We start from the raw sequence: 249,890 nt of genomic DNA, 5'->3' as shown, positions 1-249,890 counted from the left end.
TGTATTTTTCATAAAAAGAGACCATACCCAAAATATTAACTCTAGAAACAAAAACAAAAACAAAAAAAACCCCAATCACAGGACATTTTGCACAGTTCAAACCTGCAGCTGCAGCGCAAACAACAACAAACACTGTTTGTAAACGTGTCCTGGAGTTTATGCAGGTGCAGACGTTGCTACTGCTGTAAGTCAACCTAACAGCTTCCAGACCATTTATTCTGGCAATATGGCAAGAAGGTGGGAGTGTCCCCCCCACCCCAAGAGGGACAAAGGGACCCCCTGATGATCCTCTAATCGCCTGAGCCAAGGTGTGAAACTGGGTGTGAACTCTGGCTGATTGGGAACCACACCCAGTTCAAAGCGTATAATATCTAAATTTGAATTATATTTTGGTTTTCATGACTAGGACTGGTGCTAATTTAAAAAATCAAGTCAATGAAAGTAGAAAAATGTTTTAATATATATGAATTTTATAGTATTTTGAAAACGTAAACATGGGTGGCCATTTTTGGCCACGAACAAAATGAGAGGGATTTTTTGTTTTTCTGTCACAGCACAAAAAACCAAAGATACATAAAACTCATTGATACTTTTAATTATTGCTATGCATCTAACCTCCATCATGGTTAGAAAATAAATCAGTTTGCATGTATTATTTAGGAAAAAAATGGGGATTTTATGCTTTTATCCCTTTATCCCTTTATCCCTTTGTAAATCATTAAAATTATGTAATTTCACTGGTATTTAAAGGGTTAAAAGTCTGGATTTGAATTAAATTTTGGTCTTGATGAACAGCACTGATACTAATCTAAAACATCAAGTCAATGAAAGTAGAAAAATGTTTTAATATATATGAATTTTATAGTATTTTGAAAACGTAAACATGGGTGGCCATTTTTGGCCACGAACAAAATGAGAGGTTTTTTTTTGTTTTTCTGTCACAGCACAAAAAACCAAAGATACATAAAACTCATTGATACTTTTAATTATTGCTATGCATCTAACCTCCATCATGGTTAGAAAATAAATCAGTTTGCATGTATTATTTAGGAAAAAAATGGGGATTTTATGCTTTTATCCCTTTATCCCTTTATCCCTTTGTAAATCATTAAAATTATGTAATTTAACTGGTATTTAAAGGGTTAAAAGTCTGGATTTGAATTAAATTTTGGTCTTGATGAACAGCACTGATACTAATCTAAAACATCAAGTCAATGAAAGTAGAAAAATGTTTTAATATATATGAATTTTATAGTATTTTGAAAACGTAAACATGGGTGGCCATTTTTGGCCACGAACAAAATTAGAGGGATTTTTTTTTTTTTTTTCTGTCACTGCACAAAAAACCAAAGATACATAAAACTCATTGATACTTTTAATTATTGCTATGCATCTAACCTCCATCATGGTTAGAAAATAAATCAGTTTGCATGTATTATTTAGGAAAAAAATGGGGATTTTATGCTTTTATCCCTTTGTAAATCATTAAAATTATGTAATTTAACTGTGATTTAAAGGGTTAAAAGTCAGGATTTGAATTAAATTTTGGTCTTGATGAACAGCGCTGATACTAATCTAAAAAAATCATGTCAAAAAAAGGGGAACTTTTTCTTAATATATATGAATTTTATAGCATTTTGTAAATGTAAACAGGGGGTGGCCATTTTTGGAAGTTTTTATGTTTTTCTGTCACTGCACAAAAAAACAAAGATGCATAAAACTCATTGATACTTTTAATTATTGTTATACATCTAACCTCCACCATGGTTAGAAAGTAAATCAGATGGCATGTTTTATTTGGAAAAAAATTGGGGTTTTGTGATTTTTTTCCATTTATGAGTTCCTAGGATTATTTGATTTAACTGGTATTTAAAGGGTTAAAATTATGAATTTGAATGAAATTTTGGTCTTGATGAACAGCACTGGTACTAATCTAAAAAATCATGTCAAAAAAAGTGGAAATTTTTCTTAATATATATGAATTTTATAGCATTTTGTAAATGTAAACAGGGGGTGGCCATTTTTGGCCACGAACAAGCTGAGAGGAAGTTTTTATGTTTTTCTGTCACTGCACAAAAAAACAAAGATGTATAAAAGTCATTGATACTGTTAATTATTGCTATGCATCTAACCTCCATCATGGTTAGAAAGTAAATCAGATGGCATGTTTTATTTGGAAAAAAATTGGGGTTTTGTGATTTTTTCCATTTATGAGTTCCTAGGATTATTTGATTTAACTGGTATTTAAAGGGTTAAAATTATGAATTTGAATGAAATTTTGGTCTTGATGAACAGCACTGGTACTAATCTAAAAAATCATGTCAAAAAAAGTGGAAATTTTTCTTAATATATATGAATTTTATAGCATTTTGTAAATGTAAACAGGGGGTGGCCATTTTTGGCCACGAACAAGCTGAGAGGAAGTTTTTATGTTTTTCTGTCACTGCACAAAAAAACAAAGATGTATAAAAGTCATTGATACTGTTAATTATTGCTATGCATCTAACCTCCATCATGGTTAGAAAGTAAATCAGATGGCATGTTTTATTTGGAAAAAAATTGGGGTTTTGTGATTTTTTCCATTTATGAGTTCCTAGGATTATGTGATCTAACTGGTATTTAAAGGGTTAAAATTATGAATTTGAATGAAATTTTGATTTTCATGAACAGCACTGGTACTAATCTAAAAAATCATGTCAAAAAAAGTGGGAATTTTTCTTAATATATATGAATTTTATAGCATTTTGTAAACGTAAACAAGGGGTGGCCATTTTTGGCCACGAACAAGCTGAGAGGAAGTTTTTATGTTTTTCTGTCACTGCACAAAAAAACAAAGATGTATAAAAGTCATTGATACTGTTAATTATTGCTATGCATCTAACCTCCATCATGGTTAGAAAGTAAATCAGATGGCATGTTTTATTTGGAAAAAAATTGGGGTTTTGTGATTTTTTCCATTTATGAGTTCCTAGGATTATGTGATCTAACTGGTATTTAAAGGGTTAAAATTATGAATTTGAATGAAATTTTGATTTTCATGAACAGCACTGGTACTAATCTAAAAAATCATGTCAAAAAAAGTGGGAATTTTTCTTAATATATATGAATTTTATAGCATTTTGTAAACGTAAACAAGGGGTGGCCATTTTTGGCCACGAACAAGCTGAAAGGGTAGTGATTTTTAACAAGGCCAGAGGGTTAAAAAGGCATTTTTTTTGTATCGAAAAAATATCGAACCTTGACACCAAAGTATCGAACCGAACCGAACCGTGAATTTTGTGTATCATTGCACCCCTAATATATATAATATACATATATACACAGTGTTGGGAAGGTTACTTTTAAATTGTATTCCATTACAGATTACAGAATACATGCCCCAAAATGTATTCTGTAACGTATTCCGTTACGTTACTCAATGAGAGTAACGTATTCTGAATACTTTGGATTACGTAATATATTATCATGCTGTTTACAACTACGTGAATGTACTATTGCTGTGATTTATTACTGTTACTGAAGGTCTGCGACTCCGTAGTAAAGGGACCTCTGGCTAATACGGTGGGTTCTAGGGGTGGGTTTTTATGATCGATTTATCGATTAAAATCGATTCTGGCTTGGATAACGTAAAATCGATTCATTAAAATCCTGAATCGATTTTTATATATATATATATATATATATATATATATATATATATAACGTATATATATAACGTATATATATATACTCTATATATCGCTATATGTGATGTTGAGATGAACTGCACTCCTGGAAGTGCTTACAAAATGGGTATTATTAAAACCTGATTCTTTGATCCCCATAATAGAACAGAGAAAACCCGACTCAGAGTGATCAAAACATTTTATATTTAATTCAATCATCTTCCGGAAGAGAGAGCCCTGCACAGCCCAACGCCAGTTGCAGGATCTCTAACATTAGAATCATAAAATGTGTCTCATATAGGTGTTATTTTGGTACTTTACACATCACACAGTTTCAACAGCTCCTAATATGGTACAAGTTCCTCTTTTCTTTCTGGCTTCCCGTATTTATTAATATGCTTGTATAGCTCTACACTAAATTCCTGTTTTTCAGTCTGGCTGAGCACCTAGTTTGTGAGTCAAAAGTGGCCTTGCTTTACAAACCTTCATTACTAAAGTACATAAAACAATATAATCAGAAAATAAGCACTAAGAATATATCAATTACATGACAATATCGAATCATATAACCCTTTTGAAAACTTTAGTAACCTCCAAATTACATTAATCCACTACAATTTTGAATGCATTAATACTGTGATTTGAAATGTTGTCCTAAATTCAAATAGAACATCCAAAATGTATCCACTGATTGTGCAAATTGTCTTTCTGAAGTTGTAACTTTTATTAAATTGTCCTTACAGCTTATAGTCTGTAAGGACAATCAGCATAGAGCATACAAAATGAACAGTCAAGTCTCCAGTTCATGCTAATAAATAAATAAATAAATAAATAAATAAATGGAAAACACCAGAGTGTGAGGTGACAGGTGACACTTTAGTGTACAGTGGTTCCTCGCTATAATGCGGTTCACCTTTCGCGGCCTCGCTGTTTTTTTAGGTGCAATTTTCCATGCTTTTTTTTTTTTTTTTTTTTTTTTTACAGTGCATTGTGGTCTGCGTCCTGATTGACAATGGTCTACAGCCAATCAATCTCGTGCCGTGTCTCCTGTACAGTACAGAATGCGTTCAGCTTGTCAAATTTACATAAATCTTTGTTCGCTAGCAGTGTGACTCTGAAGTGCTGTACTGTATGTTTGTAAGTTTTCTCCCCAACAAACACAACAATGTCGACAAAACGGTGTGTCAAAGGCACCTGCGGTAGCACCCAAAAGGCACAGGAAGATTTTTTTTTTCAAAACACTAGGGCAGTGTTTTTTTAAAGATGTATTCTAAGCTTGTCTTTTTGTTTATGTCTTCTGTGATCTTTGGGGCTTGTTCTGAATTCTCACAAGATGACAGTATTGGCCAGGTAAATGTAGGTAATAGGACCAGGACTAGCCAGGATGACTCAGCCAGGACTGGTGTCCTACACCACCACATGTGTGCTGCTTAGCTGTCCAATCCACTCAATACTGCTGGGGTATGAGGTATGTACTGTATGTGTGAACGAGAAGCTGTACGTTTTTTTAAATAACCATATGAATTATACTGGTGTTTCTGACTATCGTTCATTGTATTAGGGTCATTTAGAGAACTGTTTGCTCCCAGTGATCTTTCTTCCTCCAATTCATTTTCATGGTAATACGATAACATGACATTGAGACTAACTGACGACTGTTTCCTCTTTTGTTTACTTACAATTATTTTACATATGATTTGACAGTGCATGATTTGTCAACTTCTATATTCTTCCCTCTCTGATATGTTAAGTTTGTTATTTTAGCCTAATAATGTCCTCCCTCACTAACATCTCTTTGAGCCTGAAAAGCCTCTTCTTCTTCTTCTGGGTCATCTTTTGGCTGTTCCCTTTTGGCGTCACCACAGTGGAGCATCTCCCTCCATCTTATACTACCTGTGACACACCAACCCTCTTCGTATCTTTCTTTCCTGTAATATTCTCGATATTCACAAGCTATTGTGAAGAGCTATTTGTGTATATGAGCTATTTGTATATATTAGAGCTATTTCTTATATTTTGTAACTTTGGAATATATTGTATTATTTAATTTAATTCAGTTTGTTACTGTTCTTATTGTCTGGGAGCAACTGTAACCACATAATTTCCTGAGGCATTAATTCTGATTTCATGACAAGCCTCCTCTTTGGTCTTACTCTTTTCCTCCTGCCTGGCAGCTCAATAGCAGATCAACATTGGTCTTCTGCTTGACTATCTCCAGATCTGCATAGAAATTTCATTGTCCTATATTTGGATGATTGCTTTTGAAATGTTTAGATTGTTTTTTTGTATATTGAAAGCTATGTCAATGATTGAACATGAATATATAAATAATTATTTGTGTGATCTGTAATTTGGAACAGAAAATGCAAAACATGAAAAAAGTCTTAGTATTGGCTAGTTAAAAAAATTTTTTTTAATCAAGCAGTTTAATTGAGTCAGTGATACCAGGAACAATAGTAGTCCATGGTCACATTGAAGGATCCCTGAAACTGCTGGCTAAGAAAAAATGGGTCCCGACAAAACGGTGTTCCTGTCTTTGGGAATGCACAGCAGTGGCAGACATGGGCTGAGGCTCACCTGCGGCTTGGCAGTGTGCAGTGCGGTCCTGCACGCTGCCCTCCAGCGGACGCAAGGCAGGTCCCGCGGGTGCGCAGAACCCAAACTCTACTACAGCAGGTCCCTCCTGCGCTCTGGCCACCGCCGACCTCTGACTCCTGCTGCAAGGTACTCTCGCACATGCTGTCCGCTAGCTTAGGTCAAGCACCACAGTCCAGCACCTTGACCCCCGGGTCCGGCAGAGCAGGTCCCTCTGGTGCTCTATCCAATGGGTTGGGCTGAGCAGGTGGTGGAAACTGAGGTTGCTCGACTGCCCTCCTCTGTGGAACAGGAACAGGTGAAGGCACCTGCCGGTCACCAACCGCCTCCCATCCGTGGATGGGGGTGAGGTCAGCAGTCCGGAGCAGTCTGGACATCAGCCACTCCACTGCAGTCGAGGGACACCGGTGGTGTCGGCCAGGAGCAGACCTCAGCAGCCAGACTATATCACGTGTATCTGGCGCTCAGTCCGGTTCTCCAGTTCCTCCACCTCTCGGGGCAACACCGCTGCCTTCTCCCTCTGCGTGGCCACCAGCTCAGCCACCATTTCAGGATCCAGTTCAATCCTTTTATATGCAGGGGAGAAAGATGCAGCTCAGGTGTGTCCGCCTCCCCCGCAGCCTCACCACCGACCACGCCACAGAGACCTACCACAGGAGTAACACAGCATCACTGGTCAGTAAAGCCCAACAACAACTACTTCCTCTGCAAGCTGAGGAGAGCAAGAGCCTCAACACCCATTATGAGCACCTTCTACAGAGGCACTGTTGAGAGTTTTCTCACCAGCTGCATCACTGTGTGGTATGGCTCTTGCAAAAAGCTGCATCGAGTAGTGAGAACATCCGAAAGGATCGTGGGCGCTTCTTTTCTCTCCCTCCAGGATATCTATTGCACACACCTCACCTGAAAAGCCCTCTACATTACAGGTGACTCCAGTCATCTGTCCAACAGCTTCTTCAGTTTGCTGCCATAAGCAATGCACTTGATTTCTTCTTATAGTTGCCTTTGTCTTCACAGTTACCTTCATTTCCCACTTACTAACCTTCAGCACTTCCCGATTCACTAAATTACCTCCATCTGTGCTCTTCTCTCACTCATTTTCTTCATCAGCTGATAAAAGTACCCCTTACATCTTATCAATACACTTTTTCATCCCTTTACTAGTCAATTTCCCTACATTTTATGTCAGGTCTGTAGTAAGAAGCGGACCCAAACACAGTGGTGATTTCCCCAAATTCCACACAGTGCTTGTGTCCATGGCATGAATCATGAATCTTCAATTCTCTGTACAATGGCTCCACCCCCATGACAAACTCCATTCCCAAATCTTAGTGAGAAAAAAAAAACCCACATCAGTCTATCGGGCAAGCAGTGCGCACACAAAGTTTTCACTAGCAAACAGGGGCTTTAATGACGAGTAAACTCAACGATCTGGCGTCGACTGAAGCTCAGCCACACAGTTAAGTAGGGAGGCTGCTGACGATGACAATCAGCTGCAGCTGGTGAGGGCTGATGAGCAGCAGGTGTGGCCGACTTCAGCGTGCCAATACTTCTCGGTCAAATGACGCTTGAAACCAGACTTCCAGACACACACATCAAAACACAGAAACACACAAACAGGGTAGGGAACTGGGAGGTGAGCCGAGACAAAACAAATCACACGGACACAACGGGCAGGTCGACCAGCGAGGACATTTTAATTCACTTCCATGCCTTTCATTCTCTCTCACCGGTTCTGAACATGCATTCACCCGCTCCTCTAGTTCTGTCTTTAACCAACAATATCACAACCCAGGCCCTGACCGGTCGGGTATTGAAATGTTGATGATGTGCATGTTTGGTAAAGAATCAAACAGGGGCATATGGGCTTGTGGCTGGCATTAGGACTACACTGGCTTGTGGCCATCTTGACTTTTTGATTTAAAATCCACTGTGGGGTTGTGTGGAGGCAAAATTACAGTCTTTGTCCAGCAAATTTTGGACTTGACTCTATAGGCTCATCCGTACTGGCTTCACCTGGGATACATGAAAAACATTATGGATCTTGATGTTATGGGAAGATTCAAATGAACAGTTACAGGGTTGATGATAGACTGCATTTTAAAAGGACCACTCAGGGGTGCATACTTGTAAGAGAGCCAAACCTTCTGGCCAGCTTGGTAGGAGTGAGCTGGAATACAACGTTGATCAGCCAGATGTTGTTCTGTTCCACTGACCTGAGGAAAGCTGCCTGTGTGGTCCTCCATAAATGGTGGCAGCGGTGCGTGTGTTGCTGCATGGAGGGTACAGCCAGTTCTCCCTCTGTGATGGTCAGAACCTCTTCTGACTGTTTCAGGTTGGTATCCCAGGGACGCCTCAAAAAGGAAAAACTCCAGTGGCAGCTGACATCATGGAGTTGTGAGCATACTCCACCCAACTGAACACGTCATCTGGCTTGATTCGATGAGGCCACACAACGGAGAATGATTTCCAGCTCCTGATTGGCCCTCTCCACTTAGCTGTTGGTCTGAGGATGAAAACCAGAAGATTAACTGACTTGGGACTCCAGTTCCGTGCAGAACTCCTTCCACACCCGGGAAGCAAACTGGGACCCTGCGGGAAGAGTGTTTGGCACCTTATTTTGTGCACAAAAGGAACAGGCCCCCACTTATTCTTGTGCGTCTTTCCAAAGACAGCCACCAAAACAGATGATGGGAAAACTGAATCATGCGATTCTTACCCGGGTGGCAGGCGAATCTAGCCACGTGTTCCCAGTGGATGACCTTGTCTTGGACCGCAGTGGGGATGTACCAAGGGTGTAGATTTGGTTTTGGCATTGGTGGGGACGGATGATTCAACCATCGAACCCTGCCCCGTTTCTTATTTTTTCCTTTTTGTTTTTGCTTCTTGATAAATATACTTGCCTACATATGCTATTCTACCTGCTTTTAAACCGTTTAAAATTATAATTCATAGTTTTATATGTGAATTATATAATGTTAAATTACTATTAAACAAATGACTGACCAAGTATTTTAGGCTTTAGTTTATTTCAGCCATATTCCATATAAATCAGGTATCATACAAAAGTAAAAATAGCTTCAAATACAGTCATGACAATAAAAGAATATGACTTTAAGGACTTAACAACATTACTTCAGTTGTACTACACCAACATGTCTGATACATTAGCACTAAGGGAACACTGAATGACCTGGTGGGTTTTGTCCATAAAACTACTCATCTAAGATTACCACAAAGTAAAAGATCTCTTGTTATGGAACGGCTGTGTGCAGACAGGAATAGGACCCAAGGTGCAGACACTCGGAGGCAAAACTTGAACTCAAAACAGCTTTAATGTTAAACTCAAATATAACATAACTGGAAATATCAAAATAAACACCTTACACCGGAAGACTGACAGAACACACAGCTAGATAAACGGTAGATCGCGACACGGACACAGAGAAACACAGGGCTTAAATACACAGAGGGAGCAATCAGGGAATGGGTAACAGGAGGGAAACACAGCTGGGGCAAATCAGGCCTAACGAGACAAGGGGAAGCGAAACCAGATACATTAACATCAGACAAGGACCTTCAAAATAAAACAGGAAACATGACACAGACTGAACTAAAGACACAGACTAACACGCGCGCACTGCAACAGAGGGAACAGAGACGTGGGACCAGGGCAGACACAGACACTGACTGGACACGGGGATATAGCAGACAGGGGAGACAGCAACTAAGGATTACACAGAGACAAACCATAAGACATAACTCTAACGAAGAAACCAAAGAATAGAAAAGATAAATAATACAATAAACTCAAAACCCTGGGTCAACGACCCAGGCATCCTAACATCTCTCAGCAACATTATGCAACATTTTAGGCACTACTGCCCTCTATCAGATCAGTGAGCTGGGATGTTTTATTCTCAATATGAACTACTGTTACAGCAACAGACATGGACTACATGCCCCACACAACAAACACATGCCTGCTCCTCTCATTAGCTGAAATGAACTGCTGGCATATTGGTCTTACATCTATACTGTCCAGTCTCTCCTGGTGGACATGGCATCACATTATACATGGTTACATACAATTTTAGACTGATGTGGGCCAAGCCTAGCGCCTACTTGCCTTGCCTACTTGCTTGAGACCTCAGAATTAGGGAGATTTCAAGGGGGCTGGGGGGATATACATCTACATACATATACAAAAAACTTGAATCTTACAGTGTTTATTTATTGGATAAAATAAGTTAAATGTCACCGTTATTATTGTCCGAACTGAGACAGGCCGGGGGTGTCCAAATTCAGAGGCTGCGTCCACCTGAGGACCCGGCCTTTGTGGTCTAAGTGGGCCGGGTCCTCCGAAATCTGGGTAGACCGGAAATGAGAGACTGTGAAATTGGACGGTCTAGCCTTCAGAATTACGTCACCTGCTGTCTGCTCCTTGCTGTCTAAAATATAACCGGACGCTGGCGTAGATGGACGAATAAACTGCTGTTTTCACACCAGCTGTGTGAGAATCCTCCCGAGGGATTAATAAAGTTTTATTTAATCTAATTTAATCTAATAACTTTAATCTCAGCCAAAACGATTTACTCACCAACAAATAAAACACAACTAAAGCACTGAAAAAGGCCAAACAATAACATGTTTAAGTTATTTGACGTTTACACAGCTACATTCTCGCCTGAAAATGTGTTTAAAGTTTATTTTGCGACCCAGAAAGAGTAATAAGAGTAATATTAAAACTAAGTAGCTGCAGTAATAGTACCCATTGTTGGAAACTGGAATTGGCTGGGCCAGTCTGGGATATGGTTTTTCAGTTTGGTTGTCCGGGTGGAAAATCGGGAGAAATTGGGGAGAATGGTTGCCCCGGGAGATTTTCGGGAGGGGCACTGAAATTCAGGATTCCCCGGAAAAATCGGGAGTGTTGGCATGTATGGCCTAGCATGGCCTGTAACGTTATTGTGACGGACACATTATATGAGTGAACTTGACTTTAAGTGACTTACAGGTTTCTTTGAAAAACAATTTCTTATATCCAGGTTCTTCCTTTTTGCTGCCATCCTCCTCCTCGCAGCGCAGGTTTGCCGCTGCTGAAACTAAACAGAGCTCCCTGAAAGGCTCAGCCAATCACATTGGCCAAATTTGTCACATGAGGTAGGACTCCAGTAGAGAACTAATTTAACTCTTTCTGCACCGCTCGCTGAATGAGACGCTGACAGATCGTTTTTTTCTTACTATCGGGTTTGTTTTTCTTTACTTGAAGAGATCAAATTATTGGTGGGGACAATTCAATAATCGCTGGATATTGGTGGGGACACGTCCCCTCCGTCCATGCCAAATCTACGCCCTTGGGATGTACAATTGGCCCGTGAGTCCAGACCCCAGGTCAGGTTCATTCTGTTGAGCCTCCCACATCAGCTTCTCAATCTCCCAAGTGAGGGAGCACACTATTCATACGGAGAGTAGGATGGACTTCTCCTTTTCTAAGGCTTCCCGGTGCAGCGGAAACTGACACAACTTCTGGCTTCGTATTTCAAGATCTGGGCCTGTAGGTAATAGTGAGGTTAAATCTGGCAAAAAACAATGCCCACTTGGCTTGAAGGGCATTCAGGTGCTTGGCTGCCTGCAGGTACACTAGATTCTTGTGGTTCATCCAGATCAGTTTGTTGAGGTCCGCTTGACTCAAGATGGGAGCAGAGGAGAACAGCTGCTTGAGCTGGTTGAAAGCCTGCTAAGCAGAGGGAGACCACTGAAACAAGACTCTTCATGAGGTGAGTTGGGTGAGGGTTTGTTACCACTTTGCTGAACTCTCTGATAAACAGTCTTTAGAAGTTTGCAAATCCCAGGAATGTCTGTAGCTCCTTCTGATTCTTTGGCTTGGGCCATTCCACCACTAACCTGATCTTGGCTGGATCTGCCTGCAGCTGCCCCTGCTCCACAAAGAAACCCAGGAAGGAAAGACAAAATGGTTAATGGAGTCCTTCACCACATCATTCACCATAACCTAAAAAACACAGAAGGTACATTGGTTAGCCCAAAGAGTATGGCTAAATACTCAAAGTTGCCCAGGTGAGTATTAAGCATGGTCATCACACTTTTGGATTTGAACCAAGTGGTAGGCGGTTGAGTTTAGAAAAGATGGTGGCCTCCTTCAGTAACTCGAGAGCTGACAAAAGCAGAGGTAAGTGATATTTATTTTTAACAGTGATCTTGTTTAAGCCATGGAAGAAGTGCAGGGACAGAGAGTCTTGTCTTTCTTTTTGACGAAGAAAAACCCTGCCCTAGGATTGGACAGGCTGTACAGCCGGCTAATTGGCATATGGTTCGTGTATCAGGAGTGAAAGAGACAAATCTTTAATAAAAACTTTAGCCAGATCATGAGACACATCAAGAATGGTAGAGAGGTCCGGTTTAGTTAACTGCTCGGACAGTTCAGATACTGCGACGCAAGGAACAGCTGACCACAAACAGTTTTTGTGGCACCGAGTGCTCCACCCAGACACGCATCCTTGGCCCAGTCAATCTGTGGATTATGCTGGTGAAGCAAGGATAACCTAACACCAAAGAGGCACTTGGTGCTTGGAACAGAAAAAGGCTGACCTCCTCCACATGGTTGCCTGACTATGAGTTATGTCGGCTAATTGAGACCCAGTAAGGGCAGTCACCTTTTTCAGGCCCCTCTTCTGTGGAACCAGCTTCCCATTTGGATTCAGGAGACAGACACTATCTCTATTTTTAAGATTAGGCTTCAAACTTTCCTTTTTGCTAAACCATATAGTTAGGGCTGGACCAGGTGACCCTAAATCCTCCCTTAGTTATGCTGCAATAGACGTAGGCTGCCAGGGGATTCCCATGATGCATTGAGTTTTTCCTTTCCAGTCACCTTTCTCACTTACTATGTGTTAACCCTTTAAAACTGGTCGGAGTGGGCACGCTCCGTTTTGCGTAACTATTTTTAAATCCCTGTAGAACTGCAACCACATAAGCTAGCTCAATAATTTTTTTTGCATAAGAAACCAGAGGAGTTGTACTTACATCTTATGCCATCAGCTTGCCCTAGGTCACGGTTTCCTTCCACATATAGCTTTGCAAAAATTGCATAAAAAGCACTTGCAGCAACAAAAACATAATATTCCAGAAACACGCTTCGCCGATCCGATCAGCTGTTCATAACACTTCCTACGTTGGAATAGAGGTGTTAGGAGTTGGTGGGGTTTCTCTGGTGTGGTGTCACGGGGTCTGCTTCTGTTTTCAGCTCAGGTAGGCGGGGTGGTGTGTCATGGGATGCTGACACACCGGCGGTGCATCAGACGTCATTTGATGGAGCGTTACTTAGGAGCAGCGCGACTGACGTCTGGTGTCGGAGTATTGCCACCTCCTCGAGTGGTAACGTGTTTAATTCTTCGCGGTGTGCATTACGGCCAACCTATGTCTTGGATTTTGTTTGCTTACCTGTTGTCCTGTATCCTCAGCCGGAACATCACCCACTTACCTGTCAGCTGTTTGTGAAGCCGCATTTCCGGGATCACTACGGAGATCATTTACAGCGTTTCTCCCACATCCCGAGAATCCCCGCCCGAGCCCGTACAGCCAGTGTGACAAGTGAGCTCTCCAACTCTCCCCATGTTTATTGCTGTTTCTTACCGGTGGTTTGGCATCTCCCTCTAAAGTTTCGTTTTTCTTTTTCTTATAGATCCACCCTGCGTGCGCGGGTAACCCCTTTCCCTCTGAATACGTGTCAGCCTCCTCCCCTGGTTTCCCTCTGTTTGTCCCTCTGTATAATTTCATCCCGTGTAAATAACTTTGACACTACAAATAAAGAGCACTCCCTGCATTTTCTGCGCTTCTGTGTGTTCTGCCATAGAGTCCGTTCCCTCAGCATAACAAGAGGTCAGCGTGAGCTATCGCATGTCCGCCAGCTTAAAATGCTCCCAAAAATGGCACTACAGCATGTAAAAATATAAAGATAAGCTCTGGCAGACTTGGTTCTATGGTAGGTCTTAAAGGGTTAATAGACCTCTCTGCATTGAATCATACTTGTTATTAATCTCTGTCTCTCTTCCTTTATCCTGTCTTCCTTCTCTCACCCCAACCAGTCGCAGCAGATGGCCCCGCCCCTGCCTGAGCCTGGTTTTGCCGGAGGTTTCTTCCTGTTAAAACAGAGTTTTTCCTTCCCACTGTTGCCAAAGTGCTTGGTCATAGGGGGTCATATGATTGTTGGGTTTTTTTCTGTTGTATAATTGTACGATCTACAATTGAATTGAATTGAACCTGCAAGGGTTCAGAGAGGGGGATTAATGGAAGCCCCAACCTCTTGCCGAGGGTCTCATTGATAAAATGTTGTTCTGCCCTAGAGTCAACACATTTTCAGTCAGACCTGTCAGTATCCCCACAGCTACTGATGGGCAGCATCTTTTAGCTGCGAGGGGCAGGAATCTGCAAAATGCCCCTTCTTTTCACCTACAATCTATCTTATTCAGCAATCAGGGAAGGACAGCTTGGCATGGCCCAACTGCATTGGCTATTCCTACCAGTCCACCTGCTCGTGTTCCACCTAGCGCCGGTCTGCAGACAGAGACCCTTTCCAGGGGCTCGAGCTTCTACCAGCCTGCCGAGGTCCACCAGTCCATTTTCCATACTCATGCATATGATCATCCGCCCTGACACACATAGCAATGAAAGCATCCAAAGATTTGGGCATTTCTTTTGTAGCCAACTCACATTTAAACTCCTCATTTAGGCTGTTCAGGAATGCTCCAGGGAGCGCTTTCTCCTCCCAACCCGTCTCCTCAGCCAAAACCCAGAAGTCCACTGAGAAATCTGCCATGCTTTTCCTGCCCTGTTTGAGGGTGAATATCCAGTGTGCGGCCGTGTCTGAGCTGCAACCTTTATCAAAAACCTTCATCAGAATTTAGCCAAAAGGTCATTACATGAGATCTCTGGGTGAGTCCTTGGTACTGCTTGTGCTCATTTCAGCGCTCGCCCTGTCACCAGTTCCACCACAAATGAAACCTTGGCACAGGCAAGCATAGGATTGACTCTGCTGTCTGAAAAGCACATTGCATGAGAAAACCTGCACTTTTATCCAACTCTGTCAATTCCGGCACCAGTTGTGGATGCTCCCAAGGAAAGGGTGGAGGGGAGGTAGAGGACAGGCAGCAGGAAGGCAGAGAGGGTGGAACATTTTCTGCCATGGTGAGGTTGAAACATACATTTCAGTTTGGTAACAACCTGGAGGAGCACATTCTGTTCCTTTGAGATATGCTGCAGCATTTTCTTATGGCCATCCAAAAAATCTGCCTGAAGTGACAGTTCTCGCTGAACAGGGCTCGAGTCCGCTGGGTCCTTTGCTGGCTGGATCGTTCTGTCAGGTCTGTGGTAAGAAGCGAACCCAAACGCAGCACTCTTCCAACACAAAGTTTTCACTAGCGAACAGGGGATGTACTGACGAGTAAACTCAACGATCCAGTTTCGAATTAAGCTCTGTCACACAGTTAAGTAGGGAGGCTGCTGACGATGACAATCAGCTCCAGCTGGCGAGGGCTGATGAGCAGCAAGTGTGGCCGACTTCAGCCTGGGAATACTTCCCGGTCAAATGACGCTTGAAACTGGACTTCCGGAAACACACACATCAAAACACAGAAACACAGAAACAGGGAAATAGGGAACCGGGAAGGGAGCCGAGACAAAACAAAGCACATGGACACAACGGGCAGGTCGACCAGCGAGGACATTTTAATTCACTTCCATGCCTTTCATTCTCTCTCACCAGTTCTGAACATGCATTCACCCGCTCCTCTAGTTTTGTCTAGCCAACAATATCACAACCCAGGCCCTGACTGGTCGGGTACGGAAATGTTGATGATGTGCATGTTTGATTTGGCTAAAAACTCAAACAGGAGCATCTGGGCTTGTGGCTGGCATTAGGACTACACTGGCTTGTGGCCATCCCCCTACCTAGGTTCAATTACATCACATCTTGACTTTTTGATTTAAAATCCACTGTGGGGTTGTGTGGAGGCAAAATTACAGTCTTTCTCCAGCAAATTCTGGATATGACTCTAAGACATTGATTTTTAAAATAAAGGTACTGTTATGGCAATAGCTTAAGAAAATGCACTTGAAGACATTAAAAATCCTCTTTTTTAACATTATATAGAGGACATGGCAGTATAAAACATACAGTGGGGCAAAAAAGTATTTAGTCAGCCACCGATTGTGCAAGTTCCCCCACTTAAAATGATGACAGAGGTCAGTAATTTGCACCAGAGGTACACTTCAACTGTGAGAGACAGAATGTGAAAAAAAAATCCATGAATTCACATGGTAGGATTTGTAAAGAATTTATTCGTAAATCAGGGTGGAAAATAAGTATTTGGTCAATAACAAAAATACAACTCAATACTTTGTAACATAACCTTTGTTGGCAATAACTAGAGTTGGATGTCTCGAGACCGGTCTTGGTCTCGAGACCGGTCTCGAGACCACTTTTACGTGGTCTTGGTCTCGTCTTGGTCTCGACGGACTTTTGTCTTGGTCTCGGTCTTGGTCTCGACGGACTTTTGTCTTGGTCTCGGTCTTGGTCTCGACGGACTTTTGTCTTGGTCTCGGTCTTGGTCTCGCTGTCTCGGTCTTGCGCTCTCAAATCGACATAGTGTTCGGGAGATTTGGAGTCAACCATCAGCGGAGCGGGGGGTGTCTTACTGGGCTTAAGCCCGGGTCATTTTTTCTGAAGCATGGGGTTTTTTTGGAGTGTAATTTGTTTGTTAGATGCCTGACTGACAACTGTATAAAACAAAAACAACACACGAAGCACAGAGCGCACCGTCGTAAATTCCCCCTGATTTTGGTATGATCCGAGCTTTGGCACTAGGCGACTGAGCACAGCACCCATGTGAGCGAGGGGGGAGAAGCTGCTGCCTGCGAGTTTGCTGCAGAGGAGAGCTTAAGTTTGACCAGGTACCAACGGAAATCATTCGTACTGAACTAATAATGTAAATATGACGGTGTATCACAAAAGATTGATATCAAACTGATCACTTGGTTGCGTTACTTACTCTTCGAGTGAATCAACAAATGGATAAATAAAAAGCCGAACGACAATGCTGATTTTTTTTAGAGAGTCTTAGCTTACATCTCATATTTTCAGTTGTTACCCTCCACGGCTAAACAAACTCTCTAAATCGGTTTCAGTTGTGTACTGATGAACACAACAATGGACATAAGGAGCTTCTTTCAAAGAAAAAACTCAGGTAGATGTTATTTTATATATTATGCTTTGTATGTTGTTGTTGTATGTTCAGTATATCTATGCAAAACAAGAGGAATTTCAATACACAGCAGTATATTCACAGTTGAAACCAGATATTTACATACACTTTAGGGAGAAAACATAAAACCTTTTTTTTACTGTTAAACATCAATTTAGAGTAAACTTTTGTTTTAGATAAATGTTGTAATGTCTTTTGAATTAGTTAAATGTCAGAATAAAAAGAGGGAGCTGTCTATTTTAATCACTTTCATCAAATGTAGGAGTACATATACACTAAGTTTATTGTTAATTAAGATTAATTAAGAAAACTCCAGATGATTCCATTCTGAGCTTAAGAAGCTTCTGATTGGTTAGTAGAGTCCATGTGGGTAAATTGGTGGCACAGCTGTGGATGCATATAAGGCAAAACACAGAGCCTGTTTCTTTGCAATGGGAAAGTTTCTTTGAAAAATCAAGAGATGTCAACCAAAACACCTGGAAAAGAATTCTGGAAAAGAATTGTGGAGCTCCATAAGTGTGGCTCAATTTTGAATACAATTTGGTGCCATTTACAATTAAGAAATACAGACAGTTTCTCTCTTTACTCTTAAAGTTAACAAATATGTTTTTTATATTTATCAATCTAAAAAAATAAACATTTAGTCTGATTTGATGTTACAATTAAAAAGTGTTTGTGTTTTTATCTGAAGAGTATGTAAATATCTGGTTTCCACTGTATATTTGTGTTTGGCTTGATTGTCAGCACAAAGAGGGAGAGAGAGGAACAGAGAGGGAGAGAGACGACGAAAATGACGACAGAACAGAGATGGAACAAGAGCAGGTGAGACACACAAGTTAGTCAAATGGTTGTTTGCCAAAAACTCATCAGAACATGTATCTCGTACCTATTGTATCTTTTTAGATAGCGTTTGTTACTTTTAAAATTCTATATTTATTAAGTTATGCAGGCTTGTTTGCTCAACAAGGCTGAATAATTATATAAACTTTTCAGAATCTAAATAGTGTACTTTGGTAGAATTAAAAAATAAGTGTAGTGCAGGTCTAAGATGATTTTTAGTGCTGCTACCATCTAGTTCTGATTCTGGTTCTGTCTTGGTTATTGTTGTAGTCCTGTTTTAATTCTGGATCAGTTCTGGGTCTGGTTGAATTGGGGTTTAGTCCCTGTGTCTTGATACAGGCCCGACTTTGTTCTGCCTTGCTGCTTAATTAAAAAACTATATATATATATATATATATGAAGTCATTCTTTTTTGAACAAAGCTCAAAACAGAGCCTAATAATCTTTCAGTCATTTCTACCCCCACTTAATTTCCTTTGGCTGCTCAGCTCTCACACAGTGGCTCAGCTACGCTCCAATCCCTCCATATTGTGGCCAATCACATGCGAGGATATAGGATAATATCATTATGTGAAAAACAGAGAGGGTGAGAGACGCAACAGTCAAGTGGAGCATGCGTCAGTCCTTTCAGTGAGTGAGTGAGACAGTAGACAGCGGTGAGGAGGGCTGTGCGAAAGCAAAAACACATAAATATGCCCGAGACCCGTAAACGAAGCAGCATCTGGCTGCAGTTTAAAGACTTTTTTTGTCTCGGTCTTGGTCTTGGTCTTGGTCTCGTCTCGTCTCGGTCTTGGTCTTGTCTTGGTCTCGATACCCTCTGGTCTTGGTCTTGTCTTGGTCTCGATACCCTCTGGTCTTGGTCTTGTCTTGGTCTCGGATTAGGCGGTCTTGACTACAAGTCTAGCAATAACAGAGGTCAAACATTTACTATAGGTCTTTACCAGGTTTGCACACACAGTAGCTGGTATTTTGGCCCATTCCTCCATGCAGATCTTCTCAAGAGCAGTGATGTTTTGGGGCTGTCGCTGTCACGGCCAGGGGATCAGCAGGCCGCTGACTAGGAGCGCTCTCTCTCTCTCTCTCTCTCTCTCTCTCTCTCACCGGGGCGGAACTCATGGCGGGTTCACGCCTTCGGCCCACACCCCTCTGAAGAGGAAACACCTGGGCCTCATCAGCACAGCCAGCATTTAAGCCAGGGAGTGGCTTCTGCTCATCGCTGGATCGTTGTGTGTGACTCACATCCCCTGGACCCAACCCTGCATTCCCCGAGTGGATTCCGTTGTGTGAGTGTCTGGAGAGAGAAGAAGAAGAGCGAGCGTCCTTTCCCTCCCTGGATTACCCCGGAGCCTTTTCCCCTGTCACTACCTTGTATATAGCACTACCCCCTCTGCACTGTTTGTAAATACACCGGGTGGAATTGTAATAAATACTTTGCCTGAGTCCTGCGTGTGAGTCCTCCAGTGAACCCTGACAGTCGCCGAGCAACACGGACTTTCAACTCCCGCCACAGATTTTCTATGGGGTTGAGGTCTGGAGACTGGCTAGGCCACTCCAGGACTTTCAAATGCTTCTTACGGAGCCACTCCTTTGTTGCCCGGGCGGTGTGTTTTGGATCATTGTCATGTTGGAAGACCCAGCCTCGTTTCATCTTCAAAGTTCTCACTGATGGAAGGAGGTTTTGGCTCAAAATCTCACGATACTTGGCCCCATTCATTCTGTCCTTAACACGGATCAGTCGTCCTGTCCCCTTGGCAGAAAAACAGCCCCATAGCATGATGTTTCCACCCCCATGCTTCACAGTAGGTATGGTGTTCTTGGATGCAACTCAGTATTCTTCTTCCTCCAAACACGACGAGTTGAGTTTATACCAAAAAGTTCTACTTTGGTTTCATCTGACCACATGACATTCTCCCAATCCTCTGCTGTATCATCCATGTGCTCTCTGGCAAACTTCAGACGGGCCTGGACATGCACTGGCTTCAGCAGCGGAACACGTCTGGCACTGCGGGATTTGATTCCCTGCCGTTGTAGTGTGTTACTGATGGTGACCTTTGTTACTTTGGTCCCAGCTCTCTGCAGGTCATTCACCAGGTCCCCCCGTGTGGTTCTGGGATCTTTGCTCACCGTTCTCATGATCATTTTGACCCCACGGGATGAGATCTTGCGTGGAGCCCCAGATCGAGGGAGATTATCAGTGGTCTTGTATGTCTTCCATTTTCTGATGATTGCTCCCACAGTTGATTTTTTCACACCAAGCTGCTTGCCTATTGTAGATTCACTCTTCCCAGTCTGGTGCAGGTCTACAATTCTTTTCCTGGTGTCCTTCGAAAGCTCTTTGGTCTTGGCCATGGCGGAGTTTGGAGTCTGACTGGTTGAGGCTGTGGACAGGTGTCTTTTATACAGATGATGAGGTCAAACAGGTGCCATTCATACAGGTAACGAGTGGGGGACAGAAAAGCTTCTTACAGAAGACGTTACAGGTCTGTGAGAGCCAGGGATTTTCCTTGTTTGAGGTGACCAAATACTTATTTTCCACCCTGATTTACGAATAAATTCTTTACAAATCCTACCATGTGAATTCATGGATTTTTTTTTCCACATTCTGTCTCTCACAGTTGAAGTGTACCTCTGGTGCAAATTACTGACCTCTGTCATCATTTTAAGTGGGGGAACTTGCACAATCGGTGGCTGACTAAATACTTTTTTGCCCCACTGTATACAAAAGATCACACACCTACAGCCGGTTTAGAATCACCAATTATCATAACGACATACATGTCTTTTATAAGAGACAGATAAGAGGAAGCTGGAGTACCCAGAGAGAACCGCCAATCCCCACACAGAAAGGCCCAGGCTGCATTCAAACCCTGGAGCTTATAGTATGAGGCACCAGTGCCACCACACCACCATGCTACCTGAAAGCAAATGCCAAATGTCTAGCAAGTGATAGTTTAATCTTTGATGTTTTTTTTGTTTTTTTTAAAGGATCAGTGCATAGCATTTATAGGCATTTAGCCATAAGTTTACAAATTCAAACTCACTAAATATACCTTTCACTTTCCAAAACGCAAATGCCTAGGGGAGCCAGCATAACAGAAGAAGACCCATCCAGGTCATCGTACTCTAAGGAGCTTGGAAAGAAAAGCGTCTGGACTTCTTTAGGTTGCTTGAAGACGTTTCACCTCTCATCCGAGAAGCTTCTTCAGTTCTAGGGTCAAATGGTGGGGATTCCCAGATTTAAGCTCTGTGGGAGTGTCTCCTCAAGAGGGACAATGGATTCCCTATGATTCTCTACCTAATCATACGAGCCAAGGTGTGAAAACAGGTATGGGTCACAATCAGCCAAGGTTTCGGGTGAGCTCATTGTGAAACCCAGCCCCACCCTATCATGTGATTTCCTGAGGTCAGATGGCCCAGGGTGTGAGTGGGTGTTAAGGCGTCTGGGAAGGGATCTCAAAACTGGATTATAGATGGCAGACAGTTGGTGTCGTAAGCCACCGCCTCTGTTCAAAGATGGTCGCTCACAGAGGACATACTGTCAAATGGCTTCTTTCACTCCTCTTTCAAACCATCTGTCTTCTCTGTCCAACATGTGAACATTGGCATCCTCGAAAGAGTGACCTTTGACCTTTAGATGCAGATGGACCGCCAAGTCTTGTCCCGTGGAGGTGGCTCTTCTGTGTTGTGCCATGCGTTTTTGAAGTGGCTGTTTGGTCTCTCCAATGTAGAGGTCTGAGCATTCCTCGGTACACTGTACAGCATACACCACATTGTTAAGTTTGTGTTTAGGAGTTTTTCTTTTGGATGAACCAGTTTTTGTCTGAGTGTGTTGCTGGATCTGAAGTACACTGGGATGTTGTGCTTGGAGAAGACTCTCCTGTGTTTTTCCAATACACCGGCTACATAGAGGATGTCACTAAGGAAGGAGGGATTTGTACAAAATGCTCAGAGTAGAAATGCAACATATAAGACCCAGTCCATTCTTAGCTAACAAAAACAAGGCGGTTTGTAGGTGATTGTAAAGAAAAGATGAGATAATTATTTATACTACCCTTCAATTTTGGCACTGGGCCCCCCCTGTAGCCTAAACAATGGTCCTTTATATAGAAAGTCAGTAATAATATCTTGAAATATCAGAGTTACATTTTCAAGTACCTCTCACTTTGTCTTTTTCATATCTGACTTTTTGTCATCTGAGTACAATGTGTCAGCTTGCAGCTCAAAGTCTAGGATTTTTCCCATGGTTAGCCCACAAGCGGTATTACAGCTTATGTCCTATATCATAGAGGGCTTTATATATTATATTGGTATCTCTATCCTGTTCTCAGTTGGTAGTGTTCTCCGTTTTCATTTAGTTTGAAACAAATTAATAAGGGGTATAACATTTTCCTCCTAGAATACTCTAGAACTTGAAATTTGTTTAAAATTTACCCTATTAAGCCATATTCTGTAATCGCCCCACAGCCCTGTTCAGAGGGCTTTTTTGCTACAGCTGCTTCAAATCTCTTCAAAAAGCCAGATGCAATTTTCACTCATACGATATGTTTTATCTTCCAATGAATATGCAACAGGGCAATTATAGACAATTATGCTAACAATAGCAACAAAGGCAGCAAACACACACACACATTCATTGTGTGTGTGTGTGTTTGCAGATCTTCCAGAAGTAACCCCCTCGCAGCAACATCCCACAGCTCTCACAGCCGCACATGCTCTGGATTTGTTTGGTTAAATGATCAAAGCAAATGGCAATTGTATAAGTTAAAGGTTGTTGTCTTCCCTTTCTTTGCCAAAGTTGCAACTTGCTTTAAGGTTTTAGGTTTTTGCATCATCAGAGGAATAAAGGTTGAAATGAGCCCATACTGAAGGCTTTTTTTTTCATCAATCTTTGTAAACTAGTAAAAGATTACTCTTAGAGATATAAAATCTCTTTCCTCTCAAGAGGACTCTCCATTTATATGAACAAACTGGAGTCTATTAGATAGATATGATACAAACCACTGCAGCGCAGTACCTGTAATACCAACAGCGTGCTCTAATCGCTCTAATAGGATATTATGCTCAACAGTATCGAAGGCTGCTCTGAGGTCTAGCAGGACAAGCACAGAGATGAGTCCACTGTCAGAGGCCATAAGAAGATCATTTGTAAACTTCACTAAAGCTGTTTCTGTGCTGTGATGGGCTCTGAAACTCTTTAAGTAAACTATTTCTCTCCGTATGATCAGTCAGCTGTTTTAAAACCACGCTTTCAATAATTTTAATTTTTCTCTTTATCCCTGTATATTAATGTAGTTCAAATTTTAACATTTCTCTTCTAATTTAGATTTAGGGGTTTTCAGAATCAGATTCTTCTAATTATAAAGCTACTAAATATTCAGACACAAAGCCTACCTCATTTCTGCAGATTAATTTTCTTATTTTGTGTTTTTACTGTTGCACATTTCTAACTTTTCTTTTATTTCATTAGAAAATGTACAAATTAAAATGACACAAGATACAATGAAACCTGACTGCATAAACAGTTTCTAATGGAGAATTTATTTTGAAACTGTTCTGGTGTATAATTTGTTTCCAATGACAGGCAAGGAAGGCTGGTCCATTGGTCCAATCAGGTTTGAAGGGGGATTTAAACACCAGCAATCCTTCACTGTATAACCTGGTATAGTCATAGCTACCTCTTGCACCAACCTTTTCGTAGCTCTCAGCTTCAACATGTTTATGCTGGCGGAGCTGTTTGGCAACTGACTTTGGCAGCATTTGGTGAAGCAGATCTTCAGCCAGCTGCCTCTGGTGCTTAAGGTCTTGTGTTTTCTCCTTCAGACTGTGGGCATAGTTCTGTATCCACTCTGTCATCTGTTTGAAAGAGAACATCACCACAGGGTAGATAAGGCACGCCATGGCCAGCAGGCATATCCTCATACTGAGGCCTGAAGAGATGGATCGAGAGCCCACCCTGAGAGCCAACACTGCACGGTCAAATAAACACTGCTGAGTGTTTGTCAGAGCTTGAATTCCAGTGTGAGACCCAGACAGACGTTCCGTACTTGTGCCAGAGATCTGCCATTGACTTGTGTCAAAAATATAGGAATGCTGAACATCCAGCGTAGTGTTTATCTCATGGTCTATGTTTTCTAGCCAACAGTCATTCAGTTTCTCTGTCAAAACCCTGGCAAAGCTGAGGTAGCTCAGAATGTATGACCATCTAAACTGGAAGCCAGTAGGAGTTTGCATGTGGCCAAAGTCTCTCAACTGGTGGTTGAGCTCAATAAATGTGACCAACAGTCTTGCAGACAGTACATCTCTCCAATTAGAATTCTGTTTGGCCTTTACCAAAGTATCTTCTACTGTACACCAGATGTCAAGAAGTCTTTCAATAGCCAGTGAGAAAGCAAGAATTCCACTTTCACTGGTAATGTTTGTATCCTGTGAAGTATTTAAAAATCCTTGAATGCTCCTCACTAGCTCTTTGCAAAAGCTAGGAAACTCAGTACTGCAAGGAATCCCAATGTCATTACTTCGACCCACCAGTTCGTCACAGTGATTATCAAAGATGAGAAAAAGCATCTGAGGAAAACTTGCCTCAGCTGTCTCATTCCCTACTTTTTTGGAAAATAAATGTCTCGTCTTTTGAAGTTTACTGACAAGTTGCAGGAGAGTTAGAGTCTTGCATGAAGTCAGCTCGCTGTAAGCTGCTTCTGTAGTGTACAGCAAGTCAAAGTTAGAGTTGACGTCGATGAATACAGATCCGAGCAGGGCCATGAAAGAGAGGAGGCAGGCTGTCAGAATCCGACGAACAGTCTGGTTGCTGCCTGAATGGGAAAATATGGAACATCTGCAAAAGAAGAATATAGTTTGTTTAATGTGCTTCAGACTAACTACCCAATGCACTGTCTAAATGCTAATTACAGGCACTGTTTTTGTTCCTTTTAGACAAATACCGGTTTCTGGACTCTGTATTTTTAAGCTTTAATATTATTGCGCCCACTATGCTGGCACACATGCGAATTAGTGCTAAGTGACACATTAAAAAAACAAGAATTGAACCACACAGCTCATAGCAGGCCATGTTATTTGGCAGGTGAATATGCAAATGCATATTATTTGCATTACAAATATTCCAAAGGACATCACTACCAGACGTTTAACTGGGTTTTAGTCCTTTTTTAAAAAAAATGTATTTTGCTGGGACTGTTGCAACACATCATACAACCTGTTGTTGTTGGATTATTTTTAATATTAGTGGGAATTATCTCACTATATGTTATTCTACAGATACATTCTTTATTACTGTTATATTTAGTGGTAGAATTGTTACAAAACAATAGATCCTACTATGTGCTATTGTCAAATATTATTATTATTATTTCTCAAGGACTGATAAAGGGACACAATTCTTGCCCCAAATCATTTGACTCTGTGGTGAGATGGCTGCTTTTACTTCTGTCAGGTGTATGTCTTATGGATCTTGAATTATTTATAATGTTAAAACAAAGTCCTAAAAACACCTCCCTATTTACGTGAGGGAGGACCGGGAATAGATTAATTAACAGAATGTAGAATCTGAGAAATTAGAAAAATTCTAGTGAAAAGTGAAGATTTGTCTTCTTCCTTATGAGGTGTACTCTTTGGTCTGGACCCATTTGAGTGCCCAGTATAGTCCAGTATAGTCCAGCATAGTCCTATTATAACTTGATTGATTGAGAAAAGCAGGGGAATAATCTGAAAAGCTTGTGTTCAGGTCATTCCCCTGACCTGAACACAAGCCTGGAGACGAGCTACTTCAGTTTTTGTTTTTATTATTTTATCATGACAATATAACTTGTGGTTGTGGATTTATTAACTTTATCAAATGAATAGTGCTGAGTGGCATTTTGTAGATTTAATTAAGTGAAAGCCTCTTTATAAGGTACACCAGGCACCTCCCTTCAGCCTTTTTAGCCAACCTAAACTGCCAACTCGTTAGTAGGAAGCCTCAGACCAAATCCCTTCACAACTTCCACATTACGTTTCTTTTTGTTGTCACTTTTTTGATTTTCACCGAGTTTTTAATTACTTGGTGTGATGTCGCAGTTTCTCAGTGCAAAACAGTTATATGTTTTAGGACAAAACACATTAACCTTAACTTTAATGTTGTTGAGTGTAGAGGTCCACCAATATTTAGATGTACTGTGAATAAAGCTGATAATCTCTTCATATTCTTTGTTTAGTGCAAATAAACTAAGCAAACTCTTGTTTTCCGCTAAATAAGATGCAAACTTATCCGATTAGTCATTATTATGAAGACAACATAAACATGAACCCTAAGTGCAATCTGTCAAGTAATCAGTCAGCAGAATCTACAGCAAATGTGAAAAATGTATTTATTTATTCAATTTTAAAAGAACCATATATTCCAAATGTCTGCCTGTGTTTGGGGGGTTTTCTCGATGTGTCCTAACTTTCTGTCTCACCTGCACAGCTGACACTCGCTGCCCGCATCGTGTTGCCTCCCCGGAGCGACCCTGCTGTTCTTTATGAACCTTCTTTTGAGAGAAGCTGAGGACAGCGTCCCAGATGCAAAACACTGTTTTTTCATCAAGTCCAAGGACGTCATGAGACTTGTGCTGGAGCTGCTGTTATTTGATTCACCGCAGATGATAGAAGCTGATAGAAGTCAGCGCAAGTCAACAGTATTGTCCACTTAATTTGTGGCCTTAAAAAAATTAAAATACTGATAAAAAAATAAATAAATGTATTCATTCAGATAAAACGCATTTAATCCAAAACACACATTAGGTTAGCTTTACCATAAAAGCTGTTTCTGCCTTTCGTAGCTCTGTGATCGCCGGCATGTGCGGGATGTAGTACGCAGCGTCTCTCCCGAGCGGCGGGGCACGACTAAAGCTGCATGTCTCTTCGATGGCACAGGCTCCAGCGGTTTTATTATGAAAGTGATCTCGGTGGACAGGAAGTCGTGGTTTTCCTGCCAACTATTTGATGTTTTATTGGTGATAATTATTCAAATTTGATTTAATAACATGGCCATGGTTAACCTGGCACAAGTCTATCGATCTATTTCTAAAATATAATGTTTAGGATACAGAATCATATTTTCTATGAAACTGTAAATCTCTGCAGCAGCTCACAGTTATTCATATAGCGTAAATTTCCCTAATGTTAATCAGCCTGAAAATATCTGGCTGATTACAGCCAGATATTTTACTTCTGGAAGCTGAACTGAACCGTGTCCACAGGCTGATCTGCACGTCCCACTCTGCACGGTCTCGGATTAACTCTAATTAAATGCTATACTCATAATCCCGTTCACCTTTTTGTTCCTTTAGAATCGTATGCCATTCACTCTTGTTGTTGTTTGTCTTGTCTTTCAATTCCCCTCTTTTTCCTGTCTTTTCCTCAGCCAACCAGTGGGACAGATGGCTGTTGCTGTGGAGCGATATAAACAAAACGGACTAAACTGACTGAAACGTTTCATTGGTCCGATAAGTTCACTACCCAGACTTTTGTGTTTTGCAGTGGTTTCACTGCATTTTATACATTTTATATATATATATATATATATATATATATATATATATATATATATATATATATATATATATATATATATATATCATCTCACTCGAAAACATTTCTTTCGATTTGATGTAAAGAAAGAAGTTCATGTTTTCCGAAGAGATATCTGGAAATTTTGAGTTTAGATTCAGGAATCGAAGCGCACATATTTGCACAGCTCTTTTTCCTCTTGGTTGTGGCTTTTAATTTTGAAAGCGCTTGCCGGAAGTGCTTTATGTAACTTTATTTGGCTTGAGAAATGAACACACACGTCCAAGTGTATAGTATTGTGTGCAGAAAGAAGGAGAATGGTGAAACATAGTGCGGTTATGGTAGGGTCGCTAACTTTCCGCGTCCTCGTGTAACGCGGTGGGCCCGCTGCCCGGTAAAGATTCCCGGGTCGAACTCCTTGCCGTTTTCACGGAGCTAGTGTAATCAGTATATGAAAGCGTTGTTTGGAGCCGTTGAACAAAGAGCTTTTCTTTCCTCTACTATTGTTACGGACTGGGACGGCTGGTATCCCTCCGATCCAGAGGCGGTCTCGAACCGTAAAAGTAAGTGAACTCATCTTTAATGTCTTTTTTAAGGAGAAGAAAGGTGCGTTTGAATGCGCTAATTTTATCCATTACGCAACCAGCAGGTCCAAGTGTCCGCCTGGCTAAACTGATTTGATTCAAAGCTAGCTGTAAGTTTACGCAACACTGCATATATATGTGTGTGTGTGTGTATATAGGATATATATATATATATATATATATATATATATATATATACATATATACAGGGGCGATTCTAGGATCAGAGCTTTGGGGGTGCTGAGCACCCAGAGAGCTGCCCAGCCAGGCAAGATAAACCTGTCTCTGTCAGTCCCTGCATCCTTAAATGTTGTCCCGAGTTCTCTCTGACTGTCACTTTGGTGCATTTAAACCCCTGTTCCTCCCTGTCCTCATCGTCTGTTGTCTTCGTCTCAGTTATCAGTCATCATAATTTTACCATCTCTGTGCAAGTCTGCAAATTTCTTTATTAAATCATAAGATTCTTAAATTCATCAAGTCTCTCTGTGCCTGGGTCCTTGTCACAAAACATGACTTCACTGCTTTGTACATTTTAACACAATTTAATCCCCACATTTGTGAAAGAAAAGCAAAACACTTTTTTGAAAAGACCCGTGTGAACCATATATACCTGTAAATACTATTATATATATATACATATACATATACATACACACACACACACACACACACACACACACACACACACATATATATATATATATATATATATATATATATATATATATATATATATAATATATATATGTGTGTGTGTGTGTATGTATGTATATGTATATGTATGTATATATATATGTATATATATAATAGTATTTACAGGTATATATGGTTCACACGGGTCTTTCGCTTAAATGTAATGTGTGCGATTTAAATTTGAGCCAAACTCCTTGTTTTGTTTTCGTTAGCGAGTTTGGATTACTAACACTCTGCGCTCTTACTGTTCAAAGTCACACAGCCTATAGTGTTAACGTTAACCAGATCACATGCATATATATGGCAGCGTGATTCCACATTTTTTTCTCTCATTTTTTGGTGCTTATTAAATCGTGGGTTTCCACAGCAACCGCGCACGTACAACCCTACGTTAGCCTAACTGAGGTCCCCCTTTGTAAGAGTGGCTCACGCCATTCTTAAATCTGGAAATTCAGATTCAGTTAAGGCACATATATACGCTCAAATCGTACCGGGACACAGTGGATTCCGTCTTTATATCAGCATGAGTTAAAACTCAGATTAGTGCAAGAAGTTGGCAAAAGAACCAAAGTTTACATGACTGAAAAAATAGCTGCTGTAACAGATTCAGGATCCAAAAGTGTTGCTGAAAGATTAAAACTAACACTTTTCATAATCAGTGTTATATCAACGTGGTGAGCTTTGCCAGAGACACTGAGTAACATTTAATTGTCTCTTCCAAATAATGTGAGACTTCGTCCACATGGCGAGCACTTGTTGAGTTTGTCTTGTTGCTCCTGTTGACAGGTGAGGGGTGCCCTGTGCTCCAGTCATGACCTCTGGGAATGGGAACACTAACAGCACCCAAAACAATGGAGAGAGTAAACCTGCCCAGGCCATAGTCAAGTCTCACATCCTCACCCATCTCATAGAAGGCTTCGTTATCCAAGAGGGTGCAGAGCCTTTCCCTGTGAGTACCGGAGCTATGTATGTTTCTGTTAATGGAAATGTTTGTTGAGTGCATGAATACACAGCCTGAAAGTGACAACAGAAGATTAGATTTGATATATCTGACAGAATATAATGTTTTGTGTTGTGTTTGTCAGCTGTTCCTCTCAGACTTCAGGTTTCTAACAGTCTGAGTCCTAATCCTCAGAACCCTTTGCACAGTGTTTGGCTCTTTCTATCAAAAGACTTCTTATAGAAAAACAATATTGATTTTCTTTCATCCTCGTCTCTTTTCACCATTTTCAAAGAGAAACACTTGCGTGAAACTTCACCGTACGCTGAATTATTTTTTGTTTGCAGGCCTGAGTGCTCTCCTCATCCTCCCTCTTTGGGATTTTTGAGCCACTAATTGACATTTTCTTGGCAGAACTGGCTTCATGTTTCTATATAGATTATAGTGCCTTATGACATTATAATAATTGGCCTCACTTAGTAAATCTGTCCAATAATGTATAAAAAAATAAAAGCATCTTATTTTCTTATATTTACGTGCTGTGTACCTGCTCTACGCCTCACTGGTTAGGATTTCCATGACTGCAGTAAAATTCTTCATCCATCACTTATCCCAGCTGCCCTGAAGTAAAAATAAATCTATGATGATCCCAAAGACTGCAGTTACTAATGACCACTGATGACCTTAAACACATTTTTATAATTTAGCATAGTCCATAATCTTGAGCTTGTGTAGCGTTCTGCGTTCTTCATGCAGAAACAACTCAACAAGAAGTAGTTTATATTCCAAAGTTGTGGTGTTCACAGTTCAGCTGTGGTTGTGGTTAAAAACTGAAGAATGATCAGGAGGTTATGGCATCAAATACAAAACTACATGATCTGTTCCACTTTGTTTATTATGGCAGTTGTTTTCACGAATGGTCTGATAGTCTGTGGTCATGAATAGGGCTGCCACAAACGATTATTTTGATAGTCGACTAGTCACCGATTATTTTTGCGATTAGTCGACTAATCAGATCATCATCCATTGGACGTAAAACGTACAGCTTATTGCACCAGCAGCATCTGCTCTTATATAACTATCATAGCTTACAGCTTTAAGTGTTTAAGGTCTGGTGCTAACTAAAATAAAGACAAGCTGATAGTTTGTAAATTTTAATGAAATTTGTAGATTGTTTCGTGTGAAGTTTAATAAACTACTTGCTATCTAAATATAACGGGACCCGGAGTATATTCTTGAGCATCTCACACTTTGATAATCAGTTGTCTGCTTGACGTTTATTCAGCTGTGTAAAAATCTATAACTTTAATCTCAGCCAAACCGATTTACCAGGAACAAATAAAATACTAAAAAAAGCCAAACAATAACATTTTGAAGTTATCTAAGTGACTTATATATGTTTAACCTGAGTAGCGAAAGACGGCGGTGGGTTTGAAAATGATTTGCCGGGAGTCTGGTGTTCTCACAGGCTCTAGTGAGCCTTGCCCCCGGCTAGCTATCGAGCTGGTGGGTAACAGACATCTCCGAAAACGTCGGATTGCTTTTGAAAGTATGTGGTGTCTTGATAAACTTAGCAGATATTTGACGTTACACAGCTACACATTCTCGCCTAAAATATGTTAAACGTTTATTTTGTGACCCAGAAAGAATAATAAGACTAATATTAAAACTAAGTAGCTGCCGCCATTGTTGACAACTGAGCTGGGCTGCGCTATGAGCTACTTCTTCTTCTTCGGGGTTTAACGGCAGCTGGCATCCTTGTACATGCAGTGCTGCCATCTTTTGTTTCAGTCCGTTATTACACTCTTAAATCCTACTACGTATTCCTGCGTCTTTTGGGATCTTACAAAGCTTCAAACGAGGCGTCGACTATTAAATTAGTCGTCAACAATTTTAATAGTCGACGTAATCGTGACTAGTCGACTAATCGTGGCAGCCCTAGTCATGAATTATGGGATGGCGTCTCCCCCTATTTCATAAAGGATGGTCCAGTGACTGTCTTTTCACATAACGTGGCTACTCTGGTTCTGACGATCTGTGCTGATGGTTTACAAACTCACTGTAGAAAGCTGGAGCGTGTGGCTCCACGTCCTCCCATTGTGCAAATGTGAAACCAGACTTTCCCGTCTGTGGGAGCTGTTACGTTGCACTTTTGGAGCCAGTGTCTGCGCACTACTGACTTGAGGTGCAGTCACTGCGTCAAACTCCCACCCACACCGACTGGACGTGACCACGAACATGCCCCTCTGCTTTTTTAAGGTAGCCCAGCTGCTCCAGTTTGAGGGTATCTGCTGATGGGTTTACCATTACTGACAGCTTGTTAAATTAAGGTAAATACAATCACGTCACTATGATTCAAAAGACTCACATCTTAACGTCTTATAGTTGTACACAACACCTGACATCACTCTGTAGCTCCTGGTGGTGATTTGTTTGCTAGATTAGCTGTTAGCATATGCAGTGTGTTAAAGACTTGTTACTGGCTAGTTAGCAGTGCTACACACATTTTTGAAGGATTTATTACTCCTTAGTTTGTGTTGTCTTATTTTAAACAGAGGTGAAGTCAGCAGAGTTGCTTTTAGAATTAAAACATTAAAAGTCATTCTTTGAGATTTTAACATAAGACTGAGGATGATATAGAACTGCAGATTTAAACAGTCTTAGATCCACTCACAGAACACTCTGCTGACATGGAAACATTAAATAAAATGTTAGATCTAAAGATGCAGCACAAGGTTTGATAGAAGTTTAATTTGTCCTTTTCATGTAATAACAGAGTCCACATTATTATGAACAGATAGTGAGGGAGACCAAGCTGGGTGTCCAGAGGTTTTGAGAAGCTTTTTTCCTTTCAGTCACCACAGCTGTCCTGTGCCAGATGTTCTGTTGACTCACCGAGAGACATCATTTCAGAAACATCAGGAGGACTGAAGCTTATCGCAGGGATCAGCCTGCTAGAACAGCCTGTTTCAGTTTAAGCGTTGTTTTCAATAAATTTAGTGCTCAAAAAAGGTTTTGTGTTCCATGTTGAAGCTCGACTTGGAACCTTATTAAGATCCAACCATGCAAAATATGATTTTTGCCATTTTTCAAGTGGTCTTAAAGTTTTGGACTGTGTATTATCCTCTCTGGTTACTCTGGAATGAATGGCTTTGAATTACTTTATGGCAAACAAGACTCTATTAGCAAATCACAATGTGAAAGAATTCCTTATTAAAGTGAATAAGTGAAGACCTTTGACTTTCATCAGGTTTTATTTAATGCTGTCAAAGAAAATCTCATGTTCTCTTTATGCAGTTGAATATATTCAGTGTTTAAAGCAGAAACTGTGCAGGTCTGAGATCAGCAGCTTTCCTAAACACTGTTTATGCTCCTATGTAGTGACTCTAGTTACATGGATGTTTAATCTCTTTGACTTTTTGAAGTTTAGTCCAATGTGATGTGGGTAGTTACCATTAAGAGTGGACATATAAGAATATTTATCTCTTGTCACTGGGCAGGGTGAGGAATCCTAGGTCAGCATCTGTTACTGTATAGACAAAATAATCATCACAAACTGTCAAATGTGAAGTTTATCCCTAAAAGATGTGGAGACAGAAACATGCAGCTGTTTACAGATATTTATTTAACAGCTCTGCAGAGGAAAAGGAGAACAGTTCAGCCTGTAATGTAACAGTAATGTTGGTGACTGGGCAGCGCGATGACTTTTGGACCTTGGTGTAACAGCATCAAGTTAGAATCAAACTTATGGGAGAGGGTAGCCCTCAAACACGTAATGAGAACGACCAATAACAGCTGAAAGCGTCTTTGGGTAAAACTTATCTGAGAAAATGTGCTTTTGTTTAGTTTTACCACAGTCCCATCTGCTTTATGGCCTGTGCTGCAGCTAGACACCAGGGGCAGTAGAGATGGCTCCAGGTGTTTTCTACATTCATTGGTCTGAATGAGTAATGTCACATTAACAAGATGAGGATTGTGCACGCCCCTGCCCAGTGTCTTAAGTTTCTGCCTTATACGAAATTACTGTTTTGGAGAATGCCGTGTGTGTATGTGTGTGTGTGTGTGTGTGTGTGTGTGTGTGTGTGTGTGTGTGTGTGTGCACGTGCACACACTGTAATTTGATGCCTACATCACATCAAATTACAGTGAGGTAATTTAATGTGATGTAGGCACAGTAAAAATGCTAAAATTTATAAGCATTTCAAAAACCAAACATGAGCACACTGTGCATGTGTGTGCAAAAGTTCAAGGCCTTAACTTTATACAAAGACCTGTTGCTATAGTTTATTTACTGCATGTGCCGCCTTTCAGTTGTTGTTGTTTTTTTTGTTTTTTTGCTTGTTCAATAAATAAAGTCTGTTTGGGCTGAACAAGTGAAGTAAGGTTCAGTGACTGAGGGGAAAATGCTGAAATTTGTGCTCTTTGAGCACTTTGCCTGGGCTGAGCCACCTGACTGCTTAGTGGTAGCCTGTATCACCATGTTCAGTTTCATGCTCCTCCAAAAGTACAACAAACTGCATGTAAATCAGTGCCTTTGTTACAACATCAACAGCATGGTTCATTTTAAACACATATTTGCACAACGCCTCCTGGTGTATAACACATTGCAAAAATACCAGTTAAAATTCTGGGTTTGATTCAGTCACTTTAACTCCTCCTCAGAGGCTTGATATTTTTCCCAACCATAAAAAACTACTCAAAAAACACTAAAGATAAAAAGCCTGAAATTTTCATTGTTGTTTGTTTGGTTTCTTACTATCTAAATTGTTAATTAGTATAAGCAATGTGAGCGACACAGAGAAACCATGAAGGTCCTGGGTTCGAGTCAACTATCTGGGGCCTTTCTGTGGGGAGTTTGCATGTTCTCCACTTGTCTGCGTGGGGTTCCCTGCAGGTACTCTGGTACTCGTTCTTCCTCCCACAATCCAGAGACATGTAGTTGGTGGGATTAGGTTAAAGTGATGATTCTAAATTGCCCATAGGTATGAATGTAAGTGCAAACTAATGTCTGTCTCTCTGTGTTAACCTGCAACATGACCTGTGTAGGCGGTACCCTGTGTTTTGCCACATGGAAGCTGGGATAGGCTGAATGGGAGAAAAATATTTTTTTTTGTTTTATTTATTTTTTGCCAACACAAATAAAATCTTACTCTCACAGCAGCTTTAATAAGTGCTTTTATTTATTTAGATTACTTCCTTCTTCTGTTGCTCTGTCTAAGCAGATTTCTGTAATTCTATAATTCAAGCCAACGACATGTTTGATAAACTGTTTCCCAAAAAGACCGTTGGAAGAAGCCTCAGCATCAATATTAACTATGAGCTGTTTATCTTTATTAAAAGACTATGTATAACAGGCTTTTAAGTCATGTTTTTAACCACAGTCTTCTTAAAAAGCTTTTGTTTTTGCTAATTATAGACTGATTCCTAAATAGTTCTAGGATAACGTTACTTTTGCCTCCATAACCCACCAGCTGATCGCTGTAAGATTTAAGAGAGACACAAGGCCTTTTATTTCCCACTAGGACAAGAGTGATTATAGGTCATACTATTAAGAAAGTTTCATTCATGTACATGCTCATGAATGATTTCATCCAACAGTATTTAATAAGCATGAGTGCACTGATATGTTTTTGTGTCTGCAGGTGGAACGTCCATCTTTCTCAATAGAGAATCTAAGAAGATATACACCAGATTCAAAGATGGACAGCCTGTCAACAAAGGGTTTGTCAAATTTAAACATTTCTCTTTCTCAGAATATGGGCTTGGTTTGGGCACGCTTGTCCCTGTAAATCAGTCCAAAGCTGTACTGAGTGGTTGTCTTTATTCCTCAGATTCCTTGTAGACTTTCAAAATCAGTGCCCAGGACTATGAAGCTGTTTTTGTGGCTCTTGGTGGCCCGACACTTTACTAAGACAAGCTATAAAATTTAATTTTTAGAAATGCATTTTTCTGGATTTTTTTTTAGTTACTGTTCTGTCTCTCACTGTTCAAATCAACTGAAATTGTAGACTATAGAGGTAGATTTCTTTATTTAGTGGGCAAACTTACAAAATCAGCTGGTGTTCAAATAATTTTTTCCCTGACTGTAGATTGTACCAACATCAATTTGTGTCCCACTGTTTTCCAACTGTCAGTAGGGTTTTGGATGGCCCTTTGTAATAAATGTATAAATGAAAATCATTACTGTGCCTCAGCCTATTTGACCCGTCCAACACGCCCAACACCTCTTCACCAGCTGGGTTTGTGACAAAGATTTGATTGACTGCAGAGCTTCAGAATACACAGTAAGCTGTAGTCAGTACCGTCCACACCTTCATCCTTGCTCAGTTATATGCAAGATTGAGGAGATTTCCAGCATTTCTTTTCTGAGGGTGTATGTAGAGGTAGAAGGTGTAGGACAGCATCATGTTGAAGATGCTTAAAAGCATAAGAGCAAGCAGGGAGGCTTGTTTTGCATCACTTTTGAATGGGCTCTGAACAGGAACGTTTTACAGAACAATGCCATATGCATTTTCATGGAAGGACGGTATCATCAAAAGCTCCCTAAGATGGAACAGTTTGTTAATTTAATTTCATATCGTACAAGTGGTCTGTCACTACCACAGGGATTGGTCGAAGGGTTTTGAAAGTAGCAAAGTGACCTCAGCTGCACATATAAACGTGTTTTGGCTGCTCAGTGAGACTAAAAAAGTGCCATTAAATTTCATTCAGCATTTATTTTGTGTAAGAAAGCAGTCAGGAATACTGGGCATAAAGGGAGTTGTGTAGAACTCTAGAGTTGTGTTAGCCCCTTGTTTTGGTTAACAGCTTTGGTGTTGGTGCTGCTGGATGCAGTTCTTTTTACTGGATGTTCAACAGTTTCAGCGTGATGATCACAAAGATTGTGTTGACTGTTCCCTCAGAGGTAAAGGGCCAGCAGGAGCCCATGCTGACCTGTGAATTATGCGGCAGGGTAGATTTTGCCTACATCTTCAAAAGATCTAAGAGGTTCTGTTCTACGGTGTGCGCTAAACGGTAAGATCATTGTCTTCATTTTCACAGTTCACTGTGGTTCACTGCCTTAATATTGTCTCCGAGCTGATACATCATTAGTCAACATTTAGGAGAATATGACTGAGGAAGCTACTTGAGTGTTTGGTCCAGTCTTTGCCTGTGACCTCAGTGTCACATATTTCTCTCCCATGTGCAGTGACTTGCTGTGTGCTATAGTTTCAGCTATTTTAAAATATTTTAGGGTCTTTACCTTAGAATATAAAGCACCTTGAGGTGACTACTGTTGTGAACTGGCGCTATAGAAATAAAATGGAACTGAATACAAAGAACACTTCTACTGAGAATGACAAAGGAATAACTTAATTCACAACACACCAGACGTAAACATCTAGTTCAGACTTGTGAATGATGCACAGATTTTGAACTTGCCTTGTTTGCTATCCTTGTAGTTACAATGTGGGATGCACAAAGCGAATGGGTCTGTTCCCGAACCGCAAAACCACCCTGGAGAACATGAAGAAGCAAAAAGCTGTGAATGGAAACCACAAAAACACCATCATAGACTCTAAAAAGAAGGTGAGACAGTCAGGACTATTTCCCCTAATGAAGTGAAGGATAACTGAGAGTGGTTTGCAAAGATGGTGGTGGTTGGTGCTTTGAACCCCGGCTACTCCAGTCTGCATGTGGCTAACATTGTAACGTTAGTAAGATGCTGAACCCAAGTTACTCCCAGTGCATCCATCAGACTGTAAATGTTACATAGAAGTGCAGAGTGTGTGGGTTTGCTGTGTCTCTCAGTACAGTCTCAACAGCATAGAGGAGGTTTCAGTACTCTAGCGGAGCTGAACACGGCCATAGAAGCTCTTTAAGCTGTCAGCAGGACTGGTATCTGCTCCTTTGTGTAAGAAGGAACAGGATAAGCACTGCCCGAGCCAGAGAGTGGATATCTCTGACCAAACAATCAGAAACGAGCTTTATCAGGATGGCCTGAGTGCACGAGTCCTTCAGTGGCCTTGTGCTTCTTGCAGTTTCTGAAGGATGAAGAACTGAAATGTTTTAAGGTTGCCATGTTGCCGCCATCCTGGAGGTCCAGACTGGCTCTTAGTCCATATTCTTGTGCCTTCCCAGTGTCATCAGCATGGACCCTACCACTAACAAGGGTGATCAAAACACAAACAACCAAAATATAAATAAACATGAGGCTAAGAAGAATTCTGGATTCTGCTGGTAAAAAAAATGGGTACCAAACTTTTGAATATGGTATATGTATATAGTCATATATATATATATATATATGTGTGTCTTTTCTCTTCTTTTTTTTTTTTTTAAATCAGACTGATGTATTACACCTATAAATGAGAGAAAAACCTCAATATAGTCCCATTTTTCTCTCGGACTCCCTCAGACTGCTCCCTGTGTTCAGAAGCCTGCTGCTGCTCTGCCTACTGCTCACTCAGTCCACCCTGCACAGGAGGATTCAAATCAGTGTTCAGATTTGTCCCTCTACAAAAGACCCCCGTCCCCTGTGTCAGTTCCCCAGCGCCTGCCTGTGACACAAGGCTCTGAGCTGCCACTGCTGCACCATGGCTTCCTGCCCAGTGATCCAGGGCAGTGGAACATAGAGGATGTTTACGAGTTCATCTCGTCTCTGCCAGGTGGGTGCTCAATCTGGTAACGCCTGCGTTCATATCCAGCTGTGCATTTTTCTTTCTTTACAGTGCAGAAAGTGTGCACAACTCTACAGAGGCTCTTCTCATTTATTCATAATTTGTTTCTATGGAGACAGACAAACTTGTAATAACTTAAACTGAACATTAATCTACGAATCGTTAAAGGCACTTAACTCAATGACAACTAAAAATCTCAACCAGTCTAATTCTCAGTGACCTGAAGTTTTGTGAAAATCTTGTGAATGTTCTAACCCTGAGAGGAAGCCACCTAGGGGTTTCAAACTGATGCCATCGGTGTATCTACTATCTGCTCTTAGACAAGTTCCAGTGTCAGTCATCTTGGACTCAGCGTCAGTGTGTATCAGTGTATGTGTATGTGTGTGTGTCCAGAATTCAGCTGAGACAGTGTTCTTCGCCCTGCCAGGCTAAGTAAACAGTCTTCCAGCCAACCCAGGTGGCCTTGCATAGGGGAAGAACAGTCTAAGCACCGTCTGTTATCAGGGTGTTTTTGTTCAGCTCCAGCCTTGAGATCACAGCTGGCGCCGAAGTGGTAGCCGCATGAAGTGATGGTGGTTTTTACTTTAGTGTGAACAACTCATGTGAATTTCAAAGCTGTTCTAACAGTCCGACACTGGTCTCTCAATCTCTCGTTGGAGAGCCGTGAGCTTCTCCATGATGTTATCAAACTTATGCTCCGTGATGTTGTCATTCTTGTGCTCAAAGAGCCGATTCTGAGAACTCACGACCGCAGTGAGCTTCTCCAAGGTGTAATCAAATTTTCGCTCAGAGGTCTTATTCTGAGTGTTCACGGCAGCCGTAAGCTTCTCCAAGATATTATCTGTGCTGCGCTCAATGAGCCCATTTTGAGAACTCACCCGAGCCCAAACTTCTCGTTGAGAAAAGGGTGTCAATTGCATTCAGGGACCAGTTGATCAAATCCATAATTCCTCTTTAGGTTTTAGAGAACAGACTGTGAGAGAGTGTTCCAGGGAAAAGTAATACAAAAAAACACGAGACTAGACAAGGACACAAGAGGCTAAGCAGGGAAGATAAGGGAGGAGAGGAGAGGAGAAAAGTGCGACCACCTTCGCCAACTCAGACGCCACAGGTCATCTACTAACCTTCCAGTTAGTAGATGACCTGTTGTCCCACATCTACCACACTGGGCTGGCTGTCACTTCCAGCACAGGTCAACTTCTAATTGGAAGGTTGGTAGTTCGATCACCATCCTCTAACTGAAGCATCAGAGAGCAACTTGGAATTAGTATCTAACCTAATTAGGCAAGCTGAAGAGGGCAGTGATCGAACTACCAACCTTCCAGTTAGTAGATGACCTGTGCTACTAACCGGAAGTGACAGCCAGCCCAGTGTGGTAGAACAGTCCCCACCAACAATAACTGCTTCCTGAGAGTGGCTGTTTTCAGGTCATCAAGCCACTGATGTTGTTAAGAGATATATTCTAAAACACTTCTTCAGCAGAGAATCAGAGAGGAGAAACACACAGATTTTCTTGCTAGCAAGGGCAGCCTAGAGTGAGACTTAGAGACCCGCCCTGAGGACTTGCCTCAGGGCGGGTCAGGAAACAGATATAACTACGTTAATCCTACCGTAAAACAATAAAACAAGGTATGAACTTTCCCATGCTCCTAGGATGTGGGGGTGAAAGCCAGAACACCCTGGAATGTTACAGACTTCCTAGGATGAGACATCCTTTCAATAAACACAAATGGTTACATGTAGTATTCTACCATATACAAACTTATATCATTAAAAGATTATACTGACTACTAAGTACAATTTTCCATTGACAGATGTAATGACACTGAGTATTCAGGACCACCTGTGTGTCTGTGTGAAGGGGAGTGAAACAGCAATGATGGCTGAGAATATCCATGGAAGACGAAAGGCTGCATTTAACTGCAAAACACAAGTTTGGCTTTCCAAGTAACTTAAGGGTTAACCCAGGGTTTTCTGTACTACTAAGGTGGTTTAGTCCTTAACAGGGTAAGTCGTCATGGTAACTTGTGCTGTGAACCTATCTAGCTCTGAAGCAGGTTAAAATCCAGATCAACAATCAGTTCTCCAGAAAGTAGCATCACCTGTCCTGGAAAATCTGTCTGACCTCTGTACACACACAGTCGGAGGGTTTATTGTTTTTTAATGGAGGTGTTTTTGTTTCCCTAATGAACGTCTGTAATAAATAATGTCGATGTTTAGACACAACTTCATTCTGCGACACCACGCACGACATGTTGGCAGAACCTTCACTGTATATCAAAGTCAAACATACATTATGTTTGAATTCTACTTTTATATTTAATGTTTGCTCTCAAATCCAACACTGAGTGTGCAGCTGAGAGAATAAAAGCTGAAACCGTCAGAAGCAGGTTTCAGTTTAAAATCTTCTGGAAGTTCCACATTTACAGTTTGTTTTAAGCGTATTATAGAGTTACTGCTGGTTGAATGTGTTTTATATGTGCAGCTTGTTAAACTGTGCTTTGCTAAAAACACTGAATGAATCACAAACTGTCACATTGTCACGAGAACACAGGACGCATGTTACGATGACCTGTTCATTAAATGAAATGAACTTCACTGCAGTGATTTCCAGTAAGCTTTAAACTGGATCCATTTAAAGATTAAAGTTGCAGAGCTCTAACCATCAGCTTAGGAATCAGCAGTGAGAGTGCACTCAATGTTAAAATAATCAACTGGATTTAAAATGATACCATTCTGTGTGCTGAATCACGTTAACAATGAATGATTGTGTCTTTTTTTACAACAGTGTTTCATTTTATTGACATGTTTTCTATGTTTCTTATAGATTTTAACACATTTCTAGTAAAACTGTCACATGGACCATTTTCTGTGATCCATAAAGGCTGGTAATGTAAATGGGCATTTGAAGTGTTTTAAGTAGCAGATCATTTCAAATGCAACATTTCTGTCAGCTGAACAAACATCAGCAAACACACAAACTGTGTGTGTGTGCAGTCTGTGACAGTGTGTTGCTAACTAAAGGTCCAGCTGCTCGATTCCCAGGGAGATAAAAGAGTGTAACTTTAGTCAGAGATGGAGGAAGACAGATGAACAGGTTATAGTTAAAGGTAAGAGCTGCAGATTTAAAGGTTACATGTAATGTCCTAATTTTTATTCCCATATTGGGAAATATTGGAAAATTGTATATAATGTGTTTTGATAAGTTGTATATTTTCACATTGTGAAACTCCCTGCAAAACAAGCTAAGTATAGCAACTTTGTGTTATTCAAATGCTGATGTTGCATGGTAGTTTTGTGCAGGTTAAACAGGTTAGCTTGCTCACAGTCAGTGTTGGGTTACATTAAATGTAGCAAAGATTAATGTGGACTGGAGCTGCTGTCGCTTAGATTCATTCACTGAATTTCTACCAACTGCATAAAGAGAGTGTACTGTTAGAGTAGGATAAGTCAGCAAAGATGGCTCAGCAAACATCTGCCTACAGTTAGTTGAATTCAGTTGTGTAAATCCACAAAGAGCAGCAGGTCAGCTGACCTGTTCACTAATAATCACAACTGATGTAGAGTTACTGAATCCCACCTTAAACCCCGACTGTAAACGTTTTTCTGTTTAGATGCGGAGGCAAAGTCGCCCTCTACAATATAGGCAACAGAAAATAATGATGTTTGGAAACTGTCTTTCATTGCTTGTGTCCTGCATCACTCGTTTAAGCTTAGTGCATTCATTAGAATTAGAAAGTAGATTTGTATTCTCCCGTTCTAGTCTAATGTAAAACTAGGTTTAGTTACCTTTGGTAGAATTGTCCTTCATGGAGCTACTCTTTACTTCCTTACTTTGAGTACATTTCACTTGTTTACTTATGCTCAAAACTTTGCCAAAACAATGTCGGACTCTGTAGTTTTCTCTGGTCCCCTCCCCAATCAGACCAGGAGTGACATGTTTAGCCGCATGTTCTCCTTAAATTGCTGGCTGTCTGAGTGGTGTCCCAGAAACGATGTGGGCTTCATAGATAATTGGCAAACCTTCTGGAGGAAACCTGGTCTTGTTAGGAGAGATCCATCCACTTTGGATGGAGCAGCTCTCATTTCTAGAAATATCGACAAATTTATTAAACCCCCTCAAAATATGACTATCCAGAGTTGGGACCAGGAAGCAGAGTTGCAGTCTTACACGCCTCTCTGCAGCTTCTCTCCTCCTGCTACCCCCCCAAAAACCCATCTCCATAGAGACTGTGTCTGCTTCCAAAAAGACAAAAAACAAACTAAAAACCAGCAACAAACAACTTAAACATTTACAAAGAAAGAACAATACAGTATCCACATCTGAACCAAAGAGTAAAACAGTGAAATGTGGATTATTAAATATTAGGTCTCTCTCCTCCAAGTCTCTGTTAGTACATGACTTAATAATTGATCAACAAATTGATTTACTCTGCCTTACAGAAACCTGGTTGCAGCAGGATGATTATGTTAGTTTAAATGAATCAACACCCCCGAGTCATTCTAACTACCAGAAATCACGAAGCACAGGTCGAGGGGGCGGTGTGGCAGCAATTTTTCACACCAGTCTATTAATTAATGAAAGACCAAGACAGACTGTTAATTCATTTGAAAGCCTGATGCTTAACATTGTCCACCCCATCTGTGAAACTCAGAAACCAGTCTTACTTGTTATCATCTATCGTCCACCTGGGCCTTACACAGAGTTTCTGTCTGATTTCTCAGACTTTTTATCTAATTTAGTTCTGAGCTCAGATAAAATAATTATTGTGGGTGTGATAAGAGACAATATTTATCAAGTAATCAGGTATAATGAAATAACACTCAGACACTTGTAACAGTTCAACGTGCACGGGTGGGAGCTCAAGTGAGGCCCACACCCTGGAGCAATTCTCTGCCTTTATTTATACACAGCATGAAACATACAAGAAAGGAAGTAACATTCTCTAGCCAAACAGGCAGGTGTGAGATCTCGGAACTTATGTTCAAAAAAGGTTATGTTCTTACAAGGTCATTTCTTACTCTTTGGGTGGCGGTTTCCTGTGAGATAATGTGAGAGCAAAACAAGTCTTTTTAAGGCAAAGTGTAGACAGTTGTGCAGGTGGTTAAGTGAAAACAGAAATATGAACACTCTTAGCTTTAGTATATCAGCAATAATGATTAATAAAATGTCTCAATAATAAAAATCTTCTGACATCCCCTCCTGTTGTTCAAATTTCTGTAATAACAGCATTGCTATTGGTTCAATTCATAACCTCTTGCCTAAACATTTTCGGTCAGAACGTCATTGAGCAATCCTGGGTTCAATTAGACTTCAACATCATCACATGAATCCTTTTCCAAAACATCTTCCATTTGAGGCAGTGTTACATAAGCATTGATAGAGGTCATCACTATGTTTGATACCATTTTCTTCAGACAGGGTATTACACATGTTGTGAAAACACATAAAAGTAAAAGTAAAATTCCAACAAAAACAAGTCCTTTAATCAGTAGGGACTTCCAAGAACCACTTAGCAACCATGTGAGCCAATCTTCAGTGCTTGTGACATAGTCTTGTTGCTGAGCGTCCTTAATCTTTCTCAAAGCGTTCAGAGCGTCGGTCATGTTTTGTGAGTGCACATTGTCTGGGATGTATGTACAGCATGTGGTGTTAAACAATACACACAAACCTCCTTTTTCAGCTAAAATCATGTCCAGTGCGACTCTGTGTTGCATCACTACAATGCGTATTGCGTCGATTTCTTCATTTTGTGCCTTGTTGATCTTTACTGAGGCATTTAGGAACAATCCAAATCGGTAGTCAAGTGTCTCAATCCTGAGCATGTTTTTTCCAGTTCCCACCCAAGGGAACAGGGAGTGGAGAACTTTTTGACCGGTGGTCCATAACTTGAAGTTCTTAGGCACATCTGATCCGTAGACTGAGTCATGTGGCAACACTTCAGCGACTTCACGCTTTGCTCTTGATATGCGTGCGTGTGTCTCTGCTGTGATCTTGAAGGTGTGGTCTGAAATTAGCACTGGTGCACACAGACCGGTGGAGTTTGGTGGGAGCATGAAGTAGGTTTTAGGCCCGCAGGCCCAAGCGGCTCCCTGGACCCAGAAAGTTCCATTCTTGAAGGTGAATGTTCCTGTGGATTGGGTCATGTCAAAGGTTTGTGTGCAGTTAAGGTTCCGTCCGACCTTTCTGCTTCCGTCCGAGAAGGCAAAACATATTGGGTGCTGTATGTCAGGTGGCAGAACTATGGCGAATGATCTGCTTTTGGTGTTGTTGGCGTTGACGTTTACCCAATGTTCTTCGTCACAGGCGTAGTTCCAGTTTGTCAGATTGTAGGCACAATGGGTTGTCTGTTTGAATATGACCCTTTGCTGTGAGATTGGTTTCATGACACGTTTAACATCTGTGTCATTACACCATGGAATTTGGTCTTTCTTCTTTGTGCTTTGACCTTTTAGAGCCAGTCCTGTTGTCATCAAATCTCTGCGTGAGCAGTTGCCAGTTATCGCTTTGTTGAATATGCACATTGCTTCATCGAGTTGAGGTGCCATTCCATATATTGTTGCGTGTATGGCCGTTGTTGGCATGTGTGAACACACCTAGCACTCCGTGCTGTTGTCGGTGCGTGTTCTGTCGTACACATACTTATACCACGCGTTGTTCATCCATGGGTGGTTGTGGTCTTGGTTCAGGTCGCGCAGGTGCGAGTTGTCATGTGTCCATCTTTTTTTCAGATTTCTTTTGTAGCTGCCTTGCAGTGTGAATATTGCAAAGAGAGCCACCAGTGATAGGAGGATCGCTGATAGCAGGAACAGTGTCTTCATGGTGACCAAGCACACTAAAACCTCTGGTGCGTAGACTAGGGCGAGAAGATCAAGGGCGGGCTTTTTGCCCAATCAGCCCTCTCTCCACCACTAGAGCACCGGTGAGATTCTAGGGAGCTGGCGTCTTAGCCTGATGTGTCCTGTACCTTTTTACAGTGGCTTTGGTGGATCCACGAGGGTCTCTCTGCTATTTTGCAGGCGGTAGGTGTGGTAAGAAGGACTTGGTACGGGCCTTCCCACCTGGGAGAGCTCCAATTTTTCCTTTGGAGCACCTTGATCAGGATCCAATCACCTGATTTTAACCTGCAAGACACTGGAGATACATCACTTGGCAGTTGGCTATTCAACACAATCTCTTTGTTTACAAGCAGTTTAGTCATCCATTCAGCTAAGGTGGTTTCCCTTACTGATTTGTCTATTGGCTCGCTTGTGATTGGCAGTGGGAACGGTCTGCCATGAATAATTTCAAAAGGTGTGAGCTTCTGAGAACCTTGCGTCAGTCTCATCCACATTTTTACTAGGCCTACACACTCGGGCCATGGCCTTCCTGTTTCTTCCATGCATTTTCTTAATCTTTGTTTTATTGTACCGTTAGTTCTTTCCACTAGTCCGGCACTTTGTGGATGGTATGCACAGTGATGTTTGATGCTAAATCCTAAGGCTTCAGAGACCTTGCTAATTATGTCATTTACAAAATGTGTTCCATTGTCAGCACGTATCAGGCTAGGAATGCCATATGTGGGTATGAAATGATTGCATAAGCATTTTGCTACTGAAATTGCATCTGCTCTTTTTACTGGATAGATTTCTGGCCATTTTGAAAATACATCTATAATTACTAGAGCATATTTCGAATTTTGGCATTCATTCAATTCGATAAAATCCATGTGGATTGTATGGAATGGGTGAGGTGGTGTGGGAAAATGACCTCTTTTTGGTCTGAGATTTCCCTGTGCATTGTGTTTTTGGCAAATCATGCATGTTCTGATAAATTCTTTTGCTGAATTTTCGAAATTTTGAGTGTAGAAGTGTTTAGAGAGAATATCTATCATCCCTCCTGTTGATACATGCGTCGAGCCATGTGTCACTAATGCTGCTGTCTTGTGTAGAGATTTTGGCAATATTGGTTTGCCATTACAGGTCATTAAGTCATTTTTCAGTTGTGCGCCACATTTTAACCACTTCTTTTGTTCTGCAGTGGGTGCGGCTTTCTGTTCATCTTTCAGTACATCAAGTGGTATTAACTCTGTGGTTTCAGACATTAAGGTTTCTATTGGCTGATGTGCTGCCTTTTTTGCAGCTATGTCTGCAAAGTTGTTGCCTTTAGTAATTTCAGAGTCATCTTTTTGGTGTGCAGCACATTTGCATAATGCCAGCTTCTTTGGCAGAGTTATAACTTCTAGTAGTTGTTTTAAAAGATTTCCGTGTTGCACAGGGTTACCGGTAGAAGTAACCATACCTCTGTTTTGCCAGATTTTTGCAAAATGATGTACTGCTGCAAAAACATATTGGCTGTCTGTGTATATGTTTATCTTTTGTCCCTCATGTAGTTGACATGCTCTGATGACAGCCGTCAGTTCAGCTGTTTGAGCAGAGTGTGAGGAAGTTAGTGGTTTAGCTTCTAAAACCTTGTCAGCTGTGGTTACTGCATAGCCCACACAGTTTCTCCCCAAACTATTTTTGGATGCTGAGCCATCTACAAAAATGTTAGTGAAGGTCAGTTGCGGTGTGCTATGAATGTCAGCTCGTGGTTTCGTTTCCTCATCTAATTTTTGCATGCAACAGTGTTTTTCTCCGTCTGCTGAAGTGGGGAGAAGTGTGCTTGGGTTTAGTTGTCCACACTTCTCAATTGTAATGTGTGACTGTGATAGCAGAATGCCTACATATGAGAGCTGTCTTGCATGTGTAAGATAAGACAAGTTTGCTTGCAGTAAGATGGAGGTTACAGCATGGGGAACTTTGATAATTAATTTATGACCGAGAACAATGTCGGCAGACTTTTTTACTGCCTCTGCTGCGGCTGCACAAGACTGTATGCACGTAGGCAAGCCTGAAGCAACTGAGTCTAATTTACACGAGTAAAAGGCGAGTGGTCGTTGTTTTTCCCCAAATGCTTGTGTTAGAACGGCCTTCATATAGCCTGCACCTCCGTCTACATGCAAATAAAATAATTTGTCATAGTCTGGCAAGGCTAAGACTGTGCGTGTTTGTAGGGCAAGTTTCAAATCATTAAATGCTTTTTCTGCTTCTGGTGTCCATTCTATTTTATCTTTCAGTGCTAGATTTTTTCCATAAATTAAGTTTTGCAAAGGTTGAGCTAACAGAGCATATTCAGGTATCCAGCATCTGCAAAAGTTGCAGAGACCTAAATAACTCATCATCTGTTGTTTTGTGAGTGGTTTTGGAGCATTCTGTACTGCTAGTTTCCTGCTGTCTAACAGTGTTCTTCCCTCCCTTGTGAGCTTGTGGCCAAGGTATGTGACCTCTGAGCTCCACAGTTGTAATTTGTGCTGTGAGACTTTGTGGCCTTGTTCAGCTAAATGTTGTAATACTGTTATTGTGTTCGCTTTGCAGTCTGCCTGTGTGTTTCCCGTGATCAGTATGTCATCTACGTACAGGAGAAACTGTCCTGGGGCAGGGAGAGTGCAAAGCGACATAGATTTCCTTAAAGCTTCTGCATACAGGGTGGGGCTGTTCTGGAAACCCTGAGGTAACCTTGTATATGTATACTTCTGATTATCAAAGGTGAAACCGAACAGAGCCTGTGAGTCAGAATGTAGCGGTACAGAGAAGAATGCATTTGATAGGTCTATAACCGAAAACCATTGCTCTTTTGGTGTTACTTGATTTAGGATTGTGTGTGGATTTGCTACCACAGGTGGGATTTGTTCTGTTACGTCATTTATTGCTCTGAGGTCATGTACTAGGCGATACTTTCCTGTGTTTGCTTTTTTCACTGGAAAGATCGGAGTGTTACAGGTCACTTTGGTTGTTTTTACTAAAATGCCTGCTTTCTCCATATCTGCAATTACTGGCCTGATGCCTGCCTTTGCTTCTGCTGTTAAGGGATATTGTGGTTTGACTGGCCTGTAGGTTGTGGTGGTTTTTACTACAACGGGATCTGCTCCTTTAATTAATCCTACATCTGTAGGTCCTACGGACCACAGTGTTGTGGGCAGTTGTTGTAGTTCTGGGTGTAATTCTAATGAGAGTTCATGTCAGTTCTCACTATCTTCCTGCACGTATACATTAGTGCTGTCAATCATGTGGGTGGCTGGGTGGGTAGTGAGTACCCACCCTAATGTGTATCTCATGCATCCTGTTCTGCGACCTTGAAGCCATCCCTCATGTGTTTCTTCAGTTTTTTCATATCTGTCCCTTTCAACTTGAGCGAGAACGCGGCCTAAATCTTTCCACTCAGTGCTGTCATTGTGTGCTACTGATACATGTGGTTTAGGCATCCTGTTCACTCGTTGCACTATTTCTGGCTGAAGTACAGAGCAGACTGCATTACCACTTTGAGTGACATATAGGTGCTGCAATGTAAGCATTTGTGGGCCCAGTTTATGCACCTGTAAGTCATACATGGGGTCATGACCTGGGCTTTGTTTGAACCTCAGTGTGTTGTGATACTCTGTGTAGCTCTGCCGTGTTGAGTGGGTTCGCAGATATTGATTTGCTATGTGTTGCAAAGGTTCTAGTGAGGGCAGGTCTAATGTCCAGTAGTAGTGGGGCTCTCCCTGTCCTTCACACACATTAATCTGACAGTCAGTGAGGTTTTGCTCTTCATTCAACATTAGCTTAGCATACATGCCTTCTGGCCCTGGCAATACACCTATTTGCAGTTTTCCTAAGGAGTCTCTCCCTAGAAGGTTAACTGGGCAGGATGGGTCATATATACATTGATTTTTGCAGCTGCGTCCACTGTCTGTATGTACTAACAGTAGGCTCTCTGTTAAAGACTTAATGCTGGTGTGCCCTGATGCTGATTTTACTATCATGGTGTTACTGGAGTATTTCAGATTCGGTGGTTTTTGATTTAACACAGTTTTACATGCGCCTGTGTCACATAGCATAGTCATAGGTTCGTTGTTTACATGAATAATTACTGTGGGTTTATGTTCAGAGCCTAAAAGTAATTGTTGTATGTTATAGATTTCAGTTTCATCCTCAATGTTTTGTTCAGCTTCAGTATTTTGCTCTAGTCACATACTTTCTCTGTCACTATGATTCTCTTTTTTGTTTCTGCAGTCTCGTGCAAAATGTCCTTCTTTTCCACAATTATAACAACGGTTGTCTCTTTCATTTCTTTGCTTCCTGTTACCTTTGTAACCTCTGCTTTTCTGTCCCTTTCCTCTGTGTTGTCTTTGTCCCTGTCCTCTGTATTTACCAGAAAATGCTATGACACCTGTGTCGGGATCTACAGTGAAAACACCTCCTTTTTCCTTCTTTTTCAGCACTCTAGTTGCATGCTCTGCATATTGTAGGGCGTCTGCTAGATTTCCTGTGTTTATTGTCACCCAGTGCTTTTCGACATGGGCTCTGACTGCGGGACGGAGACCATTTAGAAATGCATTTTTTAGCTGCTGTTGGTAAGGTCTTTCAGGGCGGTCTTCATAATCTAGGCCTGAATGTTGTCGGAAAACCGGGCGTAGCCGATCGAGGAAGTCTGATGCTGTTTCGGCTTCCTTTTGTTTTACTTCTCCTATTTTGGAATAATCTGCTCTGGGGGCTAAACGAACCCTAATTCGGTCATATAAGTCTGTCAAGGTGTTCATTAAATCTAGGGAATCTGGGCCAAGAGGTCTTCCTTGGTCATCTGCACCTGTAAAACCGTCTTTCACTGTCCCCATTCTCAATCCTAACAGGTCTTGTACTACTTGAAGCATTTCATGACCGTTTAGGCCCCATTGAGTTCTAATTAGTTCCACTGCGTCTCTCCACTGTTGAAAGCCTTCATTTAAAGATGGAACATCTTTTTCGACATTTTGTCTGTCAGCTTGGGTCCATGGTCTAAAAGCATACACAAATGGGTTTATATCTCTTTCTGCGTTCTCACCACCTATCAACTGTCCATATCTGGGATTAGGTGCAGCTATCATTGGAAAAATTCCGGAGGGTCCTGGAGGATCTACAATACCTCCCATGTCCCTGCCTGACGGGTCTTTCCCTATGTCTTCCTGTGGGTTTGTTGTCATACAGTTTAATGCACTTCGGGCTTGGGCATAAGGATTAAGATTAGGTTGACTAATGAAGGGATTTTTTGATTGTGGCTCTGGTGCTGACGGTGCTGGTACATAAAGTGGCGGCTGTAGGCTTTGTAATGTTGTTTCCTTTTTCTTTTTTCTTTTTTCACTACGTCTGTCTTCCTCCTCTTTCCATGCTTTGAAATATTTTAACTCTTGAGTACGTTTTATTTTCTTTTTAGGACTTTTTTCATTGTTTAATTCTGCTTGGAGGGTCTCCTTTAAAGTTATCACTGCAGAGGGATTACATTTTCCCTCCCACGCAGGGCATTTAAACTTTTTTGGATTCCTCCATCTGTTTGCACTAATTTGTCCGGCGCCTGGACATTTTTTCTCTAACCACTGCTCGTCAGCAGTGAGTTTTGTTGATTTATTACCCATTTTCACTAATTTGTTTTAAATGTTTTATGTTTAGGTACCTTGAAAATTACAGCTTTTTAACTTTTACACACACAAACAGCCGTGGTGCTTTCTCTGGCACGAGGGATGAGAGAGGTTATTAACACAGCCTTCTACTTTCAAGCTACCCTTGAAAGCGGTGTTAATTTTATGTGATGAAGCACAACCTTTTTCTCGTCCCACCAGTACTTCAGCACCAGTCGGCAAACAATACGGTGGAATAGTTCAGCCTCCCTATTGTGCTGTAAAATATAACTTATTCCACCAACAAAACAATAAAACAGAAATATTTCGCGCGTTTAAAGGTTTTTATTATGACGCTTTTCCCTCTAAAATAGCTACCAACCCTCTTTCAGGCGAGCATTTACATTTAGAGTTTCCTATAATAGCTACCAGTCCTCTCTTAGAACGAGCATTTACATGTAGGAGCTTCCTATAATAGCTACCAGTCCTCTCTTAGAACGAGCGTTTACTTGTAGGAGCAGCGTCAATTCTTATTCGAATTTTTCGCAAGATGTGGGTGAGTGTTAAATATTCACCTGATTTATTTCGTGGTTGTTTAGGTCTGCTCCATCAACCCCCAACGTCGTGGACCACTTTATAAGAACGCTGGCCAGAACCCGAATTATAGCGTCTCTGGTCTTTATCCTCTGCCTGGAGAGGAGCTGTCGACAGACTTCAGCGCGGGCTTCTCACGACGTCAGGACTTGATGAAGGTTTCCTAGTGGAGCATGAAAAAGAAAATAATCAATGTCCACTCCGGCTCGGAGGACCATTAAAAATGATAAGAGACAATATTTATCAAGTAATCAGGTATAATGAAATAACACTCAGACACTTGTAACAGTTCAACGTGCACGGGTGGGAGCTCAAGTGAGGCCCACACCCTGGAGCAATTCTCTGCCTTTATTTATACACAGCATGAAACATACAAGAAAGGAAGTAACATTCTCTAGCCAAACAGGCAGGTGTGAGATCTCGGAACTTATGTTCAAAAAAGGTTATGTTCTTACAAGGTCATTTCTTACTCTTTGGGTGGCGGTTTCCTGTGAGATAATGTGAGAGCAAAACAAGTCTTTTTAAGGCAAAGTGTAGACAGTTGTGCAGGTGGTTAAGTGAAAACAGAAATATGAACACTCTTAGCTTTAGTATATCAGCAATAATGATTAATAAAATGTCTCAATAATAAAAATCTTCTGACAGGGTGATTTTAACATCCATGTTGATGCTAAAAATGACAGCCTCAACATGGCATTTAATCTGTTGTTAGACTCAATTGGTTTCTCTCAAATTGTAAAAGAACCCACCCACCACTTTAATCACACTCTAGATCTTGTTCTAACATATGGCATAGAAACTGAACATTTAACAGTGTTTCCTGAAAACCCTCTCCTGTCTGATCATTTCTTGATAACATTTACATTTACAATAATTGATTACGCAGCAGTGGAGAGTGGACTTTATCAAAGTAGATGTCTTTCTGAAAGCGCTGTAACTAAATTTAAGAATATAATCCAGCCACTGTTATCATCGTCAATGCCCTGTACCAACACAGAGCAGAGCAGCTATCTGAACGCTACCCCAACAGAGGTCGATTATCTTGTTAATAATTTCACCTCCTCACTACGTACGACTCTGGATACTGTAGCTCCAGTGAAAACTAAGGTCTCTAATCAGAAGTACCTGACCCCGTGGTATAATTCTCAAACACGTACCCTAAAGCAGATGACTCGTAATCTGGAGAAGAAATGGCGTGTCACAAATTTAGAGGATCATCATTTAGCCTGGAGAAATAGTTTGTTGCTTTATAAGAAAGCCCTCCGCAAAGCCAGAACAGCTTACTACTCATCACTGATTGAAGAAAATAAGAACAACCCCAGGTTTCTCTTCAGCACTGTAGCCAGGCTGACAAAAAGTCAGAGCTCTTTTGAGCCAACCATCCCTTTAACGTTAACTAGTGATGACTTCATGAACTTCTTCACAAATAAAATTTTTATCATTAGAGAAAAAATTACCAATAATCATCCCACAGATGTAATATTATCTACAGCTACTCTTAGTACCATTGATGTTAAGTTAGACTCTTTTTCTCCAATCGATCTTTCTGAGTTAACTTCAATAATTACTTCCTCCAAACCATCAACGTGTCTTTTAGACCCCATTCCTACAAAACTGCTCAAAGAAGTCCTGCCATTGATTAATTCTTCGATCTTATATATGATCAACCTATCTCTAATAATCGGCTATGTAACACAGGCCTTCAAGGTGGCTGTAGTTAAACCTTTACTCAAAAAGCCATCTCTAGACCCAGCAGTCTTAGCTAATTATAGGCCAATCTCCAACCTTCCTTTCATATCAAAAATCCTTGAAAGAGTAGTTGTCAAACAGCTAACAGATCATCTGCAGAGGAATGGTTTATTTGAAGAGTTTCAGTCAGGTTTCAGAGTACATCACAGCACAGAAACAGCTTTAGTGAAGGTTACAAATGATCTTCTTATGGCCTCTGACAGTAGACTCATCTCTGTGCTTGTCCTTCTTGACCTTAGTGCAGCGTTCGATACTGTTGACCATAATATCCTATTAGAGCGATTAGAACATGCTGTAGGTATTACAGGTATTGCACTGCAGTGGTTTGTATCATATCTATCTAATAGACTCCAATTTGTGCATGTAAATGGAGAGTCCTCTTCACACACTGAGGTTAATTATGGAGTTCCACAGGGTTCAGTGCTAGGACAAATTCTGTTTACATTATACATGCTTCCCCTAGGCAGCATCATTAGAAGACATAGCATACATTTTCACTGCTATGCAGATGACACCCAGCTCTATCTGTCCATGAAGCCAGATAACACACACCAATTAGTTAAACTGCAGGAATGTCTTAAAGACATAAAGACTTGGAGGGCCACTAACTTTCTGCTTCTTAACTCAGATAAAACTGAGGTCATTGTACTCGGCGCTGAAAAGCTTAGAAATATGGTATCTAAGCAGATTCTTACTCTGGATGGCATTACCTTGGCCTCCAGTAACACTGTGAGGAACCTTGGAGTCATTTTTGACCAGGATATGTCCTTCAACGCACATATTAAACAAATATGTAAGACTGCGTTCTTCCATTTGCGCAACATCTCTAAAATTAGAAATATCCTGTCTCAGAGTGACGCTGAAAAACTAGTTCATGCATTTATTACTTCCAGGCTGGACTACTGCAATTCATTATTATCAGGATGTCCAAAAAACTCACCGAAAAGCCTTCAGTTAATCCAAAATGCTGCAGCAAGAGTACTGACAGGGACTAGAAAGAGAGAGCATATTTCTCCTGTTTTGGCTTCCCTTCATTGGCTTCCTGTTAAATCCAGAATTGAATTCAAAATCCTGCTCCTCACATTCAAGGTCTTAAATAATCAGGCCCCATCTTATCTTAATGACCTTGTAGTACCATATTACCCTATTAGAGCACTTCGCTCCCGCTCTGCAGGCCTACTTGTTGTTCCTAGAGTATTTAAAAGTAGAATGGGAGGGAGAGCCTTCAGTTTTCAGGCCCCTCTTCTGTGGAACCAGCTTCCAGTTTGGATTCGGGAGACAGACACTATCTCTACTTTTAAGATTAGGCTTAAAACTTTCCTTTTTGCTAAAGCATATAGTTAGGGCTGGACCAGGTGACCCTGAATCCTCCCTTAGTTATGCTGCAATAGATGTAGGCTGCCGGGGGATTCCCATGATGCATTGAGTTTTTCCTTTCCAGTCACCTTTCTCACTCACTATGTGTTAATAGACCTCTCTGTATTGAATCGTATCTGTTATTAATCTCTGTCTCTCTTCCACAGCATGTCTTTATCCTGTCTTCCTTCTCTCACCCCAACCGGTCGCAGCAGATGGCCGCCCCTCCCTGAGCCTGGTTCTGCCGGAGGTTTCTTCCTGTTAAAAGGGAGTTTTTCCTTCCCACTGTCGCCAAAGTGCTTGCTCATAGGGGGTCATATGATTGTTGGGCTTTTCTCAGTATCTATGAAGCGCCTTGAGGCGACTTTTGTTGTGATTTGGCGCTATATAAATAAAATTGAATTGAATTGAATTGAATTGAATTATGCTCGAGTAAAATTGATTTAATACTTCAACTTTTACTGCAGTATTTTTTTTTAATTCAGGTATTTGCACTTTGGCCTATTTCAATAATGTCTGTACTTCTGACACTCTGTCAAAGCTTTGCTGTCTAATTTATGAAGGCACAATCTCTCTGAGATTGCAACCAATCAGTCCAAGTGAGGCTTTGACTATTTGCTGAAAGGTTACCTCCTGTCAGGGGATATTTGCTGTCTTTAAAAAATAATAATAAAATATCAATATTTGGGTTCCCCATATTAATACAATATGCCTGCGAAAAATTTGGTGATGCTATGCTGTATCAATTTTTTCCTCCACCCCCTTTGAGCTTAGTGATGCAAGGCTTGGATGCAGTTGCTCAGCTGTGGAAAACTGCTCCATGAGCCCCTCTCCACCCTTTTCTTAATCTAATCTGAAGACCACCTGAAGTTTGGAGCTGACTGTGATTTTATGTGGCCTACCACTCTATGGCTGGGTTGCTGTTATTCCCAAGTACCACTAACTAGATCATTGAAAAGATCATTGGAGCCTCTGTTCCCTCCATCACAGACACTTATCGCACCGACTGCATCTGCAACGCCACCAGCATCGTGGACGACCCCACACACCCCTCACACACACATCATCATCCTGCTGCCTTCTGGCAAGAGATACCGCAGCATTCGGCCCTCACTGCCAGACTGTCAAACAGTTTCTTCCCTCACACTCCAGATCACTCAGTGACTGGACCAACACGCTGACACACACCTTCTTGCACCAAGTGACTTTTTGCATAACACTCAGTCTTTTGTGCATTTCTATTGCACTGTTGTGTCTTTGTTGTAGACCATGTAGCACCATGGTCTTGGAGGAACGCTGTCTCATCTCACTGTGTACTGCACCACTACAAGTGGTTGGAATGACAATAAAGCCACTTGACTAGCAGCTGACTGCAGAACATTTAGTAGTCAGGATATATACTGATTTTTACTCGTGACCTCGAGGCTGGTCACGAACATGATCCTGACGGACATCAGAATGGTCGACCACACAACAAAGGCAGCAGTGAAATTGTAAGAAGTGAAGCTGAACACCAAACAGGTGTTAACAGCATGGAAATCCCAACCCTCTATGCAGATTAGGGTTGTCACTATCTGATTATTACACAACAACAGTCGATCATAGTAATTTCTTTGATGCCTGACTTCAGCAGTGTCCTGTTCTGATTCTTGCAAAGAGATTTCCGATAGATTGTTTTACTGTTCTCTGTAAGGACTGCAGATGAGTTATGTACTCACCGTTGTCGCTCTGTTGCTGCAGGCTGCCTGGAAATTGCAGAGGAGTTCCGCTCTCAGGAGATCGACGGGCAGGCCCTGCTGCTGCTGAAGGAGGACCACCTAATGGGAACCATGAACATCAAACTGGGGCCTGCACTCAAGATCTTTGCTCAGATCAGCATGCTCAAAGACTCATAGTTCATCTCATCCAATACATACACAGCTCTCAATGGCAGCTCAGCTATTACTGCACTAACAGGACGTGCTCAGGATTCCCCATGTTAAATAGTTCTCGGCTGAATTCAGGTCCCAAGACAATTTTCATTGATGGATATTTTGTCTTCTGACCAAATGGCCGTCAGCTCCAACGTTTACACTGAAAACTTCACTGTGCCCTGTGGTTGGGAGGGCTGCTGTGTTACCTAAGCAGTGTAGAAAAAAGTTTGATTACGAATACATTTAGTTTTTTATAGTGTTTATTGTACCATAAGTTTAGCATTTCATTTGTTCTGGAGGGTGACTGTGAAGATTTCAAACGTGTGCCTACTGTTTCAGTAAAATACACTTTATTCAAGCCTCTGCGTCCTGCATGGAGTCAGTTATTCCTGAATGCCTGTGATCCGGCTCTCATCAAACTCTGCATGGTTCTGTGTCTGGTTTGCACAGTATTTGAGCTATGGGAAAAATAAATAAAAAAAATCACAAGGAAGATAACTATTCATTTATCCAGCTTAAATACAGGGCTCTGATTAATTGTGTTAAAGTTAGACATTAGACAGTTAACAAAGTAACTAAGCTTTGTCCAGACTCTGCACTCTATGGAAGGTATGGTTTTGTTTGTTTAGTAATCTTTGACTGAAACGGAGGTAAAGATGCAGAACAGCCCAGCTTAGAGCCAAGATGCAGCTGGGAATGTGTAAGAGTATACTCTGTCAGAGCATGTCATTGCTTCATACACAATAACATTTAAAGGTTTTCAGAAAGGTGAACTATGAAGCAAGTTCAGGATAGCCAGGCGTTCTTATTTAGATGGCCCAAATATTCGAGCAGCTACCACAGCAGTGGCTTCACTCACTTAAAATGGGGCTATTTGCCTGAACATTTGTTAAACACAGACTGGTGCTTTCTGATGCTCTCCGAAATTCAAGGAGGCCTGGAAATTACCTGGAAGTGTGCAGAAACAACAACAATCCAATACACTTTCTGCAAAAAACAGAAATAAGAAATCCTCAAGAGGCTCTTCAGCGATGGTACTTAGACTTTTTTGTTGTGCTTTTATTGCACTGAAGCCGTCGTAATGTTTTCTTGGTATTGAAACACAGAACTACTACTAAAACTGGTCTGTGGAGGTTCATCTCCAGGACAAAACAGAAATTAAACAACATTGTGTATGCTGTGCAGAGCAGTGAGGAGTGCTCAGTCCGTTACATTGGAGAACCTAAACCATAAACACATGGCACAACATTAGAAGAGCCATATTGACAGCACACGACTCAGCCGCACATCTGCACCTAAAGGACAAAGGTCACTCTTCGAGGATGCCGATGTTCACATTCTGGACAGAGAAGACAGATGGTTTGATAGAGGAGTGAAAGAGGAGGCCAATTATGCATACTGTCATCTTTGAACATGAGCTTACAACTCATGGCTCAGAAAAGGTTGGGGACCACTGCCTTAGATGACTCTAGAATGTACTGCATACGTGTCAGCCTTTTAATTACTTAAAAGCTGCCTTATGAAAGTGACATGCTTCATTGCTATATGACAACATTCGTCTAAATCAGTTGGAAGACCAACACTTTTCCATGTTTATGGAATAGTGTTTGTCTGCTTCCACTCTGCCAGACTAAAGATTTCATTGGTGGTGGATGCACAGACAATATCAACTGGTCACAGGATGCCTTCATCAGATGAGCATCTTGTTTGTTTGTTGGATCAAAAACAGGAACAATAAGTTTGCAGAAAGATGATGATTACTTTTGCAAGAATCTGAATTCACAAACACACAGACTCAATCAACCTACTGTAGCAGACCTGCAATTTCCAGGTTGAGGCTGACAGCAGGAGCACCTGTAAAGTTGATGGTGTCCGTTGATTCAGTCACATTTCAGTTCACCACTTGCATTCATTGTTTCTTTACAATGTGCTTCTCGTGTCCTCTGTCCTCTGATCGTCTGCATGTGACCTCAAGCAAACCAAGGATGTGTCAAAAATTAAAATACAGCTGTGGTGGGCTACATCAAAACAATTCATGATTTAGTTATAAAATTATGTCATTAATATTGTTTATAAAGGTTTACGGTTATTACATTGGATTCAAGTTTCCGCCCTTCCTGGGCCACACAAGGACATTCAAAGAGTGGTCCTGATCCAGTCCCTTTCTGTGTCCTTACTGTCATTGTCCCGTTGGAAGATAAACCTTTGCACCAGTTGGAGGTCCAGATTGCTCTGGAGCAGGTGATTAACAAGCATGCACTGTACACATTCATCTTTCCTTTGACCATTACTAGTCTCTCAGTTTCCAGTCTCTCCCCAAAGCCATCCCCACAACATGATGCTGCCACCGCATCACTGTGGGGATGGTACTGACCAGGTGATGAGCCGTGCCTGGTTCATCCAGACATCATGATTGGCATTCAAGCCAAACAGGTAAACCTTTGTTTCATCAGACTAAAGAATTTTATTTCTCATGTCATGCATCATTTACTGAGGAGTGGCTTCGTCTGGCAGCTCTACCATACAGGGCTGATTGTTGCAGTGCTTCAGAAATGGATGTCTTGGAAGATGCTCCTCACTCCACAAAGCAGCACTGAAGCTCTGTTGAAGTGACCATCGGGTTCTTGGTCACCTCACTAACTACAGCCTCTCTACCCTGATTGCTCAGATTTGCCAGGCAGGAAGAGAACTGGAGGCCACTGTGCTCACTGGAACAGACAATTCCTTGTAACTGGACACAAAGGAATATATTCTAGCATCCACAGAACTTTCTTTTGTGGTCTTCCAGATCTTTTGGTGTTAGACCTGTTATGGGCTCCTGACCTGTCTCTTGCCCAGGGACAGTTGGAATAGGCTCCAGATTAAGTTTCACACTTTCTTTTTTTTCTCTCGATAAAACTTAGAGTTGGGGTTGGATCAGGTGACCCTGAAGCTGATATAGGCTGCTTGGAAACCAGCCAAACCAGTTTACTCCTAATGTTGGTAAAGTGTAAAACCTTTGCCAAATTAGACATGTAGATAATCCTGGGTTAACAACGCTGCCAAATCATTGTTCAGTAAATTATGTGCAGTTTGTTCACCTATTAGTTCTGTTTCATTCAGACGACACTGGGTCCGATGGGTCCCAGATGAAAGAAGAGAGAAAAATGAACACATTTCAATATTTTCTCACAATAATTTGTGATTTATTCTCCCCAGTGTAAGACAAAAAATCATTTGCTTTGAATTTACACGATCAGAAATCACCCTAGCTTCTTTCTTCATTATAAGGCACACACAGCAGAAACTAAAAGCTTCACATCCTCTCGGCTACAACGTGTTCATGAACGTACACTCACGTAAGAACCTCAGTTGAAAAATACAGAACATTTTTTGCAACTTGTAGTAAGTAGTAGAAATGTGTACACACATAAACTGAGTTTGCTTTGTTTTTAAAACCCTTTAGTTGATACAAGTATTTTTGCAAATTCTGAAATCAATTCTAACCTTCGATTTATTTATTTTATTAAAGTTGTTATAAATTGTCAGTTGCAAATTGTTTTTGACGTCCTTCAGTAAAGATAGAAAACAGCAGAGCTACAAGTTACTAATGATGTTGTCATGGCCTCTGACACTGAGCTCTGTGCAGACACTAGAATAAACTGTTGGCATTAAAATAGTTGTACTGGTCTAATCTCATCTGTCTGATACATCATTTATGTGAATGACGATTTTTCCTCATGGACGAGTTCTGCAGGATTGTGTGTTGGGACCAGCACTTTCCATGTTCTACATGCTTCCCTTAAAAATTTTTATAATGAAAGTGTTATTATTAAATTATTAGAAACACGTATATTGCACATGATACCTAACAGCTTTTCTGATGAATAAAATGTCTACCATCATCCCCATTTGAACTTAAAAATGTCTGTTTGACACCTTTTCAAAAGAATGTCTTCAGTCTCATTACTGACAAACAAAACCTAAAGTGCCAAAATTATTTGAAAAATGCAAGAATCATGTAAACTCAGGTAAAATTTGTTGTTCCTTTTCCCCTTTCCAAGCATGCAAACATTTCTTTTGCATGCTTTGCATTTCTGCATTTTATGTATGTATGTATGTATGTATATGTATATATATATATATGTGTATATATATATATACTTATACATATGTGTATATATATATACTTATACATATGTGTATATATACGTATATATATACACTTGTACATATATGTGTATATATACATATGTATATATATACATCGTCAGTGTTGGTTAAAGTGACTGTGACTAACAACAAGGAAACTCAAATGAAGAAATATATATATATACATATATATACATATACATATATATATGTATATATATATATGTATATATATATACACACGTATATATATACACACACATATATATACACACACATATATATATATATATATATACACACACATATATATATATATATATATATATATATATATATATATATTTCTTCATTTGAGTTTCCTTGTTGTTAGTCACAGTTACTTTAACCAACACTGACGATTAGTAGGAAACTTTCGCTTTCACTTAGCTTTTGGATCACTGGATCATGCTTTGGGTTTATGAGCTCTATTTTCTGGGTTACCTGGTTGAACAGTCCCGTTTCAAAAAAGAAACTGAATTCCATTTTAACCAGTTAGTTTTACAGGAGCGCTCTGCAGCAGATGACGGCTGCGACACGTCAGCACATCCATGTTAATACCCCCCCCCCAAAAGCTCAAGCTCAAGCAGAACCACATGTGTGTGCATCACACTGCTGCAGCATTCAATCAGTGTCCAAGGAGTCATGGCAGTTATCCTCATGTTTGCTGGTCACCTGGTGAAGTCAGAGGGAAAGGTTAAAACAGCTGAGGAAACTGGCTACCCCAACCCAACAACTCCACCCAGGAGAAAAACAGACATGCTGAGAGTGACAGGACCCCGACCAAAGCATAGGAACATCTCACAGAGCAGCAGGGAAAAAAAGAGTCAGAGACAAATCCACATATTTCTCATCATTTAATTAAGTGATTTGATATAAAACATCATTAAAACGCAGGGAAAAAGGAACAGCAGAAAGAGACCTGGCAAAGAAAGCACACGGTTCATGCTGATCAGAGAAACGTTTAACCTGCCTCTCTTGCAAATGTCCAAAAGTCCAAATGTTCAATTTTGGTATTTTATGCTTCCAAATTGATGTGTGTTTGTTTGTTGTGCTGAAAACGTGAAGAAACGAGGAAGAAAGAAATGAGCAGACACCATCAGACAGGAAAGAAAGCTCTCCTGAAATACAGATAACACCTGACTGCAGAGCTAACACGTTAGCCTTTCATTTGTCTCCACTTAGGTTTGTCTACAAACCAATAAATAACAGAGTAGATAAAATGAGAGAATCTACATATTCCAGATCGATATGATACCGATTTGCAGATTTCACAGTTTAACATAAATTTCCTTTCATTGTCGGAGCGGTGCTAACATTGGCTCGTGTTTTCTGTGACTGCCTGTTATTTGTTGTGTATTGTTAATGAACAGAGCATTTCTGGGCCGATGGTTTAGTCCAAAATGAACTGATGAACTTGTTTCAGTCAAACATTATACTGGGAGCATAAAACTGCTTTTCAAAATGAAAGCACTAACCTGTGGAGTACCTGTCACTGGTTTAAAAATCCTCAATGTTTGACACATATACCCTATAATTACTTTACATGAGCAATGCACTCTGGGTAAATGATGTAAACTGATGGCACTTCAGAGCAGTCTTTATCAACTGCCACTTAACAGGTTACACAAAGTATAAAACATGGCACAGTGTGCTACCTTTGGCTTTGATTTCAAGCTGAAAGGAATCAGGGGAAGTGACACTGGTCTCTTTCTTATTAGAAAGGATTGTGGAAGAAGACAATACCCACAACACTTACTGTCGTGTACTTGGTACTAATTACCTAAAAGAGCAGACAAATGGCAGAAAGAGTCCAAACACCCTTGAATAGTCTGAGAAACATGAAAAATAAGAAATGCTTTCCTGCTGGTTGGTAAACCAATCACAGCCGCAGTTCCTGTTCCTGAAAGCAAACTGGTACTCATCACAACCCTGATCACAGAGGCAGCAATAACTGGAGAGGTTTAGCCAAGTTCAATCAGCTGGTGTATAAAGTACAAGGCTTTAATGTCAGATATGTTTTCCAGCTCAGTTTGAACCATCTGTTCAATTACCCAGACTGCAATGCAACTTAAATAACAATGGCAGCTTGTTATTATTATATCAGGTCTTAATGTTAGTATAACAGGCTGTGCACACATTCAGTCAAGGTGCCTTTTAAATGTGAGTTCATGTGGGAGGCTGTTCGATTATTGCTGCTCCACATTTACAACACATGATGTCCTGTCTAATGGACAACTCTCCAAGAGGACTGTGTCATAGAACAATGAAACCATCATTTTTATTTCATTCAGAGATCATTCATCACTACAGGAATGTGGGTAAAAAACATGGCATGTTAAACCTATTTTAAAAGAAGGGATTATTTGGAAAAGGAGCTTCAAATTTTTGACGTTGAAAAGTTGAGAAAGAATTGAGAAAACTGAGATCACATGGTTTCAATTTCAAACATTAAACCAATTTTACTAAATCCAGGTTGGATCAGCAAAATCACAGCACAGATATCTGTTTGTACATTTATTAATTTTTCCTATTCTTTTTCATTTCCCGACTTTTTGTTACTGTTTAACCTGACAGCAACCATAAAACTCATTATTGTAGGCGATTGAGACACCAGCCTGGATTGATGGGTAAGCTAGCAGGAGAAAAATAATAAAACAGTAGCCCCTTGTGCTCAAAATTTCACCATTGTAATCAACAATGTTTTACATTCCACAACAAACATGAAGTGCAAACAGATGTGCTAAGAGGACTGCAGACTAAATGATTTACTGCAACTCTGTAAGGACGCTACTCTTTGTTGCTACTCTGCTTTTAACTGAGATCTGACTTTGCCTTCAGCCTCTTAGAGTAAACGTGTGCAGTGAAAATCTTTATCAAGTCATTCAACACGAAACAAAAACTGTAGAAAGAGCTGGAAAGGAGAGGTGTGTAATGTCATTATGCCAAAACGATCCATGTGAGTTTAGAAAACAGTTCATTGACAGAAAAGGTTAAAGTCAAAACTGAGAACCCATCCCACAGAGAGAGCACTGAGCCAGCGACACACACACACACACACTCGAGCAGAGAACATCAGGGTTCAGTTCTGCTTCATCTCTGCTGTTTATACCTTGCTCCTGAAGAGAGGCTTAGCTCCGGGCCCACAGTACTCATTGTATATGAGCTTGAACAGGAAAAGGTGGAAGAGAGTTATGAGCGAGGCCACGCTGAACCAGAAGAGGAAGGGCAGGCCTGGGTACCTGTTGGCCATGTGTTCCTCGTGAGCGAGGATGGCCTTGAGGTGCAGAGTGTGGCGGAGGTCCTGCAGATGGCGCAAGTCTGTGGAGATGTAGAGCAGCGGTGTGATGGGCTGCGTCACCATGACGGGGAAGGTGTGGCCTTTGATCTCTGAGGTTAACTCCACGGGCTCGTTGAGGCAGCCGGCCTCACAGGCATACAGCTTCACCGGCTTTTCCTGCTGCTTTACCGACACGTGGAGAAAAGGCTTTCCGTCCACATCCAACAGCACCGCCAAGTTGATGAGGTCCTGGTTGTAGTGAATGCCTCTCAACGCGTAGCTGTTGTGCAGCACGTCTGGGTCGGTCTGGAACTGAAGATGGTTCTCTGTGAACTGAAGGCCACCAAAGCTGAGCACCATGCCCTGCATGACTCCATGGGCTCCAGCAGCTACCAACACCTTGCAGCCTCTTTTGTGCAAAGTCAGAGTCCACAGCGTGACCAGCTGCAGGATCTGAGCAGTGCTGCTTACTCTCTCAGGCCACAGGTTTTCTGCATGCATGGTAGCGTGGCCGCTGAAGCAGTGGTCAGCGTAGTTGAGACTGGATTCGAGACTGGCGCGCTCCTCGCCATTTAGCCTTTGGTCCAGAAGCGGAGCCGCGGAGGAGGACAAGATGTAGTAGAGGGTGGTGTTCACAGTGCGGCTCGATGGCGTGTGGGAGTCGATGATCTTCCTCATTTCAATACCTAAATGGAAACAAAAAGCAGAGTTATAGTTTCACATGACTCCCTGGGCCCCTTCTGAATAAAACAGCAGGTGAAAGTAGCTATTGAAAAATACATTTAACTGTACACAGAGAGACACTATTGGCTGACAGGAAGCTTTAATAAATTAAAGACAGGGTCACTCACATCCTATTCCAGTGGTAGCTGCTGATTCAGTTCATTTGTTAGTCTTGCTACTTCTGTGTTATTTTTGGTATTTTTGTAGATTCGACTAAAGAAATGGGAACAAATGTTGTGTTTTTGTGACTGCTAATAAAAAACTACAGACACTAAACTGGGTCTTTGCCAAGTCTGTTATAGGCAGACACAATAGTTACTAACTTAAAAAAAAAAAAAAAAGCTTCACCTTTGGACAACTTGCAAATCACTGCACTGTTTTTATTTAGCTTTAAAGGAGGTTTGGTTACTGTCACGCTTGCATTATGGCTGTACAGTGACACCATCTGTGATCGTTTTTGGTGCAGCTAGCTACTGCTACTCCTCACCTGAAATGAAGAGCTCCCTCCAGGCTTCCTGGTGATGTTTGACCAGGTCATCCTCACTGGTCCTCAGCAACTCTTCCAGCTCCTTTTTGGCTCCGTCTTTGAGGGCGCTGAAGGTCTCCTCCAGCATTGAGGACTCGATGGACTCTGAGGTCCACACCACACTCACAATGTTGTCTACATGCTCTGACTTAGCCAAAACATGGATCCTGCTGCTTAGCTTTTTGGTGACCACCACGACCAGAACCATCCTATTTTTTTCCACCGGCACCCTGCCAGAGGAGAGGACCACCTCTCTGTCCTCCAGTTTCTCCACACTGGTGGAGAACTTGCTACCGAAAGAGGGATTTCCAGACGATAAGTCCAGGTTAAGCGCCCTATCGGAGGGATTGTTGATATGGATTCGCTGCAGAAATACGTTAGGTCTGCTTCTGTGAGCAATAAACTCCTCTCTAATAGTGACACAGTCTCGGGTTGACTGCAGGGTGGCTGGTGAGGCGCAGCGGACTGACAGGACCGATCCCTTCCGGAACCACAGCATGTTAGCCTCAGCCTCGGCCAGCGCCCCATCCAGGCTGACGGTGACTCTGGGAGAGTACTCAGTCTGGTGTACCGGAGCCGAGCCGGGCTGTGAGGATGAGGCTACCCAAAGTTTGTTAGACTCAATATCAATCAGAATATGGCCGTTTCCAGTTACAAAAGGCGTGTCTAGCCGTTCCTGAGGTGTGCTGTATATGCCTTCTCCTCGGTCTACCAGAGACCTCCACCTGTAGATCTCAGTCAAGAGACACTGGCCGGCCGCCCCTCCGGGCATGGCCGAGCCACCGAACAACCTCCATCTTCGCTCGGCTCCCAGGTACCAATAGAAAATGAGGAAGAGCAACAGTCCTATAAGGAGTCTTCTCGCCCAGCTGCTCGATAACAAGCCTGGTAGCCCCTTCAGTCGTTGCTGTAGCCACATTTTACGATCAAAACCCGGCTGTGAGTCTGCTAAGGACAGCACCCAGAGGACTCGGGGTGAACACGCGAGGATGTCTCACATGGAATTTCGCTCGTACTTTCTCCAGGAACGAAAGCTGACAAACAGGATTCAGGCTAAATGAGCTCGTTAGCTAGCACTGTGGACAAAAACTGCACAAAATGTGCGGACGCTTCTCGCATTGTATGCTTCTCTCGTATCCTCAGAAGTGAGACATCAAGATCTCCGTTTGACTTCAACTAGAAAAAAACGAATAAATAATTAAAACAATTCTCTCCAGAAACAACTTTGCCATAGGCTGACACTTCTGGTTTGTCAAAAATGTCGTAAAGCAAATCGGCAAAAAAAAAAAAAAAAACGATCGGCTAACATAACAACCGGAACTGTCGCAAAAACCAGTAACTTTACGACAAACAGCGCTGAACAGGAAAACCCTGCGGAACTGATCATTCAACATCTCCGGCCAGAGCAAAGTGGAGTTACTGGTGCTTTATGCTTGCTGCTGTTTGGGTACAACATGAGTAACGACAGCTGCAGTCAGAGGAGAGGAGATCAGCGTTTACTTTCCATAATAGCGACTGTCTGTCTGAACTGACAGAGAGAACATGTGAGGTGGTCTGCAGTAAACTCGACTAAGGAACATGAGAGTCTTCATTTTTATAAATATCATAAACTTATGATATTTCATACCTCAGCAATAATCATTTACCCAAAAAAATAAACTGAAAATAGGGGAGATGGACTAGGCTGATGAACAGTATGTTTGAGATAGAAATTAAACTGATGGAATAATTCATATTGGTCTGTTGTCATTTTTAGAACAAAAAAGTTGACTTTTTGGACAAAAATGTCGTGTGTGTGTGTGTGTGTGTGTGAGAGAGAGAGAGAGAGAGAGAGAAAATGTGTCGAACCATAAAAAGAAGGTTATTTTTGATTAAATCGGTGCTTTTGTAACAACAGAGGGCAGTGAGGATGGGGGGAGTTGGAGGCTGTGTGCTTCATTGGCTTTGATTCGTTTCATTTGTGTTTGTTTAATCCAAACAAAGAAAATCAAAGTCATAATTACACACACTCTACCTTAGCGTGAGACGGTCGTACCTGAGCAAGGATCCCCAAGTCACACAGCAGCCAGTGTGGGTAAAATGAGGATGTCTCTGACTCACGGTGCGACCCCAAAGCAATTTCAGAAAAGCAGGCTCTCACTTTGCTCTCCTCCAGAGAGTGGAGGAGGCCTGGGTTTAACCTGATCCATGTGAAACAGCTGTTTGTGGGGGGATATCCCACCCCTGCTCAACCCCAGCGACCCCGAGTGACTGGAAGTTATTGCTTGCCTAACTTTCACCAACTGGAAATATCCCCCCGACTGTAACCCCCGGCCACAACCTCGAACTCCTCCCAGACCGTCAATAAAGTCATTACAGTGAGGCCGGCTGTCGCTTCAGCCACTGAAACACCAGGGGATGGCTTTGATCTGACCAATGAGCCTAATTTACTGATGAGTGAAGCGCGCAGAGGTTTTGAAATCAACCAAGACAGCTTTGCAGACTCTCCAGAAATACACAAGTCCTTACTAGCTGCTCCATAACTCAGTATGGTTGGTCCCCTCACCACATTGAGCTGTTTTTCCACTTAAAACATCGCACTGTCAGATATTTTTTGATAAACTGCCATTTTTACCCCCCAGTACAGAAGACTGAGCCTTTAGATCTGATCCAGCACACCCGAGGAGAGCAGCGCACAAATGATTGCGAAGAAGTGAAGGACATTTGATGGCAGGTCTTAGCTAATCGTGAGTTATTGTGTCTGATGATGAAAAGCACAAAGGCACTGTGGAAAAAGTAAAGCTGTGTAAGTTCTCTAAAACTGTTTTGTGAACACTTTTCTAAGATTATTATGCTTTGAAAATGTGACACATCTAATGTGATCATCAAAGACTTTTTAATTAAAATTTTATTACTATGCTTTGAAACAATGTCAGATTTTCATACAACATTTATTTGTATGTTGTAATCTTTTTCTTACACCGTGTGTAATTTTTATAGATACCTTATTCATTGTATGAATGTGTAATCATGTATCTTTGAGAAATAAAATATTTCATCTTTTATTTGTTTACTTTGTGGTTATTAAATAAAGATTAGTCACATATCGCACTGATAAACACATATGGCAGATGGAAAAAGCAAACACAGTGTTGTGCTGCTAAACTTTGAGGTTCTAAGTCACCAACGTTCAAATAAGAAAAGATCAAGAGGAGACGAGCAGCCCTGAGTCTGCATGTAAAACATGATAACTCCAAAGCAGCCAACCCAGGTGGCCTTGCATGGAATGGGAAGGAACAGACTCAACACAGTCGTTATCAGGGAGTTTTTGTTCGGCTCCAGCCTTGAGCCCACAGCTGGCGCCAAAGGGGTAGCCAGATTATGATGGTAACATCTTAGATCTATTTCCAGGGGCGAGAATGTTGTATGTTAGATTTTGTTTTAAATCAGATGATTATGGGGTAAATTGCAGTACTGAAGGCAGAACATACATATAATGCTGAGTGCAGAAAGAGATGGTTTCACCTCACAGGTGTGCCTGTCAGGGTTCATTTGTTGCCTTCTTAATGGGGTTGGGACCATCAGTTGTGTTGTGCAGCAGTCAGGTTGGTACACAGCTGACAGCCCTATTTGACAACTGTTAGAATTCATATTATGGCAAGAACCAATCAGCTAAGTAAAGAGAAACAACAGTCCATCATTACTTTAAGAACTGAAGGTCAGTCAGTCTGGAAAACTTTGATTGTGTCCCAGAGTGCAGTCGCAAGAACCAAACGCTATGATGAAACTGTCTCACATGAGGACGCCCCAGGAAAGGAAGACCCAGAGTCACCTCTGCTGCTGAGGACACATTCATCCGAGTCACCAGCCTCAGAAATCACAAGTTAACGGCAGCTCAGATTAGAGCCCAGATACATGCCACACAGAGCTCCAGTAGCAGACACATCTCTACATGTTCAGAGGAGACTGTGTGAATCAGGCCTTTATGGTAAAATAGCTGCTAAGAAACCACGACTAAGGAAAAGCAACAAGCAGAAGAAATTTGTTTGGGCCAAGAAACACAAGGAATGGACATTAGAGCAGTGGGAATCTGTGCTTTGGTCTGATGGGTCCAAATCTGAGATGTTTGGTTCCACCCGTGACGCAGAAAAGATTAACTGATAGTGTCTACATGCATGGTTCCCACCGTGAAGCATGGAGGAGGAGGTGTGATGGTGTGAGGGTTGCTTTGCGGGGACACTGTTGGAGATTTATTCAAAATTGAAGCCACACTGAACCATCATGGCTGCCACAGCATCCTGCAGCAACATGCCATCCCATCATTGATTTTTCAACAGCACAATGACCCCAAACACACCTCCAGGCTGTGTCATGGCTGTTTGACCAACAAGGAGAGTGATGGAGTGCTGTTGGAAAACCATTTCAGGTGATGACCTCACGAAGCTCATCGAGAGAATGCCAAGAATGTGCAAAGCAGTAATTAAAACAAAGGGCAGCTATATCAAACCATCTGAGATATAAAACATGAAGGAAGGATTAATGAGGGATTAATCTCCATCTCATATGTTTCCTCCATCAGGTTAGGGATAGGAATTAATAAGGATTCAACATCACTTATCAATTCAATTTCCTGTTGATTATCTTAGCACTTCTCACTGGGTTCTCGTTGGCTGCACTTTGAGAGTGGCCACCATTGTTAAACAGCATACCAAAGACATGCAGATGAATTGCATGTTCTGGGTCAAATGTTTGTACATGTTGGAGGTTACTCAAAAACGTCATTAGTACCGTTTTTTCTACCTCTGATAACCTCTAGCTGGACTTTAATGAATGCAATAACACTTTTTAACGTCAATTAAATTAACCACTAACTAACAAAGAACTCGTATACCAGTATTCGCAAATATATCGGATGTCAATACCACATTAGAAATACCTCTGTCTAAACTCTTCATTTGGGTTCTAATGTTAGGTTTATGATTACTTTGGATAATGTGATTGGCACTGATGTTTAACATTTCCTTTCTTTCTTTTCATGGTCAAGTTATTGTGAGCGCTTTAATTTGACAAACTGAGTTTACCCATAGTCTTTGTAAGAAACTTATATACAACCACTGGTTCAGGCTACGTGCAGATACTCATGTCTGCGGAACAGCAGGATCCCCATGTGCACAGTTCTCTCCTGCCCACTGTGGAAGTAGGCGTTTGCTTGCGATTTTAACAAGTGGGCTACTATGTTATAAAAGAGCCCGGATGGCAAATCTTTACACAGATGCCAAACTGCTGTTTTACTACTGTTATTGTTCTACTGTAACTGCTGTATAGACAAATACACGGTTTGTGTGCACACACTGAGAAACTGCGAGGAGGAGAAAGAAAAGGCAAAGTAGGGAAAAACAAGAAGAGAAGGCTGAACTGGCAGATCCAACACAGCCGTAGTTGACGTTCGCTAACGGGACCAGTCCGGTTCAAAAACAGGGACGTTAACCTGGCAAAAATGAGACTTTCATCTTTGCTGTTATTTTCAGGTATCGTTGTCTGCGCGCTTTCCGTTCTGGTAAACTCCGAAGTAGAGGGAATTCCTGAAGGTAAGTCTGGAATGCTGGCAGAGATAACGCTGTGTCCGCACCCTACGGTGTTGGTGGTGCAGTTTGTAGCAAATGTGTAACGAGACGAGTTGGGCCAGTTAAGCTCGACACAGGGAGACTTAGTTCATTTGATAACTGGCTGAAAAAAGCTGTGCTGGAACCACGCGTGTCACAGAAATGTGTGAGAAAGAGTTGAAGCCGAACTACAGACAAAACAAGACGGTGGCGACAAATTATCTGACTGCATCTTTATGAAAAGCCCGGATCCTTGGATCAGTGTTAGTCTGTTAGAAAAACCGAGATTTCCCCACTTTGTCTCGTTGTGCTTGATGCATGTCGAAAAGTTGTTTTTCAGTTTTCCAAAATAAAAATCACTGTTAATAAAACACGAACGGAGTTTATTAACGTTTCGTCGGCGCTTTCCAATTCAAAGCAAACTGTAGTCGCTCCGGGCTGAGGAGGGCTGCCATGCCGCTGACGTGGACGATGCTCCTTTGAACTGCTGTAATCATTGCCTCTAACACATTCACGTTAGCCTGTGGGAAGCCTATATTATCAATAGTTGCAGGGGATGCGGACTTGATTCTGTGATACACCCACAAAAAATTAAAATATAAGTTTAGAGACTTTTTTTCAAGCTTAATTCATAGCGACATTAACCCTGAGCAGTTCACTGTTACATCGTAACCATAACCATCTTAAAGCCTTTATCACAGCCTGTGCAAGAAACGTATTTGCTTCTCTGTAGAAATGTAACTACATGTCGACATAATCGCACAAGTATAGCTCTGCATTAAAGCTCTGTGTTTAAGTGCAAATACGCGAGCATCAAAATGCCATCATAGTACTAATACAGCGCCTCTTCTTTCTGCTAGGTTATTGTACACTATAGTTTACAGTCATACATGCGTTACATAAATACTCTTTATGGTGGTACTGTAAAGTTTTGTCACGCTTAAGTCATTCTAAATTCCTCTGTCATGCTCTGGTTTCCAGACAAACTTCTAGTTGTGACTGTTGCGACCAAAGAGACTGATGGCTACAGGCGTTTCCTGAGGACAGCGAAACACTTTAACTATACTGTCAAGGTAAAAACTTCTGGGGCAAAGTTTTTGAAAAAGTTTATTTCATGCTCTGTAGACGTGAGGCCTCACAGTCTCTTTAAAATAAGTCCCTGCTGTGTGCTTTAAGGAGTTTTATCTAAACACAAAAAATGGTCCTTTTCAGTGGATTTCAGTCATACTAATATGTGTTGATAATATAAAGCAGAAAATAAGGAAAGACATAACCTTAATGGCTGTATTATTAAAGGATGATACATTAAAATCTTTAAACTAAAAGATGAGGTGTATGTTTTTAAGGTTCTGGGCCGAGATCAGAAATGGAAGGGAGGTGACTACATGTCAGCCCCAGGAGGAGGCCAGAAAGTACGACTTCTTAAAGAAGGTCTGAAGGAGATGAAGGATGATGACCAAATAATCCTTTTTATTGACAGGTAGAGTGTCTATCTGGATACCTATGCCACTATAATACTGTGTTAGTTATTCAGCCACTGGTTCAGTTTCATTTCATGTTACATGAATCTGCCTTGTTCTGCCTTTTGTCAGCACACGAAATATAGTAATGTGTAGTTTGTAATTTTACAGCTTGATGACAAATTAAGGAAGAACTGTATTAGTAGGTGAGAAACATACTCTGTTTGGAAGCTTTTCAGCACTGTGGTGCTCTGCAGGCTGCAGTTAACATCCAGTCATTCTGTGTGGCATTGTGTGTGTAAACTCTAAGCAGGTTGATTCTGATGTATCAAAACGATAAGAAGAAAAGAGCTCAGTGACTGTGACATGACGGTTCACTTTGTGTTTCAGTAGGAACAGTGACTAGAAACACATCTGCATTTAGACATATTGGAAGAACATCAGTCCACAAGCGCTTTGAGTGCTCAGAAGAGTAGAAAAGTGCTATATAAGAACCAGTCCATTTACCATTTACCATTTACATGGTTAGAGCAACAGCAAATATTTGATGAGCGTGATATTCAGCATTGATACGTAAGGAAAACATAGGAGCACTAAATATTAGTGCATGATGTAATCAGGCTGTAAGTATGAATAGTCAACAGTTAAAGTGATTGATATTGAACAGCTGCACTGCATTAAACTCTCTTTGTAAAGATGAATGCACATTTGTGACTTCATCATTTGAATAGTTGTGTACAACATGAGTATAGAAGTAAAATTAACAGTAACAGTATTTTGTCTAAGTCCGCCATTGTAGAAATCCATTTCACCGAAACAATAGCGTGGCGCACAGTGTGACGTCAAAAAAGGCGCACACCTTTGACGCTGCGTTTTCTCCGTTTTCCTCGTTCACACATAAACACAAAAATTTAGTTTTTGAAAATTTCCACCCTGGCAGTAGTTTTTAAAATCTCCGTTTTCAGTGATCGAAAACGCAGTTTACGTGTGGACGAAAGGTGCAAACGCATAGAAAAATCTGTGTTTTCAAAAATACCCGTGTACGTGTGGACATAGCCTCAGTGTAGGGAAGAAAAAAAATCACACTTGCAATTATTTCTATTGTGCGCTGCAGTAGATGTGTTTTAGCTGACCTGCAGCTCTTTGTGGTTTTACAGAACTGAATTCAGCCATATGTAAGCAGATGTTTCACGAGCTATCTTGGCTGATTGTCTCCCTCTACACTGACAGCACAATGTTTATGCTGGACAGTCTGAAGCTGCTGTGAAGGTGGACTTCAGTGAATGAATCTAAGCATCATCACATAAAGTTCATATTATGTAACCCAACACTGACCATGAACACCACAGCTGCTGTGCACCCGTCCAGTACAGTGCTTTACTTAGAATCCATTGTATGACTCTAAGCTAACCTGTTTATCCTGCACTAAAGAGCAGATTCAGTAGCACAAAGGTCAGAGGCTACACCTCAGGTTGTCTTGCAGGAAGCCTAAAAAATAAGAAAAAATCAAAAGGTCACATATACAAAAGCCAGTATCTGATGTAAAAATGAGGACTTACATGTAAACCTAAAATTTCCAGTATATGAAATACCACTGAGCAGAATTTAGCTTTTAATAGCCACTTATTTAAAATACATTAGCAGTTCTTAACTGTTTCTGCTGTTTCTCGAGTCTTTTAAGGTAGCGTGCTTTGAATTGAGTAACAAGCTCCACTTTTAGCAGTTTATTTGCCGCGTTACGATGTTATGAGTCAGTATACTAAATTCAGAAGATATTACTGTTTCAGTGTTTATGCATATTTAATTTAAATGACATGTTTTTGAAGCACATTTGATGCACTTTAGCTGTACATGGCAGCTAAAGGAAAAGTCCTGACATTTTGTAAAGTTGTAAAATTCTTTATGGTGAAGCATGTAATTATAGTGAAATCAAGAAAGTGTGTGTTGTTTTTGTTGCAGTTCCTTTTCTGGTAGTAAACATAGTCACAGGCAAATTAACTCTGGCTGGTATCATATAATAACAACGCCTTCATTTGTTTTAACTGTGTCACTGGCTTCACATAGGGCTGAGCTGCACTGTGTACTAACGTTTTCTGTTTTCACTCCCTTCATGACTTAGCTACGATGTGGTTTTCGCCTCGGGTCCAAAAGAGCTGCTCAAGAAGTTCCAGCAGGCCAAGCACAGGGTTGTGTTCTCCTCTGAGACCCTCATCTGGCCAGACAGACATCTGGAGGACAAATATCCCCACGTCAGGGAGGGCAACAGGTTCCTGGGCTCAGGGGGTATGTTTATCAGTCTTGTTGTTTCTTGTACTGCTGAGAAAAGTAATATTGCTGTGTAATTTCTGTCTGTTTGTTTTTACCTAACATGAAGTATTTATTCTGAGAAAAAACAATATTTTTATGTCATATTTTTTTATTAGAGACACCTGCGTCACAGTGTAGCCATGTGTGGAGGGTCACGTAATTTTAGGATGCAGGACACAGCACACAAAGGATTTTTCAAAAAGGGAGCTCTTTAATACACTGTTAAAAAAAAATCCTAAAACAACGGTAATATTCCGGCAGCTGGGGCGCCAAAATACGACCGTGAAATAACAGAAAATAACTCCCCATAAAAATACGGTTATTTCCAGTAATGAAAATACAATTAGTTGCGCTAATTTGACATGGGATCTCGCCTTTTTCAAGTGCCGCTAAACATTAAATTAGGAACATTTTAACGTGATCAAACAATGAAATTACCTATAAACAAGGTCAATGAATGTGGCAATATGAATCATAATACGTAAGTGTACAGAAATATACAGTTAACAGTTGGTTTAAATAATAATGGATTGTACGCCCTGGGACAGACTGACAGAGGCGAGGCTGCCATATCACACCATCGCTATCGCCAGTAGGCGGTAGGTGAAGTGTCTTCACCACGGACACAACGACGGAGAGTGTCCGAGCCAGGGCTCGAACCGGCAACCTTCTGATCACAAGGCAAACTGCCAACTCTTGAGCCACGATCGCCCTAACTAGCAATGATAACAATACTTATGTGAGGTAACACAAGCTTATAGGGATCATGTTATATGCTTTTCCATGGCATTACATTTGAATTCAACAGTTCGATCTTTCAAATAACGGACAGATATTTGTGAAATCATGATACATTTGTGAATGTATTTTAACAATCTAAATATGCATATGTACAGACAGATACATTTAATAATCATGAAAATTATGTTTCATTACATTACAGTGATTTAATGTTAATTTACATTTGAAATGTGAAGTCAAAGTCTATTTACGTAACTTTAATGATATTCTAGAAGAACAGAACATTACTGTAAAATGCAGTAAAATACCTTCATATTAGGATTTTTTCCTACGGTCGCAGCCATACCCGCGACCTGGTTGTTGTTAGTTCACATTCATTGGCCGATGCTTAGCGTCATGTTATTATGTGTCCCAACATCCAATGGCATGTCACATTGTTTTCATGGCCACACCCTCACCCCAGGTGCAGAGGCCTATTTCTGTTCTGAGATTTATATTAATTGCAATTATTAACTCTACATTTCTTGTTCAAAATTTATAATTAGCACAACGTGGCCATGCAATGTTTTACATTGTGGCATGCAAAGGAATCTTAACAAAGAAGCTCACGGAGAGAGATTGAGCTTGTCACCCAACCCCAAGCTGGAAGGGGGAGCTCTATAGTAAAACACTTGCTGGTGCTACAATGTGCCTCAAGGTTCAACAACAGCACAACAGAAGTCACTCATGGTACAGCACTCCCTCTACAAAACAACAACTGTCAGTGACTCTGCACCATGGCATAAACACAACATTCAAGATAACAGTTAAAAGTAATGTAACCATAAACAATAAAACAAGAACATCTAAGCAGCACATGTCCCAACGCATGATGGGAGAGAACTAGCTGTTCCCGCAACACGCCACAATATGCTTTTTTTAGTTTTTATGCCTATTAATTATATTTTCACTTGTTACCTCTTAATTATTGAATCAGACCTGGTTGACATGAAATTTTCAGCAAAATTATAATTCAAATACTCCTTTAATTATTGATTATTCTCATTAATTTTCGATCATTTTATATATTTTTCCATAGTATTACATTTGAATTTAACAGATCATTCTCTCACATAACAGACAAATATTTGTGAAATTATGATACATTTCTGGATGTATTTTTACAATCTAAATATGCATATGTACAAAAAAATATATTTCAAAAACAAGTAAATTGTGTTTTACTATATTTACAGTGATGTTACGTTATTTTACCTTTGACATGTAAGATCACAGTCTACTTATGTAAATTTAATGATATCCTAGAAAGACAGTACAAAACTGTAAAATATACAGTAAGATACTTTGACATTACTATTTTTTGGAACAGTGTAGCTAATCCAAAGTGAATCATTGTTCAAGGGAAAAATCCAAAACACAAGAAATTAGAAAACAACAAAACACAGAAAAGTTACAAAGAACAGTGCATACAATGCCAGAGTGGACAAAGCAACTACAGTTCATACTGTACAGTACTGCTGTATGTAGCCACACTGAGGGCTGGTGAAATACTGGAGGCCAGCTCGGCAATGAGATAAATCTAAACATAATAAACGCAGGTGAAAACAATCAGGGAAGTCACACAGCAGGGACAGGAGACATCACAGAACAGCCTTCACAGTAAAACAGGCACATTTATAACATCCTGAATACCAACTCCCACTACCTCTCACTACAGAACAAGGAAACACAAAAAGACCAACGCACAGACACAGAATGGAGACAGTTTCAACAGATTTTGTAATATGTGTTCATATGGGATGGAAATCTATTGGAATTTAGCAACTCCAATTCCATTGTTGATGTCACTTGTCCATTTAGTTCCTTACCAATTATCTTATTGATTCTCTACATAATAGCTCTCTAACCTCGAGTACTAGAAGGTAAACTCAGCAGAAAGCGTTTATTAATAAAAATCAACCCAGAGACTGAAGTAGCTCACTAACATACATTAACAGATCCAAATCCAAATGCAGTGCTGCACTGCACTTAATGTTGTTTTAGTACTTTATTAATCAGTACTTTCTTAACATTGTTTCAGCATTTGCATACTTAGTCAACTGGTGCCATGTAAGCAATTATAAAAATGTAAATTATAAAAAAGAAAACATTTTCAGATGGTATTAAATGTTAAGCTGCTGCTGTATCTCTCACATCCAGCAGGAAAACCTGGAAGGTAAATGAACTGGTTCCTATTTAGTGCTTTTCTACTCAACCTCAGCACTCAAAGCTCTTTATACAACATGCGTCATTCACCCAATCATAGAAACACTACTCCCCACTTGTGTAAATAAGCAGGTTAAAAGGGTCACTCACCTTCTGGGCTTAAGAAGTACCAGAAAAAAAATCCTTAAAATGTGAGGCTCACAGGTTGCTGATAGATGAGATAGGGCAGATGGTTTTATAGTAGGTTGTTAGTCAGCACTGCACTGGTGACATAAACCTGGTAGAGCTCATTAGACATGCTCCTCGAAACAGACACCTTCACTTTCCCTCACTGTGTCTACATGAAGGTCATGAACAAATGTATACTTCTAATATATGTGATCATTTCCTGTCTTATTTCTCTTGTCTCCTCACAGGTTTCATTGGCTATCTTCCCAACATCAAAGAGCTCGTTGCTAATTGGACAGGAGACGACGGTGACAGTGATCAGCTGTTTTTCACCAAGATTTACACTGATCAATCAAAAAGAGTAAGACTTGTTCCACTGCTGTAACTTTATGAAATTCCACTATTTTTTCATGAATTCCCCTACAGCACTGTAATTATATGAAGTGATGTTTATAACATCTCCTGCTAACTGAAATTCAGCACTTTCTGTCCACATGGTTCGAATTACAGGTCTTTTAGCTCATTGGACATTTTCCTGGTTCGTGTTAGGCTTTTAATTTGAAACATGTACCAGGGGCTTTTTGATGGTAATGATGAACAATACACAAAACAATAGTGCTGAAAATACATCGTTTTCATGTTGAATGCAGCATAATTCAGGGCAGTAGTATTCTGATGTTAGCTATCATGTGAAAGCAGGTAAATATACGCTGCTTGGTGTTAAATGTCAACACTTCACCGAGTTCTTTTGATTCCTCAGAGGCATCCGATGGAAGACAACACACTGCTCAGTAGACAATTTAGCACTTTATTTCTCTTTCACATTACTTCTAGAAGGGAGATGCGTCCTGCATGACACATTGCCGCGGATCTCCAAATGGTGGTGTGCCCCTAACAGTTTTATTACAGAAGCTCTCTCACTCTACTCTAAACAACAGTGTCTCACTAACTTTCCACTAGAGATGGTCCCCTCTTATCTACATTTTTCCAGGCAAGCGTGAGTGAGAGTCTGCAGCTTTCTACTCCCCAAGGACACATGGTCTCATGCCTTTATTTTCAGGGCTGTGTCCACTTAATACTACACTATATAACTTTATAACACTTATTAATAAAAAAGCATAGCATTATTGAGGCACTGAAAAATTATTTATTCCCAACATCGGCCTGAAGAAGCAGCCACAGTTTGTTTGTTCCTGTAGAAGTTTTCATCTTATTGGATACATGTAACATAATAGATCAAAAGAATATATTTCTATGTTTCAGAAATCTATAAATATCACCCTGGACAACAAATGCAGACTCTTTCAGAACCTTCATGGAGCACTTGGTGAGTGCACTGAATTTTGTTTTCTTTGACCAGCAGGCCAAGGTTGTTGATAACACATGTTACGCTGCCCAGCATCTTCTCCTGCTCTTGTTTACAATTCACATTATAACTAAAAATGATAAACAACAGACAATAAATCAGAAAAATCAGAAATCAGAGACACTTTACTTATCCCAAAGGGGCATTTAAGATACAACAGAGCACCATGACACTGAAGATAAGGACAGGGCATAAACAGGCAATAAGAATGAGAGCATTGGGTTCATGTCGAAGTGATGGAAACAAGTCTGAAAATCACAAAAATGAGGAAAAGGAAAAGAAAAGAAAATATACTGAGTAGATGGCGAAAAGAAACAACGAAAAGAGCATTGAAGTTAGAAAACAGTAACAGAGTAACAACTTTAACAACCTTTTCACGTTTGGCTTCATAACTCAAAAAGACCTTTTAAGGAACTTATTGAATTGTAGCATTTTCACTTTGACCTACGGATACATAGATGAGGTGATATTTTTGGATAATAACTTAGAAATTCATACACTGATGATGAAGTGGTAATTGTTTTAATACCCCAAAGGTGAAGGGTATCATTATGGTTTGCCAAAGTAATTTTTGTGGCATTATTTCCTTTGCTGAAATGAACAATCATTGGCTACCTTAGCAAGGTGCATAAAAAACAAAACGATGTCAGCAGATGTGGTATGGTGACCAAACTATACACTTCATTTAGATGTTACATTTATTTCCTCTGTTGACAGGTCTGTAGTCACATTGTAAAGTCTCAGGAGGAGTGCTCCATTTACTTTTAATGCATCACCAAAATGTACAAAGATCATTGTAAGAATGAGAGAGTTAAAGTGTCTTTACAGGAATAACAGTTATACTGTTTACAGAACAGTTGTCTAGTTGGTGGCAGGTAGTTTTTTGTGTGTAACTGAACAAGTCTAGTAGGGAACACATGTCACAAGGTTTGGCAGGCAAGGAAATATAAGGAAGTCCTTCTCTGGTATTGTGTGGGATCAATTCAAGTTTATTTATACAGCACCAAATAACAACAGTCGCTCTCAAGGCGCTTTACAGTGTAAGGTAGAGCCTACAATAATACATACAGAGAAAAAAACCCAATAACAATATGACCCCCTATGAGCAAGCACTGGTCCAGCCCTAACTATATGCTTTAGCAAAAAGGAAAGTTTGAAGCCTAATCTTAAAAGTAGAGATAGTGTCTGTCTCCTGAATCCAAACTGGAAGCTGGTTCCACAGAAGAGGGGCCTGAAAACTGAAGGCTCTGCCTCCCATTCTACTTTTAAATACTCTAGGAACAACAAGTAAGCCTGCAGTATGAGAGCGAAGTGCTCTAATAAGGTGATATGGTACTACAAGGTCATTAAGATAAGATGGGGATTATTTAAGACCTTGTATGTGAGGAGCAGGAGTTTGAATTCTGGATTTAACAGGAAGCCAGTGAAGGGAAGCCAATACAGGAGAAATCTGCTCTCTCTTTCTAGTCCCTGTCAGTACTCTTGCTGCAGCATTTTGGATTAACTGAAGGCTTTTCAGGGAGTTTTTAGGACTTCCTGATAATAATGAATTACAGTAGTCCAGCCTGGAAGTAATAAATGCATGAACTAGTTTTTCAGCGTCACTCTGAGACAGGATATTTCTAATTTTAGAGATGTTGCACAAATGGAAGAAAGCAGTCTTACATATTTGTTTAATATGTGCATTGAAGGACATATCCTGGTCAAAAATGACTCCAAGGTTCCTCACAATGTTACTGGAGGCCAGGGTAATGCCATCCAGAGTAAGAATCTGGTTAGATACCATATTTCTAAGATTTTCCCCAGAGATATAGTCGTTTTGGGGGGTTGGGCTATTATCGGCAACCATTTTTGCTAATAGCTAAGTGTTAAGGTATGGACTCGGTTTCTTTCACTGTTTGCAGAAAGCTCAGGTATATGATGTCTATGGCTGGATATCTACATTTTACTTGGTTCAAGCAGATTGTAATGTTGGTCTGGTGAGGAAGGAGCGTCTCGTAGGTCCCGCGAGCATTTGGCATGGAGGTTAGCCGGACAAGTCGGAGCCTAGGCAGGACCTTTATTTGGCATTAACAGATTAAGATCATACAAGCCAAGTCTCCACAGCTCTATGCTATCCGTACATACATGTGCCGGGGGTTAGATAGTCGCCTGCACCAGCCCATTACAATGGGAAGGTCTCTCTAAAACACATGAGTGGAGAGCAGCATGCTCGACTGTAATGGCTGCACTCACACTAGGAGACTCTCCAACTACTACAATAATGGGAAGACACCCCATAGCAGTGCTATGCCATAATAATGGTTGTTACAAGATGTAGGCCTTGAAAAGCTCTCACTGGAGCTCCAGTGGTTGCAATGCTCCTATATTGGTCCCCACGTCTACTTCTGTGACTCCAGTTCTTGTATATTTTCATTGTCGAGGAGTGGTTCTTATTGCTTTTTTGCTCAACTGTAGAGGACAATCGGCAGTACCTTCATCGTTTCTTTGTAGATGAGGGTGCATCCCACCATTCTAGGATAAGTATGGTGCCATGGTGAGGACACCTTCTGTTGGTCTTTTGAGGAGTTATCTTGATGACGTGTCACTATGAGAAGGCTACACAACCTTTATCCAGGTGTGGATAAGTTGCGTAGCACAGGTTAGAGCAGAACAAAAAATGTTATCCATGACACGCAGGTCATCTTTTCTGTATGAAGTATAAAATGACTTGGTTACATTGGTCTGACAGTAACAACGTGTGAGTGTGTTTTTGATAAAAGTTGACGTCACTGACATCAACATTGCAGTCCATTTTAGGGCTATTTCTGGGCAGTGTTTAGCCAGTTTTTATCCTAACTAGTTCTAGATTGCAGATGATATGGACAGTGGGGTTTCTGGCCAATTCAGTTTGGTCATTACCTGCCAGTGAAATTACTTCCTCTCTCTGGCATTTCACAGAGCATCAGAACTGATGCTCTGTGAAATGCCATCTCTGCTGCATCCTTCTGGAACAGAGATAAAGTCGACTTTTCTACAAGGCCACACTTCTGCTAGCTTGAGAAGATATCTACACATATGTGTCACACTTTGACATGTGAATGAATAGACCCCACAGTTACCAGCTGATATGGAGTGTGGATAAAAATGTTGCCAGTTGATTTGGTAGATTTTTACACCAGGTATCCTCCCTGACACAATCTTTTAGGGATTTATGTTTCCTCACGCACCCAAGTCAGGGATCTTTTGCTTGATACTCAAAGACCTTAATCACTACACTATGGAGCCACTTGCCCTGAAAGACAAAAATAGTCCACAGTAATCACATTTCCCTGTATGGCATTTGCTTATTATAAATAACATGGAATCCAGACAACAGGGGGTAAGTGTGGGTGAACTGTGGGGCAAACCCATACTTATCCCAGTCTTTTGGTTGCCCATAGCCAACTGTAATGGGGGCCCCGTGAAGTAAAACTACTCCTAAACTATTAAAGGGCAAAACTGCTATGGGCCCTTTTTCTTTGCCACACAGCCAGAGCTGCCCACTGTGGGCTCACCGGGCATGTTTGCTGGGATTATTTCTTGGTCTAGTCTAGATTTAAATTGAATTACTGATATAACACCTTTTCTATTTTCATGAGACATAGGATATTGAGGGATCATTGGAAAGTCTTTATTTTGCTTTAATAGTATCTGTACAGGCTCAGCAGATCTGATCTAACTAACATCACTAGACACAGAGCCGTACTGATGTAAGAAGCGTGGAAACTATCGTGTCATAAAGCTCCTCTGTGAACTGACTCTGATCTAACAGTGTGTTGTCCTGGCTGGTTTCAGTAAGTTTGCCGTTCAAAGTATATCATATAACAATGTCTCTGTCACCCTCAGAGGATGGTATGTGTGTGTTCCTCAAGCTAAGGTACTCTCAGGTACTGAGCAGTATCTTAGCTGTTCCTAAGACTGTGCTCTCCCATGGATAGAGACCTTGGATGTTGTAACTGGAATCTGCTGGAGCCACTCTTACAGTTTTGTGTTTAGAAGCTAAGGGGAGAATTCCAGTGTGGTACTGTGTGGATGAGTTCTTGAAAACACGTTCAAATCTTAAAGGTGTTTATATCATACCTAGAAAATTAAATATCTATGAGGCTTTTAATCATTTCCTCTCATTCATAATCAGCTGTACCATAAATGCTGTCTCTGTATATATTCTCCACCAAATATTATAAATTCTTATTTATACTGATGAGCCAAAGAGAGGTTTAGAGTAAGTGGGGTTGGTTTACACCCAACTAATATATAGGACAATATATAGATCTCTCCAAAACTAAGATTTTACAAATTTGTTATAAAAATGCTATTAATATTATATTTGTCAAAGGATACTGATATGAACTCAAAGCGTTTGCAGCTTTAAAGTTGATTGATTAATTCCATGCTGCTGTAACTTCAGCTCTGAAGACAAACAGCAGACGACCTGATAGGAATGAAAGAAAACACACAGACTAAATGCACACAGGAGGCGATCAGGGGAAGTGGAAACACCCGGGGAAACAGCTGACTAGAATGAACATAATGACGCCACGGAGGAAGTGAAACTAAACACAATGAACATGGTAAATGGCCTGTATTTGTATAGCACTTTGCTAGTCCCTAAGGACCCCAAAGCACTTTACATATCCAGTCATCCACACACACATTCACACACTGGTGATGGCAAGCTACATTGTAGCCACAGCCACCCTGGGGCGCACTGACAGAGGCGAGGCTGCCGGACACTGGTGCCAACGGGGCCTCTGACCACTACCAGTAGGCAATGGGTGAAGTGTCTTGCCCAAGGACACAACGACCAAGACTGTCCAAGCCGGGACTCGAACCGGCAACTTTCCGATTACAAGGCGAACTCCCAACTCTTGAGCCACGATCGCTCATGGGACACCAGACCTCTTCAAAATAAAACAGGAAGCATAATGAGACGCAGACATGACACAAGCTTGACAACATAGGACACGCAGACATGAAAGACATGACAGACTAAGACGCGGATTTACCATGGTGGACTGACGAGGGACGCAAACACCATAAAAACTTACAGAGGATGAAAAAGGGACTGGAGATGAGACATGGACATAACTAAACACGATGACCGGGGGAAAGCACACGTGACAGAAGGAATGGGTCACAGGGGGAAAAACACGTAAACAAGAAGAGGAAACTGGAGACAAAGATATTACTGAAACACATGAAGGGCGAGGGAGACAGGGGGTGAGGACACACCTGATAAACAAAGAACTAACATGGCGACCTCGGCAAAATAGAAGGATCTTTAGATAACTAAATGAGACTAAAACATAAACAATGAATATCAACATACAAGAAAACACAAAACACTGGGTCACATGACCTAGGACCATGACATACTGTCAGCAGTAACAGTATTGTGTATGTTTTGTGGTAGCTAGGTCTTACAGTAGTTAACTTGTTCTTCTGTTCTTCTCTGTCTATCTGATCTATTTATCTTCAGTGTTCTCTTGAAACATTTAAAATGTAAATGTGTAGTTTTGATATTTCAAATCTTAAAAACAAGTCTGATAGTTGTTTTACATCTGTTTATGTTTCCAGATGATGTGGTGCTGAAGTTTGAAGATAGTCAAGTACGAGTCAGAAATGTGTTGTATGATACTCTGCCTGTCATCGTCCACGGGAACGGACCAACAAAGGTACCGACTTATCTGTTCCATGTTATTAAGCTGTAGTCACATCGCACAGTTTTTAATGGAAACAATAAAACCTGCTCGAAAGGTTTGAGTTTGTATTCTCTCAGCAGTTTTCTCAGCTGAAAACTGAAGGCTCTGCCTCCCATTCTACTTTTAAATACTCTAGGAACAACTAGTAAGCCTGCAGTGTGAGAGCGAAGTGCTCTAATAGGGTGATATAGCAACAAACTATTTCTCCAGGCTAAATGATGATCTTCTAAATTTGTGACACGCCATTTCCTCTCCAGCTTACGAGTCATCTGCTTTAGGGTACGTGTTTGAGAATTATACCACGGAGTCAGGTACTTCTGATTTGAGGCCTTAGTTTTCACCGGAGCTAAAGTATCCAGAGTCGTACGTAGTGAGGAGGTAAAATTATTAACAAGATGATCGACCTCTGTTGGAGTAGCGTTCAGGTAGCTGCTCTGCTCTATGTTGGTACAGAGCATTGACAATAATAACAGTGGGTGGATTATATTCTTAAACTTAGTTACAGCGCTTTCAGAAAGACAACTACTGTGATAAAGTCTACTCTACACAATCAATTATTGTAAATGTAAATGTTATCAGGAAATGATCAGACAGGAGAGGGTTTTCAGGAAACACTGTTAAATGTTCAGTTTCCATATCCATATGTTAAAACAAGATCTAGTGTGATTAAAGTGGTGGGTGGGTTCTTTTACATTTTGACAGAAGCCAATTGAGTCTAACAACAGATTAAATGCCATGTTGAGTCTGACATGTTTAGTACCTGCCTATAAGGCCCGGGTGGACGATGAATAACAACAAATAAAACCGTTTTTTTAGTTTGCCTTCTTGGGTGGACTGGGTAAGTATCAGGCTTTCAAATGAACTGAAACTGTTCAACAGGTTGATTAATAAGTTGGGTTGGACGATTGCTACCATCCCCACCTCAGCCTGTGCTTCACTGATTCTGATACATAATATAACTCAGGGGTCGTTCCGTAATCTAATGATAATCTACCTATATGTCTGAGATTCTGAAAATCTGTTACTCTCATCTTTTAGTACAACTAAGAGATTACCAGTGTTAGACTATTAGATATGAGATTGATATAAAATGAACTACAAGAGCACACGACTGTTTTCCAGCTCCAGATCAACTACCTGGGGAACTACATCCCCAACACATGGACATTTGAGTCTGGGTGCACAGTGTGTCATGAGGATCTACGGTCACTCACAGCTCTTCAGGTCTGTTTACATTTCCTGACAAACTGTATCCATATTATTTCCCAAAGCTACCTTTGATGCCTGATAAAAATGGCACAAAGCCTCATCCTGGTAGAACATGACACTTTTTTTTTCTTTAATGTGTGTTTCTAACAGGAAAATGAATACCCTCTGGTAGTGATTGGCATCTTCATTCAGCAGCCCACTCCATTTGTTACAGTGTTCTTCGAACGGCTGCTGAAGCTCCAGCATCCCAAGAACAAGATCAAACTCTTCATTTTTAACAAGGTAACTACATTTTCCTGACACTCAGCAAAAATATGTCTGATGTAGTCTGACACAAATTAGCATCACACCAGAATACCTCACTAAGATGTAAATACGCTGGCTAAATGAAATACTGTGGAGTTTATTTCATAAAGCTGCTACTTCTATATATATGTACACACACACACACACACACACACACACACACACACACACACACACACACGCACACACACACACACACACACACACACACACACCAGGTGCTAGTATAAAGTAAGGAAGGATCATTATGTGCTTCACAGCTACTCCAGCAGTCTGTGAATAGAAACTTGCTTTGTGGGACTGTAGTTTTATTATCAGACAACGCCTTTCAGGTTATTTTACAGAGAAACCCAAAAATAATGTAACGAGTAGTGTAACAAATTACCTTCTCCTTGGAGTTATTAAGTAATGTACTGTAATGTACATATTACACACAAAATGTGTTGTGTGTAATATGTGAAATACACTACTTGCGTTGAATAACGACACCAACACTGATCACAACGAAGAAAGGAAAAACCTCAACAAACACGCACAAACATTTGACCGCACAGCGTGCAAGTATTTGCATGAATGTAATGCTGTTGATGTGTTGCTTAGCGACGGTGGTGACTCTCAAAGCAGAGCCAGTGACAGTCGATAAGTGATATCGATAATGGAATCAGAATGGTTACAGTATCTACTCTTATCACAGCTGCATGACGGGCACTACACCTTCTTACTTTGATGTTTTTGAGGACTTCTCTTCACATGAAGGTTTATAAGGACATTTTCAGTCCTTCTAAAAATTATTAACCTGCTGGATTTAACGTGACTTAGTAGGTAATGAACAGATTGATTTAGGCAATTTTAACAGAAGATGGGTTCATGATTTTCTCTGTGACAAAGTCCATGAAACTAGGAGAATCGTTTGTTAGACTGCTGTGTGTGGAACCCAGCAGTGTGTTCAGCCACAGAGAGTTGGAGGGAATCAAGTTCTTGTGATTTGTACACAGTGTCCTCAATGTCCAGGCAGCAGTTATCCTTTGGCGCCTCCCCACCTTTGCCAAATGGGTTAACCTTTATGCCCTCCTCGGACATTTCTGTACATTCTTTTCAACTTTTTTTTTGATTTGGCAAACATTTAGGTGGTGTTATAGCCTGTGACATTTTTGCAAGAAATCTTTTGTCAAATCTTTGAAATCGAGTGTCTTTTACTCTTACATGTAATGAATACGCTGTTGATGCATTTTCACACTCTTTAGACACCTCAAGCAGTTCTGCAGAGCCTCGCTGGCTTCCTGCTTCCACCTCCTTGCAGACTTGGTGGCAACAGGAAGTCTTTAAACAGCAGGAACATACTGAGGTGCTAACTGGACAAGAGTGTGGTCTGATCCACTGAGTGGGAGGAGGTTTATTGTCCCGTGTTTTTCAGTCCACATATTACTGCAAAGTGGGCAGACTGGAGTCCAGACTGGTGTGATTAAACCAGTGATGGTGATTAAAGCCTCTGCGTGTTTATGCAGTAGGTCAGCAACAGTCATGTGTATGATGTCAAATGCTGCTGTACCATTGGTTAATGAAGATCATTTGGTCTTCTGCTTTTTGATTGGCTGACCTGCTCCCTCCACCCCCAACCACCGTGCTCCTCATCACTGCCTACAAGCTCGAGTTTTACCACACATCACAGTCGAAGTGCAGATTGTGGATTTGTGACTTGAGAGGATGCAGTCGAGCACTTTTATTCAGATTTGTGGTTATAAGAAGTAAACAAATAAATAAATATGAGCAAAATTTGAATTACAAGTTTGAAGTTCCAGTATATTTGTGAAAACATCAATCTATGCATTTTTTCTGTAACCGTAAATTTAAAACACAAGCGTGTAAAAAACGTACAGGTTTCTACACATTCTCATTTTTTATTCTACATTTTGCAACATATTTATCTTCACAGCAGTCTTCCTGCTCTGCATATCTTTGTGTTTTCCTTTTCCCTCCAGGAAGCTCATCATCAGCGTCAGGTCCGATCTTTCCTGAAGGATTATGGAAGCCTGTATGAGAACGTCACAGTCATCGAACCTGAAGAAGAGATGGATGGAGCTGCCTCTAGGAACCTAGGCCTGTGAGTGCTGTCCAACCAGAACGTGACACATTTTCATTTTAAAATGTTTATCAACTGAGTTGCAGAAGATGACGTGTACTCTTCATTATACAGTATTAAGGTCAATAACAGATTGCTCTTTAAATTCTATTATAATATATGTGCTAATCTATCAGTGTGTTTTCTTCTTCAGCGATCTGTGCCGGAGGGACCAGGACTGTGACTATTTCTTCAGTTTGGACATTGAAGTGGTCTTAAAGAACAAGGATACACTCAAAATTCTGATTGAACAAAACCTGTAAGGAAATGTTTTTATACTGAGTCATTCGCTGATGTGTTGGCAGTAGTCACAGTCACATTTAACTTCTTTAGCTCTAATGTTTTTATGTGAGTTGAGTATATGTCTAGATGAAGAAATGTAACACATAGCACTTCTTGAATGGCCTCCTGTAGTCCTATTGTAGCACCAATGATAACTCGAGCTGGTCGGCTGTGGAGCAACTTTTGGGGAGCCCTCAGTGGAGACGGCTACTACGCCAGGTCTGAGGACTATGTGGACATTGTACAAGGACGGAGAGTGTAAGTTGCTTATTCGCTTCCTAAAAACTGTCAGCATTTAGAATTTTTTTGCATTCCTCATTTTTGACCATAAAAGGCTGATGGGGGTATTGTCGTTACCGGTGGTTGGTACAGATACCCAAATCTGTGCCTGCAATAACTAGTGTATCTAGGTGTATCTAGGAAAACTCTCAGACAAGTTTGAATCCTGGTGACCTAAAGGTCAAGGTCAAAGGTCAAGTTTCCAGAAAATCCTGGGAATACAATAACTCAAGAAGGAATTGGGATTTTCAAACTGGTGCTATATGTTCATCTTTTAAAAATTCGAATGAGTTTGATTCTCAGCAACCTTAGCCCCAATGTTCATAAGTGTGTGTGAGCACAGGAGCTGGATGAGAATTTAAAATAAATCGAGAGTTTAGGAGAGGTGAGAGTGGTGAGAGGCAGACCTGTCTTGATAAGGTTAGTGATAAAGCGATGGTAGAAGTTGTCAAATGGCAGGAACTGCTGCAGCTGTTTGTAAGTACAACCCACCTGGACCTTGGGTAGATCCACCTTCACTTGATCCTTCAGAATAATAAAGCTCTGGGATGAAAGTGTGTCATCATGGAGTTCACACTCTGTGATAGCGCAGTTCAGCAGGAACCGGAGAACAGCAACAAAAACTTTAAAACATCAATGCATCAATGCAATAAAGCAGAAATTTCAAGATTGATGTCTAAATGCAATTTTGAGAAAAAAGTTGAACTGTGGAAATATGGAGATGTTGTATCTATAAAATGCTTTAACTGACAGCATCTGGGTTAGGGTTAGATGGGGATGGGGATGGGAGAAGTGGTGGAGAAGGCAGATGAGAAAGATTAGAAAGAAAAAACTAGAAAGACATAATAAAAATATAACTGTAAGATTTTTAAATGGTCAAATATTATTTGAAACAGATACTGGTGAGTTTAAAAATTAAAATAACTTATAACAAATACTATGTATACGATGCAGAAGAGGTATAAAAAGATTCTCCTTCTGTCCTTGATGATTGACAGCTGAGCGTAAGCAAGGTAGGCAGTGATCATGTTTATGTAAGCAATGTAGGAGTGTTTGGACGTGATCGCCACAAGTTATCACGTCCAACATGGTGGACAGCTCTACAGTGATGTGTGCATGACATCACGTGCAGAGCCTTAGAGTATCATGTTCTTTGCCTCTGAGACATTACATTCTCTTTTTTCGTTTGTGTCACATTCAACGTACATCACCAGCTAACAGTCAGCTTGCATCAGTGATGACATTTTGTTCAACTCACCACAAAAAAAAGCACTGCAGGCCTGACAAAAAGTGCCTGTAGGGTGGGCTTGTTAAATAATGACCAACAGACATTTGTAGCAGCTAAGACTTCATTGGAACATTTGTTGGTACGTCAACTATCTGTTGTTTTTAGGGGCGTCTGGAATGTACCATATGTGTCCAATGTGTACCTGGTGAAAGGTGGCCTCCTCCGTAGAGAGCTGAAAGACTACGAGCTGTTCAGCTCCTCGGACCCTGACATGGCTTTCTGCCACAGCATACGCAACAAGGTCAGTAAGAGAAACAGGAAACTGTTTTTTTTTACCTAAAGAAACATTCAAGTGAAAAACTGTCCACAGTAGTGACTGACCTGTTGTTTTTGCTCTCAGGGAATCTTCATGTATGTAACCAACATGCACACATTTGGCCGCATCCTGTCTACAGAAAATTACCAGACCGGTCATCTACACAATGATCTGTGGCAGATCTTTGAAAATCCAGTGGTGAGATGGTTGAAGAAACACCTGGAAACATTTCTAGCTGTTGTAGTGTTTGTGGCAGGCAGAATGGTTATTGTGGTAGCAGAAATGAAGTTGGTGGAATTAAGCTGCTATGTACGATATAAAAGCTGTTTTAATTTTGGGTCTGTTAGCTACAAAATCAAAACATTCATATAAGTACACAGTATCTCACCACTCAGACACTATGTGTTATATAGGCTCAGTAAAGGATCCCTGTGTTTATATAAAATAAGAATCACAAATATAAAACGAGACAAAATGGAAAAACAAAGCAAAGGAATAAAACAGTGTAACATATGAAGAGTGTTTAAATAATCAATGTAGTTTGTGTGAATGTATAGACAGTGGGTTTTTAGGTTGGGTTTAAAGAAACACCGCTTGCTATTTTTTACTAGGACACCAAATGATGATATATATCTGCGAGAGAACGTCCACAGTTCCTCCTCGAGGAAACCTTTGACAAACGTAATCTAAGATATGTCGGTCTAGCTCAAAATTTCAGGGGAATAGTTGCCATATCTCAGTTTCACCAGTGTATTTTTGCCATGCCACCAAACATGCTAACGTTTCAGTTTTATGACCTTCATCAGAGCATGACAACATGCAGGTCATATCATGTATGTACTGCAATATGGCAGGTTTAAAAAGTCACATGGTAATCCACATCCTGGTCTCATATCGGTTTTCCTAATCATTAGATGGATGACAGATGAACACTTCATTGATCCCAAAGGGAAACTGCTGTGTTACAGTTACAGTAAATAATAAATAAACAACAAAGATAGTAAAGGTGCCACAGTCTCTTATACTATGAGATACAAAAATGTAAAAGTAAAAATGAAGTTAGCTACAAACAGTAGACGTAAGACAAACATTGTGCAGGAAACAAGTGCAAACTGGTTTCATATATCATGTGTACATGAAGGTATAATACAAAATATGTTTGGGATCTTAAGTCTGACAGGTGTGTTGTCTCACTCTGGTTTGTCTCACTCCCATTTCTTCCTGTTCCGTGTTGAAGCTCCACTTGGAACCTTGTTAAGATCCAGCCATGCAAAATATGAGTTTTCAAGTGGTCTTAAACTTTTGATCAGGACTGTATCATCTACAGTACACATCCACTTAAATTGTTAAGTATTAAAATGCTTTGCCATGTATACTGTAAAATAAGAGCTATGCTTATTTCCTCCCTCTGTGCGCTTCTTCAGACACAGTGTCTTCAATCATCTTAGCTCCACACACGTATTTGGAATATTTCTCAGAAAAATCCTGAAAAGAAAAATGAAATTTAAAAGTAATTATGTACAGAAAACTGTCTGAGAAAGTCTTTTGTAATGTTCACAGTGAAATTCAGTTTGTGTTTTTTGTGATGTGATGGTAGATAAGATATATTCACAGGTGTGCTAAACCAATCTTCTTTTTTTTTTTTACAACATTATACGACTTCAGCACAAATGATCCATGAAAACATTGTAGATGTCGTTATAGGGGATTTCCATGTTACAAGTGCTGACATCAGCATAAAGTATCAAAGTTTTAGTATACATGTCAACATCGACATTACTGAAACAATCAGTCTAAATGTTTTTTAAAGTTACTGTCTAAGCTAAGCCACTGTCTGATCTTCATATGTAAAAGAAGGCGGTCTAGAAGAATTTCTGCGTCTACACGAAGGTTTGATGAGGACACGGTGTGATTTGCAATGAGCAAATCTGTATGTTATATTTATTTCAGGACTGGGAGGAGCGCTACATCCACGAGAACTATACCCGCATCATGAAGGACAAGCTGATTGAAAATGTAAGTTTAAACTCGAGCTGAGCTGGAGTCAGATTAACCTACTGAATGAGCTGTTGTGTTTAGAAGAGGCAAAAGCAAATACATTGAACTCCTATCAACTTCCATGTTTCTTATAAATATTGTGGCACAGATAAGAAGTTAGTTCAATTACATCTGCCATAACCAGAGGAACTAACACCGTCCTCAGTTTGTAGGACCTTCCTTTAAGAGGCAGTTCTGTTACAAGCTGTTACTCTGTGCTTAATGCTGTTGTATCTTCTGCCTTCCAGCCTTGCCCAGATGTGTACTGGTTCCCAGTCTTCTCCACTGTTGCTTGTAACCACATGATTGAAGAAATGGAGCATTATGGAAAGTGGTCAGGAGGGGGCAATGCGGTGAGGCATCTTGTTATTAACATTAATCATGTAGTCATGATTATCGATAATAACATGTCAGTCATGTAATAAGACGACATCACTGAGCTCCAGTGTTCCTTATATTCAGTCTTTGTTTGCATTATTTGTCACAAGTTCATGTCATTTGCATCTTCCAGCTACACACCCAACTCTGAAAACGTCGGGACAGCTGCTCGTGTAAAAAAATAAAAAGTGAATGTTGTGATTTTCAAATTTCCAAAACTCATATTTGTATTCAAATAGAACAAAGAAAACATATCAAACGCTTATAAAATGTGCCATTTTAAGAAACATACTAGCTCATATTTAATTTGATGACAGCAACATCTCTCTAAAGGTAAAGACAGCCACTGTGTAGATTCCCTCTTCTTTAACAACAGTCTGTATTTCACTCACTGAACCCACGTCCTCATTTTAGGTTTTTTAGTAGATAAAGGCTTAATCAAGAATTGAGCTGCTGTTTGGTGAAGGCCTCGATGGGGCCTGACGGCGGCTCCCGGGCCTGGCAGATCCCCGCGTACTAATGAGAAGTGAAAGAATTAAAAAGGGGAGGGACGGCTTGTAGACCTGGGGGGTAAGACCTGGAAGGGACGTGTTTGGAGGTGTGGCCCTGCTGCTGAAATTGAGATCATTTATCTCCAATTAAAACTGAGAGTAGTTTTCATTTATGCTGAACAACATCCTGGGAGAGGAGTGTTGTTCCATTCTCGTCTGATATAGGATTCTAGCTCCTCCACAGCTCTGGGTCTTCATCGTCATATTGCTTCATAAATGTTTTCATTTGAGGAAAAGTTAGGCCTGAAGTTCAGCACGTGAACTCTATGGCTATGGTATTCTAACAGATGCAGTATGCGGTTTAGAATAGTCTCGTTTTGATCCGAGCATATGTTGTTGTAAAGCAATAACAGCAAGCAAGCTGCAGCTTCCATCGACACCTCCGTACCATCAGAGACGCAGGCTTTTGAAACGAGCGCGGATAAAAAGCCAAACGGTCTCTTTTCACTTCAGACCAGAGCAGCATCCATGTTTTCTTCTGCAGTCTATTTTAAAGCTGCTTGGCCCAGAGAGAGAGACCTGAACCTGCATCTGTGGACAGCACAGCAAACTGTGTTTGCACTGATTTTCACACAGATTTATCCAGATTCTCTGAATCCTTCGATGATATTCTGTACTGATAACAATTTCAATTTTTACTTCAATTTTATGTATAAAGCACCAAATAACAGTCGCCTTATAGTGTACTCGTGCTTTATATTGTACAGTAGATCGTACAATAATAACGAGATCAGGACATTATTCTGAAGTTGTTTCACAATTTATAGATGCAGTTTTTTGCAGACTGGTAAACCTCTCTCTGCTCGTATTTATTTGATGTCACTGACCAGTTACTTATTCATTCAAAATGTTTCAGTACTACTTACTTTTTCAGCCTGTTGCTGTCATCAAATCCAAAAAAGGCCATAAGTGTCTTTTTTATGAAGTCAGTTTCCCAGTTCATACATTTAATGTTTTCTATATTCTGTTGTGAATAAAATGTGGTTTTAAAATATGGAGATTTACAAATCACTGTATTCTGTTTTTATTCACACTGTACAGGCTCCCAACCTTTCTGGAATCTGGTCCTGAATACCTCCTGTACTTTAACTATATACCTGAAATAAGTTTCTTATTTTTCCAGGATAACCGAATCACTGGTGGCTATGAGAATGTCCCCACCATCGACATCCATATGATTCAAATCAACTTTGAAAAAGAATGGCAGAAATTCTTAGTGGAGTATGTGGTACCAATCACAGAAAAAATGTTTCCTGGATACTACACCAAGGTAAGACCATCACTACACACACTTGTGAAATGTTTCAGAGAAAATTCAAGAATCTCCTTCCATGTGAGATCTGTGAAGGATGTTCTCAGCTTTACTGAAGAAGCACACTGTGAACACATTCTTGGCTCATTTACGTCACCTGCTCTTCACATTTTGGTGTCGCATGCACTGATTCATTTTTTTTAAATCTTTAGTATACACATATACCTGAGTGTTTGTAGAAACAGGAAGAAATTTCAAGCAATGGCACATGAATACTTCTTTAAGACACTCCAGCTAGGCTGGCCACACCCCACAGCTTACATATATAACAGCTGACAGACATGAAACCTGTGATCATTTGGTATGCATGTGTGTACTTTGTGTGGTACCGTGAGTGTGCAGTTCAGTGTGTGGTGACAGTGTGTGTCCGTTTACCTTTGTGGTGAGAGCCTTTCTCAGTAGCCTGGCAGGATTTCTGTTATGACCTTTCTGTGGCTCACGTGTCAGCCAGTGAGTGAGAGTTCTCCAGACTGCAGGACCAGCTTCCCACCTGGCTTACTCAATGAATCAATCTCTATTGGCAGACTTCATGTCCATAAAAACAAGACAGTAACACACACACAACCCCCCCCCCCCAAAAAAAAAAAAAAAAAAAAAAAAAAAACCCACAAGGTATAAGCCTTAAAAAAAAAAATAAAAAAAAAATATATATATATATATATATATATATATATATATATATATTAAGCATTTGTAAAAATATAAAACCATAATATACATAAAACACAATTACTTAAAAGAAATCAATAAATACACAAACACTTCAACCAGTGCTTTCTCAGACTGGATGAGTAACGGGAACCACTCACTGTCGGATCTGTGAGTGCTAAAATTATACTGTTACTCGAACCATCCAGTCGTTCTCTAAAATTGAACATTAACTTTCTTAAAAGTGCTTTAAAAGTCCAAACACCCACAGCTACAAACATCTGGCTGGCACTACCCCTTCTAGGTATCCTGCAAAGGATTCTCATTCTCATCGCATCATTATATGCAACATGCAGCTTCTGCACGCTACATTGTTTGTAGGATGACCACAAGGGGGCAGTATATAGCGGTGTGCAATACGCTTTAAACAAAGCCACTTTAACTGGAAGTGAACAAAAGCTGTTTGACAAAAAATTGTCCCCAATTGTCCGCACTGTAATGCTGTCTCCATAATGCTGCAATGTTATCTGCCCCAGAAACACCTTCAACAGTTGATGGTAGAGATGGTTTAAAGTTATAAAGAGCTTTCACCAAAAATCTGTCATATTATTACACAGCATTTTCCTGGCCAAAGAATCTGCTCTCAGCATTTGCTCATTTTTAGTTATAAAGCGAACAACGTACTTATATCTGGCATTCGCACATTGTTTCTGTTCAAATTCTGGGCCTTGTTTAGGTCTTCCAGCCATGTCCAAACATTTATAAGCTATGCGAGCTTCATCATGGTACATGGATACATGTTCTTTCCAGCCAGGTCTGATGTTAGGTTTCTTATGCTTATATTGTTTATCAAGCAGTGTTCCACTTTCATACAGAGCAGTCACTATATCATCATACATGGAGCAGAGTAAATGTTTATGCACAGCATTCTTACAGTTAACATCCTTGCACAAAATAGCTTCTTTGAGCAAAGAAATGTTGTTCAGATGTATATCGGTATTACTATGATAAGCTAAGAAATCATCTTCACTAAATGCTGACCAGTCTAATTTTACACTGGTAGCAATATTAGCAATAATATTTCCAGTTGTTGCTGGCATTTGTTCCACATTCACAGTAAAACCAAAAGGTATATGGTCTGACACAGTTACCTCATACCTAATAGACATGTTTGCTAAAGCTGCATGTCCATCAGCTGTACAGCCAAAGCTCCGGCTCCCTGCCTTCCGCGCGGGCCGCCTTTACTTCGACTCCCCCACCGCTCCTCTGCGTGTTTCGAAGCGGTCCCCGACCCCCGAGCATTCAGAGTAACAGGCTCAGCCGGCACCTCAGACCTACACTCAAGAGCAGTCACACGTTGGTCGACCGCCACAGCATTGGTCATAACCTGCTTGCAGACATCCGCCTGTAGTTTAACTACATGTTTTAAAGCACCCACCTCAGCACACAGCTGGTCCATTCGCCGTAGTAGACAACACACATCCATGCTGGAGTATGTAACAGGCGGCAAATCATCCAGGTGATGAGATACAAATCTTGGGATATTCTCCCCACACTCATTCAGCACTTTAAGACAGAGTTTAATATTGTTGGCGTCTTTATGCTGTCCTTTATATCCAACGCACCGCTGTGAGGTAGTGGGGCAGAGCTCAAACAAAACTTTCTTGGAGGCTTCAATCCCCTCGGATTCAAATGTATTCGTGGCCAACAACACAATTTCATCCTGACTTAAAGTTTTGATTTTTACAGCAAGGAAATTAAATAGCTTATCCTCTACAATTAAATGGTAAATGGACTGGTTGTTATATAGCGCTTTTCTACTCTTCTGAGCACTCAAAGCGCTTTACTTTGAGTGCTCAGTTGTTCCATCAGTTGTTTTATATATCTCTGGTTTTAATCGTGACCGTTTGAAAGTCGGAGCTACGTCTGCACCACCACCTGCTACATCCGCCATCTTAATCATTAGTCTGTTTGGGCTGCCCACGCCGTCACGGGTTTACCTGGCCAGTGGGACCCGGCTGTAGCTGATGCATTAGCTCAGCGAGCAAGAGCTTCTCTGTCCTCCTAGGGGAGCCCGGCTTGTTCGCGTGTTGCGAGTTTTACTCAGGCTTCCCAGGTCATAACACACCACCATTAACGATAAGAGCAGTGGTTTGGGAACACTTATATGTAAGCTGTGGGGCATGGCCGGCCTAGCCGGAGTGTCTTAAAAAAGGGCCATGACAGATATAACTGCATCTCTTCTGAGATGTTGGAAAGCTGCTGGAATGATCAGGTGATGACCAATGATTTTGATATCTGGTTATTTAACTGCTAGAACAACTGGAGGACAAATGGTAAATGGCCTGTATTTGTATAGCGCTTTTACTAGCCCCCCCTAGGGACCCCAAAGCGCTTTACACACCCAGTCATCCACCCATTCGCACACACATTCACACACTGGTGGAGGCAAGCTACAGTTGTAGCCACAGCTGCCCTGGGGCAGACTGAAAGATCGAGGCTGCCATATCACGCCATCGGCCCTTCTGGCCAACACCAGTAGGCGGTAGGTGAAGTGCCTTGCCCAAGGACACAACGACCGAGACTGTCCGAGCCGGTGCTCGAACCGGCAACCTTCCGATTACAAGACGAACTCCCAACTCTTGAGCCACGATCAACAAAATCAGCCGTTAAATGTTTTGAACTTGTTGAGTAAAACGGGATAACAGCCGACCTCTCATTGTTTCTGTGCTGCTATCCTGTGTGTGTATTACTGACCAGCATGTCTTATCATCAGTGTGTTACACTCCAGTCGATTTAGTGTAGTGGGACAGAAACCTGACCCCTCTCATGCCACATCATGACAGCTACACATTCTGTTCCATCTCTGGAGGCGAATGCTGGACCAAGAACCAGGATTCTGCTTTTATTCAATAAACTGGAGTGTATCTGTGTACAGGGGGCTACAGGCAAACGTTTGCATGATTCTTTTCCTTCTGTGTGTTTGCAGGCTCACTTCGAATTGGCCTTTGTAGTTAGATATAAGCCAGATGAGCAACCCTCCTTAAGGCCGCACCATGATGCCTCCACATTCACTGTAAACATTGCACTCAACCAAGTAGACCTTGATTACCAGGTGAGTGTCAAGTGCTCCATTTCCACCTACGTTTCAGTTAACATGTATTTTGGTTTTATTCACACAGAGACCGAATCATTACAAATTCATTCTTTTGATCACAGAATGAAATAAACCCATTCGTCGTGCAAACATTAAAAAACAAACAGCTGGTTTACCAGCAGCCCAAATCTGAATGTTGATTGTCCTCTTCAGTTTGTGGCAGTGAGGCATAGAAAAAAAAGGCTTTTGTATCATTTCTGTTCATGAAGAACTCAGGAAGTTGTTGAAGGGTTGTTAATGATCATAAAACTGCCACAGCCATCAACTGTTGATATGTACTGTTTCTTGGCTGCAGGGTGGTGGATGCAGGTTCCTCCGCTATGACTGCTCCATTCAGGCTCCTCGTAAAGGCTGGGCCCTTCTGCACCCGGGCCGCCTCACTCACTACCACGAAGGTCTGCCCACCACCTCTGGTGTCCGCTACATCGCAGTGTCCTTTGTGGATCCGTGAGCTCACAAAGATGGCTGAACTTGACCAAGCGGGACACATACTGACCACATGGTCCAGCATCATTCTCTGCATTGTCCGATTTAAAGCAGAATTGTTTTTGTTATCATCAACTCATTTCCTTTAATCTGATATGGCTTCTGTCACACTCACACGGTGATGAACTATTAGCTGCATTAGACAAACTTTTCTGTAGTGAAACATGAAAAACACACAATTTAATCACCACTTAAGATGAGAACTGTTTATTTAAAGTGATATTTTGCCCATGAGTATTTTTCAGCAGCAGTCTGCAGGTGTTACCCATCATATGCTCATTTGTATTCAGGCCAGTAACCATCAAAGGTGTAATTTGAATAATTGTTGACTGGCTCACTGAGGTTTGAAAGGCCTAAGTTATCTATTTGTTCATAGGTTTTGTCAGAATTAAGCATTTCTGGAAGGTGCACTACTTCTTGTCAGGTTTTTGAACAGCTTCAAAGGGATATTTAAGAATAGGTGATGTCACAGCTCACACACTTCTCATGTGAAAGGAGGAAGTGAGGTTGTGGGAAAGCGTGCACATAAAGACGTCACACATCAAGAAAACACATCAGGAGATGACTTTTTTAAATACATTTTATAATATGTTCATTTTGACTTTAGAATACTTTCAGTGCTGAAATCACCAAGAGCTTTCCCCTCACAGAATGGCAGCATCTGTTGCTGGAGAAGCTGTGTGTCATTCAGCATTCATGGTGCTGGATGGACGGACAGCTGGATGTTTAATTGGTTTATTTTGTATTTCTTTGATCTCAGTTCTGTTTTTTTAAAGAGGTAACGCTGCAAAAACTAACGTGGGTCAGGCATAGGAAGCCTGTAAATGCTTGGACCCATTAGTTTTGTTGGGCCAACCAGAAGGCTTGTGTAGTAACACAAGTCATGTCTTCAGCTGAACTTCATTACAGGCAGCTTACCTTTGATTTGTAAAAATAAGTTGTTTTGCTTGATTTTACTTCAGCAAATATCTCTTTACTGTAGCTAAAGCAGCTTTTTTCAGACACTCCAAAGCCTGTTTTGTACTGTATTAGATAAAATCCACACTGAGAAGTTTCATATTGGAATCACAGCTCACTTTTATTCTTGAAACTGATGTTCATGAGCTTAAATTTGTAGGACAGTGAGGTTCAGTCTCACCGTTTTTGGTCTGACCCAAAACCATCAAGTTCTGTGTATAAACATATTTAAGAATAATGATGATTAAAAGTCTCAGCAGTGCTCAGTGAGGGCTCGTCTTATGAAACAGCACCTCTGGTTTGGTGGTTCAGCCGTGAGCACCATCAGGAAACCAGTCAACCAGGAGAAGTCTGATGCCAAGTGTTAAAATTTAGATATTAAACTTTGTAATAATTCTTCCCCATGGACGCACAAGTTTTAGTGTCTTTTATTTGTATAGCACTCCAGTTCCTGGCCAATCACAAAAAGAGCTCTTTAGCAAATAAACTGGCGACTTTGTGCTGATGTCAAACAATCTGACAGAACTCACTCAGCAGTTAACAGGCCAATAACTATTGGTGGGTGTAGATGATGTTTTATTCTGTAATTTAAAACAGTCACATTAATGAGTGTACATCAGACAGCTAAAATACAAAGCTAAACATGAAAAAAAAATGTAAAAGCAATGTAAAAACAACATTTCAGGTCAGAGATTTCTGTGGTAACGTTACATTTCACAACAAAAGTGGTCACAAGCGGAAGCGATCGGAGAAGTTTGGAGACTCCGGGACTGTAAGAGGAACTTCGCTCTTCTTCACAGCTACAGGTTTGTAGTGTCTGATGGGCTGAGCTTTGTGCACCTGCAAAGTGTGACATACACTGTGTCAGACCACAGACAGGCTGTAAAGTACTGATAGAGCAATAACATACAAGTATATAGTATCATTACACGGAGCCCTGTAATGACTGTGCAGCGTTTTACACACCAGCTCAAACTGTCACACAGGTCATCCTACTGGGACGTGGCACGGCCTTATGGTTGATATTTGATACGAAGCACCTTGTGGCGACTATTGTGAATTGGTGCTGTGTTAATAAAATGACATTGAGTATTTAAGAGAGAGATATAGATATCTATATATATATATATATATATATATATATATATATATATATATATATATATATTTAAGGACAACATCTCACCATTATTTAATGTGATTTTATTTCGAGTGATACGACAGGGTTTATAAAAGTATGCTCAGGCAGAAGCTATAAATTAAATCTATTTGTTCCAAATCTGATGAAAAGCAGCATTTCCATATTAAATATTTACAATATTACATCATGCCACTTTCTAGTAGTCTTTGTACTGCATGCAGCAACTTTCTATCCCTCCTCAGCATCAAGTGAGGAACATGACCAAAATATATGGTCTTAAAGTTTGGAGGTATTTGTGTTCTGAATGTCAATGCAGCTTACGTTTTGGGAAATCCCAAAATACACGGTTGTGGTTTGCATCACCTGAACTGCATGGCTCCACCAGAATTTGGGTTCTTAGATTTGTCTTGATGTGGGGTTTTGAAATCTCTGATTATGTTCTTCCAGCAGTGCTCTGTCCAAGTCAGAGGGTTAGCTGAAGAACACTGGAATGTGCAAATGTTACCAAAGACTTCCACTGATAGTTTCCCAGTAAAGGTTTTAATGGTGACCACAAGAGCAGCGCTGCTGTTTTGGACGATCGTTTTCTTTCACTTAACCTGAGCTCAGCGTCTCAGTAGCAGCTCCGCCTCTTTACAGTGTATAAACAGACTGTAGCTGCACTTTAAACTGTGCCAGCGTCATCATCATCACTGCTGCTGTTGTGTTAACAGTCTTTGTTCAAAACTGGGGGCTGTGTGAGCTGCCAAACATGCATTTTTCTATCCATCTGTAGCTCTATATCTACACACACCAGCACCAGGCGCTGCTGATACTTTCTGCAGTTACCTGCTCTTGTCGCAGCCGGGCAACCTCCTCCTTCTGTCTCTGCTCTTCTTCTCGTCTCTGCTCTGCCTCCATGTGCGCCCGCAGAACCTCCTTCTCACTGGTCACTCGCTCGTACTCCTGCCACTCTCGGGCACGCCGCTCTGTTGCCAGTTCAAAGGCCTCTACAACTATGGAAGAATTATTACCTTCAGAGTGCAGTGACAGATGACAGTGAAGACAGAGGACACAGTGAGTGACACAACCTTGAAGAGTGGTTCAGCCTCAGCAAAGCTGAAGCACTCTTAAAGACACATGCAATTTTCAGACAGTATTCAACACTTTTATCATCCATTAGTCATTCTCAGATCAATCAGACAATAGTGAGATATTTATCAAGAGCCAGTAAATGTGGCTCCAGTGTTTGATAATCAAACTCAAAACTACTTTTCTGATAATTGCACTGAATACTCGCAGCAACAACAAAGCGCAGACATGTGGCTGCAGCTGTATCGCAGCGTTCTACATGTCAGCTGAAGATGGAGGTGAAGCAAACACCTCTGTGCCTAGGTGGAGTCTCCAGGTAATCTGATTTGCTAAGAGCAATATAACGCTCATATTTGTCATTGACATTCCTCAGAGAGAGAAATAAAGCAGTTTATGCTTTATAGTTTGTCAGACTGTCATTTGAACATTTTGGAAAATGTGGCATTCAGCTGAGGAAAGGAGATGTGGCAACAGCACAACAGACTATCTCTATACAGCTGCAACCTCCCATCATGCATCACAGCAATGATAATAAACACAAAGGATCTGTTTTAGTCTAAATTAAGCGTCCTTACCCACTGCAGGCCGGGCCTCTTTCTTGGGCCTGAAAGGCTCCTTGTGAATGACGGTGTTGGGCCGAGCTTTAAATACTGCTGCTTCCTCTTGATGTTTCTGTTCTTCTTTCACCTGTGAGGTACAGATGTTGTGAGTGTTATTCAAATTAAAAAATGAAAATAAAGTGAAAAATCCCATCATACCATCTGCTCCCAGCGACTGTTCTTCACAGTTCCCCGTTCATCCAGAAGCAGCCTAAAAGGCTCAGGCTTGGTAGGCTCCAGCTTCTTCTTCTCTGGCAGGACCACACTGTCAAAGTCAGGCAGCGGCTGGGCCTTAAACTGTGGTATCTGGAAAATATTCAGGCGACAGAGAGTCACTCAGTAACTCTGTACTGTGAAACTCTCGACGACAGACTGAAAGTCAGACTACCTCTTCGTTTCGCTTTTCCTCCAACTTTTTCTCTCTCAAGGCTTTTCTTTCACGCTCCCTCTGCTCAAAGGAGAAAGGACAGATCTCCACACGGTGGTTCTCAGGTAGCCGGGGCTGAAAGGGCAGGCCGAAGTGAGGCACTGGGGGGGCCTTAACTGGTGACGGCTGCTTGACCTGACAAAGACAGTTTTATGGGTATAGCTGCAGTAGACGGTGCACAGAGCCATAGCAAAGACACGCGTCCTTACCTCCTCGACCTTGTGATCCAGTCGAACTCTCTTCTTGAGGGCAAAGGCAGGAGACTCGGGAACAGTCGGATTTGCAACTTTCTTTTCTGGCAGTCCCTGTTGATGAGATTCCCACACAGTAAAATCTGCCTTTCTGCAATGAAAAAACAACTTTGAAACTCATCAGTGTTTAAACTCACCACAACTCTTTCCAGAACCTTTTTGGGCAGAGGCTTGGCTTTAAAGTTCTGGGGCTTTTCATCATCCTCCTGGGGCTTCTTTGTGGCCTGCCTCTCCTGGAGCCTTTTTTCAATCTCCAGCTCAAAGCCTTCAGGTACGGTGGGCTCCTTCACTGCTGGCTTTTTTAGGTCCTCTGCACTCTCCAGTATCTTCCTGTTCAGCTCCAGCGCCTTGATTTTAAAGCTGCGTTTAAAAGCCAACATTAGTCAATGGTCACTAGTTCAAAATGTAACGCTGTCACAGTGAAGTGACCCAAACGTAGCTTCTGCCACAACCAAACTACAACTGTAGCGGCAAAAACACGTCACATCAATCAACACATTTCAGCATTTTGGCCTCTGTAACTGTTGAAGCAGCACCCATGCACATACGGATCCATGATTCCTAAATAATCAGCTGTATTTTGTACAATAACGGTCCTTAAAGAAACCCTGCAATGCCACATTTTCCATGTGTTAGCAAAAGAAGGAAGTTTACAATGGCTCATCTGAAACATCTTAGTGCATTTATTATTTCTATGCTATTGTAAGTCATTATTTTCAGGCTGTCCTAAACACTGCCTGAAAAACCTTCAGTTGATGCCAAATACTGCACCAAAAGTACTGACAGGAACTAGAAAGTAAGAGAGCACACACACTGGCTTCTCTTTAGTGGCTCCAGATTCTGATTTAAAATCCTTCCCCTCAAGCACAAGTTTGGATTCAGGAGGCAGACGCGCTCTACTTTTAAGATTAGGCTTCAAACTTTCCTTTTTGCTTATAGTTAGCACTGGATCAGGTCACCCGGACACTTTAAATACGTTTTTTGCAAAACACCAGAAATTTGTTGTGAAACCACATTTCCCAACACAAAGTGACGGCACATTACAAGAACCTCCAACCAGAAAAAGCCAAACTTCTCACTTTGCAAGTTTTTCCGCCTCTTCAACCTCCAGCTCAGCAGAGCACTTAACAGTAGGCGGCCGGCTCCTCTGACGAGTCATCAGGTGTGGGGAGTGGGGCTGAGTGAGCTTCAGGTGGTTCCCCTTTGCTGTGGCGGGTCCTGTTGAAACAGGACGCAGGTACAATGAAAACCTGCAATAATGTTTTAATAACCCTTATCTGAAGAGTGTCACAGAGAGTCAGCATGCACCACACCTCTCTCTTGACTTCTACGACTGTGCATATGGTAGCGGGTGGGGGTTCGCTTCTGGAACTGCTCGATCTGCTGGGCCATGGGCACATAAGCGCTCGCCTCTTCCGCCTTTCTCTTATTGCCTGTTGACAGGTTGAAAGGTTTGGGCACTGTGGCACCTTTCCGAGCCTTTGCCTGAAAACAAGTATAATCAGGTTTTTTTCATCTCACCTTAGCTTAAATATGCAGATGTTTCATCACGTTTCTTTTAGCTGCTGTTAACAAAGATTAACTTTATAGTGGGCTGCAATGAACTGGCAATAAAGCAAGTTGTGCCACTTACTGGGGAGGACGGTTTGCGAAGCTGACTGACAAAGTCCACTTCCTTCTCTGTGTTGCATGAAGTGGAGGACTTAACACGGGTATCTGTACTGAAGTGGAAGTCTTTGGGCACAGTTGTAGACAGGAACGTCTTCTTTGGTGGTGGATCTGAAATGACAGTGGTCTGTGGTTTGGTTTTGTTTTTTTAAACCAAACAAGTAAAGTGAACATTTTTAACCCCCAGAACTCTAAACTCATCGGAACTGCTAACAGGGGTCATTTTGACCTGCAACAACAATAATGGCAAAGACGGCGTTTCTGGGTCATCTCAGATCCTTTAAAAATGCACATGAGAGGAAGCAAGTACCATGCTCTCCTGTGTTTTAAATGCACTTTAGAACAGCACACAGCAACACTACATATGAGCGGGCGTAGGAAGGTTTGGGGTCTTCACTCACCCCGGTTCTGTTAGCCATCAGGGCTGGGAGGAGGTGCTGGCCGTCAGATTGAGGTCTGGGATGCGGGGCCTCCCTGCTACTGCAGATAAGGAGGTGGTCCGCTTGCCTCCACCCCAGAGAGAAGGGTTACATCTCCTGGGTTTAGGTGCGGCTTGCCCCTCTGGGGGCGGGGGTACCTGGACCTGGGATATAGAGTATGTTTGGGGAGTGCGACTGTCTGTGCAGTGTCTATTTGTGTCTGTCTACACGTTGGGTGAGTGCCGAGTATTTGGTTGTGCATATGGGGTGGGAATGCACGTTTGTGTCCACGTGCGCCTGTTCGTCTGTGTCTATATGTCAGGTTGGGTCTTAGACTCAACCTCTCTGGGTACATCTCAGGCCCTCCAAAGTACGGAGGCCTATCTCCCCTCACCACACTCCCTGCCAGTGGCTGATACCCTCAGACGTTGGTGTGTTGGTGGTCCTTGTCGTCTGGGGCTGGGCGCTCATGTATGTACCGGCTCACTCCTGGTGGCCGATTGGTGGGGCGTGGCGCCTGTGGCCCGGCTGGGCCCCTTCCGGGGTATGGGATGCCCTCAGGCCCCTGGGCCTGAAGCTCGGTCCTCTCTGTCACAGCTGGCTGCCGGCAGAGCCCGCGGGTGCGCCACTGCAACCCCCTCTGACCTCTGCTCCGTAGCTGCTGGGTGACCTCTCGTTTGGGGCTCTACTCTGCTCTTCCCAGGAGGGTGGCACGGTTCCCCCCCTTTTGGTGGTCCTCCTCGGGTCCTTGTACTCTGGGGCCTCTGGATATCTGGGGCTTGGATCTCCTCCATACCTGATTCATACCCTGGGGGACGGGGCTATGGCTCCCCACACTCCCTAGCAGATCGTTACATGGAGAAACCTTTGGAATACCAGCATGCTGATCCACACAGGTGTGCACACAGGTGTACACACGGTGTTCACAGACGCGGACTACACCTTTCTTGGCTGCTGGCTCAAAGCACATTGTGCGCTGTCTATCTTGCGTGCTGCACAATATCGTTTAATATTTAGTATCTACTGTTATCTACTGCTAGCTAGTTTATTGTGATGGTGCTGTTTTTATTATGTTGCTCTTTTTTTGTTTGCTTTCTCTTCTGTTTTTTTTCTCCATACAGGTGATCCAGGTGTTTTGTTTGTTTTTCTTTCTTTCTTCCCCCCTTTCTCACAGTCTCTTCTCCCCTCTGGTTTTCTTTCTCTCCCTCTCTTTCTTTCATTCTTTCTCCCTGTCCTATCCCCCAGTCATGTCTGTCCCGTTTGTAGCAACCGAAAATAAAATCAATTCATAATTATAATAAAGGTCAATCAAATGGACCAATATGGCCAGGCCATGATGATCCACTTGGTAAAATAAATCCGCTTGGCATCTTTCTTGGCCTTAAGACAACAATTCTGATGGCTAAAGATCCAAACGGGACACAAAAAAAAATGCACATGAGAATAAACCAATAAACAAAGGGTACAACGCATAAAACTGACACCTAAACAATTAACTTGAATAAGAACATTATGAAAAGTTAAACATGTGGTAGTACATGTGCTGAAATAGAGGTGTGAAAACACCGTTAAACAGACCGATCAACTCACTGTCTGCATTGTAAACTTAACCACAGAGCAGGTTACAAAATGTAAGAAACATTTAATTTCTATAAAAAGTAAAACAGTCAAGTTTCATCCGTTTCCTTCACATCGTCTTTGCTGATCGGACCTGAAGCACCACCCACACTGTAGCTCAGTTCTGACACATCTGCTTCACCATCTGATTGGATTAGTTCTCCACACACTTGACTGCTCAGTTCACCCAGCATGCCTAGCAACACTTTCATTTAACTTTAATCTCTATGGGTCACAATGACATCTTTGACAGTTCAGAGTATGAGTGGTCGTACTATTTCTCCCCTCTTAAAAAACAAATTCACAAAAAAAAAAAAAAAAAATTTAGGAATATTTTTGGAAACACAGGCTGATGAAAAAAAATGACGGGGTTTTATTTTTCACAGCTCATTTTGTTTTAATACCAAAGGGTCAAACGTACCCGTCGGCAGTTCTAGAGTTAGAGTGTTACAACTGGCTGTAGCACCACAGTCTGAAACATGTACTCACTCCCAGCTAGAGCAGCCTTGTAGCTGGCCTCATTCTTCTTCCGGTGAAGAGCAACTTCCTTCTGAAGGTTCCTGATGCGCTCCAGCTCCAGCTCCTCAGAGGTGCTCGGCCTGCGGGTCACAGATTTTTGTAGACTTTAATCTTTAGTAAAAGTACATCTGTACCACCGTCTCTCATTTAGAGACTCAACATGTCAACATTCTCTTCATGACCCTACTACTAAAAAAGGCGACTGGCTCAAGCTCAAGGACTCATTTACACCAAATCCCAGACACTACACCTGCTACCATCATCCACCTTCCCACATGTTTGGGTGGGGTACTGTCTTAAAGAAGGATTCCTACAATGTGAGTACTGGAGGTCAGCCAAGTACTCAGAACAAACCTGAACAAGATAAATTCAAGCACTTCATGACAGGCGAGCCCTCAGACTGAGGACACAGGACTGCAACCATTGATCATCGTAATTATTAAGCATCCTATCCTGTCAATTAATCACATAATCAGACAAGAAATGATTTTTTACTTATGAGCAATAATCAAAAGAGAAAAAATGGTTTAAAATGAACTGCTCATTGGTTTCCATTTTACAAATGTCAGTCAAAGAACAGTCAAAGGTCAAAATCAAATAAGGTATACATAAAATCTCTACTCTGACACAAAATAAATGTCTGTGGCATTTGGCTGTTTGGGAAGAGGGAACGTTTTAGAAGTGACTTGGCAGCAGCAGACGGATGCAGAGCTACACAGGGCGAGCTTTCTGATGTGAGGGGTTTGTGACATTTAGTTTAGTCGTCAGTTTTTTTCAAAACAATGAGGCGACTCCTGAATGTCACAGATTGCTAAGAACCAACTAAAGGCAGGAAGAAATATATAAACACCTGTTTTTGTGAGGCCTGATGTGGCTGTATCGCCTGATACCCGTCCATGAGGAGGAGAACTCTGCAGCGGTTACCTGTGCCTCAACAACAGCCGCACACAGGAGTGACTGATACTCAGGGCTCGCAAAATCGCTAGCCCGATGTCCCGGGGCTAGCGATCTTTCCAGTCGGGCTACCAAAATCTAACTCACCCCTGCCCGTCGGGCTATCATAGGAAGGAAAATATATGTCTATGCTTTTGCATTCTTTCGCCAATGTAGCTGAGTAATCATGTCATTGGCATCGGTGAGCCACTGTCAATATGTGACATATTGAAATCGCGTTTGAATTTGCGCTTGCTTTTTGCTTTCACTTTCATTTTGCGATCGTGCGAACGGTGTGTAGAGAGCAGCAGCACTGATTGGTGAGTGACGATTAATTGCGCACCAATTCCTCTGACATCGTCTTATCACTCATTAGCTTACTATTCAAACGCGACAAGTGAAATCTCTCGCAGCAAGCTTAAACATGTGAGAGGTTGAGTGCGCAAAAAATCGCTGACCGTTATGTAAGTACGTGTGTAAAAGCAGCAGGATTTACGCTGGTATTTTAGTTCTGCTCAGCCAAATAAGACAGGTCAGGGTGAAGAAGGGGCAGCCAAAGAAAAGCTTACCACAAAACGGAAAAGTTATGACAAATCAGACTATGAGGCAAAAAGAAAGCACAGCTTTTTTGGTTTCATGGACGAAAGAATTTCTGTGGCTGGAATATGACGAGCTGAATAACATGATGTTCTGCCAGGTGTGTTGTGAGTTTCATTTGATTTCTGAGTCGACAAGCGTCTTTGTTACTGGGACCAGTAATTTTAAGAAAGGCCCCCATTAGAACCCATGAGAAATGCAAGAAATGCATTATTGCCCAGTCTGCAGTATCTTTCCCAGAACAAACAGCAATTGCAAAAAACATACTAAAAATAAACCAAGCACAACAAGAACTCATGAAAAATCTGTTTAGAACAGCGTGCTATGTTGCAAAGAGTGAACTACCACTGGCAAAATTTAGTAGTCTTTGCAAACTTCAAAAAGCAAATGGCCTAGATCTTGGTTCCACTTGCCTCTTACCCGTGACTTCAGTGGAAATTTCAAATTCAGGATCTGACACAGACTGATTTATGTCCTACACAGTTCTTACAAATTCATAGAAATTTCTGTTCAATTTGAACCAAGTATTTGAGTTGATGTTTGTAATTTTTATACAGTTGTTGTGATTTGTATTTTAACAAATTTTTTTGATTAATTTTGGAGGTGAGAGATTAATTTTGTTTCTCTTGTAACAATATTCCGTTACAATATTATACTTTAATGTATAATATTGTAACGGAAACAAAACATAAAAAAATTGCTTTCTTTTTTATTCGGGCTACTTAAATTTATTTTGGGCTACCAAAAACTGAAGAATGCCTGCCCGAAGGGCTACCAGAGATTTTGAAATTTTGCGAGCCCTGATACTGCAGCAGTAAGCAAAACGACCGGGCTGGAGAGTTCAAACAGCCGGAGACCAACTAACTCTCTAACCCCACCCCACACACCAAATCACACAAATCCCCGTTTCTCCACAACAACTCAGGCTGTCAGTAGCAGCTCATTTACACTGTGGGAATGATTTACCTGACAATGGAAAAATACTTATGACACGACACTAATGTGACAAACGCACATTTTTCTGGCCACACACTGTAACAAAACACAAGATTAATGTATGGTGGGTCTTTTAGCCATTATGTAGCACTTACCTTTGCTTTAACAGTGAACAATTTATGGTTGTTCCCCTCCGACACGGTGGCATTATTTACCCAGCCAGATCCAAAATGCATGTATCTGTCCCTGCTTTCAAAGCTTTAATCCTGGCAGCAGTGTAAGGTGAGGGGTGCTCTACAAGCTACATGGTGGTGACCAAACTGGTGAGACTCTCACAGAGACATCACTACTTTCAGGGATTCAAATAAAGCTGCACAGTATGATCACAGGTCCCCGAAAAAGTTTCTCTTCATATCTTCATTTTCCCCTCCATAGACAGATGATCCAAGCAGTCCGTCTAATATTTACAGTCATGAATAATGTTTTACCCACGAGGGTAGTGAGTCAGGTCATGTGACTGAACACACTTCTCACAAGTCCAGATTCTCTGTTTATAACCACTTTAAGACTGACAAATATCTGATTTTCATCCTTTTCTCTAGTTTTATACTCTCCAGCCTATCAGTTCACCCTCAGTCCTGCTTACAAACTTGGAACCTGCCGTCTATTTTTAGCTGTCTTAAAACCGCTCGCTCGACCATGAAGTAAATACATATGAGCCAGTTTTACTTTATCATTCTACACAAATGCTGAACATTTCCAGCCAAGAGCATTTTAACATTAATTTCAAGTTCTTTCTCATTGTACATTCAAGGATAGATAAAGGTGTAAGGCACAGTCTTACTCTGTGAGTGTGGAGGTGGAAGCTGCTGCGTGGGTCTGATGTTCTCTCTTTGAATTTAGCCGCTCACTCCTGCGGGGACCAAACCCGGAAATCAGCTGCTCACTCCTGGATTTTTGGGCAACAGGACATCTACATTAAACCACTGTAACTGAAAACTCTAAGAAAAAAGCTGAAGGTGAAGAGATGGTTTCTTAGCTTTCTAACTGGTAGAAAGTGTGCATGTGCTGGACTCTCAGCTTTTTCAGGTTTAGAATGATGACAGGATACTTCTAATACTCACTCTTTGCATTTCTTTGATGGTGGTGCAGCTGGACCACTGGTCATCTCTTTACGCTTTGAAACTCTAAAATAAATTAGAACAGAAGCAGTTCTCAAACTTGAACCGATTACACACAGATGCTGTTCTATAACCATCGTGTTTTTACACAGGGGCTGGATCAGACAGCGAAGCTGCAGTGTTTAAGGTTTGGACTCTGCATGGTACAAAGAGTACCGCACACCCACTTAGAGGAGTTGCCAATACATACATGCAATGCCACACATTTATATAGTATTTATTAATGCATTTGCACTTGTCTCTTCCACAATGTCAGTCTTACGTTTACTGTTTTGAACCAGCTTCATTTTCACCTTCTTTCCTTCCTGCACTCGGCACCAGTGGCACTTTTATTGTGACGACTATTTTTACTCTTTATCGTTCTGCTGTAACAAAACACTTTTCTTTGTGGGATCAATAAAGTATCTGTCCATATTTATCATGTAGGGTTTGTGTAGAACCTATTTAATACAAATGATATACAACAGGAAACTGTCAATGAATGACTGGATGTCAGAGTTTCATGAGTGCCGTCTCGTGTACAGCCCCTTTGGCAAAACCCAACAAGTCTTCTACTGAGTGCTTCATGTGGGAAAGAAACCTTTTGTGTGAAAGTTTCACATGGTTACACAAAAGTAACAACTACACCAACTGTACCTGCGTGGCTGTGCAGGGACTTTATTAACAGGCCTTTGCTTTGAACGGACATCATTCTGTGTGCGACGTTCAGCACCCCAGGACGTCACAATGTTTGCAGGTGGAGATGCCGATATGCTGGGACCTGGAACATAAAAACAATTACAGATAGTCACACATTAACCAAGTTACAAGGACAGAAAATAATGACTAAAGATGCACAGGGGTGTTGACTAACCAGAGTCACCATCAGTGTTTGTTTGAGACAACATCGTGTGCTCAGGCTCATCACTTGTCAGACGCAGCTGGTCCGGTCTCGAAGGTGTGATAAGATGATCACTTTCTCCCACAGCGTGCAATTCTGCCCACGAGAGATTCGATAGTCAAAATTTTTCAATTCTGGTCACTAGTACACTACAGGTTCGATTGTAAAGCCCCACTTTTTTTAGTTAGAAATCCCACCTGAGGGGCCATTCCAGTTTAGGAGGAAAAGAAAACATTAACCTAGTAAAGTCGGACTTTAAATGGAACACTCAGTCAAATCCTCAGGACTGACGATCAAATAGAGCAAGCCTACTCAAATGGTGGCAAACGGGCTACATGCAGCCCAGAAGCAACCTCTGAGTTGCCTGTGGTCCTGGCAGAATTTTTTTTCCCTACAGCATAGTGTAGACTGTGAATGAAACACTCCTAGTAGGCTAGCAACATTCAACCCACAATGCAGCGTGATGTTGTAAACATTAAGCTATCATGGCACCAGTTCCCTAATGTTAAGAAAGTAGCAGTCGTCATCCTCAGTATGTTTGGGTCAACGTACACATGTGAATCAAGCTTTTCACACATGAACTCAAAAAGCAGCTCTCGTTGTTCACTGACTGACACTTCACCACTGCCTTTGGATTGCACTGACATCTTACGAGCCAAAAGCTGCCACTCTTGTTCAGAAAAAAAAGTCACGTCTCAACATTAATAATGTAAGAGTAACTGCAGCCTACATATCAACATAATGTGGGATGTCTAACAAGCCATGCCTAATTACAGGTGTTGATTTAAAACAAACCTGTATTCCCTCAGTGTGCAGCAGTAAATATTGTATTCATATGTGTTACTGCTATGGTCTGTGCATTTGATAGGATTGATTGTTCTTTTTTAAATTCTGTTAAATGCTCTTGTGTGAAGATGTGTCTGAGTCACCAAAATATTTATTTTATTTTGAAAGGGAATTATCAAAACATCTGTTGTGTTTTTTTATAATTTCAAATGTGAAGAAAAAGTATTGCTACTACTGCAGACGCTATTCAGTGATAGATCATTTAATGTTTTTTATGGACCTTTAGGTGTGCATTTGAGAGAGGTCACCAGATTTAAAAGGAAAAAAGTGAATAAACATTACTTGTTTTTCAATACATTTGCGTTGGTTTGAAATTTATCATGATCTGCTGCTACTGGCTGCAAAAATATCTCTACAAAAAAATAAATAATAATAACCTGGCCCAAATAACTTTTTAGTTGAATAGCCGTGAAATAGAGGATCAAACGCCATTAAACAAAAAGACACTATAGTAGTTTGTTGACCTCGAGTGCTGCTGATCTGACCCAAGCTAAAAACGACTCTTCCTCCCTCCTATTTTAAATATCACAGTCAGGACGTGCTGGTTAGCTCAGTGAGAGACCAACAAACCATTGGCCACATGGCCAGAGTGCAGCGACGCATGCTTCAGCTGCAGCCCTTTGCTGCATGTCTTCACCCCTACTCTCTACTTTCTTGTCTTCATTGCTCATCTATCCAATAGAGGCATAAAATGCACAAAAAATGTTTTTAGAAAACAATTACAAAACACCACAGTCAGGACTAACACGTGGTAATATTCCCTAGTCCTCTGGATTACAATGGAGACCCTGCTCTGCAGAAGAATGCCAGAGTTACCAATCTCACAGTTAGTTGTGATAGTTTGTTGAACACGCTTCCTGGAATAGGGCCCTGTTGATGTCTTTGTTTTGGTTTTGTAACCATTATGAGGCAACAAACCACAATGCATTGCCATTCCAAGAGCAATCACTGGTGTGTGTTTATATACATCATCGGGAATTCGATGGGGATGTGGCAAACAGCACCTAGAGGCCAACTTCAAGCTCTGTCCCCACTGCTGTTCTTCACAGGCCTGAACCCCCTCAGCCCGACCATTAACAAGACTCGCTAGGGATACAGACTACAGAATGGAGTTGAGGTTAGCCACCTTCGCTTCATGGAGGACATGAAGCTGTATTCAAGGAGTGAACGTGGCATTGATTCACTGATCTATACAACAAGGATCTACAGTAGTGACACAGGTATATAATCCAGACTGCAGATGTGTCGTTGGACGGTTATAAAGAGAGGGGAGGTAGTCAGAATCGAGTGGGTTGCACTACCAGAAAGCAACATTGCAGATATCAAGGAAAGTTAAAAGTACTTGGGAATCCCACAGGTAAATGAACACCACAGTCACCAAATACCCAACATGACAAATCTTTTAAAAAACTGGACTAAATTTCAATAAAACTCATTTTCAATGTAAAAGATACACACAGGCTTCAAAACAGATCTTTTTTTTAATATATATAATACAACACTCTTAAAATACATATGCAGGGACACTGAAGCACTTGTAAATATGAAATTAAATAGTAAAATGAGGAACTGGCTGGTTCATATACAGCGCTTTTCTGCTCTGAGCACTCTATAAAACCACCTCATTCAACCATTCACAACAAATCAAACATTAGTACCCCAATGGATGCATCAGAGAGCAACCTGGGGTTTGTATCTTGCCCAAGGATATTAGGCAAACAGACTGGAACAGCCCAGCATCAGAGCCCCAACTTTCCAAATAAAGATGACCTGCTCTCAGCGTAAACTCTCTCTTTACATTCAAAACACTTGGAGATGACAATATTACCTGCGAGTGGACACTTTGGTCAAAACTGTTAGCCAACATCCTATGATAAAGGATACTGGCAAATGGTAGGAATGACGTACACAGGTTTTTGTGAAACAAGTCACCAAAAAGCCTTCTTCAAAAAGTGATCGCTGCCTGTTAGATCCGCTTTTGTAGCCCTCCATAACAACACCCACTTGCTGTATGCCCAGCAGGGTATCCTTTAAAATGCATATTGTTGGATAAAGATGTCCAGAGGACACTTACCAAACCACTTGTCGTCGGTTTCAGCATTCACTAGTTCTTTGAAGTCAACGACGTGGGACGGGGCATCAAACTCGTAGCGCTCCGAAGTATCCCCGGACTCGTTCTCGGCCATGTTTTCAAGTTATTTCTTCGACAACTCACTAAACAGGAAACTACGAAGATTGCAAACTTCAAATTATCAATCTTTCAGACAAAAAAACAGTTTTATTTGCAACAACCAAACTGAGGTGACTTGCACCCACATAAACCACGGCTAGGTTGCATTCTATCGCTATGGCTTCATGGGAGACTATTGGCCGTGTTAGCCAAGACAACAGAGCAAACTGGCTGGAAAAGGTCAAAAGCATTTACTTCTCGTCTCCTAAGAGAATTTATGCGACAGTAATGTCACGTTAGCTTTGTAATTGCGGTTCCGAGTCGCTTTTTCTTCATAGAAACAGAATATAAACGGTAACATTGCTGAGAAAGAAACAACTGCCGAGCTAGCGTTACATACGTCTTCGCGAGAAGGTACTATTAACATAAATCCAACTATAAACTCACTCCATTATACACATAACAATATACAACACTATATACCGCTCACTAAAAAACTACATCTGAAAATAAGGCAGCAATAAATAATGTAAATGAGTGCAAAAACTCACCGTCTTTGCTCACTGCGACTAAAAGGGAAAACAAACAAGCCGCGCAGCGCTCAACGGAAGCGTTTAAATTTGCCACTGTTTTGAACCAGCCAATGACAAACGTTGTATTCGCCAACTTGTTACTTATTGGCTTATGCAATGTAAAGCGTATTACGTAACCACGTAATCACAAAACTTAAAATCTGCGTGATTTTGTACAGTGATGTGTGTAATTTTGAATACGCCGGCTCCAGTCCACATAATATTGAATATGCATTGTTATTTTTTTTTTTAGAAATACACACCCACAAGTTGTTAAATTCAGTGTCACTGAATCATCGACAAGTACAAATGTTTAATATGTGACTTTATTTTCGTTCGCTTAAAGATCGTTAAATAGACAGCCACTTTTTCTTCCTCCAAACGTTCATGTCTTATAAACAGTGTAAATGGTTACATTCATCAGCTAAGGAAAAAAATGCAAAAACTGATGGAACAAAAAATAAATAAATAAAAAATCAGCAAACGTTACAGTTACACATCATGATGTCAGTGTATGATAGCACATACAGATAAACGCACACAACTAAATTATAAAATAATGAAATGCACGACTGATTTTGTTCCTGCCTATGTGTTAACCCTGCGACAGACTGGCGACCTGTCCAGTGTGTACCCTGCCTCTCGCCCAAAGACAGCTGGGATAGGCTCCAGCACCCAGCGACCGTGAAAACGATAAGTGGTAGCGAATGGATGGATGGATGATTTTGTTCCTTCCTATTTTTCTTATGACCATGAAGTTTTCCAAAAGTAATGCACGTTCTTTTCAATTTAGTCCTCATCAAAATAACAATATGCAACACTATATATATATATATATATAGCGTTTATTAAATAAATGAAATATTTCATCACACATACATCTTAACAGTCCGACTGAATATCTTCCTTAGAAAGTTTGCTACATCCATTCAGAATAAGTGTCATAACCTTCCAGGCAGATAGGACTCACACAGGACTCCAAGCTAGAAGTTCAGTAGCTTATTTGCAGGATAACAAGGGGAGCAATGATACAGGCTTGGGTCTCCAAAAGCAGACAAATCACAGTTCCTCCTCTCCACAGAATGATTCCTCACCAGACATCAGCCCACCAGTCAACTGTCTCCAAACAGAAAAAAGTCTATCACGCTATAATTAATACATCAATTAGCCTTTTTCTCATTAATTCATTTAAGGTTATTTATTTGAGGTAAGCACCGATGATCACTGATGATCAATAAACCAATAGGATTGTCTTTCATTTGAAATGGGTTTGCTGTGGGGATGGACTGTGCTGAGGCTAAATAATCAGTAACTCCCCTCAGAGTTACTGTTTTTCATAAGAAACATTATTATTGTAATACTGTTAACAGCATCATGTTCTGTTAAACACAATGCCTGTGGTTTTGTGAATACGTTTATAAAATCATCCTAAATGTAGTCAAGTGAAATAAACACGTGATGACATTTTATTTATGCCATAGTTTATCATAGTTTATTTCTAAGAGTGTAGTAGACAAAAACACTGACAGCTGCAGAGGTCGTGTCTGGTGTGTTGAACATGAAACAGGAAGTGTTGATCTGAAATCTGGTCAGAATGAATCCAGGTGAAGGTGTGTCACAGGTTAATCTGGTTGGACTGACTGACAGCGTAGCATGGGAGGACTAACATCCACTCCCACATAGCAAAATTGGTATGGCCCCGGATCTGTCCCACACAATGTGCTTAAACATGGCCCACATACCGCAAAGAATGACGGCCCTTTGGTGGCCCAGACCTGGTTTGCCAGAGGTGGCCCACACATGGGCCAGCACAAGGCCAGTTGCATAGACACTGGTGGTCCTGTGCTGTGTAAGATATATTATTTATACTCTATACTCGACTTTGTCTACTGTATGTGGTCAAAACTGCTTGGTCCCATTAAAACCTTTGCTGAGTCACATTGTGTTTGTTTTTGCTTTAAATCTAAACTCTGCCCACCAAGATATTTGATGGAGTGCTGAGCAACTTTGGGTTTGCCTTCTTTATTTAACACTCAGCTTGGCCAGTACAACCTAACAGAATGATCTAAAGTAAGCTGCTAGTAACAAGTGGTCAGTGCAGGCTAAGTGATATTGTCACCCTCAAAAGTGTGTGACTTCATGATCCAAAGGGCAAGCAGCTGTACACTGACTGCACTGGTGCAGTTATCAAGAAGAGGGGACTGTTTTTATCTGACAGTGGATTTCATGGCAGTTCTCCTGATGGGGCAGTCTCTGATAACTGCATCATTGAGAAACTGATTCAAATCAGTTAATTCACAAGTTATTACTTCCGGCTTTTTAAGAAGTGCAGATTTTTAAAATGACTAATATTGTGTAGTCTTTTAACACAAAACAGCACGAAAAATTATGCCGAAAGTTTAGAATACATCCTCCCCTCAAAGTTTTGTGTATTTTCCACAAATTGACCACTGGAAAATGGACAGACTGTCAGGTTAAATGTGTGATATTGACAAAATTCCACGGTTCCCTCTAATGTGATATCAACCAGCAACGTGACAACCAATCCCTATGTTAATAATTCCTGACTATTGTATGTGTATGTTGTTGTTTTAAAGTGGGATAATTCCTGAATATTGTATGTGTATGTTGTTGTTTTAAAGTGGGAAAGATTATTTTCCAAACAAGATTTGGGATAAATAAACCATTTCTCATCATCATCAGAACAACAGACTGACAGAGCAACCAGCGTTGCTCCTATGCTGCTACAGACACGACAGTGACTGAGGTGCAAACCTCCTTAATCTCAAAACTGATGTTTCATCATTTAGGCACTGGCCTGGCCTTGTTTCTTTGATTCTTTCGTGTTGTTTGCCATTTTCAGTATGATTATTCAACATGTCTGGCTGTTTGAGAGTAATTATGAAAACAATATGTTCTTCGCATACATACAGTCTTGACTTTCAGTGCCCCGACTCACTTGAAAAAATTCATATGTGCTCTCCAGAATTTTAACTTGTGTGGGTAATATACAAGGTAATACATCTGCAACACGAGCTATCAGCGGTGACGCTTCAGTATATTGAATCAATAACATTGAACTTCAGAAACGATGAAGGGGATGCTGTGGGTGTCAGCTAACCTTGTTTCATATAATTTAATAGAGAAATGCTTTATATACCAACTGCGCTATATACACGAACATCCCTGGGAGGCTGTAATCAGGGGCAAAACCTTTCAGGCTCTCGGTTAGGGCTAAACAATGTATGGAGACGTTTCATAATATATTATTTTGGTTGGCTAAGTTGCCGTTCACTCATGACTTCAACGTATCCTATTGGCTGAAAGTATGTGGTTTGGCCGGGACAATCCTCGTAGCGCTTTCGGGGGCGTTAGTTCTGACAGGAAAACTAAAGAAAGGCGAGTATCTCGCAGGAAAAAGGTAAAACTCTGATTGCTCAGAATTTCCCTTTGCTTTTTAAAATTCCTAGCGTTGAAGCTGGTATCAAGTAATATGCTTCCTTCTCTAAAGTGTGTGTGTTTAGGTCGACAAGAGGCCAGCTATCATGAAGAAGTAAGCAAAGTTAGCAAGCTAATGATTAGCTTCCGTAGACGAAATGGAAACTGCAGCTAGGTAGAAGTTAGCCGACACTCTGGTGACCTAAAGAGGTCAACGGGATACTTCAGAACTGAGGAAACATTAGCACGCCAAGTTTTATGTAACTTCATTTCACCAGCGTTGAGCTGAGTTACAAGTGCCCCCTCCATCGGAGGCAAGTATCATTAAGGAAGTGAAGTTCTAAAGCAGCATAATACTACAAAATCCCCAGATAACCGAGGCTTAAACTCTCAGCAGTGTATAACGGTAAACTATCTTGTTGTGAAGTAGTTAATGGTTCGTATAGGTATTCACAGAAAAGACTAGTCGTTTATAGCATAACTGGAAAGTTAATTAGGAGATCGATGTACTCAAAATATGTCTGCCTTTACTGAACTGCGTTTGAGCGGACGTCTGAACCTTCAGGAAATAGTGATGTCACAGAAATACATCCTGAAATTACCGCTTTGGATAAAGAAGAGTCACTGCGCTTGAATGGGTTTATCGAGACAATTTAAAAGCCAAATTGTGGCATTTGTGAGGCAACGTATTTATATTGGGTGCCATATTTAGCCAAAAGGACAGAAACTTGGTCTTAACTATCATAACTGTACGTTATTGTGTAGTGATGTGTTCAGTGTTATTGCCACACACACACACACACACGCACACACACCAAAAATACTATAAGAAGTTTAATTTTTGACATGGTTGTCATATGTAATAAAAACATACCCACTAATGCTTTTAGCAAAACTCATAATTATTTATGTAAGAGATTAGTTCAATAGATTCATTTTTCTAAAAAGGCAGCTTGGTCCAAAATAACTTGGGAAGTTGAAAAATAAAATTTAGTTTTTAATAATTTCAATTATCAAAGGAAAAAAAAATAACCCAAACTACCTGGCCCTGTGGGGAAAAAGTTATTGGCCCCCTTGAGTTGAATTCAGTTTCACTCACCACCGAGGCCTGATTACTGTCAGACCAGTTTAATCAAGAAATTGCTTAAATACAACCTGTGTCACAACGTGAAGTAGGCTAAAAGATCTCAAAAAGTAACAAACCATGCCAAAGTCTAAAGAAACTCAAAAAGAGTTGAGAAACAAAGTAACTGACATCTGTCTGGAAATGGTTACAAAGCCATTTTTAAGGTTTTTTAAGGCACATGCGCAGACTTTTTGATGGGCAGAGCAATGTAATTATGGACTGATTTGCATGTTTACAATACAGAAGAAGGCCAAACATGGACAAACTAATTTCCCCCCGAAAATTAGGGCTGTCAGCCCTAATCATGATTAACGTGATTAAAATTTTGAATGTGCTCAACCCATCTGGAGCGCAGAATGAACAAACTTTGGATTAACTGCTGAAATGTGTTGACAGAGACATTTCAGGGATTTTAATTCAGTCTGCGCTCCAGATGAGTTAATTGTTCATTGTGTTAGTCGTGATGATGGCACATTAACGCTGAAAGCACTAAAAAAAATATAAAGTCGCCAATTCGGGATTTCTTTGGCTTTAAACCAGATGACAGAGGTAAACCTAAGGATGTAACCAAAGCGGTGTGCCGCTTGTGCAGACGTATAGTGCGAGCAAAGTACTCAAACACGGCTAACTTACATGAGCATGAGCACGTGTCCACCATCCGGCTGAGTATGCTAGGCTATCACCAGCTTCTGCAGCTCCATCAACAAGCATTTGGGCGCACTCTGAGGGGGCATTTGCTCACAGATGAAAGAGGGTGCTGTTAAAACAGCGCTATTATTTTTCTTTCTGTTGACTGCAAATCAATCAATCACTCAATAAATAAATACTTTTTTTTTTTTACGGATCTTGGAAGCTAGCTGACCAAAATGAGTAACATCCAAGCCATCAATACATATGGCCGACTATTCATCTAATGCCCATCTCCACTAGTAAGGTAGCTGCAGTAGAAGATATGTCACTGATAACAAGAACTCCTCACAGTCCTTGCAGGTCTTCACCTGAAGTCGAGCTCTTCGAGCCTCTGCGAGCAATGGAAACAGGCAAGGTGAGGATTAGTAAGTGTCAGAACTTCAATCCTTGATGAAACAACGCATTTGCAAATACATCAGGAAAATGACCTCCTGAGTTTAGCTGCTCCAAGAATGCCTAAGCTGAAGATGGAGAGTGATGAGGAAGAGGAAGTATGGATGACTGAGCCCCTGGGTGTGATGTACCATTGACGGATGAAGGAAGTGGATGACATCAAGAAATCCTACCAGTTCCTAGAAGAGGCCGGCCTACAGGACAGCACAGAGGCTGTGATCATGGCACATGCCTCTATGGATCTAAGCACCAGATCCATAAAGGCGACTGTCACAGCTGACAGGACCCAAGTTACAGACTGTGCAAAGGGACCCTGGAAACTGTGAAACACATAGTACCAGGATAAAACCTGGTGAGTGTTGTTCCTGGAATCCAGCACATTCCAGGAACAACATCTGAGACCTCTTTCCAGGAGAAGAGCGCAGTCCTAGGAACAGCTAAGATACAGAATGCATAATAGCAGGATGTCAAGTTGGGACTCAATATGCCTCCTGTCTGGAAAAACTAGTCACATGCATTGTTCAGGTGTGAGTTGGGCCCATTCTTCAACACAAACATTCTTCAAATTCTGTGGTGGTCCTTGGCTCTTGGACGACACTTCTGATAAGTCTTTTCCTGCAGGGAACCGTCTGATCCACAAAGGATTGGATGGTTCCCAACATCTGGGAAGAATTTCATGTCAGTAGCGCCTTTACATATATTTTCCCTTTGAAAACTGGTGACATGTTCAATACTTATTTTACCTGCTGTATTGAAAAACTAGTCCACCTACCTAGATACAGCAAGCTTCTTTATTTATTTTAACAAACCTGTGTTGTGCCTAATTTAGGGAAAATATGATTCAGCACCACTTTCCTCCTTGGGACCCTTAAAGGAAGTTTTGGAATATAATTCTCAGACTTGGATAAACTTTTCTTCCATGTTTTCATTCATTGTGTGGTTGAACTTCATGCAGCTGTACACTTTTTTTGTTTTTATTTTTTGGTGTTGCAACCATACATCACAATGCACGGTTTTCAAAGCTCAACTGTTGAGGATTGACCATGACATGTGTGAGTGCTCACACTCTGCAGGAAACCGTTATTTTGCGGCACAAGCAATAGAAAAGAATGTGTTTCAGAGTGTGTGAACGGGCCTATAGGCTTAAAATGTTTTACAAATCCCTGCATTCCATTTTCAGGCAAAGCAGTGGCTCTCTGATACAGTTGTCTCTGGTTTAGTTACAGATGGACATTAATAATGTCCTCATTAGGCACTCTACCTGCAAAGACAGGAAATAACCACAACTGACAAAAGCTAGAACTGTTTTGCCTAACGTTCAAAATAAGCTGTGATGAAACATTACAGTTGAAGTTATTTTGTGATTGGTGAGAAATGTGCAAACATTTTAGGGACCTTACTTCAGCTCTGTCCAAGCACACATTATTTTCTTCTTAGTTTTACGTAGTATTTTCTCACCTTTTCAGATTTCTTATTTCACTGATTTTGTGTTTTCACAAGAGCTCAAACCACTCACCCTAACAAGTTTGTCTTTGGCAATAAACCTTTGTGTTAATTTAAATCTTTAGCTTGGCTGATGGATTCTGTACTTTGACTTTTTTCAGATGGCGGCAATCAGAAAGAAACTGGTGATAGTCGGTGATGGAGCCTGTGGCAAGACTTGCCTCCTCATAGTGTTCAGCAAGGATCAGTTCCCGGAGGTCTATGTGCCTACAGTGTTTGAAAACTACGTGGCAGATATTGAGGTGGATGGTAAACAGGTAAGCTGTTCATTCTAACAATAAATGTCAAATTGTTTTATATTTATTGTAGCACAGTAGCATAGCAGTGTGTGTGCTATGTGTGAGGCTAAGAGTTTTAAGACAGGACATATCTAAAGTACTTTAACACTAGCCAATTTCATAAATAGCACATTATATTGTAACTATCGATTGATGTATGTACGTTAATATTGAAGCTGGAACTAGCTTTAATTATTTTCTCTATCATGGATAGCTTTATGAGTGTTAATATAGATATAGCTGATAGAGTTGTGATATTCATTACTGCAAAATTTGCTTTTAACTTTTTGGTCAGCCACCTGCACAAAATGCAGCCACACGGATGATTTCTGTGGTTAATAAGTTCAGAGTTTACTTTAAGTACACCTTGAGTAAAGCTTAACAATAAATAATTTTAACATGGCAGTCTACCACTAATAGATAGTATTAGTCACATGCGTTGCTCAGGTGTGATTTTGGTCCATCCTTCCACACAAACAGTCTTCAAGTCCTGAACGTTACATAGGCCCCTTCTATGAACTCTGACCTTTAGTTCTTTCCAAAGATTTTCAGTTGGGTTCAGGTCAGGTGACTGGCTGGACCATTTCAACAGCTTTATTTTCTTTCTTTGAAACCAGTTGACAGTTTCGTTGACTGTGTTGTCTTGCTGAAATGTCCACCTTCATCCTGGTAGATGGCAGCAGATTTAATCAAGAACGTCTTGCTTCATTTTTCTATTCATCTTTCCTTCAATGACATGAAGCATGTCAGTGCCGTATGCTGAAAAGCATCCCCACACCATGATGTTCCAACCTCCAATTTTCAGTGTTGGTATGGTGTTTGTGGGGCGATATGTTGTGACCTCCCAGCATGGTGTGTGTTTGGTATCATCTGACCAGACTAACTTTCCCAGTATTTCACAGGCAAACTTTCTGTAGCTCCATAAGTGCTCCTTGGCTCTTGGCTCTAATTCTTTTCACTCTTCTGTCTGAAGTCTTGTGGGGAGCATCCGGTCGTGGCTCGTTGATGGTAAAATGATGTTCTTTTCACCTCCAGATCATGGCCCCAACAGTACTTACTGGATCCTTCAGTAGTTTAGAAATTCTCCTGTAACCCATTCCATCAGTATGGTTGCAAAGGTCTAAGAGAGCTTATTTTACATTATATACATTATTTATGGACATCAGTGGTTTGACTTGTTTGTATGTGTGGATTGGATGGTTACCAACATCCGGTAGGAATTTCATGTCAATAACAACTTTAGAAATATATTTACTTAGAAAATTGGTGACATGTTCAATACTTATTTTACCTGCTGTATGCAGGTAAGTGTTAAGGCCAGTCAAACTTCGATACAAGAGCAATGAATTTAGTTCAGCACAATGAGGCACATCACAAACTAACCACCTCCTATTACCAGTTTTAAATCTCTGTTTATATCTAACTGTACATACTCGTGTACATACCCTTTCAAACTGAATTTCTGTAATACTGCATCTCACCTGCAGTATCTGTGCAGCTCACGCTTTGGATTCACTGATCAAGCAAAACATGATCTGGAGCCGGGTCATAATTTTACAGCTTAGCAAGAAAACAAACAAAAATGAATCCATTTCCCTTCCAGTTGTAAAACTGGAGTGAGGTCAGTCCATCCAAACTATCTATGAATGCAAAATCAAAACAATTATCAATGTGTTACTCAGTATAGAAATTACGTGTAGATCACATTAATCTTGAGAGAATGTCTGCCTCCTCAAACAAGGATCTTGGGGGCAGATGTCACCTAGAGGTTGGTGGGTTGTGCTGCTCTTTTCTTCTCTGCTGTCGCCCCCTTCAGTTTGTCTGCACCTTCATCAGTCGAGTGCTCATGCCCTCGATTTTAGGACTCTGTGGAAGCTAGAACACTAATCAATGATTTACACCTCATGCACTTACATACATGCCTGAATGGCTTCCATCCACCTGTTTTCATAGCATGCTGTTACATGATAAAAATGGGCCTGTGTTTGATGACCCTAAGCAGAATTGGTGTGTGTAGTAAGAGTTAACTATAGTCCCTCCCCTGCAGGTGGAGCTGGCCTTGTGGGACACAGCAGGTCAGGAGGACTATGACCGACTGCGGCCTCTGTCATATCCAGACACAGATGTCATCCTCATGTGCTTTTCCATTGACAGCCCTGACAGTTTAGGTGAGCCTGTTTCTGTTGGTTTCATTAAAAAAAAACTAAAAAACTCTTTTATATCTGCTGCATGTTTACCTTGTCCACATTGTACCTGATGCAGAGAATATTCCGGAGAAGTGGACTCCAGAAGTGAAGCACTTCTGTCCCAATGTGCCCATTATTCTTGTGGGAAACAAGAAAGACCTGCGAAATGATGAGCACACGCGCCGAGAGTTGGCTAAAATGAAACAGGTCAGTGACGGCATGCACTCATACAGTTTCATATTAATCCCACCACACAAACACTACACTAACATAACTAATGACAAAAACGTCCATAACTTTTGTCTGTCAGCCTTTAGTCAGTTCCCACTAACATTAATTAGGTTTTTTTTATAGGGCTGCAGCCACTGATAATGAAGACAAATATATTTACTAACTTTTGTTTTGACATAAACTACAAGTGAAAAGTTTGGACACAGCTTCTCATTCAATGGTTTTTCTTTATTTTCATGACTGTTTACATTGTAGATTCTCACTGAAGGCATCAAAACTATGAATGAACACATAAGTGTGAAATAACTCAAAACATATTTGATATTTTAGATTCTTCCTAACAGCTGCCCTTTGCTTTGATTCCTGCTTTGCACACTCTTGGCGTTCTCTGCATGAGCTTCATGAGGTCGTCACCTGAAATGGTTTCCAACAGTCTTGAAGGATTTCCCAGAGATGCTGAGCACTTGTTGGTCCTTTTGCCTTCACTCTGCGCTCCATCTCATCCCAAACCATCTCCACTGGGTTTAGGTCAGGTGACTGTGGAGGCCAGATCATCTGGTCAGCACTCCATCACTCTCCTTCTTGGTCAAACAGCCGTGACACAGCCTGGAGGTGTGTTTGGGGTCACTGTGCTGTTGAAAAATCAATGATGGGATGGCATGTTGCTGCAGGATGCTGTGGTAGCCATGCTGGTTCAGTGTGTCGTTAGTTTCGAATAAATCTCCAATAGTGTCACCAGCAAAGCCCCCCACACAATCACATCTCCTCCTCCATGCTTCACAGTGCATACATGTAGAGACCATTGTTCACCATTTCTGCGTCACAGGTGGAACCAAACATCTCAAATTCGGACTCTTCAGACCAAAGCACAAATGTCCGCTGGTCTAATGTCCCTTCCTTGTGTTTCTTGGCCCAAACAAATCTCTTCTGCTTGTTGCTTTTCCTTAGTCGTGGTTTCTTAGCAGCTGTTTGACCATAAAGGCCTGATTCACACAGTCTCCTCTGAACATGTAGAGATGTTTCTGCTACTGGACCTCTGTGTGGCATGTATCTGGGCTCAAAGTTTTCCAGACTGACTGACCTTCAGTTCTTAAAGTAATGATGGACTGTTGTTTCTCTTTACTTAGCTGATTGGTTCTTGCCATAATATGAATTCTAACAGTTGTCAAATAGGGCTGTCAGCTGTGTACCAACCTGACTGCTGCACAACACAATGGTGTCCCAACCCCATTAAGAAGGCAACAAATGAACCCTGACAGGCACACCTGTGAAGCGAAACCATGTCAGGTGACGACATCATGAAGCTCACTGAGAGAAGGCCGAGGGTTTGCAGCACTGTCAACAAAGCAAAGGGCGGCTACTTTGAGGAATCTGTGATATAAAACACACACACACACATATATATATATATATATATATATATATATATATATATATATATATATATATATATATATATATATATATATGGAAAAAAATCATATTTTGCATGGTTGGATCTTAACAAGGTTCCAAGTAGAGCTTCAATATGCAACATGAAGAAATGGGAGTGAGACAAAACAATTATTTTTGAAAACAACATTTAAACTGAAACAGGCTGTTTTACAGCTGATCAAAAGTTTAGGACCACACCTCAAAAAAACCTGTAAACCTGTAAACCCCCCAAAACAGAAATCAAAGGTCCAAACATGAACTCGGTCATGAGCAACTCCACCGTTAGTGTTGATCACATCAGAAATTAGTTCCGGCATGCTTGATGATTTACTGGTAAACTTAAGACAGGCTTGTGCATATACCATACTGTGGACAGGTGTGCTCTATACATTTACAGTAAAGAGTTCAGATGGGGAGTGTCTGGAATTGATTGATTGTAATCTGTGGGCTAAATGTGCTCACAGCCAATCTGTGGGAGGGATCAAAGACTTATTTCACTCAATAACAAACAAATCAACCTTACTTTTATGTTTTTGTTTCTGGACCTTCAGTTACTCTTACTGCTCTCCATTAAAATTAATCTACCATGAACATTAGAGTGTATTCATTTCTTCTAAGTGAGCAAACGTATAAATCCCACAGAGGGTCGAATAATGATTTCACTTCTTCTTTTTAATTGGATTGAGCTGGTTTTCCTTCATGGTTTTGTTCTTCCCAAACAGGAACCTGTGAAGTCAGAGGAGGCGAGAGAAATGGCCAACCGGATCAATGCCTTTGGTTACTTGGAGTGCTCAGCCAAGACGAAGGATGGTGTGAGGGAGGTGTTTGAGATGGCCACCAGGGCGGCGCTACAGGCCAAGAAACGAGGCAGAAAGAGTGGCTGCCTTCTGCTATAGAGTCAAGTTACACAGGTTAGGGAGGACAGGAGGAAAGGATCCTTGCCAACAAAAACATTCCTCCTGTTTCTACTTTGTCACCATGCTGTGCAGAATTGTATGGGGCCTTTTCAGGAATAAGGGAGAAAAATCAAACTAGGTCAAAAGGGGAGTGTAAGCATTCATGTCCAAGGTTTAATCTCCCTTTAATCTGTAATCATATCTTTGGATTCATCAAACCTAAAATCAAGAGAACATGGAAAGAAGGAACCATCTCTCTTAAAGAGGTGTGTTGGGATTTCCAGACCTATGAAGTGGTCTCCGTTATTCTAAATTGCAGCCTGATGGTCTGTACACGAGCCCATCTTTAGAACAGATCCATCCCAGGTGTTCAGTACATTCACAGCTGTGTACCATATGAACAAGTTTCTGGAGGACTTGGCTTGCGGCGTTTCTTTGAGTTAACATCCTATTAGTCTGTACTTTTGTCATTTCCTTTATTTCTCTGCAAAGACCAACCAACTCTGTACAGACCTGATTTCCTTCTTTATGATGATGAAGTAACCTGTCGCTGCAGGTTCACATTCAAAATCCACACTACCGCTCAAAAGTACAGTCGCCAAATGTCAAATTAAATAATTCAATAAAAATCACTTTTATTCTTTAAATTCTTTAAATGAATCCTAAAGTGAGTAGAAAACATATTATTGATATTAAAAAGTTAGAAATAATGATTTTTGCAAAAATAATTGAGTCTTTCCAGCATTCTACCACCAGTTTGCTGACATTTTAGTTCATTCTTCCAGAAGCTCCCAGTTTAATGTGGGTGAGAGTGGACTGAGACCCAATGACTGTGCTGGGCTCTCAGCTGCTTCTGTATAGTTTAGAGTCATTCTATGGCTCACTGTGCTGTTGCAGTCAGTCAGCAACCACAGGATCCGATGTGGTCCTGAATTTCCCAGAATTTCCCAGTTCACCCCAAAGACCTCCAAAACTTTTACAAAGTGCCACTTGACAGGTGGCAGGCACACCTCCACGATCCTTCAGTCTTTGTCTCAGAAATATTCTTTTTGACCCAAATACCTCTTAGGTTTATCTGTTCATAAAACTTTCTCCCTGACTTCCTCTGTCCAACATCTGTTCTTTTTTTCCCCTACTTTATTTCTAAAGCACTTTAAAAACAACATAACAGTTGACCAAAGTGCTGTACAGAAAATAAGAGAACAAAAGAATAAATCAGTAAAAGTACATACAAAGGGTAAGAAGATGACAACTCTCACTGGGTTAAAAGCCAGGTGTGTGGGTTAAAAGGTGTGTTTTTAAACGGGTTTTAAAAACAGTGAGGGATGGAGCCTGCCTGACCTCCAGAGGCAGCTCATCCCACATTTTGGGAGCCAAAGCTGCAGAAGCTGGGTCTCCTTTGGATTTATAAAAGCACCTGGTTAGCTGATGTAAGAGCATGTGACGGCATGTAAGGGTGAAGCAGCTCAGGGACAAACCCATTAAGAGAATTAAAAACAAAATAATTTTAAAATGGATTCAAAACCTTTACCCATCTATTCATTTTATAAGGTGGTCTCTTTTTCCCCCACTGTTTTTAAGCAGGCGTTCCTGATCTGCTTCTCAGCTCTTGTTGTTTAGTGTTTAACAGGTGTTGTTCTCAGACAGCAGACTCACGTATTTGGCCTGCTGCTCAGTTGGGCTGTTCTATAAAGGGAATAATATTGTGTACAATGTTCTGGGCAGTTTCCTGCATGTAGTAGCGTTCACTTTCATAGCACATTATGGTTGAACACACAAAGTTTGATGTTTCAGTCACTCAGCTAGCTAAAAGTTTAAAAATGTAATGAATTAACCTTCTAACATGATAAACTTGAATTAGTAACAACATGCCATTGGAACACTGTGTGCTAAGAATCGGCCTTTCTACTCCAATACAGGTATTCCAATAAAATTACAGCAATGCATGATTACATTAGTTGTGTATGATGTAGACATAGACTGTGGTTCCTTTCTGACTTTTTGTTTTTCAAAATAAAAGTCTGCGCTTCTCTTTCAAAACAAGGACTTTCTGTGTGATGCCAAACCTTGTGTGTAAGATTAAATTACCAGTGTTTTGTACAACTTTTCAAAATTTGATTGCTCGATTTTGTTTTTCAAGTCATTAAACTGATGTGGACTGTCTAACACTGTATGTAGTTGGCTATAGAAGTGCTAACAAAGGCAAATTATCCTGAACAGAGTTTTTGTTAACTGTCAGATATTAAAGAGGCCTTGGTGTACCTCTGACACAGAGGAGTGGATGTTTATAGAAGAAAGGATTGTGTTCGAGTCGAGCAGTTCCAGTTTTAATGCGACACCTCCATGTTTCTGATCCGGTCTTGTTCACCTGCTGTCTTGAAGAATTCATATAATGTACAATTTCTGCAACACTAATTCCATCAGTGCTACAGTTAGACTGTACACACTTGGTAAAGAACAGTGTTTCTCTTCTAATATCTTTGTGTTGTACTGATGGAATTAGGGCTCTGGAAATTTACATTATGCTACTTTAAAGCATGTTGTGAGGCTAATATGTAACTCATTATTTAAGTACAAGTTTGAACATTTATATATACCTATATGTTTTGTTTTTCTTTCCTGCTCTGCATTCCATTGTATGCTATTTTAACTATGGGATATTCCATCAGCTTACTTTTATATTATTTGCACATAGCTTCAAATGTCTGTGTCATATAAAAACACACAATGTCCAAATTCTGAAATGCAAAATGCAAGGATCTTCTATAGCAGGGGTGTCAAACTCAAATACACAGTGGGCCAAAATTCAAAACTGGAACAAAGTCGCGGGCTAACATTAATATTTATTGAAAAAAAAATCTTCCTCCAGATTTAAGAATGAATCTTTTCTTATGGACTCAAACACGTTTTGCTGAAAAACTGAATATGGAACAAGCAAAGCTTAATACTAAACAATATATATATTAGCTGTATAATACCAGTAGGCCAGCTCTGATAGTAATTTGGTATGGCTTCGCGGGTCAAATGTAATTAGGCTGCGGGCCAAATTTGGCCCGCGGGCCAGAGTTTGACACCTATGTTCTATAGGATTGGTTATTTGTAAGCAAAATATTATTTTATATCCAGTAGTCTTTTGTAAAGTTTTCTAAAGGAAATACATTTAAGAATGACCAAATCTGCTGTGTGTGTCTCTTCTCATGTGTTTTGTCCTCTTACCCGCTTAGAGTGTCCAAGTCTTGGCTGGGTGGTGAGTATGATGGTCTGTGTAGATGTTCATGTGTCTGTAAACGTATAACAGGAACATATTCCCCATTGATACTATAACCTCATCGACAGCCAAGTTTAATCCCAAATCCATACTGCAAACATTCAACTGTTATAATATTCAAGTATTGCAGATAAGCAATGAGTCTAGTTTTTGCCTCACAAAGGAAAAATAACATAAAAGTCTAACTGTAATTACTGGCCAACACTTGGCAGACTTATGAAGTAAGTGTGTGTGAGCCCCACATTTAAGGGCTTTAGATGCAGAGAGGCTGGAGAAGGTTATGAAAGCCATTCTAAAAACCTGACAGTTTAGCAGTTCAGCAGATAAAATGACTGTTCTGTTTTTGCAAAACCAATGCACTGCACATCAAACCTCATCCCAACAATGACATATGGTGGAGGAAGCATGTTTTGGGATCAACGCTTGATTTCTTCAGCCTCAAATATATTCCATTGTGGACACAGACAACTGGAGACCCCGAGGAGTCATTACTTTATAGTCTGACACTAGTGGGCATGCAAGTGGAAGTACACCTGAGGCTTTACAGTCATTAAAGGAACAATAAATTGAATCAAAGAGTCTGATTATTTGCACTGGATCTAGCGAGCGATTCACGAGTTGAATTTTAGGACAGTTTGATGAAATAAGATAAATTACCCAAAGCATGGATGTAAATTAATATTAGAATTGTTCAAAGAAAAATCAGGGAGGCCTGCGCTTAACCCACATGAGCTGGTGTAGCATGATGCGATGATATTTTATGATCAAGATATTCCATAACTTGATGAACTGAAACACCTCGCAGAAGGACTGGTCCAAAGTTGTTCTTCGTTACTGTGCAAGTGTCACGAGCAACTGTAGAAAAACCTGTGATGAAGACTGGTCCAGTGAACACTGTTAAGATTTTACAACAGAAAGCACCAATAAATAAAGATGAACTTGCAAGTTCCACTTTATTGCTGTGAGGAATCTCAAAACATTCTTCTTTTGGAGTGTTATATGTGTATATTGTCGTATATATTACTGTGTAAACAGTTTTTCAGCAGTACCAAACACAGCTCCAGGCTCTGTCAGGTTTATGTGACCAGTGCTGGATCCCACAAACCACCCGCCTACACAGCAAATATCCATGTGTGCTTTACTCTAATGAGGTTGCTTATCTTCTGTTTGAGCTCTACATACTCAAAAGAATAACATAACATATTTTTCTTCTCTACATTTTTATCCTATAGACAAATCTAAGTTAGAATTGCAGTATATAAGGAGATGACTAGATTTGAATCAGGTATGATTACTGCATTTAATGGGTGGAATTGCAGAAACTGAAATTGCACTTTGTACTTAAAAGGTCTTACTATGACTATAGATAATATAGCGCATAATTACTCTGAGGTCTGCATGACACCTGCAAAGTGTTGTGCATGATAACTCTTACATGTCATTCTCAGATCCAGCACTCATGTGGTTCAGCCATCCTCTGAACCACTCACCTGCAGTTATCAGGCTGAGCCCACTGAACAAAACTGCATGAAAAACACCTGTGAAATATAATAACTCACTACATTTAATATTAACATGTTGTACAATAAAGTGTGTGACTTTTCTTTAGTGTTTCTGAAGATCAGTTCACATTTTTATGATGTTTCTTGCAACTGTAAATGTGAACAACAATGTTGGCGACACACGACATATGGTGCCTCAGGCACAGTGAGTTTAATCTACATCTTCTTTCTATAATATCTGGTGGAGTCCTGTCACAAAGTCCTGATAGTACGGCTCTGAAATGACAACAAAAAGAGAACTAAGGCAGTGAGCTGGTTTTTTGACTGTGGACATTTTGCAAACACCCACAAACCTGTGTCAGGGTCAATGTATGAGTGTCTTATGAGAAAGTCCAAGACTACCATGGCAGAGTTGGGTTTGAAGTCATCAGTGGCCAGCAGTTCCTTCACCTGAAACAAGATGCTATATTTTATATCTTTGTGTCATCTATATCTCAACCCATGCAGTACTGGCTCCTAGAAGCTGAATTCCCAAATTATAGTATGAGAAAAACACTAACCTTATCTATGGGGAGGAGGTAAAACTCCTGCACCTCTCCATCCACTATTATGGGCTTGAACTCCAAAGGAAGTTCCAAATCAAAGACAAACTGGCTTTCTGGAAACACACCCTCTTCATCCTCATATGTGTAGCTTGAAAATAAAATAAAACAAAAGCAGCTAAATTGTCTCTTTGAAAATCCAATTATGTAATTAACTGTTTCATAAAGCAATGATTCTCCAGAACAGGAGGTTCTTCCAGAGGTGTCACTGTGAGGCTGTGATCCAGCCACACCAAAGCTGCAGTATATCAACACCAGTACCGGTGCCCCTCTACCATTCTGACTACTAAAACACGTTTTATTATACCCAGTATTTAATTCATTTTTATCACACTATTCCAATTAATGCAAAAACAGTGTTCACAGAATTGTGTTTGTTCTGCCTGTTACAGCAACAGAATCGAGCTGCAGCTGCTGAGAGGTTCTAAGCAGCTGCGCAGGCTTTGAAGTGACAGATCTGTAGATCACAATCAAACAATCAACAATCAAAAATACAATGTAGAAATGTAAAAAGATATTGCAAATAAAGATAGTTCTGGTTTTATAGACAGAAGCTGTCTGATGGTTTTCTGTGGTACATCACAGTGGAATGAGCCTTTTCCACAGTGCCTCCTGTTACTGTCCAGCAACAAATATACTGATAAAAATAAAAAATTTAACTTCCACATTTTGTGTATATATGTGTATATATATATATATATTAGGGGTGCAACGATACTCGTATCGATATTGAACCGTTCGATACAGTGCTTTCGGTTCGGTACGCATATGTATCGAACAATACAAAATTTTTAATTCATTTTATCAACTTTCCTTCTGACGGTGCTGTCTGTGTTGAGCGCTCAGTGGATCTGCGCTCGACAGTGCAGCCTAGGTGGAGTAGTCGAACGCAGATTCACTGAGCGCAGGGCAAGCTAGCGAGACAGAAGTTAAGCTCTCATTGCAACATGGCAAATTGAACCTCCCCCACCCTCATTCAGATCTGGCGTTTGGAACTATTTTGGTTTTCATGTGATGTATGACCCTGAAGGTAGGCGCGTCATGAACTAAAGTAAAACAGTATGTTGGATGTGCCAGCAATGCTCAATTACATGGGTGGGAACTAGTATGTTAGCACAGTTAGCTCGTTAACATGTTGGCTGTCCAGCCCCACGCACGAGGCGATCCGCGGTAGCTCGTTAACGGAGATTTGCTGTGTTGTGGCGTTAATCTCATTTCAGATTAACGCTGACAGCACTAGTGGGAACACAACGAATATGACTGGACATTTACTCCGACATCATCCTAGTGCAAAGACAAGTGGAAGCAGACAAAAACAACAAGTATGCATGCTACAAACTTTACCCGAGTCATTTAGACAGCCGTTAGCACATGATTCTCCTTATGGGGACCTGATATGTTTAATATGCTGCTGAGAATATAGCCCAGAAGAAGCGTATAGTATAGCTTTTATTTTGGAAAGAGCCATTTCTCTGTAATAAACTCTCTTTTCCAAAGATGAGTGATTCCTCAATCAGATACAGGGCTCGCAAAATCGCTAGCCCGACGTCCCGGGGCTTTTTTCCAGTCGGGCTACCAAAATCTATCTCTGCCCTGCCCGTCGGCCTATCGTAGGAAGGAAAAATATATGTCAATGCTTTTGCATTCTTTCGGAAATGTAGCTGGGTAATTATGTCATTGGCATCGGTGAGCCACTGTCAATATGTGACATATTGAAATCGCGTTTGAATTTGCGCTTGTTTTTTGCTTTCACTTTGCAATCGCGCGAACTGTGTATAGAGAGCAACAGTACTGATTGGTGAGTGATGATAATTTGTGCACCAATTCCTCTGACATCATCTTATCAATCGTTAACTTACTATGCAAACATGACAAGTGAAATCTCCCGCAGCAAGCTTAAACATGTGAGAGGTTGATCGCGCAGGGAATCGCTGAGCGTTATGTGAGTGCGTGTGTAAAAGCAGCAGGATATATATTTTAGTTCTGCTGAGCCAAATAAGACAGGGTGAAGAAGTGACAGCCAAAGAAAAGCTTACCACAAAACGGAAAAGTTATGACAAATCAGACTATAAGGCAAAAAGAAAGTGCAGCTTTATGGTTTCATGGACAAAAGAATTTCTGTGGCTGCAATATGACTAGCTAAATAACCAGGGCTACACATAAGTGGTCCGCAGGTGCGCATTCGCTGTCAAAATAAAAAACGCGCACAAGATAAGAAGTTGCAACGCGTGTTTGCATACATAAGATTTTCTGGAGGAGGACAGAACCACAAAAGAAGCGCGAATTCTCGGAAAAGTGGTTGCAGGAGGTGAGCTGGCTTCAAACAAATGATGAACGCACAGAGATATGGTGCAGAATGTGCCGTGAAAATTTAATAAATGACAAATTAAAAAGGCATGAACATTTTTTTTTGTATCAAAAAAATATCGAACCGTGACACCAAAGTATCGAACCGAACCGAACAATGAATTTTGTGTACCGTTGCACCCCTAGTATATATATATATATATATATATATATATATATATATATATATATATATATATTAAAAATATCGAACCGTGACACCAAAGTATCGAACCGAACCGAACCGTGAATTTTGTGTACCGTTGAACCCCTAGTATATATATATATATATATATATATATATATATATATTAGGGGTGCAACGATACACAAAATTCACGGTTCGGTTCGGTTCGATACTTTGGTGTCACGGTTCGATATTTTTTCGATACAAAAAAAAAATGTTCATACTGTTTAATTTGTAATTTATTAAATTTTCACGGCACATTCTGCACCACATCTCTGTGCATTCATCATTTGTTTGAAGCCAGCTCACCTCCTGCAACTACTTTTCCGAGAATACGTGCTTCTTTTGTGGTTCGGACTCCTGACATTTCTTTGGAGGTGGAGGAACACCAAAGTAATTGCTTAAAGGAGCTTCTTCGACATCTTTAAGAGTTCTAAACAAATGTCTGTTTGTCTGTCTGCAAACACGCGTTGCAACTTCTTATCTTGTGCGCATTTTTTATTTTGTCAGCGAATGCGCACCTGCGGACCACTTATGTGCAGCCCTTGTTATTTAGCTTGTCATATTGCAGCCACAGAAATTATTTTGTCCATGAAACCATAAAGCTGCACTTTCTTTTTGCCTTATAGTCTGATTTGTCATAACTTTTCCGTTTTGTGGTAAGCTTTTCTTTGGCTGTCACTTCTTCACCCTGACCTGTCTTATTTGGCTCAGCAGAACTAAAATATATATCCTGTTGCTTTTACACACGCACTCACATAACGCTCAGCGATCAACCTCTCACATGTTTAAGCTGCGGGAGATTTCACTTGTCATGTTTGCATAGTAAGCTAACGATTGATAAGATGATGTCAGAGGAATTGGTGCGCAAATTATCATCACTCACCAATCAGTACTGTCGCTCTCTATACACAGTTCGCGCGATTGCAAAGTGAAAGCAAAAAACAAGCGCAAATTCAAACGCGATTTCAATATGTCACATATTGACAGTGGCTCACCGATGCCAATGACATAATTACCCAGCTACATTTCCGAAAGAATGCAAAAGCATTGACATAAACTTTTCCTTCCTACGATAGGCCGACGGGCAGGCCAGAGATAGATTTGGCAAAATCGCTAGCTGGGCTAGCGATTTTGCGAGCCCTGTATCTGATTGAGGAATCCCTCATCTTTGGAAAAGAGAGTTTATTACAGAGAAATGTCTCTTTCCAAAATAAAAGCTATACTATACGCTTCTTCTGGGCTATATTCTCAGCAGCATATTAAACATATCAGGTCCCCATAAGGAGAATCATGTGCTAACGGCTGTCTAAATGACTCGGGTAAGGTTCGTAGCATGCTGCTTGTTGTTTTTGTCTTCTTCCACTTGTCTTTGCACTAGGATGATGTCGGCGTAAATGTGCAGTCATATTCGTTGTGTTCCCACTAGTGCTGTCAGCGTTAATCTGAAATGAGGTTAACGCCACAACACGGCAAATCTCTGTTAACGAGCTACTGCGGATCACCCCGTGCGTGGGGCTGGACGGCCAACACGTTAACGAGCTAACTGCGCTAACACACTAGTTCCCACCCATGTAATTGAGCATTGCTGGCACATCCAACATACTGTTTTACTTTAGTCCATGACGCGCTTACCTTCAGGGTCATACGTCACATGAAAACCAAAATAGTTCCAAACACCAGATCTGAATGAGGGTGGGGGAGGTTCAATTTGCCATGTTGCAACGAGAGCTTAGCTTCTGTCTGCTAGCTTGCGCTGCGCTCAGTGGATCTGTGTTCGACTACTCCGCCTAGGCTGCATGTCGAGCACAGATCCACTGAGCGCTCAACACAGACAGCATCGTCAGAAGGAAAGTTGATAAAATGAATTAAAAATGTTGTATTGTTCGATACATATGCGTACCGAACCGAAAGCACTGTATCGAACGGTTCAATATCGATACGAGTATCGTTGCACCCCTAATATATATATGTGTGTGTGTACAGGAGCAGAGGATCGCAAGTTTGATCCCCGCCTGGGGCATCTGTATCCAGAAAGGGTCCTAAGGCTAGACCCCCTATGCTAAGCGAGCCTACCGCAGACATGAGCGAGACACATAAATATGAAGGCATGCCGGCTTGGACGTCGCCCGGATCAACGAGGTCCGCGTCAGGTGTTGAGGAACCAGGGCACCCTGACGAGAAGTGGGCTACTAGAACAAGAAGCAAGAGACGAAAACAGGGCGTTGTTGGAATGCTACTACGCAAGTAACCCTGGCGGAAGGGGTTACATGAATAGGAGGGACCTATGGTTTCTTCGATATCCAACATCCACAATGACGGCGAAACAACTAGTAGCTCAGTGTTCCAATTCACATTCGAAAGAAGGGATTGCTCTCACAGCTAGAGATTGACAAGGTACAACATAAATGCTACGGCAAGGGGGAGCCAGGACGCTAGGTCAGGGGGGAGATTGGGTACAAAGCTCCAAGTGCGATAGGAGAAGGATCGTTGAGTGCGAGAGGAACTGACCTGAAAGATAGGATCATGGCCAAGCTTGAAACCTGGATCCCCCGTAGCCGGTTACCAAGATTATGTGAAGTACCCTCAGAAGGTCTGCTAGATGATGTTAATGCAGCACTACGGATGATACCTAAAGCCACGCTTACCGAAACTAACAAGCTGATCTACAATACGGCAGCAGTGATGAGTGAGATGCTTGGCTATAAGTTGAACAGCCACAAGGAGCAGTATCCTCCATGGGGAAGGAGGCTAGAGGGCAAGATCAAATTAGCACGGAGGCAGGTTAGCCAACTAACAGAGTTGCAGAATCGTGCGACAAAGAAGGTGCATAAAAAAAATACAGCAAGCTGTCCATACCTGAGGCCTTGGAAACTGCCAAGCAAAGACTCACAGCCTTGGCCAGCCGCTTGAGGAGGTACACCAGAGAGACAGAAGGCAGGAGAATAAACCAGCTGTTCTCCACAGAACCAGCAAAGGTGTACTCTCAGTGGCAAGGGAACAATAAGAGAACAGCACCACCAAGGCTGGAGACAGAGCAATACTGTAAGAGCATATGGGAGAAAGACGCAACCCATAACGGCAATGCTCAGTGGCTAGTGGATCTGAGGGCAGACCATAGCAACCTCCCTGAACAGGGCCCAGTAACCATCATGGTGGCAGACATCCAAGCAAGGGTCTCTAGTATGAAGAGTTGGACAGCACCAGGCCCTGACATGGTTCACGCCTACTGGCTGAAGAATCTGACTGCACTCCACGAGCGTTTGGCAGCACAAATGAACCAGCTGCTAGTTGACGAGAGACACCCGGAATGGCTAACCAAAGGTCGGACGGTCCTGATCCTCAAGGACCCCAAGAAGGGACGGGTCCCATCCAACTACCGACCAATAACCTGCCTCAGTACTACATGGAAGCTCCTGTCAGGCATCATATCGGCTAAGATGAACAGGCACATGGGTCAATACATGAGCGGGGCACAGAAAGGGATTGGCAAGAATAACAGAGGCGCAAAAACACCAGCTACTGGTAGACAGAACAGTCAGCCGAGACTGCAAGACCAGGCTCACCGACCTGTGCACTGCCTGGATTGATTACAAGAAGGCCTATGACTCAATGCCCCACAGCTGGATACTGGAATGCCTAGAATACAAGATCAACAGGACCCTAAGAGCCTTCATCAGGAACTCAATGGGGATGTGGCGTACAACACTAGAGGCCAACTCCATAGCACAAGTCACCATCAAGTGTGGGATCTACAAAGGAGATGCTCTGTCCCCACTGCTGTTCTGCATAGGCCTCAACCCCCTCAGTGAGATCATTAACAAGACTGGCTACGGATACTGGCTACGGATACCGACTACGGAACGGAGCAGTTGTCAGCCACCTCCTGTACATGGATGACATCAAGCTGTACGGCAAGAGTGAACGAGACATCGATTCACTGATCCACACTACCAGGATATACAGCAATGACATTGGGGTGTCATTCGGGCTGGAGAAGTGTAGTCAGATGATAACAAAGAGAGGGAAGGTAGTCAGAACTGAGGGGATCGAACTACTAGAAGGCAACATTGCAGACATAGAGGACAGTTACAAGTACCTGGGGATCCTGCAGGCGAATGGGAACCATGAAGAGGCAGCTAGGAAAGCTGCAACCACCAAGTACCTGCAGAGGGTCAGGCAAGTCCTGAGGAGTCAGCTGAATGACAAGAACAAGATCCGGGCTATCAACACCTACGCCCTGCCTGTGATCAGGTACCCAGCTGGTATAATAAGTTGGCCAAAGGAGGAGATAGAAGCCACTGATATAAAGACAAGAAAGCTCCTTACCATGCATGGAGGGTTTCACCCCAAGTCCAGCACCCTGGGGCTGTACGCTAAGCGGAAGGAAGGGGGCCGGGGACTGGTGAGTGTCAGCACCACAGTCCAGGATGAGACAACGAACATCCAAGAATACATTGGGAAGATGGCCCCAACTGACCGAGTGCTTAGTGAATACCTCAGGCAGCAGAAACCCAAGAAAGAGGAGGGAGACGAGGAACCATCATGGAAGGACAGGCCCCTGCACGGTATGTACCACCGGCAGATAGAGGAGGTGGCTGATATCCAGAAATCCTACAAGTGGCTGGACAAAGCTGGACTGAAAGACAGCACAGAGGCACTAATCATGGCAGCAGAAGAACAAGCTCTGAGTACAAGATCCATAGAGGCTGGGGTCTATCACACCAGGCAAGACCCCAGGTGCAGGCTGTGTAAAGATGCCCCTGAGACAATCCAGCACATAAAAGCAGGGTGCAAGATGCTAGCAGGCAGGGCATACATGGAACGCCATAACCAAGTGGCCAGCATAGTATACAGAAACATCTGTGCCGAGTATGGCTTGCAAGTTCCGAGGTCAAAATGGGAGACGCCCCAAAGGGTGGTGGAGAATGACCGAGCTAAGATCCTGTGGGACTTCCAGATACAGACGGACAAAATGGTGGTGGCTAACCAACCGGACATAGTGGTGGTAGACAAACAGAAGAAGATGGCCGTAGTGATCGATGTAGCGGTTCCGAATGACAGCAACATCAGAAAGAAAGAACACGAGAAGCTTGAGAAATACCAAGGGCTCGAGAGGATGTGCAGGGTGAAGGTAACGGTGATCCCAGTGGTAAATGGCCTGCAAATGGCCTGCATTTGTATAGCGCTTTTCTAGTCCTTAAGGACCCCAAAGCGCTTTACACTACATTCAGTCATTCACCCATTCACACACCGGGGATGGCAAGCTACATTGTAGCCACAGCTGCCCTGGGGCGCACTGACAAAGGCGAGGCTGCCGGACACAGGCGCCACCGGGCCCTCTGACCACCACCAGTAGGCAAATATGGGGTTAGTATCTTGCTCAAGGATATTTGGCATGCAGCCAGGAGGCAGCCTGGGATCGAACCACCGACCTTCTGATTAGTGGCTGACCTGCTCTGCCACCTGAGCTACAGCCACCGAATAATAATATGAATGGCAAGTAATCGGAGCACTAGGTGCGGTGACTCCCAAGCTTGGCGAGTGGCTCCAGCAGATCCCGGGAACAACATCGGAGATCTCTGTCCAGAAGAGCGCAGTCCTGGGAACAGCTAAGATACTATGCAGGACCCTCAAGCTCCCAGGTCTCTGGTAGAGGACCCGAGCTTGAAGGATAAACCGCCCGCAGAGGGCGAGCTGGGTGTTTTATGTATATATATATATATATATATATATATATATATATATCCACAGCCCCATCCCCCTTATTATGTGGGGATCTGGATCTGGTGGCTCTGTTTTTGCCTTTTGATCTGTTACTGTGTAATCACTGTTAGTTGGAGTCTTTTCGGGAGATATGTCAGTAAGAAAACAAAGTGTAGACTACCCTTAGCGTTGTTCTTTAACCCTCTTCTTCTTAGCAGTGTATCAAGCTCACCTTACTGTTGCAACTGGACGAGCCTTCTTAGCTATGGCTGCTGGAACACAGGCTTCCTCTTGACACTCTTTGACCAGAGTGTGTTTGATGCCCACACCAGCAGCCAGCCCACCTGCTGCCTTCGAGGATACAAGCAATACACTGAAGAAACTGAAGTGGAATAGCTTGACATGAGATGATGCACCAATGCTTTCATCACACTATGGCAGTATGTCAGTGTTTCAGTCTATTCTTACCATGTTATCCAGGAGCCCAGGGTACGTCTGCTTGGTGTGGGAGCGCCGTGCCAACCACATACAAATCTCCTGACTGTCACTGACAGTGTAGCCATTGATATGAACTCCATACCGCTTCACCCCAAAGAGACCTGCAGTGTAGCAGCATGGTCTGATCATACAGCTCAAACACAGGTATAATATAAAAGGATGAGATGGTGCTCCAAAACCTACTTGTAGCTGCTCTTTCCATCCACATCAAAGGGCAGTCTGAAAATCTGGGCATTACACTGTATTTCTGAAAGAATAGATGTTTTAGTTATAAGTGAGAACATGTACGTTGATTTAACCTTGAACATTTTTTCACACCTTCCACCTATATTTAAGACAGTGAAACTATCTTGCTTTGCCCTTTTCATTCCACCTGCTTATAACCATTCAGAGAAGTAAAAAACTGAACCCAAAGCCAAAATGTAATGCAATGCAATTTGGTTAGCATGGTGGTTAGGACTCTTGCCACACAGCAAGAAGCTGCTGGGTTTGACTCCACCATCTGGCCGGGGCTTTTCTTTATGAAGTTTGCATGTTCTCCTTGTGTCTGCATGGGTTCTCTCCAGGTTCTCCGGCTTCTTCCACCAGTCAAAGTCATGCAGTTAGTGGGATTATGTAAATGGATGGATGCTTACATTTTCATTGCTATAAAGCCCAGGTATAATAATCTATACATCAACAAGTTATGGCATGTCTCAAAGCCATAAAGGGCTGGATGTTGTGTAATTTTCTTCTCCTACAGTCAGATCAAACTGATGCTTTTCTACTTGGCCTTAAATCCTCATAAGCAGGTTTTTTAATCAAATACTGCTAAGGCATTACCTTTGCTTTCATTAACACTGTGATAAATCTTGGAGCTACTTTGACCAGCACATGTCCTTTAACATGCACTTTAATAAAATATGTGGGATGCTTTAGTTCTAGGCGTACATACATACATACATATACATACATATATGGTCCTATATATATATATATATATATATTAGGGGTGCAACGATACACAAAATTCACGGTTCGGTTCGGTTCGATACTTTGGTGTCACGGTTCGATATTTTTTCGATACAATAAAAATGTTCATGCCTTTTTATTAATTTGTCATTTATTAAATTTTCACGACACATTCTGCACCACATCTCTGTGCGTTCATCATTTGTTTGAAGCCAGCTCACCTCCTGCAACCACTTTTCCGAGAATACGCGCTTCTTTTGTGGTTCGGACTCCTGACATTTCTTTGGAGGTGGAGGAACATCACAGTAATTGCTTAAAGGAGCTTCTTTGACATCTTTAAGAGTTCTAAACAAATGTCTGTCCTCCTCCAGAAAATCTTATGTACGCAAACACACGTTGCAACTTCTTATCTTGTGCACGTTTTTTATTTTGACAGCGAATGCGCACCTGCGGACCACTTATGTGCAGCCCTGGTTATTTAGCTCGTCATATTGCAGCCACAGAAATTCTTTTGTCCATGAAACCATAAAGCTGCACTTTCTTTTTGTCTTATAGTCTGATTTGTCATAACTTTTGCGTTTTGTCACTTCTTCACCCTGACCTGTCTTATTTGGCTCAGCAGAACTAAAATATATATCCTGCTGCTTTTACACACGCACTAACATAACGCTCAGCGATTCTCTGCGCGATCAACCTCTCACATGTTTAAGCTGCGGGAGATTTCACTTGTCATGTTTGCATAGTAAGCTAACGATTGATAAGACGATGTCAGAGGAATTGGTGCGCAAATTATCATCACTCACCAATCAGTACTGTCGCTCTCTATACACAGTTCACGCGATTGCAAAGTGAAAGCAGAAAACAAGCGCAAATTCAAACGTGATTTCAGTATGTCACATATTGACAGTGGCCGATGCCAATGACATAATTACCCAGCTACATTTCCGAAAGAATGCAAAAGCATTGACATATATTTTTCCTTCCTACGATAGGCCGACGGGCAGGGCAGAGATAGATTTTGGTAGCCCGACTGGAAAAAAGCCCCAGGACGTCGGGCTAGCGATTTTGCGAGCCCTGTATCTGATTGAGGAATCACTCATCTTTGGAAAAGAGAGTTTATTATGGAGAAATGTCTCTTTCCAAAATAAAAGCTATACTATACGCTTCTTCTGGGCTTCCCACTAGTGCTGTCAGCGTTAATCTGAAATTACATTAATGTCACAACACGGCAAATCTCCGTTAACGAGCTACCGCGGATCGCCTCAAGAGTGGGGCTGGAAGACGTCAACACATTAACGAGCTAACTGCGCTAACACACTAGTTCCCACCAATTGAGCATTGCTGGCACATCCAACATACTGTTTTACTTTTGTCCATGACACGCTTACCTTCAGGGTCATACGTCACATGAAAACCAAAATAGTTCCAAACGCCAGATGTGAATGAGGGTGGAGGAGGTTCAATTTGCCATGTTGCAACTAGCCTAGCTTCTGTCTCTAGCTTGCCCTGCGCTCAGTGAATCTGTGTTCGACTACTCCGCCCAGGCTGCACTGTCGAGCGCAGATCCACTGAGCGCTCAACACAGACAGCATCGTCAGAAGGAAAGTTGATAAAATAAATTAAAAATGTTGTATCGTTCGATACATATGCGTACCGAACCGAAAGCACTGTATCGAACGGTTCGATATCGATACGAGTATCGTTGCACCCCTAATATATATATATATATATATATATATATATGTGTGTGTATATATATATTCTTATCAGGACCATCAATGACTCAGTGGGGGATGTGGGGATGTGGCTCAGTGGGGATGTGGCGTACACACTTGAGCCCAACTTCAAGCCAATATCACAAGTCAACATCAAGTGCGGGATCTACTGCTGTTCTGCATAGGCCTGAACCCCCTCAGTGACACCGTTAACAAGACTGGCTACAGATACTAGCTACAGAATGGAGCCGTTGCCACCTCCTCTACATGGATGACATTAAGCTGTATGCCAAGAGTGAACGTGACACTGATTCATTGATCCTCACCACCAGGATCTATCTACAGGAACGACATCGGAATGTTGTTAAGACTGGAGAAATTTAGTCTGATGATAACAACGGAAGGTAGCCAGAACTGACAGGATTGAACTACCAGAAGGCAACATTGCAGACATAGAGGACAGCCACAGGTACCTGGGGATCCCACAGGTAAATGGGAACCATGAAGAGGCCGCTAGGAAAGCTGCAACCACTGAGTACCTGCAGAGGGTCAGGCAAGTCCTAAGGAGTCAGCTGAATGGTAAGAAAAAGATCCAGGCTATCAACACCTACGCCCTGCCTGTGATCAGGCACCCTGCTCGGTTAATAAGCTGGCCAAAGGAGCCACTGACATCAAAACCAGGAAACGTCTGACCATGCATGGAGGGTTTCACCCCAAGTCCAGCACCCTGAGGCTGTATGTTAAGCATAGGGAAGGAGGCCGGGGACTAGTGAGTGTCAGCACCACGGTCCAGGATGAGGCAACAAACATCCAAGAATACATCAGGAAGAAGAGGGCCATCTTCCTGACTGCGTGCTCAGTGAATACCTCAAGCAGCAGAAACCCAAGAAAGTAAAGGAAGAGGAGAAACCATCATGGAAGGACAGGCCCCTGCACGGTATGTACCACTGGCAGATAGCGGAGGTGGCTGATATCCAGAAATCCTACCAGTGGCTGGAAAAAGCTGGAGTAGAAGACAGCACAGAGGTACTAATCAGGACTTCCAGGTTATACTCGGCACAGATGTTCCTGTATACTATGCCAGCCACTTGGTTATGGTGCTCCATACCTGCTAGCATCTTGCACCCTGCTGTTATGTGCTGGATTGTCTCAGGGGCATCTTTACACAGCCTGCACCTGGAGTCTTGCCTGGTGTGGTAGACCCCAGCCTCTATGTGCTCAGAGCTTGTTCCTGTGCTGCCATGATTAGTGCCTCTGTGCTGTCTTTCAGTCCGGCTTTTTCCAGCCACTGGTAGGATTTCTGGATGTTAGCCACTTCCTCTATCTGCCTGTGGTACATACCGTGCAGGGGCCTGTCCTTCCATAATGGTGCCTCCTCATTCTCTGCATTCTTGGGTTTCTGCTGCCTGAGGTATTCATTTAGCAAGTGAATGAAGGCTTTTAGGATTCTGTTGATCTTGTATAGTTCTAGGCATTCCAAGATCCAGGTGTGCGGCATTGAGCCACAGGCCTTCTTGTAATCAATCCAGACAGTGCATAAGTTGGTCAGCCTGGTCTTGCAGTCTCAGGCAACTGCTCTGTCTACCAATAGCTCGCGTTTGGCTCCTCCTCTTGCCATTTCCTTTCTGTGCCCCACTATCAAGCTATGTGTCTGTTCATCTTAGCTGCTATGATGCTTGACAGGAGCTTCCACATGGTACTGAGGCAGGTTATTCGCTGGTAGTTTGATGGAACCGGTTCCTTCTGGGGGTTCTTGAGGATCAGGACTGTCCGGCCTTCAGTTAGCCATTCTGGGTGTCTCTCATCCACTAGCAGCTGGTTCATTGGTGCTGCCAGACGCTCATGGAGTGCAGTCAGCTTCTTCAGCCAGTAGACATGAATCATGTCGGGGCCTGGTGCTGTCCAACTCTTCATACTGGAGACCTTTTCTTGGATGTCTGCCACTGTAATGGTTACTGGTCTCTGTTCAGGGAGGTTGTTGTGGTTCGCTCTTAGATCCACTAGCCACTGAGCATTGCCATCATGTGTTGTGTCCTTCTCCCATATGCTCTTCCAGTATTGCTCAGTCTCTGTACACCTTGGATGGTTCTGTGGAGAACAAGTGGTTTGTTCACGTGCCTTCTATCTCTCTGGTGTACCTCTTAAAGCGGCTGGCCAAGGCTGCGAGTCTTTCCTTGGTAGTTTCCAAGGCCTCAGGTAGAGACAGCGTGCTGTACTTCTTAGGCACCTTCTTCATTGCACCATTTTGCAGCTCCTATAGTTGGCTAACTTTCCTCCATGCTTCCTTGATCTTGGCCTCTAGCCTCCTTTTCCATGGACTGTACTGCTCCTTGTGGCTGTTCTACTTGTAGCCATGCACCTCATTGATCACTGCTGCCATGATGTAGATCAGCTGGTTAGTTTCGGTGATGGTATAGTGCTGCATTCACATCACCTAGTAGATCCTCAAAGGCTTTTTTACGTAGTCTTGGTAATCAGCTACAGAGAGTCCAGGTTTTAAGCTTCGCAATTATCCTGTCTTTCAGGTCAGTTCCCAATCTCAGGTGGGCTGTTCCCACCTTGCCATTGCATGTGTGTGTGTGTGTGTGTGTGTGTGTGTGTATACAGTGGGGCAAAAAAGTATTTAGTCAGCCACCGATTGTGCAAGTTCCCCCACTTAAAATGATGACAGAGGTCAGTAATTTGCACCAGAGGTACACTTCAACTGTGAGAGACAGAATGTGAAAAAAAAAATCCATGAATTCACATGGTAGGATTTGTAAAGAATTTATTCGTAAATCAGGGTGGAAAATAAGTATTTGGTCAATAACAAAAATACAACTCAATACTTTGTAACATAACCTTTGTTGGCAATAACAGAGGTCAAACATTTACTATAGGTCTTTACCAGGTTTGCACACACAGTAGCTGGTATTTTGGCCCATTCCTCCATGCAGATCTTCTCAAGAGCAGTGATGTTTTGGGGCTGTCGCCGAGCAACATGGACTTTCAACTCCCGCCACAGATTTTCTATGGGGTTGAGGTCTGGAGACTGGCTAGGCCACTCCAGGACTTTCAAATGCTTCTTACGGAGCCACTCCTTTGTTGCCCGGGCGGTGTGTTTTGGATCATTGTCATGTTGGAAGACCCAGCCTCGTTTCATCTTCAAAGTTCTCACTGATGGAAGGAGGTTTTGGCTCAAAATCTCACGATACTTGGCCCCATTCATTCTGTCCTTAACACGGATCAGTCGTCCTGTCCCCTTGGCAGAAAAACAGCCCCATAGCATGATGTTTCCACCCCCATGCTTCACAGTAGGTATGGTGTTCTTGGGATGCAACTCAGTATTCTTCTTCCTCCAAACACGACGAGTTGAGTTTATACCAAAAAGTTCTACTTTGGTTTCATCTGACCACATGACATTCTCCCAATCCTCTGCTGTATCATCCATGTGCTCTCTGGCAAACTTCAGACAGGCCTGGACATGCACTGGCTTCAGCAGCGGAACACGTCTGGCACTGCGGGATTTGATTCCCTGCCGTTGTAGTGTGTTACTGATGGTGACCTTTGTTACTTTGGTCCCAGCTCTCTGCAGGTCATTCACCAGGTCCCCCCGTGTGGTTCTGGGATCTTTGCTCACCGTTCTCATGATCATTTTGACCCCACGGGATGAGATCTTGCGTGGAGCCCCAGATCGAGGGAGATTATCAGTGGTCTTGTATGTCTTCCATTTTCTGATGATTGCTCCCACAGTTGATTTTTTCACACCAAGCTGCTTGCCTATTGTAGATTCACTCTTCCCAGTCTGGTGCAGGTCTACAATTCTTTTCCTGGTGTCCTTCGAAAGCTCTTTGGTCTTGGCCATGGCGGCATTTGGAGTCTGACTGGTTGAGGCTGTGGACAGGTGTCTTTTATACAGATGATGAGGTCAAACAGGTGCCATTCATACAGGTAACGAGTGGGGGACAGAAAAGCTTCTTACAGAAGACGTTACAGGTCTGTGAGAGCCAGGGATTTTCCTTGTTTGAGGTGACCAAATACTTATTTTCCACCCTGATTTATGAATAAATTCTTTACAAATCCTACCATGTGAATTCATGGATTTTTTTTCACATTCTGTCTCTCACAGTTGAAGTGTACCTCTGGTGCAAATTACTGACCTCTGTCATCATTTTAAGTGGGGGAAGTTGCACAATCGGTGGCTGACTAAATACTTTTTTGCCCCACTGTATGTATATATGTATATATATATATATATATATATATATATATATATATATATATATAAATACTATCTTGCTATATCATATAATACTCTGAAACTGAAGTGCACGATCCTGCTGTATAACCCATACAGCATGATAATGTTCTAATACACTTGCAAGTCATGACAAATGTTTTGCACTGCAGTTCTCATTGCCAAGGGTAGCACAACCAGTTCTTAGGTTTAGAGGACAAATGAACCTCTTTTCCACTAGTACCTACTCATCTTGAGTCAACTCAACTAGACTCAACTTGGTTTAGGTTGTTTTCCAATATAACTGAATACCATACCAATATGTTCACACTGTGGGAGTTAGCTAGCTGGGAAAACCTCTTACCAGCTCACATCAAGAACAATGGTGTGGTAGCTATTACATACTTGGAGACACAGCTTGTCCCTTGCAAGGCTGGTTCTTGAAACCATTTCATGACACTGGACATTTAAAAAAGACAATCATTTGAGCATGGCTGGTTATTGAAAATGCTTTCAGCAGACTGAAGGGAAGGTGCCGTTGCCTTCCCAGTCATGTCCCCACAAATGCACTCCTGTTTAATGTCACTATGAATTTTGACAATAAAGTTGTGTTCTGTCTCCATCTTTGTTTCTAAGTTTTATTTTTCCTGGTGACCAAGATTCAGTGATACAAATTAAATGTTAAAAGATAAATTTAACTTGTTTGTGTTATGTTAAATCCTAATAAACACTAACAGAGTTATAGGAAATGCCGACACCAGTATGACACAGTTTGTTGATATACTGTTGCAATAACTAAAGTGTGCAATATCTTCTGCATTGGCGCATCCAATAACATAGTGTTTTTTGTGATGACTTTACCTGGTGAAGAAGATTATTTCTTTTGGTTACTTTTTATTACAAATGAGCTGTCATTGCACCAAAACTTCACTGATAATTGTTTGGTTTGTACTTTTTTTCCCTACTGGTGTTGTAACAGACAAAATAAAAAACAAAAAAAAAATCACATACACAATGGTCACTGAATTCTTTATTATAGTCAGCAGCAAAATCCAAACGATTTACAATGTGCAAAATGAAGGCTGAAAAGTTAAACTATATACATTTATTGCATTCATGTTGTAAAAATACTGGTGACTGCCAGTGCTACCACTCAGCCTCCTATTAGCCACACCTATGGTATTAATTTCAAAATCCTACATTTTTGAGTTATGCTTTATGCTTGTTTTCACAAGATTTTCAGAAAACTTGACCTCAGACCTTTCAAGTCAAGGTCACTGAGATTTAAACCTGTCCCCGATTTTTAGTAGTTGCACCTATGGTTTCAATTTAAACGTCCTACGTGACTTCCTTCTTGAGTTATCACATTTACAAAATTAGGAGTCCATGCTGCCCGCTCGCCAACAGGGTGACGATGATACCACATCAGCCTTTCACAGCTGAGGGGTAAAAATGTCACTTACGCTGGCAACTCATTGCCTGTACAAGCTCACCCAGCACAAAGAGGAATGCCTGGATGAAGGTAGCACTCTGTAATCTCCTTCCTCTGGAAGATGGCTTCTTGCTCAATTGCCTTACATCTCTCACTGAGAAGCAAATCGATTGTGCTGTTCATGGTGGCCCAGATTTAGGACACTGAGCCTGCATCTCTTCAAGTACACTTGTCAGGTCCGGTTTGGTGTGGGTCCTCTTCCTCTTGCGAAAGGCAGAAATGGGAGACTGTTAATGAAAGCCAGTTTAAAAACAATATTGTGGAAATGCACTTGGAGCTAAAAATATTTTGTTCTTGGAAGTGACTACTTGGAGTTAGAGTTGATAGTTAACCATCTAGGTTATTGTCTGCATATAGGAGACAATGGTATTACCTTTAAAATATTCTTGAGTTCAAAGTGAGCTTACCACCAATGGGATAATTAGCATAAAAGACGCATTAACCCATAAAGAACTCACCATCCTCATTATGGTTTCCAACAATGCTGTAGCCGAGTCAAGCCCAATCTTCCTCCTGTTGCTCGCCGGTCAGTGCCTGCAGATGCAGTCCATTTGATTAAACCATTTCCAGTCGAACCACTCTGACTGTGGTGGTCCTTGATGGTCCTGCAATCGCTTTTATATTCGATAGGTTTTTGTTGAGATTGCTCTGGTACGTCCTCTGGTATCCCTGAGCAGCCATCAGCTCACAGATCTCCTGGTACACATTCTCATTTCAGGTTGTTCTGCCTGGTTCCTGCTATCATCAGTCACCAAGACCAAATAAATATGCATATCATGATTGGTCTAAGGTATTGGTATTTGCGTAGACACTTCCCCAATTACAAAAATGGCAGGTTTGATTTTTGTGAAGGACTTGCTTTTATGTGACATTGAGTCAGTGGTTCCCAAACTTTTTTTTTTTACTAGGCTCCTTTGTTTTACAAGAAAATCTTCGCACAGCCTCTTAAACTGCAGCCTCTTTGTTGAATCAGAGGTTAGATCAATGAACTGTTCCTCCTTGGATGTGCTGAAGTCAGCAGGGGCTGTTCATCATATTTTCTTGTCTTTGGCTTGGGAGGAAGTTGGTTTGGCGATGCTTCATCTTCTGCTTTGCATTTGTGTGGGAGCCCCCCCACCCCCCACCTTGGGAACCACAGCACTGAGTGAAGTCACTGACTGGCAATCAGTGGAATGCAGTCTACCAATGTCACATTTTTGAATCGACTCTGCTCACTTGGAATCCCAGCAGATAGTAAAAAAGTACCTGGAATCAGGAACTACTACCTAATGGAAAACCCCAAAAAAAGAGTCGAGCCAAGTGGAGCCAAGTAGGTACTAGTGGAACAGAAACATGACTCCCCCCACTTTCACTTAGGGCTAGGCACATAAAAACTAATGATAAGAAAGGTGGCAAAAACGTTTTCAAAGCAGTGTTTATTGTAGGGCATAGGCCTAGAAATCAAAACACACGTTATAGCTGGAATTGGAGTCACATAATTTGCTAAGAGATAAAAATGATTAAGTTAAAAGGTAAAAAACAAAGCATTATAATGGACCCGTCTGGTTTGGATCATGCCACACTATATGAACAAAGTACTGTGCTACCAACACATTACACATATCAAAGCTGTTCAGCCATGGAAAGAATGCCTTGAAGCTCCTGGTGCATAGTTTTTGGGGCCAGTGTTAATTTTCAGGAGATATGGAACTTGGCTAAGCAGAGCTTTGGCAACTTATATGCCAATGGGTGTAACTTCATCTGAGTTGCCACAAAGTTACTTTTTCTATTAATATTACGTGTAGTAGATTGTGGAATATGTTGGAGGGAAGAAACTTCACAAGCGAGACTGTTGCAAAACTGACACAAATGTTTGGCTACGTGCTTGATTTATACATCTGTGGCATTGGGACTGAAAATGTCTGAATTCTACGATGAAGAGATGGATGCAACACGTAGTGATGTAAAATTTTAATTATTCTTAATTGTTTTGCTATAGAGATAACAAAACAATTAAGAATAATTAAAATACATGTAGTAGCTCATTTAATGTGAAAAGTTTTGTAAAGCCAAGTTGCCGTGTCCAGATAGTGCGATCCAATACAAGACCCGGCCCCATATTTGAGCACGCACAAATAAAAAACTTTATATTGCAAAAGACAACTAATGACAATTTCTGAATGGTATACAGAAATATTTCACTATAGTGCAAAATAAAGCATGTAAAACACAAGAAATTCTTAGTAACAAAATGAAGAAAATACTTAAAAAAAAAAAAAAAATCACTTTCATGTTGTATTTAGAAAACAGGACAAATTGTATCACAAAACAGAGGACAGTGTAATCCACCCACAACGCCAAAGGTTTGTAGATACCCTTCAGTTCTTTAAATGAACTGTTTTCTTTGCATTCTTTGTGGAAACACTACTTCCTCTACATTTACCTGAGCTTTTGCGCGTACTTGAGTCTCAGATGTTGCAGTGAGGACACACTTGCAAACAATGTTCCCTCTAAGCTGCGCGCGTGCGCAATTGCGCACTGCTGGCACGGTCTCTGCGCACAAAAAATCTGCGTTGCACACACACACAAAAAAAAAACTAACCTGATTTGAAATTAAAATTGAAACTTTAACAATTCTGTTTTGCAGTGTTAGTCAGTAAGTGACTGGCTGCGCCCGTGTAAGTGGGCTAAAGCAGTTAATTAAAAGTAGTCTAACATAAACGTGAATGCTGTAATTTGCTTATTTTAATAAACCATGTAACTTGGATGGATTCGATGCTGGCGTGACCACAGTGGACATGTCTGCTGTTGCTCACAGTGGTCCAAGGGACGCTCAGGGAGTTTGTGTGTTCGCTCAGACACATGAAAAATTAGAGGGAACATTGCTTGCAAAGTTGAAAGGTTTTACTAAATTCTGACTTTGGCACAGGGCTGGGGGTCAGGCTTGGTTTTACAACTCGTGATACAGTTGGCCACGGGTAAAGAATATGTAATGCTTCCAGTGAAAAACCACACAAAGACACAATTGTATACGTTGACGTTTGACTTGCGTGCCTCACCTCATCTCTCCATCCTTTAAGGCAGGTTAAAGAGGGCTCCTGTCTGAGAGCTTGCAGTACATGACTTACAGCCTCGGATCTTTTTTCGTACGAGTCCAGGCCGTGGCAGAGGGTCACTGCACCCTGGTGTGGCGGACTGAACACGTCTGGATAGCGTGCTAAAAGCGAAGCTACGTGAGGAGGTATCCAGCCGACCTGGGCTCCTTCAATCTCAAAACGAAAGCAGCTTGAACGACACGAACCTGTGGAGAGAAAGTTAGATGTGGTTACTTATCAAACTGCCTTCATCCGTTTCATCCTTTCTCTTACTGTCACCCGCATACCTGGTAAATAAAAGTTATTCATTTTACGGAGGAGCTGGAGTATGTTTTCTGCCCAAGAACAACTAGCCATTTTAAATGTCATTAAATAACTGCACACACAACTCAGCTGCTAGCACCGTAGCCACTCTACTGCGCATGCCCAAGAGACAGCCGCTGTAGTGAGATTTCTCCCTGAGATCTGCTTGTCAGGCAGCACTTCCTCTGACCCGCTGGGTAATGAGAAAAATGACGGCAACAAAAAGGTCACTGTAGTAAAGATTCCTATTTTATTTTATTTTATTTTTTTGCCCATTCACATCTCATCTCCATCATTTTATCGTGAGGTCTCCCTCCCACTAGTGCTATGCGATGATATTGCAAATTTTGGTATTGATCCGATACAGGGCCTGCATATCAATACTGATACTGTAACTTATAAAGGCAGCTTATTTCGAGGAGAGCAGCCATGATCATCATACATTTGCAAACACATTATAATGACTACTAAGTCACTGTTATTTCCACTTTCCACAATAATTAATTAACACAATAAACACACCTTTTAACCTTTAGTGTATTTTAAAACTTTTTTAAAAACTATTAACCTGGAATTTGAATGTGTCTGTCCTCAAAATACTTGGGGGCAGTTTCTCCTCTTTAAATGTGTTCTGTACATAAAATAGACTTGACAGTCAACACAATATATTTATATATTCCTTATGTGGTGAGAGCAGGAAGGTAGTTCCTGGAGGATGATGGAATTGATACCATCTAATAGAAAACCTCTGGGACTTTATTTTTGGTCTATCCAACACCACCAGGTTACACCTCAGACTGTTTTGGAGCTCAGTGATTTCCTGGTCCATATGTGGGAGGAGACTCCAGGACTCCATTGGTTGTCTCAATAGGACCATGCCCTGATGTTGTTAGACATGCTTACAAACCACGTTGTTTGCCTGTTGTTGTTTGTTATCAACATTATCCTAGCCTAATGATAATAAGCCCCAAATCTGCTAAGTCTTTGGTGATTGATGCACTTGCATGTTTTCAGGAACAAATTAATTTCATTTATGTTTGCTGATAACACCCATAAATGTCTTGTTTAATCTCTTACTTTAGAAAATTCTGAAACTTCTGTGCTGCTATGGCTGCTAGTGTGTGCTGCCAATTTCTATTGCAAGGCTCTGTGATCTAGCTTTGTTGCAAAATAAATAAATACATTTTAGAAAAGTAATAATCCTTTTGTTCTCATGCTTATAGCATTTTAACTGTTTCCTTCTTATTATTAGCAAGAACAATTAGCTGTACAAAAACTTATAGAAACTTAGTAAATATAGAAACATGTAAAAAGTCTGGATAGCTTTCTTATTTTTTAATTCGGAGATGGTTTTAATGTAATGCTCCTAAGAGCATTAGGAATGGAGAACCTTAGGAATGGAGCAATCACTGAACAGAAAATACAACACACACACACACACACACACACACACACACACACACACACACACACACACACACACACACACACGCACACACACAGACATTTGGACAGCAACAGGACATTCTGCACAAGTTGTGAAGTTAAAAGACTTGAAATGGCTGATAGGACAGCAAAGGAAGCCACAAAGAGTCTTTCAGCTGATCTCGCCAAACAGACTCTGTTAGGGCAAGGATGAAGGGCATAACACGACAAGGAATATAGGAAAGATGGCGAAAGCACTGAAAGGAAGATATGAAGGGACAGTGCTTTTACAAAATTCAAAGGAAAACAGAGAAACGAGAAGCACAAGAAAGAACAGCAGAGAGGAGACAGTCATATCTGGACTTAGACTTTACACACTGGTTTAAACAGAAAAATACCACACAGGAAAATGTGTCTGCAGTGGAGAACAATACATGTTTTATTGCAATGCTGGAAATATGAGGGTATGCATAGACAACTGATCCAAAAACGGAAATGAAACTGGACCTTATTGATTTATTTATAAAGAACTGAAGACGTGAAAACTATCAGGCTATATTTCATTTTTAAGACAGCCTAATTTGTTAGGTAGCTTCTGTTTTCTGTATTTTGTGGCATTTCAGCCTCCACACCAATCGAGGGCAGTAATGTACCATCTGGGAGCGCCAACCACCAAGAAAAATAACAAAGGAAGAAGAACTATACAGAAAACTATTCATGCTAGCTGGGTACGAGCAGGAAATCTTAATTGTATTTGTTTTCAAATTTAGGCTTCAGAAATCTTAAAAATAGAGCGACAGTGTTCTGTATGAAGACGAAAAGAGACGGATATCAGCAGCTTTATATTTTGACAGTAATTTACTGGAATAGGTTCAGATTTACTAGATAGCATCCTTTCTGTCGGGACGACACCAACACACCGTTTTCAACATTACGTCCCAAGGCCAAGGTAAGCTTATTCAGCTCCCTCTATAATACTCTAATCTGCGGGAGCGTCGTTACATTCTGTGCGATCAGGCCAAGAAAGCAAACACGTTCAGTTCATTTCAATATGTTAGTTAGTTTGTTGCAAACAAATTCAAACCCCAACAATTTAATTCCGTCACAAAACAGTGATGTCTCCTGTAGTTTTTCAGTGTAGAAAAAGTACACACTAGATGCTGTCATTGTTTACTACAGCTAGCAGCCATTTAGCCCCCGTATACAGTTACGGACGCTCTGCAGTCATTTCCAGTATTACTGGAATAATTCTGCACATTCCCACCCTTCTCTGAACTATGGTGTGGTTTTGCTATAGTCAGAAGATCATTTATTCTAATTACTAAATCTTTTACAACATTATACAATCAGTAACATCTGTCCACCCCCTGCTGTCACCTGGCTGTAGGTGAGCTCCTCCGAGTCTTCATGGCTTCATCAGAGGTAAACATGCAGGAAATGAATGAGGTTGTGATCGTCACCATACCGGAGTCGGGGAGCGAGGACCTCCCGTCTGTGGCAGAGGAGGATAAAGCAGTGCTGGTGACTGCAGAGTTGACCCCTCAGACCGGGTAACATACTCACTGCACATGGCCTTGTGGTCAAAATGCAAAATAAATGTGAAGGGGCAAATTTACTGAAAGATATAAGATGAGTAATAGTGAGATAGAAATGCAAAACTGCTATAAAGAGATACAGAGACACAAACGGGTCCAAAGATGAGCAAGATGTCAACAAAAACACAAAATAAAAATATGCAAAAGTGCACGCTACAAAGAAATGCAACAAACACAGAAATGTAAAATCACTCAACATGTACAAAAATGGAAAATAAATAAAATAAAATGACTGTCATACAAAGTGAGAGAGATACAACATTAAAAATAAACTCAAACAACTGTAATAAGATGCAGAATAGCTACATAAAGAACAGACTGTAGGTGGTCTGCCAACTCCAGTTACTTGACAGTCATATATATACAAAATAACATATTGTACATGAAATCACGTACAGCAGATGTACTGATATGCAGAAGTTTGCTGTTTTTTTCCCCCTCAGGGAGAATGTCCTCACAGTAGCACCAATGGAAGCAGAAGCCATCAGAGCAGATTCACTGGCAAAGGAAGACGCAGTCATTGGTACTGAACTTTTCTTTTTCTTTATTAGCTTCAGCTGGATTTATTTTTCTTGTTTTCAACTTTGTTTGCATAATTTTCTGTAAAGAATAAACTGCCGTGCCATTTTTCACTCTTCTGAATTTTTCAGAAGTAAATAAAAGAACGTGTAAGTGATGGTTTACTTTACAGTTTACTCAGTGTCCTTATGAAGATGTGTGCATCTCTGTCTTTGCAGTGAAATTAAGTGAAGAGGTGGATGTGGAAGCTGACGTGTTCTACCCAATCACATGTGGAGACGTCAAAGCCACTCTGATCTGGAAGAAATTCGTCTGCCCTGGGATAAATGTGAAATGTGTCCAGGTACACAGTCGTTTTTAAAGCACTTAGCTTGTCCTGAATCTACACTGACTTGTTTTTCTTTCCCCTCTGATCAGTTCAATGAGCAGCTCATCAGCCCAAAGGAGTTTGTGTGTTTAGCAGGGAAATCCACTCTGAAGGACTGGAAGAGAGCTATCCGACTCAATGGCACCATGCTCAGGTCTGGACTTGTTATTAATAGACAGTAACTGTAGTGGATACAAACCCCACTGTGCAGTATGTTTTTCAACACAATGTAATTTGAGAGAATCCAGTATTTAACCTTTTCAGAGTGCTTGTGTGCAGGACTTTTTATAGCTGCCTTCATCAGACTTGATCGTGTTACATTGTGTGTTAGTTTGCGATCTCAAATCAGCCTTTTGTACTGTCGTCACCTCGCTGGGAGGGCGGGTGCCGTGGACACCTAAGTTTGTGAATGCAGTAATTGGAAAACGAGGCGACGTAGGAGCTTCAAATTGACGGCATAGGTGATTTCACTAAAAATCGTGCACAGGTTTGAATCTCAACACACCCACTGGTCGGACATGTTGACGCTTACATATAAAAGATCCAGCCAGGATCTGGCCTGATGGCTCGATTTCCCCCCGATATTTAAAATCTTTCACACAAGTTAGCCATCATATGATTCCTTCCAGCGTGGGCTGTAATATGATGAGTTTGTCTCAGGTGTAATATGAGAGTATTTAGGTAAAATGAATGCTGCTTGAAATCATGTGGCATCACTGAGCGGCTTAAACGTCCTCTCACTCTCATAACTGGGTTCAACCCATACAAAGGCTAAGTCTCTTTACTCCACCTTTAACATCATCATTTCTTCTGCAAAATTTTGACTTTAATAATAATAATAAAAATAATAATAATAATAGACTTTATTTGAGGGTGTCTTTAAAAAGCCAAGGTCACCTTACAAAGAACATCATTAATAAAAGGAGCAATAGTCATAAAATACATAAAATAAGTTAAAATTGCAAAACAGAACTTGACAACAGATAAAATCAGCACTAACGCAAATAAGCCAGTTTGAACAGATGAGTTTGGAGCTGTGACTTAAATACAGGAAGAGAGCTTATATTTCTAATGGATGGAGAAAGAGAGTTCCAGAGCCGAGGAGCAGAGCTGAAGGCTCTGTTCCCCGGAGTGATCAGACGTGAGGACGGAACAGTAAGATGAATAGCAGATGAGGATCTGAGAGGGCGGGAAACAATGGTGATATGGAGCAGGTCACACAAATAGGAAGGATCAGATTTATGGATACATTTGTACGTGAGAAGTAAGATTTTAAAGTTTATCCTTCTATGGGCAACCAGTGAAGCTGCTGAAGAACTGGGGTAATATGAGCTGTTTTTTTTTTTTTTTTTTTGCCTGTCCCATTTGGTTCTTTAGCCGTCAGAATTGTTGTCTGAAGACCAACAAGGATACCCAATGGATTTATTTTGCCAAATGGATCATCATGGCATTGCCGTATTGGTCCATTTGATCGACCTTTGTTTTTATTATTTATTTTATTTTATTTTCAGTTGTTACAGAAGGGACAGACATGAGTGAGGGATAGGAAAGGGAGAAAAAAAGAGGAAGGAAAAGAAAAACAGTAGGGGAGAGGGACAGTGAGAAAGGGGGGAAAAAAAATATCTCCGGGATCACCTGTTGAGAGAAAAAGAATAGAAAACAAGCAAAAAAACCCAAAGCAACATACTAAACACAACACCATCGCATTAATCTAGCTAAGTGTAAACAGCAGTAAATACTAAATATTGAATGTTGTTGTGCAGCACGCAGGACAGACAGCGCACAATGTGCTTTGAAGTAGCAGCCAAGAAAGGTGTGATTTAAGTCTACGAACAGTGAACACCCGTGTGCACACTTGTGTGGATCGGCGCGTTTGTATTCAAATGGTTTCCCCATGTAATGGTCTGCAAGAGGATGTAGAGAGCCATAGCCCTGTCCCCCAGGGCATGAAGCAGGCATGGAGGAGATCCAGGCCCCAGACATCCAGAGGCCCCAGAGTGCAAGAGCCCAAGGAGGACCACCGGAGGGGCATCCGTGCCACCTTCATGGGAAGGGCTGAGGATCCCCAGACGAGGGGTCACCCGGTAGCCACCGGGCAGAAGCTAGAGGGGGCTGCACCGGCGTGCCCGCCGGCTCTGCCAGCAGCCATCTGTGCCAGAGTGAACCGAGCCGCAGGCACAGAGGCTGGAGGCCCGAGGGCCCCCCGCGCCCCGGAAGAGGCCTGACCGAGCAACAGGCGCCAGGCCCCGCCAAGTAGCCACCGGGAGTGAGCTGGTACATACCTGAGCGCCCAGCCCCGGACACTAAGAACCACCAATGCACCGACCCCTGAGGGCATCAGTCACCGGCAGGGAGTGTGGTGAGGGGAGATAGGCCTCCACACTTTGGAGGGCCTGGGAGTTCCCAGAGAGGTGAGTCTAAGACCCGACCTGACATATAGACACAGACAAACAGGCACACACAGACACAGACATGCATTCCCACCCTCATGCACACATATACAAACACTCAGCACTCACCCAACGTAGGAATAAACGTAAATGGACATGTACACACAATCACACTCCCCAAACATACTCTATACCCCGGGTCCAGGTACCCTCGCCCCCAGAGGGGGAAACGGCACCCAGACCGAAGAGATGTTACCCTTCCCTCCGGAGTGGAGGCAAGCAGACCGTCCCAGGCTCCGCAGCAGCAGGGAGGCCAATCGGACAGCCAGCATCTCCTCCCAGCCCCCCCCCCCCCCGCCCCGATTGCTAGTAGAGAACGGGGGTGTGTTAAGACCCCATACCTCCCTCCTCCCGCTCAAGTGTAGTGTTGCTGCGTGTTGCTCTAAAGTGCATTTAAAACAAGGGAGAGCATGGTGCTGCTGCCAGAGAGCAGCAGGTGTTAGCACGGCCCCTCCCGAGAACCCTCAATGTCTACATGGATTTAAAATTGAGAGGTGGGCACCGGCGCCAGAGGTAGGTTTGAATACACAGACCGTCTACTGGACGCCGTTAACGTGCCCACCCTCAAGGCCCTATATATATATATATATATATGTGTGTGTTATGAGAGTGTAAGTAATGTGGATGTCTAAGTTGTGAGATAAAATTGAGGCACAGGTGGCCAGAAGAGGACGGGGGGGGAAATGTCTCCCCTGCACCCTGGTGACACACCCGCACCCCAAGGCCCTACCTGTGTGGGTGGGTGTGGTGGAGCGGGAAGAGGGAGGTAGCCAGGGATGGGGTGGAAAAGAAGGGAGGGGAGGATGCCCCTCCCTAGGGCCAGCTCCCCTGCTGACCCCAGTAGGCACCCCCGTCCTCTGGTATCCACCAAGGCAAGGGAGCCCAGGCCCATCCAGACCGGGGCCTACGGCAGCAGCACCGCCAAGCCCCACAGGACCCGGGGCAGCCCACCCTACCCCACCGCAGAGGAAACTGTACCCACCCCAACATTCAATCATCTCCCAGACTACACAAGACAACAGACACCCAGGTTAAGTTTATTCTCCACCTCTCCTATGTCTCTCCCCCACCTGCAGAGTGGACTCCTGCAAGGATGGAACAACCTCCCTGCCAGTTGAAGAGCCCCCCGGTTAGGCCGATGCACAAGAGGCCCCCTGCGCCAGGGCTGAGCCCCCGTGCACCCACCCGCCCACAACCTCGGCGACACACCGACGAGGACCGAAGCCCCCAAGGCCCAGCCAGAGCCCCAGCACGGAGGCGAAGCACCCCCGAACCCCAAACCCCCACGCCTGCCCCGGATCCACTCAGGGGCAGCCAGGCCACCAGGCCAGTAACCTACGTCCACCAGCACAGACCATCCTCCAGCCCCGCTGCACGCAGCCACGAGGAGAACAACCTCTAAGAGCGACCAGAGCCACTAACCAGGTTATGAACACAACCCCTGGGTTAAGCCCTCCAGGGATAACGTCTCTAGGGGTCCTCCAGGTGCCCTAAGCCCGTCCCAACCTCCACATCAACCACAATAGCTAAGGCGGGACCAAACCACGACCCCCTACCCCCGCTAGGTGATGGAGCTGATCAAAGGAGCCCAGAGGGATTGATCTAATGTGGTGGCAGAGGCTATATCGAGACTAATGTGATCTATTAGATAGTTTCTATATTGGCTAGAATTAAGATTATTTTTATTTTTCCAGTTCATGAGGACCGTTTTCTTGGCGATGCATAGGGCAGTAAAAACCATGTGGACTGTATTAGTTTCTGTAGTGACATCATCCAAATTTCCCAACAAGCATACTAAAGGGGAGGTTGGAATTTTACATTTCAGACACTTTGATAAGTCTTCACATATCTTCTGCACTGGTGGACAGAACCAAAGAGCGTGGATGTAATTGTCTGGTGTATTGCCTTGACAGTGTGAGCAGTTGTTGGCGGATGTAAAGCCCATCTTGAACATTCGATGACCTGTATAGTGCACTCTATGTAGTATTTTGTATTGTATTAATTGCAGACTGGGATTTTTAATCAATTTAAAGGTTTTTAAGCAAATCTGAGACCAGACGTTTTGGTCTAAGCTGACTGATAAATCTGCTTCCCACTTTGCAATAGGAAGGGATATTGATTCATCTATTTTAGAAAGTGTTCTGTATATTTTAGATAATAATTTGGGGGATTTAAGAGTAAGAAAATGTACCGCACTTGGTGGTGTTTGTAATTCAACTTGACTGAGGTTAAATTTCTTTTTTACTATGGATTTAATTTGTTGATATTCTAAAAATCTTTTCTTGTTGATCCCATATTGTGTAACTAGTCTGTCAAATGGAATAAATTCTGTTCCCTCTAATATATGTTCTAAGTATTTAATTCCTTTACAACTCCATTCTGGGAAATTAATCATATTATTGTTTTGTAATATGTCAGGGTTATTCCAGATAGGTGTACGTTTGCATGGGATTAATGAAGATTCCATTATTTTTAGAAACTCCCACCATGCTGTCAGAGAAAAGCTGATGTTGTTGCTTTTAAAGCATTCATGTCTTTTGATGTTTGAGCTAATAAATGGTAGGTCTGAAATCTCTAGATCATTGCATAGTGCCTGTTCAACATCTAGCCAGGGCTCATCTAAGAGGGTACATTTTAACCATTCTGAGATGAACTGAAGCCTGTTGGCTAAGAAGTATTGGTGAAAATTAGGCAGATCTAATCCTCCTCTATCCTTGGTTCTTTGTAGCGTTTTTAAGCTGATACGCTGGGGTTTATCTTTCCAAAGGAATTTAGAAATATATGAATCCAGAGATCTGAACCAATCTTGTGATGGTTTGTTAGGGATCATTAAAAATAAGTAATTTATTTTTGGCAAGATCATCATTTTTATAGTGGCGACCCTTCCCATGAGTGATATGGGTAGAGATTTCCATCTAGTCAGATCGCCCTCTATTTTCTTTAGAAGTGGGATGTGGTTTAATTTAGTTAAGTCTGAAAGCTTAGGAGAAACATTAATACCTAAATATTTAATATTTCCAGATTGTAGTGGGGCAGAAGAAGAATTATGGAAGGAGCAGTTAATGGGAAGAACTGTAGATTTTGGCCAGTTAATTGAATAATCTGAAACTCTTGAAAACCAGTTTATTAGAGTAATTACCTCAGAGAGGTTGATTTGTGAGTTTTGCAGAAAAAGTAACACATCATCCGCATAGAGACTGATTTTATGTTCTACGTTCTTACATTTTATGCTCTTAATTGTTGTAGCCTGTCTAAATGCTGCTGCTAGAGGTTCTGCTGCTAGATAAAAATTGCAAAAAGTGAAGGGGAGAGTGGGCATCCCTGTCTGGTGCCCCTCAGGAGACAAAAGCTGGAGGATGTCTGGTCATTTGTTCTGATACGAGCTGTTGGGGAATTGTATAATATTCTTATCCAGTTTATGAAAGAGTTTCCAAAACCAAATTTGTGTAAAGTTGCAAATAAAAATTTCCAGTTAACTCTGTCAAATGCTTTTTCTGCATCTAGAGATAATATTATGGTTTCAATGTTTTTATTGTATGAGTAGTCTATTAAATTAAGTAATCTACGAGTGTTTGTTGAGGAGTGCCGACCTTTTATGAAACCAGTTTGGTCAGGATGAATTAAGAGGGGGGTTATTTTCTCTAATCTCTTCGAGAGAGCTTTGCAGATTATTTTAAGGTCTACATTTATAAGGGATATTGGACGATAACTTGAGGGAAATAAAGGATCTTTTCCTGGTTTTAGCAGGAGACTAATGTTGGCAGAATTCATATTTGGTGGTAGTCTGCCATTTTTCTCGATTTCCTGCAACATTCTATGGAATACTGGTGCCAAAATTGTCCAGAATTCTTTGTAGAATTCTGCAGGAAAGCCGTCTGGACCTGGAGCCTTATTATTGGGCATACTTATCAGGGCTTCCTGGAGTTCACCTGGCGTCAGTGGCGAATCCAGTGCCATTGCTTGACTGTCTAGTAATTTTGGAAGACTTACGTTGTCAAGAAACAAATCAATTTCATTTTTAGACGGGTTTATTTGTGGTGAATATAAAGTTTCATAGAAATCCCTAAAAATGTTGTTTATTCTTCCAGGGTCATATATTGTGTTCCCCGATAAATCTTTATTGAGCTCTTGACGGAGTACGAGTTAGAAGTTGGAGTTTATGAAGGGACCTTTTAGGGGGACCAAATAAGAGGGAATTGCAGTAATCAGTACGGGACGTAATAAGACTATGGACAAGGATGGCAGCAGCATGGGTAGGAGGGAAGGGGCGGAGTCGGTTAATATTACGTAAGTGGAAGTATGCAGACCGGGTTATGTAATTAATGTGAGACTGGAATGAAAGAGTATTATCAAGTATGACACCTAAACTTAACCTGAGGGGAGGGAAGGGTGGGAGAACGTTCAATGTTAATGGAAAAACTGTGGGATTTGGTTAATAGAGGCTGTGCCAATGAGTAAAACTTCAGTTTTATTACTGTTAAGTTTAAGAAAATTGGAGGAGAACCAGGATCTAATCTCGATGAGACAGTTTGAGAGGGAGGTAGGTGGGAGGGATGAATTGGGTTTAGAAGAAATGTAGAGCTGGGTGTCATCAGCATAACAGGGAAAATGGATATTATATTTTCAGAATATATGTCCAAGAGAGAGCATGTAAATAATGAACAAAAGAGGCCCTAATACTGAACCCTGGGGCACACCAGCAGAAACAGGTTAGAGACTTGAAGAGCGTGATTAAAATTGGATAAACTGAGTGTGGTCTGAGAGATATCCAAGCCGGGGGGAGGGGCGTGGTATGTGGGGATAGTGTGAGAAATGGTATCAAATGCTGTCAAGAAGAATGAGGATATATAGGAGACCAGAATCAGCTGCCATCAGAAGGTCACTGGTAATCCAGAAGACAGGCTTTAACTAACACAGTGGAAGAGGGTCAAGGTGACAGGTGAACAATGTAGATTTTTTTTAAATAAGATTAGATACATAAGTTATGGAGAGAAGAGTAAAGCTTGAAAATAAATGTGAGGAAAACAGTGGGGGAAACAGGAAGTCTACTTCAGAGTCAGACGCTCCTGCAGAGTTAAGTTGACGGTAGATATCTGAGATTTTACGAGTGAAAAAAGAGACAAGCCGGCTTGTTGTTCCCGACAGCAACCAGTAGAGGGCCTGTTGGTCTCACAGTCTCGGGTGCAATGCATTAAAAAAGAACTTTTTCATTCAAACTAGTAATTTAAATTGTTTAAATTTCCCTTTTTTTGTGTGTATATCTTCTTCCCTCCCCTGTTTGCATTTAATTTATTCATAAACTTGTAGAGAATCCCACGTTCTCTGGTTATTTATTTATTGTCTATACTTAAACTCTCCCCTAGATATTTTTTTGGCCTTTGGTTTGCATTGTAACTTATTTTCAGCATGTTTTGCGTCACGATGGCACTCTTCTGTCAGACATGATAGACAGTTACAGCAAATTGTGCCTGACAGCCTTTCATCATATTTAATTTCACAGGAAGATCATGGACTCTGGTGAACTGGACTTCTATCACCACACAAAGGTCTGCTCCAACACCTGCCGCAGTACTAAAATAGACCTGGTGGGAACTAAAGTGTCCATCAGCACTGATTCGTCAGACGATGTGATTCCTGCCACGCCTTCATCAGCTGATTGTAAGTCCTTTTACAAAATGATTTGGTGCAAATCAAATACACTACATAAAAATAATGACTGTGATGAAGCAAAAATAGACACTTTTAAACAGTAAAAATTAACAGATTCTGTACACTATACTGAAAACAAAAATAACTTTGCAGAGGAGTGTGTTACATCTCCGTGTGCAGGTTTGCAAACACGATGAGGTCAGAATCATGAAGATTAATCAGTAATCTTTAGCATTAGCCTCAGTTAATGTAATGCTGCCAACACAGATTTTAGGTTCGGCTTTGGCCCCATGTATGAGTGTGAGCACAGTTTTAAGAGCTTTTTAAAACCTTCATCCAGCAGTATAGTCACAGGCAAACAGAAAACCTGACTTGCTATATCCAAGCTAGTTTTAGTGAAGACTGGGAAAACATGTTACCTGTGAAAAATCCCATTTGGCAGTAATTCAGTCACAGTGTGAGTGACTTTGCATCCAGGAGTACGTCATTGTTATAAATAAATATAAAGTGAAGCCAACGCACAGCACAGATGAGTGGAGCTTCTGAACCAGCACCACAGTCTGCACTGCAACCACGTGTGCCGTCTCTGTTGTAGTGAATGGAGCTGCAGCATCATTTCCAGAGGTGATGGAGGAAGCTTCAGGCTGGGTCACAGCCATCGGAGGTGATCAACAACCTACATACACACAGACACCATCAAGTGGAGTCACTTGACTCAGAGAGGTAATCATGTTATTGATGTGTGTGTTTGTATGCACAGAGGACTCCATTGCGTTCTGGCGTGCGGTGAAGGAGGCAGGGCTGCTGGAAGAGGTGGTAGAGGACTTCCAGAATGAGCTGCAGGAGGTGCTGAAGGGGCTGCAGGAGAGAGTGTGTGACCCACCGCTGCAGGTCAAAGGTTAGAAACACACACAGGTGTGGGTCGGTTAGTCACCTGCCACAGATGACTAATAAAAATACCGATTGTGAAATGACACAGCGTGACTGCTCTGTTTCTCAGATGCTGTTTTACTCAACAACATAGTGCAGAACTTTGGAATGTTGGACCTTGTGAAAAAGGTTCTGGCAAGTCACAAGAGCCAGATGGACCGTTACAGAGAGCAGTACACTCGCAGCTTAGCCGGTCAGTGCAGAATCCTAAGTGGCCTTTCTTGTGCTTGTGATTTGTGTAACTTTGTAGAAATGACTGCATTCTGCATGAAGGAGTAACAGCAATCTTGTGGTACTTCACCGTCTCCCCCTGTAGCCCTGGAGCAGCAGTGTGACGAGCACAGGAAGCGAGCCAAGGAGCTGAAGAGCAAATCACAGCACCTCAACAACGTCCTGATGACCCTCACGCCAGTGCCTGCGCCTCCCGGGCCCAAGCGTCCCCGGCTGACGCGTGCTGTCTCCGGTCCTGCCTCAGTCAATGCTGCACCCACCCAGATCACCCTGCCTCTTAGCCAGCTGACCAGCCTCCCACTGGGGAAGGTGCTGACCGTGGCAGGAGCCCAGCCCAGCACCAATGTTGGCGCGTACACCCTCCTGACCTCCTCGCTCTCTGGGTCAGAGCTTTCAGCTGATGGCTCTAACTTGACAGTTTTGTCCACTGCTGCCGGTCAGGAAGGGGCAGCTGGGGCCAGCAGCCAAGCAGCCTCCGGGGCCTTTGTTAAGTTGGTGGGACCTCAGTTCCAGCTGGTGACGCTGCAGGGTCTGGCCACCACACAGGGCGCCGCTGTCCAACAGCAGGTTGGCACCATCAGTGTTGTCGACGCCTTGGCAGCCACTGCCGACGATTCCGAGGAGGCAAACCAGCTAGATGATGATGATAAAGGTCAGCCAGAGCAGGTTAAAGAGGAAGACGGGGACCAGCAGCAGTGAAATACAGCCTGGCTGTTTGCTCCCTCATCTGGCTTCTGATTGGCTTCAGTTTGGAGTGGACTGAAGGTGGAGGTGAAGGCCTATGAACCCTTTGACTTTTCCACACCATTTCATGCATTTCAAGACATCCATAGATCTCCATTAGAAACTGAACAGGTGTTATGACTGTATATTTCATCTGTAATAAAATATGTATCACGTCTGTCTGTTTATTCCACACAGGAAGATTGTTTAGTTTGATAATAAATGCTTGTTTTTTTTAAAGAAAAGTTCAGGACTTGAGGATTTTTGTAAAATGTATTTTTATAAAAAAGAGTGAAGGGATTTTTGAATTGTTCCGACCTTGGACGACTGTTTGCTGTGATGTTACTGGCTTCATAGATTCTAAATTCACTTGGATTATAAAACACTGTTAATGTACTGGGTCTTATATCGTTCTTTTCTATTCTACTTGAAAACTCAAAGCACTTTGTACAACATGCTTTATGCTTTTCTGTCTAACATTCATCCTCTGACACATGCATCCGATAGCATGTTGGGATTTAGCTCCACCAACCTTCCAGTAGATGACCTGCTCCACCTCCTGTTCTTGGGATGCTTTGGGACACTGGGTGTGGTCAGGAGAACACTTTAAAATGGGGTAAAAAAAAACATTTATGTGAAGCTTAACCAGTACATGACTTATGCTGGCTGGAGTATGTATCATGAACTCAGCATTAACATGTAAATTACAAAAAATTTGTGTTATTTATACTCCACATTGAGGAAAGCAAATGTACAGGTATTTAATTGATCGTTACTCTTGTTGCGTTAAAGTTTTGTGACCCTACTTTGCATTAAAAGCTTTATTCTCCCCCAGAACATGAAGTTTATGAGTAAATCCTTCAGCTTTATAAGCAAAGCAGCAGATTACAGCAGTCATTCCAAGCTTGGACACGAGCCCCAGTCATCGGATGGTTGGTGGAAGAACTCTTAACTAGAAGAGATCTGCAGCAGGTTCTTTAGTTTTTGCATTTGCACACTTACATATTTCAAGTCATAGAACAAATGTTAATATTAGAAAATAGTCTTCTGTTATGAGAAAAAAGTAATTGCACTGTAAACCCAAGAACTGGTTGTGTTACCCTTGACAGAGCAATCAACTGATGACTGGCACCGAGTCATTCACATTTCTGCGGAGCAACATTGGTCTGTTTTTCTTTGCAGAATTGTTCTAATTCATCCACACTGAAGGGTTTCTTTCATGAATCATGCAATTTATTCACTTTCCCTCTGGGGTTAATAAAGTTTCTCTGATTCTGATGCAAGTCTGAGTTTTGATTACAGCAGTGTAAAACTTTTGTTGTTTTTGGCATTCAGAGTTGGACGTGCTGCATAACACAAATGTGCTCGAGCTCCAGGGTACAAACTGATGGCTGGACTTTTTCTGATCAAGAGCAGAATTCACTGTTATCAGTTACAGAAAGTCATCCAGGTGCTGAAGCAGCAAAGTGACCCCAGACTATCACACTACCAGTACCATGTTTGACCGGTTAGTATAGTATAAATGGGACTCAAACCTTCTCATCAGTGCACAGGATATTTTCCCTAAAGTCTTGGATCATCAGGATGCTCTTGGCCAACTGTGATTTTCATCGTGGAACTCTCCAGGATGCCATTTTTGTCCAGTCTCTTTCTTTCTGTTGGATCATGAACTCTGACCTCCACTGGGCCAAGTGATACCTGCAGTTCTTTAGATGTTGTTCTGGCTTGTTTTATAACCTCCCAGATGATTCGTCTATGCACTCAGAGTAATTTTGGTAGAGCAGCCACTCCTGGGAAGTTTCACCACTGTTCCAAGTTTTCTCCATCTGTGAGATTGGTGAACCACAAATGAATCTCACTAAAGTTTGCTGGAGCTCCAAATGGCTTTGTGATGCTTTCCAGGATGGCACATGTCAGTTACTTTGTCCATCCAATCACCTATCAGAGTCACAGGAGGGCTAAAACCTTTCCCAGCTACCACAGGACGAGAAGCGGGTTATCTTTGTCTAGTCTTTGTTTGATCATTTGTCTGCGTATCTTTTTACATGGGCAGCAGGTGGCCCGGTGGGTCGCACTGTTGCCTCACAGTAAAAAGATCCTGAGTGTGACTCCACCTTTCTCCCCCTGTTCTCTCCGGGCACTCTGGCTTCCTCCCACAGTCCAAAGACATGCAGTCAGTGGGGTTCGGTTAGTTCCTCTCAGGAAAAAAGGTTTTGAACCTCCTGATCAGCTGAACCCTTTTTCTGTGGATTTTTCCTGTACCTTTGTGGGTTTCCTACAGACACTCCTGGCTTCATCCCACAGCTGTTTAGTTCAACTTGTCATTGTAAATTAGCCATGTACATGAGAATTATACAGTGAAGGAGATATGCTAAAGCTGGTAGTGTAAATAATTTGTTCAGTAAGAATAGAAAAATGTCAAACGAGTCTATTTCTATTTTTTTCTTCTGCTTTTTTTCTTTATAATAAGAAAAGGAATTAATAAAATCTGCATATTCTCCTGTGGTGCAGAAATGAGCTAATCCATACACATTCATTCATCGTGAATGACGCCTTTATTATTAAAGTGCTTTAACTCCTGTTCTGGGGGAAGACTTCTGACACTTGCCCACACCGTGGCGCAACAGCATCCTGTTTTAATGACTTCACAGATTCATCAGTTTTCTGTCTCAGGATCAAATTCTTGGCATCTGCGCTCCTGTTATATTCATCCTGTAAAACTGTTTATCTATATTTTGGAAAACTTGGGAAAATGTGTAACAACAACAACAATAATAATAACCTAATATAATAATAATAAATATTCAGGTTGTGTAAAATTTAGCTGGCATTTAGATTCTGTAAAGTGTCAAAGTACAGTCCGCAGACAGCAGCGGACTGATGAGTTGGCCTTGATTTTTGGTGTCGTTAGAAGTAAACAGAATTATTTTCATTGTTTGTTAATATTAATTATATATATTGTTTTTAAAAATTAACGTAAGTATCTATTATGTCAAGTATTGTTTTGAATAATAAAACGGGAACATTGACACAAACCCTACATCGTTTTACTGGGAAATTCAAAATGAGGACAAAAACAACCAGCCTGAGAGTGCAAACAGCGGCCGCAACAAGAGAAACAACAACGTAAAATTGTTAAATCGCTCTCAAAGCGAACACCGCGCCAAATCGTCCTGTGTGCAAAAAATCAAATACATTTAAAAAGAGGGTGAATTTATTTATGATTTTATTAAACAAGCATTTATTGAAGGAAAGGCGATGATGCAAATTACACAAATGTTACACAGAAGGCAGCCGAATCTAGGCGAGCTCAGCAGGCATATGGTACTTCAATTATGGCATTTCAAGTAAACCTGTGCAAGTTCCTTTGAGTTCTCCTACGACTGTGTCTATAGGGTCAGCTCGTCATAGGAGAAATAGGGCTCCTCCACTGAGCGCATAGAGATTTTGAAGTGACGGCGCAGAAACCCTCCGTACCGCTTGTCCCACTTCAGGTTGTTCAACTTTGGTCGGACTCTCCTCATGAAGCCTCCGTAGCGCTTCTGCAGCTCCTCGGGCTCCTGGTCCTCCTGCTCCACAGAGCTACTTCTCTTTGACTTTGGGCCGAATTTCCGTAAAAAGCCGCCGTAACGTTTAACATAACCACGGAGGATGTGATCCTCTGGAGTGTCGTCTGCCTGCTCCGCTGTATCTGCGTCTCTATCTTCCAGCTTCTTCAAAAAAAGCTCATATTTCTTGGGCAGCGAGGCACCTTTCAGGATGTAATTGTCGCGCCACGGAGAGGCGAATATTTTGTTCTTGTTCTTGTCGATCCTCTTGATGAAGCCACCGTAGCGTTTGACCAGATCTGCCTGCTGGCTCTCCTCCTCCTCCGCAGCCTCATCTTGGCTGAAGTCGGCCAACCGCGGAGCCTGGCTGCAGCTCTCCAGCTGGCCCTCACAATCGGCGCTGCACGACTGCAGGACACAGACAAGATCGGGAAACCAGGGGACATCAGCAGGGCGCACTATACATGAACGCACGTTACATTTCCCACTTGTGAGTTATGTTTGTGGTAAAGCTCGGCGGCTGCGCCTTACTATCCAGTCAAACGGGAAATTTCAAAACTATATATACACACAGGCTACTGCATATTCCAAGATTTTATTAATGGTTTTGCCTGATTTTTAACTCCAAGATTTAGATGATTACAGTTAGAATAACACACTGAAGAATTTTCTGTCATTTTGGATCAGCAACAAGATTATGAAGTCATCTTAAATTTCCCTTTTGAACTTTCTTACCAGGCTGCTGTAAGCTTCATCGGGGCTAAGGATTTGCTGCGCGCATTTCTGACACTGTGAAGAACAATCTGTGTGGATGCAGGGCGGCAAGCTCAGCATCAGCACCAGGACATACCACTCCATTCTTCAAAAACATCCAGACACACACACACACACACACACACACACACACACACACACACACACACACACACACACACACACACACACAGTGAGGGGAGAGAAACACCACATCAAATGTTTCACCAGACTGGAATTAAAGAAATTACAGAAACTGAGAATCACGTTAGCGATTAGCGGTTAGCGCACGTATCTGCAAGTTTTTTTTTAATGTTCCTTCGTCTATTTGTTATCATTACCAATAAAATGTTCTCTAGTTTAAAGTTTGAGAGAAAGAAAAAGTGTACCTCAGGAATCGGACCGATACTTCCAGCCTTGTTAAGAGTCGCAGAGGCACATCTACCATGAAACTGCTCGCTGTCCGCCCTCCGACACCCGTTTCTCTAGCGCGTCTTGGCGTCTATCTTTTTATCACTGGAGATTTGGCTGTCATCAGAACAGCTTCTATAATCGGACCAATAGGAGGGAAATATACTGCGTAAATAAACGCACTGCCTCCCCGCTTCAGGAGTTTTAACAACGCCCACACAGAGACAGGAGTAGCAGCGCGGTTCATCCCATCAGCACATCGTTATTGTCATCATTCCATCTCTGAAGTGACCAAACCCCTGGCTGTAAATCATACTGACATCAATAAGAAAATGATTTTTCTTTTTCGGTGGAACACCATATACCTGAACTGAACAGGAAATGGATCCAAAAGTGACCATTGTGCGTCAAAACAGAGCTTTTCACTCAGCGGCAAATCTTCTGGGGTTCTAGGCACATAAGGCCCCTCCAGGTTCACCGCCATTGTCTTATGTAAACAATCAGACACCACCACCGTCAAAACAACGCCCTATTAACATTTTACGCTGCTTAAAAAAAATTAAAGGAACAATTTAATTAAAAAAATCATGCTAGGTATCTAGACTCATATGGACTGGGCACAAAAGGATGCCACATTGTTGGATGGATCTGAGGGATGAATTCAAAGACACCCTGAAAATCAAAGTGAAAAAAGGATATGGCATGCTAGTTCAGTTTGCCAAAAAAAAAAAAAAAAAGACTGCGGGTACTCAAAAGGGTCCTTAATAGTTTTTATGGCCCCCATGTTCTTGTTTGTATGCCTCCTAATGAACTTTATAAGCAAAGCAGCAGATTACAGCAGTCATTCCAAGCTTGGACACGAGCCCCAGTCATCGGATGGTTGGTGGAAGAACTCTTAACTAGAAGAGATCTGCAGCAGGTTCTTGTTACACAGGTTCTTGTTACACAGAACCCAACTGGCGGATGGTATCCGCCAGTTGGGAATCACTGAGCTCCTGAACATTCTGAAGTGCAACCTGGTGCCAGAGGATGGACATGAACATAATGTCCCAGAGGTGTTCTTATAGATAGGTCAGGCGACCATGGGGGCCAGTCACTGGTACCTGCTCCTTCATCCTCCAGGAACTGCCTGCATAGTCATGCATCAGGAAGAACCCAGGGGGCACCGCATCAGTGTAGGGTCTGACAGTGGGTCCAAGGATTTCATTGCACAGTTAGTAGAGGTCTTGTGTCCCTCCATGGATGTGCCTCCCCCGAAAAACCACTGACCCAGTGATGAACCAGGCAACATAATGTTCTCATTTGCTTCTTCAAACTCTTTCGTGTGCTAACTGTGAACTTGCTCCCCTCATCTGTGAAAAGCACAGGACACCAGTACTTTTCACCTGCTAATTCCATGACAAACTGGCATTTGCCATAGAATACCACAGTAGTGGGCAGTGAACACAGGGTCCACTAGAGGACATCAAGCCCTCAGACACTGTGCACATTGTCAGTGATGTAGTTTAAGTTTGTCAGCTGTTGGTCCCCACACTGGTCTGGGGTTCCCAACAGTTGCCTGTGTTGACTGATGGCAAGCAGAGTTTCCAGTTTCACCAAAAACTCCTGAAAGCTCAGGTTCCACATGCAACAATTACAGCTTAGAAAAAAACAAACATCACAAAAAAATTTATTTTGTCTGACGTGAAATCACGTGTGAGATTTTTTCCTGCTGCTTGTGTATACCTGAATAATGAGAACATAAATAGCACCATCCACACTGTGTCCACTAAACCTGCACACAGTAGCTGAATAACTATAATAATAGTACTTCAGAGAGAGAAAAATCTGCTTATTGGTAAGTTTATAATTCTAACTAATTGTTAAATAATAGCTTATGAACTGTGACTCCTCATGACAGTCTGAAGTGTATAGTATTATTTTCAATTCTCTGTTGAGGATAATTTACTGTAATTAATCCAGTTAGAATGTGTGATTGTCTGTCTTTATTCATGGTCCTGCTGTTGTTTCATGTTGCAGGTGAGTTATTATTCCCATTAAGTGGATTTTGCAGAACCCCAGATTATTGTCATTATTGTCCAAGCTGACCTGTCACACACTTTTATCACTGTGGTAAAGCTTTATTGTGAAGTTGTATTTTACTAAAAAGGTTTCTGCTGTGAACTGGTGCTAATGATTAAATGTTAACCCTGCATCAGGCGTCATTAATACCAATTAACCCAGTGTTTGGAAAAAAATGAAATTGCTTAAAAAATGTTAGTGCTTTTAATGTGAACTGTTACAGAGCTTACTTTTTGTAACTTGAAAAGCTAAGAAAAGCCACAAAAACAGTATTGTGATAGCAAAGCATTAACGCTATGTGTAGAGTTACTAATGATGTTTGAGACCTCATAGAGGTCATCATCTTCTCATAGCACTAACCAGGTAGTTTTGTTGTCTAACCAAATAAAAAAAATGAAATGTTCTCATATGGGAAACAAATGAGGTGATGTGCGGTCTGTGGCTCTGCTGCAGGGCAGGGGTAGTGCAGTGGGTTCACGGGGCGGTGCCATCTCCAGGGTACAAATGTAGCAACCACTTCATCCTCCCAACAACATCCCTTGACCTTTCGTTCTGTCAAAAAACACATCACATGTCCATGATTTTTCACCACTATTTATTGAGTTGATAATGGTGCATTGAGATCTAGGAGGTGGAGGAGGGTTACTGGGGTGGCTGTAACTGAGCTGTGGCTCAGAAGGCAGAGCAGGTCGTCTACAAGTTGCAATGTTGGTGGTTCAGTGTGTGGCTGCAAAGTGTATGTTTTAGAATTTAAAGGTTTTCAAGTAACAGTAACAATAATAGAGCACAGTTGTCAGGAAGTTAATAAATAAGATTATGTCAACCCCTCCTCTACCTCTCAGCTGAGTTACACCCACTGTATGTATTGGTTATTCATGTGACCCACATGGTCTGTAAATGCCGTAGCAAATCCAGCCAGTCTTTGTTTTACAGTGAAAGAATCCGGTGAAATAGATCAAGCATGACCGTTCAGGTTAAGAGACCACCTGACTGTGAGTCTTCTCAGCATTTCCATATGGAAACATGATGATGGAATAACAATGTGCTGACACAATCTACATGTGTTTCTGGTATCATACCCAGCCTTTTGCTTAAAAAAGTTGATTTCTTAGTCTAATAAATGTCAGCATTGCACCTACTGACATTTAATTCTATTGGGAGACTTCATTCCATTTAAGACACAACAACACAAAGACAACTCAAAAGTCTAGTTCAGTGACTCCAATTAGATGAGAGATGGTTCCCTATGCCTTTGGTTTGGAGAACGTCCTGTCAGCTCAGAGTCTGTGGCCTTCTTGGAGTCTCTGTGTGGGGTGTTCAAATGTGCTTCACTTGGAGACTCTGTGGTCCTCCTGGGAGAGTTCCACACTCATCCCTGTACAACTGCTGCAAGTGCTTTGTCCACATTCAGTTGTATAGGGATTGAAGCAGGGTAATTATCAGGGTAATTATCTTTTTAATATTATTATTATTCACTATAATTATACAATTTTATTCATTAGAGTCACCTCTTTGGGTGTGAGGCAGGATAACCTTCAACAAGCTGCCAGTCTGTCACAAGGCTAACACATAGAGACAAATGATCATATATCATATGACATGTAATTGGGTCATATGATTGTTGGGTTTTTTCACTGTATGTATTATTGTAGGGTCTACCTTACAATCTAAAGCGCCTTGAGGTGACTGTTGTTGTTATTTGGCGCTTTGTAAATAAAATTGAATTGAATCATTCACTCTGTCCAGTTTAGAATATGCATGCTTTTGGACTATAAGAGGAAACCCACACACAGGGAGAGCATGGGATTGTTTTAGCTTATTAATTAGCCAGCTTCTCTTATTTCTTTTAGTCTTTTTTCCTCTTGTCCTGTGTTTGGGACCTGTTCCCTGTCATAAACAATGACAACTAGTTTCACGATTTTGTCAGTTAGTGGAGGCAAATTAGAGATCAAATTCAATCTTAGGAAAGCAGGGCAGGAAAATACCTATCTGTTACAGGAACAATATATAATTAAACAAAAACCCATTTTAAAATACACAACTTAATGGCAGAAATGAGCCTACTTTGCAACCTATCCTAACCTACACCACAGCACCACAGCTTTATGGTGATCAGGCAAATATGGCCTTATGTGTGATTACAACTGGCTCATCGTAAAAGTCTGGCTGAAATTGTATCCATCCATGTATCCATTTTATTTCGCTTATTCATCGCTGGGTTGCAGGAGTAGCAGCCTGAACAAAGAAGCCCAGACCTGAAATTTTACTGTTTTATTTTTTGTCAGTTGACACAAGACACTGACATGTGTCTACTGACACCCTGGTTTATGCTGTTGTCCTCCAGCCCCTGCAGCGAGGCTTAGCCACTCAGCTTTGTTTTTTTTAAAGTAAAAGTCTTTTATTAAGGTCTGCGGGTTTTGTTAATCATGAACTGTTGCTGACACAACTGTAGGAAACACCACAGAAGTTTGAGTTCTCCTATCAACATTTGACACTATTTGGTTTCATAGGTGGTAGCTATTTTGATGACGCCACTTAGACCCAGGTGTGTTCGATGTGACTAATCACTTCCTGTCTCATGCACAGAAAAAGAATACACCTTCAGGATTCTACGCCCGTTTTTGTGAAAGATGGTCAGAGCACACAAACTGTTTTTTTTTCTACCAGCAAGCCCTCCTCCGCACGGAGAAGAACAGACCCTGAAACTCTGAATGCTTTGCTCTACAGAGTACAAGATAAATCTGAGAAACAAAGTAACTCCCTTGGATCTGTAATTGAATTGGAGCATAGAACACAACAGTTACTATGGTTACCATGACATACTTTTTCACCTGCATTCATCTAGCTTTAATTTTTTTCATTTGGTTTTAATTTCATTGAAAGACTGGTCAAGCTGGAAATTGTAGCTGTTGTAACAGGATGTAATCCTTACAGAAAGTTAATTCTCCACTTTTGTAGGATTATGGTTTCACTACATGACCAGTACAATATGCAGACTCATAAGTAAAATGTAATCCCCCCGATTAGTGACCAAAACTGGAGTCTGGAAGTTGTTAAAATAAATGATGTGTAACTGTGGGAGCTTTACTTTTAACATCATCAGCTATTTTTTCAATTCATTCTTGGCATAAGATGATGAAATAATTGATTAACTGAAACTAAGAGTTTCACAGCACAGAAACAACAGTAGCTAAAGTTATTTGAATTGGCCTCAGATAGTAGATTTGTCTGTTTGCTTGTCCTGCCAGATCTTAATGTAACTTCTGATTGCAGTATTCAAAGACTATAATCACTGTTACAGCATAACTTCTGCACTGCCATGAGTCATGTCCTTTTGCTAAATTTCAATTTGTTTATGTACGCAAAGACTCTTCTTCACACACAAACATTAATCATGTAATTCTGCAGCGTTCTGTGTTGGGACCAATACTTTTTTTATGATATTATTTTACATTATCCTGAGCATCCTCCAGATATTAATAACACATATGATTCAGTGCAGAGAGGTCTATTAACACCACAGTGAGTGAGAAAGGTCAGTGAAGAAGAAACACCCAGTGCATCATGGGAATCCCCCAGCAGCCTACGTCTATTGCAGCATAACTAAGGGAGGATTCAGGGTCACCTGGTCCAGCCCTAACTATATGCTTTAGCAAAAATGAAAGTTTTAAGCCTAATCTTAAAAGTAGAGATAGTGTCTGTCTCCTGAATCCAAACTGGAAGCTGGTTCCACAGAAGAGGGGCCTGAAAACTGAAGGCTCTCCCTCCCATTCTACTTTTAAATACTCTAGGAACAACAAGTAGGCCTGCAGAGCGAGAGCAAAGTGCTCTAATAGGGTGATATGGTACTACAAGGTACCCCGCCTCTCGCCCTATGACAGCTGGGATAGGCTCCAGCGCCCCCCGCGACCCTGAAAAGGATAAGCGGAAGCCAATGGATGGATGAATGGATGGATGGTACTACAAGGTCATTAAGATAAGATGGGGCCTGATTATTTAAGACCTTGTATGTGAGGAGCAGGATTTTGAATTCTGGATTTAACAGGGAGCCAATGAAGGGAAGCCAAAACAGGAGAAATATGCTCTCTCTTTCTAGTCCCTGTCAGGACTCTTGCTGCAGCATTTTGGATTAATTGAAGGCTTTTCAGGGAGTTTTCAGGACATCCTGATAATAATGAATTACAGTAGTACAGCCTGGAAGTAATAAATGCATGAACTAGTTTTTCAGCGTCACTCTGAGACAGGATATTTCTAATTGTGCAAATGAAAGAAAGCTCCTGTCTTTTTGTGAATCCTGCTGTCTCCATCCATACATTGTAGCAGGTCTCACTTCCAGCTGGTGTCCAGCTTCTGAGGCATAAACACTTGACAACATTCAATATCACACCTTCGACTTCTAGCTTAAAAGTCATGATTCTGTCTAACACTCCCTTCACCTCCACAATACTATTCACATGTTTTCCTTCAGAATTACACCTTCTCCATTTTTCTTCTTTTACATTTCAGTAGAACAGTTTCAATTCACCCTCCATGCTCTTGGCCTTGCTAACAACATTGGAGGTTCAGACTGTGCATAATACAGCAGTTAAACCCAAAAGTGCTAAAACTCAGCAGTCACCTCTATTAGCTGTTAAAAGTAAGCCACTGGTAATCTTCATAACGGCAGTCTCTATATAATAAACTGTAAAACCTGAATAAAAATACTAAAACTATTATTACAATTCCTACGTGTTATTGACCGGGTTCAAAAATCTTTAGTGAAATAAAAGGTTATTAAGTTAATATTTTAAATTATAAAATATGCAGTTGTAGGAAATATTGATTTAAAACACTTGATTGGGGTGAAGGTTGCAAGGTGTACTCTGTCTCTGAGCGATCAATCAGTGTCAGGCCATTACATGCAGGACTGCAGGAATCTTCTTAACTTTGTACTTTATATCACTGAAAAGTTTTATATAAATAAATGTTACTTATTTAAAATGCTCATGGTACTTTTACACACTACTTAACAAGCACATGAACTAACCTGTGAGGACTGATCGTATAAAACAATAATGACATCAACCACAAAGGGTGCAAAGTCTCACAATGTGTCAGAAGATGACCCTTGAAAGCAGTCGAATTTCTTCAGTAAGACTTGCAACCAGTTACACAACATGCATAATGTATCTAATATTTGTGCAGCCCTTGGTGATATGTAGACAATCTTTCATAGTTTTCACAGAAGCGTCACAGTTATGAGTGCATCATTAACATCCTTATGATGCAAACTCACCTTTTCAAAATCTGCTGAAAGAAAAGTGCAGGGATGTTCTGAAATTTAATACATTTGACAAAATCCAACGAAACGTGTGTATTCATCATTATTTCTAAAGTTCAGGAATAATAATTCTTTGTCAGTAGGTGCTGCCAAAACAAACACAGATGCCTACAAATAATAAGGAGGAAAATACACTAAACACTAAATGCTGATAAACCACAGAAATGACCTGTGAGAAGATCAGCAGCATGAAACAATACAATGAGAAACCAAACAAGTGTTCATAGGAGGGTTGATCCATATGAACATGATGATTGGTCACTTCATTTTTAGGACCTCTGTTCAGTGAAACCAGTTTCCAGGTTAAATTCCAGTTATTTTCCTAAACATAAGCTGCTCTGGCAGTTTTTGATTCTTATTTTTTCAGCTGCAGGTGTTTAAGGGTTTGAGACTGAGACAAAGATTAGATATAAAAGCATAAGTCAATCAGAAGCGTATTTTGTGTACAAATTTGATATGAGATCAGCAAGCAGAGCGTAGGTGCTGTTTTAGGATCATGTATTAATGCTCGTAGAAAAATGAAAAATAAAAATCATGGACTAAAGTTCCATCTATGAATCTGAGTTTATTACTGATGCTCATCAAGGAAACACAAAGACTATATATATATTCCGATCTTCCAGGAACAGGGATGCTATTTTCTCGAGAATCAATTGGCAAACTTGTTGATCTCTAATTTGGAACCTAACTGGCTACTTGGGTCTGCAGCATAAGCTTCCTTTACAATGTACCCCTCTCAGCCTTCTCTCTCTCTGTTAGCAGGTGCCTCATAGCAAACAACAGAAGTGTTACAACTGAGTTACAACAAAAAAACAAACAAAAAAATACAACACAATCAGTTTTCTTGCTGTTGTTGCCATGACATCATGGATAAATATGATGTGGTTGAATTTATTTATGGCTTTTGATAAATCATTTCATGGTCAGATGTGGTTAATGTAGTTAACTGTACTATTTAATAATATGTAATGTTTTCACTGACTAAACTGACGTTTTGTATGCCATCCTCAGCTGTAGTGTTAGCAACACACCCACACCGTTGCAGTCACTTAATATATCTTTTTTAACGGCAAAGTTATTTTGGGAGTAAGCATGGCCTAACAGAGTGACCTTGATATGCAAGTGTGACTCAGGTTCAGAAAAAAACAAACATTTTTTGACTTGAGGTCAAATGTTTGTGGTGAGATGTGAATCCTTAAACTGGGCTGACTCAAAGGCGACTGCTTATCACCAGTATGATACGTGGATACATCAACAGATTTTATAGACTCAAACTGAACTTACACTGTGTTAATTTTTAAAATATAGAGTACTTTTCTAAAGTCTTGAGCTATCCTTGTATCTTTTATGTTTTTCTTCTAAGGAGCTAGCATTTGCTAACATTTCAAATGGTCAAGTGGACTTGAGCAAGATGTTCTCCATACTTTCTAAAAGTATTAAAAAATTTCTTTTGACATTTGCTGCTTTTCCGTTTTTAGTCCAGTCCTTGTACCTGACCTGATCATTTTCAGAGGAATGCTTTAGTTAAGCCTCTTAACACTAACCGATGAATCATTCAAGCATATAACTGAAAGGATAAATGAGTGTTGTGTTTGAACATAACAGACAACTTAGCAAAGAGCCAATGTTAAACTGCATTATTATTCACTTTGTTGCTAACAGTCAGTCACTGAGAACTAAAGGAGATATATTATGTGATACAGATAAACAGTCTGTGAAAGTCCTTACAGACATCTGTAGATAATGGTTGAGGCTTTGTCACGTTTTTTGGCTGCATGTCAGTCAGCGGTGTTTGTAGAAACAGTAAGAGAGTTTCTACATTACATGTAAGTAAGACTGACCCATCATGCAAAAACATCAGAAAGAGTTTTGACTGGCATCAGCTTAAAGAGCCAACAGAAATCGAGAGCTTGATGCTTTTGAATCATTTCCTTGTGGCTGACAGTCAGTTAAAAACACTCCAGGCTCTGATCATCATGTGTTTTTCTTCTTCTTCTGGCTGCTCTCTTTAGAGGTCATCACATCTGCCTCCATCTCATCTTATCCCTCGCATCCTCCGCTGTCACATGCACAACCCCAGTTCCAGCAAAGTTGTGATGAAGTTGTATTTTGTTTACAATAGAACATAGAAAACATAACAAACATAACAAACACACAGAAATGCAGAAAATGTACTATTTTTTTCACAGCTGTGGTGTTTGGTCCATGTAAATCGAACTGTGGTTTATTTTTCCTCTTGATGTGATTCCTTTTTCAGATGTGAACATTGCACTCGGGTGTGGACCAAAACAACCACACTGAGACCTGTTGCAGGTGGTCTGGGGGGGGGGGGGGGGGGGATTCCAAAGCGGTTTGTTTATGGTATGAAGGTGATCTGATCCCAATCTAAGCCAACTACAGGTGTGCAAGTTTGAGCTGATGTCTGAAACCCAGCATTTTCTGTTTCTTACGTGATATTGAAATATGTTAAGTTCTTGTGATGTTATTCTTAGTTAGGATTTAGTTGAAGTTTAGTCTAGTTGTGTTATCTCCTTGTCTATGTAGGTTTCTCTCCTATGTCTCCCTCTCTCGCTCCCTCTCTCTTTGTCAAGCTTGTGTGTCCCAGTTCATGTCTCTCCATGTTTTCTGTTTTATTTTGAAAGTCTTGTGTTTCCACGTTCAGTGTGTTTGGTTTTGCTTCCCCTGTGGTGTCTTGTTCATCTGTGTCAGCTGTGTCTCCCCAGGTGTTTCCACTTCCCTCATTACCCTTCTGTGTATTTAAGTCCTCTGTCATCCTTTGTTCGGTGTCACATCGTCAGTTTTGCTCCCTCCGCGTCATGTTAGGTTTCAAGTGATTCATGTTCATGGTTTGTCTCATAACTTCTCTCATAGTCCTGCTCTGAATCATGTTCATGCCTCTCTTGGTCGTAGTTATTATAGTCTAGTTTTTTCCAGTTTAGGTTTCAGTTTTTGCCACTGTTTGTTTTGCCTTGTTTTTGGATTCATGTTATCAGCTGAAATTAAGGCTCACCTTTTGTTTAAACAGCATGTTCATTTCTCCAGTGGCTGCTTTTGGGTCAGCTTCACAAGCACACCGGCCATCCCAGCTGTGACACCTGAAACCTCGACCACGTATGCTTTTCATTCTCAATGTGGCAAGATACTATAGATGTACAAGGGTCTGTACGGACTAGCAACTAGCTGTGAAATGAACATAAATTCTCCATGTTTTCAAACAGACCAGAACAGCACCCTTTTCCTCTTTTTACTTTTGTTTTCCTGCTCCAGGCGTATCTCTATATTCTGTAGTGACACATTTCAATTTACTTGGAGTTAACTTGGATTTTTCCCCTGTGAAAAAAAACTGCAAGCTGCAAGTTTACAAACTCATCAGCTGATTCAGACCAGAGTAAATCAACTATATGTGTAATATTAGCTCATGTTGAATTTGAAGGCAGAAATGCATCGCAAAAATGTTGGGATAGGGACACATTTTCCCCCTGTTCTCTTAGCAACAGTCCATAGCTGTGTCCCAATTCAGGGTCTGCACGCTTGAAGTACGCGCACTACGCGTACTACGTACGGTGCGTACTATAAGTACGAGAACTGAGGAAGTGAGAGGCTTGTGAAATGGGACGGTATATGCTTCGTCGCGCTGTTCAGGTTGCCTAGCAACCATGATACTAACCGTGAGAAACGCGAGATCGTGTGACAGAAATGAAGGAGAAAAAAATGTTTTGTTGGTCATTCATTTTTGTCATAACATCACTTTGATTAGTTGAGTATCTGAGGCTGAAACCACAGGACTGTAAAACATGATTATTAGGCTTTATTTCTGTACCGAACAGTTATTTCAAGAGTAGTTAGTAAATAACAATTAGCTCTTGTTGTTCATGAGACTAAAATCATCTCATTGTGGTAATATAAATATAATATGGCCAATATTATAGTATTGTCAGATTATTATGACATATATAATAATCTGACAATCTGTGTTAACAGACCTCTCTGTATTGAATCGTATCTGTTATTAATCTCTGTCTCTCTTCCACAGCATGTCTTTTATCCTGTCTTCCTTCTCTCACCCCAACCGGTTGCAGCAGATGGCCGCCCCTCCCTGAGCCTGGTTCTGCCGGAGGTTTCTTCCTGTTAAAAGGGAGTTTTTCCTTCCCACTGTCGCCAAAGTGCTTGCTCATAGGGGGTCATATGATTGTTGGGCTTTTCTCTGTATCTATGAAGCGCCTTGAGGCGACATTTGTTGTGATTTGGCGCTATATAAATAAAATTGAATTGAATTGAATTGAATTGAATATATATATATATATATATATATATATATATATATATATATATATATATGTTAGGTCATATAAGTTATAAGTTAGGTCATATTCAGTACTTACTTTTGACAGTTCACTCTTCGGCAGCTCCCTTCTGCCGTATTTTGCAGCAAAATTATCCACACCCACCACCGCGCTATGAATTGTGGGATATATGGGACCGGACCACGCTTGATATTTGGGGAAATCGACGGCGCATTTGGAGTATGCATTTGAAGTACACTTCGAATTGGGACAGCCTTCGTCGCGTGGCGGTGACGTAATCGCACTTAAAATGCGTACTTCAAGCGTGCAGACCCTGAATTGGGACACAGCACATAAATGTCAGGTGTCAAATATGGGCTGCATGAGAGTTTGGAGATCCAAAAAACAGACAAAACGCAAACTCAAAAAACCCCTTTAATGCGGAGCTCCTATAGAGAAAATAATGCAGGTCGAAGCGACCTGCTTGCCTATGCTCGCAAGCAGTGTTGCTCTAAAAGTAAACATAAATAAAAAAAAACTGACCAAAGTAAATCGATCTCTTTCGCGTTTCATCTCCTGATTTGTTTACTTCCATCCTTTACATTACTGCCATCTTGTGGCCACAGTCAGCTACTGGAGTTGCGCAAACTGAGGGACAAACATATTTTCTCGTCATTTGCACATGCACAGTGCGGACAAACCGATGGTTTTTCAACCTCTTCTAAGCTGATGGAAGACCAGCGCGCCAGACAAGCTGGCACCGCCTCCTCTTTCACTGCTCTGAGATCAGTTACAGTCTTCCAGTGGAAACACAGCTACCATTAGCAAGTAAAAGAACCTTCAGTGATTTATCATCGTAATAGATACGTTTTGTGTTGCTAACCACCTTGGCCAACACGTGTGATGTAGAGAAGATGAGTTCAAAACTCATCCTTGTTCATGTACTCATAAGTACATGAACAAGGAAAGCGCCGATAATGTTGGAGAAGGGACGGCAACTCTGACCAGATATTTAGGCAAAACCTGATGTTCATGAGCTCAGATACACAGACTCAACTTTAAAAAAATATGTTTTTACAAAAAAAAAGAAGCTCATGAACAAAACCCGTGTGTCCTCAGAGGACAGCCGCCAACAGCATATGCTTTATAGAATATGATGATAGAGTTTTAAAAGGATTTAAAGTATTTCAAATAATCTCTGCCTTAAACATATGGAATCACATTTAAAACAGATGGGGAAGATTTTTCTCAACTTTGTTTTTCTTAATTTTACTATAGAAGTAATAATATTATATAATCCTTTAGCCAGGAAAGAGTGCCGAAAGGCGAAGACCCATGTAGATAACCCAATGAGAATTGATAAGGAATGAAATTGATAATGAAATTGGAATAGCTAAATTCTTACCATGTGTCATACCTTGATGGGTTTTTGTCTAGTTATTTACAGTGCAGTGGACCTCATCGGGATAAAGGACTGGTTCTTCTAGAGTGCTTTTCTATTCGAGTACTAAAAGCCCTTTATACAATTGCCTCATTCATCTATCATTATTTTTCTATCCAACATTCACACACATTCATTCATGCATAGGCGAAGAGATTGGTGTTGGTATCTTGCCTAAGCCTAAGAACTGGCATGGCCATGGATGAGAGTGGGACACCTGATATGGTAAATTGTGAATGGACTGGTTCTTAGTCCAGTGTTGGACTGTTAGAACAGCTTTGAAATTCATATGAGTTGTTCGCACTAAAGTAAAAACCATCATCACTTCATGCGGAGACCCCTTCGGCGCCTCAAGGCTGGAGCTGAACAAAACACCCTGATAACGACTGTGTTTAGACTGTTCCCCCCATTCCATGCAAGGCCACCTGGGTTGGCTGGAAGACTGTTTACCTAGCCTGGCGGGGCGAAGGACACTGTCTCAGCTGAACTCTGGACACACACACACATACACTGATATGCACACACTGATCTCCCCTCCCTTTCCAAACGCCTTCAATGCTTGTGCCCTACCGGGGAAGATGGCAGTCGACTGGACCAGCGCAGACATGCTGCAGGACCGGATGCGCTGTCTACACTGGCTCTCTCTTACCCTTTACCCGCCCCTTTTGCTTGTCTTGTGTTTCTATAGTGTATTGATAGTCATGTGTTTTTTGTGCTGAGGTGTTTTTTCTGTTATCAAACTGTTCTTCCACTAGGAGCTCAGTCTGAATGGAGTTTTTTTTCTCCTCCTCTTACCTCATGTTATGTATTTTCGTTGTTTTTTTCCTATCAGCCTACCTCTCTGACATGTCTCCCCAATGTGATGTTTGTGTAAAGTTGGTCAGAAGGTTCCTTTGTAAGTGCGCATGCGCCATTAGCGTGCTGCCTGCTGTAACCCTAATTTCCTTCGGGGTTAATAAAGTATTCTGATTCTGATTCTGATATAGTGCTTCTCTACTCTAGTGCTGGTATCAATAATTTGGCTGTGTGATTCAAATAGTTTGGCAATATAGTGTATGGTTTGAAAGGGGAGTAAAGGAGGGGGTTGTTTATGTCCACTGTGAACAGCCATCATTGAAAAGAGGTGGTGGCTACAATGCATCCTTGAGTTCCCCTCCCAGGCGCATCAACCCCCTCAGGTGATCTCAAGAGGTGACATGATGAGTTGGGGGCAGGGTCTCCCAGTGGTTTCACCCTTAATGAGTAGTGGTAATGACCCATACTTTTTTCACAAACTGCCAGATGTAATGACTGAACAATAGTGGGTCAGTCCTTAGGATCGCATCCAAAAGGGACAACCCACACAGGAGGTTAAATACCTGGGTCACCTTTCAAACTGAAGCTCCTTGTGTGACAGATGAAATATCTTCATAAACCTGAGGAAGTCTGGTTGCCTGTTTTTCAAGCTGTCAATTATAATATTTTGAAGTTCTTCAGCCAGGAAGGTGTGCAGGAAGGTGAATATGTCCAAGGACAATGCAGCCATTTAAATCCACAGCCCCCCATTTGCAGAGGTTCAATATTAATTACAAACAAAGTTTTGCATTTGCATTTTATAGTTTTTCACTGTAATTTGAAATATGAGGCCCAGAGATATGTTAGTGCAAGTGAGGAGGATTGAAATAACCAAATAACCAGACTACCATTGAGGTAAAAGAAACCACTCAGAGCCACTTGAATCTCTGAGGTCGTTATCCCTGATGCTGAGACTTTTCAGAGGAAGCTGATTTCTGCTAATTGATTTTAATTTTAATTTTAATAATTTTTATGAGCTGACAACCCATGAAAAAGTGAAAATTTACCACCAAAACATTCCAACAAAGCACTGGCTGTAGAGAACTGTTTTATTCTCACACACCCACACCCCTCTTCTCTCTCTCACACACATACACACGAGTATCGTACATGGCTCTGGTTTCATAAATGCTCCCCCTTTCTCTGTTTGAGCAGCCTTGTTTGCATTTACATTCCCCAGTAACCTGGAGACACCTGCATGTCACACAGACCAGCCTACTACTCTGACATTCTACTGCTTTCAACACACACACACACACACACACACACACACACGCACACTACACTATATGGCGTTATCTTGCAAGTCATGGTTTACAGCACAATTAAACAGATAGTAACGCTGTAATGTTTGTCTTGAGTTCAATGAGCATAAACCTTCTTCTTTCCATTTCCCTGCTCTCTCACAGTGATTTACTCCTGTAGGTTTCACATGCACACGATCATTGTGTCAAGGTGGCTGAAAAAGTGCTTTAAAGCCAACCTCTCCTCAGGCTTTTCCATGCATCATCATCATCACACTTACACGCTTACACAGTTTACCTCTATCCCTCCCACCCACCGACTCCTTGGTGACGCCTCACACCTCCGCCAATGAAAAAGATCTGTTGTGAGACAAAAGCGAGGTGAGCACACAAGTGACAACAACACCACCAACCTGAGCTATACACCGTATTTGGTGTGAAAGTAACCATAGCAGCCGTTAAGAAAAGCTGCCACTGTGACCATAAATAAAACTTCCTGATAGGTGGAAGATTATGGTATTTGTTTCATAACAGCAAACAGATACGCAGCTACACAGTGTAAATACACAATTTAATGCTACAGACTTTAGTTTTTCATTAATGCCACTCTCCACTTGAACAGAGCTAATGTATTAATAAAAAAGAGTTTTTTTTTGACTTCTCAGAGTTGCGACTGTAGATGAAAGCTGTGTGTACAAGGGAAAATATTAAGTGCCAGCTTCTGTATGTTTGAATGGAAAACATCAAGTGTGCTTCAAGGCAAGAGTGTCTTAAATGCAACAAGGTAGATATGCTCCCGAACAAAGCAAAAATAAAGCAGAAGTATGTGAATCAGCAGACTTGATGCTGAATATCAGAAGACTAAGTTTAAAAAAAAGTGTCATGTCAACAACATACTTCACTGAAGATGGATTTTTCTACATGTATGGCTTTATAGCAGGTATAGTTCTGGGACACGACTTCTGCTGCTAGGAAACTAAAATGCATGGAAAACAAAAAAGTACAAAAAAGCAGACAAAGTAAAAACATTATTCAATAATGCATCTACATTCAACAGTTTTAAGGTGGATCCCCTCCACTTGTTATGTGTAAAAAACAAAACAAAGAACCCCCAAACTGACAGGAGATGGTTGGAGAAAAAAATCCTACCTACTTTAAGCAGCTCCAGTGCTTCAGTGAAGACTCTAAACAACCTCGACCCTATGTCTGTTTTTCCCCTTAAATAATGCCACATTTGTGATGAAAATGCATATGTTTGTTGAGCAGCAGAGCCGTGCCCATGAGAAATTAGCCAAACCTTCTCTGCCAATGCCAAATTACTTATTCTGCTATTGACTCTTGTTACAAGATTTTGGTAGATTTTGGTCCTGACAATCCGGTTCCTGTTTGGGGGCTGATTAGCACACATGTGAGTGTGTATCCTGCTACAGCAGTCAGTTGGTGCCTGCACTAGGGATTAGGTTTTATCCGATACCAGTGCCAGTGCCAAACCAGTACTTTTGAAACAGTGCCGGTGCTTAAATGGTGAGAACACAAACTTTGTCCAAAAACCTCTCATGTTTAGCTGTTTTTTTGTAAAAAGATAACAGTGTTAGTCTTTTCTGCAGCTATAGGGCATATATGGTATCACTCTTCACTGGAAGCAGTGCTTAAACAATGGAAAAAACACAAACTTTGCCCAAAAACCTCTCATGTTTAACTGTTTTCCACTTTTTCTTTGGTCATTTTAGCCTTTTTGGCCAGGGTGAAGGGAGTATCTGCCATCAAACAAGAAGACAGCCGCATGTAACTACGACGCTGTTTGCTAGTTCACCTTACACGCATTAATTTAATAACGTGGTTAGCCTACTCAACGTAAATTACACACGAACAACATTAAGCTACTCACGCGGAGAAGAACGGCTGCTGCTGCATCATCATCCGTCATCATTTCTGCTACACTGGCAGGGCTAGGGGCCAGGACTCTCCTCTTCGGGTTCTTGGGGGATGTTGCTAACTCCGGGTCCAATAACAGGCACCACACCCACAGTAGATGTGCTCGGTGTGAGGTCTTGCAGCAAGCTATCAAATACGGTGCATTTCTCGGCTTTTAAAAAACGCTATGTGTCGCCAGGTGTTTCATCAGATTCGAGGTGTTACCTCCTTTGCACAGTATCACCTTAAAGCACTTGTTGCAGGCTGCTGAGTTTGCATCTTTTGCTGTGAAGTACAGCCAGACTTTTGACCGCTTTGCCTTGGGCATTTTTAATCTGTAGCTCTGCTCTAAAAGAATGTACGTACCTGGGCCCGCCTACTATCCTCGGAAATGTAAAATGATTGGCTAGAATCCAAAGTGTATGACATCTCAGGGAAAAAAAGCACTGAAAAAAAGCACTGAAATGTGCGCTGCTTTTCGGTCTGGTTACTACCGTTTATGTCAGAACTGGTGCCATAATGGCACCGGATACCGGTACCCATCTCTAGTCTGCTCCAAGCATGCCACATTTAACTGATCTGGATGGGGCCCATGCTGTAGGGCAACTTCAAGCTAGTGTCCGCAAAATCCAAGTTGCTGCATTATTTGGAGTGAGCCCGAGTACAGTCACTAAGTTGAAGGCCAACTTTTATATACAGCGGTCCCTCGCTATAACGCGGTTCACCTTTCGCGGCTTCGCTGTTTCACAGATTTTTTGTGTGTGCAATTTTGCATGCTTTCTTTCTTTTCTTTTTTCTTTTTTTTTTTTTTTTACAGTGCATTGTGTTCTGCATCCTGATTGGCTGTAGACCATTGTCATTCAATCTAGAAGAAGTTGCACAGAAGTTGCACTTTATGCTTAGGTTTTAGCTCCAATTAACTTTCCTCTACCACTCTAACCACAAGCACTCGGTTTTCATATAAATGTTACAGATAAAAGCACTAACTGGTATTCAGGCCTTGCAGCTGCGGCTTTTGCAGCCGAAATAATCCAAAAAAGTTCCAGTGGAACAAACACAAACATTTATTCCAAGTGTCACAGGTTAAAACTCTGTGGCTAGATGGGACGATGCACAACAAAACACAGTATGGCAAGTGTTTATGTTCAATTGGAAGTTTGGATAATCCACGACTCCACTGCTGACAAGTTTGATTGTCCCAAAACGTACTGTATGTTATTGCAGTTGTGATGGCAGATTTCTTTTCTCATCTATTAATCACATATTTAATCATATCACATTAGTTATAGTAATATCACTTTCTCACTTTACTATAGTAAGAGCTCTCCTGTCACTAGTTTACTTCGGCTCCTTCGGCTTATCAGGGATGTAAATCCTTAGGTGATGGGCACTCAGAAAACAAGGTCATAATTCTTTCTGTGAGGGAGGAGGTATAGCCCCCTCCCGTGAGAGGGTCCAACATGTAGGTTTGTGGAATGTTCTTTGTCTGTGTGTCTGTATATAAGATGTAAGGGCGGTGGCCACAATTCAGAGATGTCCTGGTGTTTCACTGGGATGCTCTCTCCACATTGCAATGTGTTTATTAAACCCACTTCAAATCAATCTCACTGGGTGTGTTGCAGGTTATTGTTAAATTTTCCACAACACAGTTTAGTTAAAACAGTGGTAAATGAATATAAAATACCAAAAGAAAATGTGAATTTAAAGTAAAATAATTCCCCATTATGTTTAGTTTCTCCACAATAATTCAAAATCAGAAGTGGTGACAGAGTGAAGAATAAAATACTATAACAAATGGAAAAGTTTAAATCAAAGGTAAGCCTGACGTCCAGAAAAGGACAGAGCACATATCAGCACAGTAGGAGAGCAACATGTCTGGATTACAGTTTTTATAAGAACAGCATTAACATTAATACTGTCACGGCTGGGGCAGCAGTCGTGGGGAGGTGAGAAAGGAGGATCCACAAGCAGACAGTGGTGGAGGTGCAAGTGGGTTTTATTTACAGTGCACAATAACCAAGGTGTGAGCAGAACTGAACAACTGGGAAAACTAATACAAAAGGAGGACACGGAGCACGGAGCGAGGAGCGGAGAGACGCGGAATAACGATAAGTATACGGAAAATTCACAGAGAAACACAGATAACACCACGAAGAGCACAGGCAGAAACGCAGTATAAATACACACACCAGGTAATTAGGAAATGGCAGACAGGCGGGGACACAGCTGGAACTAATGGACATAATGAGACACAAACCTACAAAGTAAAACAGGAAACTCACAGACTGTTTTACACCAACTGGGGACACAAACAGAACACAGAGGAGAGGCACAGGTAGGGATGATAGAAACACACAACTCAAACCCTAAGAACAAATACAAAATCAGAATAAACTAGAAAAATGATAATGATAAACTTAAAGCGCTGGGTCACCAACCACCTCCAGGACCATGACAAATACTTTGTTTCCAAGCCCTTTCTGTAACGTGGATCAGTCTTAGGCAGTGAATATAATGCTGATGTACAATGGCTGAAACATGGTGAAAACCTCGTTTGGTGCCTGCCTTCCCATTTTATCCCACTTCATAGTTGAGGAAGGTAACTTTCCACTGCTGTGAGACACTAATAAATGATGCATCAGGCAGTCACCTGCTTGACTTCCCGCATTTCCTTTGTGTGGTTTTGACACAGCATGTTGCCATGACTTCCTACAAGGCATCTAAAAGCATTTTGCCATTTCCTCAGTACTGACTGCTCTGACCTGGAGGCTCATCCCAAACAAAATCACACAGAAATCCCTGCCTAATACAGAGCGGCAGGACTTTACTTCTCCTGCATGCTATGTGGTCTGTTTCAGTTAGTAACTTCAACTAACAAAGTTCATTATCAAACTCACGGCTCGATGAAAGGTCAAAGGAGCTAGGGTTGCTGTTGTTGAAAGTTCTCCTAATAATCTTTGGAACACTTTCACTGTGTGTTTTTATTTTTTTTTCCTTAAAAATCTTACCAGGTTTATTTGGATGAAAAGGTTTCTGGTTTTATGTGTTGGATCCATTTCATGAACCCAACTGCAGTAACTGTATGAATGTATGTATCGTTTCATCATAAGAAAGTGGCTTGGCTGTCATACAGCAGATATAGAACTAAGAACTGAGCACAGTGAAAAACTAACCAATACTCAGTGTGTCCTCCAGCAAATCAAATACAATCTTCTGGATTTATACCATAATCTGAACTGTTATTTCTTTGCCTGTACTCTCAGCCAGTGCTCATCCTCTCACCATGTTTCATGAAGTTTAGATTGGGAGTTTCTGGGTAATGGTCAGACAATCATACCACAGCCTTGGTTCTCACCTTGGTGGAGAAACTACAAAGTGTCTCAATACACTTTGTGTTGAAACACAGGCTGTATCAAACTTGTCGTTCAAAACAAGTGGTGCACTCATTCTAGTGGTGTTTTCTATCAGACACAGGACTCCGTTTCTGTTGTGTTAGTAGGGATGACTGTTAAAAGCATGTAGATCAGCACTTAATTTGACTGACTGTCCTGATGTCCTCTGAAAGCTCACCAGTGGATGATATAAGGACATATGTTCAAAAGTGTATGTCAGGAGGCCCTCTGCTAAGATTGGACAAATCTGTGAAATGTCATTGAAAAGAGTACAAAGAAAACATATGGTTATGAATGCTCCATGCTGAGTGATTGCTGGTTGCAAGCAGCTCAGGTATATTTTCTTGTTTTTTTTTAGTATTTATTATTCTTCATTGCTACTCAATACACCTTTGTTTTTACTGTTTTTTGGCAATTAAAGCTGTTTTGTTTACACAGCTGACAAACCAATGGCACTGAGTACAGCTAGAGTTGCTGGAAAGGTACAGCTAAAGTGGTAAGGGCCAAAAAGGTGTTGGGTGTTTATGCTGTGGAAAGAGGAAAGAAGACAAGTAGTGGGACGAGGAAGTACAGGAACAAAGAAAGATGTTGGCAAATAAAAGGTGGGACAGTCAGGGAGATAAAGAAAATAGGTAGGAGTACTGGGAGACTAGATGTATGGCAAAGAGAGATTTCAAAAGAAAATGGTTACAGTGAGTTTTCTGTAACGCTGAATACTAAAAGAAGGCTAGGGATGTTAAGGATAATGACGGAAACGTAATGAATGAAGAGTGAAGATTGGAAGAGTTCTTTGAGTAGCTGATGAATAAAGAAAATGAGACCAAAGCATAGATGGAGGGCAGTTGTTGAATCAAGAACTTCAGGAAATTAGTGAGCAGGAAGTGAAGGCAGCTATCAAGACAAAGAGCGGAAATGCAGCTGGTTGGGATGACTTACCTGTGGAGATGGTTAGCAGACAGGGCAGTGGTCAGCCATACCATGAACATATGAGAAAGAGATGTTGATGCTAGGTTAAGAAGAGAGGTGGTGATTGGTGATCAGCAGTATGGCTTAATGGAGTGAAGGAGCACTACAGATATGATGTTTGCTTTGAAGGAGTTGAGGATTGCTTTTGTGGATCTATAGAAAATGTAGGTTGCTTATCTAGGAAATGTGGTACTGCACAAGGACGTTAGAGTGGCAGAGAAGTGTGGGGATGGTAGGACATGTATGAAGGACAGCGAGACTGTCACATGGGTTTGAAGTGGGGGTGGGATCTGAGCCCCTTCTTTAGAGTAGTTTAAAACAGTTAACTGATCATCTGGAGGTGAATAGTTTATTTAAAGAGTGTGGCGGGTATGGTGTCAGGGGAGCCTGGTTGTCACAGCTGATCTCCATCATCTCATTGTGCCTCCCCTGGTTTTGATTAACTGCCAGGGCCCGGAGGAGAGAGCTGTCATGGTCCAAGTGAGTGCCTGGTGTGTGGCGTGTTTTTCTGTTGCAGCTCTGGCATCCAGGTTCTGCATTCGGGGTGGAGTTCCGCTCTCACACATGTTGCTCCCACCTGCGAGCCATCAAGCAGAAATCATCTGACTGGCATTTAAAACTAGCATAAACTTCCAATCTCTGCCAGATTACCCCATGGTGGTAAATTGGAGCCTATGTTCTTGACTTGCCTCACATCTCCCTATGCTTTGGTGCTCAGTCCAGGATCAGTATCCAACTTACCTGCTGTTTTTGTCACTGGTCACACATCTGCTGCACAACTCACCTGTTAAATCAGCCTTGCTCAATGATTCCTGCTACTCAACTGGAAATAAGTAAGTCTCAGACAATCTCACCTGCATGACTTCCTGCTTGCCAATCACTTCTGGATTACTGGAGAAAAAGTTGGATTATCTGTTCCACTCACCTTGCCAGTCCTTGCCAGACACTGGCTTGGCCACTTTCTTTGGAACTCCTGGTTTTTCGGTTTCACAGGTAAGCACTCACCTTGTCATGATTCACCTACTGCCAACCATTTACTGCTTGGTAATAACTCCCCTCTAATCCTGAATTTTTTTAAAAAAGCTTTGATTTCTTGCAAATCTGTCTGTCCTTTGAGTCTGGTTTGGATCCACTCCACGTACCTGCCCCTTTACATGGACCCAACAGACCCAATTCGGACCACTATATCTAAGCAGGATGCCATCATTGGGGAGGATGAGCAGGCACTACAGTGTCAGTCAATTTGTGATAAACAGGAGGAAATTCTCACAGCTCTAAAGGAGATTGACTCTAACGCCACCACCACTCCCAGCTAGTCACCTCCACTTAAGGTCCCTTTTGTTGCACCTGAGGCAGTTGCCCAGCTTTCCCTGCAACTGTCCAAATAGTGCCCATTACAACATGATGCCATGCTGTCAGCCACCATTTTCTGGTGAGTTGGGTTGCTGTGGGGGATTCCTGTTACAATGTTCTCTGGCAATCGGCCACTCGCCCTGCTCGCTCTGATGCTGCTGCAAAACTCTCTAACTTTGGAGGATTGCTGTGTGTAAAAGAGCTGAAAAAGACTTTCGCTCACCCAGTTTCTGAGGGCTTCACAGCCAAGAAACGATTGCATTTACGACAGGGTAATCGCACTGTGACCGGATTCATTATTAGTTTCTGCACAGGAGCTGCTGAGGCCTGCTGGCTCGATCACGCTCTTCAGAACATATTTTTTGAAGCGTAAATTCATCAAATGAAAGATTAGTTAGAATCATGAACCCGTCTCATTCAAAGATCTAGCTCTCTCTGTCTCTCTCTGGATAAATAAACACCTGAGGGAGAGAGAGGCCGAGAAAAACCATAAATCCCATAAGGCACTGTTTTGATCATTTCCGGTGTACGTCTCCACTCTCTCCCCTCTGTTAGCAGCTTCTGCTACCACCTCCTTACACTCTTTACCTGGTTCACTTGCTGAACCCATACAGACAGGCTAGTCACTCAGGAGCTGAAGGAGAAGTGCTTCTGTGCCCGTGAGTGTTTTTATTGTGGCCACTCTATTCCTTACAGCGTACTTTGACTCCACCCACTGGTAGTTTTGGGAATGTGGGGGGCAGCTCCATGGCTATGTCCAAGCCCTGTTTGTGATTACCAGTTACCTTTTGCTTCAACCAGCTTTCCAACTCTGTCCATGCACTTACTGACTCTGGCGCTAAACAAAATCTCACTGATACTGAATTAGCTTAAAAACTTCCTCTAATACTGCTAGATCCACCAAACCCTGCCACCGCATTAAACAGTGACGTTTTGCCAAGATTACCCACCAGACCGACCCTGTCAGATTTATATCCTCTAGAAATCACTGGGAAACCATTACGTTTCCCTCCTCAGACACCCCGTGGATTCTTGGCTATCCCTGGTTGGAGAAATACAACCCTCATATCCACTGGGCTGGTAATAAAATCAAGAGTTGGAGTCTGTTTTGTCTCTGTTTAGAATCTGTGCTAACTACAAGTTCAAGCAATTCTCCCTCTTCACTTACACAACCGCCGTATCTGTCCACCATCCTGGAAGAATAAATTGACCTTCAGGAAGTATTCAAAGACAAGGCTCTCTCTTCCCCCACACAGACCCTAAAATTGTGCAATTCCCCCTTCTGTAGCCCGGCACCCTTTGAGTTGCCTTTAAAATCTGTCATGGCCATGTATTGCTTACCGAACAGTGAAAAATAAATACTGATCCAGTCTTGCTAGCTGGGAATCGCTCCGCCAGGACCTCTCCTCCTGGCCGCCGCCCAGCTCACAATGCACAATGTGCTAGGCCGGGCCCCATGGACTAAGGCCCAGCCACCAGACGCTCGCCCACAGGCCTGGCTCCAGGGCGGGCCCCAGTAACCCTATCCAGGGCAGAGTGAACTGTTCCCTCAATGGTCTTCTTATAGGGGTCTTCTGAATCACTCTTTGTCTGGTCTCTCACCCAGGACCAATTTACCATAGGAGACCCTACCAAGGGGCAAAAAGCCCCCAGACAACATAGTGCCTGGGATCCCTGGGACACACAAACCCCTCCACCACAAAGGTAGTGATTTGTGGATGATGTGGTTCTGTTGGCTTCGTTGGGTGATGACCTCCAGCTCGCTTTGTGGGAATGAGAATCAGCACCTCCAAATCCGGGTGAGGCCATGGTCGTCAGCCAGAAATGGATGGAGTGCCCACTCCGGGTCAGGGACGAGTTTCTGCCCCAAGTGGAGGAGTTTAAGTATTTCTGGGTCTTGTTCACGAGTGAAGGGAGAAGGGAGCGGGAGATCAACAGATGGATTGATGCTGCGGCTGCTGTGATGTGGTTGCTGTAGCGGTCCGTCGTGGTGAAGAGAGAGCTGAGTGTAAAAGTGAAGCTCTTACCGGTCGATCTACGTCCCTACCCTCACCTATGGCCACAAGCTGTGGGTAGTGACCTAAAGAATGAGATCGCGGATACAAGCGGTGGAAATGGGCTTCCTCCAAAGGATGGCTGGACTCTCCCTTAGGAATAGGGTGAGAAGTTCGGCCATCCGGGAGGGGCTCAGAGTAGAGCCGTTGTTCCTCCACATTGAAAGGAGCCACTTGAGATGGTTTGGGCATCTGACAAGGATGCCTCCTGTGCGCATCCTGGGTTAGGTGTTCTGGCATGTCCCACTGGGAGGAGGCCCGGGGCAGACCCAGGACATGCTGGTGAGATTATATTTCTTGGGTGGCCTGGGAACGCCTTGGTGTTCCTCCAGACAAGCTGGAGGAGGTGGCTGGGGAGAGGGAGGTCTGGGCTTCTCTGCTTGGGATGCTGCCCCCGCGACCTGGCCCCGGATAAGCGGAAGAAGATGGATGGCTGGAATAAATACTGATTATCTCTCATCAGTTCCAGTTTTGAGTCACTTCAGAGGGCCACCATATTCACTAAGCTTGAGCTTCATAACACTAACCATTTTGTCTGCATCAGGGAAGTGGACGAGTGGCTCCTTTAAGTCACTTTGAGTATCTTATAATGCTATTTGGTCTCACTACCGCCCCAGCGTTCTTCTAGGCTCTCATTAAACATGTACTAAGAAGCTTTTTGAACTTATTAGTTTTTGTGTATGTGGATGACATATTGACTTTTTTCCAAGTCCCTGGAGGAACATAGGATTCATGTCTGCATCATGCAACTGTAGCTCCTGGAAAACAGACTGTACGTAAAAGCTTCTAGGCTACATGCTGGCAGAAGGGTATGTGAAGCCCAACCTGGTAAAGACACAAGCAGTGATTCAATGGCCAACCCTACATCCCGGAAACATCTTCAGCTCTTCCATGGCTTGGCACTTCATTTGTAATCATAGCCATTTCGCATCACCACTCACCTTCCTTCCCTCCAGCAAGATCTCTTGTTTGGTTCACAGAAGCCAAGGCCACATTCATCAAGCTGAAAGAGGTACTCACCTCTGCACCCATTCTAGTCCACCCTGACGCCAAGAAGCAATTTATAGTCGAGGTGGATGCATTCAATTTTGGGGTGGGGCCATTATTCTTCCAGCGTTTGGGCCTGAAGGTAAGCTACAGCTTTATGTTTTTTCTCTTTCTCCCTAATCCCCATCAAATGTTAGTATAATGTAGGAGACCGTGAACTACTGCTACTGAACTACTGCTACTGAAGCTGGACTTAGAAGAGTGGTGGCAAGGGTTAGAGGGAACAGGATAGCCATTTGTCATTTGGACAGATTATAAGACCTTGACTTACCTGTGAACCATTAAGAGACTTAATGCTTGCCAAGCCTGTTGGTGTCTGTTTTTTAGTCATTTCAACTTCCTATGGTGCAGGTTAATATAAAATCAGATGCACTCTCTCACCAGTTCTCTACCAATACCAAGCAGCCCGTAACAGAAAACATTCTCCCCTCCATGTGCAAAGTGGGCTCCCTCACTTGGGACAGAGAGGAGACCATTCGTTGAGCCCGACTGCTCGAACCAGACTCTGGCCCATCTGGCCAGGGCTTTTCTGTGTGGAGACTGCATGTCTTCCACATGTCTATATGGGTAATCTGGCATTTTCCATGGAAAAAGAAAAGCAGTTGGTGCTGTTTTGTTTTGTTTTTGTTTTGTTCTCTCAAAATATGAAATAGCCTGCCCACCAATTTAATCACACTCTGGATCTTGTTTTGACAAACTGAACTTTTGACAGTATTTCCTGAAAACCCTCTTGTTAATTTTTTAAATAGCATTTCAATTTACAATAATGAATTTCACAGCAGTGAGAAATAAATTTCATTAAAGTAGTTATTGTTCTAAAAAAGCTGTAACTAACTTCAATGATATAATTCTTCCACTTCAGTGCCAATACAGAGCAGAGCGGCTACCTAAACTCCACTCCCACAGAGGTAAATGATCTCATTAATAGTATCACATCCTCACTGCGTTTGACCTTGCATACTGTGGCTCCTTTGAAAAAAAGAGCCTCAAATCAGACGTGCTTGACTCCCAGGTATAACTCTCAAATGTGCACCTTAAAGCCATAATCTGGAGAGGAACTAGTGTCACGAATGTTGAAAATCTTCACTTAGAAAAAGTGTTTGTTGCTCTATAAAAGCCCTCCATAAAGCTAGATTCATCAGAATTGAAGAAAATAAGAAGAAACATTGGTTTCTTTTCTGCACTGTAGCTGGCATGGAGAAAGAGCAGTTGTAAAACAGCTAACTGATCAAAATAAACATTTTTGACCAGGATATATGCTTCAGTCCTCACATTAAACATATTTTTTTCATGTGCACAATATCAGCACAAAGAGACTTCAAGGCAGTTGCCACAGTGATTCTACTTTAGAATCATGACCAGGTAAAAATGGAGGCTGCAGTTAAAGATCAGGGTCTGGCTGCTGAGCTGGGCTTAGCAATCACTGAGCTTTATCATCACTTGGGGTTCCTGGGTAGCTTAGTATTAGCATGTGGACTATGCATGTTCTTGTGCATTCATCCTTTTGTTCAACAATAATAAAAGTGTTGTCCAGATCCATGCTGGAGGCTGCACCACTGTTTACCCACTCTGGCACAAAAACTAAAATTAACTAATTTTTACAATAAGTGCAAATGAAACCAATAAGTGGGTAAACAGGCAAGTAGATTAACAATTCCAAAAAAAAAAAAATTAACTAGAGGAGACTGTTTTTTGATTCCCATGCCTAAGGTCCCCCATCTTATCTAAAGATGTCCCATATCACCCACAGTAGAATGGGAGGCAGAGCCTTCAGCCTTCAGGCTCCTCTTCCCTGGAAACAGCTTCCAGTTTGTATCTGGGAGACAGACAGCCTTTCTGCTTTTATAAGATCAGACTTAAAACCTTTTGATAAAGCATATCGTTAGGGCTGAAGCCCTCAGGCTTAGACTGCTGGGGGGGTCTCACAGTGCACTCATTGTTTCTTCTTCACTCACCTTAACCCCCCACCCGCACTTACTATCTGTTTATACATCACACTACATGCGACCATTAGTTATTATTAATGTCTGGCTTTCCTGCCCTCGTGTGTCTCTTTTCATCAAGCACTTGTTGTGGACTCTTGTTGTGATTTGGTGCACTCTAACTAAAATTCAATTGAAATTAAGTTGAATTTTTAATTGGTGATTCTAAATTTCTCCAAGGAGTGCAACTATTCCTCTGTCTCTGTGTATGAGCCCTGCCACAGACCGTCAACGTCCTACCCCATGGCAGCTGGGCGAGAGTCCAGCCACCCCAACATGTGATAAACAAAAGAAAATAATGTAGTGAGATATTCACCAGTTGTTTTTGACAGCCCGTGGGAATGGACTTGTGTGTACTACATGCTATATCTGACATTTAAGATGAGGATGTTTTTTCCCCATAGGCAGTATCAATAGTAATTTGTATTGGCTTGCTTTGTTGTGGGCTCTGCCATTAAATGCCACCAGAGAACTTATTTTCTTTATTTTGCCACATTTTGTAAATGTTTAGGTTGTTCTTTCTCATTTCACATCTTGTCCTTGCTGATATTAGGGGATAAAAAGATTCTCTTCTGTGTAAAACATCAAACATATTCATATTTCAACCAACCATCTCTTGTGTATCCCTGTTCTTGTTCTCTGAGCTACAGTATGTGTGTCTGAGCTTTTCTTTGCTAACAGGAGCCAACATTTTTCTGAAAAGTTGCCTTGTTAGCCATGTTCACAAACAGAAACTCGCTCCTCTCATGGCCTGGGGTCAGTCACCTCTTCTGTTATCCATTATCAGCCAGTTATCCAAAACAAACTGCACAACACCTCAGTGTCTAGGTGAAGATCATCATTTCTCACCAGAAGCTGTTGACCTGTTTGGTTGACTGATCCCTGTGAAACCCTGTTTCAGGATGCCACATGATTTAACACCTCAGATTTCCTCCTGTATGATTTATTGTGTGGTTTCAGTGATTGAAGAGATCAGAGTTACTGCAACTCAAGAAGAAATGTCTGCAGAAACAAACTTTTTGGTGCTAACTTTTGAAACTATAACATGGTCCAATCTAAATGAAATAAATGAGATAAAAAAACATCCATATTGAAAACTTGTTTTATTGTTTTCATCCAGATGTCACTTGAGACCAACTCCAAAAGGAAGTCTGTTCCCACTAAGCCGCAAGGTAAAATGATCAGTTTAATCACATTAGTGCACATGTTTATAGTCTTTGACAAAAGAAATGGTTTTGATTTTTCCTCCGAGTTGGGGGAATATTTTTTTCTTTTACAAATCATCTCTCTGGATATTGAAGGAACAATTCAGAAGATCGGATGTAAGACGTTCACAAATCACAGCAGAGATGCTTGACCCAGTCCGACCTGTGAACCTGGAAACTGGTCGTATATTTTTGGCTTTCCTCTCTGCTCATTTTCCCTGTGTTAGATGGTTAGTTCAGAAGGATTTTGGTTTACATCATACTTCCACAGTTCTCCTGTTGGGTGATTTTCATCAACTCAATCTATCAATATTTTATTTCTATAGCACATTTAAAAAGGACAGTGTCCATGAAAGTGGTTCTCACAACATAGCAAAACAGGTTACAAAGGCAACAAAAACAGTTAAAAACAATTAAAATCAGTTATAGTTACAGTCACATAGCACAACTGCAGGCCAGGTGGAAGTCCAAACTAATTTGCTTCAAAAGCTAGATGGAACAGGTGAGTTTTTAAGCGTGTGTGGCAGCATGAGGTGGGAATAAAGTAAATACTCTTCACAGTTTAAAAGACAACGCCACCCTGGGAATTTCACCCAGAGAATACTGGAAGTAACACTAATCACCAAGAAGGCACTTAGGTTCATTATACTCAGTACAGAGACGAGGTTCAATGATAAAACATTTTGACAATTTATTAATAATTATTTAAAACAACATATAAAAGCACAATCATAAATATCAATGTACAAATATGCTTAAAGGTATTCAGAGCCGAGGCTTACCAGTGGAGGGGCAGGGATGCCACGCACAAACTCAAGAAAAAAAAAAGAAAAGAAAACACACCAATACACAAGTGCAGCACACTCTCACTAATAAACTAAAAGACAGGTGTGTAACACTCAAAAGTTCCCACCACCAAGGCGCCCCCAGTCTCCTCCACGTCAGCCCTCCGCATCTGAATAAAAGAAAAAAAGAAAATTATAATATATTACAACAAAACTAATATGCTGCGCTGGGGGATAACCCAACTGCAGGACCACACTGGTGATCTGCAGCTAGAAAAAGGGTCTCCCACCAGTGGCGTAACAAAAATTACAAATCAAAACAACAGAAAACATACAATCTAGATAAAACTTTAAAACCTGGAGCAGATGGAATCGGAATCTTGTTGTGATTTGGTGCACTCCAACTAAAATTCAATTGAAATTAAGTTGAATTGTTAATTGGTGATTCTAAATTTTTCCAAGGAGTGCGACTGTTCCTCTGTCTCTGTGTATGAGCCCTGCCGCAGACCGGTGTTGTGCCAAAAAGTGATTGTCTGCCAAAAACTGATTTCCAATGTTTCTGTGTATTTTTTTTTATGTGTAATATCTTTACGTATGTTTGTAAATAGACTTTGGTGAACAGGGTTTACAAAGGGGTTATATAGAGAATTAAAAAATTATCAGTTTTTCAAGTATCTTTACAACTCTGTGTTATTGTATTTACATTATAACCAATCCGGTCCTTTATCCCCACTTAAAATATTTTTACAGAACTATTGTAATATTTGCTGTCATTTCTGCTGTCCTCTTGGCCAACTTACTCTTACAAAAGACATTTTTAATGTTAATGAGATTTTTTTAACTGCATAAATAAAGGTTATATAAAAGTCACTGCCAAAAACTGATTGTGGCTTCTACCTTGTTACACGAATGTTGTTTGTGGCTCAAGATGACTTTATGTCATCCATAAGGGATGCATTTGACATATGTTTCACATATTATGGCCCAACGAGGTACTTATAGCAGTTTAAATACGAGCAATCAGTTTTTGGCAAATACCGGAAATCAGTTTTTGGCAGACAATCACTTTTTGGCACAACACCGGCATACATATGGCCACTGTCCATGCCGACGTCCACTTTAAAAGGCTGGCAGCAGCAGGAAAAGAAACCTCGCAACAGGAACAGACGGTAAAAGCAAAGCTAAGGCCCACACTTCCTGCAAAGCATAATAAGTATTTACTATAAAAGAACAATGAAAGGCAGAGATCGTAACAAACTGAATTACGTACCGAGTAGTAATGGGATTTCCGGCTCTTTTTATAGAACCGGCTCTTTCGGCTCGGCTCACTAAAAAGAGACGTCTCTTTTGGCTCCAAACCGGCTCTTCAGGTTGTTTTGTTGCTTTAATTAATTTATTATTAACAATAATATAAAATTATGCACAAACGGAATTACTAATGTAAAAAAAAAAAGTGGTTTTATTTATATATGTTTATATATAAATATATGTGGTGGCCCCTTGAGACAAAACACGTACAAACTCCAAAACACATTCCTAGAGTTAACTGAACTTCCAAAACAGAGCTACCTAGATCACTTAAATTACACAATTGAAAGCATATGTGTATGGTTTGTGTATTTATACACAAGCACTCATATATATTCAAATAATTTAAAAAAAAAGTTAATTTACCTGTTACTACCACACACCAAATCAGATCGTTGGTACTTGCTGGCTTGTGTAGCCAACTAGGTAACAAAAGCTCAGCACTGTACCTAGCATCCTGGAGCGCTTCTGTTGTGTTTTGTAGGTGCTTCAGAGTTCATACGTGTTTTGGAGCTTGTATGTGCTTTGTCTGTAGGGGCCACCGTAAATATACTTTTATTTATTCACTCCACATAAAATGTAATAACTAAATGATATAATACAAAAACCAACTAGTCACAGTTCAACTTTTAACTATATAAATGTTCAGCTTTTTCCTTTTAAACCAATTTAAAGTGAAACAACACAAAACACTGCAAACCACAACACAATTAAATATAAATTAAAATATGAAAACAAAAAGAACATGCATATTCTGTCATATACGCCTGCATGAATAAACTTTCTGAATCCTTTATCATCCGCAACTGAAAATAGTTCAGTTAGATGATTACTATACCTTTCTAATGTGACGTTGTTGTCCCTGGCTTTCTTTCTCATTCTCTCCCTCCCGCTCTGTTCCTGTGCTACTGCGAGTGTAACTACCGCCCCTCCCCCCTCTGGCCAGCGCAAAGCACAAGGCTCCCGTGCGGAGTGAAGCGGAAAAAAAAAAGTGTGAGAGAAAGAAAAGAAAACAAAAAAAAACCCCCACGGCTCACGATAAGGAGCCGGCTCGCATTGTTCACTTCAAAGATCAGGTTCTAAGAGCCATTTCGTTAGCGACCGACACATCACTAGTACAGAGTAAACAGCGTCACAAATCATGAGCACAGTGGCTCATAGGAGGCTTCTACAGCTACGACCTAAAAACAATATCTGTTTACCATGGCGTTATTTTTGTGCCACTTGCAGGTGCAAGTGTTGCATTTTGAGGAGAAATTTATTTTGAGCGAAGAAAAGCTAAATTTGAGTGAACAAAAATGCATTGCTGCGTGCAAAAAATGTATTTCAGTGTTTGCTATTATCCACACACACACACACAATAGTAGCCCCTCTCGCTCAGTTTTTGCATTTGCGCTCGCTCGCAATGTGTTGCTTGCGCTCTCAACATTTCTGCCTGTGCGTGGTCAACTCTTTCTGTACACCGTTATATTTGTGCCACAAAACCAGCCAATCACAGACTTGGATGCAAAAAAAATCTGATTGGCTGTTCTGGTCTCCAATCAGCTTGAAATGACGAAATGCAAAAATGTCAGCCTCCCCTGACACCACATCCTAAACCCACTGCTCCACCCTCCCCTGCAGCTGAGCCACAAACCACACCTCACACATATTCTGTATAGATATAGCTCTTACAGGTTACTCTAGTGTTTTATATTATAACATATGATAACTTTCCCCAGAGGCCTGCTGTCCAGAACTCTGAAATCCACTCAGAAATTACAAAATTACAACGCTGTGATCAATAGGGGAACTGCAGTTAACAGGCTGATAGAATTCGACTCATGTTTGCTTATCTTATCATTGTGAGCATGGGAGACACCTCGCCCAGTACGTCCCCTCACGCACATCAGATCCATCTGAACTCAGCATTAACTACTGGGTAAGGCTCATAGGATCAGGTGTTAGGACTTTTTAATCACAGAGCTGAAGCAGACTTCTTTTATAGGGGTTGTTGGCTCTGCAGATCGACACTCCTTTGACCAGTGTCCTGACAAAAAGTAGCTGGAGATGACTGCCGTTTACTAGCCCTCACCTCTGCTACTTCATCTCATTAGACTAGGCCTTTTCACTCAGAGCAATAACTCACTGGGGATAAGCCAAACCTGTATGTAAACGTTCCTTTGGGGCGATCATGGCTCAAGAGTTGGGAGTTCGTCTTGTAATCGGAAGGTTGCCGGTTTGAGCCCCGGCTCGGACAGTCTTGGTCGTTGTGTCCTTGGGCAAGACACTTCACCTACCGCCTACTGGTGTTGGCCAGAAGGGCCGATGGCGCGATATGGAAGCCTCGCTTCTGTCAGTCTGCCCCAGGGCAGCTGTGGCTACAACTGTAGCTTGCCTCCACTAGTGTGTGAATGTGTGTGTGAATGGGTGGATGACTGGGTGTGTAAAGCGCTTTGGGGTCCCTAGGGGGGACTAGTAAAAGTGCTATACAAATACAGGCCATTTACCATTTACTTTGAGCTGCTTCTCAGCGAGAGCAACTCCTCAGTGGACCACAGTCCAGCGCCTTTCCAGGAGACTGGTTTCAGAACCAGAGTTTAAGGTGCCACTTAGCCACATCTGGCAAGTATTTGTCAAAGTCACACATTAGTTCCTTTCCCACCAGAGAAGTGTCATTCCATGTCCCTGTAGCCAGTCACAGAAACTGGTCATAGACCACGAGGGCCTTCGCCCCCGACTGCTGCACAGATCACAGAACATTAGTATCTCACATCTCAGTAATGAAGACAGGCTTAGATGTTACCAGGTTTAAAAGTGACTCATGTGGCAAAGTTTTCTTTTTATATTTCCATTTTCAATTTTATTTATATCTGTCACCTCAAGGTGCTTCAAATTGTGAGGTAAAGACTGGACAATAATACATTTTGTAGTATAGATTTGTTTAGAGGCAGAAAAAAAACACTGTTTTGTGATAAAGCAGTAGTATTGTGAGAGTTTTTGAGCTCTCCCATGTGGAAAAATTAAGTGCTATACATAAGTCGTGACAGTGACTTCATGGGGGTGGGAGCCAGCTCTCACTTTGTTGCTTCCACTCACTGTCAGCACCTGAGAGCTACATCACATTACTGAAATATAAACAGGAAAACAAAAGCAAATAATGCAACAACAAAAAAAAAAACTTCATATACTTATTACAGTTCTGGTTGCTGCCATAGCAATGAAGACATGGTTGAGAATGAGAGTGCTGTAAGGTCACATGATAGAGAGTGATACAAAGAAAATCTGAATAATGGAAGGTAACAACAAGCACGGGGGCAATAGGGCCGTACTACTGTAACCAGAGTATGTACACTTACATTTTTAATGCTAGACAACTAGAGGCTACCCCTCTCTGAGTCTTTTAGATGTCTCTTCCTGTTAAAAGGGAGCTCCTACTCCCCACTATTGCAGTGCATGCTCATATGATTGTTGGGTTTCTTTCTCTTATACTATATATTTGTGTTGAAACAGTTGAACATGACTGTTGTTGTGAGCTGATAAATGAAACTGAATTGAAATGTAATTAAGTACTCTGCTGTTAGACATTTTTAGTCAAACTTTGGCTTTATTTGATAGCTATCAGTGAACAACAGATATAAAAATAATGTGTCAACTCACATTCAGCTGTCAGCTCTCCACATGTGTCAGTTTATCAGTAAATCATTGTGTTTCATGTAGTAAGAAACGTCTTAACTTTTTAATCTCTTAATCCTTTTGACTTTTTAGCCCATCCATCCATCCGTCCGTCCGTCCGTCCTCTTCTTCTGCTCATCCGGGGGCCGGGTCACAGGGGCAGCAGTCTAAGCAGAGAAGCCCAGACCTACCTCGCCATGGCCACCTCCTCCAGCTTGTCCGGGGGAACACCAAGGTTTTCCCAGACCAGCTGACAGATATAATCCCTCCAGTGTGTCCTGGGTCTGCCCCGGGGCCTCCTCCCGGTGGGACATGCCCAGAACACCTCACCGAGGAGGCGCCCAGGAGGCATCCTTGTCAGATGCCTGAACCACCTCAACTGGCTCCTTTTGATAATGTAAACAGAATTGGTCCTAGCACTGAACCCTGTGGAACTCCATAATTGACCTGTGTGTGTGAACGGGACTCTCCATTTACATGAACAACTGAAGTCTGTTAGATAGATATGATACAAACCACTGCAGTGCAATACCTGTAATACCTACAGCGTGCTCTAATCGCTCTAATAGGATATTATGGTCAACAGTATCGAATGCTGCACTGAGGTCTAGCAGGACAAACACAGAGATGAGTCCACTGTCAGAGGCCATAAGAAGATCATTTGTAACCTTCACTAAAGCTGTTTCTGTGCTGTGATGAGCTCTGAAACCTGACTGAAACTCTTCAAACAAGTCATTCCTGTTAGGGGAATTTAAACGGGTGGATTTAGTGGCAGAAACACATAAGGGCTCAGGATAGCGGTGATGCAGATTTATTTACAGTGATAGGGGAATATTTACAAGGGAAGGGGCTATATACAGTGACAGGGTAAATGTGCGAGGAGACAGAGCTGAGGGGATGAAACGGAGCCAAGGTATGCGGGAGGATAGATGGCGCAACGGAGCACACTGAGGACGAGGGACAAACAGAGTTGGGGGATAACGTTGAAAGTCGAGAGTTAAACTTAGGTGGACGGGGAGAGTTGGAGAGCTTACTTGAAACACAGAAATACAGGTATGGGCAGTGGTCACAGGCCGGTGTGAGGTAAATCACCGTCACAGATCCAAGGAGGCCAACACAAAAGAAACAAGCAGGCGGCGAGACAGGCTAGTGCAGAGGGAGAGCAGGCAGGAGACAGATCTTAAAACATGCAGCTCAGAAGCGTGGAATCAACAGATTCATCTTGCAAAAACATGTTACCACTTGTGGAAGCGACAATACTCCTACACCAGACGTCCATCACACAGCTCCATAAATGCTCCCACTGATGATGTCCGATGCACCGCAGGTGTGCCGGAATGCCATCAAGCACCGCCCCGCCTACCTGTGCCGAAAAGGTAAACAAAACCCAGGAACAACAACACACATGCCCACCAACTCCTAATAATTCCTCTGCAGATGATCTATTAGCTGTTTGACATACTCTTTCAAGGATGTTTGATATGAAAGGGAGGTTGGAGATTGGCCTATAGTTAGCCATTTCCTCTCCAGCTTACGAGTTATCTGCTTTAGGCCACGTGTTTGAGAATTATACCACGGAGTCAGGTACTTCTGATTTGAGACCTTAGTTTTCACCGGAGCTACAGTATCCAGAGTCGTACGTAGTGAGGAGGTAAAATTATTAACAAGATAATCGACCTCTGTTGGAGCAGCATTCAGATAGCTGCTCTGCTCTGTGTTGGTACAGGGCATTGACGATGATAACAGTGGGTGGATTATATTCTTAAACTTAGTTACAGCGCTTTCAGAAAGACATCTACTGTGATAAAGTCCACTCTCCACTGCTGTGTAATCAATTATTGTAAATGTAAATGTTATCAGGAAATGATCAGACAGGAGAGGGTTTTCAGGAAACACTGTTAAATGTTCAGTTTCTATGCCATATGTTAAAACAAGATCTAGAGTGTGATTAAAGTGGTGGGTGGGTTCTTTTACATTTTGACAGAAGCCAATTGAGTCTAATAACAGATGAAATACTGTGTTGAGGCTGTCATTCTTAGCATCTACATGAATGTTAAAATCACCCACAATAATTATTTTTATCTGAGCTGAGCACTAAATCAGATAAAAAGTCTGAGAAATCAGAGAAAACTGAGCATCAGGCTTTCAAATGAATTAAAAGTCTGTCTGGGTCTTTGGTTGATTGATAGGCTGGTGTTGAGGCAAGAGTAAGGCAAAGTAAATCAATTTGTTGAACAATTATTAATTCATGTACTAACAGAGACTTGGAAGAGAGAGAGACCTAGTGTTTAATAATCCACATTTCACTGTTTTACTCTTTGGTGCAGATGTGGATACTTTTTGTTCTTTCTTTGTGATTTTTTTTATTTTTATGTTTAAGTTGTTTCTCCTCACAGGAGAGGCTGATGGCTGATGACAAAACTAGGACAGATGGGACAGCTAGATGCAACAATGCATCTTGGGTGATGTGGAGTAACAGAAAATGCTAACTTTGGGCCTTTAAAATGCTGAGTCAAGAAAGCATCATGGGGGCTTTATCTATCTTTTATATTTTGTTTATACAGATACAGATCCAGCTTTTCACTGATAATGAGGACCGAGATAACTGCCAATATCCAGCAAAACTTTACATTTTTGTTGTCGTTTTAATTGAGAGATTACATCCATGTGAATGTAACTATGGGCAACCTATAGCCTTAACCATGTTTTCTTTTATTGCAACCATAGAGACGAGGGTCTGCAAACTGTGATAATGGGCTTATTTAAAGCCAGAAATGGGCTTCACTCAAACCCAACTGAGGAGCATTTGTTCCTTCACCTATCAAAACTTTTCCATAACACATCAGAAATGGTTTTGTTCTTTTGATTTCAACAGGAATTTTAAACACTGTATATATGGAACATTTGCAGCCTCTCTGCGATAAACAAATAATGCGTGATTGTTTAGGCTGGAAGACTTTAAATTATGGTGTGTTGTATTTTTCTGAGCCAGTTTCCTCCATATAGACAGCCTAGCTCACTCATTTTGCGAAAGACAACATTAGTTTTCTTCTGGATTGGAGTTTTTTTTAATTACATTTTGAAATGTAATTTGAAATTATATTTTGTGTCATTTTTCATGTATCCAGTGGTTAAAAACAAAATAAAAAAATTCAGACATATTCAGACTCTGTAGCTGGACAGAAAGTGTCTCATCTCAGCTGTCTTTTCAGGGCAGTGTTCACAAGCCTTTATCACCTCCAGTTAATCAATTCACTCCAGAGGAAACTCCAGACAAAAGACACCAATAGACAAGCATCTCTCTTTCTCCATCCATGCAGTTCTACATTAGCAGTACTGGCCTTCAAGTTGCCTTGGTAACGCAGGTTGTAATCGTGTCTGAGTCAGAAGCTAAAGTGAATGTCCCTGAAACTTGTAAAAGATATTTATCCGGAAGGAGAGCAGTGGAAAAAAATACAGGCAGAACTCGGCTTCAACACGAAACCTCTGAAGGCAAACAGAGGAGCAGAAAGAAGGCAAGGTCAGACCCTTCCCCCAACGCCCCCTTCCACCCCACCACCGAATATCCACCTCCACATGCTCATGATTTTTAAATACACACACACACACACACACACACACACACACACACACACACACACACACACACACACACACACACACACACACACACACGAGTTTGAGTGTGTGGCTCTTTAAATCAGAAACGTAAACTGTTACATCAGTGCATTGTACTGATAATGAATTCACATGTTGCAAGTATATCACCAGAGATCTTTAGGGCCACTGGACATGAGCTCCAACTCATTACCTTTATCTCCAAATAGAGACTTATCGATAAGTGAATGCTTGGAAGTGTCATTTAGAGCATATTTTTCCAACTCAGCCACAAGAGGTCAGGAGAGAATGCTGCTTTTCAAGTGCTCAGACTAAAGCCATTGTAATAAAATGTCTTACATTATGTGCAATGTGAAACATTTTTTTATTACGCTCATTATGACGAGCACAGCGGATCCTTATTTAGAAGCACTAAAAGAGGAATAGTGCTTCTATCTATCTGAGTTCAGAATGATTGTACAACATACTGCTGGTTAATGTTCAGTTCAATTCAATCAGGTTTTATTTATATAGCACCAAAGACTACAATAACACAGAGAAAGCAGAACAATTAGACGACCCCCTATGAGAAAGCACTTTGGTGACAGAGGAAAGGAAAAACCAGGACCAGGAAGGGGCGGCCATGGGCCATGACCAGTGGTGGCTGAGGGGAGGGAGACAGGACAAAAGACCCTTTGTGGAAGAGAGCCAGAGATTATTAACTATTAATTTAATGGAAAGTGGTGTATAAACACATGGTGTTATGCACATGAGGTGAGAGAAGGAGAAACGCTCAGTGCATCATGGGCCTGGCTAACTTACATTAACCAGAGTTAATCAGCACTGAAATGTAACATTGGCTCAATCTAGTGGGAATGGTTGTGTTAGCCCCATGACAGTCACATTTACATATACTCAAGTACAAATGGAAACAGTAAAATTTGTGTTGTTTTGAAAAACGCTGAAAAATGTTTCATTGTGTAATGTTTTTCTGTTTCACAGACAGGGAACTCCTGCCAGCAATCTAGCCTACCGTAACAAGCACATTAAGCACCAGTTACTTGGGAATGGCATGACTGTTAGTGTCCAACAACAGGATCGTTTTAGAGAACTGCACTGAAATATTCTTAAATTTTTCAAAAGTCTCATGTTCCCATTCTTGAAACTTAATAATGAACAAACAACATAGCTGTTTAAAAAGTGACATCATCCGTGTTTAAATTACAGCATTATTCACCTGTTTATATTTCATCTGTTTAATTTCCTGGTGGGATTCAAATTTTTATTTGTAGTTTCTGACTGCTGAAGTAACACTGGTGTAGTAATCTCATAGTCCTGAGCTGTCTACTAGAGAAATAAGCCTTTTGCACACCGGTCACATAAAATCTGCAAAATCTCTATCCTCAGTAAAGTTTTTGTGTGTAAATCTGTGATTCAGCTTAACCGATCTTTCTTGTGACTAGTTTTCCCACACCTGTAACCTACCCACTGTGTGGACGTGTGTGGAGAAGAGAGCACGTGTGAGGAGAAAGCTTCCCCGTCCCGGATTTTCCCCCCTGGACCCTAGGAACCCCCAAATTCCCCCACTGTATATATTCTGCACCTGGTAATTGTGTAAATAAAACTCTGGTTGTATTTATCTGACTGTTTATTTGTTTTTGAATTATTTTGTTTATTGTTCTTATAAGTTGTTTTTAATGATTTTTCAGTGACATATTATTTATTTTGTGCTTTTTGTTTTTGAGAGCTTAAGTTAATGTTTTAAAACAATTTGTTGTATTTGATTTATTATATTATTGTAGTGTTAATGAAGCTGCAGACACAGCTCCTTTCAGCATGGCCAGAGGAGAGGTGTACTGGCAGTCGCGTGACACACACAGAACAGACACTTATTTCTGTGTTGCAGATGTGCAGTAAAGAGCCAAAGACCCAGTACTGTCTCCTGCCTCTTACTTTCACGCCAGAACACAACGCAAAGACGGGCGTAACACATGAACGGGTTACATAAACGTTTCAGAACTATTGCTGCAACTACGCGGGTGCCAGTCGCTCTTAAAATTATGGTTGCAAAAAGACTTATCCTAAAGGAATGGAAGTCTGCTGTTTCTTCCTCCTTCAATGTCTGGCTTAATGACATGCTATCAGTCATACAAATGGAAAATATTTGACACCTACAAACTTCTGCAGCAAATGTTTTCTCAAAATCCTGGACTCCATTTTTTAATTACCTTGGGAAAGCTCCCATTATACAAACATGTACCATGGTGCTGCGGTTTCTCTGTTTGTTACATATTCATGATATTTGATTTACTCTGGATACTGGTAGTTCTTATCATTACTGTGCTATTTCTCGTCTTCTTGTCTGAGCACCTGGGCTGTATTTGTTTGTTGATGAGGTTTTCTGATTTGAAAAATTTAAATAAGATAGTGCAAAAGGAAATGTTTTTCCATGTGCCTCACTAATATACCATGGCGGTGTATATGAGATATGACAAAACTCTGGAGCGAATAATGGCCTGAGTCGGGGGATCTGGGGGAACGTGTGCCGGTGGTGAGCGTCCTGGCCTGAATGTCAGCTGGTGAACCAGCAGGCCATTCCTAAAGTGCCCACTACCTTCCACTGAAGTTTCGTTGGAGAACATTTGCATGGAAATCATTGGGCCATTTCACCACAGTGCAAAGAGAAATAATTTTTTTGTTATTTCTGGTGGTTTATGCAATGCAATATTCCCAAGCAGTGCAACATCTGTTGTTCACACTGTGGGAGGTGCCCCAGGCCTCCATGGGATTGTCTCCCTTTGAGTTACTGTTCGGCAGGAAGCTGCAAGGGGAGTTGCACCTAATTAAGAAGACTGGGAGGAAGGCCCAAGGACAGCTGAGAATGGATTTCAGTGTGTTCTGGACCTGAAAGCAAAGCTTGGGTAGGTTGTCATGGCAGAATGTTCTTCAGGCTAAGGAACGGCATCAGTGCCCGTAATACAGTGGGGCTAGACTCAGACTCATTTTAACAGGGACATAAAGTACTAGTATTGCTCCCTTCTTCTAGCTAAAATTACTTGCCAAGTGGCAAAGACCCTTTGTGGTCACACAGGGAGTAGGGGGCATTACTACAAGGTTGTGCAGTCAGACAAAGGAGGAGCCACACAGGTATATCACCTTAACCTCCTCAAAGTGTGCTTCTCTAGTGAGCCTGGTGAAAGAAGGAGATTAGGGCCAGAGCTGGCAAGTTCCACCACTTCTGCCTCCCTCCATCTCACACAGACCCACAGAGTGGATGTTGCTGCACTGCAAAAGCCATTTGTAGACGTGTTCTCTGGCCTGCCTGGTCACACCAACCTCATAGAGCACCATTTTGAAGCATGCCCTTGTACAATTGTCACTAAGCACAGATCCTCACAGGGCTGCATTCGGAACCTCTTATTGGAGCGTACACCAACCCACCCAACCAACCAACGTCATTGTCAAGTATACCGATAACACCACCGTGTCTGGGATCATCTCTGATGGAGATTAGACAGGGCAGAGAAAAAAGTGTCCTGTTGGTGCTCAGAAAATAACCTGATGGTGAACGTCCTTAAAAGAAAAGAAGCCATAATGGTCTTCAGGAGGCACAAACTCAAGCTACTCACACACACACACACACACGCACACACGCACACACACACACACGGACTCTAGTCAGACCAAGTCTTTTTCTTTGCACTACTTCCAAGCACTTTGCAACTTTTTCTCTAATGTCTACCTTTCTATTTAAAAATCATCTCTGTTTTTGTATATCCCTTTTGATTCTATATATTTCACCTGTGTGCTATTCATTCCTGAGGTATTCACTGAACACATTTGTACTGCTCGACGCTCATGGAGTGCAGTCATCTTTTTCAGCTGGTGTGGATCATGCTGGGGGCCTGGTGCTCCCCAACTCTTCATACTGGAGAACCTTTTTTGGATGTCTGCCACTGTGATGTTTTATGGAGGTTGCTGTGGTCTGCGGCAATGCTCACTAGCCACTGAGCAGTGCCATTATGGGTTGTGTCCTTCTCCCATATGCTCTTCCAGTATTGCTTTGTCTCCAGCCTCGATGGTGCTGTTCTCATCTTGTTCTCCTGCCCCTGAGAGTACACATTGGATGGTTCTGTGGAGAACAAGAAAGAAATTGTCAGAATGGGCAAAACACTAACTACTGGTGAAAGCAGTTGCTTGGGGCTGTAAGACCAGAAGAAGAAGAAGTGTAGTCAGATGGATCACCGCAGATCATGCCCCACCACACCCATTAAATGGCAACATGTTTATAAAGAAAATGCATTTAAACAGCAGAGTTGAGTATTTGTGTCCACTTGTCAGATCTTTTCTGCCAGTGCTGAAAAGTTCATTATGCCACTGGTGCTTTGTATTAGGTAGCCAAGGTGCTGCTAATCAGGTAACTGATTGGTGCATGATTAGCAGTATCTGTAAGCATGGACTCTGCTACAACAGTCAGTTGGTCTCAGCTCCAAACATGCCACATTTGACTGATCTGGGCCTGTGCCACAGGACGATTTCAAGCTGGTGTTCTTCAAACCAGCTTGATGTAGGAGTATTTAGAGTGAGCACTAACATCATCTCCAAATTGAAGGACAATATAATTAGGAATGTCAGAGACAGACGGTGAACATCCCATGGAAACAAAACCACAAGAAGACTGTTTCCTCACCTTGTCTGCATTTAGGAACTGTAAGCAGTTTTCTACAGATTTGCAGTCAAGGTTTGCTGGACGATGTGGCAGACATTTCTCTACTCAGAGAATCCAAAGTTTAGGATGTAAATAAACAGAAAAATAAAATGCAAACCATATAACAAACCAATCAGGCATAAAATTATGACCACTTGCCTAATATTGTATTGCCTGTCCTTTTGCTTCCAAAATAGCCCTGAGTCATCAAGGCATGGACTTCTCTAGACAGCTGAAGGTATGCTGTGATATCGGGCACCAAGATGTTAGCAACAGATCGTTTAAATCCTGTAAGCTGCAAGGTAGGTATCACAATTGCATGGTGAAGGCAGATGGTGTGTATTTTTGTGAGGACCACAGGAGGCAAAAACTGTGCTTAACTGAGGGTGTGCTGTTTATTAACAGTTTATTATTATAGTAACCCAAACCTTGAAATAACTAAACTGGGAAAAACTAAATAAAGAAATGCAAAACCCGAAACACAAAAACACCTTGGAAGCCAAGGAAGGATTCACAAGAGAAACACAGCTGCACCAACCAAGGCGAAACTGATGCAACATAGGCTGTATCCCAATTCAGGGTCTGCAGCCTTAAAGGCCGCATTTTAAGGCCGATTACGTCACAGTGGCGCGCCGAAGGCTGTCCCAACTCAAAGGCTGCTCGAAATGCGGCCCTCAAATGCGTCCTTCATTTCCCTGAATTTTAAGGCTGTGGCAGTGCAGACTTCGTAGCGCCACTATAGCGCGGCAGTCGGTGTGGATAAAAAGCGGAGAGGCCGAAGAGTAAACTGTGAAAAGTAAGTACTGAATATTATGTCACTTATTTATGTGCAAATGTTTAATAATGAGGAACATTAAAACATTACTGTTGGCCACATGTCGGCAAAGTTATTTGCCATTAGCGATGTTTGTACGTTCAGCTTTTACTTGCTTTTAAAGCCTTTAAAATATAATAATACAATAGTCGACCTTAATCTGACAGAGAATCTGATGATTTTGTGGATAATTAAAGTCAGTCATATATCCACAAACACAACAAGCTGAAAGTCAGTGATGCTGCTCGGTTTGCAGTCCTGAATATCACGGCACAAGCAGGATCCACTGCACTGTTAATGTTAGCTATGTTATATTGCTGCCTCTGTTCGGTGGTGTCGAGCCAAACGGACTTTAACGTGTGTTTGAACGAGCTGACGGTTCACTCGTTAAGCTGAAAGAAAGATGCTTTAATCACAGGAGTCACACATGTGTCCACTGTACCATCTGGGAACTCTTCTTGTTTCGTAATAACACAAACACTAAATCCTCCTTCTCTTGTGCTATTTTGTAGCAGTGTATACACCTGAGACTGTCACCTGTCTGTCTGTCCTGCACTCTCTCTCTTTTTCTTTCTCTCTGATTGTGTAATAAAAGTATGAACATGTATTTATAAGTTACACTTGTGTTTGAATCCTGCAGCTTATCACACATTTGATTTCCATGTGTGGCAACTGCAAGTGTCCAGAGTGAGGACAGACTGAGGGACCCACTGCTGCACATCATCTGTGAGGCTTTGCACCCCTGATGGTCCACCAGGACAAACTCAGCAGTGTGTGAGGAAGAGGAGGAGGAAGAGCCAGCAGCAGCTGACAGATGGAGAGAATAGACAGACTGTTCCCTGTTTGTGAAGGACTGCTAGAAAAGTTTAGAATAACTAATTGTCTGTCCTGAATCAGTCTTATTAGGTAATGTTCAAATAATTTTATCATTCCAGTGTTTTCAGTGTGGGAGAAAGTACTCAGGGCCTTCAAGTTACACACTATGAAAGGCAGCAACAAGTTTAATATTCAGAAACCTAAAGTATGTATCAGCAGCAGAATGGAGCTAAAAATAAATGTTTGTTTCAGTTCTATGAAGCTTTGAGTATTTTGGATTAGTAGCACTGCTGTGTTTGTTGCATCATATTGCTGTAATTGTTTATATGCTTTATATATTCTGAGGTAAATTGATCTATAGTGTTACATCATATTCTATAAGGATGTTATGTGTTTGGATACTTTCTGCCCAGTTTGACCCATTTAGCAGAAGTCAGCCTGTTTAAGGCTCTGATATCTATTCTGTATGACTTAAAGCAGTTATGACATGGTCTGATTTTCTCACCCAATAAAGGAATATTTAATATATCAGTCTACTCTTCATTCTATCAGACACAGTTATCACAGCTCGTACATTTGCTTTTTACACATATATGTAAGCATTGAGCCAAATGTAATAATGCCAACATACTGAAGGAACAACATTTGTCTCTTATATATAATACATCTATATATACACTGTCAAAGATACTTGAATGTCTTTGAGTGAAGATTTAAGGTGATGGGACATATAAATAGCTGCAACTTGGATCTTTACTGAAGCTCAGTATTTGACACAGAGTTCACTCACATGTGCTGTACCAGTGTACCTGCACATGTGATGTCACAATAGAAGTGATTTGAACAAACAAACAAAATATGTTCTCCTTCATTTCTGTCAACCACACGTTTCCAGCTATCATGGTTGCTAGGCAACCTGGGCAGCGCGACGGAGGCTTGACCGTCCCATTTCACAAGCCTCACATTTCCGGCCTTAGCGGTCTTTGAGTACGCGGCCCTTAAGGACCGTTGAGGCTGCGTACTTTAAGGCTGCAGACCCTGAATTGGGATACAGCCATATACACACAAGAGGGAGATCAGGGAAGTGGAAACACGTGGGGAAACAGCTGGGACCAATTAGGTGCGACGACACAGAGGGAAGCAAAACTAAACACACTGAACATGGGACGCAAGACTGTCAAAATAAAACAGGAAACACGGGGACATAGACCTAAGACACACAGGCTTAACACAACATGAACAAACAGAGGCAAAAGATGAGACACAAGGTGACTGTATAGGAATTTCTTTCATTTATGTATTAATCACATTATTTTTGTATAATGCCTTGGTGCCACTGGATTTTAACATGTCTGACACTCATACTTAAGACAAATGGTAGGGGGTGTAGTAAGGATGTTGGGGGAAACAGGAACTCCACAGGACCAGTCTTTTGTCTCTTCGAGGACTCTGGGAGGTAGCAAGGGAGTGTGAACCTTAAGGTGTGAAACAGCTGTGTACTGCCTTTTGTTCCTGGAGAAGGTATTTAACTGAGAGCCATGCTAGGCTCAGGTCTGTCCCGCGGACATGCAGGGGGCTCCATCAAGCTTGGTTGTCTGTTGTTTTTGTGTGTTTGGATTAAAGAATGTTCACTACCTCTCGTCTGCAGGCTTTATTTAAGTGTAAAACTTCCACAACAAAATGGCGACGAGGATGGGATAGTCCGTGTGGTCGCTGAACAACGGTTCCGTGGACGGGCTGATCACCCCTGAGGAAAAAGCTGCCTTTGTCCTACCAGCTGTTGAAACAAAGGAAATGGAGGAGTCACGGAGCCATGTGTTTTAGCCACCACAGAGACTATCAACTTTGAGGGGACTCCTGCAGATGGGTGAGTTGTAGCTAACTTGTATACCATCATGGAGAGTTTTTTGTCTGGCCGAGGGGAGAACGCTGGCTGACTCCCGTCAAAAATGGCAAGATGAGAGTGTTAAAGACACAGGACAAAGCTGAAAGACAACTGACTCTCACTGGACTGCTGCAAGGGGGGAGATGAGATGAGACCAAAGTGGAAGGAGCAGGGGAGGACATGGAGGAAGGCTGGTTTTAGTGTGGGAATGAAAATGGGTTTAGGAAACTGGGAAGAAAAAACAACTGCCTTGCGTGAAGAATTGAAAAGTGCCTGGAGCACCACAAAGAGGAGAGGTACACAAAATTACACAAACAGAAAAATGCATTAATCCTACTAACACAAACAAACATGCAATGAAGCTCATGAAGACCAAATAGTTTTAAGCATGCATTGCTCTTACCATCATCTTGTCTGGTTCACTTAGTGGGTTAAGAAGTGATACATAGACTAGTGAACTAGTATTATTTTTAGGGAAGGAGGATTGAATCATTGCAGGGGTGAACAGAATGATGCAGGAGGGTCAGATGAGTGGGGACTAATAGGTTATTGAGTTTCTTGTTTCTGATGTGAGGGAGGTCTTATCATGGCACACATGGGGGTACATGGGGGAAAACAAAACTCATTATCTAATAGAATATTGCTGTTGTTTGAGGTGTGACTGGTGGATGAATGTTTTGGGGATTTTGCATTTTCTTTTGGTACCACTTTGAACCTGCCAATTAGTTTTGTTTTGCTCTATCATTCTAAGAGAGTATGCTTAGACAAGTCCTAAAACTAGGCCTTCATATTTTTTGATTTTTAACAGTGCACTGAGATTTTTTCTTTGGCAATTTTCTCTTTTTCAAGCAGGCCTGCAAGATCGGAATCGAAAGCGCTACACAACATGTTGATCAATCGCAAGTGAGCTTCTCCAACATTAAAATGGGCTCGGGAGAAAGCCACTTATTTAGGACAATCAGAAAACAAGTCCCTGGCAAAAAGGATTCAGCGAGGTAATCCAGTGTAAATTCTTTTTTTTTCTTTTTTGAAATGACGTCATTGCTGGCAGTAGAAACTTATTGCGTCACGAGAGGTTCTACGGTCAGCAAATAAAAATGGGGACTGACTGGACTGACAGTATGCAATATTGCACCTCCACCCAGAGTGACAAAAGGGTGGATGTATGTATGTATGTTTCTTTTTACAGGAGCAGAAAGATGACAGCAACATCCTGGGTTGCATGGGCTTTTGGGCCGTGCTGACTTAACCTTTTAATTGCCACTTTCTGTGTCTTTGTGAATTTACCAGCGGTGTGTTATTCATGACATTGTATTGTTTACAATGCAAATCTCACTGTGAGAAAGTGTGCATGCAGATGTGCTGCGCTAACATCTACATCACTTTTTCCACAGCAGAGGGCTAATCATATGATCCAATCACATGATTTACAGCAGGACACACCGCTAGCTAATGTTTTACCTTTTCTTAAGCAGTGTTGGGTAAGTTACTTTAAATTAGTAACTTAGTTACATTAGTTACTTCTATCAAAAGTAACTCAGTTACTTCAAGTTACCCGTTACTTTCAAAGTAACTAGTTACTAGGGAAAGTAACTTTGGTTTTACTCAGAATTCTCTTGTTAATGTGTTGCTTCCATAACTTTGCCAGTCTTCTAGCTTGCTTACTTGCCACAAGTGCACTGTGCCACCTACCAATAGAAAAAATAATAATAATGTGCATATTTCCACAAGAGAAATCCCACGCCTGGACCGTCGTTGACCGCGGCCATGATTCCAGCCTACGTCACAGCATCATGTGCGCCTTTTACATCCAACACAAAAACTGCAGTCGTGATGCTTTTGATTGTACTCGGAAATTCTGCCTTCTGAATAGGAAGATGTAAGCAACACCAGACTGCAGATGAGCTGCATACAGGGCTGGACTGGGACAAAAAATCATATCGGCATTTTGACTAGAGACCGGCCCACCATTATAGGAAAAATCATAAAGCCTTTGAATGAAAACAAACGCTGTTGTGACAGTGATGTACACTGTCTTGATGGTATATATGTATCAATCTATCAATCGTTTGTTGTAAGATTCCGATAATTATTTTTTAAAAGCGAAACATTTTAAATGACTTAACAAAAAAAAGTATTTCTTTGTGCCCCCCTCTCCCTGTTAATGCCCTACCTGCCCCCCTGGCAACACTTTGCTAGACCCGCCCCTGCACAGTTACCAGCTACGTAGAAAAAGGATCCTGGTGTTATTTGTCTCTCAGAAACAGTTCATAACTTCCCTTCAACTCATTCATGTCACCTAAAAGGTAAACCTGTTTCTCCATCACCTGTTCAGCTCTGATGATTCAGTAAGGACATCTCCTGATTTCATCTTCATGTTTCCCTCTCACCAGATATACAAACCGATATCATGACCAGCAGCTATACAGCTGTGGCTCCAGCAAACATCAGCTGATAGTAGAAATTAATATTAAATAAATTCTAACAACAGCTGATCAAGCTTAAACGTGCTGCTGTTGTTTAGCGACAATGGGCGATAAACAAACAAGAGAGAAAAGCCAATCAGCTGATCATTGATCAGTTTGATTGAAGTAGAAACAGGAGAGGGAGAGAATGAGAGAAGAAGAGGCAGCTGTGCAGCAAAGACACAGAATAACTCCAGCTTTGTGTCTTTTTCATTGTAGCTGAAGTCCGGGACAAACTGTGTGTCTTTTCACCTCAATACAAAACGCGCAATATTTTCTCTGAATACGAGACGATTCTGTTTTTTACGGGACAGTTGCAAACTCTAATAATTAACCTTATGAACAAAATAAAGTTCAACATCTTCATAGCACCCACCCAGCTGTATAGAAACTCCGTCATGCTAGCTAGTACGCAGTACGAAAAAGTCAGAATAATGAAAATAAACTCCACCTAAACTTGGTTTATATCTGACTCAGACTGCAGGTCATAACTTCTTACCTGAAGTTCAGTTCACCTGACAGTCGGACCAGCGGCTGCCTCGGGTCTCTGCTCCTCCTCCTGCCTCCCCTTTCTCTCATCCACCTGCTGCCTCCACCACTTTCTAATGTTACTGAATCTGTGGAAGCTCCGCGATAGCCACCACGCGAAGTAACGAGTAATGACCCTATCTAAATCCCAGTAACGACTAACGCGTTCCTGATTTTGGCATAATAACTACCGTGCTCGTTACCACAATAATAACGTAGTTACTGTAACGCGTTACTTAATAACGCGTTAGTCCCAACACTGTTTTTAAGACAGGGCCTGGAGTGAATCTACTCTACTGGAATTTTTAAGAGACAGTGCACAACTTGATTGTGCATGTCTAATTGTGCTAAGCTGACAGAGGGCAAAAGAGGTTTTTCCGGGGACGTTTTCATTTTTAAATTGCAGAGACCGTGACATGAGAGATATGGAAGAAGAGACTGAGGTGCAGATGCAGACCATGGCTGGGAGAGAACGCTTCAAGAGGACCATTGAGAAGCAGGGACCATCTCCAGGACAGCAGACAAATGACAGTGGGCTGCACCACTGGGCTTCCAAAGGATTGTCCCGAGGAGATTTTGAACAGCAAAATCTTAAAATAAAATGAAAGAGTTTCGCCGTTGACATTGAGGAAGACAACTAAGGTGTACGACGTGCTCTGCCCTAAATCTACAGCCACGTTGGAACAGAAATTGAGGGATGAAGAGAGCGTGCCAAGCTCCAAAGGTGACAGCGCAAGGAAGATCAGCGTTGAAACTGAAAATGACTCTGTAAATGGCACAGACACCAGGAGCCATGACTGTGATGGAGAATGACCACCTAATGCTGTTTCACTTTGCCATGCAAAGTACTTTGACACTCTGGAGAAGACCTTTCCTCTGTATCATTGTTGTTTCCATTTGCATGTGAGAGCTTAGATTGTGGGGAAGATTAAAGATGGTGGTGGGAGAACAGTGAAGTGAGGACACACAGTGTGAAACTCCTTTAAGTGTACAATAATGTTGATGCAGTGGCGGTCCTAGCCTGTTTGGCGCCCTGGGCAAACACCCCCTCTGGCGCCCCCTCACACACACACACACACACACACACACACACATGAAGAGAGAGACAGAGTATGCATTGTATGCAAACGTTGCATGCAAGCGGCTACTAAACAGACATCATAATTCGTCATACAATGAGAACAGGACAAATCAACATTTGACACTGACTAATTAATATTATATTATTGTATATATTGTTTGGAGTTTAGTCTGTTACTGTTACTATTTTTACCATTTCTTCTTGGAGGAACTGTAACCCACATAATTTCCTTAGGGATTAAGAAAGTATCCTGATTCTTAATGTTTTAGGATACATGACCTGCCATTATCCAATGACACATCTGCTTAAACTGCAGGAATGTCTTAAAGACATAAAGACCTGGATGGCCGCTAACCTTCTGCTTCTTAATTCAGATAAAACTGAGGTTATTGTACTCGGCGCTGAAAAGCTTAGAAATATGGTATTTAACCAGATTCTTACTCTGGATGGCATTACCTTGGCCTCCAGTAACACTGTGAGGAACCTTGGAGTCATTTTTGACCAGGATATGTCCTTCAACGCACATATTAAACAAATATGTAAGACTGCGTTCTTCCATTTGCGCAACATCTCTAAAATTAGAAATATCCTGTCTCAGAGTGACGCTGAAAAACTAGTTCATGCATTTATTACTTCCAGGCTGGACTACTGCAATTCATTATTATCAGGATGTCCAAAAAACTCACTGAAAAGCCTTCAGTTAATCCAAAATGCTGCAGCAAGAGTCCTGACAGGGACTAGAAAGAGAGAGCAGATTTCTCCTGTTTTGGCTTCCCTTCATTGGCTTCCTGTTAAATCCAGAATTGAATTCAAAATCCTGCTCCTCACATACAAGGTCTTAAATAATCAGGCCCCATCTTATCTTAATGACCTTGTAGTACCATATTACCCTATTAGAGCACTTCGCTCTCGCTCTGCAGGCCTACTTGTTGTTCCTAGAGTATTTAAAAGTAGAATGGGAGGGAGAGCCTTCAGTTTTCAGGCCCCTCTTCTGTGGAACCAGCTTCCAGTTTGGATTCGGGAGACAGACACTATCTCTGTGACCGTCTGTCCCGCGGACATGCAGGGGCTCCATCAACCTTGGTTGTCTGTTGTTTTTGTGTGTTTGGATGAAAGAATGTTAGCTACCGCTCGTCTGCAGGCTTTATTTAAATGGAAAACTTCCACAACATGATGAACAGGGAAAGACACGTAAGGGAAACAGTGACAGGACTTAGACACAAAGGGGTAGAGGGAGAGGGGGAGAGACTGAGGGACACAGAGAGACAGGTCACACTGGCGACACAGGAGTGAGACAAACACACAAGAGAAACCTCACAGAGAATAAACCACAACGTGGGAAAACCACGTTGATCCATTGGATTGAGATCTGGGGAATTTGGAGGCCAAACCAACACCTCAAACTTGTTGTTTGTCCTCAAACCATTCCTAAACCATTTTTGCTTTGTGGCAGGGTGCAGTATCCCATTGAAAGAGAAAACCTGGCTATCTATTTAATGTAAAAGAAAATGTGATTTATCAGACTAGGCCACCTTCTTTTGTTGCTCTGTGCTTCAGCTCACAGACACATTGTGGACAGAAATCAGCATGGGCACACTGACTGGTCTGTGGCCATGCAGCACCATACAAACTGTGATGAACTGTGTATTCTGACACCTTTCTATTATAACCAGCATTAATTTTTTCTCTCAATTTAGGCTACAGTAGCTCGTCTGTTTGATCAGACCACACGTGGAAGCCTTTGCTCCCCACATGCATCAGTAATCCTTGGCAGCTCATGGACCAGTCGCTGGTTCATCTCTGTTTCTTCCTTGGACAAGTTTGATAGATACAAACAGACTGAAGACTGAGAATAAGCCACAAGAGCTGCAGTTTTGGAGATGTTGTGACCCACTGTTTTAGCAATTTGGCCCTTGTTAAACTCACTCAAATCCTTATGCTCGCCCATTTTTCCTGCTTCCATCACATTAACGTTGAGGACAAAATGTTCAGTTGCTCCCTGTAACACAGAGGACCTGCCAAGACTCAGAAGCTTGTGTTTTGCTTTTTATTTCATTCACCATGTGTCTGTGGCTCTTCACTGTGCGCTTCAGCACGTTGCAGTGCTCTCTGCTCCAGCAGCTCTCTCGTCCTCTCCGCCCAAACAGCAACTGAAATAGGGAAGGTATGATTAGATGATGCTCACCGGCTGCGAAAACCAGCCTGGTCTTCAGCAACAGTTTTCTCAAAGTTTTTCTTTGTTTATAGATTTGCAGTTTTTGGTTCAAGTCATCATCAGTATGTAGGGGAGGGCAGGAAATAGGTAAAACAGTCATTGTCTAGTGACATGCGGAAACCACGGTGGAGGCGCTGCCAGTGGTATTGGGGAGCTTGTCAAAAATAATGGAATTATGAACACAGAAAAGTAAGTTGGACTGGATCCATTATGCAATATCTGGGAAGTACCTGATTGGCAATAGCTTAATTTTTTAGTCTGAAAATGATCCCAAACACAATGTCAATAGAGTTAAAGCATACATGTACAGAAGAACACACAGCAGAAGACAGAGAATGGCCTCCCCAGAACCAGGACCGCATTTTGATTAAAGCAGAATGAGATCATCTCATGACAGAGAACAGAACAAAAGGCAGCCAACAGTACTGTCATTCAAGAAGCTCAGAGAACTATTTCTTAAGACTGCTTAAAGAAATTATAAGAAAGCTTGCCTAAAAGAGTTCATGCTGTGTTGAAGAATAAAGCTCATTAGAATTCTGCAAGCTTTGTTTTTTCCTTTGTTTTAATGTATGTACTACAAGTGAGAAGTTTGGACACAGCTTCTCATTTAATGGTTTTTCTTTATTTTCTTGACTGTTTACATTGTAGATTCTCACTGAACGTGTCAAAACTATGAATGAACACATATGGACCTTTGGTATAAACAAAAAAAGTATGAAATAACACAAAACATATTTGATATTTTAGATTCTTCCTAACAGCCCCTTTGCTTTGATTCCTGCTTTGCACACTCGTGGCGTTCTCTCCATGAGCTTCATGAGGTCGTCTCCTGAAATGGTTTCCAACAGTCTTGAAGGAGTTCCCAGAGATGATGAGCACTTGTTGGTCCTTTGCGAACAACTCTGCGCTCCATCTCATCCCAAACCATCACTGGGTTTAGGCCAGGTGACTGTGGAGGCCAGACCATCTGGTCAGCACTCCATCACTCTCCTTCTTGGTCAAACAACCGTGACACAGCCTGGAGGTGTGTTTGGGGTCATTGTGCTGTTGAAGAATAAATGATGGTCCAACTAAATGCAAACCAGATTGGATGGCATGTCACAGCAGGATGCTGTGGTAGCCATGATGGTTCAGTGTGCCTTCAGTTTTGAATAAATCCCCAACTGTATCCCTGCAATGCAACCCACACACCATCACACCTCCTCCTCCATGCTTCATGGTGGGAACCATGCATGTAGAGACCATCTGTTCACCTTTTCTCCTCTGAACAGCTGATGTAGAGATGTGTCTGCTACTGGAGCTCTATGTGGCATCTATTTGGGCTCTAATCTGAGCTGCTGTTAACTTGTGATTTCTGAGGCTGGTGACTCAGATGAATTTATCCTCAGCAGCAGAGGTGACTCTGGGTCTTCCTTTCCTGGGGCGGTCCTCATGTGAGACAGTTTCATTGTAGCGGTTGATGGGTTTTGCGACTGCACTTGGGGCAAATTCAAGTTTTCCAGACTGACTGACCTTCAGTTCTTAAAGTAATGATGGACTGTTGTTTCTCTTTACTTAGCTGATTGGTTCTTGCCATAATATGAATTCTAACAGTTGTCAAATAGGGCTGCCAGCTGTGTACCAACCTGACTGCTGCACAACACAACTGATGGTCCCACCTTCATTAAGAAGGCAACAAATGAACCCTGACAGGCACACCTGTGAAGTGAAACCATTTCAGGTGACGACATCATGAAGCTCACTGAGAGAAGGCAGAGGGTTTGCAGCACTGTCAACAAAGCAAAGGGCGGCTACTTTGAGGAATCTGTGATATAAAACACATTTAGAGTTTTTACCAGGTTTTTTTTGCTACATAATTCCATATATCTTGCTTCATATATTTGATGTCTCCAGTTTGTATCTTCAATGTATTAAGTAGTACAAATAAAGAAAAACATACATTAAATAAGGAGGTGTGCATAAACATTTGACTGGTAGTGTGTATATATATCTATAACTTAAACTAACATTTGAAACAGTAGTAGTGTGATGGACCGAGTTGAAAAAGCAGGAGGAGTACCAGAAATTAATAGAAAAATAGAGTTGCTATTTATTTAACCCCAAAAATATATTTACAAAAGTAATAAACTTGAGCTCATAAAAGAAACAAAACTAAACTCAGGCAAAAACTGCAAACTTAACAAACCAAATGACTGACCTAAACATGAAATGACACACAGGGGTTTATATAATGGCAGATCAGACCACTATGACACACGAGGGGGTAACTAAACAAAATGTTAGACACAGTTGTAAACAAACAATGATGTACAGTCTGGTTTGTTAACAAACCAAAGATTAAAGAAGAAAATCAAAACTACTAAACCTTAAACTCAATATTTAACTAAGTACAAATACTGTTTTTTAATTAAAGAAAACACATATTCTCCCCTTCGGCAGGAAGTGGTGGTGTGGTCCAGTTATCTCAATTTGTATTTAAGGGCTTTAAACTCGGGCCGCCACTTTTTGTCTGGCAACTCCCAGGGATCATGGCAGGTAAGAGGAAAGAAAAACAAAGGTAAGTCAAAAATTAAAGTAATGAACTGGTATGCATACAAAAGTAAACTAAATGTTCACGCTTACAAATAGAACAAATGTAATCAAACAATAAACTTAGTGGAAACTAATGTGTGTTATTGTGTTCAAATGAAAAAAATACATAGGAGTTACCGCCCTTTAGAGCGTGGCTATGGGTTTGGCCATCACAAGTAGGCAATTTTGTTTTAAATGAAACGTGTAAAAATCAACCCAAAAATGGGGAAAGACGGTAGACAGTTGTCAGATATGTAAACGATATAAGAACAAAAAACAATATCGAATTAGGAACAAGTAAAATAATGTAATTGTTATCTCACCACCTAATCATCCAGAGTTATACATGACTCCAAAACTGCAAAAAAAATTGTCAAGGGTAATTGCTGAGACATTGTAAAGTTGTTTTGAGTAGTCACCAAAAAACGAATAATAAAACTAGAAAATTGTTATTATTATCAACTCCAAGAAAACAATAATTCTTTATTTTCAGTAAATAATTTTTAAATAATGTTAATTAAAAAGCCATGTAAACCATGCTTCTGTTTTGTATTTCAGCCCAAATATTGGACAAGAACTTTCTCCTTTTTCCTTAAATGCGAGCAAACTGCGATAGATATGGAATGAGATTCTAAATTGTCTGACTTTAGATTTTTTCGCATTTCCATGCACTTTAATTTCTCAGAACTAACCGAGCACTACCACTGATAGAAGGGCTGCAAGGCTTTTGAGGGTTCAATCTCAAAACCATAATAACCCCGTTCAGATAGTAAACTAGATGAATGTGTTGTTTTTTTCATCTATGCTCACAGTTCGTGATAAAACATAATAAACTAGAGTACTGCCACATACGGAATGCTCATGCGTGGATCTGCCACAGATGTGTACCTCTGTATGAGTAGGGCGAATAATTGAAGCTCACAGCCTTATCAATAAGCAGCCCCACGCGTGAGTACCGTCCCATCTGAAAATAAAAACAAATCCAGCATGCTGGCTAAATCTCCGCGAGCTACTTTCTCTCTCCACCAATCAGCGCGCACCGCAGCTGCACGCTAAGCCACGCCCTCTGTTCTCTCGAACTGGAACATTTTGTTTATCGTGCCAAAGAAGTTGGTACAGCTTCGATGTGGGACGATTGTGTTCACTGTTAACACGCAGACTTTTTACATATCAAAGCACACAGATAGAAGTAAGAACGTCGTAGCGTAGTGCAGGGTTAGAGTAATGACAAAGAAAGACGTCCAGCCTCCATGCTTACTTTTAACAAAAAAGAAGTTATGGATTCTAACGACGGGAGGAAGAGACGCAAGGTAAGCGGCTTTGTGCGGGGCTGCAGGCGGAGTGTGGCCGGAAAGATGAAACGAGAGATGAGCAAAGTCCTGCGCTCTATAGCGCTGGACGATAACAACCATAAAGAGCTCGTGCAGGGGGAAGAGGACGACTACGACTGCTTCCCCATCAGTTTCCTCCGCAGTGACCTATTGGAGCCCCACTTGGTCGTGGCTCCCCGGTACAGCCTGCTACGAGAGGTCGGTCGTGGAAGCTACGGGGTGGTGTACGAGGCTGTAGCTCGGAAAACTGGGGCCAGGGTAGCGGTGAAGAGGCTGCAGTGTGACGCCCCGGAGAAAGTGGAGTTGGCGCTAGCCGAATTCTGGGCCTTGACGAGCTTGGAGAACCGACACCAGAATGTAGTCCAGCTGGAAGAGTGTGTCCTGCAGAGGAACGGCTTGGCCCAGAAGATGAGCCACGGAAACAAGAAATCCAAGCAGTATTTGCGGCTCGTGGAGACGTCACTCAAAGGTACACACGCTGCTGTTAGCTGTGCAGTATCACCAGTACAGTAATGAAAGTACAGGAGCTCCTGTTGGAGCTTGTGTCGTGGTGATTTTACCGGCCTAAGAAATGCAAAGTTTACGGTCCACCGTGTTAAAGCCTCAATGTCTCATCTGAGATGTCTCATTCAAGATCTAAGCTGAATGAGAAACGATAAAAGGCCATATTTAAATACCGCTGAAGTTGGGTAGATACTGATAGGCAGTGTTAGCAGTATTGTGAGCCTGGTTTATTATTTATTCTATTTAACACAAAGAATTTTTACACTCAGTTACAAATAAGAGAATGCGGCTGAGTTCACCAAAGTGCTGTAGACATATGTTAAAAGGTGCAGGTTTCATTCACTAGAGAGCATTTAAAGTCAACTTCGTTGCAGCCTGCCATGACGTCACTCCGCTACTACCTATAGAAGGCACAGAAAAGTACACGGTGCTGCCCTGCTCACGAGAGAACACAGTGTACTACTTACAGCCTGCCCTTGTTAACTGAAATGTGACATGTTAAATAGTAATATTACAGTGCAATGTCAATGGCAGAGTTGTTACATGTTTAACTTAATATGATCACTGCAATTTTAACCTATTTATCATATAGTTTGTTTACATTCATCAGCCCAGAGATTCATTTAGTGATGTTTAAATGTCTCTTCAACAAACTGAAATTTAACATAATCTAACATCTTAATACTGATGTTAAAAGCTGGGTTCTGAACAGGCCCAGTTTACAGTCTTTTTTTCTTTTAATAGCTTGCCTGTTATGTAAGTGTCACCACTGAAGCTCTCTGAATAACATATTAATCCTAAGCTGGGATCTCTTGGATCCATCAAGCGATGACGAAGAACGTTTGTAGATTTGAAACATTGAAAGGATTTGACTTGTATCTTTATGGCCCATCAGCTTGTCGTGATCCACCTAACAAGTTTTTCAAATGCAGTCAGTGATCATGACACAAGCATGACAACTGAGTGCAGCCTTTGCTTAATGCCTGTGAACATCTAGCAAATTCAATGTTACCATTGTGGACAGGTAATGGACTTTGAAGTGATGAGAAAGTAAATAACTCCCAGTATCAATGGGGGCATGATTTGGTAATTTACCAGGACCTGTACAGAATGTCAGCTAATACTGGTGTATGGCAGCTACAGTATATTGATCATTTGGACATTATGTAAACTGATAAGTCTTAACTGTACATACTGTAACAATTCTTTAAGAACTAGAAATACAAGATTTTGTTCAAAGTAGTTTTCAAAAACCTCTGTACCCAGTTTGATCTGGCTTTAATAATGTTCATACAGTACACATCAGTCCTCATAGGTCCCCATAACTAAAATATTAGAAGTTTGAAACCTCAAGCACAGCTTTTTTTTTTTTTTTTTTTTTTGAGTGGTGCAGCTAAAGGTGTCAGCAGATTGATCTGTTGCATGCAGTCACAAACCAGTGACAGTACTTTTCCCTCCCTTCCTCTTTAAACGGTCCCACAGTGTACCATAACTGTAGCTTTTACCAGAATCTTGCAGTTGACTTTTAAAATTTTCTTTCTTGGAGAAAAAACAAAGTAAACTGTCGGCACGTGAGTTCTCATGCATAAAAGTCATCTGTGCAGAAATGTCGTGAAATATGGCACTGCACTTGTTTGAGTCAATGACGGATTTTTCTTCAATGCTGGTCACGGCAGGGAGCACGACCGGGTTTAACTGCTAACTGCATGACCAGGTTTAACTGCTCAGCAGCTGACTTCATTTCGGTGTTTGACAGTCGTCATCCCACTGTTCATATCTGCTCCCTTTGTTGTTGCAGGAGAGCGTATCCTGGGCTACTCGGAGGAACCATGTTACCTTTGGTTTGTTATGGAGTTTTGTGACGGTGGGGACCTTAACCAGTACATTTTGTCCCGCCGGCCTGATCCCCAGACCAACAGGAACTTTATGCGCCAGCTGACCAGTGCTGTGGCTTTCCTGCACAGGAACAGTATCGTCCACCGCGACCTTAAACCAGACAACATTCTTATCTCACAGAAGTCTGGTTTTCCTATTCTTAAAGTGGCTGACTTTGGACTCAGTAAGGTTTGTGCTGGTCTGACATCCAGAAACGGTGAAGAACATCCCGTAGCAGGAGCAGGCGCCAGAGGGAGCATCCAGAACAGCTCGGTCAACATAAACAAATTCTGGTTGTCATCAGCCTGTGGCTCGGATTTCTACATGGCTCCTGAGGTGTGGGAGGGTCACTACACAGCCAAGGCTGACATCTTTGCTCTGGGCATCATCATCTGGGCAATGATCGAAAGGATTACATTTATTGATGCAGAGTCCAAGCGTGAACTGCTGGGTACTTATGTTCGGCAAGGCTCGGAAATTGTCCCTGTTGGGGAGGCTTTGCTGGAGAACCCCAAGATGGTGCTCCATATTCCTCAGAAGGCCAGAAGCTCCATGTCTGAGGAGGAGAAGAAACTCCTCCACGAGATGCTTGCAGTAAACCCTCAGGACCGACCGGACGCCCTCCAGCTGGAGGTGCGGATGGACCAAGTCACATGTGCTGTTTGACAGACAGCACCTCCTATAACCTTATTTCCCTTACCACTCAAAGAAGGGACATTTCAACTTCCCAGGTAAGATTCATGTCTTTATAAACCATGACCTCATCTGTCTGTTAGGAAAGGAAGCACATTCACAAAAAATGTTGTAACAGAAGAACTGTAATGCCAAGATTAATTGTTGTTGTTATCATGTGGTTAAATTCAACTTAATTTGTTAATCAGAGTTCACCAGAGGCCTGGCAGAGGTTAACATTTACTTACCTAATACATGCTGTGGGAAAGAGACGGTAAAGTGCTTAAATCGTATAGAATAAAGTCTGTGAAGGTTCTCAGTCATCCAGGTCATCGTAGTCAAAGGAGCTTGCAAAGAAAAGTGTCTGGACTTCTTTAAGTTGCTTGAAGACGTTTCACCTCTCATCCGAGAAGCTTCTTCAGTTCTAAGGTCAAATGGTGGGGAGTCCCAGATTTAAACCTAATGGGAGTATCCCCCCACAGAGGGACAAAAGGACCCCCTGATGATCCTCTAATCACCTGAGCCAAGGTGTGAAAGTGGGTGTGGGTCTTCAAGCAACTTAAAGAAGTCCAGACGCTTTTCTTTGCAAGCTCCTTTGACCGTATAGAATAAAGAACTATATAAGTTGATGATTACATGTGGTTGGGAGTTTAAATTGCTGAGTGGTCAATAAGAAATGCCAGTCCATTTCATACTGAAGGTGAGCTTACTTATATCTTGGTTGCTACAGTACACAATCCTTCAGTTAAGAAATGGACATTTCTTAATGTCCATTAATGTGCCGCTCAGGTGCGTCTGCCTCCCCTGCAGACCACGCCCCGCCCCACACATTAACGTGGTAAAATACATATTTAGGCAGAATTTTGCAAATATCTATTCATTTTTTAGCAGCATAGTGCTTTTTTTTTTTATTTTTTTTTTAAAAGTCAGGTCAAGGCTCCAAAAGCCCAAAGGAGATATAAGGGTGGAGGCTCACAACAGTTTTTGTTTGCTACATGGATCATTTTAGTTCAGCTGGGTGTCTTTCCTTTTGTTATATTTCTTTAAGAGTTCAAAATGTGTTCAATAAATAAATAAAATGTAATTTTCTCTGTAGCACTTCATGGATTTCATAAGCAACACACCTTAGTTTTTCACACAAAGCATAAAGGTAAAAAACAATATATACAGTGCTCCCAGTGTTTTCTTTTACGTTGAACCCGGGTCCAAATGGATCTTTGGGTCTTAAAGGTTGCTGCCCCCTGTCTTAGAAGATTGGTCGAGTAGATTGTGGACCATTTCTGTGGGATGAAAGACAAATTAGGCAGCATCTGATTAAAAAAATACAATAAAATAATGAATTCATAATTTTTTCTTTGACTTAGTTATTTGTCACAATGTATTTGGCAGTCTGCAGAGGACAAACTGTTTTTGTGCCACATGCATATAGAAAAGTTTCCCTGTCAGTATTGTTGGTATCATTGCTTTGGTACAGCTTGCGTTTGTCATACATAACATAAGGGTCACCAACACTTTTATCTGTGATGGAATTTTGTTTGACTCGCCATTAAATACGAATAGACGAATTTGGAAAAAAGCACAGTGGGCTTGGCTACAGGCTTTTTGTTACCAACTATAACCCAAGAGCCAAGTTATAATTAATTATAATGACCCGTTTGAAAATGAATTAGAAAAGCAGTTATCTCTGTCCTCTGCTGATCTCTTGATCAATGGGAACCAAAGCCTCAGGTGATATCCTAGACCTGTCCCTTCACTTCACATACACCCAACGTCTGCTGACGTCTTGCCAGAGCTTCGCACGTCACTGCAGGATCAACTGGGGTAAAAATATCTCCGTATTCAAAATGAGGGATTCATTTGAAATGATCGTGTTTGACAAAACAAGTCTTGCTTAAAATGAACGAACAAATACAAAAGCGTTTATGGTAGGTGAAAGGAGGCGTGTCCATGTCCTCAGGGGAGAGGAGAGGGTGGTTCAGGAAGACAGCTGTGTGATCAGTACTGGGAACCAAACTGGGTACAACCCTGGCCTGAGGGCAAATAGCCCGTGTGTGTGAATCAGAAAGCGTTGAATAAGCCTTCTGGATCTTTGGCATTTGTACAGTAAATGTGTTTTATGTGGTTTGTTTTCACACCTGACAGTTTTGGAAAACACTGACTTCAGTTTTTATCACCGCAGAGACTGTTCAATAAACCTCTCGTTAGAGCTGGGCGATATATCGAGTTTTTAAAAAATATCGATATATTTTTATACGAGATATAAGATGTGACAATATCCTTTATATCGATATAGTCTATGTTACGTTATAACTATACTTGTGGAGCCGCAAGTTTGCCTCTCTTTCGTCCACTTGTCTTTACGCAACATTACTCGGCCTCGCCCCTCCTTCACTGAACACAACTCCCCCCTCCTCCCCATCGCTTCACCTGCAGGAAGCGACAAGATGGACACGGCAAATCTCAGTTAACGAGTTACTGCGCATCGCCCCGTGCGTGGGGCTGGACGCCGTCAACGTGTTAGCTAGCTAACCACGCTAACGAGCTAACCACGCTAACGCCATGCAGCCCAGAGGCGCTGCACAGCCTAAAATCCTTTCATTTTCTCAAAAGTTGACAGCGCGCCTTATGTATGAATTCTGGTTGTGCTTGATGACCGCGAACCGATTTTATGTGGTACACAACGTTCAGCAATCTGTCAAAAATGTTTTAGTACGACTTTGGTAAGCTACGGAGCTGCAGCGCTTGATGGATTGTCAGAGCATTACGGCTACCGAGGAGCCTCGCGGAGTGATACGTACTGTGCTTCAACGTAATATTACCCTACTGTGTATAAGGACCATAAATGGCACCTGTTAAGAGACGTGGTTACGAAGAGGATTTCAAACTCAATGCTGTCAGTCACACAGTAGAAGTTGGGAACAGAGCAGCTGTGAAATCTGTCTTTGTTACTATGCTCAGCGTCTTTAAGTTTACATTTTGACTGCACAATTGTGAGCTTTTTGTTATGCACAAAAACATTGTTTTCTTTTATTTATGGAGCATTATTATTTAATAAATGCTCATAATTTTTGAGTAAATTTTATGTACATCTATGCTCTATGTTAATAAAAGTGCCTGTGACATCTGGGACACAGCTTTGACTAAGAACTCTCTTTTTGTTCTTACTTTATGGCTTAAAAAAAAAAATCGAGATGTATATCTTATATCACCGTCCAGGTAAAAAATATCGAGATATGAATTTTGGGTCATATCGCCCAGCCCTACCCCTCGTGATACACCGCCTGGCTTATTTATGATCAGTGAAAACTTGGCCTGACCTTCTGCTCAGTGTTGTTCTGAAGAGGATGATATGTAAATCTCACTTTGGATTATTCTGAAAATGATTAAAAACCCACAATGTTCCCTGCTAGTATCACTTGACCCAGCTCTTTCATACTTGGTTATGTGCCTTTGCGATCAGTGTGCAGTGGGAAACACCAGGGCATCAAACAGATTTTAATATTAGACAAAGCCAACTAACAACCAACAACTAATCCAACAACTAATATCTACAAATGAACATAATTCAACAATAACAAAGAGACTGAGCAAAAATCGCAAAGCTGAAAACCACTGTAGACCAAAAAGAATGCAAAGGCTCATCTCACATTTCCAGATGTTTGTTAATAAAAAACATCTGGATGAGCCACAAGATATTTGAAAATATTTTGTCGACTAATAAAACAAAGGTTGAACTTTCTAGAAAGTTTTCATCCCATTAAACCTGACATAAAAACGTACATAGCATTTCAAATAAAGAACACCAACAGTCAAACATGGTGGTAGCATGGTGCTCTCTACCAGAACACTCTGAAGGAGAATGTGCAGCCATCTGAAGCTCAGGTTTTGCAGCAGGGCGATGATCTGAAACACCAAGTCTACCCCAGAGTGACCCCCCCCCCCTCAAAATATAGATTATAGTTAAAGTCCAGCATTAAAATCCTATTGAAATGCTTTGGGATGACCTTAAACAGGCAGTGTATGTTAGAAAATCAGTGTGGTTGAATTAAAAACAATTCTGCAAAGAAAACTTGGCTAAAATTCCTCCAAAGTGAAAGACATTTATCACAAAAAGCTTGATTGAACTTCTGGTAGCCAAGGTTTGCACAACCAGCGTTGGGTAGTTACTTTTTCACTTAGTCCAGGGTCAGTTGCGTTGGATAAATTGACATCCTGGACCTAGATATAGAAGCGGAGGAATGGTCGAGGGTGCAACTAGCATCCTGGTATCAGTAGCACAGTTGGTTACGTTAAGCTGTGTTGTCAGGCTGCTGAAAGCTGATGCCTCTCGTTTTAGGGCCCACTGTGGTGGGGCTTCAATCCAAGTGGAAATCCTTGACTGTTAATTTTCAGGGGAACTGACTGGAGCATGAGAGTAGTGATGTAACTTCTGAACCCAGCACCAAGATAAGCCAGCTTTTCAGGAGACTCGCCTGATTTGAGGGGTGGTTTTGAAGCAGGGAGGAGTAGAGCCAACGAAGGAGCTTTTGCTGGTGGGTAATCTTCATTTATTGAAGCTTATAAAGTTGCAATTTTGACAAGATGGCAAGCGAGTGAATGGAGCAGAGAGAAGAAATGTGCAGAATGAATGTGACAGACCTGATTATTGTTTGGTAGTGCCAATGGCTGCCTAATGGTCCTGCAGCATGGCACGTGGTGTTTGGTGTTGTGCTGTAACCATCCAGACAGCCTAAAGTTTGTTAGCCTTAAGTATTGACTACAACGTTTAGGCAAAATAATTTTATGCAAGTTTTTCTGGAAAAGGGATAAAAAGTTCAAACATTTAAATTCAATTTTACTTGGATTAATCAGAAAATTGGCCTGAGATATTTCTACAAAGAGGTACAGAACAGTATCAAGCTTCCTAAGCTTGGTAATCCTTATCAGTCTTGTTTTTTCTAATCCTAAAACCTGCTGATCCCTACTCAGTAGCTGGATCTTTGTGACAGTGTTTGTTGTTAGCAGTGTGGAGAGATGCTTAAACCTTAACTGGAAGACACTCATACTCATTCACTCACCCACTCAAATAATTGAATTCAGGTGTTCCAGTCACTTCAATCACCACAGGTGTGTAAAATCAAGCACGTTGGATTGTAGACTGCTTTTACAAACATGTGTGAAAGAATGAATTGCTCCCAGTGAACAGTGTGACACTGCGCCACCACCTGTGCAACAAATCCAGCTGTGAAATGTCTTTGCTCTTGAGAATTTCAGTCAACTGCTTGTTGTTATTACAAAGTAGAAGCAACTGGGAACGCCAGTACCTCAGCCACAAAGTGATAAGCCACGTAAAATCACAGAGCGGGGTCAGGTGATGGTGATTACGGTGCATAATACGCCGAGGTCGCCAACTTTCTGCAGAGTCAGTGTAGCTCAGGAAGTCGAGCAGCTCATCTACTAATGCGAAGGTTTGACTGCTTCAGTTTGCATGTCAGATATTTGTGAATGGTGGATAGGAAGCACTTACTCATTGAAAAACGCATGTTTGAATGGGTGTGACTAAGTGGATGTACAAAGAGCTTTGAGTACTCGTGTAGAGTAGTGCCATATAAGAACCAGTCCATTTACTCGCTGCAGACCTCCATACTTCAAGTGACCTTTATATTAGCTGAAGAACAGTGCATAGAGAGCAGCTGCATCAAGCCTCACCAATGCACTGCAAAAGTGTTGGAGACTGTAGTTTAGTCTCACTGACTGCTTCGTTCTTCTTTGTTTGTTTTAATACGAAAGCTTACATGAAAAGGAACAGATTGTGTTTTTTCCCGTTTTGGAAGTGGATAACATCCATATTCCTGCCCTGTTTCGTGCACTGCAAACAGGGCAGCATTGTAGCCTACCCACTGTAGATATATCAGGACAACATTGTAAAATTATGGATTATTTTATTCATAATATCAGGATAGAATAACTAATTTTATGTGTGTGCATGAAAATGTCCTGGTGAGATTGTTTAGAATGAAAACCTTTTGTAGTGCATCACAAATGGCTGTTCAGGTGATGCTCAGCGACCTAAATCCTTCTCCTGTTTGTTTGAACCTGAACTCTCCACTTGCCTGGATTAAGCATTCAGCTCCACAGTACTGTTCGCTGTCACAGACCCCATTCTGTGACGTAAGGTCTCTCAGACCTGAACATGCCACTGCATGTTAGCTTCCTTTCGCAGACTGGCCTCATTCTCTCGTGTCATAATTGGATAGCATGTTACGCAACAGGAACGGCTCACAGCATGGCTGTGGTTCAGTGGAAAACCCTGGGGGATTAGTGTTTGTAAGCACACAGAGAGAAAGGGAGGCTGTAGTTTTTGCTGCTTGTGCATATTTACTGGATATCAGGAGATGTTTGACTGAGGGAGAAACCATCACACTCACCAATTTCAGACCAACGAGGAAAAGCACAATGTGTTGAATCTGTGGCCATCTATGATCTCTCATCCAGTCAGCACGACGATGGATGTCTTATTTTCTATTAATGAGATGTAGAAAGAACAAAATGCTGTTGTGTGTGTGAACAGGTAAATGAGCTTTGCAGTGTGAGCTCTGGAAAACTGAAAACTGCTATGTACCTGTATACAAGTCATTTGTACTGAGTGATGAGCACAGACTTGGAAAGTAACTGAGAGTAAAAAAAACAAAGTAAAATTACTGCTCAGCGTTTTCTTGCTGAATGAGTTCATCTGGATGCAGCAGTGTGGTAACTGGAGATCATAGAGGGAAAAAATGCTCTTGATGCGACTTAAATTTTCTCAACTTAACAACAATATTGTTACAACCACGTCATGTTTGACGCACAACATGGTTGTAAATGAAGGTTGGGCGATTGGACGATATATCGATGATAGGCTGAGCGTTTCACTGATGGTTTTTACAACAGATTTATTTATTTGCCCATGAGTAAGTTTGCTAATAATGTTGGTCTAAGCTAACCGAAGCAGTCGATGGGGAAAATGAGAGCGCTGAAGAGTGCGCCCAAACGTTCGTTTACTCAACTCACAACAGAAAAAAGAATGGCTGCAGCCTACGTTCAGAAATAAACAAAGATTTTATTGAAATAAAAACCCACAATGGTGCGGAGGGAAACAACGAGAAGCTTTCTTCTTTTTTCCACTCTAACCTTGTTTATCTGCTTACAGACCAAACAACAGATACAAAATTAAACAAAGTCAGTTAAAAATCAAAATACTTATTACCAATCGTCGGTTATTGGACTGACGACTGTCGGTTGGAAAACTGTTACATATCCTCCAACCATATAGTAAATACCTGGGAGGCTCACTTAGGCTGCCAGAAACTGGAAAGTCCAGGCTAACAAGCCACCAGCTCAGAGTCATGTGTGATAGGCAAATCACTCCTTGTGTGATTCAAATGAGCATTTTCTTATCTGTGTGCAGTGAGTCTTCACATTTGTGATTACACTGACAGTCCAGAATACAGTCTGTTAGCTGTCACATACAAAGAGAGATTCATGGCATTTTCCTTCTCTTTAAAAATGCTCCATCTTAGTACTTTGTTTTCAGTTCTGTTGTTACAGGTGGATAAAATCAAGCAGGCTTACTTTTAGAAGTTGAGAGGGCTGAGTAACAACAAAAACTGAACATCAGGAACTTTATGGCTGGACTGCTCCTGTGAGTGTAATGTGTAGGTGGCCCTTTGAATCTAAATTCAAAGGTTTAAGCCCTTTATATCTGGTTTTCTTTATGTGCAATTAATTACTGTAATTCTAATTCTGAGCATTGTGTGGCTTATGGCATTTCAGAATACTATAAATCATGATTATAGGACAATTTAACAAATATAGATTATTAAATATTATTATAGTGCAGGCTTCTGTCTTACAACATGATCATCGCGTTCTCCAGTTCCCCTGAAGGTGAGGTAGAGCAGCTCGCCTGCTAAGTGGAAGGCTGGTGGTTCAGTGCCTGCATGCCAAACATCTGTGGGTATGAACCCCAAGTGAACATAGAGAAAACATGCTTGTGTACATGAGGCGCTTTGCATGCATGTTTCCTTGTATAGAGAAATGTGGCGTATGCAGAGAATGATTCTGATTTACTAACATGCACAAGGCTGGTGTGTAAGAATGTTTCCACCCACGTGTCATTTGTGCTGTGGTCAGTAACATACAACATGGATACAACATGTGTTTTTGTATTGTCTTCATAAAGGACATAATTTTGAAAGGTGGCATCGGATGGCCGAGGTGGAATATTTAGTGACATGAGTCAGCATTAATGTCCATGTGCGTTGTGCGTGACATCCCCTAATCCACCCCCACCCGCTCCTCTGCTGGACAATGAGATGAGTGCTGCTTTTGGTTGATGGCTTATGGGAGCTTTGGTCGGGAACATTTTGTCTTGTGTGCAGCCGTGTGTCACTGCTATCCAGTCCAGTCCAGAGCAGTGTAAGCTTCTGTACTGCACACATGTACGGCCCTTACTTTCAGGAATTTGTTTTCATGTGAGCTGAGAGCACAAACAAGCGTTTTCAGCATGTTGTCCTTGCCATGGACACAAGAATGCTTATGTGCTATAAAGACGATACGTTTGATGCTTTCACTCTTCATATGGCTTTTAGTACTCTAAAACAGAGGATGCTGATTGTGGACAGCAGCCTGAAGGCACAGTATGCCATGTTATGTACGGGCTCAGAAAGCGTGGGCTATTACAGGGCGGCTGAGAAATGCTGAGAAGCCGTCTTTACGAGAGTTTGGGAGAAAGCGTGATGAGCACACTGGTTTGTTCTTATGTAACATTGTTGTAAAAACAGGCTGACTGGCTGCAGCGCTTGTAAATATTTCCTCTGGGTCCTCGGGGCTCTGAGGAACTGCAAAAACCAGTTCTTACACAACGAAGCACCTCACCGTGTTCTGTGGTGTATTCAGAAGCAAAAAGACTAAAAACTCGAGCCGACCCCTGCTTCTAGGCTTGGATGTCTTTAATTTACGATAGGCAACCTTCCTGTACAGCCCAGCAAACCACCTTTTCTCACAGTGAATAACAGAGCCACATCTCTTCCACTCTGCTGTCTCCATTCACAGCAGCTGTGTTGGCTCTAATGGTGTGTAAGCTCTTTACATGATGTTAATCTGCTGACAGTCTGCATGCCATCCACCACAGACTCACAACTCTGTGCTGGCGCTGTCATGCTTTGGTCTCCTGCTTATTTCTCTTTGGTTAAATGTTGCCAACTGTGGCTAGCTTCATTTTGACTTGTAAATAATAAATAGAAACAGTTTGATCAGCAGAAAGTGAGGATTTTGACCAACAGGAAGAGGGTTTGACACGGTTTGATATCTTTGGGTTTTGAACCTTTTTTTGGAACAGAACTACACATTTCACAATAAAATAACAAACAATGACTGTAATACCTGCTGTAAGGTGGCTGAGGAAGTAGAGTAGATCATCTGCCAATCAGAAGGTTGCAGTGTTCTTTTCCCAATACTTCATATGAAAAAAAGCTTCGGGTGATCAGTTAAAGTAGAGGAGTACTCTATAAATACTAGTCCATTTACGATTTGTCATGTTGGGATTGCATACTGGAAATCATGCGCTTCTTTTTCAGTTTCATCCATAGCTGTTGTTTGTATCCCCTCGTTCTTTGTGTTGTGGCACAGTTCCTAACATTTGTCCTGACATTTAACTGGATTGGAGCATTAAAGGTCAGATTAGCATCACTCACATCCTAAATATCTGCTCATTAGAGAACAACATATTTGTTGTGGTCAAATCATGGTTTAGTGGTTAAAACTCTCACAGCAGAAAGCTCCTGGTTTGAACTTTGGCCATTCTGTGTCAAGATTTCATCCAGATACGGCAGTTTCTTCCCACACCCCATAGATGACCACATTAATTTAAATATTCTATATTTGCCATAAATGAGATTTAGATAAGGTGTGCAGGATAAAGCAGTGCATGAATGTATGGTTAAATCTGGCTTGTAGTCTAAAGTGCTTGGAGTGATGAGTAAGAGTAGAAAGTTGCTGTATGTGTTTGCTGCCTCTGGCAGTCCTACCACTTCCTGTAAGATACTGGTGTCCACTGCTGCTTTTTAATGAGGCAGTCTGCCTTTGAGTTATAAAACAAGAGGAGGCAGCAGGCCGTAGTTCTGTCCAGGATATACTGAGCTTCCACCTGGCTTGTTTTCTTTATTACACTTGCTTATAAAGAACGTTAAACAGAATAATTACATGTTGAATTCAGTGAAAATGGAGTTTCACATTTTTAACCTTTTTAGTTTAACGACAGCTAGTTTCAGGACGAGAAAACACGACTAACTAGACTTAAAGCTTTAATTTCTCTAATGGCAACACAATGTGCTGTTTAAAACTAGCGATGCTACCTTCATTTGGCTTCCAGTGTGGATTAAACACACAGGGAAAACCTCTGTGCAGCACCTCATGCTCCAATCAGACAGCGAAGAAGAAAAAATACACTTGAAATGCTAAATATTATATGAAAACATGTTTCTACCAAAAAATGTTTTACAGTATATTAAAATATGACAAATTAACATCTGAAAAATAAATAAATGGCGACTGAAAGTGTTGCACATTGTGCCGGGCATTATGGATGCACATTGTTCTGTTCCATTGTTATGCTATTTTTACTCCCGTAGTTTTTGTGAAAGATTTTCTTTCTCTATACAAAGTAAAATAATTTAAGCATCTTAAATCTTAAACTTAGCACTGTGTGTTTGTACTTGTCTATTTTCCCCCATTTATACCCTTTGTATAACTACATTTATTGCTCATGTCAGACGTGTGCGTCCTGCTAAGCTGATCCACTTTTGTCCATAGCGTGTGCTGTGATGTTATGCAACATATGAAAAGAGGAACAAAGCGCTGCCAGCCTGAGCTGTTGCATGTCATCCGGTGAGCTATTATTAGAGCAGTTCTGAACCAAACATGGACACATCCAACAGCAGGAAGTATGGCTGTGTGCGGCAGTGCTGTCATTTTTAATGCAGGTAGACACATACAAATGTGCACCGTTCTACTTTTGCACCCAGTGACCTCAGTGCCTTTGCTATAGCATCCCTATGCAGTGCACATTTCTTTTTGTTAGTAGTTTGCAGGGCTCTTCAGACAGAACGCCTCTGTTATAGGGTTTGATTCAGAAGAGATTTAAATCATTTTGCATGTCACATGTTACAGTGAGAGAAAATAGTTGATCTGCTGCTGAATTTGTAAGTTTGGTCAAGAAATGAATAGTCTCTATATTGATAGTTTCATTTTGATAGAGAGGGACAGAATATCAATCAAAAATCCAGAAAACATCTATTTTAAAAGTTACGGATTGATTTGTACGTCATTGAGTAAAATCAGTAATTGATCCTCTATAAAGCAGCCAGAGTTCTGATTGGCTGTGTACCCATGCGATACACAGATTACAGATTGTCAGTCAGATACTCCTGATCTCAACGTATGTGTTGGAGGATGTGAAAGAGGAATGAACATTAGGGATAAGAGACCTGCACAATGCTGGAATGGGCTACAGACAATTAGCAAGATGGTGACAACTGTTGGTGTGAGTATTCAGAACTGGAAGAAATACACTACTCAGAAACATTTTAATCAGATTCTAGCTTCAAGTCAATGAAATGTCTGAGATATTGAGCTCATCAATTAATTCAGTTGTATTTATATAGTGCCAAATCCCAGGAGGAGTCGTCTCAATGCGCTTTATATAGAAAGGTAAAGACCCTACAATAATAATAATAAAACATACCACCAAGGCAACAAAGGTGTGGTTAAAGAAAATTAATGTCATCGAGTGGCTTAGCCTCCTCCCCCAGGAAATCTGTGGAGGGAGGTGATGCTTCAAGTTGTCGAGTGTAATCCAAGAAACCCAAATGGTTTGGCTGACATTCTGTCTCTACTACTATAAAATTAGAGACTGTTCTTTGGAAGTAAGCAAAGTTACAAATTCAGTATCAAATAATTTTCCTCTAGTGTATACGCATTAAAGCTATTCATTATATTGGAATTATACTCAAAAGAAAACGAGTCTTACCTGGCGGGCTTGACTAAACTAGTTCTGTTTTTTCTAATTTTTTCCAACCTGTTCTGGCTGTGCGTATAAACATGCGAATAAACATGCGAATGTTTCAATCTTGTCGTGAAACTAAACACAATGAACATGGGACACCAGACCTCTTCAAAATAAAACGGGAAACGTAATGAGATGCAGACATGAAAAGCATGAAGGGTGAGGGAGACTTAAACACCGGGGAATCTAAGAAACGATGAACTATAACAGGACAACATTGGTAATACAGAAATGAACTTAGATAATCTAATGAACGTAAACATAAACATCAAAATATATTACAACTCAAACCACTGGGTCCAGTGACACAGGATCGTGACAGTATTATTACTTTTGCTACTGATTGATTTGTTCTTTCTGAAATGACTTTTGCTCCTTTATGCTGACCTGCTGATTCTTTGTCCCTACATCTGTGTCCTACACAGGTATCGACTCCAGTGGAAAAACGGACCCTGACAAGCAGAATTGTGAGGAATCTTCAATCATAATTTGAGCGCAGAGTGACAGACCGCTCACTCCGAAACAGTATGGACCAGTCTGCAAGTCAAACCACAACGACGCACTTCCAACTCCATGTAGTTCCAACACAGTCACTGTGGTGCTTTGGGCTGGGGACGATTGGAGCACATCGTTTCTCTGAGAGCGACCTGGGTGTGAAACTGCGTCTAATGTTTTGTAGTGGTGGACTTTTGTTCCCATCCTTCCCAGTATAGGCCTGTTCTTCCTTAATTGTGTAAGGTCTGTGACTGTGGCACAGGTTACTGTATGTCATTGCACTCTACTGTACCAGTATTCAATCATTGTACTAATGATAGCAGTAGCTGTAAACGGTTGACATTCACCTCCCAGTGCAACCTTGTGCCTTAACAGTGATGTACACCAAGTGCACTTTGATTTCTAAAACTATTTTGTGGGTTGCTTTTGAAAGTTCACACCAAGAAGGAAATTTACTGGAACCCCTTTCATCTCATGTGAGCTGAGTAACTGAGTCTTCTGCTTTCAGTGCCATTTGACACAATATCCCAGGCTGCATTAATATCATATGGGAACGTGCCTCCCTCTGTCCAAACACTGAAGTACAATCATGAAACTGAAGCTGAGACATTGATTTAAACCAATGACAGGTGACGTGATTAATGTTGATTACATTGAGGTCAGTTCTACAGCACATCGAGTAGCACTGTTCCCAACGTCTGGTTTCATGGAGCCCCTCTCTCAAAACCATCGGGGCCCGAGGCATCCCAACATGCTAATGCCAGACACAACAGGACACCCCCAGAGTTTCTTCCTGTCAGTGTCCTGACAGGTCCGAGGTGTTTTGGGGTCGTGATCAGTGTCGCACTGGAGAAACACTGTGCGCATATGATCAGTTTTGTCCTCTGAAGGAAAAGCAGTAGGCCTGTATCAGCTCCACACAACTCTCCAGCAGGGAGTTCACACTATCCTGTTGGACATTTTGTTCCTGATTAATCCAAAGAGCACCTGATGGAAAAGCGCATCTATGTGGTAACGTGTAGTCCTCCATGTTGAAAAGATACTGAGGATGGTTCTGTATTCTTTTGATTGGTGCAGCGTGAATCATGTGTATCGGGTCATATCTAAGCAGCACTGACCCGTTTATGGCAGAAGGACCTCTGATTAGCATCTGGAGACGATTCCCCAAACCAGCCACTGAAGCGTGTTGGACTCTTTGCAGTGTCGAGTGATGCTGTGGTTGGACAGACGCTTGTGGTTGGCTGATCGGAGCCCCTGTAACTCCTGGGAAACCTTTGGGATTTTTGACTTGATTTGTGAAAACTGGTCACTCCAGAAAATGTATAAAGCCATGAGGCTTGAAGGAAAAGAGCAAAATACAACACAGCAACTTTAGAAGAAGAGCGCAGTGTTAGATAGCTCTTCTAGCCTTCACTCCAGCATAGACCCAAGGAGCTCCTTTGGCTTTCACATCACTGTATTACATGGTAGTATAATACAGTAGATTTTGAGGTGTTTTGTGATGTACCTCTACCTCATTCTCTGCACTCTGAAACCTCTTTCTTAGCTTTACTGTCTCTGTAGCAACCTTTATCTTAGTCTGTGATACAAGATGCACTTTGAGTGGGATAGATTTTTACCTCAGACTCAATGACTTATTTTAATGCAACCTCTCACTGATGTTTTTTTTTCTTCTTTTGCTTAGTGACAATGTATCCCATTGTAACATCTACATCTGCAGGGTCTTCTGTCATAGATACTGTATAACAGAGCAATAAATATGTTGTCTTTATTCAGCAATGACAGCTCCAGCTCAGAATAGTTTTAATGGCAGTTTGTGAAACACACAAATTTTAATTGGTTATGGTCATGGACACGAAGATGTGTGGGTAAGAAATAAATTAAACAAATGGTGACAGAAAGTCACAAGTCTACATACAGAAACACATAGATTGGATTGCTTAAAGTATTTCCATAAGAACAGTGTTTGAAGGCGGATTCACCTGCAGAAGCATTGAAACCTGGCCAAGCAGTGCGAGTCAGTGTTGTTGTGGGACGTCACAAACATGTTTGTAATGTTTACACACTTATAAACTCGTTGTGAAGCATACTGCGAAGTGCACCGACACTAATTCCTTGGATCCATTTCTGAGAGCCATTTGTGGTGAATGCTAACACAACTTGAATGTGTTATTAAATTTGTGGTGAGTTTAAACCTTTGGAGTTTTGCTAATAGGCTAGCGTAACATCGACAGTCTTCCTTTTGAATTTTTGGGTTGTTGAATCTCTCAGCTGCTCAGGAGTTTTGGTCACATTCATTTTTCTATAAGCACTAAAAGCGAGGTTGATACCAAACTGTTATTCCTAAAGGCTTTACACACCTGCCCTGCTGCCACTTTCTGTACGAGTCGGCTCGTTTAGTTCTCTCGAGACTCGTAACGATTCCACTTTAAAACACTTTACTATGCAAAATGGTTCTGCCACAATGTGAGCACCACACAGAGCCACAAGTTCACAAGCTGTTGTAAGATCTTGAATTCCTCTAGTGCTGATTTCCAGTAAGTGCAGAAATGTTTCTTTGACATGTTGTTACATAAATACTGTTTTTGTAACTAAAGCTGACAGGAGCCATTAGAGAACCAAGAAAGCATTGTTTTTCTGTAACTATGTAACTATTCTCTGAATAAATGGTTAAAACTGTAAATGTCTGCATCATGTGTGTTACGTGTGAACTTTATTTTGTTTACAAAGTCACATCATGGCCGTCTTCCTTATTGGATAAAAATCAGATTCTTTAATAAATGTAATGTAATGTTGGGATTAGGGAAATAAGTTTAAAAAAGCATTTTAATTATAGTTGGGGGCAGAAAACTTTCAGAGTGAAAATAAATGTGAGTCAGTACAATGAAGTCATGGATGAAAGCATGCAGTCTGCATTTCCTCAGCTGAACCCTTTGACACTCGGGACAATTTTGTCAAACCACCAGGAAAAAAAACTCTTTATATATTCACTAGTAATTTAATATCTACATTTAGCCTGATGTTTAGTCACCCAGGAGCAGTTTGCCTTGGGAGACAAAGGCTCCTGTGACACGTGATCCCTTCACCACAGTGAGCAGTGATTTATGCTGCAGTAACACTATCAATGTTATGTTAGAGAGCACCAGATCTCTTAATCACTTACTTTGGAATTAATGGTGCAAATTTGTCAAAAACTATTCTACACGCTTATTTCACAGTATGGTAAAAGTCAAATTTATATTCAGAAATGTTCACTGTCTTATGGAATTTGAGGCTTTTTTCTTAGTGTCTGAGGACTTTGTAGGAGACGTTTTTATTGAATCTGTCCCAAATTATAGATCCTGTTTCTGATGACAAGAAATACCAGTGAAGATTTGACCTTTAACAGTTTTTCCAAGTATTCATGTCCCATACAGAACCAAAATGATTTTACAAGCTGTGGACTGTGCTATGGCTTAATAAAAAGGTCAGTTCTGTTCATAATTCTGATTAATAATAATTGAATGAGTTCTGAATGAGCCTTCTAATGATACTGCCTAAGGGAAGCATGTATAATGTAAACAGAATTGGTCCTAGCACTGAACCCTGTGGAACTCCATAATTAACCTCAGTGTGTGAAGAGGACTCTCCATTTACACGAACAGACTGGAGTCTATCAGATAGATATAGAGCCTGCTCTAATCGCTCTCATAGACTATTATGGTCGATAGTATCAAACGCTGCACTGAGGTCTAGCAGGACAAGCACAGAGATGAGTCCACTGTCAGAGGCCATAAGAAGATCATTTGTAACCTTCACTAAAGCTGTTTCTGTGCTGTGATGAACTCTGAAACCTGACTGAAACTCTTCAAATAAGCCATTCCTCTGCAGATGATCTGTTAGCGGTTTGACAACTACTCTTTCAAGGATTTTTGATGTGAAAGGAAGGTTGGAGATTGGCTTATAATTAGCTAAAACAGCTAGATGTAGTTATATAGGTACCTTAAAGGCCCGTGGTATATACATACTAGTAGGTTGATCATATGTAAAATGAAAGCATTAATCAAAGGCAGGATTTATTTGAGAAGTCTTGTAGGAATGCTACGTTCACACTGCAGGTCTTAATGCTCAATTCCGATTTTTTTTTGATCAAATCCGATTTTTTTGTCTGCTTGTTCACACTATAAATAAAATGTGACAGCAAACGCGCTCTAGTGTGAACCCTCAAAGCGGCCCTCATGCACAAAAGAAGGTGTCACACACAACGCGCTCTGTTTAGACCCAGAGCAAACAGTATTGTTTGACTGATGGCCCTTAATGTAAATCATCAGATATGTCATCGGATATGGGTCGCATAGGGTCAAAAAAGTCGGATGCGACTTTTTCCGATCATATCCGATCATGGTATGACAGTGTGAATAGCACAAATCCGATATTTTCAAATCCGATCTGGGTGACTGGGTCACTTTCGTATGTGGTACTGAATCCGATACATATCTGATGTTTTAGAAAGCGACTGCTGTTTGAATGGTCATGTTGCATTAAATCCGTTTTTTACGTCACTGACACAGGACAGACGCCAATTATCAGCGCGGGAGAAGACATCGCGAA

General features: G+C 41.5%; 11 protein-coding genes and 1 long non-coding RNA gene across 21 annotated transcripts; 5 read left to right on the top strand and 7 right to left on the bottom strand.

The window, feature by feature from the left end:
- Positions 1–23,767: 23,767 nt before the first annotated feature.
- Positions 23,768–27,858, bottom strand: LOC146494748 (uncharacterized). The gene is made up of 2 exons (XM_085146624.1): positions 26,827–27,858; positions 23,768–25,208 (listed from the first exon to the last, which is right to left on the bottom strand). The coding sequence occupies exons 1-2, from the start codon at positions 26,967–26,969 to the stop codon at positions 23,840–23,842; spliced, it is 1,512 nt and encodes a 503-aa protein (XP_085002750.1). The 5' UTR covers positions 26,970–27,858; the 3' UTR covers positions 23,768–23,839.
- Positions 27,859–28,145: 287 nt separating this feature from the next.
- phc2a (polyhomeotic homolog 2a (Drosophila)) lies at positions 28,146–57,197 on the top strand. Of its 4 annotated transcripts, none has more exons than XM_085145931.1 (8): positions 28,146–28,482; positions 29,983–30,145; positions 35,779–35,857; positions 37,039–37,150; positions 37,579–37,705; positions 38,158–38,289; positions 38,535–38,784; positions 56,667–57,197. In XM_085145931.1, the coding sequence occupies exons 2-8, from the start codon at positions 30,008–30,010 to the stop codon at positions 56,819–56,821; spliced, it is 993 nt and encodes a 330-aa protein (XP_085002057.1). In that variant the 5' UTR covers positions 28,146–28,482; positions 29,983–30,007; the 3' UTR covers positions 56,822–57,197. The 4 variants fall into 4 exon arrangements, with proteins under 4 accessions (XP_085002057.1, XP_085002058.1, XP_085002060.1 ...); XM_085145934.1 differs by lacking the exon at positions 28,146–28,482 and adding an exon at positions 32,396–32,466 and having other exon boundaries at positions 30,008–30,145; XM_085145932.1 differs by lacking the exon at positions 38,158–38,289 and having other exon boundaries at positions 28,154–28,482.
- On the bottom strand, positions 43,673–52,450 carry LOC146494747 (syncytin-2-like). Its single transcript, XM_085145930.1, has one exon. It carries the CDS (start codon positions 45,379–45,381, stop codon positions 44,104–44,106), a length of 1,278 nt encoding a protein of 425 aa, XP_085002056.1. The 5' UTR covers positions 45,382–52,450; the 3' UTR covers positions 43,673–44,103.
- Positions 57,198–61,304: 4,107 nt separating the features above from the next.
- kiaa2013 (KIAA2013 ortholog) lies at positions 61,305–66,833 on the bottom strand. Its single transcript, XM_085146729.1, has 3 exons — positions 65,500–66,833; positions 64,122–64,975; positions 61,305–61,684 (listed from the first exon to the last, which is right to left on the bottom strand). Exons 1-3 carry the CDS (start codon positions 66,455–66,457, stop codon positions 61,634–61,636), a joined length of 1,863 nt encoding a protein of 620 aa, XP_085002855.1. The 5' UTR covers positions 66,458–66,833; the 3' UTR covers positions 61,305–61,633.
- A 3,882-nt stretch (positions 66,834–70,715) lies between these two features.
- Positions 70,716–101,044, top strand: plod1a (procollagen-lysine, 2-oxoglutarate 5-dioxygenase 1a). Its single transcript, XM_085146723.1, has 19 exons — positions 70,716–71,105; positions 72,102–72,193; positions 72,467–72,600; positions 74,700–74,863; positions 78,250–78,362; positions 79,265–79,328; positions 84,966–85,063; positions 86,213–86,314; positions 86,450–86,581; positions 88,585–88,706; positions 88,879–88,983; positions 89,139–89,264; positions 90,679–90,814; positions 90,914–91,027; positions 92,780–92,845; positions 93,115–93,219; positions 94,919–95,065; positions 98,745–98,870; positions 99,208–101,044. The coding sequence occupies exons 1-19, from the start codon at positions 71,015–71,017 to the stop codon at positions 99,361–99,363; spliced, it is 2,193 nt and encodes a 730-aa protein (XP_085002849.1). The 5' UTR covers positions 70,716–71,014; the 3' UTR covers positions 99,364–101,044.
- On the bottom strand, positions 100,909–116,254 carry tpx2 (TPX2 microtubule nucleation factor). Of its 3 annotated transcripts, none has more exons than XM_085146724.1 (17): positions 116,162–116,254; positions 115,515–115,666; positions 112,568–112,690; positions 112,351–112,474; positions 111,658–111,720; positions 111,378–111,482; positions 108,038–108,147; positions 105,478–105,623; positions 105,158–105,329; positions 104,924–105,062; positions 103,982–104,204; positions 103,803–103,898; positions 103,555–103,728; positions 103,326–103,472; positions 103,143–103,254; positions 102,325–102,509; positions 100,909–101,195 (listed from the first exon to the last, which is right to left on the bottom strand). In XM_085146724.1, exons 2-17 carry the CDS (start codon positions 115,624–115,626, stop codon positions 101,085–101,087), a joined length of 2,142 nt encoding a protein of 713 aa, XP_085002850.1. In that variant the 5' UTR covers positions 115,627–115,666; positions 116,162–116,254; the 3' UTR covers positions 100,909–101,084. The 3 variants fall into 3 exon arrangements, with proteins under 3 accessions (XP_085002850.1, XP_085002851.1, XP_085002852.1); XM_085146725.1 differs by having other exon boundaries at positions 102,325–102,491; XM_085146726.1 differs by having other exon boundaries at positions 111,378–111,446.
- A 3,215-nt stretch (positions 116,255–119,469) lies between these two features.
- Positions 119,470–130,400, top strand: LOC146494742 (rho-related GTP-binding protein RhoA-C). Of its 3 annotated transcripts, none has more exons than XM_085146737.1 (5): positions 119,470–119,603; positions 123,434–123,589; positions 125,658–125,778; positions 125,873–126,003; positions 128,184–130,400. In XM_085146737.1, exons 1-5 carry the CDS (start codon positions 119,511–119,513, stop codon positions 128,355–128,357), a joined length of 675 nt encoding a protein of 224 aa, XP_085002863.1. In that variant the 5' UTR covers positions 119,470–119,510; the 3' UTR covers positions 128,358–130,400. The 3 variants fall into 3 exon arrangements, with proteins under 3 accessions (XP_085002863.1, XP_085002865.1, XP_085002864.1); XM_085146739.1 differs by having other exon boundaries at positions 119,514–119,581; XM_085146738.1 differs by lacking the exon at positions 119,470–119,603 and adding an exon at positions 121,770–121,791.
- tpk2 (thiamin pyrophosphokinase 2) lies at positions 129,535–154,358 on the bottom strand. The gene is made up of 8 exons (XM_085146734.1): positions 154,202–154,358; positions 153,879–154,120; positions 142,650–142,713; positions 142,437–142,567; positions 142,201–142,319; positions 133,688–133,820; positions 133,481–133,577; positions 129,535–133,403 (listed from the first exon to the last, which is right to left on the bottom strand). Exons 1-8 carry the CDS (start codon positions 154,281–154,283, stop codon positions 133,357–133,359), a joined length of 915 nt encoding a protein of 304 aa, XP_085002860.1. The 5' UTR covers positions 154,284–154,358; the 3' UTR covers positions 129,535–133,356.
- A 1,938-nt stretch (positions 154,359–156,296) lies between these two features.
- gmeb2 (glucocorticoid modulatory element binding protein 2) lies at positions 156,297–169,694 on the top strand. Of its 2 annotated transcripts, XM_085146730.1 has the most exons (10): positions 156,305–156,591; positions 157,030–157,192; positions 157,681–157,760; positions 157,975–158,099; positions 158,174–158,277; positions 166,074–166,231; positions 166,818–166,886; positions 166,983–167,120; positions 167,223–167,345; positions 167,469–169,694. In XM_085146730.1, the coding sequence occupies exons 2-10, from the start codon at positions 157,050–157,052 to the stop codon at positions 168,080–168,082; spliced, it is 1,554 nt and encodes a 517-aa protein (XP_085002856.1). In that variant the 5' UTR covers positions 156,305–156,591; positions 157,030–157,049; the 3' UTR covers positions 168,083–169,694. The 2 variants fall into 2 exon arrangements, with proteins under 2 accessions (XP_085002857.1, XP_085002856.1); XM_085146731.1 differs by lacking the exon at positions 157,030–157,192 and having other exon boundaries at positions 156,297–156,591.
- Positions 169,695–171,315: 1,621 nt separating this feature from the next.
- Positions 171,316–172,955, bottom strand: pdyn (prodynorphin). Its single transcript, XM_085146735.1, has 3 exons — positions 172,797–172,955; positions 172,390–172,513; positions 171,316–172,062 (listed from the first exon to the last, which is right to left on the bottom strand). Exons 1-3 carry the CDS (start codon positions 172,853–172,855, stop codon positions 171,496–171,498), a joined length of 750 nt encoding a protein of 249 aa, XP_085002861.1. The 5' UTR covers positions 172,856–172,955; the 3' UTR covers positions 171,316–171,495.
- A 56,470-nt stretch (positions 172,956–229,425) lies between these two features.
- On the top strand, positions 229,426–247,991 carry stk35 (serine/threonine kinase 35). 2 transcript variants are annotated; one of them, XR_014871511.1, is made up of 3 exons: positions 229,427–230,141; positions 231,975–232,782; positions 245,231–247,991. XR_014871511.1 is itself a non-coding variant. In XM_085145707.1 (2 exons), exons 1-2 carry the CDS (start codon positions 229,592–229,594, stop codon positions 232,715–232,717), a joined length of 1,293 nt encoding a protein of 430 aa, XP_085001833.1. In that variant the 5' UTR covers positions 229,426–229,591; the 3' UTR covers positions 232,718–233,783. The 2 variants fall into 2 exon arrangements, 1 of the variants encoding a protein (XP_085001833.1); XM_085145707.1 differs by lacking the exon at positions 245,231–247,991 and having other exon boundaries at positions 229,426–230,141; positions 231,975–233,783.
- On the bottom strand, positions 234,348–237,171 carry LOC146494738 (uncharacterized). The gene is made up of 2 exons (XR_014871513.1): positions 235,988–237,171; positions 234,348–234,918 (listed from the first exon to the last, which is right to left on the bottom strand). It is a non-coding gene; the product is annotated as an uncharacterized LOC146494738 (long non-coding RNA).
- Positions 247,992–249,890: the final 1,899 nt, after the last annotated feature.

Source organism: Neolamprologus multifasciatus, chromosome 20, assembly GCF_963576455.1.
Source record: "Neolamprologus multifasciatus chromosome 20, fNeoMul1.2, whole genome shotgun sequence".
NCBI classification, from domain to species: domain Eukaryota; kingdom Metazoa; phylum Chordata; class Actinopteri; order Cichliformes; family Cichlidae; genus Neolamprologus; species Neolamprologus multifasciatus.
Note: the sequence above shows the minus strand (reverse complement) of the source record. Positions and strands in the feature narration are given on the sequence as shown.

Coding starts and splice junctions, on each gene's coding strand:
- LOC146494748 (XM_085146624.1), bottom strand. CDS start 26,969: ATGACGTCCTTGGACTTGATGAAAAAACAGTGTTTTGCATCTGGGACG. Junction 25,209..26,826: donor AGCGAGTGTCAGCTGTGCAG/GTGAGACAGAAA, acceptor CTTCTTTTGCAG/ATGTTCCATATTTTCCCATT.
- phc2a (XM_085145931.1), top strand. CDS start 30,008: ATGACCTCTGGGAATGGGAACACTAACAGCACCCAAAACAATGGAGAG. Junction 35,858..37,038: donor GGACAGCCTGTCAACAAAGG/GTTTGTCAAATT, acceptor CTGTTCCCTCAG/AGGTAAAGGGCCAGCAGGAG. Junction 38,785..56,666: donor GTTCATCTCGTCTCTGCCAG/GTGGGTGCTCAA, acceptor CTGTTGCTGCAG/GCTGCCTGGAAATTGCAGAG.
- LOC146494747 (XM_085145930.1), bottom strand. CDS start 45,381: ATGCCAACAACGGCCATACACGCAACAATATATGGAATGGCACCTCAA.
- kiaa2013 (XM_085146729.1), bottom strand. CDS start 66,457: ATGTGGCTACAGCAACGACTGAAGGGGCTACCAGGCTTGTTATCGAGC. Junction 64,976..65,499: donor GAGGGAGCTCTTCATTTCAG/GTGAGGAGTAGC, acceptor GTTTCCATTTAG/GTATTGAAATGAGGAAGATC. Junction 61,685..64,121: donor AGCCTCTCTTCAGGAGCAAG/GTATAAACAGCA, acceptor TGACTTCACCAG/GTGACCAGCAAACATGAGGA.
- plod1a (XM_085146723.1), top strand. CDS start 71,015: ATGAGACTTTCATCTTTGCTGTTATTTTCAGGTATCGTTGTCTGCGCG. Junction 71,106..72,101: donor AGTAGAGGGAATTCCTGAAG/GTAAGTCTGGAA, acceptor TCTGGTTTCCAG/ACAAACTTCTAGTTGTGACT. Junction 89,265..90,678: donor ATTGTACAAGGACGGAGAGT/GTAAGTTGCTTA, acceptor TGTTGTTTTTAG/GGGCGTCTGGAATGTACCAT.
- tpx2 (XM_085146724.1), bottom strand. CDS start 115,626: ATGGCCGAGAACGAGTCCGGGGATACTTCGGAGCGCTACGAGTTTGAT. Junction 112,691..115,514: donor AACCGACGACAAGTGGTTTG/GTAAGTGTCCTC, acceptor TCTCGTGGGCAG/AATTGCACGCTGTGGGAGAA. Junction 103,729..103,802: donor TGGATCACAAGGTCGAGGAG/GTAAGGACGCGT, acceptor TGTCTTTGTCAG/GTCAAGCAGCCGTCACCAGT.
- LOC146494742 (XM_085146737.1), top strand. CDS start 119,511: ATGTGGTTTGGCCGGGACAATCCTCGTAGCGCTTTCGGGGGCGTTAGT. Junction 119,604..123,433: donor GAGTATCTCGCAGGAAAAAG/GTAAAACTCTGA, acceptor GACTTTTTTCAG/ATGGCGGCAATCAGAAAGAA. Junction 126,004..128,183: donor AGTTGGCTAAAATGAAACAG/GTCAGTGACGGC, acceptor CTTCCCAAACAG/GAACCTGTGAAGTCAGAGGA.
- tpk2 (XM_085146734.1), bottom strand. CDS start 154,283: ATGACATTTAAAATGGCTAGTTGTTCTTGGGCAGAAAACATACTCCAG. Junction 142,568..142,649: donor GATGGAAAGAGCAGCTACAA/GTAGGTTTTGGA, acceptor GCTACACTGCAG/GTCTCTTTGGGGTGAAGCGG. Junction 133,578..133,687: donor ACCTCCTCCCCATAGATAAG/GTTAGTGTTTTT, acceptor ATCTTGTTTCAG/GTGAAGGAACTGCTGGCCAC.
- gmeb2 (XM_085146730.1), top strand. CDS start 157,050: ATGGCTTCATCAGAGGTAAACATGCAGGAAATGAATGAGGTTGTGATC. Junction 158,278..166,073: donor CTCAATGGCACCATGCTCAG/GTCTGGACTTGT, acceptor TTAATTTCACAG/GAAGATCATGGACTCTGGTG. Junction 166,232..166,817: donor CACGCCTTCATCAGCTGATT/GTAAGTCCTTTT, acceptor TCTCTGTTGTAG/TGAATGGAGCTGCAGCATCA.
- pdyn (XM_085146735.1), bottom strand. CDS start 172,855: ATGGTAGATGTGCCTCTGCGACTCTTAACAAGGCTGGAAGTATCGGTC. Junction 172,514..172,796: donor GTATCGGTCCGATTCCTGAG/GTACACTTTTTC, acceptor ATGTTTTTGAAG/AATGGAGTGGTATGTCCTGG. Junction 172,063..172,389: donor ATGAAGCTTACAGCAGCCTG/GTAAGAAAGTTC, acceptor TGTGTCCTGCAG/TCGTGCAGCGCCGATTGTGA.
- stk35 (XM_085145707.1), top strand. CDS start 229,592: ATGCTTACTTTTAACAAAAAAGAAGTTATGGATTCTAACGACGGGAGG. Junction 230,142..231,974: donor CGTGGAGACGTCACTCAAAG/GTACACACGCTG, acceptor TTGTTGTTGCAG/GAGAGCGTATCCTGGGCTAC.